This window comes from Molothrus ater, chromosome 2, assembly GCF_012460135.2.
Source record: "Molothrus ater isolate BHLD 08-10-18 breed brown headed cowbird chromosome 2, BPBGC_Mater_1.1, whole genome shotgun sequence".
Taxonomy (NCBI): Eukaryota; Metazoa; Chordata; class Aves; order Passeriformes; family Icteridae; genus Molothrus; species Molothrus ater.
This window is the reverse complement of record NC_050479.2, coordinates 74,390,789-74,679,146: the sequence shown is the minus strand read 5'-3', so window position 1 is coordinate 74,679,146 and position 288,358 is coordinate 74,390,789. Positions and strand designations below refer to the sequence as shown.

Below are 288,358 nucleotides of genomic sequence, written 5' to 3'. Positions count from 1 at the left end.
CTGTGTTCACCCCTGTGTGCACTCCTTTGCAATTCCAAAGGAGAATGTGGCATATAATAAACACATTACATGACCAGATATTTAAACCAAAGTACAGTATTACAGTGGGAGGGAGGAAGCCAAAAAACAATCCTTAAAAACAGCCCTTAATAAACTTCAAAACAGATATATATGGAATGCATTTAGGCTCAAAATAATAAAAATAAAATATTTCCTTATCATCATTACATGCAGTTAATGAGACTTTCAATGGAAGGCATCTAAGTAGTTTCAAGATAGAGTTCAATTGTCTTCTGGAAAAAAATCATACAGTAATGATGCCATTCAAGCAGGGGACTGGACTCTGATTTAAGAGCTTCCTTCCAGTTTTCTGTCACAAACATGTGGAGTACTGACAGGAAACAGTGAAGAACAACTAGTACAGGAGTAACAGGCTCTTTTTAGAACATTCTATTACAAGATTTTAAAAGATTATACAAGGAATAGTATCTTTATTTCCATTTGTGGAGGAATAAAATGAGGCATATGAAGGTAAAGTGTCTTTCCTTAGTTGCACACCAGGTTTGTGGAAGATAGAATAAGGTTCTTTAATTCCTGTGTAACTTCCTACTTCTGAAAATGAGTGTGAAAGAAGGGGGGGTTTTCTGTTAAAAATAGCTATTTGTATGCAACAAGCTTATAATTAGAAACAAATACACAGCATGGCAATTTTCCTTTCGGTGGTGGTTATAAAAGAGTAGCGCTCTTTCCTACGAAACAGTTCATTTTTGCATTTGGGTGTGGCTCCAGGTGTGAAAAAGAGTATTGTTTGTAGGGTAGTAAATTAAAAGAGCTCTAAGCTCTTCAATTCCCATAGGAAAGTGTAGTCTTGCTCACTTTCAGACTTTCAGACTTGGGTTGTGTTTAGTATGATCCTGCCCATGCACAAACCAAGGAACTTTGTGTCTTGGTAGGTCTGGTACCAGGGGGGCAGGTCTGGTACCTACCTTGGTAGGTCTGCCTTGGGGACCCCCAGATGTGCAGGTCTGCAGACAGCAGGGGTGGTGCTATATGTAAAAATAACCTTAAAATAATCTGAGACCACAATGACACTTTATCAACCTGACTTTGACACTTTTTGCAAGATGAATTTGGATAATTCAAACGATCTCTTCTAATTTTTCAAAAGTTTGCTTTAGCATGTTAGGCTGACAGTGAAGAAAGGAAATACCAGTCACAAGATGAACAGAAGTTATTTACTCTGAATTTGTTGTGTAGATGTGCTGTCTATTCAGATTAGCTGAAATGTAATTAGAGGTAATTCCATTTCATCTCTGTTTTCAAAGTGGTGTTCATTCCAATAGACCTTTTCTTCATTTTCAGTGACAGACTTATATAAAACTAGTTCTGTTTACCAAACAAACAGAACTTTGTAATAAATTACTTTAATACATTTTTAGAAAGAAGATGCCAGAGAATTATTCAGTAGGGTATGTATATATTAGATACTGCTCATTGGCTCTCACACTTGATAGATTTACAGATTTAGGAAATAATGCCTTTTACTGAATAAAAGAAAAATATTTACAAATACAACAAAACATTGATCTGCAGCCTGAGAATTTTAAATTATCTTTATGGTTCTGAGACATGAAATATATAGTATGTATATTATTGACACAAGAAGGTTGGATTGGATAATGAAAAATCCTGTATTTTTAACTCATTAATTCTTTTATATGAATAAACCATACAAACTACTAACAAAGTAATTTCAATAATGTTGTTGCTTTATCCTTCAACAGTCTTACCTAGACAATTCCTGGATTTTCAGTTGCATTAATTATCCATTTATTTGGCTTTGTAACAGCATTGAAGAGGCACTCCATACCATGGTACTCACATCAGAAATTTATTCATCTGTGTAAGGGTTATGGAAAGTCCAGGCAAGTGTCAGACTGTGGGACTCAGAATGACTCACTGAGAGAAAACAGCCTGAGTCCTTCTCTCTCTCTTTCACTGTTATTTGATCTTTTCCAATGCCCATGGTCCTCTGGCTTCAGAGCATATAGGAGTAGTGTCAGGCAGTTATGGTTGAGAAATCTCTTCTAGGGAGTTAGTGCATTGCCTGTCCCATCCCTCATTGACTGGAAAGAGCTAAAGCTGTTGTAAAACACCATGGAATAGCAGTTAAAAAGAGCAATTCCTTGAAAATCTGAATAATGCCTTTAATCCACTGTTCTCCCAGCCCCTTACCCTCCCTATAAACTTAAATGTATTGCACTTTTGTGACTTATCATCCAGATTTTGCATCCAGTTTTTTCCTTGCTTTCTTTTAATATTAACTTAAATGTTTGATCGCATCTAAATTGCATCATACCTAATATTAATACACAGCACAAAGTCATTAATTTTGTTTTCAAAATTTGATCAGAAACTGCAAATTGCATAGAGGATAATTTGTGGTAGAAATTGACAGCCAAGATTAAAATGCATTTGAATGAAGAATAGGGACATGTAATCAGTTATGTTCTTAAGGAATACACAAATATCTTGGATTTTGTATGCAAATGCTGTCACAACTCTGAGCCTTTCTTATAAATATACAATTATAATTGTGACAGTGAACATCTTGCATTTCACTGGTATTCCCAAATGCAAAATTTTGGCACTCAGGAAAACTGTTATGAATTTATAACTCTGCCTAAAAAAGTCAAGTCCGTGAATAAATAAATGCAGCTTCTTTAAAGAATCCATAATTTTGCCAAAGGATTTTTCTTGAAAAGTAGATTTTTATGCATTTTTACCAGCTACCTTCAAGCAGAGAATAGGCCTTCTTATTTCTTTGACAGTAAAAATTTGTAGCCTTTTACTTGGTGTCACAGACCCACCAAAACTCACAAATAATCTTTATGGAGCTATTTATCCTTCATTGTTGTACCTTGTAGTGATTTTCACTCCATCTCACAGTCAGTCCCTGAGCAGCAGAGTTCCTGTATGTGTCCCAGGGCATAGGAGGACCCTAATATAAGGGGCATCCCAAAAATGAACATCATAGTTTATTGGTGGTTAGATTACTATTTCATATTTATATAAACAGCTATAAGTCCAAATCTACCCAAACCCAGCAAGAGAGAGAAAATTTTTTCTTCATTCCTGAGCGCTCTGTTTAGTAATAAATGTACTGGTAAGATTATGAGTGGCTTATTGAATATCTGTGTCTGTCATATTCTGGCTAGATTGTTTGAAATCCAGAATTACAGCTGAACAGTCTTCCTCTGTGTTTGAGACAGCTCTTGTACTCCTTTTACATGAGGATAAAGGGTGTTTTAGGCTGTTTACTTGCCTGTATGACCCTGGGCTTTGTCACGCGGTCTCAGAAAAGACAGCTCTTCTGTAAGCAGTAAAAAAGTGTGTTTTCCTCAGCAGTGTGTTGTTCCTGACCACAATAAAGTCATCTATGTGCATCAGTAGGATCATATGGAAGTGCCTGTTTCTCATCCTCACCTCCACCCCCTGGTAATGGCTGATGGCTGATTCATCAGCCATCAAGATGTGGCTCTGGCCTCAGTTCTTCAAGAAGGGTGTGTTGGAGGCTGGCCAGCAGGTCTGGCTGCCCTGTGCTCTGCTGCTGTGCCAAGTAATTCCCATATCATCACGGGCTCATATAGGTTTGTGTTGTTCCTTGGCTGCTGAGAAAAAACTGAAGTGGCTCATATCTCATAAAACTGGTGTAATGGAGTAGCTAAGCAGGTTAGTCAACTCCCAGAGATCTTGTGTGACTAAACAACTCTTTACAAACAATCATTCCAGAAAAACTTCACAGCACAGTGACAACAGCAAATGAAGGTACCTGGAAAAAATGGCACCGAGGGCAGTTTACTGCAGCAGATGAAATGAGAAGTATGGTCTCTACCAGGAATTATTTCCAGGGGACTGTGAGCAGCACTGAGACCCAGGCACAGAATGAGGAGCAAAACCACTCTTGGTAGGGATCAACCATCTCAGGAAAGCATGGCAGTGAATAAATGTCTCATCTCCATGACAGAGGCTCAGGTGTATGAAATGAGACATTTAAATTTGACATTTTTGGTCATAGAAATGGTCAATATAATTTAACATGCTCTGAAACATTTGAGGAAGTCTGAGGAAAGAGGTAACAACACTTCTGTCTGGACTGGTTGTGCCTGTTCTGAGGACAGAAATCTCCACACAGCCCCTCTGGGCAGAGACTGGGGCAAAATGCTGAGAGGACTCCCGAGAAGACTGTGACACAGATACCAGCAAGGGATGCAACAGGGGTAAGGGGTAAGGGTCGGGTCAGGCACGTTCTGCCAGAGCCACTGCTGGAATATTGTCTTTGTTTTGTAGCCTATAAAAGTCACTGTTCTCTCTTGCTATTCACCTACAAAATGAGGTAAAAAAGAGCAGTAAGGGTGCCAACTATTGATTTTCCTGTCTCTGAAAATTGCCTCTAGTAGAGCAAATCTAGGTCTTTGCCTAGATGTCTAAAGACAGTCTGTGAAATTAAGAGTTGAAGCATTCTTCAGCAACAGGATAAATAGAAAGCAAAAATACAAAATCTCACTTCTGCACACAAAGAGCACTGTTACATACTTTGCACTCTAGAACTTGTATTTTTTAAGACTTACTTTTAAAAAAGTATTTTAAATGTATTACTTTTTTGTTCAAGTAAGCTATATTTAATTTATATATTCACCTAAATGTAATTGATGGGAAACTGCAAATTTTCATTAAAATAATGGGAAACTTTTAATGAAGAAACAGAATTTCTATTATTTTCATCATATTTGAACTTAAACTTGTTATACTTTGATTAATATAATAATAAAATTTCTGTTATTTCTTTAATGTAAAACTGAATGTGCAAAGGATGGTTGGGCTTTTTTACTTTTTTGAGACCATACTGCAGTCAAGTATTATTTTCTTGAAAGCCAGTTTGTTTAATTCCACCATTTTTTTATCACATCTAGGTACCTTTCAAAGTATTCTCCTGAGCAACTTTGTCAAACAATGTTTCCCACAACTTTAAATTTGTCTGTATGCATTTAGACTTTGGTTTCTCAACAGCCTTCTGCAAATTTTTCTTGTTCTTCTGCAGTCTCTGATTTCTTCTACACAGATATATTGTAAGTATTTTTCTCAATGAAACCCATTAATGCTTATTTTTTTCTTTTTGTTTTTCATTCTCCCTAATCAGCTCTTTCTCTTAGTTCTGAGCAGGTAAGTGCAGGATGAGCAGAAAATATTTGGATCCGTTTGCTCACAATTTCAGAGCTTTAGCAGAATTAATTCACCTACATCTTCCTTGAGGGAATTAACATCCCCTTAGCTATGCTCTCTCACTTGCACTGTAACTGGAACTGTTTCATAATTCATAAATGACTCAGTATTAACTGGTCTAGAAGCTGACTATAGTGTCAGTTCTCAGGGCATAACTTTTGACAGAGCAATTGCTGCTAGACCCCACATTCACAGAGCTTGTGTTGCGGTGGGTTTGGGTACCCTCACTGCAAGGGGGGTTGGGCTGGATGATCTTTGAAGGTCCCTTCCAACCCAAGGTATTCCATGACTCAATGATAACGCTGATCCATCTGAAATTTCTACTGTTCTGGGCGGACGAGTCACATAAAACTACACTCTGTTGTCAGTTTCTGCTACTCAAGATCTAAACAGTGAAGCTGCCTCTGGTATTCCAAAGGGCAGGCTGGTGATTCTGACTTTAGTTCTGGGGTTTTTGTAGAAGAATATAGTTTTAGGTATTCTCACCACCAAAACTGCTTTTGAATGTGCTCATCAAGGAAAGGAACACAAGGCCCCGGATGCTTCTTAGGACAATATTTGAGAGCATAATGTGTCTCTCCTGCACTGCCTGCTCTCAGTATCTGATCTCCATAACACAAACAGGAGATCTCAGTATCCCAATACCAGAAACAAGAATGCATGAAAACACAGATGGTGCATATTTAAAATACCTAGCCACTACTCCTGATGCAGTCATTCCAATGTGTGCTCAGATATAGAACATTATAACACCATTGACGCATCCAGATGCATTTTACCTTGGCCTTGAAGGGGCTTTTCCCCACATCCCTGAAGAACTGTAATGCTTTGAGAGCTCCAAAGCTCAGCAAATAATGAGATTACCCAAGATTTTTTTTAATTATCTGCCCTCCCAGACATGTCAGGCTGGGTATATGCCCGTGTGTGAGAGGTTATCCATACCCAAGCATCCATGAGGGTGATGGGTCTGAGGTGATGGCACATACACTGGCTGATGGTCTCTGCTGTGAGACAATCTGCATAACAATGGAAGTACTGAGCTGTGGCTCCTCAAACACTGCCTCACATGCTCTGCTCCTGTTCCTCTTCCTGTGCAGAGAAATGAAAAATGAGTAGGAACTTCTTCAAGAAGAGAAGTCAAGAACACCCATATGAACTTCACTGAATACCTCAGACACCATGAAAAACAAGCAGTGAAGGCTGTACAGATGTAAAGCATTTCACCAAAATCAGTGGGGCTCTGGTTAGTGCAGTGATCTGGTCCAGCAATATAAACTGCAGGTTCAGCACCTTGCTTAGGCAATATTACCATGGATTTGTCCGTGCTACCACAGGTTTTCAAAGCAGGTGATGAATGAAACTGTTCACCAGGGTTCAAAAATGAACAAAATAAAGCCTAATTAAGATATGAGACACATTTTCACAGGAAAACATAAACATTGTAAGTTTAGTTGGGAAATGTCATAATCCAGGATTATAAAAAGCAAAAAATAACACCTCTAGTTTAGGAAGTCTCAAAGCTTCATATTGCTCAAATCTGAATGCTTTCACTAGTCCTGGTAGCTGTTAGCTGTGCTGATAGCTGTTAGCTGTGCTGTTCTTAGAGCAGGAGACTTGCTGAGACGGATCTTTGGTTTGAGCCAATACAAATGTCTTAATGTATTTACATTTTCTTCTTTTCGTCTTCGTAGAATGTGTATATGCAGAATATACAGAAATGCAGAATATACAGAAATATGCAGAAAGTTAATCAAAGAATAAAAGTAAAGTTCTGTTTTTCAAGACATTACTATCCAAGACAAAGGGCAGATGGAAAGAGGCAGATGGAAACACAAAGGAATCAGTAGCACAACATCAGTCAAGATGAGTGTCATTAGATCATTGCAGCAGGAGTTTTGCCACTGTAAGTTTGTTCCTGGCATTAGGGCAAGAAATGTTTTAAGAGGAGGCTTGGAGAAGATAATGAGGCATTTCTACCAATGTTTACAAAGAAGCCCTCCAGAATGTGAAGATTAAAGTCCTCATTTTCTCTAAATTAGGAGTTAGGGATTTCACTTTATATTTTCATATTTTAAATTCCTGACAAAAATTCTAATTACTTTCCATTAGCAGTGATCTATTACTCAAGATTATAAAAAAAATCAAAATAAATGCCTTTTCCTCACTATTACAACTGTGTATATTTAGAGGTCTGAAGGCCTTTCAAAGCCTTGCATGCTTTAGTGTATATTCTGTGACATGTGGGCTCCAGAATAATTTGTTGTGACAGTTTCCAGCCTGGGAATCAGGGACAAAGATGCATCTCAAATAAAGAGTTACTTAATGCACTATTAAAATATGCTGGAGAGAGTTGAAAACTAAAAATCCAATGCAACAGAAGAGGGAACAGGTGATATAACAGTCAAAACCACAGGAGGTGAGAAAGAACAGTTGATGTGGCAAAGCCTTCACTGGACTCAGGGATTCCTGAGTGCCTGTCTCAGGGGACCTTGAGACAGGGACTGTCCTGACCTTGCCCACTTTTTTTTCCAGAGTGGCTTGTGAGGAGATTTACATCTCCCCTCCAGTGAGTCTTCTGTGTGTCTGTCTTGGTTTGGAAAGACAGGTGTCTGCTAAGGGAGGCAGGAGCCTCCCCTGAAATGGAGAATGTAAACTCTCTCCCTCTGAATTGCTATAAATTTTAAATTAAGAGGCTCTCAGGCAAAAAATATGGTAGCAGGAATAACAGTTCTTTATTAGGGAAGAAAAAAAAAAAGATAAAATAATCAATGCAGTAAACCAAAACAACACTGACAGAGTCAGAACATGACCTGACACCCTGTTGGTCAGGGTGTTGATGGCAGTCCAATTGGAACTGTGGCTGCAGCCCTGCTGGAGTGTCAGGTGTGGTTCTGCTGGTGCAGTGATCCTGTAGAAGGATGTAGTCTTCCTCTGAAGAGCCAGTGGAAGAGAGCAGCTGTTTCTCTGGAAAATCCAGTGGAGAAAGTCGTGCTGGTGTTCCAGAAACTCAAGATTATAGCTGGGTAGGAATGCTTGGCTCCTCCCTCTGGGCGGAGCATCTCACAATGGGATGCTGTAGCTCTTATCAGTCATGCAGTGACATTCAACAGCCTGTTATCAACAGATGTCTCCTCAGAGGGAGAAGTGGTTGTGGAAGAGATAAGGAAAACTGCCCACTTAACAGAAGACAACTGCCATACAGATGGCAGATAGAATACAGTTTGCTTGGCAATCTAGGACAGTGTCAAATGGAGATTAGATTGCTCCCCAGTCAGTGGTACCCAGTACCTCAGCTGGGTACCTGCAGTGGCCCATCACCTGCAAACAAAGCTCCTGTTTTACTCTTCTAATGTCTGCATGCTGGAGGGTAGTGGAGAAAGAGAGCAGTTCTATCCAACCTACTTGGAGTGTCTCATTGGAGGCAGTGGCCCATGTGCACAGTACATGGGCAAGCAGGACTCCTCTGTCATCTTCCTGGACTCAGGAAAGCTGATAGAGGTGGGGAAAGCAATTCAGAAATACCCTCACCTTCAGCACTCGAGGATCCCACTCCCACCCCCAGCTGCAGAGGAGACTCAGCCAGGCTTTGCTGCACTTTCCATCTGTACTCTCCACACGCAGCTTTCCAACCTCTGCTGTTTCCTCCCCAAGTCCACAGTAGGCTTAGCTCTGTGTACAAAGTGTACTTCTATTTCTGGTTCATCTTCCAAATGTCCTCATTAGCAGATTAAGAATCATCTCATTCTAACTTGCTCTTTACGAAAGTGAATCGCTACTTTAGCTGGATGTTATTCATACTGGAATCAAGTTCATGTATTTTTAAAGGGAAAAGTGCATCAGTTCTAGCCACCCACTGAGCTACCATATTTCATGCCTAGAGGATTCGTCAAGCACCTGGTGATTTTTCAGAAAAGGAATGACACCTATGTGTGTTTTCATCAATTTAGAAGGAAAAAATCCTAACCCTGAACAGTTGAAAATCTGAGTGCCAAGAAAAAAAAGTCTCAAACCATGAGGAAGTTCTAAAAGTCCATGTTTTTGCAAGATTCTGGTTTTAGACTTCTAAAGAAATCTTAGCGACAAATTCCAAATATTTCTCCTAACTTGAAAGGTAAGAAATCCTAAACCATTTCACCTTGTAAGTAAATTCACACCTTCTTTTGTTTGTGTTACTAATGTTACTATTTAACAGTATTAATGTGACCTTCCAGGAAGCAGGTGTATGCTTGCTTCACTTAGCAAGAAAGAAACAGAATAAAACCCATCTTGCTTTATTTCACTCCTTCAGTTTTACAGCCAGGATATTATGCAGCCCAGTAGTCTCTGACCAGTAGTGAAATTCAGAGCTAAAACCCACCAGTTATACCCAGAGAGACTTTTGGGAGCTGCTCTGTCCCATCAAGCAGGATGCTTTAGCAGAGCTTCTCTTCACACCTGAAAGCTGTCCAAGCCTCCATGCTTCAGTCCCTGCATGGAGCTGTCACTCACTGCTGGCAACAGATCCAACAGGGCACATTGCATGGATAAAGCCTCTTGATATTTCTCCTCGGTCCCATGAACCTTTCTCATGTGGTGTGTAGAGTCTGTTTTCTTTTCCTGTCTCATGATGAACGGCAGCAGTGATTGTGATCTGTGATTCCTTAATGATCTGAATTTATGTTGACTGCCTCTTACAAACAGGAGGGTATTGTATGAATGTAAAGATACTTAATGAGTAATATTTGAAAGTATCTTGTTACTTCATTTTTACTCCAGTGTTTCCCACAAGTTAAACATTAGATAAACTCCACCTTGTTATGTGCTGTCATCAGCAAATTAATGCCTATCCAGTGGTTGATAGGGTTTCTCAGTCATCTTTTCCTATGATTTGTGGTTTTGAATGTCAGAAATTATTGATTTTGGTGCTTTTCCATAAAGGTCTTCCAAACGTTTTGCATATTAATTAGGACAGGTAATCTTGAGAAAGATGGAGTCACTCCTCTTTTAAATGACTTCAAGTAATTAATGCACAAATAAAAAACAACTGGACAATCCACTGCACTTCTACATAGTGGCTCCAGTCATTAGTAATCCTCCCTGTTAAAGATGTATATCTCATTTTTACTCCAAAGGCATTTGCTACAGCACATAGCTATTTAATTTCATAATATGGGCAAGACTGGAACCCTAACAATCCTTTGCTCCCTTTTGCCCACTAAGGTATTTAGAGATAAGGCTTAGTTGCAGTTTCTTTTCCTGTGCTTGATAACCAAGGTTCTGAATTTACATTCTAATGCAGCTTAAGGTCAAAAAGTCGAGACAGCAGGAAGGGCTCTAAGCTGCAGGGAGTCATTTTCCCCTTAGGCCAAGAAAGGGAACAGGTCCATCTCATTTTGCCTAATGGCTGTGCAGGTCTCTCCATTTCACAGGGAAGATCACCATTGCAGCTGCCCTTCATTCGGAAGAGGATGGGATGGATCACAAAGCAAATACTTGGGATTCTAAAGGCACAGTGGTGCTATTGAGTTTTTACTATTATGACAGCAAATGATAAGAAAGGCAAGAAATTATTTTATTCTGGCATAGCATTAGCAGTATTAAGGAAAAAGTTAACTGACAGTAGTGTTAACTTTCCCTTTTCCCTGATGTGAAAAGGAATAACAAGAAGCAGCATCTTGGGACTGAGGTCATCACACTCGACCTTGAAATTAGCTGTAATTTTCTATCAGTAAACTTCCAGTTGCAGAGATTACGTAGAAAAGTGCAATGTTTTCCATTGCACTGGAGTCTTCAAAATGAGATTAGATGTCTTGAAAAGAACACAGAATTCTTTAATTTGACTTCTGTGAAAAAAAACCATACACAGATTACATGTAGAGGAAATGAGATATTTATTCTTGATTCTGGTGTCAGAATCAAGAAGTACAAATAAGTCATTCTACTGCATTTACAATTTTTTAAGAAGTCAGGAGCATGGTAAAGGGTGTGGTACTGTAAGCAGCATCCAAGAGACAGTCCAGCAGTGTGATGGAAGCAGTGCTTGGAGCTGTCAAGCTATCTTTATTTATTCTTAATTCAGAGTGCAGTGATGTTGGAGATATCTGTATAACAAAAATTTGTTTTGACTTTAGTGCTTGTGATACCATAATAGACTCAACTACTTTTTAAAGAAAAATACCATAATTATTATTTACAATTCATTTTCCTTGTTATTACTTTAGATGATATACTTAAATTCCTTTAATTGCTCAGTTACAAATTCATACACATTATTATGCTAAATGTTACATTAAAAATAATCACTGCTTAGGAAAATTACTCTATTCTTGACTCCTGTCATATACCTGACATTACTGGTACATATTCTCAACCTCTTAAGGGTTTTTTCCTGCACTGGTTTCTTTTTCTCAGTTACATCTTATGGCAAGTAAGAGTAGGCTGTGAAAATTTCTGTATCTGATCTAGTAGTTTTCATTTCAAATAAATAAAATATAGAATAAACATTGTAGTGGTACAGTTCTTGGTATTCAGAACTGATCCATGAAGGCAGTGCAGTCAAATTTTAATTGCTATTTAAGAAGAAAACAGAACAGTTACCCTGTTTCAGGAGTCTAATTCCAGAGCCTAATTAGTAGTCAGTTAGTTTGCCCAAGTGCCACTGAAATGCAATTTCTCTTTTACAAATCCATTTTCCTCCTCAGCTAATGTCAGAGGCATGGAAGCCCTTCTTGCTTCTCAGTGACCCCTAAATAACAATGTTCTGTGTAAGAAAAAATAAATCTGTGTCTCAGTTCCCTAAATTTCATGTAAAGCTTTTAAATTTCTCTCTTTTTCCCTCTTTTCTCAGAAGTGTACTGTGACCTGTGCCTGATCTACAAGTTAAAGATTCATATCCCTCAAAGTTTCTTTTGCCTCTTGAAAACCAGACATCCAGTCTTTGGCAGAATCATCTCTCTGCAAGGTAAAAGATCTTCAGCAAACCCTCAATTTTCAAAATACTATACAGACTTTTAGGCACAGCATATCCATTAAAATCAATTCCTGAACCAAAAACATGCTTTTATTGTCAGGAAACCTATCTCCTTGAGTGATTATTCTAAAACACCAACCTGCTACTCTAATTCTGCTATTTGATGCATCAGAATCACCTGTAAATGATAATGCATTCACTGAATGTATTATTTTCCTGTCTCCTTTCTGTCAACACAAAGTGTTTCTTACTTAGTTTCATCTATGCCTTTTAAGACTGTTGCTAATGTTTGATATTATTTTATTATGCATTATAAATAAATTAAAAGTATACGGTGGTAAAAATCATACACACACACACTCAGATACATGTATGCCAAAATGTGACCTAAAAACCAAAAGGCTAACTCTCCTGGCCTGTGACTGCTTAAGGGCTTTGAGTGCTCAGTGCAACAGATGTTTGGAGGAACCTTGGTGTTTAGTGCCTGCTGTGCCAGCACTGAAATTTAACACTCTGAAATGTCAGATCCTGCACGTAGAACAGAGTAACACTGGGTTCCTGTGCAACTGGGAGAGGAGTGGCTGGAGAGCCCTTTGGAGAGGGCCCTGGGGTGCTGGAGGGCAGCAGCTCAGTGTGAGCCAGCAGGGAGCCCTGGCAGCCAGGAGGGCAAAGCCCAGCCTGGGGCACAGCCAGCATCAGGCACAGCATGTCCAGCCATGGGACAGTCCCACAGGATGGGATTGTCCCCCTGTGCTCAGCACTGCTGTGGCCTCACCTCCAGGACCACGTGCAGCTCCCTGCCCACAATTTCGGGGTGGGAAAGCACCTGGATGCCTCTGAAGGGGGGCAGCACAGCAGGTGAGAGGGCTGCAAGGAATGGCCTGTGAGCAGCAGCTCACCTGGGGCTTGTCTAGCTGCAGAAAAGGGGCCTGAGGGAAACCTCATTGCTCTCCACAGCTTCCTGAGGAGGGGACTTGGAGAGGGAGGTGCTGAGCTCTTCTCCCTGGTATACAGTGGAAGGATGTGTGGGAGTGGTTCAAAGCTGCAGCAAGGGAGGTTCAGGACAGATGTTAGGGAGAATTTCTGTTCAGGGAGGATGGTCAAGTACCAGAATAGGTTTTCTGGAGGTTGAGCCCATAAACCTGTCAGTGTTTAAAAGGTATTTGGACAATGCCCTCTATGCCTTAATGCTTTATTATTTGGTCAGCCCTGAAGTGTTCAGGCAGTTGGATTAGAAGTTGTAGGTCACTTCCAATTGAAATCTCCTCTCCTTCTCCCTCTCCTTCTCCCTCTCCTTCTCCCTCTCCTTCTCCCTCTCCTTCTCCCTCTCCTTCTCCCTCTCCTTCTCCCTCTCCTTCTCCCTCTCCTTCTCCCTCTCCTTCTCCCTCTCCTTCTCCCTCTCCTTCTCCCTCTCCTTCTCCCTCTCCTTCTCCCTCTCCTTCTCCCTCTCCTCTCCTCTCCTCTCCTCTCCTCTCCTCTCCTCTCCTCTCCTCTCCTCTCCTCTCCTCTCCTCTCCTCTCCTCTCCTCTCCTCTCCTCTCCTCTCCTCTCCTCTCCTCTCCTCTCCTCTCCTCTCCTCTCCTCTCCTCTCCTCTCCTCTCCTCTCCTCTCCTCTCCTCTCCTCTCCTCTCCTCTCCTCTCCTGTAACATTGTCATGTAACCAGTGTGAGCTCTGCATCCTGCACTGTCCCTATGGACACTTTTTCTCTCTTTGACTTTCCTGTGGGACACTTTGCCACACTCACTTGAGGTAAACCTGCCATAGGAGGAGACATGGCCATAAAGTGTGTGACAGAAGCATCACTGATGTTCAGGCAGACAGTTCAGCAGCAATATTTGCTAGGCACTGACTTACTGTAACAAGCAAGACAATCCTCTATCCTGACTTACTGTAACAAGCAAGACAATCCTCTATCCTATATTTGTATTATCAAGCTCAGCCTTTTTTTACTGCTCAGAAAATCCAAGCACTTTGATGATGTTACTCCTACCTTCCAGATCATGACAGTAATTAAGAGAAATTCCATGACATGAGACCCACTTCTGCCTTAGGGCATATGAGGGATATGTCCTCCTCCCCTGCCCAGTGATGCTTTGTGCATGGTCTGCCACCATTTCCTCACATATCTTCTTCTGTGTTTCTTGTTGTTCTTTCAAGGGCAGCACAGAGGAGATTATAAATCATTTAATTTTCATCCCTCTCCTCCTCCTCTCCATACATCTTCCTTTACATGCCCTGGTGTGCAGATGAAAGTGAGGTGGGAATTTACAGACTGGCTGTAAGAATACCACCCTTCACCTGCAGCTAGCTGATACTCATTGGCCAAAGCCTGAAATTAAAAGAGCACTGAAAATGAAAATGCTGAAAGGAATAAATTTGCTTTTTGTGTTTTGCCAGGCACAGGCTCAAAGCAAAATGAATGTACACTTGTGAAAGAACAATTGCTAAAATCAACAGCAAGAATCTGATTGTCTTCAGTGAGCCCTCAGTAATGCCCTTTCTGCTTAAGGATCTGTTATAAAAATAAGATCTCTGCAAATGCATACAAATAAGGTACTTGCATTGTATTGACTTAAAGCTGTCTCAGAAATATTTCCTTTTGAATCTGAGTCCTGATTATAATTACACTATACTTTGACACTGCATTTATTTCTGGTATAGCATCATTGCCATGACAACCCCAAATTATGTCAATATATATGAATGTTTGAGCTAATTCTTTATTAATGAATAAAGGAGAGAAAAAAATTAATCAAGAACAGGGCTAGAGAGCACTGTCTATGCCATACACACAACAGAAAATTTGTACAAATCTCAGGGCATTTTTTCCCAAAGTTGCAATAAAGGGGAAAAAAACAATTTTTTTTTTTTTTATTCAGCCTTTCTTGTTTGATTTAGCTGTAGTCCTGGAAAAGAGCTTGGCTGATGTCAGCTGTATTACAACAGGTCTGGACTTCACTCACGGGGAGCATAATTTTTCCTCTACGCTGAGCAATCAAATTTGCTCCGTTTGTCTCCTGCAGCCAGACTTGACCAAGTGCCCTTGCTGCAGTGCCCTTGGTCAGGAAGAGGCACAGAAAGAAAAGGTCTGAACTCAGCATTTTTGGCTCTGCAGAGATTCAGGAGCTGTCACAAGGAGATGAGAAGGAGCCCCCTTTCGCCTTCTTGTCCATGTCTTTCTCCCCTCCACCACCAAGGAGCTGCTTCTGTCCCCAGAGATGTCCGCAATTCTCCACTGTAAACATTGAGACTGACAGACCCTCCCTGCCTCTTTGTGCTGATTAGATGAGATGTTATTGACCATCAATGCTCTTAAGAGCACTCTAGAAAATGAAATGGTATCACCATTCAACTCCTTGCAGGACCAGCTGTGAGAAGGGCTTTTCTGCAAAACTGGATGAAGCAAAAATTTTAATCTTGGTGCAAGTTTCTGGGGGCTATGTAGCAGTCTTGCAGACCTTCCTGACTCTTAGCAGAACAGAGAAAAACATGTATTTCATTATTATGATTATTATAGTGATAACAAGTAATAGCAGATAATATTAATAATAATTATGCAGTCAAAATATTATAGAGGTTGCTTTTATTGATTTGTGAAAATTAAAACTTTGACCTTTTCCTCAGTCTGATTTTGTAAAAGCCATCTTTATTTGCCGCAATAAATTGGCTAAACAGCAAGTAGGGGATGGTAACTTCACAAAAATGGGAGGAGAAATCAAATGTCAGATAAGAATTGCCCAAACAAAAGAATGTCAAACAATCTTTTAAGTCATGGAAAGAATCAAAGTAAGGTTGTGAAGGAAATCTTAACATTGATTTTCCTTTTTTTTTTTTTTTTGTTGTTTTTTTGATTATGAACTTAGCCTCCTCATTGTGTCAAAATCAATGGGAATTTTGAGTCCTACCAATTAGTCTGTGGGTTTTGTCTTCTTTTTTCTTTGTCTCTGTTCATTTGTCATATGATACAATAGAATGTGAGCATACTTTTCTGAACATCATTTATGCCATGTACAGGGAAAATGATAAGGTTAAAGCAAAAAGACCTCTCAACAGTCATTTAAGGGTAGAGAAGCTCATAAAATAGGGAAGCATGACAGCCTTTCTCTATGGCTCTGAATAACACCCATGCCAAGATAAACCCATATTGATTGGACTGATTGCAGATAGCTGGCTTTTCAGCACCATCTGCATGCTGTGGCAGTCTATGGTTCTAATTATTTGGGGTTGTTATTCAGGCTGATAAATTGTATGAAGGATTTTGTTTTCCATCAAGTCATTCTTCCTTCAGCACTGATAGCATCATAATTAAGTAGCAGTCAGTGGCTCTGAATGTGGATAATTCATATGAATTATTTCTAATAAACAAAACACATAGAAGGTTTTAAAAAACATCCTTAAAACAGAATCTCTTGCTCTGTGTGCTGCATCCATTCCCTCTGACACACCCTAATCAGACAAAAAGCAGAGAAGGTTTTGCATGTTTCAGCTTTCCTGCTCTGTGAGCTTTGTGCCTGTTCTCCCTTAACAAAGAAGTTAAGTGCTCCAGGAACACATGGACAGAAGGAAACAAAGATGTGTCAGGGCCGTAAACCAGCAGTACTTACTAAGTAGTCAGTTTATCATGAACTGCACCATACACTGAAAATCAGCATTCCCTTTGTGATAGAGTACTTACTGCAAAAATTATTGGGTTATTCAATGCAAAATACACAGAGGACTATTAGTTCCATTCAGCCTCTAAAGGCACAAGACAATAAATAACTGGGAAGTCAAGAGCTGACCAGTTGCTATCTCCCAATCATTAAAGTACCAGGCATGAGGAGTTTAAAGTCATAAAAGACCTTCCTCATGCATCATGTCACAATAATTTCACTCAGCTTTCAAGGGCCATTTAACAATCCTTCCTTATGAGGTAAATGTTGGTGTTTTCTGCAAACCTAAACAGACAGACACTATGAGATGGCACAAAAGGGTCTGTTTGGCCTATAGGATATATGAACTCTAGAACTGGATGGTAACATTTTTCTGCAGGGGGGTTGTTCATACAAAATTGCACGTTAAGAGCAATATGTGCAAGATTGCCTTTTAGGAACTTTATAGAAATAGTGGATTTACTGACTTTTTCAATCTCGAATAATTCCTGGCTTCAAAATCTATCACTCACTAAGAAGAAGACAATATGCCTTTGGAGAATGTATAGCCTAGGCTCCTGTACCCTTTTAGTCTAAGTAAATGTAATGCTTCTAAATTTTGCTCTGCTTATAAGTATTTGACTCAGTAGAACATATGTATAGGCTGTTTTTGTCCTTGATTCAATCTAGAAGGCAGCTCAGAGCAGTGGGTTGTATCCATATTTGTCATATTTACATTTATTCAGTTAATCCCACTGGAGAAAATGTTGTCTGTATTTAGCCCTTCTATTTAAATTTGATCAAAGTGAATAATGCTGGATATTATGTGGTTATATGGGCTCATACTGTAAGGCTACTAAATATAATGCATTAGATTACTGAACAACTGCAGCAAACAGATTTGAAGCTTACCATTGTAAAATTGTGTACAATTTTTTTCTACATTGTATTAAATGAGAGTACCTTCTTTCTTTATGTAGGTGTGAATCTCGTGTTTCCGCAATTTTTGTACCTGATGCTTATCTTATCCCCTGCCCTGATTGAAAAAAAAAAAAAAGGGAGTTTAATTTCTTTCTTATTTGTATCTTTTCCTCCACACAGGTAGTTTGGGACTTTAAACCACAGACTGTGTCATCAACTAACCTTCATCTCATTAAGCAGGTTCTCAAAGGATTGCCTTGTTCTGCGAAACACATTCCATTTTCCACCTTCATTAGCAAACTGCTAAATATTCTACTTTGTCACAAGACTGGAATGTATAAACAGATGCATCTTCCTTTCTTCCTGACTGTCTCTTCCAAACCTGTTCTGGTACTCCTCAAGAAAAAGATGGATTTCACCTATTTGTTACTGATGGTTGGCAGAGATGTAAGACAATAAGAAAAATAGAAAATTAATTCTTTTAAAGCAAGAGCTTGTATGTGTGTAAATATTGCATCTAGGGCAGGGGGAAAAAGCAAACCACAGTGGCAGTTCACCATGACTGTAGTAGTGTCAGAGGTCTGCAAGAGTTTCTCTGAATCATCATGCAGGAGGTTTCTCTTCTTCCTGTGGGACATTCAACATACTCTCTTGCACTGTGACACTTTCCCCTGCAGTACATAACATCTCCTGACAAGTTTCAGTACTGCAGGTAAACAGAAGCTTTGCCAGATTTATTTTACATATGAAATGAGGTAATGAATTAAAAGCCTGGTCATCTTCCATTTTTAAGTTAAGGGAAGCACTTCCATTTATTTTTAATGGAATATAGATCAGGCTTCCTTTTTTTTTTTTAACTAAAAGAGTTTTCCTCTCATTGCAAGTCAAAATTACCGTATCTATTGTGATTAATGCCAAAGTCTGTGTCTGCTGGAAGGGATTCAATGTCTGACAAAGCATAGTACTTGACAGAAGGATAGATCTTTGCTGATGGGTCGGGGTGGGTGATGTGTTTCCACCTCTCAGTTTACAGGCAGGACCTACCATCAACTCCTGGTCTGGTGGCACTGGGAAAAGGGCAGCACTTAAAGGATGCAATTTTAAACAAAGAATGGTTGAGTATAATAAAATAATAAGAAAAATATCTTGTTTGCATTGTTCAGTAGCCCTCCAAATTTTGTGGCCCAAGAGACAGCTTGAAGGATCTGTAAAATAAAGACAGTGCTTATGCCTTTTGAATACTTTTTTTTATAGCTTAAGTTTCTCATAGCCCTATGTCCTTTGGATGCGCATCACTCACATTGCACATGCAACTGCGCACTGCCCTGCACTTGCAATTATTGCCCAATAACCTCTGTAGACGAAATTTCTGGCACTTAGAAGAGACAGAAACAGGGCTTGATCCTTATCTCTCTCTTCTTGCTTAACTAGAAGGTTTCTGAAGCTTCTCCTGGACATCTGATGAACAGAGGTAGTTTCTGCTCTTGCAGCCCAAACAGCTTGTGTGTCTGTGAGCAGCCTGCCTGGACAAAGGGGTGCTGGACACTATCACTCACTCCAGTGAGGGGCTGGAAGGCATCACTATGGGTCCCAAGCAAGAGTTAACCACAGATGAGGAGAATGAGCTGTGAGAAGTATAATAAATGTTTCCATTTATTCCTTTATTAAGCAAGCTCTTGGGAAATTCTTTTTGATTGCTTGAGGCTGCCACTTGATTCAAGGAAGTCCACTGAGCCTTTTACTATCAGGTTCATTTTAAAAAGCATTTTGCTTCAACAGTACTCCAAATGCTTTATTATCCATTTTTATTAAGCGTTACAATGAGAAGGTAAAGCTGATTACGCCTCTCCCATGCACTGCAGACTGGCTTGGCCTTGTGCATTTTAATGGGCTCATTGTGCTGGCCTCCCGTGGTGGCCACAGCTCCACCAGCAAGGGGAGCAGGAGTCTGCAACTTTTCCTTCTATTTGCAGATTAATCTGTGTTGTTACTGAAAGCTGGGAATGCTTGTTGGGAAAAGGAGACATCACTCGGGCAATGGGTATCTAAGTACAAGCAAAATTTGTTAAGTCTCAGACTACCATCCTGACAGCAGGGGATTTGAAATGTTTCTGCCTGAGAGTTAAAAAAACAGCAGGGCTGACTCTCCACTGATAGTCATAGCACCTGTGACCCTCTGGATAAAACATGCTTTTACTGCAAGGAGAACCCACAGTCACATTGTGTGCCCCCTTATTCCATCAGTTCCAAAGCAATGAAAGCAAAAAACCAAAACAACCTTCAGTGAATGTGTTTAATACTTAGAATAACTCTCTCAATAGTCAGTTTTGACAAGTTTTATCTTCAAATCCTGTCTCTTTTTGTCCCCCATTGATGATCTGCAAATGTTCAAACCAAGAGACTTGGGGATTACCTAGCTGCAGCCCAGGCACATTCAATGGGAAGCTGACCGTTCTCAGGATGCAGGGAAAGGGATCTCAGGTCTGTCTGCAATGGCCTTAAGTGTGTGTAGCTGCTCTGCAGCCTGCAATGCAGCTCAGAGGAGAGGAGATTTGGTAAAATTTGTGAACAGGAAAATATCCTCTGTGAGTGCAGAAAGAATGCACATAACTATGACACAGGCTTCACTGATTGCTGTGCTAACAGTGTACCAAACTTTCTTCATCTCTTTTTTATTTAGAAATAAAATTGCTGCATTCATGACTACAAGATTGTAATTACTCACAGCAATCACAAGAGGGTTTTTTTCTTTTGTTTCTGTATTTTCTGTAGCTGCTAATACAGTTCTTTTTTCTCAGGTAAACTCTCATCTATGCTTTGCAATGTTAAAAAATATTTTCAAAAGGCTTTTTTATCAGAATCAAGTGAATGAGGTAGTATCTTGTCATCATATTGCTCATTGTTCTTTGGTGCATTGTGATTGGATCAAATTTTTGTAGCAAATCATAGTCTTAGTTCATCACGTTTAGGCTTCATTTGCATGCATTCTCTGAGACTTTTCCTCTAAGGAGGAGGAAAAGGAGGATTTTTCTACAGAGGTTTTTTCCCATAAGTATCTTAATAGTTTATAGGTATGGCATACCTGATAGCCCTTCGTGTTAAACTTGTTCCTTTGTGTCCATCTGAGCTGATTTTCTTCCCTTCTGTCCTTTGCCTTAGCTCATACCACTCTCTTCACCTGCTGAATGATGTCAGTGTTTCAGTGCCACATACTCAGACCAGTATTTATCATCTCCAATTTGGTATTCCCTCCATCCATACAGTATGACTGCTCCCATTTGACCATGACATCTCATTTAATTTTGTGTATTCAATTTATCAAATGCCATTTGATTTTAATCACATTTTATGCTCCAGTCTAATGCATTCTGATTTTTTTTTGTCTGCTGTTAGAAAACCAATTTTGAATATATTTCGTTTCAAAACACTGTATGCCATACAATGTATTGCATGTAGTACTTTCATATTTTTTCAGAAAATTCAATATAAAGCAATGTGTTTTAAAAGTCAGTCTCTCAAGTTCTCTTCAGCTGTGTCTCAGTGCAGATGCCTTTTGAAATTGAATATGCAGTATGAGCTAAAAGGCTAAACAAACATCTCATATTCTAACACCAGATATTTTCCTATTGTGTTTTAGTAAGAAAAGAGTAGAAGAGTACAATCCAGTATGTCTGACAGTGTTTAGGGGGGATAACACTACTGGGAACATAATGAGACCTGGTGACCAGTAGTAGGGGAATATTTACTACTCTTGTTGGCTTCTGTTCACACCATTGTGGTCAGAGTCTTCTCACCTGTGATCAGTACAGGAAAGAAAAAACAAACTTTTCTGTTCCAATCTGTAGCTTGATAGCAGCATCTCTACACATAAGATAAATTATTCTTCTTATTATTTCTTCTGCTATGCGAGTTGGGGCTCAGCTTTGGTTAATCTGGGGCAATTTTGGTCCTTGCTTTCACAGAGAACCATAATAGAGTTGCAGTTGCTCAGACACCTGAAGCCATCAGCTGAAGTCATTCAGCTCTCCCTCTGCTCTGCCATGCACATCTGAGGCCAGTCCTCGCTGCCATACTTTGGAAAGCACTCAGTGTAGGCAGCTTACACTTATTCAAGTAAGTCTAGCACTGGATGGCTCTAAATATGTTCAACTTGCAATGTATACTAAAGTGCTTTTCCTAGAAACTTTAGACATCTGTTATTCTTGGTGGAAGGACCTAGATTAGGATATGTGCTGAACAGATTAGTTTTTTTCCAAAGTTAGGTTTATACGGAAAAAATGTACTAAAGGTAAATTTCCATAATATTTTCAGGTAAAAGAGCTGGAACAAAAATTTTCTTGAATTATGGTGAAATTTCACCTGAGACACAATGAAGAAGCATAATTGAGAAGAGAAAAAATGAGTCTGAACAGCAGGAAAATATGATCTAGCAAAAATGTGGAATAATCTGTCGGGAAAACATTAGTCCTGGTACATCCATTATGGAAATTAAATTTGACAAAGAATCATTAGAACTGTACTGTGTAGATCAATCCTTCTCTGGCCTTGTGGGATGTGGTAAACCTCAGACCATGGGTAAGTTCTCTTTTCAATTCTCTTTTATTGTCTTCCTGAGCTTCTAACTTGACATGTGGATGTGGGGAGAGATGGATTATTTTCTGTTTGGTATTTCCCTCAAACTCTTTCATTTTGTGAACAGTTTACATTGAGGTGGGAAACAGTAATGTTATTTTACATTGACACAATACTTTCTAAACAGAGGAATGTTTCAAGCTTTGAATAGCCATGCACCACAGTTCCATCTCAACAAGATGCAATAGCCTTGAGCACTGATGTGGGAAACCACATACAAAAGTTTTCCTCTAATATTCTGCACCGCAATAGGAGATAGAAAGTTGCTGCAGCCTGTGACAAAAGGGCAGTTCAAAGCTATTGTGGCAGTCTTGTGGCTAGGTACAATCCCTCAAAGTTTAAAAGGACACTCATGTTTGAATGTCTTCAGTCTTTAGGACAGATGCATTACTGTGGTACATGCTAATCTATTTCTCCATTCTGCAACTCACTTCTCTACTTTGTCATCTCATATATAATTTAGTTGGGGTTGTTTTTTTAACTTGATATTGAAAGACCAGTGGAGTTAATATATGATAAAAACCCTGCAGGAAGGGTTATATCTTTCCTCTACAATATTAGTCTTGTTAAAGGGGTAGGGATACATCTGGATGAAAGATGGCCTTTCCCACAGAGTTTAAAAACAATTATGATAAACACCTTATAGATATTGGATTTTGTAAATCCTTGTTCATACAGAAGCTTTTACTTAGGGTAAGGCTTCAGTGAAAGGGCCCCATTAGGACCCAGATGTGCAGTAGGGTGGGTAGACGAGAGGGAAGAAAGGAGGAGTCTGAAAAGCCAAAGGAAACTTCAGGGACTTTCAGTATCGCCAAGATCGGGTAGGATAGATGCCCCCTCCAGTGGATTTTACTTTAGAAGAGAGGAAATCTGTCTTCTAAAGGCATGGTGCAGAGACAACAGGAATGCCTCATGGGTTATGAAAGGAAAAAAGCATCTGAGAGAAAGAAGTACTTCTTTCACATACCTGAGTAATATAGAAAGGGAAAACACATTGTGAGTGAATCAAAAAATAAAACTCTAAGCTCCCAGCCTCTGCCTCTTCTGTAACTTGGCTGCTGTCCTGAAGTGTTTAGCAGCACATGGATGAAACAAATGGGAAACAACTGGGAAATACTTGGTTTTTGCAAGGTTAGAGAGATTTCCAGAAGGCCTGAATGTAACTTCTTTGTTGTGCTGTTGAGGGAGGTGTTAGTAAGTCATCTTTCCAGCAGTTTCCCCTCCTCTCAGGCTGAAAGGATAACTGCATTAAATAGCCTAATCCTGCCTCTCTAGAAATCCCATATTAGCCAGGTTCTCTATGTGTAATCTTACACTCAAAGGAAAGGATGTGGGATAGGAACCATTCTGCATCTGTTTCCCCTCATATGTTTGCTGAAGTGCTGGAGAATATGGGAACATTGTCGCTGATAGGCAGAGGTTAAGCTGGGCACTGGACAGGTCAGTCTGTGGAGACCTAGCAGTCTTTCTCCTAGCAGTCATGAAGTCGTAAACTTTTCCTAGAGCTGTCCCAAAAGATGAGGAAGCAGCAGTCAGAAGCTGAGAATAAAATTCTTCAGTTCTAAACTCATCCCCAGGTACCTGCCTTATCCTCAAGCTTCATCCTTGTCAGTCTCCATTAGTCTCCTTTCTCAGTCTTTGGATTCTCCTTGAGTCTCCAAAGGACCTCACCATTCCTTCCCAAGCTATTTCTGGCTTTCAGTCCAATCATTTTAACTATCACAAATCTGCTGTGTGACCAGTTCCTCCTTCCAGCAGCACAGTTTCCTGATGGCTTTATCCACCTTTAATATCCTCTTTTCAACTCCTAAGTTTCTTAACCAAAATCCAATTATCAGTTTGTCTCTTCTTTTTATTATATCCCACTTCTTCCTCCCTTTCCCCAGTGCCTGGGCAATCTCCCCAAAACCACAAAACCAGAACCAGTTTTCTTACCTTACACCACTTCTCCTACAGATATTGATAAGCTCTCTGCTGCATGCACCCCATTTATACACAATGTCTGAAGAGTTTAGAAATCAGCTGAGTAGATGCATATTGCAGGCTTTGAAAAGTGCAGAGTATGGCCAAATGTGAGTTGAACTGGCAGCACAAAGTGAAGCACTTAGCTGAACAAGGCACATCTACTTCAAACTGCAAGTTGAGAGAATTTCAAAGTCAAGCTCATCTGATGTATTTCTGTTGATTTCAGGTATGCTTCAATGACAGGCAGAAGCTTCCTTCAAAATCTCAGCTCCAGTGGTTGAAGGGTTGGAAAATTCTATGTACTAGAAAACGCAGCAAAGAAGTGATGTGAAGAGTTGCAAGCCTTGAAGTAGCCTCCCTGAAGAGGAGCTGCTATCCCAGGCTGCTTGATCTCACAGGACAGGAAATATGAACAGCTCTCTTGACATGTGGAAGTTTTTACACTAAGTCATGCAATGTCACAGAAAGCATCATGCAAGTCACTTCCATTCCAACCAGTCTGGCAAATCTGTTTAGTGTGCTTTTTCCTAAAGTCCAGGCATTGAGTCTGTCAGGCCACATACTAGTTGATAAAATTCTGCCTTTTACTATGTTTTTAAAAAAAGGTAGAAAATGTTAGATGATAAATAGAACTTTTTAACACAAGAGGAAGGTCACCTCTTCATAATCTGAAAATGTTTATTGATCTGTTGGTTTACTGATATTGCATGTTGGCAAATACATTTTGTTTTGTACTGTGTTTTTCTGATATTTTTTCTGTATTTAACCTGTCACACATACACATTACTTGAAAACATCAAATGCAATCTCAGGTTGAGTGTAATTTTTATTGATTCCAGGTAATCAATCATTTCTGGGCTGGTAAGTTTTATTTAGGAATAAGTTTATCACTCTAAGGCAGATGAAAACATTGAGGAGAAAGAGGTAAAGAGTCTGAAAACTGAAGTGGTTTAAAGGCCAGCATTTCCCATCCTTCCCATCCCTCAGTGAGGGTAGGCAGGAAGCAGGGCAAGGGGTCAGCATATTGCCTGTGGATGCAGCTGGAGAGGGCAGTGGTGGAGCTCTTTTGGCACCAAACATCTTTTCAAAGTTCTCTTTGCAGCCACTTTGGTTCAGTAAGAGCCCCATCTTCTGGCTCCAGATCAGGGATTTTGCCTGATTTAACTTCTTCTCCACTTCCCCAGTCACATGTGAGCTTGCCAGCTCCAAGCAGCTTCACTAATCAAAGACCATTTTCCTTAGGTATCAAAGCAAAACTCACATTCTAAGATTATTACATCTGTTAATTTTGAAAACTGTAGATCAGATCCATCTGTTAACCTTCCAAACTATGATCTAAATTAATGCATTTTTTGATTTGAAGGAATCCACAATAACATCCACTATGAATGGTGAGCCCTGTTGGCCCCTGAGTTCTTTGTCTCCCTGTGCAGAGGATGGGAAGGATTGGGAACTGAAGATTGGGAGCTGCCAAGCAGGAAGGGTCTGTAAGGTATTGTCCATAAATGCCACAGGCAGCAGATCTGCAATGATTATCTTAATGACAGGCTCTGTTATCCAATTATCCTTCAGCTCAAAGGGGAATTAATTCCTCAAATTTTTAAGGTTTCTCTCACAGGCAGAACAAAACATGAATTATATCTGTCTGGACTCCCACACAATGAGCCACATTGCTCCGGACTCATGACAAAATATCATTAGGCTGCAAATTAGACAAAAATATTTTTATGTGGTTACTCCAAACCTCCTTGGACAATCCTGTCAGAAGCCACTGGCTAACTCCTAAATAACCATGAGTCCCAAAGGGCAAATCCGAGACAGACATCCCTCGTGAGACCATTCCCCCTCAGTGGGGCTCTAACAAGACTGAAGCCCTGCTGTTCCCAGCCTGGCTTGGCTCACAGGCTCATAGTTGTGTTGTCACTCCTCTCCTGACTGATTCAACAAGTGCCTTGCTAACTTAGATCATCCTTTGGCCTTCTTGTCAACCTGATGCTTAATGCAGGGTCCATAAGGCAGATCTGAGTGAATCCAGCCCTTTGTAATGTAGTCTGTGTTGTCTTTCCACATCAGCCAGGAGAAAGCATTTCAACTAGTATTCTGCAGCCCCTACTGCACTTCAGAAAACTGAGTGCCAGGTAATGGGGAGGAGAGCAAGAAAATTGAGATGTTTGGGTTTTGTTCATGGAATTAAGCTTCTGCAGAAGGACTAGAGTGAGTGGTTTTTAAGGAAAAGAAAAGAAAATGTCCCTAGAGCTCACCTCACACCAAACTGCTTTTCTAAAGCTGACTTTGCTCTCTCCCAAGAGATGTTTTTTCACACTAGATAGCCAGTCATGCTTTTTCTTGATGTGCATTGCTAGCAGTGGCTCCCAAAAACACTTTCTGAGGCATCAGAAAAAGGTTTTTTTTATGGCTGTAGTAGACCAGTTATTCAGTGGACTCTCTTTAGATCCTCCAGAGAGCAGGCATCTGCTGCATGCTGAAAGCAGTGTACAGATATTGGGAATGAACAGAGAATGACAAGTCCCAGGAAAGACACTCAAAGAGAAACCTGTCACAGACTCATGGGTATGGCTGTCACTGTGTCTTACCATCTCCAGGTGGAAGATACTTCCTCCCCAGGCAATGAAAAGGCCAGAAACAGAAGTGGTCATACTGCTGATGCTCTTCTATGTGTAGCTGTAGAGACCATTTACAGGTTTTGTATCAAATGAATCTGCAGTGTCAAGAAAAAAATTCATATGCTGGCAGAAAAAGTCAGTAAACAACTTGTCTAATAAATCACAGCTGAAATGCTGCTCTCCAGGGGTGTAGCCATGGTCCCAATAAAGGATCTTGCCTCATGCAACCCTTTGAAGGAAACTTTTTCTTTCCAGAAATTTTTCTTGCTAGAAACTCAGTTCAGAGTTAAAGGAATGTTTCCTCAATTTTCCACAAATGATCAGGGAATCTTTGCTGTCTTTCATCAGCACAGTGTAAGTAGTTTTATCCCTTTTTGTTCCCTATTGCTCTCTATTGCATAGGGGAAGCAGAGAAGCACACCAGAATTCCAGTTTCTCTGGAATTCTTGAAATATTTCCCAAAATTCCACAAAACAACAGAACAGGAATCTCAGTCTATTATTACTCAGTATATCAAAACATCACACAGTTTATCAATGCATGAAGACATATATATATATATATATATATATGAAAAACATATGTGTAAAATATATAATAAAGGACCTTTGAATTTCCACTCTAAAATCCATTGGTTTTACTTTCCTTATTTAATGATAATGAGTTTCTATTCAAGACAGCTGTAGTTGGAAGCTTAGAAAATTCAGGACCTAGCTACATTTTGCAAACAAAATATGTGATGAGAAAAGCAAAAAAAACCAAAACAAAATACCACCTCCTCCAAAAAAACCCAAATGACTTAAGGCTAAGGATGTTTTATAAGTTGTCTTTCTTTTTTTTTCCTCAGAAAATATTCTGTAAATATAAAACTGAGTTGATGCCTTCTGATTCCTTTCTAGTTATCTGCCCAGCCATGGAGTTATTATACTATTGTCTGCTCAGATGAAAATATTCTCTGCAGCTGCCTGTTTGTGCTTTGTTGGGTGTACTATGTCTAAGGAAGACCCACACTACCCAGGGTTAGAAAACGCAGGACAGTTATCTCCTTCTTCCCTCTGGCCAGTTATGTTACCCTTTTCCAGGGAAAAAAAAGTCCAATCTCATGATTTGGCAAATTTGAGTTCACTTTAAATGGTTCAGTCTCTAATGACTGAAGGGCATCTGGCTGCCAGTGTGCTGAGTGAGGAGCACCAAAAGCCAGGAGTCCTTTCTCTAAGGCATATAAATGACCTCCAAATACAAATAGGCTTCTTATAATTCCCTTAAGCTGCCATACCTGCAGCAGAAGAGGAAGACCTTCCCACAGCCCTATGCACCTTCTTTGTGTAGAAAAGCCACATCCACGCTATGCCATGGCAGACTTGGGTGAAACTGCTTCCACGTCCATGATGCACATCCTTCATGGGTTCAGATGCTGAGAATCCCCAAAACCCATTAGGCTTCAGCATTCTGTGCAACCTGCCTCGAAGAGGGGTTGAGATTCAGTAATGTGAGTGAGGATAGCACTGTAAATTCTTCACTCTGTGAAGGAACAACACTCCCTTGAGGGATTTAATAGGATTTTCTGTTGTTAATAATGTGCTCTCTGCATGTGTTTGTACTTTGGTACAAACTGCAGAAAGCACAGCTCTGCTTTTACATTTTTACAGAAAGAGTTGTGACAATATCAACTTGCTTCCCACCATATAAGTTTAAGTTTTTAATAAGGAACTTTGGCAAAACTCTTTCCTGTCAAAAATCACACTTTGCCTGGATCAGCAGCTGAAATATAATATAATTTCTACAGCCTCATGGTGTGTTGCATCCCCCACCACCACACCTCACACCTCCACCCCTCCCAACCACACTATGTTCTCAGGAATGCTTGTTAGGACTCAGCTTTTATTAATTGATGAAACCTGGGCAGCTACCTCCCTTTGAGCAGAAACACTGTTCCCAGAACTTCTTTTGCCTAATGAGCTTCTTTTCTAATAAGTTGCCTTGAGACTTTCTATTTTTCTGTCTGAACAACAGAGTAAGATAACTTCATTATCGAGCTTTTTGAGGAAAAACTCAGTAATTATTGACCCAGATTGTGGCCAGGATGGAAATTTACTGACAACTAAAGCCCAGCATCTTGATACCCTACAAAGAGTGGTGCTAAGTGAGGCACTTTAACCTGAACCACTGTGGGTACCATACTCCGAGTGGGCTCCTCCTGGAGCTCACCAAATCTCAGTCACATGTAGATGACTGCTGCTGAAAGCTGATGATGAAGCCTGAGCCCAAGTCTCCACTCCCTGAGGATCAACTCTGCCCATCAAGAAGATGCAAAGGCTTTCAACATAAGAATTTCACTGAGCTCAAGGGGAATTTTTCATAGGTATACCTTTGCACACGCTTCTTTAGGTCTGTGTGCGTGCACATTAAGAATGTTGCATTTTAAGATTCATAATTAAATTTATAAGTAAATATTAAAAACTGTGTTAATCTTATGGTTAAGTTAGATTTATGGTTAAATTACTGTTGCACTTATAGAAAAATCTATTGAATCATTTTGCAAGTGGTAGATTATTTAATTGATTAAGTGCTGCAGTTACGGTGTGGATTGGATATTGTTATGATTTAGTGCTGTTGAATCCTTTAGACATAAAATGCTGATCCAGTCTAAGTTTGGCAGGGGGGTCTATTCTAAACCTTGTGACTCAATGGAAGAGCCTCCCTTATTCTTTTCTTTCCTTACCCTTTTTATGTCTGGTCTCCACATAAACTATTGTAGACTGCTTTTAATCAGGTTTCTCTTTTTGTGTTTTATCTACACAGTGAGCAATAGAGTGAACTTTATATTTTTAAAGTAACCTAAACCACTCATTTGTAGCATCTCACCCCCAGACTCTCATGTCACCCCAAGGCTAAAGGAGAGCTCTGTAGAGGCCTGGGGACATGGACATGAATAAATTTACACAGGGGTTTGTAAACAGCTTCTCCTGGCTGGTCAGTAAGCATTGAAGCCACCCCTGACTTGCAAAGTCTTCTTTCAATGAGAAAAACTCAATCTTCCCTTAGATCTCAGTCTTATTTTCATAATAGATTCTTGAACTGGGATAATCAACCCTCAAAGGAGTTCTCAAGTGAACAAATTTTCTTCAAAGATATTCTTTCTTAAACATGGCACATACTCCAGCTCTTTGGACTGGGATACTCCAGCTCTTGGGGCTGGTGTTAAGGAGAACTGAAGCTGTCTTTTGCTCCAAATCTGCATGGAAATGGCTCAGCTCTGTGACCTTCTTAGTCATCAGTCCAATCCCCATAAATTTTATGTACGCCCTATTTATATGATCTGGTTTTCATTGGTGTACTTTGTCTGTCTTTTCAAACTTCGCACATCCACAGCATACATGTCAACTTAATGCTGGCTTTCAGATGCATTATAATGTGTCATTTTTGGCCCATGGGAGACTTCACTGGTGGAAAACCCAGTCTAGGTTAACTGCTGCAGCATATTTTGTCTTCTCTATTTCTCTGCAGTTCTGAGCAGACTAATGTGACAATCTTCCGGTAAGCACAGGACAAGTAACCAAAGTTTCTTGATGGGACAAAAGAACTGGGGATTTAGAAAATTTAGTCAATTTTGGACCTTGTAGAGGATTTGCAGATAAGGTTGGACAGGACACCAAAAATGGTATGATTTTTCAAAGCTGGCAGCAACTTGAGTGTACAGACTGTATTTCTGTCAGGCCTCATAAGCCCTGTCCAAGAAGATGACAACACCTTCAGTCCTGAGTTCTTATCTGAAAGCCAGCTCTAACGCTATCTGTGAAGTTTTTTTTGGGTTTATTTTGGTTTCAAAACTGATTGTGTTTTCACATAAGTAGCAGCTCCTGGTGTACTCATGTTATCTGACAGTTTTTCAGCTTTCTTTTCACTGGTAAAAAGTAAGTCTTAGCCTTTCAAGGTAACAGATGCAAGTTTAAAACTAATGTAGCCAGAAGGTGAATACAATGGTCAATTATTTATAGGGTCTTTGGGTTTATCAAACTGGAAGATTACATCAATGAGTTTTAGTTTATGCCCAACATTTTTATTTTATCTGAACACTTTTGTTCCACCCTCTTTATACTATGAATAAAGTATATGAAGCTATGAATGCTGTATCAAAAATCACATCACTTTAGGAAATAATTTTATGGGATTATTTCATTCTTGCACAGGGTCCATTCCATGGTTTTATAAAAATGCTGGCTTTGAAACAGTAAGGAGAAATACTTAGTTACTTTAAAATACTTTGTTACTTTTCTGGACACAGCTTTCTTTTATCCCCTGAGGGTAGTGCTTTGAGAAATGCGGAACTTGTAGGGCTATTTAAGCTAACAAAGTCTTCTTATCCTTTCCAATAATGCAGGCAGAAGAGGGATTTTTGGAACTGTTGTTCCTTTGGAGGAAAAAAAGGGCACACAGAAAATGAAGAGTAAACATCCAGATTCTCTGTACTGTAGATAAAAATGAACTCGTCAATCCGTTCATCAAAGAGCTCTGACTCCACATTTGAAGGAAATCAGCCTTGCTCCCTAGCAATTACGCTGAAAGTGACACAGTGATATTTTTCTTCTAGTAATGACAATCCTCCATTACTGTGTAATACATACAGTGTGGGGCTGGATTTGCATATCATCAAACATTCTGAGAGGAAGAGTGTGATCTGCCATGCTGTCACAGTTGTCTGTGTTTTGAGGCATTCAGAGGCTATCTTTTCTTTTGAAGTCCTAATCATGGACTAAATATGGGAATATTCCCTCATGGTTATTGTCTAAATGTTCCAAGACAAGCATGAATAAATGTATCTTCTGGACCAAACATCAAGTCTTACACATTTGTGATCTAAAAAAAGAAAGCCATAGCGGACATTCCTGGAGTCTGCAGTACGAGGTTTAAAAACTAAGATTAAGCTTAAAATAAACAATTAAAATATTTTCCATATCAATTTCTAACTTTGATATCAAGTACTAAAGTTTTAAGGAGTACTGCCAAACTCTGTGAACATTTAAAAACTAGAATTCTGCTTTCAAGTCAAATTACAGCAAAAAATTTCACGAGCTTTGGTGACAGCTCCACTGCAACAGTAGTTGCTCCCAGTTTGGTGTTATAAGAACTACTCACCTAAATTGTGTTGCTGCTCACAAACCCAAACTTTGGCAGTAATTTTCCTATAGCTCCCTCATCTCTTCACAAAACATCAATGTCAGTAAGATAGCTAATCATTTCACCAGTCCTTACATGTTTTTATACCCAACAGCAACACTCTCTGAGTTATTTTCCACATGGCATCATGTAGGGTAAAAAAGCAGGAAGAGAGAAGAAAATGAGAGAATATTTATTGACGGTGTGTACACAGCACCAACACTCTCTGAGTTACTTTCCAGTCAACCAGTGAAGGAGAAATATCTTTCCAGCTCTTTATCTAGACTTGCAAGAACTGCTCATTCCTGCACCTCACTCTGCTATGCATTCTCCCTGAGATGACCTCTATTACACCCCCTCCCGCCCACTCTTACAATCTCATTTAAAAGCTATTTAGCCATGTCTCTGCCTAGTTACTCCAGTCTCTTTCCATTATCTGCAACTACATGACTTCTGCTGCCCCCTGGGCTGCTTGCCTGAAAGGCAAGCTAATGAAATACGTAGCTTTTAAGGCTCAGCAAACATTTCTTATCATAATTAGACAACATATTTAATGGAAGTTGATGAATCCATCTATACATTGAGCAGCCCCTGCAAGGTTTTGTAGGGAAGATACCTTCTTTCAACACAGTGTTAATGAGTGGTACTTCTATCAAGCATCAGAACTACATTTGCCCAGGCTACTCTACATGTCATGGTCAGTTAAAGCAGCGTTTGTTCTTAGATTTTTCATGTTGTTCCTGCTTTCAGCCTATTGTAAAAAAAATTCCCATCACATTCTCTGGTTTTTGCATCTGTGTATTGATCGCTATTCTGTTATTTGACATTATCTACTATGCACTTACTGGCACTATGTGTCTGCCAGCAATCACACCATCCTTATCTAAAATTTTACTTGCTGGATTAATGAAAATTCTAGCATCAAAGCTCACCAAAAATTATTTTCAAGAATGCCTTTTTATATTTTGGGTCCCTAATTTAGGACTATTTGCAATTAAATGTCTGTGGTGTAGGTCCCATTGTGCTTGCTTGCCTAGTACTGACAGCTGTGTTCAGGCTGGGCAGCAGGAAAGTGAGACTGCTTCTCATCTGCTTCCACTTCAGCATCTGTAAGTTGGACATCTTAGTCAGAAAATGCTGCTCTAGGAAAAACACAGGAGGTACCTACAGGAGGATGGCTGAACAAGTGAGTAGCATATGAAGAGCTGTGCTCTTGTACTGCTTGTTCTTTCTCCAGCTGTGGCGTGGTGCTGCAGCTGCACCAGTAAAGTGAATAGGGGTAGAATGTGGGTGTGAGCACTAACCTGTTGTCATCCAAGTGTCTTAATTACCACTGTACTACCTGAAATTCTTTTTTTCATTTATTGAAAGAAGAGGGAATAGTGACTGGTAGGAAATTGATAGGGAGAGAAGGCATGAAATATAACAATAAGGCAATGCGTGACTTTATTAAATATGTAAGGACAGCTACAAGGTTCGCTTTTCTCTAAAGGCCTTAAGCACTTCTAAATAATACATGACAATAAAATAATTTATAGAAGAAGTATTAGAAACATCACCTATCTCCCTGTGTATGCAGATATTTACACTGAATAGTCTTCAGATTCTTTCTCTCCTTTTAGAGGAGTTATCCCACTCTGTTCTCCCAGGGCTGCCAATACATGTTACCCAGTTACCTGTGTCACTTACCAGAGTGCCAGTGATCAGGGTCAGGGAAAAAAGCAAGCTTAATTTTTTGCCTCTTTGAGCAGTATCTGAAAGAGAGTAGGAAACAGCCCATGTCCTTGAAGTGTAACTTCCTCACTACAAACTGTGAGAAAAGCTTAGTGTTGTCACACGTGCCAGCGTGTCCATTGCAGGCACTCAAAGCTAAATGAGATGAATCCCAGCATGACTGATTTGTGGTTCCGCTATTGTTAGCTGTCAACAGAGGCCCAAGTATGTTACCTCAAAATATTTTCCTTATGCCAAGATCAGGAAATGTACTACATTCTGCCAATACTCAAAATTAATTTTGCTTCTGGGAAACTTGAGCATATGAGATGCTAACAAATTAAATTGGTTTTTTTCTCTTTGGAGGTTGCCATGAAATCTGGAGCTGTCTAGATTTGACACTAATTCTAGCACCTGAGACATTCCTGCCTGTGAAGTGGAATTAGATGGTGTTTATAATTCATCACTGTCTTCCTGAAGATGGAATCTCATAAACATTTGATGGTAGTCTTGGAAGTCACCAGGTATATATGACTCGAATAACAGGAGTGGAGAAATCAGGCTTCTGAAATCACTTAGTGTTACTATCTTCATCTAAAATACAAGCAAACTTTGAAGAAGTAGTAGACAAGATTCTAAGTACTTTTGGGCAAGAGCTATGCTTTTTTACCATTGCTATGAGATTAGAACATCATCGTAAAAGTTTTGGTTCTTTCATCATGGTAGGCAGACAGGATCTAATGGGAGATCCAGGATTGTGTTTGACACCATTCAAGTACATAAACAGAAATGATTCACAGAGACTAAGCTGCCTGTCATTTAGTATATTTTAGGCATAATTCTGTTGACATATAAGACCACATAATAGAATTTTAAATATGATTAATTTAATAGGTTGCCTTGTGACATTTTATGTTGTTTGGGAAGGTATTATTCCCCTGTTTTGGTGAGCTGGCCAGCCAGTCTTTCTACCCTTGAATGCTTCTTATTGTGACCTTTGAAAATCTGCAATCAGGGCTGTAATTGGAGATGATCACTTGACAGGGAGCAAGAGGGGTACTGATGAAATGTTAGAGGATTTAAGGTCAAAGAGAATAACCAGTTTCTTCCAAAAGTGGAAAGAGAGGAAATGTAAAGATCTATAGGCCAGTTAATTATGCAATTAATAGACAGATACAAAGAGAAAAGAGCCTGAACACTTAACATTAGTCGTTAAACAAAACCATACAAAACTGGTATAATTGTTGTTCAGATAAAAACTCTACTTGGTGATGGGGACATAATGACAATTTCCATTACATATGAAAGGTCAGTAATAGCAACCAAGAGCCAAATTCCACAGTGCTCTATATTTATCATTGCCCTTTTTGTTCCAGCAATACGAGTGAATTTTGCATAAATTTGTCTCATTAGTCTAGACCCCATTAGGATGAAACACAGCTTTGGTTAGAATAATAGAAGGGGATATTTAGATTTGATTGCCACCTTTTAGAGTCACTGCACACTGCTAGGTATCCATTTAAGCTGAGAGAGGGTAAAAGCCATTTATTTGCCTGCTCAGTGCTGCACTGTGGGTTAGAAACAAAGCCATTATATTGGGGTTGATAGATTCAGAGAAGGCTTGCAGAGGGTTCTCCAAGAGATAACTTCAAATTCAGCAATGTTTCCTATCCTTTAGAACCAACCTAGGAAAAAAAAAACAAACCAAAAAACCCCATTCATTGATCAGAACATTGAAATGGAAAATATTTTTCAAAGACGTTAAATTAGGAGATGAAATACATTATAAAACTGGGACCTGGTCTTACTTTCTTCAGGAATCTAACAAGCTAAGGCCAATACTGAAGATAAATGTATTGAAACTGTCCCTTTCCCTGCTGTCAAGTTACTATCATACAACAGCAGCCAAAAAATCCAATTTAATGAGCTTATGGGAGAAAACTAACCCTTATCTAAAGTTTTTATTTGGACACTCTCCTGCCTCCCCCCATTCATTTCTGGATGTCTTTCAAGTTTCTGACTCACTTTGTTATCTGTGGCACAGTAACTATCATGAGAACATCTTTTTGGGGCTTAATATCATCAAGAATGTTGATGTGACATTTGGAGTTTTTTTCAGACCATCCAATCTACTATGATTAATAGTCTTGCAACTGCCTTTATTCAGGATTTTTTTCCCTGGGTTTTTTGTTCAGTTTGCTTGTTTTTTTTTTTCTTTTAAATAGAAAGTACTCCTTCAACTAATATAAGCTTCAGATGTGTAAGTGTTTCAGCCCACCCTGATGCGTGATGTTATTTCTCCTCAGGTGCAGCTCTTGTCATTTCCCTTTGTTGAAGTTCTTGAGGACTCACGTCATCAGGAACATGGCTTTCAAATCAACAGGTCCCACACCTTGTGCAAAATGGGGTAGAGAAGTATCCCAAAAACTGCTTAGGAAAGCCAGTGGCTGCTGATCAACAGGGAACATAGTCCAGTTCATAAACTGGGTAAACTATCTCTGGAGAATCAGGGATCTTCAGAGGGAGGATATGGCCACCCAAGACTTGGGCCATAGGGGCTTCAGATTTGACCAAACTTGAACCAAGCATTTGCACTAGGAAGAAGCAACAGCTGAGAGTGGTTGGAGATTTCCCTTTGAGGAGGACAGAAACATTCCCCTACCATCCACATATATGTGATCTATGGGTGATCATAGACCAACCCAACACAACAAAATCAGCAGAGGAGCAAGAGGTTGCATAGAAGAATTTTAGGGGAAACAGGCAGCAGTGATGTCAAAGGCACCTAAGCAGGCTAGGGGCTGGGGCTGTAGACTGTACTGTTGGAATAAGGAATCTGTGTTTTACCAAGGTGAGTTTCATGCAGCTGGTATCCATTTAAACACCCAGCAGCACAGGTCACAGTATGCTGTCCTTCAGATGCCTCTTTCCCACGTGCCATCAAAGTAAGTGGTCATGCCTGTGGTGTGGGCTGTGCAGCCACGCTTCCTGAAAGGAGCTGTGGGCTTCTCCAGCATACAAATGGAAAGATATCCTCAGAATCAGAAGGCTATATGCTAAAGGTCATGTCATGTCCTCTTTCTTGTCTCTCCAATGCACACAAATCTCACAAAGCAACACAATGTATTTCTTGGATTTTTAGAACTGAGGAATGTGACTTCGTTATCAGTGTAGCCACAAGCAGAATGTACAAAAGCCCTGGGAACATCTTGGAGAAATTAATTTATCAAGGGAATATTGAAGTCATAACAGCTCCCAGGGGATTACCAGTCAACATTTAAGACTTTGTACTGTCATTAGCTGGTAGTGAGGATGGAGTTTAAGCTTTTGCTCTTCCATCCAAAGTGCACGGCCCATTTAAACAAAATCGGTCTTCATATATGTCACAGGAGTATTTCCCTTAACTTACTTTTTTTCACTTTCCATTCTTTCTTGGAATACTGCGCGTTGCATAGTTTCTCTGTAACCATGTTAGCTTTATTTACTTGAAATTGATGAGGAAAATTGCTCAGATGGTTTATGCCTTCCTGGTAAATACCTTTCACAGGATGACACTAGATAGTAAAAACTGATTGCTGTTCTACCCTATCTGGGTAGGGTATTCCTCTTCTAACCTATCCACATTTCTGTGAAGTGATTGGAAAGATTCCCATCATTTTTCAGGGCACCTGGGCTCTTAAAGAGCTGTAAGGAAGGTGAATCACTTTCAGACTTCTCCTGTTCTCATAGCAAATGCAGAGACAGATTTCTGCAAATGCTGAATACACTGTGCAGAGTCTGTGAGCCTCTTCGAGTCCATTGCTATTTATAATAGTTGTTGATTATACTCCATTTTTCTCCCTGAAGGTCCCAAAGGACATTGCAAACATCTGGTTGAACAGCAATCCCTAGATCAGTGACTGTTTCAATCCAGCTGCTACCAAACTGAGGCATGACAACTGCTTAGTGCTTGGAGGCAGGGAAAACAATGGCATCTTTAATGCTCAGACCTGCTGCTGTCTCCTGTGCATTTTGAAAAATCTGCAATATATTTTCCAGGATTCCATATAGCAGATACTTCAGTTGGAAGAGCATTTCTTGAAATCAAAGTGTTCATAAATCATAGAAGAATGACTGAAGTCTATCAAGAACCTGAAATAAGGTACCTACCCACGGGCAGAAAATTCATGACAGGTTATCTGTTCACCTGTGACATTCTAGTGAGAAAGCACTGACCCTGAAGTATGCACCCAGATGGACCTGCCTCTCCTTGTTGGGGTGGCCTTGTATGCACCACTAAAACTCTGATCTTTTACATGACTCAGGATTCTATCCAGTAACTCTTATATTCGTCTTAGAGTCCTTGGTTGAGATCTAATTTTTGAAAGCTCTCTTGTGCTGCTTTCAAGAGTTCCAGTAACAAAAACCACCCCACCGTAGCTGATGCATTGTCCCTATAATATATTGCACTGCCTTTACAAGGCACAGCTCATTCTTGCACTAAATTTGGTTAATGTCTTCCTTCAGCCATGAGTGCACTGAGTATGCAATTCTGAGACACTACATTTATGTGCATAAATCTGCTCCAATAATAAACTTTTTGTATCTGGCTTGCTTTATCTAGGGAAGATATTATAAATCTGGGTTTTTTTTGTTCTAATTTATAATGTGTTCTTAGAGTCCTGGTGTTAAATGAATTTAACACTTAGAAAGAAAATCTTTCCTAGCTAATGTGATTTTTCTAGATTAACTTGTGTCCATGACTAAAGCTCCTTCCTTTCCTAACATATTTGAACAGATTTATGACAACTTTGCTATGTCTTTGTAAGAAAACTGATGAGAGTCTGGCCTTGGTCTCAAGCACATTGCATCACCATGTGTGCTGTTAAATATTTAGCACTCTTCATGGCATGAGTTTGGCTTGAGCAAATTGATTCCCTGCCACCGCCCTTCAAAAAAAAAAAATTCAGGGAATATTGATATTTCAGAAATCTGAGGGTGGGCAGGAGTGGGATGCCCACAGTGCATATTTGTTTTCAAAGTGGCTGAGATGCACTCAGTGAGGCCTCCCTAGCTGGGTGTGCAGTGTCAGCTGTGTGAGGACAGGCAATGCCTTGTTATTTCATTCACAGACTGTAAACACAGCTTCTATGGAAGCCTAAGTAGGCATTATGGAAGAAGTCATTAGGAAGAAATTCTTCACTGTGAAGGCACTGGAGATCGCCCAGAGAAGCCATGGATGGCCCATCCCTGGAAGTGTCCAAGGCCAGGTCAGGTGGGGCTTTGAGCAACCTCGTCAAGTGAAGTTGTCCATGCCCATGGTGGGAAGGGTTGAACTGGAGTGACAACTAGGGTCCCTTCCAACCCAAACCCTTCTACGGTTCTACAGTTATGGCAGATGACAGATGTGTATTAATAAAACTATTAGGCTTGCTCAGAAGGAAGGGGAAGATCCTGACATCCTCAAGGGGCTGAGTACCTGCAGGCCATCCAGAAGAGCTGGGGAACACCTGGCTGGAGCTGTTGGATGGCTGGTACGGAGCTGTAGATGCATGGATTATTTGTCCACTGAATGAGCAGTTGTCATATGCCTAGAGAACAGCTCCAGCTCCCTCCCTGTGTGCTCAGAGTGCTTCACATGTTCTCAGTGGCTGGGGAATCCCAGCTGTGTACGCAGCAGCCACAGGGATGCGTCCGATTCTTGCCATCTATAATGCGTGTTGACAGGATGAGTCAAAACACCCATTCTGTTTCAGTGCTGTGCTTTATATATAACACCCCATCAGCTGTGTGCAGGAGACATATCCACAGAGGTATGTTGGTGCCTCACCATTTTTAGAAGCCAGACTCCCCCAGTTTCACAGGGAATAGATACCTAAATGCCTTTGTAGTATGAGTAAAAAGGTCTGGAGAGAATGTGGCTAATATTTTAAAACTCTTCCTACTCTCTCTTTGTTCTTTCTCTCCTTATTTCTATTGCATTCTTCTTACATTACACAACATTATTTTTTTCTGAATTTGAATGAGTATATATATTATGTTGCTGTTTTATAATATTATTGCTCTAGGGATTATTTTGGCAAATGAAATTGTCCCCTACATACCAAGATGAAAATATAGCACATTTTAGAATTCATCTGAGTCAGATTTAATTTCTTGACAAGTTGTATGTTTAAAAAAAATTTATTTCATAAAAATTAAACATAGTGCTTATTCAATCATCTGTTGCAACCATCTGCTGCTGATATATTATTTTGATTTATCATCCCAAGCCTGGTAGGACCCCATCCTGTCCCCAGGGAAGTCAAGTGCAATTTTATTATTCCCTTCACTCAAAGCAGGACAGAATCTTCATTTAACTTACCCAAGGTGAATTATAATGTAATCTTCTTTCACTACTCCGTGGTTAAGAGTTTATAGATTCTACAGCAGTGGCATTGTCATACTGGAATTTTTCACAAGTTCTCTTCAAACATAGCATCCCTGTCACAAACATTTTTGCAATTGCCTGTAGGTTAATCATATCTTAAAATTCACAAGAAAATGTAGCATTTAAGTACAAATATTTTGAAGTGTACTGAGTTACAGCCACTGATCTCCTTAAGATGCTACTTATTTGGCACATCAGCCACCAGACTTATTAATGTTTCTTGAATAGGTATAGTTGGTTTGCATTACATTGAGTTTCCCTGAAGTATATTATCTTTCCTATTCTTACATCAAATAAACCAACTACATATGACATAGTAATAGGAGTTTCTAGCTGCTGCCTTAAAAATTTATCTCTAATGTCTATATAAACTGAAATATTTTCCTTAAATCCTGTTATTGCTGGCTGCACTCTAAAATTAGAAATGAAAACCTTGTGCTTGCAAGTGCAACCTGTTCAAATATTTCAGATAAGACACTTCAAGACTAGCTGCTGATTTTCCTAATAAAACAGCAGCAGGATGTTTTCTATTTATAAATTTTTTAAAAACTCTCGTTCATATGTATATATGGTCTTTCTATACAAAGAAGGATTCTTTTCAAAACAAATGAAGCAGTGCTTCAACTATCCTTTGTATGTATGAAATATAACCATGTTACAGATGTACATACACACACCCCTCCCTGAACAGATGTGATAATTTGATGTCCATATAAACATTTTTATTTTGACAGCTGTACAACATACTTTTCCATGAAGCACAAATATTTGGCATTTCCTGCATTGTGAGACAGCTTTTTGAGGAAACAAGGCACTTTTAATTGCAAATACAGTTTCAGCCATGAATTCTTAACAGCTAGAGGAGCTTGACTATTCACAGAAATATTTATGGAAGTGACCAAGGTTAACTGTGAAGAGGCAAATTTTAAAGCACTGGGCCTAGATAATATCAAAGATAAGTATAAAAAAAAATGAACACATTAAAGCCCTTCTATGCCCCTTAAGATATTAAAAATTACTCAGACATCAGTACTTCATACATTCCTACAGCTGGAGAAATGAAGTTGACAGCTCTGTATAAATTAATGGTTATTCAAAAAGTTATTGCAAAGTACACACAGACACTGGTTGTGGTTAAGGCTCTGAAGTCTAAGGGTATGTGACTAAAGCTGATGTGGTGTCAAGTGAAATTCTGAGCATCAACCCTAGGGCAGATAACACTAATAATTGTCATCAAGTGGTTGTGACCAAATTATGGATCTCATCTTGAATGACAGGAGCTGAATTCAGCAGGTTGCATATAATATTTGTAAAATCCTCAGAAAGAAGATAGCTTACAACAAAGCAGATGCATCCCAGTCAGGAGAAGGAGAGTCATTATCTAACAGTGTGGTTTGGGGATCCCATGGAACGTGCTCAGTAGCTGCATTTATCATGCTTAACCAGATATTCCATCTGCCTTTCCAACTCCCTGACCTCTCCCCGGGCAAACTGTACCTATAAGTGAAGTAATTGAAAATTAAATGAAAAAGAACTCAAATGAAAGTAAAAATCATTATGATTTCTGAGTATGTTGACAAATCCAGACAAAGGTTACTGGGCAGAGGAAGGAGATACTTTTTAATTCTATACAAGTCTTTGATCCTATGTGACCTCTATCTAAAAAAGAGAGTTTTATTTACTGTTCCAAGCAAGCACCTTAAAATAAATAAGTCTTTTGAAAAAAACCCCAACAAAATCAAAGCAAACCAGCTTGTTCCTCCTACTTAGGAGCCTACTTCTCATCACTGAATGTAAAGAGAAGACTGATGATTGGAAGTCTCTGGACCCCAAAGGTGAGGCATCTGCATCTTCACAGAGCACAAAATTAAAGTGTGACACTTTCATAGGTTGTTGGAGATGCTACCTGTTTAATTAGGATGGAATTAGAGGTATTATTGGGAGATAATGTACTTTAATGTTCCCTAATACAAAGATACCAATTTCAATTCAGTAAGCCTCTACACTCAAGTGTGCTGGAAATAGGGAATGCAAGCAAGGGTAGTTATGACTTCCTGCATTCCCAGCTCTGCATGTTTCCCTGAACACAAGTTTCTATCCCCTTGAAGCACATTTCTGACAACAGAGAGGAAAGGAAAGTGACTGAGAGAGCATGTGTTTGCCAGGATAAATCATGTCAGACCAACCTGATTGTCTTCTACAGTAACATGGCTGCGTTTGTGAACAAGGAGAGAGCAGGGATACCAATCTCATCAACCTTGGCAAGAGTTTCAGAAACATCTCCCCCAATGTTCCAGTACTCATGTTTGGACACCACAGCCAAGCTAGGTTGGTAACTATATGGGTAAGAAACTGGATAGGCAAGCTAATCAAAAGAAACATAAATACACACTGCAACAAAAGCTAGGGTTGTTTTTATCTAAAAAACAGTGGTTTTTTCTTCAGGTCTTCCTTTTTTTTTCCTACTGGGACATGAAGGTGTGTCTGAAGCTGTGTCCCTCTGAGGAGAGGCCAGGGGAACTGTACTTCTACAGCTTGGAGCTATGGATTTGGGGAGAATTTAACATCAGGCACAGTACCTATGTGGAGATCATGAAGGATATGTAGCTGGGCTCATCCCAGCCGTGCAGGGTGGGAGGACAAAGGACTGCAGCAGTAACTGAAGCAGGAGAGGCTTGCCCTAGATATAAGGAGAAACTTTTCCCATGAAGGACAGTCAGGCAAAGGCACAGGTTTTGCAGCCTTTGTCCTTGGAGGTTTGTAAGCACTGGCTAGGAGAAGCTCTGAGCAGCTTGGAGTGGCCCCAGAGCTGAGCCAGCTGCAAGCAGGAGGTTGGACCAGGGACCTCCTGAGGTCCCCTCCCTGCCACAATTATCCAGTAATCCCACCATCCTCCACTGTTTGACATACAGAGCAAGGCTAAAAGGACCTTTTCTCTGATGTGGCATTATCATTCCACTATTCTTCACTAACAAATGATGAATATAAGGATAAAGGTAGTTTTTTAAGTAACTTTTTCTCCTCCTTGGTTACCCAATCCATGTATTTCATTCCATATAATCTACCAAAATGCAGAAAAATATAGCAATGAAATGTATTTTGCATTAATCACTTTTCTAGGCAATCCCAAAACAAAAGTTAGTTGTTGTAATGTGGTTTTCTTAACACATCCTGCCAGGCGCTATTTACCCTAAGAAACTGTGTTAATAAGAATACCTATAGAATATAGAATATTGAGAATATTTTTTTCTTTCTCCCAAGAAAATAATTATATCCATCGCTTCCAAACTGTTTGAGTAGCAACAGGTACACATAAAAGGCCTACCAGAATAAAATGTCTGATGGTACCATGTTACCCAAGGCTGAGAATTAGATTCAAGCAACACATTCCTCTTCTGATACCTTTACTCAGAAGTTTTAAGCTTTTTTGAGATCTCCTTACTCCATATTTAAAAAAACGCAACCAACAAAACAAAACAAAACCAACCAAAACCAAAAACACAGAAAACAAAAGAAACAAAAAACTGAAAGGACAAATCCTTCAGGCAGGAGAGTCACTGGCCTGCTGCTTGCTTTAAAAAAGCATAATTAGAATTTAGCAACTGTGAATGAAGAAGGACAGAAAGAATTGAAGCCTCAAATTGCTATTCAAATGTCAAGAAAGGCTGGGTGAATCTGAACTTTGGGCACATTAGGTAAATGAGACCTGGGGGTTGTTTAATCTAGGACAGTGGAGGCTATAATCATTTCTGTGTAAGTGGATGCAACTTCATTTCCATAAATGAAGGCACAGCTGTACTCTTCCCAATCACCCTCTACATTACAGCCTATGTTAAATTAATAAGCTGCTTTTTATTTCCTGTTTTCTCTATGGTCTTTGAGAAATATTTCATTTTTATGGGTGACACACATTTCACCTAATTTTGGCTTTTAAAAGTTGAGCATCTGTCATAAAATTCATTCATTTTATAGACAACAGAGATTATAAATAGAGCAATTGCTTTTTTCCTCCTGCAGTGGAATGTAATTGTGGGACTGTTGGGGAGCAGCAAGGACTCAAGCAAGCTGCTGTGGACCCTCCAGTCTGACCTCCTTCCACCAGACACTCCCACTACAGCTCTTGGGCGACCTGGCCTCACTGTCAGTTGCTCCCTACATTGATTTTCCAGTTCTACACAAGAAAGCTGTGCACTAAAAATTAAATTTTTTTCCAGCTTTTCAGAAGATGTTTTAACAGCTTTCCCATCACCTTTCCAGATGGATTCTCCTGCTCTTAGTGCCCAAACTCCAGATTTTCCTTTCCAAAAGGGCTATCTTACTCCAGATACTTTTAGAGATAGGTTTAAATTTCAAAACATCATGGCAATCAGAACCTTTCGCTTCAGAAAAAAATCATAGAATTAAAAAATAGTTTGGGTTAGAAGGGACCTTTAAGGTCATCTAGTCCAACCTTCCTGCCATGAGAACATCTTCAACTAGATCAAGCTATCCTTAGCCCTATCCAACCCGACCTTGACTATTTCCAGGAATGGACATCTTAACTGCTCTCTTGGACACTGTTTCAGGGTTCCACCACCCTCATTGTAAAAATCTTCTCTGCATACGTAAACCAAATCAACTTTCCTTCAGTTTAAAGCCCTTGCCCTTTGTCCTCTAGCAACAGGCCCTGCTAAAAGGTCTGTCCCCATCTTTCTTGTAAGTCCCCTTTATATATACGCTATTCCTAATGTAATGGGAAAATGTCTCTGAAGTGCATCAAAACTCTCACAGAATAAATATTTATCAGGCCTGACCACTGATCCTTCAGATTTCTCTCCCTTCCCCTGTATCAGATGTTAACAAAGGAGAAAAATCCTTTGTCTGCTGAGAACCTGACAGTCCTCAACAGAAGGCAAAGAAACACTGGGGACAATCTATTGGGAGTCTATTACAGAGTCCCTCATATGAAGAATGAAGTGGATGAAGCTTTTCTATGAGCGACTTGGAGAAGTTTCCCAGTGCCAGGCTCTGTTCCTCAGAGTGGAGTTCAACAACATGGACATCTACAAGTCAGAAAATGCAGGACTGTGCAAGCAGCGCAGGAGGCATCTATTATTTCCTTATGCAAATCCCAGAGGGAACAGTCAGGATAATGGTCTACCTGACCCCTGCTCCTAAGCAAGGGATAGCTGTTGAGCCTGGTGGTAGCCAATGGCACAGTATGAAACTGAACTGGAGAAATGTACTAACACGGCTGAAGTCTGGGTTGGAAAAGACACAGAGTTGGTTCCTACCAGCCACCTCAAAGTGGAACCACTTTGCCAGGATTAGTCAGTGCATGAGATACTCCAAGGCAGTCATGTCACTGGAAATCACTGCATGTTTTTCCACTAGCAGGCATTTAGCCAGGCTAAGTGGCACCGGCCTGTCTTTGAGTTAGGTGCAGTTATTTTTCTCCTTGCTGTGTGAGGCAGTCATGCAGGGGTGCAGTTATTAATGTCACAAACATTTCTCTGAGGCAGAGACTGCCTTTCTCTCCATCACTGTACAATCACTAGCCAGATAATAATATTGTCAGGCACCAGCTTGTTTGCACCTAAGGAACATCAGAGATTTGTGCCACATATATGTACCAGGCCATGTCAAACAGTTATCCCTCTAAAGCTTTTTTAAAAAAACCTTTTCGAGAATTTTTTTCTATCATGTTGTTTCAGTGATTTAAGATTTTAGAAGTATGAAAAATCAGATATATACAATTAGATTTTTTAAACATTTTCCTGTAAAAGATATTTTTATAAATCTATATCTAGATAGATATCTAGATATATTTAAAAGCAGTGTACCATTAGGCTATTACCCTTTGTGCATCACAATTTTCTCCTCTTAAGTGTACTTTCACAGTGATTGAAGTTAATGATTGAATCTTCTGCTTTAATTACATGTGTCAGAAGTAATTTATCAACAGAGAGGTAATTAATCTGTGCTTTAATAAGCAATAGCTCATATGATCTGTAAAGAAATTTTAAATCTGCTTTTCTGGCCCTTGGAATTCCCAAGGATATTTTAGAGGAGATTGAGTAAGAACCATATTTTCTTAAGTTATTCATTACAAGTTGGTTTTTTTGATGTAGCTTATTAAAAGTGGTAATAAATTAAGATATTGGGATAAAATTCAGATATAGATACTTTTTTTCAAAACACACACACACACAAACACAAAAAGCTTTTTAGACTGCTGAATATCCATCAACTGACAAACTTTTCAGCAGAACAATTTTACCTGCAAAACAACAAACAATACTGCTTAGTGTTACAGTAATTTTTATTTGCAGAAGTGAGATAAGAAAGTCATCCCTTCAAATTTGAGATAACTATTCCAAGCTATAGGGTGGTCTGATTCACTAATAAGGTTAATGATAACATTGCAATGAAGACACAAGGCATCCAAAGAAAGCCAAAAAAATGACAAAGGTTAGCAGGATTACAGCTTTGTTTCACCAAAAACAAATAGGACTTTTGGATTGTAAAAGACTAATAAAACAAGTGTCACTATAACTCACATATGCCTTTAAAATAAATGTCATCCTGCTTGGAAATTCAATAAATTTCTAATAAATTTATTGAATTTCCTAAATTCAATAAATAAATAAGTGCAATGAATATATCAGGGATAATTAGTAATGCTCTGCCAGTGAGTAGATGCATTTCTTAGAACAGTGGCCTACTTGTTTGCTTAAACATTTCAGTGTCACCTTAAAATAAAACCTTAGATTTGGCTGAAGGAGTATTTTGACAAAGAATTTCTAACACTCAGCCAAACTATAGAACATCATTTTATATCAGTTGTTTGCTAAAAGCACTTATAAAACATGCCTTCCTTGAAACTGCTTGTCAAAATATGATATTGAAATTAAAAGAGCAGCCACTCTATGGACATATATGAAAGAAAGATGGTGATGGAAAACATAACTTTGGAAATGTTGCTCTTCAAATTTATGGAATACCCATTTAGATGAAATCAGACATTACAAATGTAGTTGTTCTAATGTCCTCTTAATTGAGCATACTGAGTTCTATACATAGTTTTTCATGGTGTAATAATATCTTTTTTTTCTGCGTGGTCAGATGACAATGAAGTAGTTGATAATTGCTTGCATAACTACTAAACATTTAATGAAGCTTAACATTAACAGTTATTTACACTGAGATAGGCCTGGAAGTAATTCACTGTTTTCCATGCACTAGTCTCATCTTTTAAAAATGCCAGTCACCAACTACAAGCAGACATTTCATGCAATTCAGAAAGCAAAACAGAATGAGCAGACAGCAAGTCACTATTTCTACAGAAGTGGAAAAAGCAAAAAATTAAAGGAAATATATCTGTGAATAAGAAAATCAAATATAAAAGAATGACCAGATCGTCCCTCAGAGAAAACTACCGCAGGTGAGACGGGGGTAAAATCAGATTGCAGTGCAGAAAATGCTGGGGTGCAAATCCAGGCTCAGCAGGGTGGTGAGTTCTGCTGTGAGAGCAGGGTTGACTGCTGTAGGATTTGTCCCATGCATTCCAGCCTATCCTTGTGTTGTGGCAAACATACCACATTGTGTCTCCTTGTCAAAATACCACCTGATGTTTATAGCAGACACCATTGCGACAAACTCCTGTGCACAGTTTGCTGTATAAGCATTCTTGCCTTTTTATTACGTGCTGTCATGTGTTGTGGCATGCATGGCCCAGGCTGTTCCCTCATCTCAGAGACCACTCTAACCAAGACCGAAGAGTCATGGAAAGCACTTTCATCACATGTGGGGTTTTAAATGTTCAGAGATCCACAGCATGCTCAATTTGGCTTCTAGAGCAAGATGCTTCTTGGGAAAGGACAGAGGAAAAATTGTTTCCCTCTGAGGAATCTAACATTGGGATTGTTCCTCTCTTCTGCTTTTGCCGGCCAGGCTGTGCCACATGCGGCCACCAAATTTTAGAATAAACAGGTTGATTGTCCTCCACAGCAGAGCTGAAACTGTGTTCTGCACAGACACATCAGTCTGTTCCTATTGCTTAAACACTGAGTCTGACTGCCTTCAAAACAAAAGATGGATGTCCAGAGGAAGCATGGTCTGTTAGAAACTTCAGTTGGTTCCTTCATGACGTAAGGCAGCCTTTGTCTAGCCTGCCCCAGCCCTGTCTGTGCACGACTTCACACAGATAATAAGGCAGCATTTGACTCTGGGTTTCTTCCAGTTTGTAGACACTGAGGCTGTTATCTCTCAAATCCTACCCAACACCCTCATTTGCTCCAGGATTTTAATGTGTTCACTGCCTAAATTGGAGAATTTTTTAGATGCATGAAAAATGCTGCTGTGCAGCTTGGTGCCAGGTGGCAAAAGTACTCTATTATTACACTACCAATAATATGCTTCAGTTTTTCACACTTATGCACTGAAAAAGAAAGAACACATAAGATGAAAAAAAATATAAAACTTCACACATATTTAAGATAAAACAAACAGTGCTTGGTTAAACTGCCTTTTTCCACTTACTGCCTATGACTTTAGTACCACAAGATTGCAAATTGCTGTTTTGGGAAAAGATGACAAGTCATACTGTCCAGAGATAGACATGGTTAGTTGCTTGCCAGACTTTTTCACATCCTCAAGTTATAAACTTTGCTCTCTTTTATGACACATTTTTCTTTTTCCCAGAAATGTCATTCAAATCTGTATAAATATATATATATATATATATATATATGCACAAACTGACCATCTTTCAAAAATCTTGTTGATTTTTTTCCTTTATCTCTTTTCGTTTCCACCATATTTTGATGGACTACACATCTTCAGCCTCTTGATGAAACTATCTGAGAATACTACTCAGAGGAAAGATGTCTCCTTTTCTAGACCATTAGGAATTTTAAAAAAGGCTGGAAGGAGGAAAGAGATTGTACTGTCACAGTCAGAGTAGGGATAATGAAAATGGAAAGAGAAGTAGGGGACAAGGGGTGCTGGGATCATGAATGGAAAGAGAGATTAGGAAGAAATGAAATTTTAAAAATGTCTGGAAAATTGGATTTTAATTGTCAGTTCAGATAAAAATAGGTTTTGTGACAAAGGTAACTCAAGTGAATAAGTTAGATGGAAAAAGGGTAAAAGTGAATTTTTCTGCCATGGGAAAAAGGGAAGGAATAGGGCTTGGGAGAAGATTTACCATGTTGAAAACAGGGAGGATAACTAGAAAAGGAATAGACATGAAGGTGGAACTTGAGTAAGAATTCTGAGATGGTGGAGGGACCATCTTGGAATCAGGAAACACCTTGGACAGGGGGAAAGGGTAGGGATGCAATGGTGGGGGGGCTGCATCGCAAAAGTGATGAGCTGGGAAGAGGTATGGAGGTGAAAAGAGCAATATACTGACAATGTCAGCCAAAAGAGGGGGGATCAAGACTAGCTGACAAGGCAGCCATAGACATCTGTTTAATTAATGCACATTGCAGTCCTATCCCTTACACACAGGGTATGTTTGGATATTCTGGACGCTGCTTTTTTTGGTGCCAATGGTCTCACTTGTCTTTATTTCTTTTCATGGTAGTTAAAATAAATTTATAATTTCACATAATTAATGAGAGAAAATAGATCCACAGTTTACAAGACACAATGTTTCCTAAAAATAGAAAGAATATAAATAAAGACTATCTCTCTTGCCTAGACATTGTTCTGTAATTCAGAGCTGGTTGCTCTGGTAACTTCCAAAGATACTTTTTCCTCCTGAGCTGAGAAATGAGCTGACTTGTAAAGCCACACAGCCAAATAGTTCGAGCAGATGGTGAGTGACCTCAGAAAACAGGAAAAGAGAAGGGATTACCAAAATTGTCCCATATTAGGGTTACAGCATCTGTCTTCCAAGGGAAATTTCTGAAGTACTTCTTCTTTATAATCCACTTAACACTTTTGCTCCTAAGTCTCTTATTTAGGTCAGGGGAAAAAAGGATCCTTCAGCATCTTGAAGTGGTCTGATCTCAAACATCTGACACAGTCATATTGCAGTTCCCTTGCACAGTACAAACTATGGTTGTTTTCATATTTGTGAATAGAGTAGACAGAGGAGAGGAGAGGAGAGGAGAGGAGAGGAGAGGAGAGGAGAGGAGAGGAGAGGAGAGGAGAGGAGAGGAGAGGAGAGGAGAGGAGAGGAGAGGAGAGGAGAGGAGAGGAGAGGAGAGGAGAGGAGAGGAGAGGAGAGGGAGTGTTTAAATGTACTTTGAAGAAGATAGAAGATAAAATGGTTCCTCATGTAATTCCAGTGAGTTCATGAGAGATATACCAAGGAAGAAAGATAATATGCAGTTCATTTTATTCTCATGTTAATGAACACTGCAATCCCATGAAAGATAAAGCCAAATTTATAATTTTTTTTTTACTGTAATGGAATTGGAAAATTACAAAAAAATTACACAATATTTATATGGTACTTATTTATTAAACCTACAGAAAATTAGAAAAGTATGCATATTCAGCTTTGGCAGACTTGCATGTTTCCCTCATAATTTTGTATTTGGGGTAGAAGTAATTACAGTTAAGTCTAAAACTTCTCCCTTCCAGAAGGATTTTATAGGAATGAGAAACAGTAAGAAGATGATAAATCAGTATTAAGACTTATCTTTGGATTGGGCAACTGCATCATGAAAATTGCAGAGTACTCTGATGGATAGGATATTAATTTATACCAGTGTGTGCATGTATATATATATGTATATACATGCATATAAATACATACATATTTATATAATCATCTGTATATATAATCAGTTCATCCAGAGCCTTGTAATGTGAATGAACTTTTCAGTTTGTACAATCCAAGGATGTATCCTTTGCCAAGGTTGAATTTTGTCTGTTCTCAGTTACCAGTCTTGGTGATTTCCCTTCTCTTTCTATTTTTGCCTGTCTCCATAGACAGAGTTCAATCTATGACTGCACACTACTGCCCCATGACTATTCAATGTCCTTAAGAGTTTCTTTCAGGGCTTTTGATTCTTCTCTTTTCTGTGTTTAAATAAAGTGTGAGCTTGAACATCTTATGATGATCCACTCCAGACATTGGGCAGAATAGATTGGCAGAGTAGTTCCATGGACTAGCTTCTGTTCTAGAAGTCATTCTGACTTGTCTCCGTCCCCAAAAGATCTAAGAGTCTTCCATCCTTGTGTTTAATGCAATCTAAGATTCTATCAACAAGGCTGAAGAACCTTTATATAGTTATGAAAAAAAGTCTACGTGTGGGATCTGATTTTATAGTTTTACTGAATTCTGAAAGAGAAAGAAACAGACACTTTGCTTTCTCTGTGGAAGCATAGTACAGAGTATTTGACAATTATATTGATATCAATTTATCATTTAGCATTCAATAAGACCAGATACAGCTCCCAGAATTTACAGGGAGTTGGAACTTTCCCTGCGCTCACCCCATGGACACTGTCATCAGCAAACTCCGGCTCAGTGTACGTAATGAGGATAGAATCAGAGTAGGATTGATGCATTTCAGTCTGGCAATTGATTGGTACAATTGCCAGCCTGGCAACTGATTCCATTTAATGTCGGAGGAAGTTAGAGATCTCACACTTTGTTAGGTTCCAGCTCTCCAATGAGCTGTTCCAGTCCTTAGGAAAGCCATGCTTAAACTTTACAAAAGCATCTCTTCTCCTTTCCATTTGGTGACCTGGAGAAAGGCTGAGTTTCTACAGAAAATCCCATCTGTCCCTGTCCAGTGAGATACAGAAAAATATCTTTCTCAAAGTAAAAGCCATTTGTTCTTAAAAAAAAAAAAAAAAGGACATCATCCTTTTGGTAACTCTGTGATTGTTGCTTCATTTTTCATAAACTTCCATCTTTTGGAACTTTCTTATTAATATTTCTGAGCATCTAATATCTGGTTCATGATAATAAGCCTTTTAAGAATCTTGTATTATGTCAACACAAACTCCAGTGAGTTTGCTATATTTGCTGAGGTTTTACTGACTAAAACTGAAAATACAGAAAAAAATGGGTAAACAGTTTGCTCAACAAGACTTATTTTCTGTAATTCCATGCCATATTTTCCCCATACAGAAGATGCAGTGTATTGAAAACCTCATCACATTTTTTCATTACTTCCATTACTTTGGCAGTAGCTCCAGCTAGCAGAAGAATCAGAGAGTATTTCAGGCTTGTGACCATGGATGTGAAAGAAATAGCATTGCCCACATCAGATGATTGCAATGGATTAAATATGTTAGATTTAATTTCTCCCACAGCTAATGGCTCAGCTGCAACGGAAACACTATCAGGAGCCCTTGTATGAAAATGGACTACACAGCAAGGACTCTGTCAAGTCAACTGAATCTATTAGATTATTATGAGTTTTTAAGGCCACAGAGAACAACAGACCACCTGAAATGGCAATTTTACATGAACTGCTCTTGAAACCTGAGAGTAGATGGAAACTGGAAAGATGACAAATGCTAATTCAGAGAAGATGGACACTGATCAATCTTGCTGTACCTATTTACAGTTGCGTTGGGTCTGGCTGATATGGACTATATTTTCCCCAAAGCAGCCCCTCTAGTGCTGTGCTGTGCACTGGTGGCTAGAAAGGTGCTGATAATACACCAATGTTCTGGCTGCTGCTGAGCAGTGCTGGCACAGCATCAGGGCTGTCTCTACAACATACCCCCTCACTAGCACACCTGGGAGAGTCAAGATCTTAGGAGGGGACATAGCTGGGGATGCTGACCAAAATGGATTGAAGGGATATTCTATATCATATGACATCTGTTCAGCAATAAAAGCAAGGATAATGGGGGGATTTCTCTCCTGGAGCAAGCCCTATGTGTACTGAAGCCCCACTTCCAGGGAAGTGGGTGGACATCACGTGCTGATGGGGAGTAGAGAATAAACGTTTTGTTTTCCTCCTCTTCTGCACACAGCCTTAGCTTTTGCTTTATTACACTCCCTTTATCTTGACCCATGAAGTGGTTTTTAATTTTATTTTCTCCCTCACCATCCAGCTGAAGAGGTGAGTGATAGAGCAGCATGGTGAGTACTTGACATCCTCCAGCCCGGGTCAGCCTATCACAACAGCCAAAAGATCAGTAAAGCAGAAGAGGGGAAATTCTTCTTTATATATTTTCCCAGCCTGTTGCTGGATCCCTTTCTTCCTCACCACCAAACCAGCACCTCTTCTGACCCAAGCATTCGAAAGCACACCAGATATATCCCTAAAAGTAGGGGATAGTTATGGCACCTTGACAACCACAAGAAAAAAAGGGACATTCCTTTTAAGAACATCTGAGGCCCCCTGGATCAGGAGCAGCCTACCAACCTCCTGAAATGTGCAGTACTTTATTTGACCTAGTAAATACTTCCCTGCAGGGAATGACCATTTTATTAATTCTTCCTCACTATAGGGAGTTTCAGTATTTTTCTGGTGTTTACTTAAACCTCAGGCAGTTTATTAACATTCAGCTTTCTGGCATCTGACTTATTATAGTTTTTGAGTTTATTCACAAGATTTCATTTATGTCTCAAGTATGCATTGGCTATAAAAGTTGAAAAATTGAAAAAATATAAAATTGAAAACACACTCTGTTTTCTTGCAGAATATTACTCTGACTAGATAGCTGCACAGATTATTGATGGTGAGTAATATTTCCCTTGAAAAGAAGGGCAAAAAGAGGAATGACTGTTTCTCACCATCATCTAAATTTTTCCTAGCTTGCAGTCACAGCTGGCATATGTATCTGATGATATTAGATACTATTCACATTTAACTGTTTCACCAGAAATGCTTCAAAGTGATCTGATGGTCTCAGAATGGTAATTAGTTTACTTCTAGGGTACCCCAGCAGGACTCTGAAATACTATGTAACTTTAAGTGCATTGTAGTTTGGATCAAGAATGTGGTCTGGAAGCAAATATCTTCATGTGGTGACCTCACAGAACAGAAATGGGTTATTCTAGATGAAGCTAAACCTGAAGAGGACCCCACTGTGGTGCTCTGGCCAGTGGTGCACCCTGAACTCAAAGGGTTCTAACTACTAATCTAACAAGATCCAGTTAGTCCAGGTGAAAATGCCTTGGAAGCAGAGACTTTGGGTCCCTTCAAATCTGTTTGCTTCTCCAAATGGTTGCCATTATGCTGCACTACTTTCTAGCCTCAGTTTGGCATTTGACAACTTCCAGATCCTTAAAAAGCTTGAAGGAATACTCTTCTTGGGAGGGAGGGGAAGAAAAGTTTAAAACCAAGGGGAATAGATTGCTTAGAGAGACTTACTTTAGTTTTGTCACTTAGGCATTGTAAGGCTCAGTTCTCTAATGGCTAACTCAAGTCTGAGAGGGCATGGAGCAATTCCCATCTCTCTGTGACTGTGTACTTTGATGACAGCCATCACTCATGTCACTGGGAGGCTTAGATGTGCCCTGCCAGGCAGAAGGGTAGCAGCAGTGCACTCGTACACACTGCCCTGTTTGCTTGACTGGGTGCACCACCACAGTGGGACACACATAGCCTTCAGACACACTGTCAGAAAGACACAGCCTCTTGAGGACATGTGTACATTTCCCACTGACACCAGCATATTAACATTTCACTACAGTCAGCTTGATGGGACACCCAAGTGTGAATGTGCTGTCAGTGGTGATTAACCACATTTTGCAAGTAGGCATTTGGCTTCTTGTTAAGTACCAGCAGCAGTTCCATGCCAGCCTACTGAAGGGATTCAAACACTGCCAATGTTATTGGTGCTGTTCTGATGTCAGTGAGAACAGGCAGCTCACCCTTAAATGGATTGCACCCCCAAGGAGTCCTTGAAGGTTTTTGTAGTGTAGTGCAATTTCAGCCCAATGCGACCTAACCATTGCTGTGGGACGTGTGACTCTTCCATAGACAGGACCAACCTGCTGCACACCTGTCCTAGAGAATTATCTTCTCCTTGCAGAGATTTTTGCTCTTCTCTGGATATTCAGTCTTTGTTGGCAACAAAAATAATGGTTGTTTTGTTGTCAACTGAAAGGTCAATATTCATAAGTGCTGAAAATTATACAGCTGTAAATCAGTCCAAAAGAGTGTCAGATGTGTTTTGATAGAAATTGCATGTTAGAGAAGCAAAATGGCAGGACTGAAGAAAAGTAATTGAGCCAAGTAAGATAAGGGGGCTGTTATCCTAGAGAAGATCAGGGTGTAAAGACTACCATATGTATTCAGTGAATTATATGTGTCCTATCCAATCACTTGATTGTTAATAAAAAAATAGGTGATCTTTATTAAGTTAGATCTTTCTCCCATCCAACTTTTCTTTGTCTTCTCCTTCAAGGAACAACTTTCAACTAATTAATATACTCCATATAAAATTCCTTATATACCTCAACTGACCTCTCTTTATTCAATACTAATTTTCTAATGTCCTTATAAAGCACATACTGACTCATGTCTACGTTGCAATGTAGTATTTTCCTTTACAGAAGAGAATAATAAAATTAATTTTTCTACAAAATGTATCAAAGCAGGAGTATCTGGTATAGGCGGTTTTCCTCTGAAGAGTTTGTTCTGATCTAATATTTATCCCACCCCATCAATAGCATCAAATTAACAGAGACTGTGAGAGCTATTTGTATGTATCTTCCTCATTGTATAGAATAAAGAAAAGAAAAGAGAATTTGGGGTGTCACATTAGACTGAAGAGTCAAATCCAAATATTCATCACAGCCTTGCCTTTTTTTCTCTGAATCTTGTGAGTGAGAACAAGTGTACTTTGGAGTGGACTAATTAAAATTTCAGAGCCACATGTGTGCACATTTGGATATGTCACATAGAAACTCAGCTGTTGGCACACAGTACCCAGGATTTCCAGCAATATTTGTTGGTACTTTGAAGGGAAAAAAAATAATCCTGGCTTTAGCACCTTACAACACATATTTAGCTTAGCTCAGTACCCCAGACCTGGCAGCACTGCTTGCTTGTTTCCTCCAATGCAATTCTGTCAAATTCTGGTTAGCAGAAAAAGTGAAATCCTGACAAAAAAGCACCAAAAAACTCTGAGTTAATATTTTACAGAATTCATAAATATTATTTTCAACAGTGAGAGTTCATCACAAGATTATTTTATGACAGAGACAAAGCAGATCTTAATCTATGAGCTTCATTTCCTATCTAGATGATACAGACTATTTCTCTCTTCAATGTAAACAGGAAAGCTGGACACTACACAGGTTTACAGTTTTTAATCAAGTAAAAATGGAAGGAATAAATCTTATATAAATATTATTACATTTGTTGCATAAACTATATTATACATCGTTAATTCTTGTTAATTAAAATTTTTAACTAAAATAGATGTCTATGATTATGTTTAGCTGTACACTTTTAAGAAGGAAAGTTGTTAGTCCTTTACAAGTGTCTTTCCTAAGGATTTCCTGGCTTCAGAAGGCATTTTATCAATACCAAATGCAACACCGTTCAGGGAATTTCCATACAAAGATTTCTTTGTTGATCTCATTTATATTGGCAAGGGTGGCTTGTGCCTTTTATGTATACAGAATTTATTGACCTTATCAAGAATCATGACAAGCAGAATTTTATGCTATTGTATTAATCCATGTCTGAGAAGTTGGGTTTGCTTATATGCCTACAGGCACGCCAATTAAAACTCATGTAGTGGTTATGCTTCCAAATTTTTCCTGCAAACAAACAAAAAAGACACAGCATATTTTGTCTCCAGACTGTACAGGCACTTTTGAGTCCCAGGCTTCATTAAAGCTCCTCAAAGTCCAGATGATTCTTTCATTTTACCTGTAAAGGTGCAGGCAGATAAACCTGCACCTTTGAGAGGTTTGATCACCTCTCTTGACTTGACATCTTTCCTGTAATGCTGTTAGATAAGCTTACTTTAACATTTTAACCATGACATATGGACAGAAGGGGATGAATCTTATACTGCCTTTAAATTCCTTTTGACTTTCAGAAACTAGATGAACAAACACAAAATCCTGGTCAGAAAATTCTTCCATGTCAGATGTGACCGAGGACATGGCAGAGGGGTTTGTCATTCCTTTAGTCTGGCAGCTGCTTCATAAGGGAGCACCAGAAACCTGGAGATGAGCTGAGCTTTGGGGTTATGTCTGGGATACTTCTGTGCATGAGATTGTGGGCTGTTTGGGTCACTTTTATTTTTATTTCTCATCACACCTAGCCAGTTCAAGTGGCCACAAATAGAGTTTTCGAACCAGCAGGTGATGAGTGTTATACTGCAATGTACCAGAGTGGGGAGAAATTGCTCTAAAATTTGCTTTGAAGTTGCCATGGAAACCATCTGCCTCCTATCATCTTGGTTCAATGCAGCTTTAAAATACAGCTTTAGTTGCCAGATGTCTATAGGAGAAACTTCTCAGTGTCAAGAGAAGAACTGAAGAGAAAGAGAAGGTTTATCTACCACTACCATATAAATGATAACTGTTCCTAGGTGACTTAAAAGTTTAAGTTGTGATGTAAACCACCAGGCTCTACCCTTGGATTAGAAACATATCTATTGTTTGACCTGTGCTTTTAGCTCCAGCTCACCCAAGAATATTCATTAGCTGGAAGCCTGGTTGCTTTTTAGTCTCTTCCAGGCCAGCAAGGAGATTTCTGTTTCAAAACCCAATAAACTGTTCATTGGTTTAGAATTTCACTTCTGCAAGTTTCTGCCTGAATTTGGCAACTGGACATGACAGGGTAATTTCCACAGTCCCTTCAGTTTCTCTACAGGACAAGTGCAGGGAAATGGAAAAGGACAATCAAAGGAGAGTCATCTCAGTCTCTTCTAATAAGCTACAGACTTATTCTAGTTGAAGAGCTGGATCCTTTCAGAAACACCTATGTTAGCTAGAAAAAAGCAGGCTTTTAGGAACTCACCAGAAAAGCTGAGAAGTGGGAAAGTCAGATTTCTTTTTAGATGGGAGAAAAAGAGAATGCAAAGCCAAAGGCCTGGTGGTTGTTAAAAAAACATTTCTTCTGGAAGTCTGACCTTGATACAGTGAATGTGTGAAATAATATCATGACCCATAAAAGACAGGAGAAAATCTGACCTAGAATGAGACACAGAAAGCTAGAGGCATGGCTCTGAGCAGAGCCCTAGGGCTGCACTGCACCCTCAGAGAAACATAGGTCCTGCAATGTTCACTTTCCAGGTATCATATGCCATCTCCTAGCTGTCACATGCTGACCCTTCTGCCCTGGTAATACTGATCAGCATAAGGAAATAGTAATTAGTTCTTTAGCAGACCTGCCTGGCACATTCATACCACTGTGATCCAGGAGGGAAGAAGAATTCATGTGATGAATTTGTCCTATAAAAAACATATCTCTATATCTCAATAGCAGTGAAAAAAACCTCACCAGATTTAGACTTGTTGTTTATGTATTGGCCCAACAAATATTCAGAGCCTTTTTTTTTCCTCAGACTTGAATGCCTGTATCTCCACATTGTAACTTGTCAGGGCATGAAGTGTTTAGTTCAGTGACTGGCCAAAATGAAATCCTACTACTATTCAAGATTCCAACCTTTTATAAATAATGCACTACTCTTTCTATTTTTAGTGGTAGCTAGGAATTTTTAACAGTGGCTACTGTACTAGACAAACAAGAGCTACTGTGCTAGACACCAGGGGAAAAAAGCCACAGTGAGCCCTGCTACCTATGCTGCTGGAAGGTGGTAAGGTCCTGACCTTAGCAGGTCAGGAAGAAAGCAGCAAGAAATAGATAAATGCTGGACAGAAGGTGGGAAGATTTGCACATATCAGTTCCAACACAGAGTACAGTAGACATGTTCTACAAATGTCACACTGCTTTCCTCCAGGAAATCCTGCTCCTTCACGCTGGTGAGTCCCCTCTTTTGGTGGTACAATTTGGCCTGTAGAATCAAGGAAATGCTAGAAGAAACTGCTTCTTATTTCACAAAATGTGTAGTTGTGATGAGTCTTCATTCATCAGAAATATGCTGGCTTTCCTCCCTACCTCTATTCCACTCTCCTACATCAATTATTTTCATTTCTGCAGTGTGAAAGTACAAAGTTGACTCCATGCAAGGAAAGATGCAAGCATTTTGCCAAGGCCATTTTTGCTGCAAAACTGATAAAAGAAACAAAGAAATGCAAATGAGCAAGTATATACAGAAATGTCCCCCAAGGCTTCTGATCTCCTTTCCTGAAATCAAAGCAAAAAAAGCTTTGCTGATTATTAGAAAAATTGCAGTTTTGATTAAATGAAAACAAAGCCCAAGGCTGGCCAAAAAAATTTAAACTAACCTTGTGAAATCAGTATACACCCTCTGACCTATTATTAGTAATAGCAGTACTATATTAGTAAGCCATGGGAGTAGAGATGAGAAAATTATGCTGTGACTTCAGGGTGGGTCTCTGAGCCTTTATTCATTTGGCATTTCAGATAATTCCACTGTTCTCTATTTCACCTGTTAATTCTTCAGCTGTTTTTTTCCATTGATCCAATTGTTTGGGGTTTTTACTTTCATGGCATTCAATGTATGTACAAATATTAAAGGAATACCTGAATAATGGAAGAGTTTTTGAAGTGGGAACAAATTAATCCATTGCCAATGAAAGAGTTGCAATGGGAAAGAATTCTGCAGAGATTTAAATTTTAGAAAAATTTCTTTCATATAGTTCCCACTGAAAATAATATTTAAGTGAAAATGGAGTAACAGATCTTGTAGAAAGATCTAGGGAAAAATATAATTGAATTAAGGACAAATTGGTTGGTCCAGTTTTGATGAACACACAGACTTAATGTGATAAGCAAAGATCAGGGGCTTAATTCAGTGCTTTCATTTGAGAATTAGAGAAAGGCTTCAAGCTGCTTTACACAAGTGAATCCAATCTGCTTATGGAAAAAAAGAAGTGATCCCATTATGTCCATTTCCCTGAAGGAATGGAAAGTGTTTAGAGTATGTGTATATCAAGGAATGGAAAAAGAAGATAAGCAATTTACCTGGGTTTAGGTTAGATATGTTAGTTTATATGAGGTGGAAGAAGAGAGGATGAGTAGAAAAGTTTTGTTTCGGCTTCCAAGCTTTTGCTGGAAGATGAGAGCTCAGTCTCTGTGGGTGTGTCAGGAGGAGCTATGAAGAGCAGCAGATGTACTGGGCATAGACAATGGCAATTTGCTCCTCAGCTGTTGTTCCTAGCACTGACTGATCATCAACTCAGGTTTCAATGCTTTCTGCTACTAAAAAAAAAACAACAACCAAACAAAAAAAAAGTCCCCAAAAACCCCCACGGTATTCAAGCTATACCAGCATAATTCAAATTCAGCACAAAAGAAGCCAAGCACTTTCTGTTATTAAAAAAAACCTAAAACAATCAAAGCAAAAAAAAAACCCCAAAAATCAAAACCACCAACAAACAAGCAAGTCAAAACAAAGCCATGAAAACAAAAAAACAAAATACAAACAAAAAAACCCCATAGTGTCTCTTTTCCAGACTGCCTCAGTTCATGGGTATGTGAAGATTTAGTTCCATAATGAAACGTAGATGTGCTCCAACAAGTGTTTCCTAATAGACAAGCTCTTCATTAGCCTCCTCCTTATTTCAGTTGCCATTTGCCAAGCAAATGATCAGAACCCCAGTTTTATTAATGCTGACAGAGCAGGCTGTCCTATCATCTTGTCAGATCACAGAACCATTTTATTGTGGCAATCCTAGAATGGTTGGGTTTGGAAAGGACCTCCAAGACCATTTAGTTCCAATCCCCACTACCGTGTACAAGGGCACCTTCCACTAGACCAAGTTGTTCAGGGTTCGATCCAAACTGGTCTTGGACACTTCCAGGGATGAAGCATCCACAGCTGATTCAAGACCTGTTCCAGTGTCTTGCCATCCTCACAATTAGACTGGTCATCCTTGGCAAATCAATGCTGACTGTTCCCAGTATGTCCTTGTCCTCCATATGCCCAGCAATGACTTCCAGGAGGTCTCAGTCTGATTTTCCCACAGACTGAAGCAAGGCAGAACAACCTGCAGTTCCTGAGGGTGATCTGCTGGCCATTCTGAATAGGAGTGCAATGTACACTTTCCTCTGTTCATTGGAGACCCTTCTCCTGCAGGTATGACTTTTAGGGATGATAGAGAGCAGACTTGCAAGGACTTTATTAGCTCTCTCAGCACCCTAGGATGCAGCCTAAGTCAAATTAACCCATGCAGGCCATCCTTGCAAGCACTCCCAGTGTTCACTTACTGCTGGTCATACCCCTCCTCCCTGAGCCTGCTCACAGGAGAACTCGGATAAGCTAAGGGAAAGAAAACAATGAGTGCTTCAGATTTAAAATGTTGGTTAAGCATCTCCTGTAAGGATGTCGTGTGCTCCACTCCTGATAGTTGTGAAAACACTCAGGAAATCTTCAGTAAACATCATCTTTTCAAGACAATCAACTTTGCATGACGTTAGTTCATGCATACAAATCATACAGATCTTTCACTGCCTAAGCAGTAAGACTGGCAGGAGAATAAATAATGAATTTTAAAGAAGCATTGCAAGGTGCAGGCACATCTGTCCATATAATCTCTTTTCTTCAGCATGCATTTTGTAGCGCACAACAAAGCAGCATCAGAGAATCACAGAATGGTGGAAATTGAGAGGTGCCTCTGCAGATGACCCATTCTAATCACCCTGTTTAAACTAAGGTCACTTAGAGTACGATCCTCAGGGCTGTGTCCAGTTGCATTTTGAATGTGTCCAAAGATGGAGACTCTAGACCTCTCTGGAAAGCCTGTTCCACTGTTTGAACACTCAGAGTAAAACAAGGGATTTTCTTATGTTTAAATTAAAAGAGATGGAATTATTTTCAGTCTCACTTGATGGGATTCCTGTTAATCAATTTTAGTCTACGAGAGGTGAATATTGATTAAGATTCATTTGACTTGTGATTGAATAAAATTAATCTTCTTTCAAAATCCACCTTTTCACCTATTATGGAATGACATAGACAAGTAAGTTTAAGCATATAAGACATGAATCCTACCAATGGTAAATTTTCTTCCATAGCACCAGATAAAATTAAAAATGAAACAGTAAACAGACTCTCTGATTTGAAATTTAAAAAATGAAACAGATTTCTCTGCTTTGAAAAGAATGATTTCTAGTATTCTTCTTTGCTCTGCTATGCTTTGCTTATCCTGTCTCCTGACAGAACTGTATTTATGGGATCCATTCCATATAGCAATATCCTTATCACACTCCACTGGTAACCTCTAAACCTGTTGGTTAACTTCAACTACTGTTAAACTGGGAAAAGCACCACATGAGAGCCCAGAGCCAACAAGTCCTGTGAAAATCAACAAATGGTTAAAAATTATGAAAAGGAATGTAAAATTGAGTGCTTATCTATTTTGAGAGTTGATATGACCTGGCATGAGTACCAGATGGTGAATCAGTGCAGTTGTAATTCCAACCTAGCTACAGGACTTGTTTTTTTCTTGCCTTGAAAACAGAAAACATACAGGGAACACAGGAGCAATGGAATGATTTGGGTGTAGGGGAAGCAAGAGAGATATTGGGCATGAGATAATCTAAATAGTATCATGGGAATTCAGGGAACAGAGAGAACCTGGGGATGCTGCAGAGGGAGCAAGTGGGGGATGGATATAAAACATATTAGAAGTGAGTTTCAGTAGCTCTTAACCCACACAGTACCTAATACAGTCAGGAACTGGAATGCAATTGGACAGCAAATGCCCTAACAGCCAGTTTCTGCCCTCAGTTATAGAGCTATAAAACTAGGATAACACCTCCATTTATTTTATTCCTAGTTATCACAAGGTGACCCATCTGTTTATATTTTCTGATGCAATGCATAGTGATGGCAAATTGAAATTCCCATTAAACGACAATATTTTGCATATACTTAGCAGCATCTAAGAAACCAAGAGCTTCACAATGTCATGTCCTGACTTGTCAAATAGAAAACTACCATCTGACTAACATTTTAAGTGTCAGAGTTTCTTGGATGACACATTTACCAAGACACAAAATAACTTCAGCCATATGCTTTAAAATGCGATAAGCGAGTAAAGAGTACTAAGCATAAGCAGAAGCCCAATCCATGGCCCAGGCTAAAATGATGACAGCCTACATTTAGGCTCTGAAAAGTCTAACTAATCATTTTCTCAAATGAGTCAGTTTTCAAAAGTGCTGGCAAATCCAAACTACTCCAGACCCTCATGTCTGCAAACTTAATGCAAATAAAGCAATCTGATTTAGGACCAGAAACCTGTCTTGAGACAATTTGGCAGGTGTTGACACATTCAACCCAAGTGTCACCACTTTGCTTTTCATCAGGTGAGAGAGAAAAGTCTTAGATCTTTTACTAGCCTGTGAAGGAACTGGGAACACATCCAGTAAGAAATACATAAGGCAAATTCTGTTCCCTAAATGCCAAAAACTATCTGGTCCATATATACCACAGACTCAGTTGGTCTGTGAGGATGTTACGGTAAAGAGCAAAAGCATTGCTGATGTCAAAGAAATGTCCACTTTTTTCCCCTCTTGTACTAAGTTACTAATTTCATTGTAGGAGATGATGGTGTTCCGAGGGCCCAATCTATCCCGTGTCTCCATGATGACTACTCCCTTCCTGTCTTTCATAAGCCTGGAAAGAGTTTCCAGGAATGTTCCAGGATTGAGGAGAGGCTGGCCAGTCTGCAGTTCCCAGGATAGTCTTTCTTGCCTTTCTTGAATGTCAGAGTGGTACTTGCTTTCTGCCAGTTCCAAAAACCCTCCTGTGATTATTACAATCTTTCAAAGGTAATTGAGAGCAGCCTCACATTGGCCAGCTCCCACAGCACTTTTGGGCGTATCCCACCAGATCCCAATAACTCACATATGTTGGATTTGGTTTAAATCTTCCCCAACTTAATTTCTTGCTTCAGACTTCTCCACTGATTTCAGGGGTCTGGGATTCCTGAAGGCAAATATTACCAATAAAGGCCAAAGCAAACAAGGCATTGAGAATCTTGGCGTTTTCCATGTGCTATGGCATCAGGCCTTCTGCTCCTTTCACCATCAGGCTCACATTTTCCCTCATCTTCCCCTTGCTACTGAGGTACCTGTAGAAACTTTCCTCATTGATCTTCATGGTTTCATTGTCCCTTATGGTTTCAGTTCCAGGTGGGCTTGGGCTTTCCTAACTGTGCACTCTTGAACAGTGCCTCTATATCCCTTTTGGGTCAACTCTTCCTGCTTCCAAATCTTTTATACTTTGTTTTTTGTGTTTGAGTTTTGCCAAGAGACCCCTGCTCATGTGGGCAGAGCTGCTACTGTCTTTGCTTGACTTTGTACACATTGGGATGGAGATACTGCATCCAAGTTTTCTAAGATAGACTTGTCTAGCTTGATGCCCACTGTAACATCATTCCCCTCCACCTCTATTTCTTCTTCTAGAGAAAGGCACAGTGATACAATCATTCTTCTCTGTGTTACATGCAGCTGAGCAAAAAACTGAATGCAGGGAGCCACAGTTTCCTAGGCTTTTTGCAATCCAGTCATGTATGGTTAGGTTTATTGAGCTCTTTGAAAAACAAATACATAAATCTCACCGTGTACTTGTGTAATACCTAGGAAAATGTTCTGGTGTTTCAGGGTAAGTCAAATAGCATACTTTAGAATGTTATTTCTGCAGATGTGTAATACAATGTGCTTCTCAGGCATTGGAGCAATAATATCCTTTACAGTGTTCTTCAGATTTTTAAAAGGTTGCAATTTTTCTGTTTGTTGTCACATATTTAAGCATCCTTAAATATCATAGACATGTCGTATCATATTACCAACATTTCACATTAATACTTAATAAGAAGTCAAAAGAGAAATGTCAGCAGGATGATTATACTTTCACTTTTCACTGTACCAGTGAGGAACAATTACACTGCAACACAATAGAAAAGAGGTGCTACAATGTGGAGTTGAAAATAAAAGGTGAAAGCCTAGGAAAAAAAACCAAACTGTATTGCCTTTATGCAGATAGCACCATGAAAATTTCTAGTTCTCTTTAAAAAAATTAAATTAGATGCATCATAGATCTGAAAGTTAAATTGATAAGCAAAGTTGGAATTCAAAGTGATGTGCTTCTGCTTTTTGGAGAATCAAAGTGAGTCTTGTGGATAGATGGGGAAAAAAAGAGACCAAGGGACAGACTAGTGAGGATTAGATTTAAAAGGAAGCAAAAAATGTGACTGAGTGCTCTACAACTGGAAGGGAGAAAGGACGAAAATAAGAAATGAGCAAGTAAAGACATAATTTATTCACCTGTGGAAGAAGAATTCCAGAGGAAGAACAGATGCAAAGCAGAGTATTTGTACAAATGTACATCTTACCAGCTTTTAAAAGTACACTGACAGTAGACTGTTCACATCAATGCAAGTGTAAAGAATTAATACAATCTTGCAAGTGTGAAAAAAAATATTTAATATTTGTTCCCCCCCCCCTTTTTTTGTTGGTTTGCTTTTGTTCCTTCCTTGGTTTTTCATATATAAAGATCTACTTACATCTCAGGTTTATGTAAGTGATAGCTGCTTGAAGCTGAGACACTTCTCTAAAGTTTACAGACATTTCTGAGCACAATAGCCATTCTCTGCCTGAGACTTTCACTGCTACTACCTCTTAGATTTTGCTCAGGAAAAAAAATGGTGTACACTGCAGGGAAAAGTGATTTTTAGAGTAATTTATGTCAGCATTGTGTAAATAAATGTCAGACACACTGCAGGTTACCAGATTCAGACAGTGTATCTGAAGATTTAGGCACTTAAATGTGGGTGTCTCTACGAGTTGGAAATTTCACTTTTGATGGCAGCCAATGGAGACCTGGCTGGTGCAGATATGGACTCTGGAGAGACATTTGTGTCCTCTAAAAGCAAACACCTACATTTGCACAGGTAAGTAGCTCTCTAGACTCCATTGGCTGACTTGACTGATCTTCCTTGATTTTAATGGCAGCTTAAATGCCTGGCTCAGAGGTTGAAGGAGTCTTTGCATTTTAATTAGAGGGCAGCACTCATATGTGGCAGATCTGGAAAATCCTCAATTGCTTTGATGGCTTTTCTAAAATAGTCTGGCATTGTGTCATATATCTGTAGATGTCCGAACTTTTATCTAAATTCTACCCTTAAATCCAGAACGCTCAGCACTCTGTGAAAAAAGAATTATTTAAGAATTTCAAAAATAAATGAAAACCACATCTCCAATTCATTATGGCCAAAACTAACAGTATAGACTTCTGGAGAAAGGAATAGGGGAAAGGGAAAATGAACTGTGAAAAAGAAAGGCCTTTCTAGATGCAAAGTTATTATCAGTACTGGTGAGGCAAAAGCATTCTTCTGTGTGGATTTAGGGGGAAGAAGGTGTGTTGATTCTCCATTTTCATCCATTTTGTATGTCTCAATTGACTACCTGATATGATGCTGTCAATACTACAAGATTCTAGTACTTGGCACCATTTTGTTGATTAGCCACAGGTTTGATTGACACACAGTTCGAATAGTGCTCAAGAAAATCATACTTTAGTTAGACACAGAAACCACACACTTTTTAGCTCAGCCACAGATCACTTCAGAAGAGCTAATAAAGAAATTCAGAACAGTCCATTTTTACCTTGCTGTAGTGCCTCCTTCCCTCATTGTCATGCAAAGACTGCAGTGAATTTCTTTCAAGTTACTCTGAGTCAACTGGAAGACTTTTTGAAAGCAATCTATGCTTTAAAGAACCTTCAGTAAATTGCTGTAATTATTTTTCTAGCTGAAACAATTAGTAAATAATTGAATTTCTTTTTTTTTTTTTTTTTGTTGATGCCTTTCATAATTTAAATTATAAACTCATAAGTGCATTGTTAGTTCTGGCAGCTCGTGATTTTTTTTTTGCCCTGAAAGGGTTAGTGCTCCAGTGGCACTGCATGTTAACTAGGTGTGAGCAATCAAGAATATTAATTTGTCAAAAAAGAGAATATATGAGTGTGGTGAGCTACAAGTGTTTATGACTGGTATAGAAACACAAGGATCTGAGTGTCAGTCTCCTCCCTGGCCCATCACAAACTGGGTGCTGTTTGAGCCAAGCCCAGTTTCACCAGAAGACCTGCTGGTCATTGGGTCATTGTCATAGAGAGAAAAGTGACCAGGCATGGCAAAGAAATCACATGATGGGATACCATAGGATGGTGACGCACGGTACATCACAGCTGTGACATACTGACAGAGGAAATGTTATTTGAGGGAAAGGACCTCCTGGTATGTCAAGTTGAATAGCGTCAAGTTATTTTCACTAACCAGAATACTTTTCTTCTTTGCAGTTCAATACCCTAAGAAGATTCAGAAACTATTTCTAATATTTTTTTGAGATACAGGATAGGTAGGTAGATGAGGCAGCCACTCATCTGGAAAGCATGTTTTCATTGATAGTTAAAAAACCCCAAAAAGTCATCCCTTTACACCCTGAAAAAGCATTTTAAACTCAGACTTGAAACAGAACTGTAGTGACCCAGCAAATTATTTACTTAGTAAGGTATTTGTTTTAATAAGAAGACAGTGAGATCAAGGTCCAGCTTGCATACCAAAGGTTTGAAAGTCAGTATTGTGGCAGAACTATCTCTGCTCAGAAATATATCTGCCTACTGTATTTTATGGTTTATTCCATAAGAGCTGGTACCAATAAATTAGTCCCTGAAAGGGGTTTCTTTCCTGGTTTCATGCAGCAAACTAGAATCATAGAGGATTTCAGAAATATTTAGCCTTGATACTTCTGGATATAAGGATACCCTACATTGAAATTCAAAGGAAATACTTCAGAGAAAATCTCCTTTAAGAATTGAATTGCAAGAATAATTGTTATAATGAAAACTCAGTTCAAAGGGGATTTTACTGTTTTACTTTATATGTCTGTCTTCTGTGCTCTCTCAATTATGGAAGAACTCTCATAAATCAAGAAAAAGCTTTCACGTCATTTTCAAGTAAGACAGAACAAGAATATACTTGGAAACAAAGGGAAAAAGGGCCTCCCAATTCAACAGATCCATAAGTTTCAAACCACTGGAGTAATCACTGAGAAGACATCAACATCCAAACCCAAATGGATAAGGTTCCTGACCTCCATGTTACTGAGCCATTGGCATATTTATTTATTTCATTTGCACAGCCCCCTTATCCAGCCTAAGTCCAATGTCAACACCCAACTTAGCTTTAAGTAACACTTTCAGAGAAAAATCAGGTACATTAATTTAAAATGCTACATTATTAAAGAAAAATTGATTTCTCAGCTGGTATAGGTAGACCTCTGTCTCCCAATGTCCTTTCCACAGCACAGGGTTTGCCACTTTCCAAACAATCCATTCACGTTATTCTGGGGTAACCTCAGTGTCTGGTCAGCTGGAATTTCCCTCTCAGTAAACCCTCAGCCAAGCGCCTCACAAGTGTGCAGCCCATGTCTCCAGTGGGTGAGGTACAGAGAAAGCAGCTCGGTCTGGTAGCCAACTCAAAAGATTCCAAAAAGTATGACTCATTAGTTCCTTTTTCCAATTTTTAGGGAAAAAAAAATTCCAAACTTTTTGGTTGCCTTTCCACACGTAAAAACGAGTATCTTCCCATCCATGCTGCGAACATTTCCACAGGTTGCTTGTTTGGTAGGGAGTCTTAGGAGGAACTCAGAAGTATCTGAAGAGCAAAGAATTACAACAAAATGGGCTGCAACTTCCTTAATTCCTATAAAAGAGGTTTTCACAGATTCTCTGCTGTTTACAAGGTTTCCAAGAGAAAATAGGGCATAGTGGGGCACCAGAGAGAGACTAGTTCAGAAGGCATCCTCAGAAGGCATTGGAGGGAGGTGCCCACTGGTGCCTGCAGTAACTTCTGACAGGCTCTACCCCTGACCCAAGGAAAGAGTCTTGAGGGATCACAGAGGGAGCACCTTGCAGAGTAGTACAGTGCTGATGGACACAGCTTGGTGCGAGGGCCATGCCTCTGGTGTGAAGGCTGTCCTTGTCAGCTCCACTTTGGCTGGTGCCTGCTCCTCCTTGGAACTTCTACTGCATTGTGGAGAGCAGGCACAGTGCCATCCAACAGATGGACATGTGTGTAGGCATGTTGGAAACCTGGTAGGTACAGATCTAAAGCCAGATTTCTCCTCCAAATAGGAAAAACGTGTAGAGCTTCTGCATGCTTTGTTGCCTGAAGTTGTCTCTACTTTTAGTACTCCCAGATACTTTCCAGCATGGTGAGAGTGACTTTTGGTCTCTAGTACAGAAAGATAAATTATGCCTGTGAGTGAGGAAAGAGATTGAGAGGCATGTCTCTGTGCAACAAAATCGATCTCTACAAAATGTAGGGTGTTGAGTTGAAAATGAATGGGTTTAAAGTCCCTCCAGAGGATAAGTATACCTAGAGTGGATAAAAAGATATATTCTTCACATGTGGGAAACGTCTCAATTATCTCCAGATTTCATCCCTGCTGTATTATACATTCCACAAGTCTCCTTCTTGCTATACAATATGGCAGGAGGCTTCCTCCTCTCAGATTGAATATGATATTAAACAGGATTTTGCTTCTCATGGCTCAGTAGCTGGAATCTAATTTATGCAATGCACACAAAAGAGAAAAAATAATGTTATTTTCCAGAGACAACCCAATAAAATCTACACACCACAGGTTTTTTTCAATACAAACAGCCATTGCAGGGAAATTCATATATCTGTTCCACTGTTTAACATTTCACTTAGAAAGAAATATTTTCTAGGAAACTAAACTAAACTAAACTCTTTCTTCTTTCCTTGGCCTTGCTTTCAGTTTTTCCTCAGCAACTCATAGCAGAGAAAGTGATTTTCCTGTTCATTGCTTACTGCCATCAGCCTTAGCTGTTTTGTTGCTTTTTTTACCACCTTATCTCAGTACCAGTATAACATAGCTGCTTCAAAAACAATCCCAGTCCTACATGCCTGTTTTGTGTTCAGCTGGAATTCCCTTTTTGTTCTGTTAGCTCTCTGTGCTTCACAGCACATATTGCCTCTTCCTCAGAGAATCTCTGTGATTTTATTTCCTCTGCTTTACTCCTTTGTAACTGGTCTAATCTAACATCAGGTTCTCTTGGTGCTGAATAAATTCTGTCAGGCTGCTTTCAAGAGGTTTTGAGGAAACTGATATGAGCAAAAATTGCAGTAGGGAAAGTCAGGACCTCCAAATATTTGGATCTCAAATTGCTGTTTCATATCATTTTAAGGCAAAAGAAATGGAGCCTCTGCTTCTAATAGGAGAATCAAGACTCCATGCTCCAGTAATATTTGTTACTAATATTTAATTTATTTAATATTAGTTACTGAAAATATGCTTTCAGCTTGGTCAGCTTATCTACGTAAATGAGAGCAAAGCAAAGACACTCTGCTGTATTCCTTGATCAGCATTTCCAGTTCCCTGACCCGTTCAGTACGTGGAGCTTCTAAACAGTTTGACATGGAGAGAAAAACAAAAACAAAACAAACACACAAAAAAACACAAAACAAAACCCAACCAGCCAAAAACAAACAAACAAAACCCAAACAAACATACAAATACATTAAACCAACCCAAAGACTCAAATAAATGAACGAAAAAAAACTGTTTTAAAAGGGTACTTACAGAATGTGTTAAAAATCCTAAACTGAGTAGCTGCAAGTGAGTCTAGGAGCAGCCAATTTCAGTGGTGTTTCATCTGCCTGAACAACTAAAGAAAATTTCTTCCATCATTTTTATATTAAAAGAGTCATATCCAGGATCCTTGGAAGTTAAGTTTCTTTCAGAGTGACTAATGGGCCAAATCATCCAGTCCCTCTGCTTCTGTCATTTGGGTTGGCAATTTCTGGTACAGATGCAACTTCAAAATAGAAATGGCTGCACAGCTGCACATGACACGTCAGTGGTGTCAAAAGACAAAGTCCTTTTCCCTCCTGCAGTGTACCCATGATAGAAACATTTCAGAATATCTCTACAGAAAGACCTGTGCTAGCTAACACCAAGCATAGGCATGAAGATGCAAAGTACAATATAGGGAAGATTATTCCTTTAGTTGTGGAAGAGTGATGATTTTGCATTTGAATATGTTTAGTGTGAAAAATATTTTCTGTTGGCAAATATGTGTTTGACTGAGGTTACAGAGAGGGCTCTGTGGTAGCCTTGACATTTTTTGGCTACTAGAGTCCCACTCAGATTCTCCCCTTCCTCATCAGGACATGAAGAGAAAATAGATGAAAAAGAGCTTATGATTAGAGATTACATAAAGAGAAGAAATTCCCTTACCGATTACTGTCATATACAAACAGAATCAATTTGAGGAAAATAATTTATTTCTATTTAATTACAGGTTATTAGTCCTCCTAGCAAACCTGCTTTAGCATGGGCTCCTTCTCTCCACGGGGCCACAGGTTCTGCCAGGAGCCTGCTCCAGCACGGCATCCTCCGTGGGAGGATATGGCAGGTGGCCACTGTGCTCCACAGTTAACCTCCAAGGGGTTAATATCAAAACATTTACATCATTTCTTCTAAAATATATAAAACAGGAGCTTTATGTTCCCAAAATACTACATAGTACTACTACAAAACCCCCATAACTCTTTCTATGGAATACTTTATTCTTTTTTTCTTTCCCTCCTTCTTTTAAGGTCATATTGATAGGCTTGTGGTGTACCATGGATGATCAAGCCAGAAGTGGTTGAACATGATCCTTGAGAAATTTTCTGCACTAAATGCAAGACCCTTTGAATGGAGCTACTCTTCATATGATGATTGTATGTTTCTCAGAATTTTTGTTTACACTACAGGTGAAGTTTCAAATTTTGGAAAGCTTTACAAATTTAACTATGATATTTTCTGGTCTTCTGTGTAATGGGATGGGAGATGGAATGGAGAGCAAATACTTTTATAAACAACTCTTAAATTAATATTTTCTACACGATAATCTGAAAGTGCAGGAGACTGAGCTGGAAACACATTTAACTCCTTTTCCTTTATTCCTATCTCCATCTGTGAGTTGTATTACTAGTGGGTGAACCCCAGTGGAAAATAGGAAATGGATGAAGTTGGTAGGTCTGCTTACTTAGGGAGAAATAGAATATCCCCAACAAAAGAAAACCAAAAATTGAAATTTCACATTGCACAAGAAAAAAGCATAATGACAGAACAAGAAGAATGGCCAGAACTCTACTACAAAATCTGTCCACAAAATATGAAACCTGATAAAGTTATTTATTCTATTCACAACATGACAATAGGACAAAGAACTTTAGAATGCAAGACAGACTATATAGGCAAGTGAAATGTGAAGTTGGTAAGTACAAAAAATCCCCCTAAACTATTTGTTCTTCAACAGTTGAATTATACATCTGTTGATTTTGCCACTTGAGGAAATAAATATGTATACCATTACACGTAAATCACTGGAACACCTACTTAATGCATCACAGTGACAGAAAAAAGCAAATGATATGTCAGAATGCACACAAAAATGGGCTGAGGAGAATAGTGCAAAACTAATTCAATTATGCTGCTGGTTATACAACCCCAGCCACCATTTCCTGGGGAAAATTGGACAGAATCATAGAGGGCTTGAGAGAAGGGCATAATTATTAAGGATACAGAAAAACACTTAAGGGGAGATTGAAAAGAGTGTAATTGTTTCCTTTAGAATTGAGATTAATAAGAGGAGATGAGAAATAACTATACTAAATAAAAGAATGTGATAGAAAAGATACATGGAGAATTTCTGTTTCCACTGTCTTGTGATGCAAGAATATGGAGATATGCTAGCAAACCTGAAAACTGGCAGAATGAAAACTGATAAAATCCATTCCCTACAGGAGATAATTCTGAGTGTGATGTGAATGCATTGATAGAGGTGCAATTGAGGTCAAAGATTCTGCAAGGTTGAATGAAATTTGAATGGTTACATGAAATAATGCCAGAAAGAATATCAGAAAAAAGATAAGGCCCCAGTTTTCAGACCTAACCAAGTGTCTAACTTCTAGGAACAGGTAGAAGGCTGTCAGTACCAGGCTTCTTTATGTTTCATATAGACTGCATTTCTCACTGCTATTAGTAAAATTCCCACAGTATGGCCAATGGAATTTCTCACATCAGTCTATTTTACAGTGCTGTTCCGATTGCATTTTGGGTCTGTTCACAGTAACATGACAGCATTGCAGATGGTGTAAAAGCCTGTCTTCAGAAAACAATTCAGTCATCACATCCATTTTCAAAATTCATAGATGAGTCATTCCCCTCCCACAGGTAAATGTATTTGTATGAACATCAAGCTCTAAAAACTTGTATGTATGTCCTCACAGTGGGAAAAAAAATTACAGCAGAGTCCTTCTCTGTATTGATACAAGGCAGGTTTCAGCCCACCCTTAAACACTCTCCAATTGAGCAAGTGCTCTTCAAGCAAATGTAATTCGAAGTACCCAAAAGGATACAGTAGTGACACACTGGACTGTGGCAAAAGCAGTGTAAAAAGTACAGGTTGTTAAGTGGAGGAGTGTGAAAAGTGTTCCTTGGAGAGAGCAGGAATGCAGTGGTCAGCCATAGTTCTTAGAAGACCACAGAATCACAAGATGATTCAATAACTTCCCTAATGATGGGGCAAAATGTGCCACCAGCAAGTTTCTGGTGACTCAAAGGTGGGAGAATTTGCTGATATGCCAGAGGGTTTTGCTGTCTTGGAGAGAGACCTCAACAGGCTGGAGGAATGGGGGATCCTTACCCTTTTATTCAGCACAGGTGAGGCTGTATCTGTAGAACTGGACTTTTTAGTACAAGAGAGATGTGGATGTACTGGAGAGAGTCCAATGAAGGGCCTCTAAGATGATAAAGAAAGTGGAGTATCTGAAATATGGGGAAAGTCTGAGAGAGGTGGGAATGTTCAGCCTGGAGAAGAGAAGGCTCAGGAGGATCTCATCATTATGTGTCAGGGTCACCTGCCTTGGAGATACTCCAAGGCCATCTGGATATGGTCATGGGCCATTGGCTCTAGGTGGCCCTGCTTGCTCATGGGGGTTGGACCAAATGACCTCCAGAGGTCCCTTGGAGCTCAACCATTCAGTGTTTCTGTGGCTTGTTACTGGCTCATGTCCTGCATTACTGCAGCAGACTCTTCCTGCTCTGGAGCATGGCTGACATTTGGCTTTGATGCATTTCACGGGGATCCCACTGTCTTCTTCCTCTAGGCTGTCCATGATCCTCTGAATAGAAGCCCTGACCTCATGCAAACTGTCTTGTCCCCCAGTTTGGTGATATCAGCAAACTTGATGAGATTTCACCATCTAAAGGAAGTAACTACACGGATTCCATTAGTAGTAGCATGTTATCTGTCACTTACTGAGGATCTGTTGTGAATGAGGGGTATCTTCACTTTGCATAAAGCAGGACCTCTCATACTTGGGTAAGGAATCTTAAACCTTGAGAGGTGTCAGTTCATCCTAATTAGCAAACAGGCAGCTCTCCATCTACATTCACTCAATAGAAAATAGGAAAGACCCTGAATTAACAAAATTAATCCTCACTTGTAGAGAAATGGTTAATCATTACTGTAGCTAAACCCCATACTTCTGCATTTACAGCTAATTCTGGCATGGTCCTGCTCTGTTGATCCCTGAGGTTTCTTTATTTTGCTTGTCCAACAATAGGTATCTCTGTCAAGTTGAGGAATATGTTGGATAGCAAATATCCTTAGTACCACAATGTTTTGAAACCCACACAGTTTTCACAGCAGCAATGATGACTGTCAAGACAAGAACCAGGGATAGGAAAATTCATACATCCTTTTCTGTTGTTTGAGCTGTCAGAAACCTGTGATGCTCTTCCAACTCTGGCTCTGCTGGGTAATCTGGTCATTGACTGCCCATAAGTACATCCTTTGTGGGTGGCTTTTCCAAACCTGTGTTCCTGCGTGTGTTTTGCTCAGATGAGGACAAGCACACAGGCTGTCTTCCCACTCCAGGCTGCACCATCAAGCTGTATCTATGCCATACCTGCAGGTGGGAGAGACTGAAAAGGCTGTGCCCGCTGCTTGTGTGTAGAAATTTTCAATAACCACATTGTACAGAGAATAGAATGAGAGAAAGGACAAGACAAGCTGCAAGATGGTGCTTTGTGTGAAATAGAGTGGTGGATTTGGCATGTCACCCAAGCAGCAAGAGGGGGTAGGTGAAGGGCACTGTCACTAGTCCCTCACACACCTCTCACATTCCCCACTGCTACTGCACCTGTGGCACACACAGCCTCTCCCTGGGTGGTGCATCAAGTACTGGATTATTTGACCACAAGAGGAGTGCTGTATCAAAACACTTGGGCTGGGAGCAATACACAGAAAACCGGTGTGCATGCACAAAAGGGCAATCAAATACCCAGATCCCAATTCTAGAATGCAGATTTTCTCTCATCACCTGAAATAGCAGTATAACTCACCAAAATGTGCCAGAAAAAAACAAAAACCAACAGTGTCCATTATTAAAGTCTTTTCAATGACTATGTTGCCAACAGTCAGTACCAGTGATTCAAGCTTGCTCACAGATTGATTTCAAAGCATCTTAGAGTTACAGAATGGTTTGTGTTAGAAGGAACCTTAAACATCATCCAGTTCCATGCTGCTGTGAGCAGGGACACCTCTTCTAGACCATTTGGCTCAAAGCTGCATCCAACCATTAGCCTTAGACTATTTGAGAAAAATCACATATTTTTTACCTAGCCAACATAGGAAGGCTCTACCTTTCTGTAATGCTTTTCCTCAGACTACAGATTTGACCCATGCAGGCAAAAATCACACTTACAGGATACTGATCAGCCACTCTGAGGTCATCAGGTTAGGTCAGGGAATTGGGGTGAAGTGGTGTATGCTGTTTGGCTAAATAGTATTTTGTCTGAACATGATATTACAGGAATTTTCTTATTGATTGGGAAGCCTCTGAGGTAACTGAAATGCAATGGTGACTCTGTAAATAAAAGGCTGACTTGGTAACCAACCTTGTATTTCTCACCAAACCACAAGAAGCTCTGAGACAAACAGAAGAAAGCTGACAGTAAACTCATAACTTTAAAGAAAAACTTAAAGAAGCTTTGGATGTCCTTTCTTGAAGACATTAAAGTTCATTGAAATTCCCAACAAACTCCACAGCAGCTGTGGATAACCTGCACTAACAGGTGAGAGAGGTGTCTCCAGTTCTCCCTCTCAGCAGGGGCAGTGGCAGCACAGCACTATGGGCTACTGTGGGCTCTTTTTCACAGAAAACACCTGAAAAGCTTCTTCAAATCTATCAGGTTGTCCATACATTAAAATTATGCAAATAAGAAGATTTTCACATTGATTCTCTGTCAATTTTCTCTCTTTCATGTCTTTCTTCTTCCAAATGAAAAGCTATATGATTGTGTATTTTTAAATCCTTTAGCATTGTTCCAGCTGGTGAGATTCTAGGACACTGGTGCAGTATGCCAAACTTTATTGCTAATACAGAACTAAACTAAGCCAATTTACATCCATGGCACAACTGCTAACATCTCTGGTGCTGTTTTCATACATACTCATTTTGCCCATTATGGTCAATCTCCCTTTCTTCAGCTGGAAGGGTGATAAATTTTATAGTAGCAGTCTCCTAGGAGCTGAGCTTATGAATTTCACCCCAACTTTATGAGAAGATACTGTGACATTTAATGTGGGAAAAAAATATAAAGAAGTATCATTAATATTTGGACTTAATAAGGAACTGTCTTCACCATTGCTTAAGAGCCTGTGAGGAAGTAAAGCATCCACTGTTGTTCACCAGGGCGTTTAAATAAGTTGTTTTAAGGTTATTACTGTGTTTCTGAGAGACACCAGTTATTTTTATATTTATTTATAATGGTTTAATTCGCTTTCTAAATGTGAAGATAAGGCTTCTGCCATAGTGGTGCAGACAATGACAGAGAATTCTTTTTTAGATAGACTGATTCATTGAGATCTCTACATAGGATAATACTCAGAAGGGAAATTGAATGTCTCAGACAGATGACCAGTTGCTGCCTGGTTGGTGATGGACTCTGTGAGGATCATTGCAGCAGCACCCTTCTTAGGGGGATTTTTTCATATCCAGATGAACCCATGGTCCAACACAACAACACCCACACAAGCAAGGTCCACTGACTCTGATTTTCTTAACTGTGCAAAAGCTTTTCCTATCTCCAGTAGGTACAAAGCACTTTCCTATGTGACCATTCCTGCATCTGCAGAATCAGTTTCTACTGCCCCTACAGGTGTCCTGTTTGTGTTCGGTTTGTCAATTCTGCTGCAGGAACGGCCTCAGAACATCTTTGGGACTGCAGCACTGCCTGTCCATAGTCTGTGCACAGCAGCAGCTGCCCAGGAGAGTCTGCAGGGCTGCTCAAACTCCCCTGGAGAGCAGCTGTCAAAACTGGTCAAATGCTTCCTAGTGAAGCCAGTAGCTCAGCTGAGCACTGTGTCACACATCAGTGCACTGAACCAAACCAGTCCTGTGCCTCCTGGATGCTGGGGAGTCCCTGGAGTCCCCAGGGAACAGTGACTAAGCTCACTGGGTGTGCATGCAGGCAAATCACTGCTATCACTCAACTACTGTGCAAGATCCGCTTTCATTTTTTTAATCAGGCTTACAAGTTAAATCTCGTAACTCTTGCCAGGGTAGATATATTTGGTAACCAGAACTTCAGATAAGGACTGAGATTCATATTTTGAGTCTTTTGTCAGACAGAGCCTACTAAATTTCTGATGCAAAAGAAAATCAAATAAATATTTCAATGTTTTAATGACAAAGTGCCATTTATTTCCCTGCATAGTAAAGTGCTGCTTCTTCCCCCTTCAATTTTATTTGCCTGGTTTCTTTTGTTATGTAGTTCATGCATAATTTCACACCTGCAAATTTTCTGAAGAGCTAGGATTTTGCTTATCAATTTAAACAATAAAGGCAGACCACTCTGAGAAACAAGCAGACAACCATTTCACAGGCTGAACCAAAGGTGCCTGGGCTGCTTATGCCAGTGGAAATTTTAATTTTTGCAGCCAGCAGAGAAGCCTTGTGCTCTTAGTATAATGTTAAAAGACCCACAAAGCAAAAATCAAATGTATAAAATCTCCTGCTAAGAGGAAGAGTACAAAGACTGTAGTTTGCTACAGAAGCACACACTGTGACCATGTTCTGTGATGAATAACAGGCAGTTTCAAGCAAATGGCTCTTCTTAGAAGTCCTCCAAGGGCAAGTGTGATGTCTCCTCTAGCCTGGTCTGTGCACTCTACAGAGGTGGTGCCCAGTCAGGCACAGCATGGGTTACATCCAAACCTTCCTGATCAAATCCTAGCAAGAAGTTCTTCAGGTAGGCAGCCAAAAGATATGGGAAGACAAGCTCTCCCTGTCTTTCATGTCAGTGGCAAGTAAGTCCTGGGTGGCACTCAGTGATGCTGGTAGGACATAGATAGTTGTCAGAGTGGAGATTGAAAGGAGACAGATCACTAACAGAGAATGATCAAGACAGCCCTGCAATCTCTCTGAAGACTTAATACTACAGAGATAGAAAGGCAGACAGATATGTGCTGTTACCTGTCTTATCAGAAGCCAAGATTATGTTGCTTAGAACCAGGCTTTGCTCTAGGCTGAATACAGTGTGTGTGAATACATCTGTGTGTCTCAGCTCTGGAAAATGGTGTTGCTGTTGGTGACAAGGGATCTGAAGAAGGAGAGTTACACTAGGAAGCAGGAAGAAAGGGTGCTGCAAAAAGCAGTCATGCTTCCAGAGATTAGCTAACCTGACATTTGTCTAACAGCTTGTTGATTTTATGCGTTGTGTGCAAGACAGTTTCCAGCTGAGTATGTTTGATGCAGTGCTGGTTCTCCAAGGGTTTGTGCCATCTCAAAGAACTGCTTTTACTCCCCTAGATTCAGGGTTACTGCCAAAAGGTGTTAAATATCCAAGCAGCTTTGGACAGAAAAGTGCAGCCTTCATGATACTTTTCTGTCTATCAATCTTGTAAAGCTGTCTAGACTGTCCCAGGAGAGGGGGTGGAAGTGCAAATCAGATATATGTGCAAACCTAGAAGTGTAAATCATATTCTATAAGCATGGCTTTTCAACAGGGTGTAGGGAAAAAAAATTGCCCAACATTCTCAAGATGAAAACCCAAGGACACTCTTGAAGCACTGGTAATAAATTAATCTTTCCTTCTCTGGAATTAAGTGAATGACCAAAATCTTCTAGGAGCTGTGCTCAACAGCTCCACGTCTCTGATACAGTGCAGCTAATAACCTGCTGAAATGGGATCATGACATACCATAGCAGCAGAGCACACCACATGGGCATGGGTCACAGTGCTGCAAAATAATTTATGTGAGCAGATGCACTGGCTGGTACCATGGAGGTAATTATGTTTATTATCTGTGAGCCCATGGTGACAGCAAATGTGCCCAGCAGTAGCTGTATCTCACCAACACAGCAGTCACCCACACTGCTAATGTAGTCATGGTCATTTTACGAATTACAACGAGGTAATATCTGCAGAAAATTATTAAACCTGCTAATGTAACAGTGCCTGGTACATGGTTTTAATATCCACTATTTATTATTTTAGTTCTTTGCAATAAAAAGCCTGAAATATCATTTCCCTTCCAGGGTTTCTGGCTGTGCCTGGGTTTACTCTGATCCCACAGGGTAGGACAATTAAATGTTCCAGTTTGAACAGCTGACAAACCTAAGTTCTGTACCCTGTCCTGAGACCACAGACTTGCCACATTTTTTGCGTTTGTTTTGTTGTTTTGGCATTTTTTCAAAGATCCAGTGTCATCTTGCAGTTAAGTTGATGCAGAAAATATCCAGCAGAGCTACAGGTCTTCTATTTATCCATCTTCTTTCTAGAGAAATTATCTTGAACCTGCAGAGGCCCTTGCTAGTGGCTTTCAATGAAACCTGTGGGATTTTTGTAAGGCCTTTTCTACTGAGAGAGAAATTAGGTGTTGATGATAAACTATTATATAAATATCTTTTTTATATAAAAGGAAGACGAGACTCAGTGACATGGGTTCTCTTGGGCAAGAACCGAAGAGGACGTCAAAGCATGTGCTGTCTTTGGGCTGTGTTCAAATCACCTGCTGCTGCAGCCACCCACCCACCCAGCCAGGGCTGCTTCCCTACCTCCTGGTGATGAGCAAGCAATGAACAGTCAGGAGAAGGAATTGCAAAGAGCCCAGATATGTTTCTGCAGCAGACAAATTCCCTGCTGGTCTACAGGCAAAGCTAGAGGGGAAAATGAGTCTGTTCCCAAGGCACTAAAACTTCTGACACCTCTTGCTATATGTTAGCAAGTCAATTTGTATTTTGGACCTTATTTTGCTAAAGATAATTTGCCATTAGGCAAATCAACTCTTCGGACAAGGCTTGATGAAATGGTGCACTAAATTCTACAAATTGCATGCAAAGCCTTTAAACCGATTTCCTCCTTGGCACTTCCCAACTTGCAATGCCATTTTGAAAGCAGCCAGTTTTGATGGGAATTCTCTTGTCTTTGTTATCTCTTCACATACAGATGTGGTTTGTTCCTCAATGCTTTATTATCCATGAGGGCTCTTGGCATACTACAGCTATATCGTTCACTGGTTGAAGCCATATCTGTTTGAATCTTATTCTCTACTTCTTTTTTCATTTCACCCAAGTAATTCCCCATAATTTTCTCAGTTCCTGGGGATGACAAGAAATGAATCTTTGTATTTTCACCACAGTGAAAGTGAATTATCTACAGCATTCTTCGTAGCAAATGTGCAAAACTGAAAAAAAAATGCAGTTATGAGTCATGTTCAGCAAATAATCAGGAAGCAAACATTTAAATAAAAATAATGTATATATTTGATGTGTTTTGCTACAAAGAAATTTGAAGAAAATTCAGCTCAACCAAATCAGGACCACATAGAGAAAAGCAAAGCTAAATTATGAACAGCAGTTTTCTTTTTGAAATGGCAAATGAAACTGAATTAAAAAATAATGAGCCTGCACAAAAGATAAAAGCACGTTTCACCAGGAGGACAGCATTCCCCGTTCTTTGTGTCATCCTCCCTACCAATTTTCCTCAGTCTGATGAGACTATGGAAAAGTCTTTCTGCAGAATAGGCTTTTCCTCACTTACTGCCTGTACTTGTCCTTTTCACCTGCCTGCTTTCTTAACCTCTGCAGCAGATGCTATTAAAATAGCTCTCAATAGTTCTGTGTACTTTAACTTCGGTTAATTTGAGCCTTCTCTCTTCTTTTTCAGAACTGGAGTTTTTTTTCCTAGCCTATACTTAAATATTTCCTTCCTATCACATTTCTTTTTCTAAGATCATTTTCTTCTAGGTCCGTTTCTTCATTTACACCACACCATCTACTGGGGCATGTGGGGAGGGAATAGGAATTCACAAGCATGCCTAAAGTGAGTCATTTCACTCAACTATTCACTCCTGAGTGAGATGCCACATTTTTCAAAATTGACTACATTGGAGCCTAATTAAGGAATTAAGTTCCTAAAGGTACAGAGTGACACTGCTGCACACAGATTAAAGGAGAATTGCATTTTAATGGCATTAATTATTTACATAAGGGAAGAAAATGAGCAGGGTTGCTGCTATGAGTCAGGCAGAGAAGTTCTCTTGGGGCGGTGACCTGGGCAGTGAGCTGAGCTGCCTGCACTCTTTAACAACAGAAGTTGTAAAGAATATCTTGCACTTTTCACGCATGAATAGTAGAGAAATCCACCACAGTATTTTGGCCTCTCAGAAGTAGTTCTTTAATCAAACAAATTCTATAGCATTAGCCATTTATTAGAGAGGAAGGACAGAGGGATGAGAAGCAGCTTTCAGGAAGAAGAGTTTTGGCTTTATCTCAGTGTTTATTTTAAGAGACTGCTTTTGTACCCAGGAGGAGCCACACAGCAGAGTGCTGCCTAGGAGCAGGTGAGCCACCAGGCTGCCTCTGCTTCTCCTGCATTGCTCCTGTTGGTGACTGGGTATTTTTAAGATTCAACAAGCATTTTCTCTTGCAGGCATTGTCCTGCAAGGAAGTTATGATGTCCTCAGGGATGGAGATGTAGATCAGTGCTGCCAGGTGCTGCAAAGCCAGAATAGCCTTGGCATCCAACCTGTGCTGGAAAAGTGCAACATGGCACCACAGCAACACTTCAGCACAGTGACCTGTGGGTCTGAACAGCACCCATGAAACAGTCTCCACCAGGAATGCCCTAAGTACAGGAGTACTATGGGAAGACCTCAGTTGATTTTGGGGTTTCTTAATGACTTGTAGACAATTAATTTACTGATTAACTAGTCAAGCTTTTTTATTATGCTGAAACTAAGTATACCATCCTTCTCTGACTACTATATAATTGCCTCAAGAAAATGCAATTAAGACAATATTGATTTACCACATTCTTCCAGTGTCACAGATCAGTTATGTCACTGACATTTACACAAGCTCCTTTTGACCTGGAGCACAGGGTAAATACTCAGTCAAGTAGTAATCTGTATTACACTTCCTGGATGTAATAATCTGCTATACACAATTAAAATTGATTAGCTCTTGTTTTTCCAGAGTATCTGAGAAATTCATAGCTTTTTCTGAGACAGAAAAGAATTTTTCTTGATTCTAATACATAATAAATCTGAACCTAAAGTGAAGAGTAAGCCTTCTTTTATTCTAACAATAATCTTCTCCTTACTGCAAGAAAAAATTTTCTTCCTCCCTTGGATGCCAGCACAGACATTAAGAATTAATTCTTTTCTCCTTATAAACTACACTCTTCAATGTTCAAACTAATTTTAAACTCACGCTTATAGTGAAATTCAAGATTACTGGTATTACAGTTATTGATGGGTTTTCAGTAGCAGATTTAGATAATATAATGGTCTGCAAAATTATTGTTTCATGACAAGCAGAAGCTCAGCATCCTCTCATAATAGATTTCTGAAGTTTTCTACTGGTGACAGCATCATCTCTTTTCTTCTTTTGCCCTTAGCAAGTCCTACCCAGCTTATACTACATCTTCTTCTACCTTCCATTTTCCCCCAGACTATTTCAGATGGTTTTGTACTCATTTCAATATTTGAGCTCAGTTCTAGATTCTAGCAACTCTGATTTCATGCATGTCAGGAAGTTCCCTTACTCACACTCCAGGAACATCCTGGTCAGTTTCCTCTTGGCTGTGCTGTATTTCCAGCAGGCAGATGAGAGGAAAATATGGCTCTCACTCCAAACTAGGCACTCATACCTCATTTGTCTACGTTTCTGCTGTTGGACAATCATAGAATCATAGAATATTCACAAGAATCACTGAGTCCCGCACTGGACATCCCCAAGAGTCACACCATGGGCCTGGGCACACTGTCCAAATGCTCTTTGAACTCTGTCAGGCTGGTGTTGTGACCACCTCCCTGTTCAGTGCCCAATCATCCTCTGGGTGAAGAACCTTTCCCTGGTATTCAGCCATAACCTCCTCTGACACAGCTTCAGGCCATTTCTTTGGTCCTATTGCTGGTCAAGAGTAAGAAGAAATCAGTGCTTGCCCCTCTGCTTCTTCTTGTGATGAAGAGTATTTTCTGAATGCATTGAACATTTTTAATGTTTCTATGTGTTAGTGAGAGAGCAAGAGAAATTCTGAGTCCATTTGGAGGAAGCACCCATTAAGGTCTTGGATATCTAGCACAAGATGGCTTATGAGAATTCTGATAACAAAGTGCTTTGAAATGTAAATGAAAAATCAAAATAATTTCTCCGACACTCTGATGTCTTCAGACCTGAAAGGACTGGAAGAGTCAGAAACTGTATATGCATTTGGACACAAAGGGAGGTGAAAAGTGAAGCTAAGCATTTTGTCATATTTCATTATCCAGGACAGCATTTCCCAAGGCAGGTACCTGAAAGGAAAGCAAGATTGAAGAAAGAAAGGAATGTATAACATCCAGTCCTTAAACTGGGAAGTTTTCATAGGCGTATTTGAACAAGGAATTTATATTAGTAACAAGCTGTATGACCTGCCCTGTAATGACTCAGGTGTGTGACCACAGGTCTCTCTCTTACCTGACTCACCACCAGGCCACTGTCACTGTGGAGGGACCATCTGAGGTTTATAAACCCAGAGCTGAGCAGCCCCATCCTGCCAGCCTCGGGACTTTGTGACAGGGAATGGTAGATTGCCAGTTACACAATCAGGAGTCTTTTTGGGTGAAGAGCAATGCACTCAGCTTCCCATAGTGCTGCAAAGTTCTCAATACCATCATTTTCATGTGCAGCATTATAACCTCTCAGCTCCAGACAGACAACTGAAATAAAAGTGGTATTTGTTCTTTCATGCCACCATAGGACAAGCAGTCTAGCTGGATTTGTGCACTGTAGGATTATATTGATTTTTCTGAAAGCAATTACAATAAGGCATATTATACAAGACATAGCAGCCAGACCAAAGAAGGTCTATTTGCAGAAATAACAATGGGAGGAAAAATGCAAATTATACAATACTATGTCTATTTCATGGATGTAAAGAGATGTCTTAAGGGACAAATTAAATAAATCATATCACAGTTATGTTTCACTTGCTTGTTAAAGTATTCAGATCATTACATTACCATGTTAGGAGTAATATTTAACCCTCTTTTAATATATTCTGGCCCATATGCAAAGCTTTGTTTCATCATTTGTGAATGTACTCCACTAAAAGTAATCACATACACTGATAGATGAATGATCTGTGATTTTCGTCTGGCTAGCTAGTTTTTCCTTCAAGCAGTGCGATGTTTTTGTTTAGGAAATAAATTATAAAAACTCAGCACCATGTAATTAATTTAGCTGTCTGAATATATTGCTATTTTATGGCATCTAAGAGGTCAATGTGGCAGTGGTGAATATGGCCCAGGACATTCAAAAGGGCTTCAGTAATGTAGAAGCTACCTGGAAAACAAGGTGAATGAGGGCATTTGAAGTGCAGGAGAGATCTGAGTTTAGGAAGCTGAACCAAGATGCCTTGCAGAAAAATTGCTATTTAACTTTCTTGCTCACATTTTTAAGAAAAGTCAGGAGCACAGGCAATGGCTGAAAACCCTTCACCTGTTCATTCTAGCCCCACATAAAACAAGAAAAATTGTTTTAAAGACCACAACCTAGACCTGTCAAGAGTAACACCAGATGGTAACACAGCCACCTCTATTTCTTGGCTATTTTATCAAGCTATATCACTTTGTACCTCCTTAACCTACTTAACAGGAAGAAATGTGAGTATTTTGAACATTTTTGATACCACATTCTCTACCTAAAGACATACAAATATATCAGGCACACCTTGTGTGTATGCCCTTTAAAAGATGCATGGTTGACTCAAAAAGAAACCAGCTAATTAAATAATTATACTTCCCTTGGGCTTTATGTTGCTGCCAGTCACAAAAATACCCTGAATTTGAATAATCAAAGTTACACACAGTATTCCAGATATGATCACATAAGTACCTTATGCAACGCCACTGATATCTCCCTGTATCTATCAGATACAGTTCTCTCTCTTATTCACATGACATCAGTGGGTATAATCATACACTTCTCCTTCAGTACCCTTCCATCTCTTTTTCTTCTACTGTCACTTCTAAATTACGAGTTTCCAGTTATTACACAAATACCTGCAATTAATCCTGGCAGACATTACTTATCCTTTCAGCCTACCTCTATTTTATGTGGTCTGGAGGCTGCTCTATTCTTCCCTTCTTTTATTTGGCTCTTGTTGTGCTGCTAACAGAACAGCTCCCTGGTTTGTGCCATCAACAGATGTAATTTCTTCTCCTCTGTGCTAAGATCTTCAATGAAACTACTGAATCAAAGTGGTCCTCAACTTCAGTTTCTGTTCTACTTAGCCAGTGCATCTCACTCATGCCCACAAAACAGAATTAATGTGTTCTGCTCATACATAACAGGGTGTGCAGACCTACAAGAATAGCTTCTTTATTTGGTATATTTATCAATTTTCCCTCCCTCTGTACTGAAATTAAGGAGGAATATTACATGTGAGGAAAATTAAGCAGTCCTTTCCACTCAAAGCTGTTACTCAGATTTCATCCTACAAGGTCTGTGCCCCAGGTACTCACGTAGGGTCAACACACAAGTGTGTTTTTCCCATCAAGAGGATGACAGCTCTCCAAGTCTTTCTTGTAAAACTGATCTTGGCCCATTGCTGGCTATTTTTTTATTGCCTTGGTCCATACTTTTGGGGCTTTTTCCTAGGCATAGTAAAGTGCTGTGAAAGATCACAGGTAACTTGTTTGTGCTGAGTCATTTCAGCAAAAATCTTCTTTTCTGATTTGTCTGCCAATGAAAATCACCTCTTTTCCCCCAGACCAGCTTTGATGTCCAGACTGCACATTAGCAGCAAGTTCCCAGTGCATTATGCTACCTCCAGATGCTGGTATGGCTTCCAAATTCCCTTCCCCCCCCATTCTTCCCTCGCCTGCAGATCATCTTGGAATCTCTTCTTCCAGTGTCTCCCATATCAAAATACAAACCCAGGGTTTTTCTTGAAAGCTCCATCTATCCAGCAAATTTCCTTGAATGATCTCCATAGGGAATGGTATGCAAAGAGGAGATAAAAAAGTATTACAAGACCTCTGGCTGGGACACTCTCCCAGATTCCTGCAACAAAGGATTAGTGGCTTTCTGAGCTGACAATAGCATGCAGTTCAACATGTTTGAAATCAGTTGATGAATCTACCCTCCATCAGCTTTTCTAATTGCTTCTATTTTAGTCTTTTAAATGTTCTGTTGGCACTGAGAGCCACAATTTGATTACACACTCTAAGGAAAAAAAAAGTGCTTTCTCTTGCATTACTTGTTTTTAATCTGCTGTCTGTAACCTCATTTAATGCCCTCTAATTCTTCCATTATAAGAAACACAGAATAATCATTTTCTATCCCTTTTCAACAGAGGATTCAGAGATTTTTATCATAGTCATATCTTTTCAAACCTGAGAAATTCTTTCCTGTATCATTTCTGGAACATAAACAATAGCTTTCATAAGTGCTGTTGTCCTTGTCTACACAAATTTTTATTCCTATTATATACTTCTGTATGGAATTATCTTTAATGTACATGGGTGTTAAGCTGAAGGCACTTGTTACATTCCTTGCATTTATACAGTCACATAAAAGAACTTTATTGGAGAAAGTGAAATCTCAAAATGTAGTGTTATATTCATAAGAGAGTAACTCTCACAGTAAGTCTCTGATAATTGTCTTTATCATAATTTCCTGGTTAACACACAAGATTCTCAAATATGAGGACAAGAACTGACTTCCATATACAGGAGTTATTAAACTTCCCTTCTAAAAATTTCAGAATAATTTTCTGAAGTAATTTTCAAGACAGGAATAGGCAAATTACCAGTCTCCTTCTAGAAAATATTCACTAGGCTTAACGCCAGCAAAAATCCCTGAAATTTCAGGACAGGTTAGACCTTCCTTAGCTTTAGCTTTAGCCATGTAAGAGCTAAGCACAGAAGACATTTTAGAACAAAAATGTCAGAATCAACTCCCCAACAACACATAGAATTGATTGAAATTCCTTTTTCCTCCAGTAGCACATCCTGAAGAAAAATATTGCAACCAATTCTAGTTAATGGTCTTGTGTAAAAAATAGCAGAGCAGAATGAGTCATTTTCTCACTTGGGGATATAGAAAAGATTAAGTAGGAATGAAAAAGTGGGCAACAAGAGCAGCATTTGTCAAGCTCATGGCACTAGAGCACGCCAGCTCCCTTTGTTCCTGCACTGGCAGCAAGGAGCTGGTGCTGGGATTCCCCTGCCATGTCACCTGTTCTCTCACTCTGTTCTCCAGGAAGGAAATCTGATCTGCTCTGTTGCTCTACAGAACCAAGAACTGAACAATCACTGAAATCAGCTGTTGTAGTATCACCCACACCAGACTTTTTTTCCAACAATCTGTTAAATTTCTTGAGAAGCTCTGCCTCAAAATGCCAGAAGTTCAGTCAAGAACAAAGGCTTTAGTAAGGTTTTAGCATGGCCATGGCCATGAAAACCAAAGATTACATATCAAGGAAAATACACAAAATGTATTCAAGCGTTTAGCATTTTGTTATAACATATTTTACAGGTTTATGGTTTGAAAATAAATTTGGATTTGGGCTAAAAGCTGAGGTTTGAGGGAAAAAGTTCTTTTCCACAAATACCTTCACTGACTTCTTGAACTGTTCCCACTGAATTGGATTTTAGTATATTTAAATTCTGCTCTCCATAGGTAAACCATAAACAGAAAAAAAAGAAAATTTCAATGATTCTTTATGATTTTAATAGACTTTTGCATGATTTATTGATGTAAATATACTTCAAATAACTGGTTGGACGTTAAAGGGCAAATAAAATGTTTTTTCTTTAACAGACATCTTGGAAATGAACAGTATAAATAGAACATAGTCATCACCACTTTATTTTATGTCATTCCAATCTACTATCAATTTCATTTCATATACAAACTTTTTTGTAGTCTTGAATACCTAGAAAACTTGCATAATGAAACGTTATTTACACTGTGTATGAGTCACAAATAATTACAAATAAAAAGAATACAAAATTATTAAAATGTATCATAACATGAAAAGCAAGGAAGATATAGTAGATGTTCTGATTAACTATAAATGCTTACATATTTGTACATACATTTCTAATCTGAAATTGCTAGATGATATATCTGATAATTTTGATCAGGAATACTAGTTCTTATGCTTGCACTACTGGAGAGGAAGCAATCTTTTCAGACATAATGAGCCACTTAAGAAACATTTATGGAACTGCATAGGATGAAATGTATTCATTTTAAAAAACAAAAATAAAATATTTGACATTGCAAAATATAAGCATTTTCACTCATGCCATTGAGATACATTGTATATTAAATCAATACTGTATTATGGCATTGCAAATAAATCATAACAGAGCTATATAACATTTTAAAAATAAGCAACTCACATGGCATCTTTATCATAAAATAGCAGATGTACAGTATTATTTACAGTGCAAACCAAGAGAGAATAACCCCATGAAACTGCAGCAAACAAACTGTTCAAAACATTGATCACAGACCTGATTCATAAAATACGTAGGCATGTATGTAGGATGTGTGTAAAACTGGTCCTGGACATGTGTAGTGAAGGCTTAGGACCACCCCTGGTCAGTCCTGATTCACAAGAACATTCAAAGTTCCTGCCACAAAACCTTGCTGGAAACTGAACTCTACTTGCCAAGACCCAGCAGGGTATTTGGCTATTGAGCACTCCAGCAACCAATCTTTAACCAATCTTTTAGTGGTTATTGGTCAAACACCTCCTGCCCCGTGGCAGTATCATAGCTGCTCAGTATAAAATTTACATATGGAAACTGAGATGGAACTCCTATGAGATGGCTGATCAGCATTGACCACTGAATTTTAATGGTTTTAGTTACACCTCTGGAACGTGAAATTTGATAAATGAGCTCTGCCTCACAATTCTCCAAATTTGTTTCTTTTTTTCCTTTCCTTCTTATTTTCCTATATTTCTAGACAGTTTTCATGACACAAAAAAGAGTAGATGTTACAAATCATGTACTCCTGCCAACATCTGAAATTCCAATTACTGCAAATTCCATTTTTCTCAGGATTTGCCACACTGAACTGCATTGACCACGTGCCTGCATGGCTGAGCAACATGTCAACATGTGTTGTGCCTTTACACTCAGCTCTACAGCATAAGGTGAGCCCACTGAACTTGAAAAGTTGATCTGAAAGTTAGCAATAAACCTAAAATATCCTTACAAAACTTCTCACCAGAGATACAGAATTGTTCTGCACATGTTTAGTGTGGCCTTTTATCCAGGACTTCCAGGCATTGAGCAGCCCAAAAAAAGCTACTGTCATGTTTGAAGAGATGTCAAAAAATTCCAGCCAGGTTAAAAAAAGGTACCACAAAAGAGATAAACCATCTTCTCTGTCATGGGAAAGCAACTCTGCAACACACTACCAGATGCAGTCTGCACATATGAGAACTCGAGTGATGCAGAGACACAGACCTAAGCTTTTTTTTTTCTTCCTCCTTTCCAAGCAATGAGAGAAAAATAATAAATACAGTCTGGGTGGTATCTTGAGCAGCCAACAATGTAAGTGAACTGATTCATTTCATACATTACAATGTTCAGAAGAACAAGCTCTGTCAATGACTTCCAGTGAATTAGCTGCCTTTGGGACTACTAAAGTCTGGATGGATTTGGTGTCTGGATTGCATTTGCTATGGAATTCGTACAAAGTCTCCAGGTAACTTTTTTTCCTTTGGAGATCTTTTGATTTCAAAAGAAAGACAGTGAAGGAAGAAAAAATATTTTATGAGTGGCTGTAATGTGTATAAGCAAATTTTAATGAGAAAAAAACCCAACTCAATTACTTCCCCATCATATCACTTTTTTAACCATATACACAAAATTTTCTTGATTTGTCCTAATATTCTGTCTTCTTTGATCACCTCTTCAGTGACTCAACTCTGAAATAAAGGCATCCTGGTCATAATCAGGATCAAAATATTTTTGAGTGAGGTTTCACTGGAGAAACATTTTTATGGACACTGTACTAGTTTTATGACAAAAATTAATTAAAGTGAGCTACCTACCACAGGATGAGGTCAAATAAAGCAAGAACTGATGTGAATAAAACTTGCAAGATTTTTTAAATCCAGATAATTTCTCTACAGTACACTTTCACATATAACTGGAAGCAGAAATTAGAACAGCTTCTATGAAGATGCCAGTGTTATGGCAAAGGCTTTATCAAATATGTCCATTACAATGACTCAAGAAACTGCAAAACTGAATAAGGAATACAAGAACTTCAAAGGATTTTTGTTGTTTTACTGATCTCTAGTAACTCATAAATGAAATTTTGGATCTATTTATCTTTATGAATCAGGTACTGTGCAAAGGTCATGCACTGAAATAGCCCATTACTTTTCCCTTTCAAATGCATTAATGGGGAATCAGTAGGATGGAGCCTATCACAAGAAAACTAGAAGCATGAGAAAAGAGTATTTGTTGAGTAGAAATGTTACTGTTAGTATTTAGACAAGGCAAAACTTTGCTTGGTCTTGTGAAGAATGAGAAAAACCTGTATTTTGATTATAAACACTGATATGAATACTAGCCTAAAACTAGAGGCATTGAAATAGAAGATGTATAGTATATTGTATATTGCTTTTCTTATAGAGTGTACATTATGTTTCTAATATGGTGACAAACAAGTAAAATCTTTTAGGACAAACTAAAAGGTCATTGCAACAAACACCATTAATAGCAGGTCACACTATGAAAGCGAGATGTCAAGTCACAACACAGTGCAGGCACCCTGTTAAAAGATAGTCTGGGCTACTCTGAGAAGGCTGTTTATCCTTCTGCTATCTGTTAACAACATACCTGCATGAGTTTTGTAAAGTTTCTTCTTCTTGTTTGAGGCCTTCAGTGGCTTTGAAAAAGAGGGGTAAAAAAGGCAAACTGTCCTCAGTTACACTTTGGAAGAATTGTATCACCAAAGCCTACTCAAAAGGAGGCAAAAAGATTAAAATAAGAAGCATCAATAGAAGTGGAACAGAACAAGGCTGTTTTGTTTCCTCTAAAGAAGGCCCAGGCTATTGGCACTGTTTGCATTTGCTAGTAAATAGAAGTGGCTTATCAGGAGGAGATTCAGGAAAGGCATTCACTGATCTCTCTAAGCCTGCAAGATTTACAAATAGCATCTGCTTTTCCATTTCCCAGCAACATACAGAGAAAGACCCTTTGCTGTATGCAGGTCTGTGTAAACAGTTAGACACAAAACAGTAATTTTAAGACAAGAAGAATAAACTTCAGATTACATTTTTTTTCAGAAGCTCATAGGATCAACAGCTATCAAGACATACATTCTGTTATAGGAAGAGCAGTACAAATGTTAAAGCTTTTAAGACCGTATATAGTTCACTGCACACACAATTTTCCCATGGCCTACACATATGGCACATCAAGTTTTTTTACATAGACTCGTGGTCCCAAGGAGGGATTTATACTGAATTCTAAATGTGTTATACTGGTGCTGCAGCCCTGAATAACTTGTTCAATGCCACAGCACAGGCCTGGTTAGTACATACATCATGCACTTCAACTGCTCACAGTCAAAGACACAAATGACAGAACCAAATTTACTGTTTTGTTTTTGTTTTTTTTTTCTTCAAGTAGGTAAGTCTTTGGTTAGTAATAAATTCAGTTGGTTTGGGGAAGTGATCATAACTGAAATAGCAACTTTCAACCAGAGGTACTTACTGGAACTTCCAGACCACTAAGTCTGCCAAACAAATCCCAATAAAAAAATTGAAATGCAGGAAGTGATAGTTTGTATGGACTCTGCTTTGGTTGGCAGGTGGATTCCTTTGCTGAACAGCTAGTTACAGGACAACTAATCAGATGCAATTTTGCAATTAATCCCTTGATTTCAGTGTGGGAAGATCCTGGCTTATATGCTTTCTGAGCTATTCTGTTCATGCCCTCTGACAGCAAAACTCTAACCAGCCCCATCCCTTCCCAACTGATTGCAGGGTGATGTTTCAAAATAATATTCAGATTTACAGAGTACTAAAATTAATCTTTTAATCATTAAGTTGACAGAAGTCTCTAGGGACACTGCCTTACCTCCTCTGTGTATTACAAAACTGTAAATACTGTCATTAATTAGATTATCCTTTTTCTGTGAGAAATTTCATACAAACAGGTTGAGGTTCACAAACATCTCAGTGCTCTAAACCCTGACAGAACTCTAGTTCTCTTTAATGGTATCCAAGATTATTTTAATGCTAAGCAATCATTGTTGATAGTGCAAGGTTGTAATCTTATTAGTGCAGAATGCTTGTACAAGTCTCTTCAAATAAGCTCCGTAAGACGACACTAAAACAGTATTATAGAACTACACAAAAAGCGGTTATACCCAGGGGACGGACATTTGTCCATTTCCACAGGAGTGCAGTCTTGGAGGTGGTCACTCTTCACATTTTAGGAGGACCAAATACTTTTATCCAGCATCCAGAACAGAGAAGATTGAAACAAGACAAGCAGCAATTCTCAGCATTCATAAAGCTGAAATTGAAACTGCACTCTACTGAACAGTTCTGTCCCTTTGGCCTGCTCTCAGTAAATGACACACCAGCAATGGTGGTTCATAACCCTTCCTAAAATTCCCACTCCCAGAACTGAGCATCATGAACTCAGGTGAAATCCATCTTCCTACAATTATCCAAGTCATCTTCACATGTCTGGCTCTGCTACTACAGATGTTTGTGATCACCTTAGATAGGAACTAGCCCTCAGATTTTACTTTGGCAACACAGAAATTAAAGGGAAAAGTTGAAAGGTACAACTCTAAGGCAGCAAAGTAAATTGTCCTCTAGCATTCCTTTCAGAGGAAATGAAGATGAGCCTGAATGAATCACCAGTTAAATCACCAATTTCAGCTGGTTGCTAGAAAAGTTGTTCAACAAAGTACCAGAAATTACTTTCCATTCACACTTTCTTGAATTTCATGACTCCTGATTAGAAGGGAGAGTCAGAATCACAGTCCCAGACAACTGGAAAACTGTTATCTCTTCTTCTAGGCGAGATACTGCAAAGTTCAATTTGTTCTCAAAGGTTTTGGGAAGAGACTGAACTATGACTTGGTAGGCCCAGGCTGTGAATTTCATGCCAATAATACAAGCTTGTTTTGCAAAAGTTTCTGCTTATTGCAAACTAACCCCACTGAAACATATAAACCAGTAGATTATTTTTAGTAGCATTCAGTTCCTTCTCTAGGGTTGGCCATAGAGGCAGAGCAAAGTGGCAAAGAGAGTTAGAGGATTAATTGTGGCTGTGAAATAATTGGTTGGACTCTGCAGGATGGTGATCTGAGAACGCCTTAATATTTATGTGTTGCACCTGTGACTTGCACAAACAGAATACACACAGCCTCTTCAAAACACTATGGGATCCTGCAAAGAAGAACTTTAGCAAATTTTAGTAAACTGGGAAAGGTCAAGCTTACATCAAGCAGGAATGTAGTCAGTCCTAGCAGTGGAGCACACCATATTCAGGGGGGAATAAAACCAACAAAAAATCCCCAGTTACTGTTCTCTCGTAATACTTTGCTGGAAAATGCTTGTGTCATTAATCTCAGGGCTTTAAAGAAACTGAAGTTTAAAAAGTAAAGGGATGAAGATGGCCAAACTTTTCACTGAAGTAAGGATGGATGCTAAAGTTGCATGATTTGGTTTAGAGCAGTCCCAAGGGTAGGTGACAATATATCCATAATATCTCAAGATAGCTATCAGACAATGTCCACATATTTGTATTATTTATCTCTAACTATATTTCTGCAAATTTAAGCAGTCACATCATGTTCTATAAAATTCAAAGTATGCCATGGAATGCCGAGATAATGTGTAGGACGTGCGATGCAGGTAACTGCTCGTGCTGCTTGTCCTGACATTTCTGTTCCACCACTGAACCTTATCACCCTGATAATAATGGGACACACTGAATGCCAGATAAACTGCACTGATGCTAATTAATTCCAAATATCAAGATTACTCTTGACCTCTTTTACAATGAGGACTTCTGCAAGAACAAAAATTTGCAAAGAGAACTTTAGCTGATAAGATATCCAAAAGACAATGAGCATAAATACTTTACAAATATTTTTCACAGTGATTTGCTTCACTGACATAAGTTATTATTTATACCCTATACTTGTCAGTGCCTCAGATGTGAAATGCAGAGATTTTATAACAGGTGTGCAGAAAAGACACATACTACAGAAAGAGTTTGTAAAGAAAGTGGTGAAGGTTATTCCTGAGCTATGCATAGGTCAGCTTTTGAATATATAATAAAAAGAATTACTTAAGTCATAGTAGAAACTGCATGCAACTCCTGCCAGCCCTGTCTTAGCTGAGTCCCAGCCTGTACCTTGAAGAATTTTTCACCTTGACTAAACAGGCTGAGGTTCCCTGTCTGCAGTGCATTGCTGCTCCTTCAGGGTCATACACAGTATAGTGGAATTGCCCTGCTGAAGAAAATAGGTAATTGAAGAAGAATTAAGAATAAAGAAGTGGTTTGTTTTGTTTAGTTTGTTAAATCCAAGCAAGCAGCAATATGAACTTGCAAAATCATGGCACAGAAGAGAATTCTTTAAAATGCAAATGTTTGAGGCAATGAAAAATAATTACCCCCTTTTTAGTAAAGATTTGCTGAGGTTTGGAAATTTTCTTTCACTATAGCTCTGTTATTAGATTTGGGTTTTGGGAGTTTAGCTTTTATTTTTCAGTTGAATAAATTTAGCAATAAATTATCTTCTCCCTCCTGCGAAGAAGATGGAAATGTCAAGCCAAAAACTTATTTTTCAGTATTCAAATAATGGCTTTAACATGACTTTCAGTGCTTAACTTGTGGTACTTAACTTTGGAGGGACTGTGGCCAAACTGAGTCAGCAGATAAAACAGAAACTGCAAGGTGGATTTAGAAGGTGAATAAGAATTAAGAGTAAACCTTGTCATTCTTCTTTGTGATTACAATTCTTTGTAATGTAATTTTATGGCTAACTTGATTTCAGTTGAGCATTTTTGATGCTTTTTCTCCAGATGTTATGGTATTTTGATGGACCTTCACCTCTGTCACTGATTTCACCCCTCCCTGGCAAGCTCATAGTGTCTATTTTTAGCTGCATGAGCTACTAATCCAGTTTCTCTGACAACTGCAATTTGTTGGAAGAAATGACTAGTGTTACTTTGTCTCGGAGCTATGAGCCCATTTCAGAATCAGCTTTTTAGCTGACCTTTAAAGCAAGTGAGAATAATGTGTCTGCAATTCCACAGGGTTTGGATTTCATTATCACAGCAGTGTGTATAAGATGGGCTGGCCCTGCTGCACAGCTCTGCCTCTCTGCTTTGTTTTCCTGGTAATTATAGAAACTGTTTACTGTACATGGAAAATCTGCAAGTTTTCTCAACTCTTGAGGACAATACTATTTCTAATCCTTTCCTCTGGAGAGCAACAGTTCACAGTGTGGAGGAGTGCATACTATTGCTTCTTCTCAAGAGGGACTTTCCCACGGACCATGACTGCAGTGAAAATCACCACAGATGTCTTAGGATCAGAACGGCAACTGCAAACATAAGAGAGACGTATGGGAGCAGTGTAGCAGAGTGACAGCCCTGGTTCTTCCCACTCCTCTCTGGTTCAGAGCCTGACACACATTCCTGACTCCTGAGAATCTGGGTACTCCAAGTGCATCACAACACAAGTATGACTCAGAGGGGTCAGATAGAAGCTTTAGTAACTACAATCAGAGTAAGAGAACATCCAGCCAGCACCTCACCCTCTGCTCTCCTTTCTTTCCCAAGTGATTGCAGACACTGACCTACATACTGTTTCAAGGAAATAAAACAGAAAAAAAATTGGTGAAGAAAATTTATCATTTCAATGTTAAAATATATATATATACATTTCTGGGATGGATGGATTTATTAAGTAGCTATTCCAAGAAGGAATCGAGCAGTAAACAACATGATGGTTTGGAGAGATGCCTCTTGGTGAATACATCAGATAATACACTAGTGCTATCTTACAGCAGAAGTGGGGAGTTAGCAACAATCACGGATTGTTATTTTTAAACTGAAATGAATGTTCTTATAACTAGAATAAACTCCCTAGCCAGACTTCTAAAATCTTATATATTAATAATTTTACTGTCACGTCCCTTTGAATCTTTGGCTGAAGCCTGGCCCTTGCCCCAGTGACTTTGTCTCCATATGTATTTGATGTTCTACTCTTTACATCTTCTCATTCTTAACAGCAGTGGGATTTATCTCAGCTACAGCATGGCAACTAATCTGAACCAGTCCTCCACCTCCACAGTGGTCACTGGGAAGGAAAGAGAAGAGCATAGCCAAGGCAGTGGTTTATCTCATCCCTAAGCCTTTCTCCAGGACAGCTCAATCTTTGAAATGCCAGGATGTCTGCACTGACTGTAGAGGGAACTGACCTGACTAGTTCAGACCAGACATAAGTTTTAGATGCCTAAATGCAGATCAGCTGAATTTCACTCATATTTACAGCAACTCCCCAAACCCTTGGTTCTCTAGAGTATCCCAGTGCAACTTGGGCACAGCGAGACATAAGAATAATAAGGAATATTGTCACATCAAAGACATTAATGCCTGCAACTTAGTGAAGTCCTGATTTTCAGCAAGGCAGTATAAATGTCATGTATTAGGATGGGAGTTTTACCTGGAATGGGTTTTGTTTAGACTTCAGTAAAAGGCACAATGCTGTCCTGACAGTGAGCATATTTAAAGCTTAGCTTTGGGATGCTCTGTATCTCTTACTAAGCTCTAAACAAGAGTTAAATTTTGGCCTTACCCAATATGATCTGCATGACGTTTCTGCAGAAGCTACTGGGTAAAATACCACTTTCTTGGAAATTTACTACAGACAGCTCTTGGTTGAATGTGCATTTGAAAACTCCATATATTCCTGTTTCTGAAGGAAAGGTGTCAACTGCAAATTATCTCATAGACTTAGTACCTTTTTTTTATGATACAACAGTATTCCAAGCTTTCTTTCTGTTTAGGTATTTCTAAACAATATTTCCTTACAGAGCAAAGCAGTCTCCATTTTTTAAAAACGTGCTAGCATTTATCCCTACATACTTTTTAAAATACATTCTTACTACCACCTCCAAATTTCCAGCTGGCAAAGTACCTCACTTACCCTGTTTCACATCTAGTGTTGCATTCAGTATTGAAACTCATGGAGGAATTCTTATTCCTATCTCCAGAAAAGCCAAATAATACAAAGAAGCAGGACACTCTTTGCATTTTGCATTTAGACTTTCTTTTACCCCCCATAATTTTTCTCTATAAGTAGAGATTGAACTCATACTTAAAATAAAAAACTCAAACATCATGCATTTCTCATGCAATTCCACTAAAACTTTAAGGATCTAAAATTCAACCTTATACCCTCAGAGTTCATGACACTATGTGCAATACTTTCTTGCACTTTGTATGAATAATTTCTGTGTCATCCAGCTTCCAAATAGATGAAAGCTAACATCAGCACCACATCTATGTACAGCTGCCCTCTCCTACACAGAGACTTCACTTTCTTCAGATGCTTCTCATTTATATACTTGCAGGACCTACAAGAAGTTTCCAGAGATGAATGTTTATACACTTAAACACTGACAAGCACATGGGACTTAATTTAGAGGGGGATTTCTAACCCACATTTCCAAAACTTATTTAGGCATCTAGAACCTTAGGATCACTCAGCAAAGATTCAACTTTCAGAAAGACATTGTGTTTAAGCAGAGAAAATGGGATTGAGAACTATGACCCTTAATGTGAATTTAAAAATTACCTTCTTCTTAGGAAATGCAAATAATCTGAACTGGGAAGCTAGGCTTTCAGTGTACAGTTTCAGAATTATTTCAATCAATCAGAAGTGCCATAGAAACTTCTAAATAAATATATCTGTCAGTACCTCCTTTTTCTTTTCCATGTGATCTGTTCTCTCATGCAATGGCTCACATCTAAAAAATCTCTCCTTGATGTTTATTTATTCCTAAGCTTGTTCTTTTGCAATAAGTTCAGAAACTCTTATATTGATTTAACAGAATGCTCCAATCTCATTAGGAAAGGAAAAAATAATACCTTAGGGATGTATTCGTAATAAACAAATGCCAAAATGGATTAAACAGTATTTGCCCTCTGTGGGTATTAATCAGTTTAAGCATCTATTTACTGTTGTGTATAAAACAGAAACAATCCATTGTATATACCTGCCTGTTTATTACTCCTATTTATCATTCCTGGGTGTATCTTACATTAGCCCTATTGTTTATCTAGAATGTGAGACTAATCTTACTTAGTGGACAGTCTTTTAAAATACTTTTTACATCCAAAACTCTTTTCTAATTCTGGTCCATAGTTCTGATTTTGCTCTTAATTATTTAGATGAGTAGCAACATATACTTTTAGAAAACTAAAAAAAACCCCACCACTTCAAAAAATCAAATTATTCCATTACATGCTCGTCTTCTCTGAGGAAGAGGATGGAAGGACAAACAGTACATGTCAGGGTGTTATTCTGCCATTTAATGTCCTGCTGAAAAGTAGTTTCTTAAGGTGATAGGTGTTGCACAGGAGCCTACACAGAAGAGATTAACATGGCTTTACTTATTGCTTCAAGAGTAGTCATTAGAGAGTATTGCCAAGGAATAATTACCTAGAAAACAAGAAGCCCAGTGTGACACCTTCTGCTAATAGAAAGTTAATTTTGGGCCAACAAATCCACAAAAGCAAAAAAAAAATGTATGTTAATGATAACCTGGCAGCTATCTCTCTGTTCTTTAGAATCTGTATGTGTTATTACCATCAGGATAAGGTTTACGCAGGCATTCTGGCATACAGTTCAGATGAATGTGGCACACAGGTTTTGCATAACTGGGCTAGGGGCACAAAGCTCAAAACTTTTTGTAAATCACACACCTAATGGCATCCCAGAGTTGTGCTGGCAGTGCTGGTATCACATGCAAAGGGTTCAGACATTAGGAGGGATCTGCAGAAGCACAGTGGCCCATGTTCGCAACAGTCACCATGGCTACAGTGGTAACACTTTACTTATCTTGGAATATGCTTATCTATCCCTCTGACACTTAGTTCGATTCAATTTATTCTGGCCAGTGCAAGATGCTGAGAAGCAGCACAACAGAAGATCTGAGACACAGCACTTGGGCTGAAAAGAACGTAATTCAGTGGGATCAGTCTCCTTATCTTGGCCATCTTAAAAAACAGATGTCTAGTCTAAGTTTGCCATCTGTGGTCGCTGAGAAAGTTAAGCACACTCAAGGATTTAGGCAGCCTCATACTCTTTCTAAAGCAGAGGGGACAAGTGCCTGAAGTGCTTACCTGTCCTCCAGTTTTCAAAAGAAACGTTGATTGTTGGAATGCCAAAGAGGGCCAGACACTGAAGGCACTGTTGTAGCCACGGTAATCTGCATGTCCCTCTTGATTCATGTTAATTCCACTGCCTCCTTGCTAGCCAAGGAACACACCTGTTTCTCTGAAATCCTCTCTTTTCTTTTTGTCCAAATTAAAACACATTCTGCTCACTCTGCCTTTGGAAACTAAAATCCCTGGAGCAAACAGCTGGTTTAACATCTGCTTCCACTGATTCTTTAGTTAAGGCTGCCAGCAAAGTTGCCACTTTGCATCACATGTTGTATTGGGCTCTCTAATGTGAACCCCAGCCCAGAGGGAAGCAGACTGAGATGCCTCATGCTGTTTTCAGAGGCCATTTCGTAGCTACAGTGACACAGTATCACTAACCTGGACCACAGACAACTGGAGGTCAGCCTTTCTAAGCCACAGGAGCAAGTTAGCATCTGCAGAGGTGAATGACCTATTTCCTGTGACTGAATTGCTGCATTCCTCAGTTTCACTGTCTCTCTTGCTTTCAAGCATGATTAACAGCCAAGCCACAAAAGATCAATCATGTGTATGAGGTTAAACACAGATTTTTGTTGTAAGCCTGCTCATGCATTGCAAATGAATAACATCGTCAAGGAGTAACTCCTTTTTGCACAGATAAATTTGGTGCTTGTGAAAGCTAAAAAACATGCCATGGCTGTTCATGCAATGACTTCACCCAAATCCACCAGTGGAAACTTGCACTGCATTCTTTTCCATCTCCACAGATGTGAGTGCCTGCTGTGCCACCGTAGCAGTTTTGTCTCTGCTGCAAGAAGAGTAAGATCAGCCCTTTAACCCCAGTTATTCTTTAGATGTAAGCAGCTGTGTCAACAATATATGCTAATTAGAACAACAATAGGGATTGTTCACTATGTCACATACAGTGTACTAAGGGAAGGTAAGTTGAAATCTTTTGGAGAGCAGAACCCTGACAAAAACGGGACATAGCATGCAAGATGATGGAATTATTGACAGTAGCAGAAGCCAATCAACTCCTACTTGTTGAGTCTACTGCACACTCAGCATCTTTAATTCATCCATAGCCTCTCCTGTCACTGGCACCCTCAGTCCTGTACAGCATTATGAATAATGTATCACCTCGAGGGAAAGGAACCAACTGTCTCTGAGTTTGACAAGCCTTTTTTAGCTTCTTGTTTTGTTGCTAATTTCAGCACGCTGCTATTTCCAATACTACACATGCACAATTTTGCAAAAGATCACCAGAATCCAGAAAGGAAGCCAGAAGCTCTGAGACTGCATTAGGACAGGGAACTAGCTCTCCTCAGTGAGCTCTGTGCACTCAGCAGAGGTGAGGTAGTGGCCTCAGACTAGAAGAGGAAAACTCAGAAGATGCTCCTGCTGATTCTTTTACAGGACTGTCTGCATGAAGCATGTACATGTGACAGCTTGTGGCAGCTCAAGAATCAGAAAGTTGTCCAGCAATTCAGCTTGCACCAACAACCAATGCAGGTCTCAGACTCATTTGCAATGCAACACAGCAGTTTTGGGTGCTATTTTTTTTCCATTCAGTTTTAAATTGCCTGAGAGAAGGATCTATTCAGAGCTAGAAATATACAATGTGGTTTTCAGAGTTTACATCTTGGTGCAGCGCTGATACTTTTAAATGCATGCAGCATATCATGGTTTTGCACTGCTTGCTTTTTACAGGAAAAAATGGAAGATGTAGGTTAAATATGCCCAATCCTGCTGTTGGGCTTGGTAGGGAACACTGTAAGCACAAGAGGAGACAGCACTGTGAAATGGCATGTGCACACACATGAACTGCCATGGACTGTTAATGACTCAATCACAAGCATTTCTTCAAAACAGGCAATTCCCATACAAGATTTCCAAGTTTTTAAGAGCTTTGGTTTTCTGTTTGCAGAGGCATGTTTCCAGGCTTCAAAACAGACTCAGATCTGAAACTGAATGTGGGAATCAGCAGAGAAGCCAAAACCACAATCACAGTTAATGACTATTGGCTCTCTGAAATTAAAAATGAAATATCCTTTGGGATCCTACAAGAAAACCACACTTTTGAGAGTCCTGGCTTAGTAGCAATTCTCCCATGCAGAGGCATTTGTCTTTGAATGGCAAATTTTACCAGAGGGATGCAGAACAAAATTTATCCACCACCCTACCACTTCATCACTATTTCGTTTTTGCTCTGAGTTCATGATCTCTATGAACTGCATCACAGAAAAGCCTGTGTGATGGGGAGCTTCAAGCAGATGGAAAAATCTCACACAAGATCTGTAAAAAGTGTTCTGGGGAACACTTTTTTACTGTAGCCTCCTGATTTTTCAGGAGGCAACAGTAAAGAACACTGTTCTTTACTGTAGCCTCCTGATTTTTGTACAAGCAACTGGCCACAAAGAGATTGATGAACCCAGCTAGAGGGGTCCTCATATCACCCTCCCTTTGCCTTGTACATGCAATACAAAATAGATCTCCTCCTTCTCTCTTCAGAGAGGGTAGATTTGTTCTGCACAGAAACTCAAGACAGCAGATGTGGCTTCTTGCAGCTACATGAAGAAACACAAGAATGTAAATTCTTACTCAGAGGAACCAAAGATCATCTGCTTTATAGGAAGTAAAAAGTTGGTTCTGTAACCAACTAACAGTATATGATTTCTGTAACCATTTCAGCACCTCTAACCTCTGCACCTCATCATCTCAAGGTACAAAATTCTGAGAACCTTTCTATTTACGAAGACAACACCAGGAAAATGAGAACCATTTCCCTATCACTAAAAGTAAGTGTTGTTGGAGAAATGTTGAATCTGACTACCACCTAACTGACATGACAGCATCAATCTTGATAATAAGTTTCATTTCACTTTGTAAAGATGTCCAACAAAATAAGCTTGCAACCTAATATGAAAGGCAGCAGATGCAACTACTACTTTTGAAAGTGCTGAGAATTTGTTTTACATTTTCCTCACACTGACATAGAAAAATGTCCCCAGATAGTCCACACTTTTTTCATCAACATCCCTAACCATAACACAAATAACATAATACCTAGCATCTGCACTGCAGCTCTAGGTATGTTACCTTTACATAAGCTTATGAAAAACAAAGACTGCATATTTTTATAGAGTCAGTGTACTCTGACTTGGGGAGCTAGATGATTTATTTGCAATCACTATCAATGGTGATACCAATTTTCAGTTCTCACACAGATCTCTCTGATTTTAAATCTCCTTATACAACAAAAAGTCTCTGAGAGCATGAGGATGATGATACAAACTGGTTTTGATTGCTTCTCCAATTTGCCAGTAAAACTAGCATTTATCCATCATTTACTATGAAAATGTTTCTGTTATCAAGATCAGGTGCAGAATTAACCTAGACATTTCTTACTGGCAACTATAAGAGACAAGATATTGAACTACAAGCTTTTGGTCTAAACCTCTAAATTTGTACTTTTCACATAGGAGTGTGGGCGGTGAGAAGAGAAAAAGAGCTTGGCCAGATAGGTTGAGACTGACATCAGCAACTACTGAACAATGAAGAAGTGCCAGAGAAGTCGGACTGAAATCTAAATCTACTAATGGTTACTTGAAAAAAATTCACTCTAGGGAACTCAGTAATGACATCAGAACTATGGATTTATTAGCTGGGAAGTGACATTCTCTTTCAGTGGTGAAACATGAACTTTGATCCATTTCTGATTCTTACACATCTCACTGGTGTTCCCAGGGTAAAAAAATGCATGCTACATCCTGTCTATGTGCAAACTAATGGCTATAGGCTAAAACTTGTCATCCTGTGCAGGAAATTCTCAGATCTGCAATTTGGATGGAAATTTCACAATCTCAAGCTTGAACAGTTTTTTTAAGTAATTTTTTAGATAGACCACAGAACTCCATATGCTGTTTATCAAGGTAGATAAAAAAATAACAACTCTAATCCCAGCAATGCTCTAATACCAATGGAAGAAATCTAACATCAGTATCCCACTAGAAAGTGAGGAAATTTGCATTAAAATAGGTTTCTGGGCTAATACCCTCCTCAGGCAAGGAAGAACTCACCCGTACATAATAAGTTCAGACATCATCTGCCTGCTGAAGTCGGTGAAGGTTCAAGACAGTCCTGTCTCATCCAGAGAGGCTTCATGGAAAGGAATCCTGAAACATTCTCAGCACAGGCTAGCAGTGCCATGCTGACTCACAGGGGCTACTGGTCAAAGGGGAGAAATAGAGAACTGTCATTCCCTTCACAGAAAGATCCAGCTGGACATTCTTGAAATGTGGTGAAAGTTATTAACTTATTTTCAAGAGGTGCCTCATGTTGTGACTACTAAATCCATAAGCAAACTCACTTCTGTTCTGAATTAGAGAAATGCAGATTATCTTATGCCTCCTAGTTGCTGCTGAGTCTTATCTTCAATTAAAGTGATTAAAGGCCCACGTGCAGCTAAGCCACAGCACAGATTTTCACTAACAATCTGCAAGCTCACATCATCACCCACCCCAGCACGATCCAAAGGCAGCACACCCACACAGGAAAACTGACCACCACTACTTGTGAAAAAGAAAACCTGAGAAATAAAAAATGCCTGAAAATGTTCCAGATACACATCTTGCTTGAACTGGATTAACTGAAGACAATAATGCTGTACTAATTTTCAACAGCTAAGAATTGGTCTTTTTTGATTTTTTTTTGCTTGTATTTGTTTTTGGTTTTGTTTGGGTTTTTTTTGTTTTCTTTTTTTTTTAATTGTCTTGGACTAACAAAAATCTTGAACTGCCATTTGCATTAAACCTGGAAAAGTACTGCCTTTCCCTTTTTGGTGTTTTTTTTTTATTCTCAACTTGATAAAGCAGGGGACCTTCAGTCAATCCAACAATAGAGGAAGCTTCCAAATGAGCAATCATTATTAACAGAATGGATTTTCAACAATCAATCTGGACTAGTAGCACAAGTCCTATTAAAAAATGTGGAAAACCAGCATCCAGAGAGCTTCCAGTGTCTGCTGGAATTCCTCAGAATAAGTTTTCACAAGACCAAATTTTTAGAGAAGTTCAGGGCTTTTACTGAAAATCAGTTTGGCTGATAATTTAGAGGGAAAACAAGTCCCATTGAAGAGAACTTTTCTGTTTGTCCACACATTGATCTTCTGCACTTTGTTTACATTGTCCTGGAAGGACTGGACATACAACACTGTAGGACAAATACTGAACATGATTTTATATAAGAAGAAAGTGCTCATCTAAAGCTTTAGCATAAAAACCAGATAAAGTGATTTATCAAAGTGGGGGTTTTATTCTGTAAATATTGATTTTTTTTGTTGCCAAAAAAGTCAAGAAATGCCTTCTTCCCACTTGTATAACAATAAGGTTTGATAGGTAGAATGTATGAAATATACAGTAACTTCTTCTGAAAAGCTATCTAAGCTCGCTCAGCTTACAGTATGTGGAATGTAATTATCCAGAAAGTGAAATATGTATAAAAATAGGTAAAATTCCTACAATATTTGTATTGAGTCATAATTCCTCCTGCCAGGAAGGTTAAGCTCTACAGTATATGTATGAAATGCTTGTTCATAAAGTTTAAAAACATCATTACCTTACTGAAGAACACATTAAATATAGGAATGCATAATCAGAACTGACTCTCAATTCTGCTTAGCTGGTGCAAATCTACAGAGAACCATCATCCTTTCTGCACAAAACAAGACCAACCTCTAATTTGAGAGTTGGGGTTTTGTTTCGTTGTTTTGTTTGCCATAGAGGGGCCAGACTGAAGTTTATGAAAGAAATTCCTCTGGAAGTGGAAGTACATTGTTTAGTATTTTTTCCCTATCTCCACTTTGTTTACTGACAGCAGTTACCCACCTTTTAAAATGATTATTGCCTGACATTACATGGAGCATTTTACTGCCTGTTCAGAAGAAGGCAGTGAAACACAAAGAACCTCCAACTCCCCTGTCATGACCCAGTTCTGGGCTTGTGCTTTTTTGACAAGTCTTTGATCTGCAGCAGGCCTCATAGGCTGGTCTCCCGGAGGAACATGGTGCCGATGTTGTAAGACACCTTTCTCACTCTGGTAGATGGGATGGAAGGTTTTGGCGGCTTCTGACCACTTCTAACCTCCAGGAAGTAACAGATCCCAGGAATTTCCTTTGGAAAGTTTTCTGGAAGCTCTTCACGGGAACGAGGGATAAAAATAAAATTTTCTTCCTTTTTCAAAAGCCTGGAGAAAAACAAAACACAGGGATATAAAACACTGTAAAACACATTCCAGAGATGCCTCTTTGGCAGAGGTGGATCCTATGTGCAACCTAGTAAAAAATGTGTTTACACTGTTATGTAGCATATAAAGAAATTCTAAGTCAAGATCCTCAGCTGATCTATATGAACTTATCATCATTAACTTCAAGGAGCTCTGTTGACTGAGATTAGCTGAAGGGATGGCTCAAATAAACATTCTCTGAAAATCAGTGTCAGCATTCAGAAAGTAATGTACCAGAAAGAGAACCAAATTCATAATGAAAGTTGTCCAGAATACATCATTTGGCTTAATTAAAACCCTTTAGTCTGGTCAGTCTGGCAGAAATTAACATTTCAGAGCAATGGCTACCACCAGGTTTCCCACTGGAAGGCTGGTATGAAGGTGGCAGTGCTTGGGAGCTCTCCCAGATAAAGCAGGGAGGTCAGTTTGTGCCTTCTTACACTCAGTAGCACTTTTTTCATAAATTGGGTTCAAACACAGCAAATCCATCTTCAACAGCAGAGCTAAATCTGACACTATTCATCAACAGTACCCATGGGTTTAATCCAGGCTATTTGGTTGGGTCAGACGGTGATCCAGGTTCCCTGGATCCACAAGATGGCAGGCAGCCATCTCCTGGCATGCCTGCTCAGCTGGTACAACACCGCAGACCCCACTATGCTGCCTTCTGCCGTTTGCCACCTTAGAAATCTTTGTCTGGTTAGACCTGAAAATTTAGAGCATCTTTATCAAGTATCTTCCCCAGAAATAGCTGGACTTGTAAAATAAAGGAAGTAACTCTAGACATTTTCTTTTTGTTTCCAAAGTAAATTAAGTTAGTGGTATTCAATCCCTTGCAGCATTGAAAAGAGCAGTTTTGAGACAATGGCAAATTCTGAGCACAGTTGGACATATATAAGCATTCTTCCTCTTTTCCCTCCAGCAATATTTATTTTTTCTCTCAATCAGTTTGAAGCAAAAACATAATTGGGAAGAATGTTGTAAGTTTCCATGGAATTTTGTAAAAGGTAGATTGTTTAATACCTGTAAAGTTGATTTCTGGAAAGCAAATGAATGAATGAACCCTCTTGCCAGGGGAATTTTGCAGGATTATTAGTATATGCACTTCCTTTACAGAGTATTTTTCATGAGTTTTGTATGAGACAAAAGTGTGTAAGCTCATTGACATATAAAGGCATATTTTCTTTGCAGCTTTTAAGTAATCGCTTGGCTAACAAAGTTTGTGCCTTTGAACTTCTGTGGATAACTTCACTTAGCATGTGGTTTGAAAGTCCACATTGTCAATTTTATGATCAAAATACTGCAATCTTTTCTAAACGTCATGAATGCTTGTGGAGGCCCCTACAGAGAAGCTTCTCTTTTAATCTCTGCAAGGTTCGCAGTAAATTTTTGTGTGTCCAAACTACAGGCTTAATACATTGAAATAACTCTTCACAGCTTCCCAAATTAGATTTCTGCATGTAACAGCTGAAATCTTAGAACTTTCTGAGCTAAATCTGTAAGCTCTCACTGTAGCCATTCTTCCTCACACTGACTCTTCGCTATGGAGCATCCTGCCTTCCTAAAAATCAATCGTTTCCTCATCAGAGTGCAACATCAGGTAATTTTAATGACAGTTACACAAATCCGAAACTGTGAAGTATATCAACATTATTTGATTAAGGTCAAGGCCAGGACTAAGGTTAGTTGATATTTTATACTATTTCCTCATAGAAAAAAAAGTACAAGATATTAATTACCCATCTTATTTTCACTTGTTTTGTGAATTGTAACTTGGTTGAAATTAAGTGCTCCAGGACTGATAGCCAATTAGTCTTTTGAAGATTCCCCCACTGCTGTGGCCTGTGATAGGCTCTGGATCCCTGTATTAGATGCTTGATACAGCCTCTAAACCTCAGAAATTGTCCAGCTGACCTTCATTGGGATAACATTTCAGCTCCCGAGCAAGAATGACAGGAAACCTTTGCTACCAAATGTTAATGGAAGTTACTTATGATTACATTCTATCCTACTTACTTTACACTTCTAAGGGTAAAAAAAAAAAAAAAGAAAAAAGAAAAGAAATAAGATTTTCATCATGATGAAAATAACCTCTTGTTAGCTTTCTCCTAAAGAACAGGTTCTTCAAATTCCTTAAATAATATGTGGGTCCTGATATTTGGCCTCCCAATCTGAGAGTGAGATCAAAATTCAGAAATTGCCTCTGACTTCCTACAGGTTTTTGTATATACTAAAGAAACAAGTTTTCTGCAAATTCTCAGTGCATATCAGCAAAGGTATTTTTCTGCAAAATCTTCCCTCTTACTTTTAGGCCACCTGTGATGTTAAAAAGAAATCAATAGCAGTTGATGACCATGGCCATTTCTAAGTTTACTGAATTCCTTTTTATGGGAACAAAGAACCCCAAAAGATCCTTGTGCCAAGCAGGTGAATGAGTAGTGCACATCCTTAGGGATGGGCTGACCTTGGCTGGACACCAGGTGCTGATGAAGCCTCTCTGTCCCATGCACAATCCATTTTTTGCACTTCCTCTGTGGTTCAGGAGAAGATCCAGTGTAAAACCTTCTGCTCTGGAACATTTCCTGGGTGCTGGCACCCAGTTCAGGTTGCTTACCTCACCTCACAGATTGCTCTCAGAGCACTCCTTTGTGAACAGGACAGGCTGCCAGTTGTGAAAAGAGCAATCTATCCTGAGAGCCAGTCTTATCCTTCACCTTCAGGAAATTATGCTGCAGCTTTAACTGTATAAAAAATGTCCCCAGATTGTCCCACATTCAGAGAGCTTAAGCTGAAGTTACACAACCTCCGCAGTTCAGGAATATTCATATAAAAACTAGTCTGAAAATATCCCAAAGCATTTATCTTAGCTGTATTTTCTGAATCACTTCTGTGAATTTCCCTGCAGGGCACTATTGCAAAGGATATTTTTATAGTAGGTTTTTCACAGGTTCAAAATTCTGGGTTCCACTCAAGTAGTTGGATACACAATTTACAATTCAGAGCTCAAATTGTGAGGGTCAAGGTACTCAGGCATTCCTATAAATTGCCTGGAATTAGGTCTGCCCTCAGCTTGTCTTCTTCAATGATGTTTCAGGGGAGGAAGAATTTCTTAAACAGTGATTTGCAGTTGATTAACTTTGACACCTTCTCCTCCTAACCTGAATCTTCCATAGCTTTTAAAATTCTTGTTCTGTCCCTTCCTTGCTGGGAATGCTCTTGCTTTCAGACAAAAAGAGAGAGTATCTGAGAATTATCCTATTTTTTTTTCTCTTCTGCTAATTCATTTAAGAAAAAAAATCAGGATGTCTGTGTGTGAATGAAAATTGGGATCATACTTAGGGGGAATCTTGAAGAAGCTTTTAAAAGCTGTAGCTCTTTCTTCACATAGATGAAATGATACAGTAATTATATTTCAAACTATCTTGGCAAGAAACAGTCACATCTTCATCACAGTTTCTATATTCAGAAAACCATAGAATCACTGATATGCTGAGTTGGAAGAGACCCATGATGAATCTCAAGTCCAACTCTGGCCCTGCACAGGACCATCTCCAAGTTTCACACCATGAGCCTGAGTGTGCTGTTCAAACTTCTTGAACTCTCTCAGGCTCAGTGCTGCAATCACTTCCCTGAGGAGCCTGTTCCAGTCCCCAGCCACCCTAAGGGTGTAGCACCTTTCCCTGGTATCCAGCCTAAACCTCTCCCAACTCAGCTTCATGCCTTTTTCTTGATTTCAGTCACAAGACTGAAGAGATCAGCGCCTGTGCCTCTGCTTCCCCTCATGAGGAAGCTGCAGACTGCAATGAGGTCTCCCCTCAGTCTCCTCTTCTCCAGGTGGAACAAAGTGACCTCAGCCACTCCTCATACAGCTTCCCCTCCAGACCCTTTACCCTCCTTTGGACCCTCTCCCATAGTTCAATGGTCTTATTTATGTTGTGGCACCCAGAACTGCCCCCAGCACTGGAGGTGAGGCTGCCCCAGAGCAGAGCAGAGCAGGACAATCCCCTCCCTTGCCCAGCTGGCCATGCTGTGCCTGATGCCCCCACAGCTCCTGGCTGCCAGGGCACTGCTGGCTCATGTCCAACTTGTCACCGACCAGGACCCCCAGGTCCCTTTCCGCAGTGCTTTTCTGCAGTCTCTTATTCCCCGGTCTACACAAGTAGCCAGGGTCCCATGTGCAGAATCTGGCACTTGCCCTTATTAAACTTCCTATGATTCTTATGGCCTAGCCTTTGAAATAAGAAATGGTGATTGCTCATCTCTCCCATTTGAACTAACAGAGACTTGCTATTGCAGAATTATTTGTTAGAAAGCCCTCTATACTGAGTGCATGTTGCCCATGAAGATCCTTACCCCCTCCATGCCCACAGTTTTCCCCTCCATCTCTCAGAGATGTCAGGCTTTTGTACTTTTCACTGGATTGCTGAATCAGAGCACAAAAGCATCTACTCAGAACTAAACTTCAATGTGAACTTTTTTTAGGAAAATTGGTCTGCATAGACCAAAACTGAACAAAAGTTCTAAGAGTAATAAAATGCTCTACAAGAAGGGAAACTATGCATTGCACTCCTAAACACAGTATGCACCATTGGCCAGGTCAATCTTCCATAAATCCTATCTATCACAGGGAGCGAAACAACAAAAGAAAAAGATTCTTTCTGCCTTAACTCTAAAACCACTGTCAAACCTTTAGTTAACCTTGTTTGCATCTGCCCATTAACTGGTACAATTAGGAAAATCTAATTTTAATGGCTTTTCAAACAGGCTATGAGAAGACTGCCTCCTGTTGGACTACTGCTCCCTTCCTTGGTGGCAACAAGTTTCTTCCTTCACCAACTGGGCATCTTCTTGATAACATAAAACAGCTCATTTGTTTCCATATGAATACAGATAATCAATTATTACAGCACTCACTAGAAATTTTGGAAGGCTGCTCTTAAAATACTCTGTATAAACATATGAATTTGCTATTGTAATGCTAAAAAATCAGTGCACTTGGTTCTAAACTTTAGCAGGTTTGAATTTCTCCCTCAGTTTCTGTGCATGCTATAAACATAGCGAGAATGGAAAAAAAAAAAAACCTGACTACATCTCTACCTAATTAATTTCACACTGTATTTATTACTTTTTAAACTATGAAAGTTAGAATACTGGTGTCCCTTCTTCATACAGGTCAACTGTGGGGGATTATGAAAGGGCCAGTCATGATTCTTAATGGAATATATTGCAAACCACATGCAGCTAAGAATGGTGATTGTCCATCTCTGACCTTTAACACTTTTTTCCTCTCTCACCTAAGCAAAAAGAATATTGGTTTTCTGCTCTCTGTTTGGGACATCAGAGGCTCAGTGCACAGGTTTGCTACTAAAAGGCCTCAGGCTTTACACTCATGTAGCAGTGCTGGCCTCAGGACCTGCCTGGATTTTTGCAGGCTTGAGCTTTTTGTAGTTTTAACAGCTGTGTAGCCAACAGATGACTTTTTCCTAAAGATGTTTTAGCTTTAGATCAGCTGTGTGAAACTGTGGGGTAACATACACTGTTAACTACTGAACAGTGATCCAGCACAGCTATCCTGTGTAGAGTGAACCTTGAACAAAAATACAGTGTCACAAAGCACAGCACAGACAGACACCAGAGGCCCAAGGACCAGCATCACAAAACACAGTGACTATGGGGGTGCAGCCTCACAGAAGCAGGTGATACTGGGAGCAGAAACCCAAGAAAAAACAGTGTGTTTTGACTATGCTTCTAAAATGAGACTAGCAATAATTTTTTGTGCCGATGAATAAGTTGTATTCCCAATCTGTCCAAAACTAAATTGTCTGTCCACCAACATCTCTTGAAAACATACATAGTGAATTGACCAACATAAAAACAAACAGTTTTTTTTAAAGGATGCTGAGAAATAAAATCTGAAATAAGGCTCTTGGGAGAGCAAGCCCATTGGTTTGACCATAGGAGGCAGAAAAATATAAATGTAGGGATAGCTATAACCTGTAGAAGAAATGATACATATAAATAGATATAACTTGTAGGAAAAAGAATTTGATAAAAAATAAAAACCAATAAGAGTTTAAAGAAAAGCCTAATTTTAATTTAAAATCCCTGTAAAGAGGGAAGCATAGAAATATTTCTTAATTACATAAAACTTCTTTCATACAACTTTCTGTGAAAAACCTATTAAAAACCTACATCAGTTTTAATCAATTTTAAAGGCTGAGGAGCAATTTATGCAGATGAACACACAATGACCTCACACAGCTCAATAATGAGGCACACAAACACTCTCTCCTAAATCAAGATAAAGATGTGGGATACAGGCTGTTGATCTTTGCCTAAGCTCAGGTCCCAGATACATTGCCCAACATGTGATAATGGACAGTACCTGTACCCAGCACTGAGTGCCAGAAGCACATTCTCCAAAGGGGAAATACATGCTGCAAAAGACTAGAGGTAGAAAGAAGAGGAAAAAAAATTCATTCTTAAATAGGAGTTACTTGACAAACAGGAGCAACTATGTTTACCTGCTTTTGATAACCGCTTAGAACTCCCAAAGCACTACATTGCAACACTACAAGGAAAACAAGACAAATGTGGGTATATTATGTTAATATCTCAAAAATCATTATTAAAAGCTGAAACAAAAAAACTAAAAAATATTTGATTTCTTTCCTGTGCTGAAGAGCCTCATAAATCTTACTGTGCTTCCTTTCTGACTATGGAAAATACGGTAATTTTATTCAATTCAGGATAATGTTGATTAATTAAATAAACTTCTTTTCCTATTCTTTTCTGTCCATATGTTTATACAGCGACCAGTCTGGGATGCTCAACTTCCTCTCCAGCTTCCACATTTTTCACTGGGAGTTTTACCAGTGCTATTCCAGTGATTTAATTTCACAATGCTCAGTGATTCAAAGCAAATGGGGATCTGTGATCCTTGTGTCCAAAGACCTGTCTGATTCAAGTGAACAGGATATTTCAAAGAGAAGTGATGTTTCAGATTCAAAAAATGCAAAGTCCACCTTTGTAAAAGTTGCTGTTTCACACCTAGCAGAGCTCTGCCCAGGCAGGTGTAACTGGAGCAAGACGGCCCCAGGCTCACTGCTGCTGCTAAGCAACAAACATCACACCTTGTACTTACCATTTTAGACTCTGATTCTTACTTAGGCAGATTACAGGCTTGAAGGGAAGTGTCTGTAACCAGTAATAGGTATCCTGAGGTGTGATTATTATTTGAATGCTGATGACACTTTAAGATGCATAATCTTTACAGTAAAATGAAAGCTGATAAGTATTGGACATGTTCCAAGCTTTATAAAAGTTTGCTTGCTTTATAAAAGTTGTATCACAACTTCCATCAGGGGCCATGGTAGACACAAACACGTGATGATTAATGCCAGTAGTTTCATATAATTGAAAATTCTGTTGTTTTCATAATGACTGCAAAATCATCTACTTTGGAAAACACTTATTCTTAGATAATAGAAATATTAACAAGAGCAGTATTAACAAAGTGCACAGCAGCACAGTGTGATCAGATAGAAGAATTTAACAGAATATAAAGTCAAATACAAATACATTTTCAGTTTGTGATTAGTCATTTTATTTATACACAATAAATATATACTCATACAAATTATATTTAAGAAAAATTATATATGGATGCATCAGATCACTACTTTTTGATTTGGACACCACCAAGACATTATGTTAAATCTCACAAATCACCATCAGAAACTCTGAATAATTCTTTCCCTTTGAGTGTTTTGTAATTGCAGTCTCTTCTGGACACTGTGTCAACAGTGTTATTTCTTGACTTCTTCCCGGTTTGTTTTCCAGCTTCCAACTATGCCAGAAGGTATAGTTTGAAATCAACTTTTCAAGTTGCCCCATGCACATTAGTTTTATCTTTTCACATAATTTCTCAAGCCTGTAATAAAAAATTGATCCTATCCTGATAATCCCTAATTTTAGCCACTCATTTTCAATAATTGCATCTCATTCAAACATATATTTTCTTGCCATTTCTACTTCCTTCACCTGTAACCACGTGTCTAGCCTGTTACTTCCACTGCAAGTTCTCTGAATCAAGCACTGAATTTTTTCACTTTAACACTTTAACAGCAGATTGTTTACTGAGTACAGATAAAAAACACCAATAATTCTGTATTTTGTTGTGTATTGTTTTGCAATTTTATGTTACAGCATTACTACATAATCAATCACCTTTCTACTTTCTACCCTTTTTGAAGCAACAGTCTACACTGATAACTGTCTGCAAGGTAAGTACAGACATGAGGGTCATAAAAGGTTCAGCAATCGTGAAAAAAATGGTACTATTCATAATGGATTTCTAGGATTAAAGGGAAGTGAAAAAAACCAGTTTTGATGCAGCCTGAGAGATATGCAGGGTGAGAAGATCTGACTCAAGTTTTGGTGCCTAGGACTTAGTAAGAATGCTCTCCAAGGTGACTCACATTTGACTTGCCATGGTACAAAATGCCCAGTGGCAGCCAGGCAGAGATGAGACATGGGTGAAGAGAAGCCACCTTCCCGGTGCCAGAATGTAATAGGAATCAGAAAAAGGGCAGCACAAACCCACAGATTTCTAACAAGCTCCATACACAGGCCCTCAAACTAACTTTCAGAACAGTCTTTTAATCAGAACTGTGATGAAAAGAAAATACACTCACAGAGCCACAGAATCAATGGGGTTGGAGGGGACCTTTAAAGCCCTTCTAGTCCAACCCTCTTGCAATGAACAGAAACATCTTCAGCTAAATCAGGCTTTTCAATGACCACAAATTTGTGTCTCACAGAGGAGGTGCTGTATCACTCATAACCAAATTCAGCACAACTGGCCCTGTGCACTGGTACATGGAAAGTGACTCTGGACCCAGCATGAAGAGAGTTCTGTGCATCATAGGTCCCAAACCTGCTCTCTAGTTATATTTCCATAAAGCTGTCTAGCTCACCAGTTTCTGCTCTCAGGGACACAAACATGAGCAAGCAACACCATAGCCCCAAGTGAAATCAGTCCCATGAACCACATTTGTGAAGTGCTAAGATCTCCTGAAAAAGTTTGGACTGCACTTTCAGAGTGTCTTGAAGACTATCTGAGGCTGGAGAACAGCACTTTATAAGAACTGATCCTACTCAAGAGAAGTCCAGCTCCCTGTCACAGGGCCTTGGTCACCTTTTGCCAGACTACAAATCACACACCAAAGGTCCTGCTACTGTGTAATTTTTGTAACTGGAGCACAAATGGTAAACAAAATTATGGTGAGTATCCAAACCAGGTTTTAGAGGGTTCCTTCTATCCCATAGTGGATGACCAAGAGTCAAACACTGTAGAATGCTGTGTATGGAAGGTCCCAAAACCAATTAATTTTCAAATGATACCAAGCTCCAAACAGAAATATCCTATATATTTATTTGATTTATTTTTATTTAAATGAAAATGTCTTCTGTAAAGAATAATAGATTGGATTGGGACGAATAAGGAAAATAATAGATTGTCCTTCTCTTGCATGTTACCAGACAGTTGTATGAATTGATTTCTGTTCACTTTATGATTCAAACCCTATTCATTATTCTACTCTTGTCATATCTCTCTTGTTCAATTTGTTACACTTGCTTCATTCTCAAAATATGATCTCAAATGGATGGGCTCTTCAGAAGAATGTCACTTTATGCACTATTTTAATTACTTTTAATTTCTGACTGATTCACATTTTAGCATAGCAGACACTTCAATACTCGGATGAAGAAATCCCATTTAAAATTTTTATTTATCTAAATAGCTATGGGGGAAAAGATTTAAGATTCACAGTTCTGAGTAGGAAAAAAAAGAAAGAAAAGCAATATTGTTTGAGCAACTGTGTACAGATTTACCCCAGTCTAAAAACCTTCAGAAAATTACTTCAGATACAGAACACTAGAAGATTGAGATAGCCTGCCAAAAAAAAAGTGAGTGTATCAGCTGTACTCTAAACAGTAGAAATTCTAATAGTCAAACTGTCAAATTTGAACAATAAGGAACACCTTTTTTATTTAGGAGCTGTTCCTCATAACCAGATTTAATCAAGCCTTCTATCCATTTGCATAATTTCTTCAAAATGCTAGGGATAATGCTTTGCCATTTTCGTATTTTTTTCCTACATTATGAGAATGCTTCTATCAAGTGTGTCTTTACAGTGCTAAATAAGAAATTTTATTTTCAAGAAAGCATTAAATCTCTTTGTTATCTCTTGGCCTTACTGGCAAAATACGACTTTCTTCTGAGACAATGGGAGTGTGCTCACTTTCATGAAATGTGTTTAGTGGGTGGAACCCAAATCCAAAGTCAAAAGCTGTAATAGTGCATACAACTACATCACTTTGGGAGATATCTCCCACTTGTTCTGTTACATATTATTTTTAGCAGGAATGGCTGGCTTTTCTGTTGTGCTTCCTTGCCTCCAATGCCTGAGTTCTTTGCACAATCTGATACAAATCTGCAAACAGAAGACAGACGTCCCCACGCAATGCCTCTTCCCTCTCTCCCGATGCCCTACCAACTTTCTGTTGAATTCTGTGTGTTGAGGACAGAGCACGTTACAGGATGGAACTGAAAACAGGCTGGAACAAAAACAATAGGAAAGAAAGGGTGAAGAGGACTTACTGGTACGTGGTGGGACTGACGTTGATGCGGCGTGGGTGACTTCCTGACTCGAACTTGCTCGCGAGGGTGACGTTGTTCCCAAAGAGGCAATAGCGCGGCATTCTCACACCGACGACGCCGGCCAGCACCGAACCTGAGTGAATGCCTATCCTCATCTGGAAAAACACATGAGATCCACATCAGGCTGCCTCTCCTGTGCCACCAAGGGCAAGGTCATTAGGACTCAGCTACAAGCAACCTTTCAAATAAAGAGTAAACTAAAGAAGAAAGAGTGAAGTGGAAAAAAACCCAGACTCTTCTATTCCTCTAGCTTAGATCAGATGTAGTTAAAAGAAAAAACAAAAAGATTATCACCTTTTCACTAAAACATTTTCTTCTGTGCACATTTGCTGGAGACTGTGACAGTCAAAATAGAGATCATGAACAGAACAGGTTGGGATCATCCAGAGCTACTGCAACAGCAGCCATCTAATTACACAAATAAATACATTACAGAGGTTATTTTTGCCACCACTTCTAGCACAGGCTTTGAAGTAATAGCCAGTTTTTCTCAAACTGGCAGGAAGAGTAGTTAAGTTTTATCTCCTCCATATTTTTCTTCCAAACTCTTCAAGGTCTAAGGTCTCTATCACTTTGTCAGAAAGAGAGATATTGCAGTGGTGAGAATGCTGAAGACTGAGGCACCAATGATTTTAAAGGTAATTGTATCCTCCTCAAAATAAGGAGGAATAAATCCCCAGCAAATTAAAAAACGCATGCGACTATTTCAGCAATCATTCCCTGTAACTATCTGGCAATTGCATAGACCTGTACAGCTCAGAGTCACCATCCACGTTTCCTTCAGAATGAATAATCAGAGATTTATTCTGCATATATTTTAGCTAACAATTGTGTTTGCCAAGAAAATGATTTTTACAGATAGGGAAGTCTTTTTCTCTTGTTAACTTTAAAACAGTTAAAAATTAAAAAGAAGATATTTATATCTTCTGAGGATACTCTTGCTCATAGCAACTGGACTGCTGAAAAACTTAAGGTGAAGGAAATAAATAGCAGCTACTAACAGGGTCTGATGGGGTATGAATGAGTGACTTACCTAACACTGTACTCAATATGGTCCTTTTACTTACTTAATTCACAGTTGTTGCACTGTCCTTTTGTCCATCAGTCCCTATTTATTTAATAAAAAATACATATGGACTCAAATACACATTTAAAAAAAAATCATTGTTACTCCTTTTGTATGTAAAGAAAATGCCAGCATTTGATAACATTGGTGTCCATGAAGTTCTAAGAACATGTGGGACCCCACATTATTTCACTGACTATGATTCTTCCCACATGCCCAAGACTTCCATCATGCAGCTAAGCACTCTTCTAATTTTGTTCCTCTCTTATGTGTCACAGACAATGGGTTCAGAATTATATCTGCTTTACAGTAAACTCCTGCATACTCTAAGGACATGTTCTGCATTTGATACTACTTACAACATTCTCACAGGCAACCTAAAACCCTCAATCTTCACAACAAGACTGTTAATTACAGACTAGGTAGTTTGGTTTGTTCGTTTCTCTCTCCTTCTTTCTTCTTTTTTAAATCTGTGAATAAGAATCACTTTAGTGATTCTTTAAGTTTAAAAGTTCACTTTAATTGAACTTTCAAACCTTTACTATGGTTTGGAAGGCAGACACAGAAATCCTTCAAATCCTCTCTTCCACAGGGCTGGGAAGCATCCAGTAACTTAGTTTGCCTGCTAACATTTGTGCAAATTCATAACACTTGGGTTATTTTGGTCATCTTTTGGAGCAATAAGATTTCCTGCTTTTGCTACAACATACATTTAATACATTTCCATTACCAGTGGAAAAAAGTGCTCCTGCAGTCATGAATTGGGTAAACAGCTGTTCTCCCTGTAAGTGAGGTCAGTACCTGCCCTCAGTGAAAGACTATGGGCAGGAAGTCTTGCTCACACAACAATGAGCATGCTTTCAATAAATAATAAACAACCTATTTACAATGTCTTGTTCTTGTGAGATGGGAGGTGACTTAGTCATTTTGCACACAATTTTAGGAACAGAGCTAATGAAACCCATTTGTTCCTTTGCTACTCTGCATGTTTATTTAAAAATCACAAATTAACTGTGTGCTTGACCTCTTCCACAGTACATGCAATCATGTAAAGGACAGATTGTAACTGTAAGGAAAAGTATTAGCTTTGTTTTCCTCTAAAAACACAGGAATAAGAGTATACATTAGAGTGGATGGAAAATATGACAGTAAAAAACATACTAAGAAAATAAAATTTGCTTTTGCAATATACGCAGTGAAAGCTGAAGTTGTTGGTGGTTGTTTTGTTACTTTCATTCTTTCCTTTTCATTGCTTCCTTTTATATGGCCATATAGTTTTTATTACTCAGTGCTTCAACCCTCATACATGAGGGTTCTTCTGTACTATCTTAAGAGATTTTTAAAAAACACTTGCTCCTACAATGAAAAAGGTAGATACAGTTTCACAAACACAGGTTAAACTGCATAAAGAGAGTCAAAAGCTGAAGTTTTCATTTGTTGGAAGAAAGTTGCTGTAGGCTTTCTCAATAAAACTTAGACATAAATTACAATAAGAATGCCTTACAATAAAGCTCCACATCTGCTTTATTATATAGCTCTCTACAAGAAAAGAGCCTGCAAACACTGATGCTCTTGCCATAAAGTGTGCCTTATTATACCAAGAATAACCAATATATTGGTCCTATAGTACTTTTTAGAGAAATATGTTTACTTAAAAGTGTCTTTTCAAGATTTTACTTCATTTGCAGATTCGTTGTCCTGGTCTTTTCCTCACAGAGTTGAAAACTGTTGTGTTAACAGCTTCAGGCTCTTTTTTACAAAGAAAAAAAAATGTGATCAAATTATTAACAAGAAGGCACTTACTGAGGCACTTCAACCTTTCACATTACCTTTGCAGTAAAGAAAATCTGCCTAGACCACATAACTTAGAACAATACCAACAAGAGTTACACAAATAAAGTTATAGTTCCCAGGCTATATTGTACATGTAGCCCTTATCAGCGCTCTCTCAGAACAGTCACCATTAAATATTAAAAATAGCACAGAAAGTGAAAATGAGGTGACAACATTAGGATGCAATTTTTGTCTATCATAACTCTGTTTATTCCTTTAAATAGATGTGTACTACAAATTATACATTTATTAAAAGTCTTCAATGGAGCATTTTTAATAAAATGCATGGTTTTCATCTGTACCAACTGCTCCTTTGTATGTCCTTAATTATTCGGCTAAAGATAATAGGGAAGTCTTAGCTGAACCAAATTCAGATGCATTATGCACACAAATGGAAAGGTGACTCTTTGGAAACTATCACAAAGAGAAGACAGCTGTGAAAAAAAACAACCAGTAAATACCATTCCTCCAAGAGGTAAGGAACAGTGAAGAGATCCACAAAAGCCAACAACATTTCTAAAGCATTATCCTGGAAGGCACAATGGCAAAACAGACATGAACAGGTGGGAAAAATACTGAGAGAATTGTGAGAGATCTTTTAGATGAAGAGGGACAACTTGAACTGAGTGCAATGAAAAACAAGAAAAAAAGATTAACAGATCTGATCTCTGCAAGAGCTGTGGTAATAGTGAAGTGGAGAAAAGCTGATGAGTCAGAGGTGTAAAAGAAAAGCAGCCTGCATTGATCAATGCAATGTGAGAGGAAAGACGTGGCTATGTGCGAAGCAAAAGAAGTTTCCAAAGCTTGTATTAAGAAAGTAGCAGTATTTGAATATTTCTTACTGGATAAGGCACAAAGAGCAGAAATGTCTAATACCTGAGTGACCAGAAGGATAGTGATTTTGTTTAGTGGAGATAAAGAAGAAGATTCATAAAGAAAGATGAGAAAGATGAGAAGCATCGGTCACCATCTAAAATGACCAGTGGAAATGTGCCAGAAGTGGTATCAGTGAGAGCTGATAGTGCAGACTAGAATGCAAGAGGAAAGTCAAGAACAAACAAGAACAAGGATGAACAACAGAAAAATATTTGTTCTTTTTCTGAATTGAACATTCTGTTACTGAATTCTTCTGATGTCCAAATCTTAAAAAAATGTATGTTACTTCTTTACACCTCCTCATTGCCAAAGCATGATTTTCTTCTTTTATATCTAGAAGAGCTGGGGTTTTTGCTTTGTTTAGTTTTGTTTCTTTTTTATCTGCTATTCAATTTCAATTACTTGCAATTGCCTGAATGCCTTCTTAGGCACGATACTGAAAACTGCACTCTTACATCAAAATAAAGCCCATTCCAACTGAGATGAGAGTAAATGCAACACTGAAAATTCACAATCCATCTAAAATTAACTTTATAGGCAAGTGGCAAAAATATTTTAATAACAGTAAATTAATGCAGTGGCATGCCTGAAGTAAATTTCATCATTGCTAATTTGCTTCTTAATAGCTTTTTCTGTTAATCAGTACTCTCAAAAAAAAAAAAAAAAGAAAAATCCAGTAATTTTCATTATGGTCAGAGCTCTTGAGTTTTTTCTCTTTTGAAACCTTTTTGAAAAATGTATTCTCCTTCCTCTTTCCTTATTTTTCCACATAATTTTCAAGACAAAAATTAGATGCAAGTGGAAAGACAGTCTGAGAAATAGCACTTGTCTACCAAAGAATGTTTTTGAAAACCTCCTCAAATCTAAAATTCTTTGACCAATATATGTTTGCATATTGATAAGCAATAGAATACATTAATATTAATTAGATCACAGAAAAATTGTTCAAACTTAATGATTTCTGAAAGGAAAATTAAGCAGGTTTCAAATAATTCCTCAAGCTTCATATGTACATGGTGCTTTGCAAAAATATTCGCAATTTTCGTTATGGGCTTACAAATCTATTTTAAAAAGCATAATTCACGCTTAATTCAGAAAAAAAGACTAATAGGCAATAGCATGGAAAATTGCATAGGGGTATGACTGTGAAGAATGATTACTGAGCTGAAAAGAAAAGGACTGCAAATATTTTTGCACAGCACCATGTGCATAAGAAGCTTGAGGAATAGTTTAAAATCGGCCTAATTTTCCTTTCAGGAAACATTACAGCTTGAACCATTTTTCTGTGGTCTAATTAATAAAGGGATTGTTGAATAAATTGAAAGTAGGAAGAAGAAGAGTCTGTGGGTACCTTTCTTTTTGTCTTCCAGTAAAGAGTAGTAGATACTAAAACATGCAAGCAGACTTTCCAACTCACACTAAAGGTAACCATATAACCTGTCTTCTCATAAGCGCAGACAAAAAAACATGCTCATTTCCAAAGTTCTCTCTCTGCAACCAGTAACTTTTAGTTCAGGGATTTCCTGAGCCAAAAGAAATTCTTTTTGTAGAGAAAAGGTGTTTGATGTTCTGTTCCTCCTCATATATGAATTACAGTAACATTTCAGCATACATTCTTTCTTCCCACTACACACAAGGAAAGAAGGACCTTAATAAACAGTTCTCACACTCTGAAAAACACACTCCCATGCTAGAAAGAGAAGTCTCAGGTTGTCTCACAGGTTAACTGCATCCAGAAGGACACACAATCCATTTTCTCAGAATTGTCTGCCTTACACAGACACAGATGAAGGAGAGAGGGCAGGCTGGGAAGTAGGTGACACAGCTCGGAAAACAACCATGGGCAGAAGTGATCCCCCACTCAGCCAACCTGGAGCTTTTCAAGCCTCAATAACATGACTGACTGATGGCTGCTCGAGACTTTGTGCTAAGCTGAGCAGAGCTCAGGGCTGGCACAAGGCAGTAGCTGCATGAAAATAGTTCCAGGCACACGGATGGCCCAAGCCAGAAAAGCAATTAAATACAATAGAAAGCATTCTGCTGATCAGAACTTTTGGTCTCAGCCTCAATAATGTACATTGGTATCTGTACAGTAACATTTCTTAGACAAAAGCACTCCTCACTTTCTGGCCTAATATACTGATTGATACTCTGTGTTTCAGTATGGACCTTCTCCCTTCTGTCCTTGAAGTGTCCTTCAGAAAGGACAAAGTCACCTCTTGCATGGTGTCTTAGCTATTAGTCCATGACACAGAGCCAGATTATTCCAAACAGAATCTGCCAAATTCTGTAGGGTGTTTTCTGCTCTAATATTTTCTAGAAGCTTCTACAGCAGCACTATCTGTAAATCCCAACAAATGCCTTACACAGGGAGATTTACTTGCAAAATGTCTCAATGTAAAAGAGACTCTCCAGAGCTCAGAGGTCTAAAATCAGAGCCCCACACTGGTGAGTCAATGTGTCCTTCTGCTCCTTCAGAGGACTGCAGGTTGATAGGACTGACAGCTATGTCCTGACATATGCTTTAGTGTGTGGGTTATCTGTATTCTTAGATAGATTTATAAATATCACAGTGCCTTTCTGGAAAGGGACATATGACAGTACAGCTCACTACAGAATTGTTGCCAAGGAACAGACCTGCTCAGAGGAAAATTTAGATCACTTGAATTTCACAAGGTGTTCTACAGAACTAAACTACAGGATAATACATTCCCCTTCCTCCACCCCCCCCCCCCATTTGAACATCATTTGCAGAAATAAACACTTAACTTCTTTTCCAATCAGAATTTCCTAGATTTTTTACTCAAAGAATTATTCAACCCATCTGAAGCTAAATACACAGCAAATTACACAAGGACAATGAAAAATAAAGTCATAAACTAATAAAGAGTGAATGTCTTGGGATCAATAAATCCATTTTAAGTAATTATTGGGTAAGGCAATCATGTGGTTTGTGCAAAAAAGATGCAATTAAATTATAACCAATGTGATGCACTTTGCATATGTACATCCCTGGGCTATGGTCTTGGCATACAGTCACTTCTACTGAATGTGGGAAAGGAGCTATGAATCATTTCTACATAAAGAAGACCCAGACTTGAAGGATGAAATTAGTTCTCTCTTTCCCTTGAAGTTCTTCTGCCATGATCTAAACTAGCTCTGCTTTGAATAGTGGTTGGATTAGTTAACCTCCAGAGGCTCCTTGCAGTTTCCTTTATTTCACAACTCTGTATTTCATAACCTGTGTTGAAAAATTATACACCTGTGAGTCTCCATCAGCAGTATGAGGTAGAATTAAATGAGGTAAAAACAAAAATGAAGACTCAGACTGGTTTTGGGAGCTCATTAGTTCTAGCATCAAAGGAAAATTTACACTGGGGCAAGTTATTTTTGAGCCAAATGGGATCATGTGAATTCAGTATGGCACTGCTCAGTGTCTAGGTTAGAAGAGGATTTGGGTCATCTGTAAGGAAACTTCTGATCTGAAATTATTTACTGGAGGGGGTTTTGAGTGAAGAGGTGGGTGTTAAATGACGTAAATGAGAATTTTCAGAGCTGCTAAACAGAAAAATAAAACCTGTATCCTTCCCCTACTGTTCCAAAGAAAAAACATTGAAGTTAATGTGCTTTTTCATGAGCTGCTTCTCACTCACCAATAAAACATTGCATTTCATTGTTGATGGGGCATTTAATCAAAACCACCTTTTATTGTTTTCTTTAAATAGTAATTTCCACAGTAGGAATTTAATTACTATGTGAACTTGTGTGTGCAGGCACTTAAAAAAGAGCTAATCATTCACACAAGCCCACATAGCAGTGGAGGATTTTTCCCAGCCTCCCCACCACTGACACCCAAAAAAGAAAAATATTCATCAGAAAGTTCTCTTTGATCCCTCGTGTAGGAGGACATCTTTGTCTCACAGTGCCATCATATGACATATGCTGAATGGATTGGGTGATACTTTAACAAGAATAAATGACACATGCTCAAAATATTTAAAGGAACAAAAACACTCTATTAAAAAAAAAAAGTTTGACCTAAGTGTTTTAACCTCAAGAATCAACATTTGATACTTTTCTTAATTTAGTAATTTAAGGTAAATTTCACCTAATTGCAGCAACCTAGAAGTTAGCCAGCCTCATTTAAGTTAGGTTTTTAGACTCCTGCTTAACACAGGAGGTAAATAACCTCAGGGCTGCAATTCTTCCTATTTTAAAATTGGCACACAGGAGAGGCTGAATCACCCACTCTTGAACCTGTCTTAATTCTCCTGGTGGAACAGAGAGGGACATTTAATTTTAAGTTTAACCTGGACACCTCATAAACAGACAGCTGAAGAAAGGTGAGATGAATTCAACTCTCAGCCTGGCAAAGTTGACACACTTTTACCTCTATGTAAAATGAGCTACACTCTTGTGCATAAATCATCAAAAATACTGGTGTTGATGGATGGGACCCCATCAGAACATCATTCTATTTGTAGAACTGCAGAAATTTCTTCAGATGTTTTAATGTAATGGTCTTTGAATCTAGCCTGCAATCTTTGAAATGACCTTTCAGTGGCAGAGTCACGCTTCATCTTTTGACCACAGTACATGTTCTTATACATCAATGAAAGCCAGATTGATCTGCTTTGGGAAGAGCTTGGAACCAATCAACAAGGATCATAGCAACTTCCTAATAGCACCACTGATCTGTAACAATCTTACAGTTTTACTGCTAGAAGCAACCTTATCTAGCCTCTACAATGGCTCCCACACTATTAATGAAATTTAATTGTTGCCCATATCATTTAAACCCCTACCACCACAAGGTATGTTGATACTTTTTGCACAAAGAGGAGATACATTTTAAGCCTGTAGTTTCTACTGGATGCCCCAGCTTCTTGCAATCAGCACCAAGGCAGATACAATCAAAATAAAAAATTGTTAAACTCCCTGCTCCATATGGACACAGTAGACACGATTAAAAAAAAAAAAACAAAAAAAAAACCCAAAAAAAAACCAAAAAAAAAAACAGTGGGTGAGGTTTTAAAAATGTATCTTTTCTTAAGTTGGGAAAAGCAGACAGACTGCTTCCTTCAGCACTTCTCAGTCTAACAATCATTTATGTTGGAAAAGACCTCTCAGATTGTTGAGTACAACCAGCCTTTGGCTGATCACCACCTTGTCAACTAGACCATAGACTAAGTGCCACATCCAGTCATTTCTTGAACAATTTAATTGGCTGTATTGTCTGTTAGACTGAGAAGTGTGTGATTCTGTGACTGTGATATAGACAAATACCTGAAAAAAGCCAATTTATTGATTTTTTTGAAACAGTAAATCAAGAAATGACCACATGAAAGATAAAAGGCTAAGGGAACACCAAGCTTTGTATAAAGACTGTGTAGAATTGCAGGCTTTAATAGCTAAAAAATAGTTTGCTTCTTTGTGAAGAAACTTAAAGCACTGCTACCATCACAGAGACTTAAATACTAACTGCAAATACTAAATGAATACTAATGTGCAACATCACAACTTGTTCTCATGCTCAAGTCAAAAATAAATATAAATCTGCCTGTAAAGTAAAGAAAGTTTCCATATGACAGCTGGGACATACAGATATTTTATACCTTATAGGTTCCAATGTTTGAAGAGCTCACTGTATTAGATAATCATTAGCACCTTACTCTAAAATGATAATGCTGCTGTGTTCCTTTGCTTGTTCACCAGTTTGATTTTAAGAACTGCAATTTCTATAGACTGAACACAAGACAATGTAAGATAATGATTTTTGCAAAATTTACCCAACTCTTATGCCAGGAGCAAACCTCCACAGCTGGCAGTGGAGGTTGCATACAAAGGGAAATGAGGCTCTGTGACTGCACAGATCTATAAACAAGGGACTAAAAGACTTCACCTTGGCTATAATTGGGAAGGGGTTTATTAATACTCCTTATTGGCCTTTGTACTTCACCATCACAAAGCTGCAGATCTTTGCAGCGAAAGTGAAATTCCTCCTCAGTGAGTTCAAAATACACATTCACATAAAATGATTTTTCTGAAGTCTTTCAGACAGCAAATCCGGACAGTTGTGAATAACTTCTTCATACAACAAAGGGAATTAGCACAAAGAGAAAGGCAGCTGGTTTGCACTGAACTGAGGATTTTAGCAAATTATCTAAGCATTTAGTGAGTCTTCTGATTCCTGTATAGACAGCATTTCAGCAAGTCAGTCAAATTTTCTCGACACTACAAAACAAATCATAACAAAAGCTAGGATCAGAACTCAAGAGTATTCTGTACAGCTTTGTTACCTTCACTGAAAATCTAAGTTTAAAAAAGGACATTTGTAAATAAAATGGTTAATGAAATTAATGAAAAATCACTCTGCAACTCATAAAAAATGTAACATTTTCTATTCCTAGATTTAAGGTGGAAATCTACAAGCAATATCTGATTGTTATTCAACATCAGACGAACCATGAATAGGAATTAGATACTATTTCACTGTTGGTTTAAATTGCTTCAGAGAAAATTCTTAACTGCACTACAATCTAAAGAAGACAAATCAGGATAAATTTGAATTTCTGGTGTTTTCATGACTAGAAAGATTTTGATCTTATTTTCAAAAAATTAGCAAATGAATGCCTGATGATGTCAAGAATATGACAAAACCCAAACAAAGACTAATTGCTCTCAGATGAAGGTGAATCACTTATGGGAAGGAAAGATTTCAATGTTCAGTCTAATGACTTTCCTTCATTTCATTCAATGATCTCTCCCACTGTGTCTAACACTCATCCCTCTCTCAGAGACACACTGACAAAGAACAAAGCATGGCAACACATGCAGTTGTTTTTGGCTTGTAATTTCTATAAAAAATAGCAATCTTAATGCATATATTATAATAATTCCTTTTCTGTAGGTTATGCATTTTGCAATTGCAAAAATTTAAACATTAATATGCATAGCCAAGATTATCTCTGCCCATCTTCACCAGTTTTTATCAATTAATTTCTATTTCTATAATCCACGAATATACAGAAAAAAATTTAAGCATACTTACGCTATTATTTGTGTGAGTAAGACCAGAAAAAAAAGCCAGAGACTTTAAATCTCAATTATCCTTGCATGTTCTTTTGAAAACATAAAACTAATCTAGTTTGGGAGGTAGTAGGAGATGGTAGCATGGCATATCTATAACTTCCTTGTTTGCCACTGCTCTCCAGCCAACCTTTAATGACACTAACTGGGTGCATTTGGCTGCTGAGGGGCACAGACCCCCAGCCCTGGATTTTGCTTATCCAGCATTCTCATTGCTTGCTTCTTTTCTGCTGTTACTCCCAACTGATTATGCTTTATTTGAAACCTTTCCAGTCAAATTCTTCAACCAAGAAGTGGGCGAAGAATCTCTCTTGGTGCAACCTTTTCTGACAAGTCCCTTAGCTCTAAGTCTCGTTCTTTACTCCTTTCCTCCCAAATGATGCAAGATGTGTTTTCATTAAAAAGAATTCCTTTACATTTTGGTGCCTTGTTCTTTATCAGTGTTTCTGAGAGCAAGACGACTGTGAATATTAAATCATGAAAATTTGACAATTTTTATTTGTTTTTAACATGAGTTGAAATTTGTGGATAAATGAAATAAAGTAGATGAAATCTCACTCATAGTTGTGTGTAATAAACAAAATTCAGCATAACCTATTTTTATTTATTGTATTTGTTAATGATCTGCAATAAACAACACACAATGCAAGTAAATGGATCCTGCAAACTGAATGCATCTAGAAATATACTCTGAATTAAATATACACAATTTAAGAGAGAAAGCTGGGAAATTCTGAGTGAAGATCAAAATGAATTTGAGATAGCCTGCAATCTTATCACATGAAAGAAGTAATCTGGGGTTATGAACATCATCTGACACCTATAGTTCCTTCCTACATAATTCTAGTCAACCACACTAAACCTATTAAAAGTTAAAACCTAGGTACTGTCAACAGCTGTGATTTCTGAAAAGATCAAGAATCTCTTCAGAAAGGATTTAATTAGAGGGAAACTAAAAATCCATAAATGCTTACAGCTTGGCTAATTATTCCTCAATAGGGGAAGCGTGATAATCATCTACCAGTATGCGCAAGATGTTCATATCAAAGAGGGATGTATGGGGACACAACTAGAAATAATACAATTGAAATGAAGTCATAGCGAATATCCAGCTTATCTAGGCCTATATAGACTGTACTGTATGACAGTGACAAGTTTTTGAGGTAAATGTGCTAAAAGTTACATCATTTCATTATGGCACTACTGAAACACTGGAAAGCACATTGTGAGGATGTTGACAGGAAGATGGACAGCATGTATTAACATATGTGTGTCTTTTTTAACTCTAACATCATACTGCATTGAAGGACAACTAATTAAAAAGTGGTGTTACATTCGAGGGTTTCAAATGACAGCTGCAAAGTCTGTTTTCCTGTCATCCTTAAGAACAGATGGGGTGGGAGAAATATTTTTTAATGTTCTGAAACCACTTAAAAAAACCAGAATTTTGAATTTCAGCTCAAAGAGAAATTGTGTACCTTCGTTCACACTGTCTTTAGAATTTTACTAAAACTAAAAAAAATGTTGACAGCAGCAGTGTTGAACCAATTTTACTCATGCTATAAACTCAGATATTTAATGTCCTTTCTGTAATAATCATACGATGATCAATGTCAACAACATACTTTGCAGTAACAAGCACACCCATGAATAGCAAAACAGTGCAAGCTTGACAGAAAACATTTGTTTTAGAAAAATAAAGTTTTAGACAGTCATCCTTTCATGATGAACTCTCAGTTCTGTTACTACACTGCAATCATATCTAGTCATGTTATTTTGGCATTGGTCTGCTCCTCATCACAGACGATCACAGCTAAGCTTCCTGTGGATAACTAACAAAACAAACCCTTTCACAGGAAATACTTTGGCAGCTGCACATTCAGCCTCCATGTGATGACAGGAAGAATCACCTCGCTAAAGGGCAGCAAACTCCAAAGTACAACATAGTGGTTGTGCTTTTATACCATTCTAGGTGGTTTTGAAGCACCTGCCCCAACTGCCCCTATTTACTTTACCTTGCTTCACTTCACAAAATGGTTTGTTCTGCATAAACTAGAACCCTGTTAAGGGAAACTAAAGCAGTAGCTCTTCTCAAGATGTACACCAAAGTTAAGACAAACTTTTACAGGCATATCAGTTTGTAAATCAACATTTGATCTTTCAGATCTATGGAGGCATTTTGTATGGTAGAGACATTTAGTATGAGGAACAAAATCAAGTAAAAATCTCAAAAACATTAAGTATAGATGCAAGGGCCTCAGCTCTTGAGCAATGAAAACTCTTTTCCTTTTCTCTGAAATAAATAAAATAATTTCTCTAGAAATAAATAGAAGCTTTCTTCAAATCAAAAACTATCCAAATTCATGCAGCTGAACTTAATAAGCAAATTAACTCCATTAATCCATCAATCCTTTTCTGTTGCAGTGATCTACTTGAAGAGCTGGCGCACTTATTGTGTCATGAGTGACAGTGGCAACAGCAAAACTAACTACTTTCCATTGACCTTTCAAGCCTGTGATCATGAATTTAAAAATTTAGGTGCTAAAATTCTAATCAGTAACTGACATTCTATAACAATAAATATATTACTAAGTAAAAAAGTTATGGGTCTCTTAGAAATGTTCTAAGGACTGAAATGTATCTTTTAATTAGAGCGCTAAGGCTCATGAAATTAAGAGATTCACTTACATAAAAATGCTGTAGATGATCCTTGAATGAAATTAGTCAAAACATATTTAAGATTTCTCATTGCAAAAGTGTTTAAATCCCAGAAGCTTCCCACATTAAGGGTTTGGCTTCATATACTTCAAAGCTGTAGCATGTTAAATTCCAATTAATTCATAAAAGGTAGGCAGTGTGTGTACAAAAGATATTTGCAACAAAAGACTGCATTATGGTGTGTCTCAAAGCTCATTATAAAGCAGCTACTACGGTGGACTGTGTCTGATAAATCACCACAATTTTTCTTCATTTAGTGTTACTTAGAAATTGATCTTGGTTTGTAAGCAAATTCAGAGAATCCTAATTTACCTCCAGTAATCCCCATGGAAAGATGAATAATGTTCAGACTACACTTTCCACAGACACCATTCCCTATTGTAGAATTGTGGGAAGAGTAATGAAAACTCTTTTCCTTTTCTCTGAAATAAATAAATTAATTTCTATAGAAATAAATAGAAGCTTTCTTCAAATCAAAAACTATCCAAATTCATGCAGCTGAACTTAATAAGCAAATTTGAGCAAACAGAAGAAGATCTCCTTTAAAGTGTGCATTTTATTAATGTCTGTCTAAATCATAGAACAATGTATCTCAACAGACATGCAGATTTTTTTACAAATTATGCTTATGTGTGAAGAGCCTGCTAACAAGGAAGTACACTTCCACATTAATCACAAGGAAATGTTGCCAAGCAAACACGATTTCTTTGTATCTCTAATTTCTGCCACACTGAGAAAGGCTATTTTTAAATTTTAATACCTTTAAAGCTATTACCTGCACTGCACATTTCAGTGAGGAACACAGACTCCAAGCTGTGCTAAGATAAGCTTGTTCAGACCTGACTCAATGTAGCCATAGAATCACAGCACTGCTGCTGGGTCAGTCCAAGGAGGACTGTCCTGACACAACCCATGTCAGTGCTCAACACCCATAAAACATTGTCAGAACATGGCAAATGAAGAGTAATAGCTTTCTAGCCTTCCTTGCTTCCAACCAGCTCTGAGTCTTCTGAGGTAACAATACATCACCTTCTGCTGAGTTCCACTTTCTGTGATGCCCTCATTAGATTGTTATGGCTGCTCAAACTAACTGGAGCAAACCAGAACAGATAACTGATATTTTCCTGTCCCTGAGTTCCAGCATATTTCTGGTCATCTTTCTTTGCAGCAGATTTTTCAAAGCTATGCACCGAGTGGACTCCTCGAATGCTCACGGGACTGAAGGGAGGCTTTGTTGTAACCTTTGTTCAGGCACTAATTGATGGCAGCTTACTTGACTGCATCTCCTCTTTCCTTGCTCTGCCCTCCTGGCTGTAAAAATGAGGTAATGATAAACCCAACCTCTAACTCCACAGTAAGAGTCCCTTTTTCCCTCTACATAGCCTTGATTTTATTTAAATGAAGCAATTCATTACACAATTAGCATGAATTTTTAAATATTTTTCAGAAGAATGGAATCAGTTCTGCTCAACCTGGAGACATCTGAAAGCCTTCCCCAAAAATGATTTCTAAAACTAAACCGTTTTGAAAATGTGCCATTTCTGTGGGGGTCACAAGTGTTGCTTCTGACATCACCTCAGTGCAGTCCTAGAGAGTTTAAAACAGAAGGTAGCATCAAAGCACATGATTTAGCTCCCTGCTTTTCCACCCAGTTAGCCCTGTGCTGACACCCACAGCTGACAGCATGCTGCAGCAGATCTGCATTACACACAGAACAGTGTTCAAACCTTGTTAGTGAACCCTCACTGACTCAAAAGGTGCCTTGAAAAGGATTTGGGTCAAAGGCAGTGTAGGACAACAGAGGGCAATGCAAGCTGGTGAGTGTACAGTATGCTGTGGGATGCTTAGGATGCCTGGGTTTAAGGAGAACAGCAATTGGGAAGAGAAGAGGGACCTGTGGCAGTTAAGGCTGTGACACAAGATAAAACACAGGTCTTGCCCAAGGCATTCATGGCAAGGACAACAGTACATGTTCATCCATACTAAGCCACAGTGATCCTAAATGTTGTAACTACCAAGTCCTAAAGGCCATAATTAATATGTCTGAGCATAACCTCACAGAGCAAAAGAGAATCTCACTTATAGAAAATGACTTAAAAGCAAAATTCAAGGCAAGAAAAAATTAATGGGAGAGGAGGAGCGTGGAGCAAGGGGACCAGTGACAGTCAAGGTTTGGGATGCTAAGCCCAGAGTGAAACATGGCAGTAACAGAAAAATATGCACATCTGTTTTTCATGCAATAGTTAGAATTCCAGATGTGTCACAGTATCCATGGGAAAACTGCAATTCCTCCAATAGCACTGGGCTATAAAGGTATCAATTCCTGTTAACCCAAACTAATGAGAGACCACAAGTCATGCTGTCATTTTGGAACCTTTCCAACTAAATTGCCAATATGCTCAGGAAGTAGTTGCATCTGGATTATTCATAACACTGTCATGAGAGTCTAAGACACATCAGGAGATGGACTTAGCAATGTTTGCAAAAAGTGAATGCTTTACAGAGGGTTATATGCCCTCTTTGTATGTATTCACATATGCATGGACACACATCCTACTGAGGAAGCCACAATTCCAGTCAAGACTTGCTCTTTGCTGGTGTTCTTGGAAAGGAAGCAACAGAAAAACTGGTATTACAGGCCTCTCAGAAAATTCCACAAATTTCAGTGCTTTCTACAGCCTGTAAACTTGCTATTCAGTTCCTATAAATGCAGATTTGCTGTTCAGAGTTGTTTTTCCTATTGGCTTTTTGTTCATTTTCCATTTCTGTGGAGGAGAGAAGGAATGTTTACACAGAAGAACTTTCAGGAAGCCATCAGGGTTCCATATTGCTTTCTGATCTCCAGAAGACCAAACTAAAAGCAGTCATCTGGTGCAATCAGAGGCATTTACAACGTAAATTTTTGGGATTCAGATGCCCACTAAGCATATAAGAGATTCTAAAACATGCATTTATTTCTCACTTTCCAATTTCTAAAAAGACTTTTTGATTCCTCTTGCAATACATTGTTTAAAGCTTAGATTTCATTTTAATATTAGTGTTATGTGGGCTGTGCATTGATGATTCTTGCTGTTAGGGTTAGCAAGAAAAATATTCAATTTCGTACACATTGCACTTCTTAAACATCTTTTCTGAGAAACAAAACTGAAATGACAAAACAATGACAGGCTCAAGAACAGCCATTACTCTATTTGGGGCTTAATGGCACTCCCTCATATGGGGTGTGGGATATTTACCTTTTCCTAATGTAAGCTATACAGGCTAAGCTTGGTTTTCCCCACTCCCCTTAAACACTGGCTACTCCTAATAACATTTTCTCTTACCAGAAATCTTAATCTATTTTAAAAACCCATAAAGGAATGTGTTTACAATAAATCTTGGTTTCATATGAGCAAAATATTCCACCAAAAACAAATGAAAAAAAGAAACCCCAGATGGCTATTATTACAGAACTGTCAAAACCAGCAACAAGCATGACATACACCTACCTCACACTTCTAGGTGAAGGGAAGTGGACCCTCTACCACTATCCAGGATGCAAGGCTTAGCCCCACTGAAAACCAGACGGGAAACTCTGGACTGTCTTATAGATTGCTGTTTGTAGACTGTGGCTCCCTAAATTTGTGAAGACATAACAGGAGAGACAGCTCTACTGTGGGAACAGCCTTCCTCCATTCTGCAAAAGGTACATTTGCAAACAATCCCACTGATTCTGAATGGCTGTTCATTTCTTTTTAGTCATCAACAGTCAGACTAAAAAACTTATTCAATGTGTTCACAAGGGAACAGATCTTAGCAAAATTAATCTCATCTCCTGTAAACAAAAGCCTTCGTGTGTGAACAAGAGTAGGCTTCATTATTTAGCTATTTGCCATTCATTCTCATGCCTCTAAAGCTTTTCTTCTGTCCAGACAGCAGAACATCATATAATTTAGGTATCCAATATACACAATGCAACAAATGGCAAACATCAAGGAAGAGCTCATGAAAAACAAAAAGGCTAAGAATTCTTTGGCAAATGCTCAAAAGTAATGAAAGCTCTGAGAACAGAAGAAGAATGTTATAGTGTCCTCAATATTTTTATGACTAGCAATTTCATAAGCTTCCTATGAGTCTGCTGAGGAGGAAATGGGAATGTATAAACAAACCACAAGGACATGGTCTAGTGGTGACTTGGCAGTGCTGTGATAATGGTTGGACTTGATGATCTTAAAGGTCTTTCCCTACCTAAAGAATTCCATAATTCCATGATTCTATTCTATAAAAATCTGTAGGGTAACCACACTGAAATAGCTGCCATGATCTCAATCACAGCAGACAGAATTTTTGTAGCTTTTGTTATCTGAGCTATCCTAGCTATTAAATATGTCATTCCTTCAGAAACAGGAGTTGACATTTAGCTGCAGAGATCTGTGACTAGGAACAGGCAATAAATTAGATAAGAATGTAAGAACAACTGTACTGAATCAGACCAAAAGAGCATCTAGTGCAGTAGTGTGGCCTTGGAGGCAGACATAACAGAGAGCCCAGTATGCAATGGATGGTACCCTGGAGACCAATGGGGTTAAATGAAGGACTCACTGAAGCCTTTGAAAGTTTTTTTACTAGTTATGATAGAGAAAAGGTTCCAGGGAGTGCTAAACAGGATGCAATTGTGCTTTTTTCTCATTGAAGTTTAAGAAAAGTGAGACTGTAAATTTGAACATCAAATAATTTTCTAAGAGATGTGAAGTTTTGTGATAAACGCATGCAGAAATAAACCCTTCTAAGTTTGAACTCTATGTCGTCTTTAATTTTACCTTTGAAAAAGTCATTATTCAAAGTGAAAGAAGACTAATATTTTGGAGTTAAAAATAATGAAACAGTCAGTCTGCATCTTACAAAAATACTTTGTCCATGCTAAAATTAGCATGTAATGAAATTAAATTAATTAGTGTTTCAGAGTTTATATAGGAAAAGGGTCACCAATTTTCATGTTGTCTTGGTGAATATAAGCTAAGAATAACCACTATGAGCAAATTCTTGAAGACAAATAGATTTGTAACATAGAGAAGAAACTGTTCATTCTTCTATATTTTTATCCCTTTCAGTATCTGTGAACTGAAATGACAGCTTCTCCTCAGAAAATCCAAGTCTGAACAAAGGCAGCTAAATGCAAAAGATTTTCTACTCAAATAAAAGGACCTGAGTTCAGCTCCCAAAGCACTTACATTTACAAATGTGTAGTTAGCTAAACCAGGTTTGAAATTATCCATAAACACTGGACCATATTTGATTAAATAAATAGGCATTTTGGTCAAAAAGACATCTGAACAATGAAGCTCTTCTCTAAGTTCAAGCAATCAGTGTGCTGTGAGATGATCACATTTTCAAAACATTATAAGTAAGCAAGATGGAAAAACATACACAGATACAAACTGAAATAACAAATAGAAGATCAAAGTCCTATAACCAGGGACTATAAATACAAATTTTTGAGTGTACTATCTACTTTAAAGTTTGGAGTGTATAGTGGTTCTCATTGTCCTACTTGAAATGCCCCCAGATGCCTGATTTTCAGACCACAAAGCTCAATTATTTTCTGACTATCATAACACCTTGAGATCATAGCATTTATTAAAAATACTCACAGAAATACTTATTGAAATAAGTGAAAGGGAATAAGGGAAATATATGTGTCGTTTCATATATTTCTCATCACTGTCATAGATCAGTCAAGGAAAAAAAAGACTTCTTCAATTTAAGGTTTTGTAAGAGTCTGCTTCTTTTAAGTAAATCATATTGATGTTCCCAAAGGAAATAATAACTCTAATTCTGCAAAGTGTTGTTTGTGGCTACAGAGTGGGTGCCACTATGCAGAAATGACAGTAGTAAAGCAGTAACAACAGCAGTTAGTTCCTATCCCAACAAACTGTATGGCAGTTTAAAAAAATCTCCCTATTTTTAGGGCTCTTTTTCTTCTGGTAAAGGTTTTTACTTTTTTTTTCATCCAATTTTTAAAATGCAGCACAAATGGACCTACTACTACAAAGTAAGTTGTCACAGAAAGAAAAACAGGTATTCTAAAGAGAGATGATAGAAAAGATAAATTTTCAGAAAGGCACATAGGTATTTAAAGTCCCCATCAGTCGAGGTTTTCAAGCTGTCTTTGGACAGGGTGGTCAATAATGTCATCTGGGCACAAACAGCTGGACCAGCTGATCTTCTGAAACCCTTTCCAACCTTAAAAGTTGTTCTATGATTTTGTGATTTTTGATAGCTTTGTTATAATCAGTTTTTGTCATTTTAGATATTAAAATAATGGTGAAGGAACTGGAATATTTAGCTAAATTTCAAGAAATATCTTACTCATCTAGGAAAACTATATCTCAGCAAGAAATTATCCAGAGCATTTGCTTTATGGCATGGAGATGTTGCAGGAGGGTAAAATGAGATCTCAGAAATACATCTCTTCTGATCTTCCTAAGGGTTGATTCTTTTCCTGGAATTATGCCCCAAAGCTAGACAAAAATCAGGTTTTCCTTCAGGATAATTATCACTTTGACCCCTCCAAGTTCTGCCAGGTGGAGAAATCCTTGTACATTCTAATCCACGTTTCCTTATACCACTTTCTCCTTTCTTTTTATTGCTGCAATCAAATAGGTCACATGGTAGGACTCAACATTCTCAGATTATTTGTGCCTTGTCCCTCCTCCTCCATTCAAAACTAATGCTTTTGTCTCTCCTCTCCTCTCTCTTTAAAATACTAAAGCAAAACCAAAATCCAATATAAATATGGAGATTTTTATGCTAAAAAAAAGTTCAAATTATTCAACATAAAGTCTCTGAAGAGAATGATTTGCATTGAATGACTTTTACCCTAGTTTAGATTTAAAGGAAGTATTTGAACAGAAAAGGCTGTCACAAATCCTGTGGAAGTATTGGCATTTTTTCCAAAACCACTCCATGTCTCATATGAAAGGAAGCTGACATACCATGAAACATTTAGTTTATGGATTTATTTATGACAGGAAATGCATTCTTCCTTAGGGAACTAAACTATTCTGAAACTGTTGAACAATGTTGCTGAACTTGTCAGCTCCAAACAGAAGGCCAAGTAAAATCCTCCAGCATCCAGCCCTCATCTGAACTGTTCACTCAAATATAGCACAGTGCAATGACTCACTGTTTAGCTCAGAATAATGACAACAGTTATGCCATAGGGTTTTTTAACTGGTGCTTAAAACTGTAGACTTTGACTTTTCCTCCCTGAACTGTGCATGTTGGAGAGAATGGGGAAAGCCAAGTACTGCCATTAACGAATGCACTTTCTTCTTCTTTAGCTTGCAGAGCAGATGCTGCCAGTTGCTCCTAAAATTACTGTAACTGTGGATGCATAAAGGTTAACATTTCTACAGGATTACCCAGTGGGGCTGACAAAGACACTGATTTCCATGAGGCAGCCCACAAGCAGCTCCTCTGGGACTCAGGGCAAGGCTCTGCTTGTAATCCAGGGTAAGGAAAGAGAAGGACAACCAAGGTGTTCTTCCTTGCAACATGAAAAAGCTTTGCCTCTTTCTACCAGTGAGATAATCCTCACAGAAAAATTGCATTAAAGGGACAAGAGAACTAATAGGTTATGGAGAGGAGAACAACGCCCTTCAAATGTGTAACAGAAGTCATACAGTATGAAACGCTGCAGGCAGCTCAATCTTTTTTTTCTTTTTGTATTTCTAGCTGCACTTTATACAAAACTACTCATGCAGTAGCAGACAAGGAAGAGGGGAGAAGGTGTAGATGGGACAAGGCTCTTTTTGAATCTTTTTCTCCAAGCTGCATCTGGATGAAAGGAGGAGCTAAGTTAGCATTGTCATCTAGCCGACAGATGCCCAAGCTGCATTATCCAGGAGGATGTGTTACTTTTGCACACTGTAAGGCTACAGCAGGTATAACACCATCTCTTTCTTCTAGGGGAGGGTCAGGATGAAGTAGATTTGCCCTATTCACTGCCAAAACAAAGTTTATGGTACACTGTGACTTTAGATAAAGAAAAGCATTTGGATTAGGTGACTAAACTGTTGGGACCCTTGGAAGAGACAGAAACTGGGTATCGAGTGATTTACTGGTAGTTCCAAAGCAACACATTGTCCAGTTTAGAAAAGAGAATGTAACATAACTGAGATTCCAACAGTAAATAAATATCACCAGCACTGGACAGAACAGGCTTCCTTATTTTCAAGCAGGCAGACCACAAAGCAGGTGCTGACAGCTCAGTCACTGAAGGGAGAGGCAGATGCTCGAGCAATGCAGCACAGGGCAGCAGCTGCCTGACAGCATCTCAGCAGCTGGAAACAGACACTGAGGTAGCAGCCACCTCTGCAGCCACCTCTATAGCCAGGGCATGGCATTTTCATCTCTGCATCTCCCTCTGAGGCCTCTGGGATCACCTGTGCCTATTAACCCAGTGAGGCAGCAATTCAAGGCTAGCATTTTCTGGTCATGCTTACTGCATAAAAGCCAATCAAGCACTATTTTTATGCATAGTCTGTGCTGTTTCTCAGTGTATTACTGCTTATCTTCTGTGAGTCCTTGCAGGTTTGTGTATTTTCATATCACTACTTTTTTCAACTTTTGTGTAATGTTTTGCATCTCTTCTCCATCTCAGGAGATAAGAAAAAATACTCTTGCTGTATAGTGGAAACCAGACCTTTTAATTTTTATTTGACAGGAAACATAATGGAAGAAGATAACATATATTTAGGACTTAGGAGAAATAAAAATTCAGCTCTCTGCTACCCTAGATTCCCTAGCCCAATTCTTTAAATATTCATTAATTATTTCAAATTTTATATCTCTATTATATATAAACATATAACATCATTGTACATGCTGCAATTCTAAATTTAGATTTTTGTCTATTCTTCCCTTCATAACGATGCAACAATATCAACCTTTTGAAATGCTGTATGCAGCACAGATTTAATTATTTATTCACCTGGAGGGTTGCGTTTCTATTGTTACTATTGCTTGGTTTTGTCTGAATAAAGAGTCAATGTACAATATCAAAACCAGAAAATTTCAGCTTCAGCATGGGAGTGCTCCACTGAGTGTAACAGTCAAAGCCAGAATGTGGAGTTCTGGCAGCTGCAAAAAATGTCCCAACCCAAGCCCAGGGGCAAAACTGTATCACAGGATATCTTCCATCCTAGATAAATGAGATGCAAAGGTCTTTTTCCTCATAAAGAATACAAGTTTAATGCTTTACTCTCTTTAAAGTTCTGTGTTGCAGACATCCTTTTGTGAAAATCTTTTCTTTAAGATTTTCCTGCTGAAGCTGAGAAGTCTCAGCAACAAATGTAAACAGTTATTATCTGCTGCTGTTGAATGCAACAAGTCCACCTGTGATTGACCCCTCTTAGATGTTTATAATTAATAGCCAATCAAGACAGAGCTATCTCAGAGAGAGTCCGAGAGAGCTGCCTTTGTTATCATTCTTTTCTATTCTATTCTTAGCTTAGCAAGCTTCTGAAGAACCTTTTCCTTTCTTTTTCTTTCTAGTATAGTTATAATGTGATATATATATCATAAAATAATAAATCAAACCTTCTGATCATAGAGTCAACATTCTCGTCTCTCTCTTCACCTGCAAACCCCTGTGACCACCGTCACAGTTCTGGGTTTTTTTCTCCCCAGGTCGTTGTCCCAGTAACTATTGATATTTAGTACTATGAAGTGGTTTTGATCAGTGCTTTAACAAAAGCTGGTATATATGCCTGGTAATTTGTTTTTTATCATAAAGTGTTCTCAGCCAAAAAGTGTTTTCTATGGAAAATTCCCAACCAGTTCTACTACTAGCCAGACATCTGGAGTGTTAGTTGGAGGCGTTTGTGTCTGAAATGACTGCTGAACCGTGAGAGATGTCACACCGTGACCTCAAAGCTGACCCCACAACCCAGCTGCATATCCTGTGCTCCCTGCAGGGATCTAAACCTTGAAATCCTTGCTGGTTTTCCCTGTGCATGTAGTTATGGCACCTAGAGAAGGAAATGAAAGTATCTGCTCACTGTGAGGCACCAGGACAAAGCTAGGTGCAGCCATCACAGCAAGGTTTAGTCTCCCTTGAGGAACAGGAAGTATGACTGAATTACAGAGGCGTTTCCACACGCAGCTAGATCTGCATACTGAGTCAAAGAGCTGTGAACATGTGGTAATCACTGTGAACTAATAAACAGTGGGAAAGTTCACAAGGTGCCCTGGGTAACTAACCTGGTTTCTACAAACATGTTTTATCTCTGCCACAGGGTCAAGTAGAGATGGAATGGCACTTGTGCCTCCTACTAGCCAGAGACGAAATGTCAGACAAGACATGGCATGAGAGAAGAATGGTCAGGTCTAATGACAAAACCTCTTCTCAGCTGATCCTCACGTTATTAATTAGCCCCTTGCTTGTCTTTTAGGTCTCTCTCTCTCCCAGCAGTCATTAAAAAAAAAGATCTCCCTAGCTTTCTAGTTTACTCAAGTTTGGCTTACACTAGGTTGCCAATCCCAATATGATGCCTCTGCCTGAGCAGGTGGATCCTTATGTTGTGCAGAATCGAGTCCTCGTAGCTTTGAAAATCTACCTTTAGCATCTACTGCAGACTATACCTAAGAACTGAAATGTGTGCCATCTGAAAGAATAAACAACCCTTTGGGAACCTTCCCTCTTCAGCAGACGAAGTGCCAGTCTAATTTTTCAGACCAGATTCTTCATTATAAACCCCACTTTGCCTTGTTACTGCAACACATGCAGTAACACTGTCCTACAGGGCTATAATATACAAATATGTATTTGACAAAGTCACTTCAAAAGAAAAGAAGTTACAAAAAATGTGGTGTGGTTTGGGATTTTTAAAGATCATTACTAAAATCACACACAAAAGGAAGCAGTTGAGTGAAAATGACTGTAGAGCTGAGAAAAGTGAATTTTCCCTTAGAGTAGTCTAACAAAACTTTCAATTTCCCACATTCCTGGGGAAATGTGCTTCAATCAGCTTCTCTCTTTTTACATTTCCAGAGGCACTGGGCCAAACTGAGGAAGTGCAATCATGAACTCTCCCACGTCCAGGGAATCATCACCACGGCTGACTTTGTCTCACCATCTCCCAAGCATGCTGTAAAGAAAAGGTACCAAGCTTCCCTGACATGCAGCTCTGAATGGTCCCCAAAACTGTCATGATGCTCTAATGCTGGTAAACCTGTGAAACTATAAGCTCTAGAAAGTCTCTTAATGCAAAGGTTTCTTTTGTGGAACTGTTTCTGACTTTTTCTCCTTTCAACACAAGGATATTTCTAATTTCCAGTTCTGCAGGCTGAAGTAGGATATTTTATACCTTCCAGAGTCTGATGTAGACATTAGGTACAAGGCGAAGTTGCTAGGAGACCACAGATGGAGCAAGGAGCATTGCAGGAATGCAGCAGCTTCTCACACAGGGCTGATGAGAATGCCTGCATCAGCAGTCAGCCCTTCACAACTTAAAACAAACCAGACAACCTTTTGGTGCTTATGTAAAGATGTACTTTTGGATAGAACCATTAAATTGTTATAAAACCAGCACACCACAACCTGAATAATAAGCAAGGAAGGAACACTGAAAAGGATAACATAGACAACACCTGCTGCTCTCTCTCACTGCTTTTGGGAATGGCCCCTTCACTTAAAAAATAGAAATCCCATTTATACAAACAAATGTTGGCACTTCCTATGTGGGTCCTGGACCCAAGTGGCATATTACTAAAATACAAAGGGGAATACTTAATGAACCAGCAGAAAATGGTATGCACTCTAAAATTCATTGCCCATTTCCATATTATTTAGGAAAGTGTGTCGCTCACTGTGGCCATAAACCGTTACAATCTACAGAGCCCTTTTGACTACTTCTGTGCCCTTACTCACAAGTCTGAGTTCATGCTAGTTAAAATTACCACTTGGCAAGCAGAGATTAGAGGTTTATCAAACTCAGGCTTTCATCGTTTCAGTTGTCATGATCACAGATATTTAAATAGACAGCATAAACCAAAACTAATGCAGCTGCATGGCTGTAAGGTGATACATCTTAGACATGCTAAACTACTGGTTCTACCCATGAAGCTTTATTTGTCACCTATACATGGAAAGTTGAAGTATAGAAAGTCTGGATCACATCTAAAATTCAAATGGAAAAGCTGTGACTGATCAAAGTTGTGAACCTCCATTTCAGTTCAGCTCTTTCCAGTGGGATCATCCATTCTGAGAGGTCATTAGCCTGTTCACTCTTGAGGTGGGACTTACCTGACAAATATTAATTCATATATTTCTTTATAAATTAGACACTGCAAGCATTTCAGATGAATACAGACTAAATTTATTCTTCATTTAAGAGGGAGCTACAGTAACAAGTTTAGCCGTACCTGCTCACACTGTTACTGTTTGAAATTAGATTATATTAATGCCTACACTGTTTGAGTGCAGCCTACCAATCCAATAATAAAATAGCTTTGGCAAATCTGAAGGTTAGAAACTTCAAGTGATAATAAAGAAACAACTGAGCCGAGTACCAAATTATGTGCCATGCAAATGCAAAGTCCCATCTACCTCACCTGAGAATAAATTAATCACATTGAAGCCAGTATCAGCTAGAAATGTTCTACACTATTCTGTTTAGAGTATTTCACAAACTAGTCATGAGAAAGTGAGCAAAAAGAAAGGTAGGGGCATGTATTTGCTTCGGCTTGGAATTACAGTATTTACAGGTCTAATTCTCATGTTATGGTAGCATAAATAATTTCAAATATAGATGAAATTTTTCTGCTGTAGCAAAACATCTTGCAATGTGTTTTGAATTGCTGTGGTAGGGCTCAACCATTATGCTTTAGACAAGAACACCTGCATACAATTAATCTAAATAATTGTAGTTAATTTCAGCAGTTTCTTGTAAATAGTTTACTTTTCCTCCGAGTTCCCAGTTCTTATCTCTTCATGACCCTATTACATAAACCTTCATACACCACAAAAATAAGCAGATAATTTCTCAGGAAATCTCATTAGTGGAAACTAGGTATGTTCTGTCACAGCAGCCCTTTTGAAAAAAAATCCAAAAAGGAGATCCTTCTCTTTCTTTGGGATACACACCACACACTGATTAATTAGGTAAGCTTTGAAGCATGATAAAAAGTTATCCAAGTACTAATATTCTCTAGGAATTCCATATCTGCACTGCAACCTTTCACTGAAGGTCAATGCCTTGGAGAATTCCACTTACAGTATTATCTCCAGCTATTAAAATTAATGTAATTCCACTTTATCTTAAAAAAATGTAGTAAAGTACGAAGCACATGCTATACTCAAGTAACACTCGCTTAAATGTAGGAGGCAATTTTAAATCAATATTTTCAGACTAAAGTCATAAAGCACTACATATAAATAGTTGTACAGAATATAAATCAAAAGAGTGCTTCCAAAATAAAATTTTATGCTGAAAGGATAAAAATGTATATCAAATTCTACATGCAGTATCTGAAGCAAAAGTCTCTCTTTTGTACTAAGGCCTTACCTCATTCTAAAGTAACGGGATTTTGCCTCTAGTAGAACTGAGTTTAAAAAAAACACACAAGGACCTGAAGCCTCCTCAATCACTCACAGGGGAATGATCAGCCCATTTTCTGTTACAAATATTTCTTTCTAAGAGGGCAGGCTGTGTTACAACACTGATGATAGGATTTGTGTGTTCTGCTGTAATACAGCTCGCTCTCTCTTTCTGCAAAATAACACTTCCTCATTACCCTTCAAGTGCCAGGCTGCTCACACAGGTTTAAGGAGTGCTGGCACAGACTCCCCATCCTGCTCATGCATTTGTGCTGCCTCTGGCTCTGCTGGAAGTGCCAAATGCCTGAGTAGGTGTGAGCTGCACACCACAGTGCTCTCATCAGCGTGCTATGAGCTCTGACTCAGAGCAGGGAGCATCATCTGGATACAAACCAGACCTGCTTCGTACACCTGGCCACCATCCTGAGGTCCATCATGCGGGTTCTCTGCTTGTTTTTTTCTTGAGATGGTAGTTCATGTTTGGGCTCAGGTGTTTATTATTTCTTATCAGTGAAACAGCCTCACAACTATGAGTTCTGCACCCTTTCATTACAAAGGCCCAAAATGGCTAACTATCTCTTGTGACAAGGTCTTCTAAGACTAAACTATCCAATTAAGAAATGACACCTGGATTATTTGCCTTTGAACCCAATAATAGATCCCTCGAAGCCTGCAATGAGGATTTTTCTGTCCAATTACAAAACATCACCCAAACCCATGGAGTAGAAGGAAGAAGAAGGTAAAGAACAACCTGCCTCCTCCCTAAAACCTCCATCTTGCTTCATGTTTATTTCTATATTCTAAAACCCCAAACTCTTAAGTTTTCCACTCTGTGATTTTACACACTCTAACTATACACCCATAATCCCAGTGCTAATAATCAATTTTGGAAGTCTTCTCCACAGCCTCAGGTCAAATGCAGTGCTCTCTTGCAAGTCTGTGCCTTTCAGCACAGAAAGTTTAAAATTCTCAGCATCCAGGGTTCTAACACATCACTGCTCACTGCCCACACTAGCATTTCTCTAAGAGGCAGATTTTTCATAAAGTCTAAATGGTTGTACAAAGAAGTTATTTTTGTGATCACTACAATGAACACCTTCATATGATAACAGTGTACCCAGTGTACCCAGATAAGAAGATACACCTCATTTCATCATCTACTAATGCACTTGATAGGTGAAAATCTTATCCTAAGTTCCTGTTTATGTGATATGGTATTTTTAAATTCTTTTCATTTACTTTTTCATCTTAACTTTTTGAGACTTGAAGTGTCACTTAATAAGATATTCACTGCTATCACAGGGATGAACATTTCAAGAATCACAAAAAGTAAATCCTTGCATTCTGGTGAATTCAGCCTTGAGATGATAACAAAATACATTCATCAAAGTAATTTAGAAAATACATATATTCCATAAACCTTCACACCAGGCAACCTAAAAGTTAAGTCATGTATTTAAGAGCTGTCCAAGCACTTAAACACATATGGGCTTGGGGCCATGATGACTTTCCTGAGAACCTCATTCGAGTGCTTGACCACATCTCCCTTATATCCAATCTGAACTTCCCCTGCTGCTGCTTTAAGACATTTTAATGCACATGGAACATTTGCTAATGGGAATGTGTGGCACAATGGGCCCTTTAATGTTTTTTTTTAAGTGAAAAACTGCTGACTAACAAAAATAGGGATCACTCAAGCCAATTTAACATTGTCTGAAATGCAAAAGTCATGCCAACTGAATTTAGAAATTATGAGTATGTTTTTAATTATGATGATCATTGACATAGCCACTGGGAAAAATTATGCATTCCTTGCCACTTGTAGGAGGACTCATGTGACAGAGTGTAGAAGCTCACAGCATAGACATCCACATTTAGGTTAAGTACATAAATCTCTCTTACAGACAACTAAAAAAGCACACATTTTTAGGGAGTGATTCATCTTGTCCTAGAGTAGACAGCTAAACTAGGACAAACTAAAGTAGACTTCTCCAAAAGACCTTACTGCAGTAGTTTACAGGGTAAAGGCAGCCACATGAGAGGAACCCTAATCTTAATAAACTTTAAAACAAATCAGAATATGCTTCTATGAAAGATAAGCTTTACTTTTAAGCACAGCTTCCAGATAAGGTACAAAGGTAGCAACATTCTACAATATCACCATCCCTCCTGCCCTGAAACCTATTACACCTAAAACTGAAAACAGAACAACTAAGAAATTATGATGAACTTCTCAGTACCTCTACTTCCAGTTTAAGTATGATGAACTTTTTTCTTCTGAATTCTAATGGAGGTTTATTAGCACTTTTTGAAAATATTTTGTTATTCTCAGCATTTTATTCCATACGTACTTCCTCTACAATGTCTTTATGTCTTTCTTTAACAGGTTTTGTTATGCAGACATTGAAAATAAGAGGAATTTTCTGAAAAATAACGTGTGTTAATGAAAACAGTCACAAAAAGTGAGTCTCAGAGTAAAACATACACTTCAAAATTTCCCTACAATTGAAGCAATGACTCAAAAGAAAGTGAAGAGGCTCTGGAAGACAGCTCTCCCAGCACATACCAATGTAGTTAGCACATGTAATTGCCTATAGTTATTGGAGAAGCAAAAAAGTATAAATAAATATAAATAAAAATCAATTTAAAAGATATATTTTAGTAGGATTAAATTAACATCTGTTTGAAATAGTTTTATATCAAAACTGAAAATGCTATGTCTTCTGGTATCTTCAGTCTTTTAAAGTTTTTTTGTGCTCATTGAATGCTCACATGAAGCTTTAATAGAATTTTCTTCAAAACGCACAGTCCAACACATTTTTTCAGAATGGTATTCTTTTGAATATGTTGGTATAGGACCAAAAGAAGCAGAACAGCAGAGGAACTTGAAAATTTTACAAGAGGACATCTGGTTTTCCCCTCGCTGTACCAAAGTAGGGAACGGAAATGGCATAGCATGGGAAAGAAGCACATTAACAGTGAGAAAGAGCAGGCAGTCCACAGATTCTTCTTTCATGCAGGTTTACACCAATTTGGAGAAGGGGCCTGTGGCCCATCAGAGCTGCAGACGTAGTGATGCAAGTGTAAACACTCTGGCACAGAACACAACGAAATTAAGCAGGTCTGTGTATCACTGACTAGCTGAGAGTAAAGACCAAAGGGGTTACCTTAATCGGGCTTCCATCTGGAGTAAGAACCTCTTCTGAAAGCTCCATCATCTTCAGTGCCATCAGGGCAATGGCTTTGGCATGACTAAGGCTTTTCTTATGGAGCCCTGCCGCAACGCAGTACGCATCACCTATTGTTTCCACCTGCAGCAATCAGAGAAACCCAGAGTTATGGTGTGATAATGAGAGGGGAACTCTGCCATTAGGGCTGCAATCAAATAGCATTGCTTAAAACATGTGAGCAAAACACCCATAAATAAGCAATTAGACAAAAGAGCATAATTACTGAGTCTGCTAACAGGTACAGTGAAAACTCTACAAGCAACAGCAGAGTGGTTTATCACCTAATAACCAAAGAAGATTGTCTAGAACAGTGTATGGTGTCAGCTGAGATATGACAACATTCTCCCACAGCAGTAACACAGAAAATTGCATTTTCCTAAATGAGAAATCACTTGCAGCTTCATTTTATACTATCCTGGCTGAGTTTGCTGTTGGGTAAGAGTAGCGCCACATAATTATAATTCGTAATTAGTATTTGATATGCTAGAAAATTATATCAGGAAGAGAATTAGAAAAAGCAAAACATCACCATAAAAAACAGTGAAGACTAACTTCTCATTAGTGGGTAACTCTTCCTGGTATAATTTATGAAGAGATGCTATTGCTACAGAGTTTTGCCTGCACATTTGTCCCTTATTTTCAAATAAGAATTGATGTCTCTCTCTACCATGCAGGATGTCTTACTCTGCATTCCCTACCTGCAGCCATGAAATTCAGCAGACAGAGCCTGCTGGTTTCTTCAGGCAGGCCTTATTGCTCTCTTATCCTGATTTGCTTTAAAAAGAGCTGGCCCCCAGGAGGAAGTGGGAGCAAAATGAATTGCAGCAGCCCTCTGGCTCTGGATAAAGGCAGTCTGAGAAACACTGCAGCCCTCTAGGCCTGCAGCTTTATTTACAGCATTGTGTTTTGCAGTCTGTTTGCTCACACTTCTGTAACATTCTCACACAAAATCTATTAACGTGAGCTCAAGCAGACCTCAAGGATTAGTTTAGTTTTTGTGACATAACTAATCTGGCTTTCATTCTGCACACAACACTACAGGAATGCCAGAAAATGCTTCAGGAAAGACTAGAGTGAGAAGAAAGCAAGCACTGAGAAAGCAGTTATTCGGAGAATAAATATAGCTGATTCATCTCTCTGCAGAGAATCTACTAAGTAGTAGGCCTGGATCTTCTCAGGTTAATTTCCTGTGATAAACTGATAAACTGGAAACAGTATCTCAATACTAATAATACCTGAAATAGTAAGCATCACATGTAAATGTACCCAGAGCATGAACTTGGAACAGGTTGAGCAAATACTTCCCACCACCAAACTTAATCTCCTGCAAGCCCATTGTGAAGTTTGCCACCTTAACCCTTCTGGCTGATTGTGCAGGAGGATGTAAATATAGATAAGAAGCTGAAGGTTTCTCCTGAGCTGAGACAATCCTTAGAGATCCTTCAATACCTTTGAAAGCTCCTAATAGTACTTGTATATAGAACAAAACACGTAGGGAGCAATCAATACTGCCGTCTGCCTATTTGTCTGTCCACAAGCAGCAGACACTACCAATGCTCTGCAGTTTAGGAGTTTGTTTTTCCAAAGATAAATGGGTGGGCAAGAATATATCCATGGCTGGTGAAAAATGTAGAAACTGGGAAAAAAGACAAGCACAGTGAGAAGTATCAGAAGTTAAAAAGACAGTCTGGAAGAAATACATGTTTAAAAATACTCTAAATTGGAAGGAAGCATTAGCAGAAATCCATTGTCATTCTTTAATATCATGAATAAATATCAGTAGGAATAGACTCAAAGGGCTTACTACAGAAAGAGCTGAGTCTGTGATGTCAAATACAAAAATTAAATACAAATTCTGCTCCTTGTTGAATGTCCCAATTTCAGAATTGCTTTTCCACTAAAGCTGGTTGCATAGATGTGGGATCATATACTGTTCCTGCAGTGTTCAGACAAAGCTACTTATTTTGTTAGCTTCTTCCCCCTTGGAAATTTCCATAGCTGTAATTTAACAGCTAAATTCCACACACTGAATGTACTGTACTACCAGAAAAACGGGACTGAAGCTGCCTCACATTCATCTTTATACAAAAATAAAAACTGTAATAATGCCATTACTCTTTAAAGTGCTTGTCCCTATGGAGTTCATCTGACAGCAATACTGGAGAAGCAGGGGAAGGACTACGACTGCTTAGACTGACCTGGTAGTTTAAACTGGATGTGATGAGTACTGACAGGTCTGTCTAATGATTTATCATTCTGTAACCCTGTTTTCAGTCACTTCTAGGGTCCTCCTCAACTAAGCATTTAAGCTGAAATTTTTATTACGAGTACCTCGACAAAACTTTAACCTTGGTTCCATCCTTTTTCAAAACCAGATTTGACAAATCTTCCAAAAGTTCCAGGAGTTCTTGTATTTCAGATTGTCCATGGCATTTGCATTTGGTCCACTTGTATGGAGTCATTAAATCATTGAATGGTTTTGGTTGGGACACTTCAAGATTATCTAATTTCAACTCCCCTGCCATGGACAGGGACACCTTCCACTAAACCAAGTTGCTCAGAGCCCCATCCAACCTGGCCTTGAACACTTCCAGGGATGGGGCACCCACAGCTCCTCTGGGCCTGTTTCAGTGTCTCAACACCTTCATGGTGAAGAATTTCTTCCTTATATCAAATACCATTACTTTTGGTTCACAACCAACAACTGTTGTCCTGTAACAATAGGCCTTGGTAAAATGTCTCTCTCCATCTTTCTTATAAGCCCCATTTATACATCAAAGGTCACAACAAGATCTTTTCTAGGTGGAACAACCCAACTCTCTCAGCCTGACTCCTCTCTCCTTCACTCTCCTTCACTCCAACTCTCTCCTTCACAGGAGGTCCTCTTTGTGGCCGTCGTCTGGACTTGCTCTAAGACATCCATGTCCCTTTCTTGCTTAGGGCACCAGAGCTGGATGCAGCACTGCAGGTGGGGTCTCACCAGAGCAGAGCAGGAATCACCTGCCTTGACCTACTGGACACATTTTCTTTTGATACATCCCAGAGTATGGTTGGCTGTCTTTGGCTGCAAGTACACATTGCTGACTCATGTCTAAGTTTTCATCTACCAATACTCCCAAGTCCTTCTTCAGAGGGATGGTCTCAATCCATTCATCCACCAGTCTGCACAAATACCAGAGATTGCCCTGACCCAGATGCAGAACCTTCACTTGGCCTAGCTGAATCTCACAAGGGTATATGAGGACATTAAAATAGAGACTGTAACAAGAGTGATACACCACACTTCAGAATTTCAGGCTGGGCCCTTGAATGAGTCAGATGCACACAGGGAAGAAGGGAATTTCTCTTGTCTCAGCTGAGGAGTAGCAATTGGACTAGAAATACAAAGTACTGCTCATAGCTTGCTCCAAAGTATTGCCTGGGTAGATCATGAAACGTGCACACCAGAGAGCAACCTACTCCATAAATATGCAATGCCAATAGGATTAAAAGAAAAGGCAGGCACTACTCAAAGTGTCTAAAAATTGCTGCACTCAGATCTATTTGATTCACTTTGAGATGATGATATACAGCAATAAAACTCCAGAGGAAATCTCTACCATGTGATAAACTAGATTCAGAGTTTTTGACTTTGTAATGTGACTTTTAAGATGCATTAGTAGTAGTATATTCGTTTTTTATATTCTTCCTAGATACATATGCAGGAAAAGATATTTTGCTTTCAATCGTTTAAGACTGGAATGCCTTATGCTGCTTCTTTAAAAAAGTGAAATATATTCTCTTCTAAATATTAAAGCCGTTTTTGCAGATGACTGACAGTTTACCATTAATAAGACTTAGGGGTTGGTTTTTTTTGTTTGTAATTAAACTATAGTTTCTTACTGCTCCTAATAGTTATAGCTACACACTGATTGCCTGGCCAACTGTTACCAACTTTTCATCCCTTTTCACTGATTTACACTTACCATAACAAGCTTCACTGGAGTTTTCATTAATTGGGAATTAATACACAGTACCAATGAAAAGAAGTTGAACTTGGATTTCAAGAAAAAGACCAGTTTCTAAAAACTGCATAACAGAATTTTTATTCTTAACTAACAAATGAAGAATCCAGGAAACTTTGCAGCTACTTACACTGCTATACAAAAGCCTCCTCTAAAGCCTTCTTTAACTCTCAAGTCACTGGAACTGTCCAAATGTTTTGCAGCCAGGCCCTCAAAAAATCTTATATTAAAATTAATAATTAGTTGAAGTGTTGTGTACTCTACAGTTCAGGAAAACTTTCTAGACTGGTATCCCAACACTGCTGAATACTGAAGAGTGATAATGCATCTAACTGCAGCAGGAAGCAAAGACCTCCTGCTTTCAAGAAGTCATTTTCTAGATAGCCAGCTTCTGTTAGTCCTCAGTAGATACTGTATGCCTGCTTTAGATGTGAACAGTAATTTTTACAGAGGGTGGACCCTATAATAATTGTCTTACAGTCACTTATCCTTAATTCATAACCATTTGAGATGAAATATGATTTGCAGATCAATTCAGTAGCACAGAAGTCAAAACGTAATTCCTCCAAATCTAAAGTACCAGAGAAAAGAGATTAATAACCTGATCCCTGGGCAACTCCAACAGGTCTCTTCCAACTATCAGTAGCTAAAACTTATGCTGTCTTTTGTTATTAAACTGAGAAACTGGAAGTTTTAGCCAAATGATGTTCATGGATATAAAGTCAGGGTGTTCTTTCAGTGACAGTTTTTAATGGAAAATGTGGTGCACTGATGTAACATCCCTCCTTTGCATCCTTCATCCTAAATTCATGAATATGCACCAGTCATTAACTTTCTGAACTTCTAGAGGTAACAAAAAACTGACGTGTCACACTTCATTTCACAGAGTGTCATACATGGGGCAGAGATACCTTTTTTTTAAGTGAAACCCGAAATAGCAGGCTGAAGATTTTTCACCTAAAATACTCAGGAATTCAAACATTCAATTCTAATGAGTCCTACTCAGAACCTTTTACAAAGCACAGCTTGGAAACAAACATAAAAAACGTAATTGCACGGGTCACTCTGTGGCAATTCTAATCTGAAATTTCTACTGCAATCAGAAATATTAAATACATTGAAAGAAGTAGCTGGAGGGAGAATAGGCTGTAGTTTTAGTCCTGTCTCTCTCAGCAGGTTTCCTGTGAATACCTAATATATAATTTGTATTAGAACTATTACAATGGAGTACTCACTACTATTTTTTTCAGGTAAGAGACATAAATAAGTCTGAGTGCAGTTTGTGTGTTTTTAATGGGTTAAATTATACTCATATCAATCAGGCTTCTTTGTTTACATTCAAAATGAAATGCATACCAAAAATGGGTCTGAAAATTCAAAAGTTTCTGTCTTTTTTCAGGAAGAAAACCTACCTTTAACAGTATATCTTTTGTAGATCCTTCACCTTCCTCTGAAGGGTACTTATGTACTATTGTTTTCATCTCTAAAATACTCACAGGGCTGCATACATATTTATTATCTCACTCGTAAGGGTTGTAATATTTAGTACCCATTTAACCTAAAATAATTTATATCACTGTCCTTTAGAGCCTGTTCAATGGTGTTTTTTTAAAAAATAAATTGGAAATAAAAATCGAGACTGCTTTCCAGTTCAGGACGAAGAATTACAGAATATTCCTGCTACACACAGACGACCAGAATATAGGATTACTTTGGAAAACAAGTATGTAAGAATTGCATATCAAATGTTTGTTAAAGGTTTCTCTTCATTGAAAAAAGGGTCATGTTTGAGGAAAAATATATTTTTTACATATATATATGGGTAATCTATATAAGTGTATCATACACATAAAGTTTAGATAGAATAACCAGACTTAGATATTCTTTAGCCATGTCTTGATTTCTTACCCTTCTTTTTATAGAGTAACAGATGTTTCTTCCAATTGAATTGAGTTTCCATATGCATCAAATCCTGCTTGTGGTCTCCCCCCTTTTCTGCTATTTTAATCACCAGAAATATTTATTTCTGCTTAAGTAAGTACATGTTCCTAATCACTGTAATTTTAAGTTGGCAAGGAAACTTGGAATATTAAACAATTTTTCTATGCTCCACACCCTGTTTACAGACACAGTGTACAAAGTGTATATGCTATGTTTAGCTGAAGAGAAGATCATTACTAAATGGTTTCTTATCACATATGAGTAATCTGCCAATAGCCTGAAACTATCCTACTGCTGGGAGATACTCTATAAAATGTTATTTTGTAAAACTGAAATAATAACAAACAGCAGTTGCAATTATATCAGTTTCCTCTTAAAGAGCTTGAGAGTGAAGAAAACAGAAATAATGAGCAGGGAAAGAGGTAATGCTTTAGCTAATTGCAGTTTAATGTTCTTCTGTTCATCACTTAACTATTCTCTCTGAGAAAACTAACTTTTCTAGTTTGTTTGTGGGTCATTTTTTAACCTGCACTGAAGAGCATTATTGTCCATCTTAACCTGCCTCTCCTTCTACCCTATGCATGTTTACCTTCTCCAACAAAAATACAGACACAGTGTTCTCGGTGCATAAAATGTTTACTGAACAGTTAACACTTTTCAAAACACAGTATATTGAAAAAAATCTAGAATTTTAAAATATATTTGACTTTTATAATAAAACCTGTGGGGCTTTTTTCCTGATAATAACATTATTTGCACCTGCATCAGCCTATAAATGGGCGAGACAGGTCAATTGTCAATTTGCTCTAGGGCTGGGCTGCCATCATGAGTGACTTGCACAGGCAGGGTGAATTGGAAGCATATGAAATTCAGTAAGGACATGTGCAAAGTCCTGTCCCTGGGAAAGAATTTCTCTGGAACTGATACAGCTAACTTCCTGAAGAGCGGCTCTTTGGGAGAGACCCTGGGGGTCTTGCTGGGCTGCAAATGTCACATGGGCCAGCAATCAGTCCTGGGAACAAAGAAGGCCAATGACATTCTGCATGTATGAACAGAGGCCAGGGAAGTGCCAATCACCCCCCACTCAGCACTTGTTAGACTCAGATACCATCTATATATCTATATCCACTTTGGGGGTCCTGAGTGCAAGACAGAGATTGATAAACTTGATCCAACTCATTGGGGCCAGCAAGATGGGGGCTGGAGCACCTGGGAAAATGGGCTGGGAGAGCTGAGCTTGTCCAGACTGCAGCAGACATGGTTTCATGGCACTTGAGGGGACACAAATGGGCTTTCCACAGTGGTGGAGGGTGAGAGAGCAATAGAAAAAATGAAATCAGCATCCTTATGAATTAGGAAACAGGGAAACCTGTGAAACTTACTGACAACAAGGTCTTACTCAGATAAAAAGAAGCTTTTTAAAGCAATCAGGCATCTGCAGACAGTGAAGATTCTCATAGATACTTCAGCAAACATGGGGATAAGGAACATAATCTTTTTATTTTAGGTGGTAAATCTCAAAATGAAAATGCTATAAAGAAATTTGCTGTATGAGCCTGACATTTCATAAGTAGCTCACAAAGCATCTTTTATTTCTCCAAGCAACCACATTCAGTACAAGTGCAGACCATTATAATGCACTATTTTGGCAGATTCTAAGATAATCCAAGCTGTAACTATATGGTATTCCCTGTTCTCAAATATAGCCATTAATTATGTTACTAATTGTTTCAGTGGGACTGAGCAATGACGAGGTGTTTTGACAACAATCATCACATTCATTCATATAACGTATAGAAATTCAGGCTTTGAATTAATCACTTAAGTGTTCTAAGGAACTCTATTGAGAGACAACAGAATATCTATGCCAGTGGCAATGGGAGTTACTCCAGTGGCACTATAACAAAAATCAAAGAAGGTAGAAATAACTTGAGTGGATACTGATTGTATGAGAGAAATTAAAATGCAGAAAAAATTCCTTTAGCCCAGTTAAAATACAATCTGTGCATTAACTATAACATGGCATCAAACTATAACATTATTAAATAACCATAAAACACATGAAAAGTAGATGGCACTAGCAGAAAGAAGCAGTATTTCAGCTGCAGCTCAATCTTACAGACTGTAAGATGTAGATGTAACAGCTGTAATCTACACAGGTGAGATTCAGTTCATCTAACCAGAAATATGTCTAATATAGCAATTTGAATATGAGCTATTCACTCTCAATGCTCTTCATAATCAATGAACCCAATGGGAACTCTTTCAGTTACCAGACCTGTGCTAAGAACCTCCTTCATAAACAAAAGTCTAACACTTAAAAACATTCAGACTTACCCTATAAAATCAAACATTCCTCTGTTGACTGTGAGGATAAGTCTAATTATTGACTCTATGCTAAAAGAAGCATATTTTCACCTCTACCTCAGAACTGTAGAAAAGGAAGAATTAACAAGACTATGTGAAGAGGCAGAAGGGCAGATTGAACCTCTGAAGGTCACAGAGGCAGGTCAATTTTAAAAGAAGGACATGGCAAGTTCTGCAAAATCAAATAGTCCTTTAGGAAAGCTGATCTCTAGATTGTCAGAGGAACCAGTGGAAAAACCTTCTACACTCCACATATCAGTTTCCTTTCCAGTCTTTGATATTAATCCAGAAAAGCATTTATTGGAGGTATAAACCTTAAGTGATTCTTATGATGACCTTAACAGCAAAATCAAAGCCTTCTAGTATATTATTTTGATTTGAAGACCTGGATTGTGTTTCTTAATGAGCAAAGTCAAAGTTCTATGTGCACTCTTCAGCCTAGACTTACTGGAGCACATCTAAGCTTCCTGCACACCCAGGCTGCATTTCCATGGTAGCATATAAATATTAAAGGCGATGATTTTATAAGTTTCATCCCAGCATGAGGCCAAAATTCAGGATATGAATGAACACTGGAAATTATCAGGGCCTACAGTAAAGACCTATGCTTTCACACAATATTCATTATCCTGTTTATCCATATTTCATTCCATCTGCAAGACTGAATTACACATTACCTCAAAGCTATGTATTTCTTTTATGAAAGCTGAAATGTCTTCCTTCTAAAGAATACAGTCAAATTCAGCCTTAAGATGAAATTCTTGCAAGTCTAACTGTAAAGGAAACCTTTGAAGTTATTAGTATCTCCCAAAGGCTTTTCTTTCCTCTGTTTTCTGCCCTAAGTTGTACAGCAGGAGAATAAGGAAAAGCTTGTGGTACATGGCAACACGGTGCTTCAGACTTTTCATCTGGGCTTCATTATTCCCGTCCATGACTTCTAGTCCAGCAGCAAACAGGCCAGCTTTTAACTGGTATGGGACAAAAACTGAAGAAAATGGAGACTCTCTCCTTTTTAGTTTTAAGTCAGCAATCTCAGCACTCATCACAGGAACAATTTATTTGATATTCATATTCTACCTTAAGATTTCATTGACATCTCCCATATTTCCTTCTACCCAAATCATTCTCACAGTATCTCTGCAGATCAGTCATAACCTTACAATGTTCTCATTCACGATGGAGCTCACATTACCAAGCATCAGTCACACAAAAAGGAAGCTTTAATTCAGTATACTCATCTATACTCTTTCTATACTAACTGAAGAGAAAAATGAATTTTCAAGGCATGACGCTTTCCATCCTGAATTCTGTAAATCTCTTTTTTTCCCATTTACTACAGCAGGATGCAAATGTGTGTGTCTTTGCTTAATTGCCTGCATCCATGCCCAGACTGTCATTTGATATGCAAGACCCCTCCCATGTTGTCACCAGCATGCTTTTCTGGGCATTGCCTGAAAAACAGGCTTATGTGGGCCACAGGCTTAGTTTGTGAGACTCCCAGAAGGCTCTAGGGGAGCTCTGTGCCTTTGAAAGTGCAGCACAGTGGGCATGTTCCTGCTCCCACAGCGTACCCCAAGCCAGGAGAAGGACTGCACGTGTGCTCACTGCTAGTGCTATGATACCATTGGTCAGCACAACAGCAAGATCCTGCTTAGCTCAGAAAGTCCTGGGTCTGGCCATGCATATTTTGGCATGCAGGTCAGGGGATGTTTTCAATCACTAAGTGCAGGGAGAGCAGATGTGAAGTATTTTGGGCAGCTTATGGTAGAAAGACTTGAACAAGTCATTTAATCTAAAACACAGATTCTAAGGAAAGACATAACAAATAAACATGCTGGAGGGAAACCAGATAAGGCTATTTCCCTGAGACATTAAGTGTGTGTGCTCTTTCTCTGGAGGTGGTGTAAGTGCAGTTCAAAAAAGCCTCCTCTGAGCTTGGACTCAGGTCAGTAGGTATTCTTGATCCTGAGGTAGGTCTACATCCACATTTCTGTCTACATTGCAATGAGTGAATACTGTCCTTTTTCAAATGAAACAAAATCTATTTGGTTTTGTGCTGTTTCTGAATACAAATTAAGGCCTAATTATGTTTACATTTTGAAGTTTTCTCTAAGTTTTTTCTACTGCAAAGATTTGCCAGCAAAGCTTTGAAACAGTTGAATTTTGCAACACTGCTTAAGCTTAACAATATCCATCAGCATACAGCACTATTTATAGATTTCCAAATCTCTGGTATATTATAAAAAACTTTCTGCTTTGGAAAGTATTATAAAGTTTTCAAGACAGGATCTGAGACCGCAATTGCTTTCAAAGATTGTCCTTCAGTTTTTACTTAGTGTTTCACTCTCTTAGCTTCTGTCTCTAATGTTTTCAAAATCAATTCCTAGGCAGTGAAATCTTGTGCCCAAGTTTCAAGGTAACTTTGCAACACTTTTATGACATGACATTCCGCTTTTAGAAATACTCCAGGAAAACACCTCCCATGTGAGAAGGGAGGGATTATAGGCATCTACCTATGAAGTTCAGAACTCTGTTCTTCTTGTAAAGCTCATTTTTCAAAAGAAGTCACTTCCTATAAAACCAAGCTCCTTTCCCAGGAGCCTAATTAAGAAGCAATTGCTCTTACCAGGCCTGAGGGCATCTTATTTTTAGTGAATTTAATGATGTTACACACTGGCAAGTTCAGGAGCATTTTGCAGGAAGAGCTGTGTTTGAACTCTTTCTAAAGCACCTACTTAGCAGACTTAAGCACAGATCTTTCAGTATGCAATATATGGAGAAACTCTTTCATCTACATTGTAATTCAGAGTGTTACTTCCTTTACAGAAGAAAAAAGGCAAACAGTACTTGCCATGTAGAATTATTACCTAGTATGTTAAAAGAGGGGTTTTCTTTCAGTAGTTAAGAGTCATGCCAGAAGACTTGCAGTCTACATGACACCAGCATCAGATTTGCACACAACAGCCACGGAATACAAAATTCATAGTGTATAAATGATTTCTCTCTTCTGTAGGCAAATATGAAACTGCAAAAATCAGACCAATTACCTCTGATGAACAGAAAACTTCCTGGCTGGCATTCTGCCTATTGCGATATCAAAGTGCAGAACTACTTAACAAAACAAGAAAATATTAAAATAATCATGTATGACCCAAGAAACACATTTCAGTTTAATCTGATCGTCCTTCTCCCACTGGAAGTGTGGTCTTAATTTGCCAGAGGTATCCCCAGTATTTAAACTCCTAGTGAACCAGAACATCCTCCTCAAGGTTATGCAGGCTTTAATTTATGTGTCCTGAAATTCCTATGTCATCCACTTTCTACAAACTTACTTAAGTATCCTCCATGTTAATTGAAATAATTTAATAAATTAAGGTACAGTTATGAATGGTATTTGCATGAATGAAAATGTTGCATCTTGGTACATGATAGTCCAGCCAGACTGCTTAAAAATGAAAAGGGCCCAAAGCAGATGGAAAGTGAAATTAATTTTCTCCAGTCCCTCAGAAGTACTAAAATTTAGAAGGTGGAAAAACTGGACAGAATAAAACAAAGGACATAGCATCTATGTGCTGCAAGAGGGAATGCCCTTGGCCATGCTTCCTGTCTGGCCACAGTATGTGGGCTGGCTCCTCAGTTTGGAGCAGGGAGGACACCCCTCTTGGTCCTATTCAAGTTAAAGCTTATAGCCAGGCTTCACATACAAACTGAGCACTTGGAAAGTGCTCACAGGACCTGTAAGCTGGACACAGACTCTAAGGCTCCCATGCAACTTGAGAGAAATGGACCAGGGCAGTTACAAACAAAAGTGTGCATTCCAGATGAGAGAAAAGTGAAAGGAGAGAGACCAAAAAAAGAAAAAAAAAAAGAAGGAACTATATACAACTATGGTATTAGTGAAGAAGTAGAGAAGTAGTTGTATACAGAAACAGAAGTCCTAGGCTCTTTAGAGGATTCTTGGGTGATGTATCGCAGGAGAACATGCACAGATTGCACAGATGTTTTAGTGCTTTGTGCAGGGCTGTGTGTTTATAAAGCAAAGAATAACTCTTCTGGAGCCTGAGTGTCTGTTTGCTTCATTTGCAGATCTCCCTGAAGACAGAAAGTGTAAATCGTCCACAAGGCTGGAGAAAAATATATGCTTAAAGTAATGAGAAGTCTTAAAATATTCTTGAGTTCTTGGGTGGTGTTACACCAGATCTGCAGGGAAAATCCATGGAGCATTTTCTGTTTCTTTTTTTTTCCCTTAGGGTTTTTTTTCCTCTTAACCCAAGAACACTTCTGAGTTCCCCAAAGAGAAAGCTGCCCTGGCTTTGCTCTAACTTCATACTGGAGTGACACATGCCAGCGTGCCAGGAAGTCCAGGTACAGGCAAAGACTTCAAGGAGCAGAAAGTGTCATAGCCAGCTCAGAGACAGGAGAAAGAAGGTTCAGGAACCCTCCATGGTGGGACCCAAACAGAGCAGTGTGCTGAAGGCAGCTCTACCAGGCTGGGTGGACTGCAGAGAGAGCGAGCTTCTGGGCTATGCAAATGTTTTTCTATTGCCCATTTTCATCTATTACACATTCAAAACCCACTGACTTTAGGCTATCAGGAAGAAGCAACACCTAGTTCACTGGTAATCCTCAGAACTGCACCATTCCATTTTTATAAAAAGGTATCTTGTAATATTTTATGTGTTCTGTATTGCTCATGTAAGAGTATCACTATCATTTTATATAACTTAATTGCATTTCCTGCATTTTGCAAATGCCTAAGCTGAAGTTTAGAATTTTAAAACTTCTCAAAATGCCCATGTATTTGCACAGAACTTAAAAGGTTAAAGCTGGATGGAAAGATGGCAAAAAAGTGGCCATAGATTTTACATGAAAACTTGGAAACTAAGTTTTTTAACTTATGAAACATAAAGCCTGGAAAACTTCAGAATAATCTGAAGCTCATGACTCTGCTAACTGAAGTATTCTTTAATCATTATAGCACTGATAGTAAGGTTGAGAACATTTATTTGAGTACAAGTATGTACAACTACTTGTATTTGAGTACAAGACGTGTTAGTTCTCAAGAGGGGACAGTCATGGCACTGAGAATGTACTGATATTTTCTGTAAAATGAGTACAGATTTCTGCAACTTAAACTACCAGTACAGAAATGCAAAGTTATATTCTTAGAAAATGGGAGGTTAAAATTACATTTTAAATATAAACATTTTTCCATATAAACATTTTTCAAAACTGGTATCAGTCTTGAATGATTGCAGGAAAGTCCAGATTTCCCATCATTTTTTAGTCTTGGGTCTTTACAATGAGCAAACATAAAGGCTGTATACAGGATTAGGCATATAAAATCAGAAAATAAAGATGTAGCATACTAAGCGTATCATATTGCCAGGAATAAAAACTCATGGAAGCTGCATGTGGTACTGCTCAGAGAGAGTGCCAGTTCAGCCAAATAATGAAACCAAAAAGAAAGCAGGAATCCACACAGCAAAGTGGTGTATTCTGACTGTAAAATGAATGTATGACTGTCTTATATAAATAATCAATAAACTTTCAATTAAAATGTTTATGATGAAGATGTATAGCAAAGAAATTCTGGAAGCTGACCACAGTTCATTTTCAAAAAACATTTAGTACTCTCTGCTTAGACAAGGAAAGTGGGACTTAGGACTTCAGAGAAAGTGAAAATCTGTAAGCGTCAGATAAAATCTATAATGTCTTCAAGGACAAATTCTGCTCTGTTTAGAGAAAGACAAAGAAACTAACACCTAGAGGATGAGGCCTGATTCTGCTCTGTTTGGCTTGACACTACCCAGCCATGCAGCCAAAAAAACATGCACGATAAATGCTGCCTTTACACAGTTAAAGGGTGAAGAGGGAAATGCTTTAGAAAGCAAACTGAGGGGGAAAGAGCTGAGAAAGTAAGCCTACAAAGGCAGAAGGACTCAACAAGAAACAAATATTGTAAATGAGCCAATGTCAAATACATATTACATGAAGGAGAAACAGAAGCTGTGGGAATCTTAAGCAGGGAAGATTTCAGACTGCAGGGTTAAGTCTAAATGCCAGAAGACATGGCTGCAGCATATCTAAATAGCTTGTTTGATAAAGAGATGGCTTAACTGAAGTACCATTTCCCAGTCCTTGGCTGATAAACAACAGGAACTCAGAGGCAGAGAAAAACAGGTCAAAAGAGGCCAAAAAGTACATATTTTACCCAAAGCCACTGCTTTCAAAATGTACTGAGATATCTCTCCCATGACTTCTGCTCCTGGAGTCCATGCTTTTACTTGCATGTCCACAAACACCAGCTTGCCAAGCATCTGCAGCTACACTGACCTGGACTGCACTCCCTGCTTGACTTTTTCTCCCACTCCTCAACCTCAAGCCAAATAAAATTAGCTCTGATAGTCAGCAGCCCCAGTTTCCAAATGCATGACCAGGTCTCAGTTCTTTCACCTCCTTGTTCTTCTATGACTATCATGAGCATGTCCCTCCTAATCTTTTCACCAAGGCTATATGTCAGCAGATTCTTTCCCAAGTTTCACTCTCTAAAACACAGATTCTTCTAGATTGCTAAAACTGTCACCCAGGCTCATAGCACCGTGCATCTCAATTACGGCAATGCTCTCCCTCAGACTGGACAAATGCAATCTGTCATCATTGCTATCCATTCAAAATGCTGCTGTGAAATTCATCTTCTGAGCCCATCATCTGTCTGTGTCATTCTTACCTCTGCCTCCATCCATTGGATAAGCTTTCCCTACCTCATCAGTTATAGCTACTTACTTTAATTTCCAAGAAATTTCAAAGTCTAACTCATCACCCTTCAGCTCTCTCCAAGCATTTTCAGTCTGTATCCAAGAGCTTATTATGCTTGCCCTCTATGTCTGATGAGTTAAATGTGAGGATCTTTGTTTTTTCTGTGCCATATTTCTCTATAAACATCCCTGGATGAACAGCATGAGACAAATTAAATATATTACGTTCATTGCCGGATTAGAAGAAGTGAGGCTCTGAACACAAAATTCTGTAACAGTAAAGCTGGGTAAATAATTTACAGCATGGAATATATTTATCGTATTTTACTTAATTTTCTGTTTACAAAATGGTGCATTTGGTATTCAGATGTGTCCACCAAATAATCTTTGCAAATTATTCTTGCCATACTGCTTAAAAACAAGCAAATTTAAAAATGTATGTATTTAGGTCACATGATAAATTTCTGTAGCCGAGTTACACAAATATATCTTTGAGGTGGCCTGGGTACAAGTAGTGGTGATTAAGTATCTAAAAATCACTACCTGAAAATAACTTATAACATCATAATTGTTGTGATGGTGATTATTCCTATGCATAAATATTCCTTCTTAGTGTTCTCACAGGACTCAACCAACCTTCTCTGCAGTCAGATCATAGAGTTTTGCATACTTTATATCCTATTCCCATGCAACCATAGTTTTCAACAAAGGATATTTTGAACGCTTCAAAACAGCTGAAATGAATCACCTGGGAACACAGTGAGTGAACATACAGCATGTGAATACACAGCATGTGAAGCAGGGTCACTATATATCCTCCTGACTCTGGGTTAGAAGTTCCTCAAGTCCTGTTCCTGAAGCTGAGCCATAATCCAGCGCAGCAACATTAGATGAACACAAACTGAGATCACACTCACCATCTTTTCTGACAGCACCACCACAACTGTTTTCAAATTAGGGCTGGTACCTTCCACTGCATTCATGTCCCAAGATGGCCTTTGGCTTCTGAGCATTAGGAAAACAAACCCCTAAACCAGGAGCCCAAAACTTCTTTACAGTGTACTTGTTTACTTTGGTAAACTGCCCTACCAACCTTTAGCTATACCATTTTCAGTTTTATCTGTGGTACATGCTGTAGCTTTTCAGCCATGATTATTATTTAGATAGGTAGTAATTATTTTTCAATTCCTTTTAAAGTGCATTAAAGGCTAGAAATTAAAGGAGCAGGACATTTTTGAGACCTTTTGCTTTACAGCCTATCAACAAATACTATATTAAATAGTTTGAAAATTGTTAGTTTGCAAACCTCAGGCATGTGATAAAGTCAATATATAATTTTACAACCGCGTCTCTTTTCTTTTGTGCATTAACATATAAAAAGAGACTTGCTCTATTTCTTCTATCACAATATTAAAGGCATTCCATATACAAAACAGTCTGTAGGCTTCACAGGATAATTACACTGCTAATATCTTCAGTGCATTTATTAAATTCTACCTCCCCCTTTTTTTCTCTCAAATACATACTGGACACCAAATCTATTTAAGAGAAGTGAAGATGAGTTCTCTAAGAGTTCTCTAAGGGGACCAGCATGTGTGACATTTCCTTTGGAGCATGGGACACCAGCACCATGTCCCATTCATTACGTTTACTATGCATAGACATCTGCTCTCCTCTTCCTGTTTTTCAGTGGAAGTTGAAGTTCCTTATAATAACTTTTTTTTAGTGAAAAAAGGAGCTCTGCTCCTTATGGAAAATTTTAGTTCTTTCAAGGGAAAGATAAATGCCTAAACCCTAAACCATTCAAGTTGAAAGTGAGTGCCTCCTAGGAGCTGAAGCATGAGTTAGGATTCATCACTGTGCACTCCTTCACTTTTAGAATGCTGTGGCTGATGTGTCATCTAAAGGAAACCAGGCTATAATACAGGAGATGTGTATTTCTATAAGGAAATGGGAATATGATGCCTATATTCCCATGGGAGTACCATGATGACCGTTTCATATTGAAGCATTTGAGTTTCAATGGTCATATTTCAGACCTGGGTTTTTTTACACGTAAAATAAAAACTTTGCCTCCATATTTTTCTGAGGAAGGTCTGCAATTTAGGAAGAAAGCTACTGGGATTTTTTTCTGCCTTCATTTCAGTTATGTTTTGCTAGGTTAGGACTTGAGCTGTTACCTTGTAGATGTCAAGGAATCCACACTGGTGGTCGAAGCGCGTGTAGAGCTCGTTGAGCATGCTGATGACCTGCATGGGCGTGCACTGGGCACAGATGGCAGTGAAGCCAACAATGTCTGAGAAGAGCATGGTGACATCATCAAACTTCCTGGCCTGAACCTGCTGCCCCTGCCACAACTGCTGAGCCACCTCTTCAGGGAAAATAGAAATAAGGAGATCTACTGTCTTCTTTTTCTCCTCTTCCAGGGCTTGGTGTGTACATTCTAGCGTTGCCTTCAGCTTATCCATTCGTTTTTTCAAGCCATCCTGTGCCTTTGCTTGCTCCCCAACCAATATGACATCACGAGTAGCATCATGGATAGGTATGTCCGAAAGATGGAGGCCTCGGCCCATCAGCTCATCCAGCTTGTCCACACAGGGGGAACCCAGAAACAATATAGAGTTTGACTCTGGCACATGAATCATTTGTCCTTTAATTTCCATCACCTGTAAAACAAAAAAGAAAGGGTTCAGACAAGGGGAAAAATCAGCTTATAGATGTGGATCCTCGTTCTACTTTCTCTGTCTTTCCAGCTAAAACAATTAACTGTAGCCTTTTATATGGAAGCTTCTTGCACTCACCTACTCAAGTAATGAGACTCACAGTCTGCTCACCAAATTGAGTCAGGAAATAACCTAAACTGACACAAAAGTATTCCCAAATCAGATGTTGGATTTTTTTTTTACCCAATTAAATAAGAAAGAAATAATATGTATTCTCAGAGTGCTGTCTAAACAATGCTCCTAGATGTACCTGGACTTACAAGCAAATTTCTGAGTTGTTCTTTCTCTGTTACTTAGTTATAAATTACAAAAAGCAAAAAAGGGAAGAGAAATTGCAACTGTCTGAAAGCAGGTTAGTGAAATGAAGGGCCTTCTGTTATTTTCCAGCAAAATATCTAATACAAGTCAATTGTGGCCATTTTATAGAGGAATCAAATAAAAATAGATGTGAAAAACAGCTCTATAAAATAACAAATGGCATGGAAATATCATACTAGTCCTCCTGTTTCCTGTTTTCCTTCTCATACATGCAGCAGAGTGGAAGGCTGGCACTCAGTTAGAATCTACAGATTTCTTGGTAACAGAGCTTCATCCAATTTGTATTTGTGGGATAGCAGAAGGTAGAGTAGGGAAGGAGCATCAGGTGGTTCATCACACTGGTTTATAGGTTTTGCATTTGCTTGTTAGATGTCTAGATGTTTTGAGCACTGTCCAAGGGTGGATATCACTGAGGCCATGGATTGTCACCTCTTGCTCCATGACAGCACTCAAGCACAAAACTGCCAGACTGAAATGGACACTGAAAACTAAATTAAATCAGACAAACTTTATCTCTTTGTAAATACAGCTTGCCATAGCCTCTCTCATGAAAAACAACCCCATTAATGTTTCCATTCCAGGACTGCACAAAGACCAGGGCAGTACTGTGCTACGTGATCTAAAATACCCACAGATCTTACCCTGAGGATCTCACAGTCAACACAGGCACAACACACAAACCTTGTGCACCTAAGCAGTGTTAGGCACCATAATGCCTTGTATCTGTGTTTTCTATTCCACACAATATCAGAAAATGAAAAGGCCTCCCCCAGTCACCATTTCTTTCATCATGTAGCCATTTGCTTGCTGTCACATTATTCACTTATCATTTAATCCTCCTTCCATCCATAATCCTAGCAAGCAAAATAGAAAAACCTCCATCAGGGAATCCAGAGGTGTCTGTAATAATGATGTGATTTAAGTGTCCAGTGGTCTGAAAGCTCCTGCTGAGGTGACAGGTAATCCTACATGGTATTTCCATGTCTGGGGGACATTTTAGGAAGCACCTCTTTTAAACAGTTGTTTTTGCATAAGGTTTAAATAATATTTTTTACATAATGCTGTCATTGTAAACTCTATGGCAACATGGGAATTGAGCCTATCCTGTCCCTCTTGCCCTCTGCCTTCTCTGCTAGAAACCTAACATTCAGTTTCTGATATCAGCCAGGGAACTCAGCAAGAGAAAATAATAAATGCAAGTCATTAAAATTGTCAAATTTTCTAATTTATTTTCCTGCACACCTACTAATATTTACATTCATAAGCCTTGCTTTCTCAGCTTCACTCTGGGACATTCATCTCAGTGGGAAAGCTAGTCAGCAAACTACATGAGCTGATTTAATGCTCCATAGCTAAGTGTTCTTTTTCTACTTTTGAAACATGGCTCCCTGGGAAATAGGATGCTTTCTTCATGCATGCAGGCTCATGCTTTCAAAAGGGCACATGCAAAATTGTTTTGACTCTGAAGTACAAGTTGCCAAATATGAAATACATGGTACAGCATTTCTAAATTCTCTTCCTATTTTGCTCCCCTGTGCCGGAGAGTTTTCTGTTTGTAGAGTTTCACTCTTGTGCAAAATAAAAGTATCTCATATTGCCTCTTCCATCACTTCCTCACTTGCCTCTTCCATCTCCAGGTGAAAACAAGGTGTTTTCAGCTCAGGAGGATAGAGAGAGTGTGACCACAGACCCTGGCTGAGCCAGCCTAGCCTGGGCTTGAGCTGCATGTCAGCAAGGCAAGGCACCTGGCTTGGAGGTGTGTTTCTCCTGTTAACCTGCTGTGAGACTAGAAGAAAATCAATGCATCCCCCTGTGCTCGCACTTCATCTCTGTCAATTTGAGGTGTTAAACTCTTTGATGCGATCACTGTCTGTGTTAATATATTGTGCCAACTTTCCCCGGGTGGACTTTTCTCAGGAAACACTGACTGTGTAAATAATGTACTAAATAGGCACTCTGGAGTCCTCTGCTCTGCTTCTGGGTAACCTCAGGCAAATTATCAATCCTGATTTCTTATGTGGCCTTTCAGTGCAGCAGGAACAATGCTATTGACCACCCTGTAAGACACTTGGAGACTTATGTGTGAAAAGCAATAAAAGACACACCATCCTGTAAAATGCCTAACTAATAATAACCAAGTGAGCATTTTGAGAAATTTCTGCAAAGATATTCTCTGGACAAAACTGATTAGCTTCCTAAAACTGTCAAAGGTTCAGTGATATTTCAGCTTTATCCCCTAAATTATCACATGTTCTGTTTAACAGGAATTGTTGATGTTTCCTATCACTTCGTTCATGTTACATTAGTGATTTTGTCATCCTGGTCCCTCTTGATGACTGATGGATGTTTTAGAAAATGGCCTGCCAGTCTCTTCAAGTTGCCAAAACAGGGAACAGGACAGCAGAAAAAAAAACTGCCCCAGATTTCCTGGGGCAAAACACTAAGGTCTTGTAAAGAACAACAGTAGAGAAGAGTTAAGAATGCATCACTCTTATCAGCTTTTGCAAAGCCCTTTCCTTTCCAAAGAAGTTTCAGATATGATTCAGACACCTTCTAGCAGACTTCAGTCTGCAACTGTGATCCAGCATGACCTCCATCTCTTTTCTTTGATTTCTCATGCTTCTTATATTCTTCTTTTTTATCTAAAAATATAGCTCATGTTACAGGGTATCAGGTTTGCCTGAAGCTTGCCATAGTAAGTCACACTTCTGGGCACCTCCCCAAAGCTGGACAGCTTTACACCTGGACCATAAGCCTACAGGCAAGCAGGATGGCATCATCCATCTTCCTTGTAAGCAGGGAAAGATAGAAACATTCCTGTCATCAGTTTTATTTCATTACTGCTACATTTCATTGCCTTCCTGTCTCTTTAATTATATTCTCACTGAATAAAATGAGACTAATTCTACCATTTTCAGAGGCCATTCTCCTGATTTACAGTGGTGCAAGAGAATGCTTTGAAAAGAGCAATAATATATATCATATTCTACAGTCAGTCTTATGTTGCAGTGAAATGACAGCGCAGCCTAAGTAGCTCTAGGATGAAAAACAAAAACCCTATCACTGAAAGAAAGGGAGAGAATGGTTCCTGATTCCAGGGAGCTCTTTCAGTGTCTCTCCCCAAAGACCCAGCTCAGAAATACTGACAGATTCTAAAGCTACTTGTTGGGAACATGGAGAGTCTCCAACTGAGCAGTGCACCACCAGCTCCTTCATTAGGTACACAACATCCAACCCTCTGCACAACCTCTGCGTACTCTGGATGCAAGCCACCCTAGGACCAAAAAGCTTATGAATCAAATGCCAAATCCACTGCCTAATCTTTAAGGAAAAGCACAGGGAAAAGTTTCACTGGTTGCACTGAGGTACGACACTACTCCGTACAAAGATGTGTGTTTCAGAATAGTGATTGAGAGAGGTGTACACATCTCCTCAAAAAGATTAAGGAAATACAGGATGGTATCCCTGAGAAATAACTGGGGGATTAAAAAGGATTTTCCTTCTAATTGGCCAGACCTTTTCTGCAGCCTCTGCAATACACAAATTTCAATGGAGCTGCTCCTTTGATTTTGATCAGTGTATAAACTGATCAAAACTGTGATTATAGTCTTCTTTTTTTTTTTAGTTTTATTAACTGGGATTAGGTTAGAAACTTACAGTGCTAGGCCATGTTTTCATACACAGTTGCACATCCATGCTTGATTTTATACAATGGACAAGTTCAGTAAGAGAAACGAAGCTGCTTCTTTATCAGGCTCATAGTTATTTAGAGGATGGAAAGACTGGGGCAAAATCAGCTTGAACCTGAACACCATCACCATCATAATTTCCAGGTACAAAGAGTTTAGGGTGACTTTCAGAAAGGAGATCCAGCTGCTAACCTAAATTTTAAAACAACTGGACTTCTCTGAATATCCTATAGCATACATGGCAGTGACTCAGGAACATTTACAGCAAGGTATTTCATAACATTTGAGGAGTTAGAAGCTATGAGGATTTTGTGAACACTGGACAAAACCGTACAGTTACAACAGTTCACTTGCAGAAAGAAATGCAATGACTTTCTTGCTATGTTTCCATGACATGTCTAGAAGGGCTGAAAGTATGACAGACAACACTGGAATTAAAAAAAAAAAGTCTTAAATTGGAAAAATGGGCTAAAGCTAGAATTCAAAATAAGGGCAATAAATATATTTAGATAGAAATAATCAAATGAAAAAAGCACAGGCAGGCTAACTTTTCCTAAGAAGATGGCCAGAGTGCAGAGTAGAACAAATGAATATAAGCCAACCTGGCATGCTGTGATTTAGAAAGAAAACACTATATAGGACTATGTAAAAAAAAAGTACAGCTTGCAAAACACCGGAAGTAATCCTCATACTGTGACCACCAATTTTCAGACCCCAGAAGGGCAAATCTGTCCCTTTTAAAGTATAAAAAAAGGTGGATCAATTGGAGAGTCTGGTGAAAAGCAATGAAGGCAATGGAAGGTCTAAAAAACATGACCTACAAAAAAAATTTGAAAACATTTGATGGTTTGCCCCAGAGAAGAAAAATCTGAGTGTGGGCATATGAAAAAAATACTTTGTGCCAATGTAAAGAGGTCAAACACAAATCCTGTGGCAAAAGCTTTGAAGCCAAGGCCCTGGTGATCCTGGTGGACACCAAATTGAACACGGTCCATCAAAGACTAGAAGTACTCTGGGCTCTGGAAGGAGGAGTGTTGCAGCTGGTGGAGGGAAGTTATCCTTCCCTTCTGCTCAGAACTGGTGAGGCCACACCTGGAGTCCTGTGTCCAGTTCTGGGATCCACAGTACAGGAGACACATGGACATGCTGGACGGCATCCAGAAAAGGTCAACAAAGATAATAGGAACCTGGGACATTCTTCCCTATGAAGAAAGGCTGAGAGAGCTGGTACTGTTTAACCTGGAGATGAGAAGGCTCAGGATGATCTTATCCATGTACATAAGTACCTGAAGGGATCAGGGATGACAGAGCGAGACTCTTTCCAGTGATGCCCAGGACCAGAGGCCATAGAGATAAACTAGCCAAAAGAGGCTCCCTCTAACAGCAGAGAACACTTGTTTTATACATCAAGCAGTGTTACAGGTCGCCTGCAGAGATTGTGGAGTTTCTAACCTTGAAGATACTCAAAAGCCACATGGATGTGGTCCTGGGAAACTGACTCTAGGTGACTCTGCTTGAGCAGAGGGTTGAACCAGATGACCTCCAGAGGTTCCTTCCAACCTCGGTCTATGAAATGAAGAAAAAGGCTCAAATTGGAAAAAAAACAGTTTAATATGGGATGTTCTTGTATTCATAGGGAGAGTGAGAAAGGAAACATCATTGGTGAGGAGTTGGACTATGGTGAAGAGTTGGATTGTGCATTTGATTTGTGAGACCTGTCAAAGGCGATCAATCTGTCTGGAAAGCAGAGGAATGAACGAGTGACTTAACAGAAATTTAGGTGGAAACAGGAAGGGGAGACATAGTAGGGTATCATTTTGTATTCAAACAAAAACTACACAAGTTAATTCTGGGATAATTAATGTAGTGTCAGTGTGGAATTCATTGCTTCAGTCAGTTTATGACTCTTTCAACAGGCAACAACAGAAACAGGTGCTTCTGGAATAAAAGTTGTATGATCTACATGAGACATCTAAGTCATGGTCAAATGAGTCATGCCCCATGTGTAGACACATTTTCTTTACATTTCTCTGCTGTGAAGGGAGCACAAGGCTTGGACATACATGCCTGTACTGGTTAAGTCTACCTCCTATCAGAATAAACTTAATTCATAGGAGCGAATGTCGTGCTGTGCATTGAAAGATACCTAAATGCCAATATGTTAAGCACATTAAGGGAAATACGAGTTCTCTATTGGTCTAACAAATTTCTATTTTAAATGCTCCAAAACTCAATTCAATAAAATGAAGACTTGTTAAGCCTGTAAAATTAGTACTGCTCTGTGGCCTGCTGACCACCAGATAGGCAAAGCATGACTTTGACCCTTAAGATAGAAAAAGAAACAGCTATTAAAACCTCTCCAATACTCCTGCTCTGCTTGTAGAGTGGGGTAAGTCAAAGCCACAGCCAGCAGAACTAGCTGTGGAGAAAGATTCATGAAAATAAGAAAAAAATCTTATTCTAATGAAACCCTGATTTGCTATTTTTCTGTAGACAAAAATAACAAAATACTGTCTTCCATTACACCCCTGTTTTATTTAAAAAGCAACCTAAGAGAAATACATATCATCTCCATAGAAATGAAAAATAACTTTTCAGGCGATGCAATTGAATAAACTAGATAAGGTTTGCTCAGCACAACTCAGGATGTGCTTGGCTTCTTGTGAAATTGCAACTCTCAGCATTTGCTTACAAGTTTGTATTTCCAGCTCACTGCATTGTCAAAAGAATATTATTCCACACAGCAGCAAAGTGACTGTTAAAAATTTCTCGCTATTTATAGCAAACCCTGGAGTGTTTCATAACATGCAACAGCCTTCAGAGCAAAGTGACCAAATGTAAGATTTTCTGTATGTCACAGATACCTCACAAACCCAGACTGGCAGCAAAATATTGTACCTTTAGGAAATCCAAAATTTTGGTGGGAATACATTCATTTTCTATCATGTAAAAGAGAGAGAAAGTGATAATGAGAGAAACATTCATATCTTTCAGTTGTAAACTTGGACCTCTAAAATAATTTCTTGGTATGAAAAGAGTAAGTGTGGCAGGATTAATTAAAAGCAAACAAGTTAGGGTTAGATAGGATCTGCTCCACAAGAAGCATAGGTATGCATGACATATCAAAAGCATGGAGCCACCTGTAAGGACATGTGAAAGGGGAAAAGGAGAAAAGGTAAAGGAGATGACTCTATCCTTAACACATTAGTCTGCCAAACCAACTAGATAAACAAAAGGCAACAGTGGATTCCACCTGAAACAGGCCAAAACTATTTACAGTTTATCTTTTCCTGCTTCAAGACACAGAAATTGCTTTTAAGAAGGTACTCCTGACTGCTACATGCATAAGTGCAAGACAAATCTAGCCCTGTGGAATAAAAACAATGGGAAAAGAATTCTGTCAAAGGAAAATCTATCTTCACAAGACAGCAAAGAGTCAGAATTCAACCCTATGTGCTCCTTGGTCACCTTCCCTTACAGATGCTCTCAAGCAGAGGAGTGGGTGAACTCAACAGGGCAGACAGGCAGAACATGGCATGGGCAACACCACAAGAAGAAACTCACCAGTGTTCCTAAGAGAATTTCAAAATCCCTTTGAACATCAACACACCGAGAACAGATTGATTTTTTTTCCATGAGTAAATAACTTCATATACTTAAACGCAACCTGTGTGAGTCCCAAAGGCACCATTGGCCTGACAGTCCCTGTCCAGCTTCCCAGGACACCCCTGGCCCTGCTCAGGGCCCTGCACCCCATATCAGCCCCCTGGGCTGTCAGTCCTGCCTCAGCCATGCTCTCACAGCCCTGCCCTGCCCTCCCTGGCCATGGGCCCATCCAAGGGCCCGAGTTCCAGCCCAATATCAGCCTTTCCCCATCGCCAACCCCAGGGAGGTCCCAGTGCTGGTGCTGGGCTGCCCCCACATTCCCAGTCTGGGTGCCTGGGACACATCCTGGCTGCCAGGTGCTGCCCCTCCACCCTGCAGACTCCCACAGCTCCTGGCACTCAGGGGGCCCTGGCCCCTGCAGTACCCTGAGAGCATCCAGAAAACATTTTACCTGAAACACCTATCAACCAATTAGCATCTGGACAGTGGTCTTGGCCATATGGTTTAGTTTTAGGTAGTCCTGTGAGAAGAGGGAGTAGGACTTGAGGAACCTTATGGGTCCCTTTCAACTCAAGATATTCTATGATTTTGTGGTTTTCATTTTACTGCAAAATCTATTTCATTCCCTAAGATTGTTTTCAGGTTGCACACACCTTGATTAGCATGCTAGAGTTTTACATTTCAACAATATATGTCTCTCTATTAAAAGCCAGGATACTCTGTGCAGATATTCAGCTGCCCATCTTACTCCAACAACTCAGAGTTAAAAATATGCAGTATCAGTGTTTAAAAAGTCTGCTTTGGTCAGGATCAGAGGAGTGGAAACAATTTTCAGAGACATGCTCTTTTGTTTAGAATTACAGAATCCTAGAATAGCTTAGGCCAGAAGGGGCAGTAAAGATGATCAAGTTCCAACCCCCACCCCCATCACAGGCAGGGACATCTTCCTCTAGACCATCTTATTCAGGGCCCCTTCCAGCCTGGCCTTGGGGAATTCCAGGGCTGGGGCATCCACAGCCATTCTGGGCAACAAACTCAAGATCTGTGAACTGTGAAAGTGGTGGTAGCAATAACATGCTCCAAGCCACACATTTGGATTAATTTCATATTTCAACCAAAGCAAAATGCATTTTTGTACTTATGATCCCACCACAGTTTAATTATAATGGATCAATCAAAGTAGAAGGGAAATTTCCCATATTTAATATTCTCTATGAAAGATATTAATTTCCAATTATTTTTTGTTAAACACCTGGTTAAAAAAATAGATAAATGTTATATATATTTACATAATCAAATCTCTAACTATCTCATGCCTGGGAAAACCTTTATAACTGACAAATATTATCTGTCAGCTTGTTAAAGACAGATATTTTTTATTTATTTCTATCAATGTCAACCAAGCAAAATTATGGAGGAATGTGTCAGTACACTGAAGGGAGCGTGGATGTTGCCATTTAGCACAGTGTTGTTACTTGGTGAATTAGTTCTTGCTGTCTTCGGCCCAAGATTTGTGCGGGTGCACGAATCAGTCTTTCACCTAATCCTTCCCCTAGTACTCTTCACCTCCTATCAAGAGCTTCTCCTCTGAACGAGATCTGTCCCAGCTGCCTGAGATGTCCTACTAGCAGGAAGTACTCTGACTTATGTGATATTTCTTGCTAAGTGCTTTTTTTTCTCAGATTCAGACTCACTTGTTTCTTTGTGGAAATTGGTTCTTCGCAAAAAGCAGTGAAATGGTTAAATAAGTGCATATGTTTATTCATGAAAACAGTAGGCAAGGAGCAGCAGAAGCAGCATTCCCCTTTGATCTGTGAGAACAGATATATATAGCAACCATTAGGAGATATCACATTTCACCACCAACCTAGGTATTTTAAAATTCCTGTGATTAAAAGATCTCTTAGCCCATGCACTAGCTAGCCTGCAGAATTTTTCAACTTTAGGACTTACAGAATCCAACTCTTTCCCTAATTCATCTTAAGTACATAAATCTGCTCGAAATTCCTGCCAGCACCACACCAAGGAAGCTGATGAGAATTGGAGTCCTCTGTTGGTATTTTTACTTTGCTTTGATTTTTATTACCCCGTATATCAAGTACTTTTGCAGCTTTGATAAAAGACTCTATCATTAGAATTTGATATTGGGATTAATCAATTCTGCTCTCCCGGTGCAGTATAAATTTTTAGAACATGAGGAGAAGAAATTTCTTCTTTTCCCAGTCCAATAATTCTTAAGTTAGTTATAATAAGAAAAACCCATTCTACCTCTCACTGAAGTCATTGTAAATATATCAAGCTGATTTTAGTGAGAACTGCCCCAGGCCTTTACAATTATATTTTCTCTGTATTTCTTAAAAAGGTTGAATTTCTTTTAGAGTGTTCAACATAATCCACCACATCATTAAGAGACCTTTCATCCATAACCTGCTGTAAGTAGCATATTTGAGAGGTACCAGTAAAAGACAATCTCCTTGTGGAGTCTCCTACACGCTGCATTAATGAATTTGGGAAGAATGCATTGGCCTGGTTTAGTAGCCTCAGGTTAAGGGTGTCATTTTCCACAAAGTACTTATTTTACAACATATCAAGAAATGAAAAGCAAATGAAAACATTAAAATGCCTTTGATTTAACTATAAATAGGATATAGTGTGAGAAGGAACAGTCAGATGTAGTGAATATTCACATTTCTGTGCACATTAAAATATCTGTTTAGCTTCAATTTTCTTCACTACATCTATCTGACTTTTCCTTGATATGGTAGTAAAATGAAAAAAAAAAGTTGAAGGTGATATTTCGAAACCAAAGCACAGTCATTCTCTATTGCCTTGACTTTTCTAGTACAAATTGAAGAATGCATTTAAGCAAGTTGCTGCTCCCCATTGCTGCACGGGAGCCACCAAAGCCTGGAGGGGGTGTGGTGGGATGGGGCAAGTGTGAGTGTGGATGGAATTGGCAGACCCAGCCTTTACAGCAAAGAAGGACAACAGAAGTGATCAGTCTAAAAATACTGAGAACTGCTGCCTCTGAAGCTCCCCACTCAGCTTGCAGATTCCTGCCCCTGGATACCCCAGGGGAGCTTTGCACAGCTTCTCAGACTGTCTATGGTAGGCAGATCACAAACCAGCCAGCCCCAGAAATCGCAGGGCTGCCCCAGCAGTGCTCTGCCTCAGCTGAAGCATCCTGCCGAGGAGCAGAAAATATCTGCTCAGGCACAGCACGATGCTAACACAGCCACCTTGCTGCTGGAACATGGCCACCTCACCCAGGACAGGCTGAAAGGTTGAGTGGAGCTAATGAAAAGCTGTCCTTACACACATCCGCAGGATCAACTCAACCAATTCATAACCAGTGCAAATACTGACCTGCAGCTAATTTGGAGATGGGAATTCCCTAAAGAGCAGAGCATTTGATGAGCCTTCCCATTTTCAGCATTTTGACTCCAACAATTCTTTTGAGTATTAAAGGCCTTAAGCCTAAAATCTGTATCTCAAAAGTCAGTTTTAAGATCTTTGAAAATTTCACATTTCAGATATTTACTCCCTTCGCAAGAGTCAGAAGGAGGGGAAGAGGCCGGGAATTGAAGAGTGGTTTAAGCCCAAGAAGAAGCAGCAGGGAAGGGTTTAAGATTTGGTTATACTTATCATTATCCGACTCTAATTTGATTAGTAATAAATTAAACTAATTTCCCCAAGTCAAGTCTGTTTTGGCCCTGGCAGTAATTGATGAGTGATCTCTCCCTGTCCTTATCTTGACCCACAACTTACTCTCCCCTGTGCAGCTGAGGAGGGGGCCCTGCCTATAGTCTCCCATGAAAATGGTCTTATGAGAAGAGCCAAAAAGAAAACATTCTCTTTGTGGAAATTAGTCCACCTTATTTTCTTCAGGTTTTACCTGTAAATCTTCAGCCTTTTCAGCTAAAACTGTGGACTAAGTTTTATTGAGCATCTGTAATACGTGTGTCTTCAGTAGCTGTTCTGCATTTTCATTTATTTGGGTTTACATGGCCTGTCATTGACTCCTGTACTTCATTTACAAGCACAGGCTCTCATAAATGCTCTCTTCCTTCTGCACAAGTCAGGATCTACTTGGATTCAACAAGCAGTAAGAACTGGTGTAATCACACACAGCTGTGTGTTACATGGAAATTATTTTGCACTGATATCAGATATGGCTAGAGTGCTGTAATATCCTATAACACGTAGATTTTTCCCACACATTTACACTGGAAATCCTCTATTCTCTGAATATTAGCAGTTTAGTTTTGTAGTACTCAAATTAACACAAACACAAAATCAAGGAATCTCTCCCTAGTTTTCATATATAACTTGCAATATTTGGCTAGACATGGTGTCCTCCAGAATGCTTAATTTTTGTAATTGCATTATTTTTCATAAAATTTTAATAAAGTATTAACACTATAGAGAACAATTAAAGAATATTAAATGTTATTGCATTATCAGGCTGATGATTCTATGAAACAAAACTCTGGTTGATGTATTGAGAATACAGAAAATTGGACTTCTCAAGTGTGATCATATGATTTATTTATAAAGTTAAAATAAATTAAACTAATTCTCTCAAATACTATGTTCTTGCATAATATTCCATAATAATAATTTTTTAAAAGACAGTAAGATTTAGCAGTCCTTAATCACACTGCAAGAGTCTTTTGATTTAAATCAATGGCATTATTCACAGATCAGTTGATTCCTTAAAAATAAGAAACTATTCTTATATCTGTCGAGGAAATGAGATAAAATGATGATGATTACCGAGCTTCAGGTAAGAAGAAATGACACAGAAAAGCAGACTATGATCGCCTATTTCTCTGTTAAGAGACAAATTTTCTCACAAGATAGTATGAGATCTTTTGTTTAAACAAATTTTCTAATTGCTTTCAAAACACATGGCTCTCCAGAAGGGATGCTCTTGAGCTAGAGCAATGAAAAGGCCTAGTCTGAAATCATTTGGAATTAATGGAGAGGCTGTTTTTGACAGCAGCACACTCCAGGACACAGGGTCACAAATAAGTGGAAAATCCCTCCTTTCTCAAATGATCTAAATTGGTTCACCTTTTATTGCAGCACACAAAGCATTCTAGGTTATATCTACCAGTACCTACAAGTGAATGTTGCATCAGTGGAAATAAATGGAAAGTCTGGCACAAACAACTCTCTGATGACATTTGTGATTTGTCAGTCATAGCTAAACAGTGTAACTAGCCATTTTCCCCAATTTCTTCCCACACATGTTTGTGAAAGGAAATAACACCCTTTGCTCAACAGGAAAGAAAATAAGATATCGTTTATGAAAAGTCATTATGATGTATTAGTGAGTTGTGAAAAGATGGAAGAATTAAACTTTCTTTCCTTTCTGCTTAGGTTGATGGCCCCTCAGTCAATTGAAAACACCATTGTATTTCATACACAATAACCTAACGGAAGTATGTTAAATGATCACAGATTACCAAGGCATTTCATTGCTTTGAAGCCCCCAGAGTAAAAATCCTGGCCCAGTGAAATAAATGGATAAACAGACAACTTAACTACATAGAGATCTCCACTGCAGCTTTGTCCCATGCTCTGAAATTATATACCATTTAAACATGGATGACCATATATATAAAATATATTCTCTAGTGATTGCAAAGGTTCACAACATTTTAATGCTCATATTTCACAAAAGCAGTTAGTGATTGAAATCAGGAGAAAAATTAAATCAAAGCTCATTCTATAAAAGCTTTCCAGAGATCAACTTCCATATGGTGTCTTGCTCACTTCACATCACCAGATGCCTAAATTCTGCAAAGATCAATCAAATCTCAGAGTTTCATGTGTGTAAATCAACAACATCAGAAAAACTGTCTCTGATTCACACAAAAAAAATTACAACAACATTGCTGTCTCACAGCACCTTAACATTTAAACTGTTATATCAGGACATTCTCATTATAGAACTTAAAATTTCTGATTTTGTATTAAAATCAGATCACACAGGAAATGAAACATTTTGATAAGCAAGATTGTTCCAAATATTTTAGTTTCTAACAGAATAAATCTTCCAGAAATAAACCTAACAGTAAAATTAATCAGTGAAACAACCTGCAATTTTTTTCTTCTGGAGTGAGACTTCAAACTGGCAATATACCTGAGGAATGTATTTTAAACATTACTGTTTTTCCTAGTTGGTGACAGTTTCATATGCACAGCTGCTGTAGGCACACAGCATTAAGCTGACTTTAGCAAGCTCTTCAGCCACCCTCAAAAACAATCCCTCCCTAAAGTAAGATTGGGAGATGCATTCTTAATAGCTGCAGAAGACACTGACAATAGCTGGTCAAAAACACCCTAGCAAAATATCTTTTTGTGTCAGGAAATTATAATTCAAGGAAAGAGACATATTTCACAGGTATACATTACTTAAGCCAAACGATAAAACAAAATATGTATTCATGTGGACTCAAATTCAAAACTCCTCAATCCTACAATGACTAAATAAAGTGATTAAATATAGAAGTCATGGTCTTATTGAAACAGGCACTTTCAATCAAAAAAGGTGGTAAGGTTGCACAACTTGTAGGAATATTTCTTACAATAAACAGATGAAGAAATTATATTTTCAGATATATCAATGCTATCAGATTTGGGACAAGAAGAATAGAAAAATCTCTGTCCTGGTGCAACCCAGTAGATGTCTAAAAATCCATTTCAGATGAATTGCGGGCATACCTTTCCACTGAATATTCATTATCAAACCTAGGTGGCATTCTGCTAACAGAGACTGATTCTTTTGCTTAGGCTACGTAATGCCAAAGTGATTTCCCCCTCTTTGTCTTCATTTTGACTTCTGTACACCTCCCCAGGTAACATCAGAGGATATTTTTCTTAGTTAGACCAGCAAACACGACATGCTGTGTTTTCTCACACTGATGCAGCTGTGCCATTACTCTCATTGAACAACCAATTCCACGAACAGCCTGTATTTGGCAAACAGCATCAGCTTCACACATTTCCCAATTAGCCAGGCTCAATTCCTTGCACAGAAGTAATGATTTACCTACGCTTATTCATACATTAGCCTTGGAATAGAAGGCGTTCTTTTCAAAAGGAAGTTAATAATGTACTTTTTCCTGGCACTGTGATAACACTACAATTACAGCACTAAATTTGCTATGTTAGTCTAATCTATGGTCCTCTGTTCTCCTGTCCTCTGCCTGCTGTTGACCAGCACTAGACAGAATCACCAGGGCTGCTGATGTACTTTGTGCCCAGGAGATATGTTTGCTTTTATGGGGGTTTTTCAAGTGATTTTGGGGGTTTGTTTGGTTTTGCTGTTGTGGTTTGGTTTTTTTTTTTTTCCCTGAGAGCTATCTTAAAGAAGTCTAAGCAGCTGCTGCTTGAGGTGAGGAGGAAGAGATCAGGATTCCAAACTGACCTAGCTAGAAAGCCAAATAGCCCCACATGGGATGCTAACAACAAAGTCACCCTGGGAGCTCAGAGTCAGCAAAAGCAGAACTTCTCTCCTATTTTAGTAGCTTTGCTGTGAGAAGTTCTAGGCTTTTTTTCAACACAGCTAATTTTTGGTGTTCTGTAATCTGTTTTTTACTTAGCCACTAATTCCTTTCTCTTTCTTATAAAAACAAACAGAAAACTCTTTGATGGGATGACTGTCATTAATCTTTGTTCTACAGTGGGAGTAAAAAGTTTTAATGCCTCCAGAGAATCTGGTTTCATCTCGTTGGTTACTGAATTTTCCAGGTGATCTGGGGCCAGTTTCTAAGGATCTTCTCTCTGATCATACTTACTGGTAATCAACTACAATCTGCTATTTGTATCATCTGGAAAAAACATCTTTAAGCTGGAAAGGGAGCCTGCTTTTCTAATACAGGTCAGACATCACACTTGTCTGTAGCCTATTTCAATTCATGTTCTCCTTTTTCCATATCATACAAAATAAATGGTAGCTCTTAAACCTAACAAAGTAAGACTAAGAACTAAGTGAGAGTACAAGGCTCTTTATTGTAATCTCTTAAAATTTGATTTTAACATTGATTTTTTTTTTCTCTTCTTTATTTCTTCTCCTTAGTAAATTCTGTCTTTTGTCATTAACTTTGGCTAGTGATTTCAGGAAACATCATGTTCTCATTTTCAGTAGTACAAATGTAAAATAATTCCCACTGCAGTAATCCAGCTTATTCAAAATGTGCAGCAATATAATAAAGCAGTACTTGATTTACAGCTGCTTCCACAAATGGACAGTTTACTGGCATCAAACTTGATGCTTTTTCATTTCTTTATGCAAAAGCCAGAACAAACAGCTTTTTTTCATAGGTTTCAATTTGATTTTCCTAAGTCATTCTTCATGTTAAGTAGTCCAATAAATATACATCTATTTGAGAACTCTAACATTTTACAGGTTTCTGCTACTTCTTTCTAATTCCAACCACAGAACATTAAAAGTCCTTTAATTGGATGTATCAGAAACTAAAACACGCAAGATCTGCTGAATCTATTGTATGTCTAGCCAGAGATTCTGTTTTGATTTACTCTAAATAAGCCCCTTCTGTCTCTAAAAGAATACAAGCTTCTAAAAGAAAGGTGGGTATGTGTACTAGGAAAAAAAAAAAAACAACAAAAAACAAACCACAGACAAAGAAATGGACAAAGTAAGGAAATTACCAAAATTCTCAAAAGCTTCTGCCAACCGAGATTTGAATATTTAAGAGAAATAAAATTATGGGATGAAAAATATCTTTCAAATAGCACCCACCATTACACCGGCATGTCTTAGTTCTCATACCCACGTTTTTTAACATTGCCAAACACAACTGAAATGCAACATTACCCACAGTGTTGTCCCTCCAGTGGATTCAGGCTGCCTCAAAGCTATAACTTTTCTTATGATGGATCGGATTGTGATGTAGTGTTACATTATTAAATGTTCATAAAAAGGTATATGAAAACAGACAATAGAAATGAAGTTTGCGTCATCCTTCTTCTTCCTCAACCCCTGTCATAAAAGGTGCAAAGACAGCCTTACTGATTTACAAAAAAGAAGAAAAACTTAACAGAACATATTACTATAGTAAATATATTGAGAATAAATATTTTTGTGTTTCAAATTCTATAAACTACAATGTAATTTGGGGTCAGTAGCATTCATTTTCAGCAGGTATGAGTGTTTGTTTTATTCTGTTTTGTATGGAAAGGGAGTAGGTTCTACAAAGGAAAGAGCACATATTGTCTTTAAAAGAAATCAAAGTAAAAAATTATTCAATACAACAGAAGTTTCATCCTCATACAGCCAGGAGTCATTCCTTTCAATCTTGAATGATTCAAAACTATATTTAATTTGTTTTCCTTATCTTGCAGCATAATTCCTCCTTTTCTGGAACCTATGCAACACCAAGTGTAAACAGACACACTACTAAAATGTAGTTTCTGACGCACACATACAACCACATAACAAATCTAAACTTGGCTTGATCATCTTTTCTTGCCGTGTCTTTGCGTATCTTCCTAAAGCAGCCTCAGTAATCACTGACATCACGTGGAATAATTATGGACATTGAATCAAAACAAAAGGCAGCAGATTGCAATAATTTTAGATGGTAATGAATCTAACATTAGATTATAAGAACCCTAATGAGAACCAAGGTGGTTTGAAATGGCATGCTCGAGTCAGAATTTAATTTTGTATTCCTTTTGTAAAGATGAATAATTTAAACTTCCTGAATGTGTTATAATCTCTAAATGACATAATGTAATGGCTCATGCCTCACAAACAACATATCAGACAGGACATACATACTAATTTATGTTGCATGAATTCTTGTAACACATACACAGGTGAAAAACAGATAGTTAAAATATATATACACATATATAAATCTGCCAAAATATAAAGGAAGTACCGAACACATAAATCAATGACCCCTTTAGCTATTTTTTATATCAGAACTTATAAGAACAAAATTATCTTTTTTCCCTCTTTTATTGCTTGAACATATTCCAGATTTCTAAGCACAATCTAAGCATGGTCCCTGCTGGTTTGGAAAAACTGCAGCAAAAATAAATATGTCAAAGGCCATAAAAAAATCCATGCCAAAGAAATCTTGGCTCTAAAATATAATAACTGAGATTGCCTAAGAACTCCCAGATTATCAAAACAACCACTCAAAACTGTTCTTCCACAAAGTTAAACAATATAAGTCTCCTTCTAAGATTTTGTATTAAGGCTCTCCCATCTGTCTGGAAAAGACCCTCTCCTTCCTGTTTTCTAATAGCTACATTAGAGAACATTTTTTATCTCAAGTATAACTTTTTCAAGCTAAAAGCCAGTTCTCAATGAAGCTATGAGCATGTGAGTTTTGTCAGATTTTGTTTCTATCTTCACAGTCTTCTCTTTCATTAACTTTGAATTGACTAAGATTCAAATTGTGTGTTTTCTGATATTCTATCCATAGCACCTTGTGGGTGCTATAAATAATAAGCAGCACCTTGTGCACTTCCTGCGTTAGGATCCAACCCTCCAAACAGTTACAATTCTGTCAGCAACTTCTAGGAAAGTTGAACTACACAAAATGAGCAATGGATAATGATACATGTCACTTTGTTGCTATTTTAAAATCTCAGGATGAAAGATTAAAAGCCCCAGCCAAATAAAAACTCTCTTTTTTTTTTTTTGCAAGATACTGTACATTCATATCAGTTAGACCCTATGATATATTCCATCTGTTTCCATACTGAAAAAGAAATCAATACTGGGAAAGTCTTATTGACAGTACCAATTATATAGTACATTGACTCACTAACAAGAAGCATGAATCCAACTGAGATAAATCCTTTTCTCACTTATACTGATCTCTACAAAAATAAGCCCCTTGAATCAATGTAGTTAGACCAGATTTCACTGTGACTGAAAGCAGAAGTCTTTGCTGTCTTGGATGAGTGAAAGAGGATTTTGCAGGAGAAGAGAAACAATCATGAAGCAAATTCCAACTTTCTTCTTACTGAAGAAGTCTCCCTTACTTCCACAGAAATAGGATCGAGCCAGCATTTAAGCTTGATCAAATTGCTCATTTTTTTAATCTAGCAATTATTGTCATGTTGTCGAGGAAAAAAGCCAGCTATTAAAAGATTATAAATGTTTGAAGGATAATTATAAAATACAATCTCTGGAGCCATATAAAAGAACTAGTTATATCTTCTTAAAATAAGTCTCTTAAAAAAAAAAAGACTAATGAAGAAAAAGAACTGCTAAAATTAAAAAAAAAGCCTTTTCTGTAGGATGCTAATATTTTTTGATATTTTTTCCTCTTGACCAAATTCTGCAGGTAAATTTGTACTTGGCAGATATAATAAAGCAAAAATAAGAAATTATATCATTACTGTAAGCCAACCATGTCCAATTTCACACTAGTTGTCATCCAGCAACATGTGCCTCTTAAATTAAATAAATGAAGTTAGTTTGGCATACTCTCTAGCATGCCTTTTTGTCATAGGACAGTGATGAAGCTGTCTATTCCATTAGTCAAGAGGTTTGAAAATCCAGAGACTTGTAGTCTCTCTAGACTTAAAAATCCATGCACTTGCAGTTCAAACTGAATAGCCAAATTAAGGAGCTAAAATGCATGACAACATGTACATTAAAGTGTACATTCTGATTTTATTGCAACCTCCCTTAGTTATTTTGTTATTATTGATTTACAGAACTAAACCAGGAGACTGTTTTTCATCAACACACATTTTCCCTCCTTTCTTCAAAATGTACAGCTTGAGAAGTGAGCTACACAAAGTCGTTATTTCTGTTATCTCAATTATTACTTCTGGCTAGTCAGAAGGAACCAAGAAAAAGCTCCAAAAAGAAAGGATTTAGACAACTTAAACAGCCCTGCAGCAGCCTTTCTGCCCAAGTGCTAAACAGTGCAAGGCCTCACATCACAGTGTGGGGCATGCAGATTCCTGGAGCATCTCCCTGCTGGCCCTAAACCAGCTGTAGGTGTCTGTGCCCATGCTCAGAGGTGGCCCAGCGGAGTCTGCAGCAGCCAGATCACTGCTTGGTTCTCTTTCCAGACCAGGTCTGTGATTTCAGTCCTCTCCAGCAGCTAAGAGCAGGTCAGGGCTGGCAGAGCTCACTTTGCTATCTCCTGGCATGTGCTGCCTGCCCACTCCCATGAGAGACTTGCTGGCACTGCTCCCATGCCAGCCAGGGAAACCTTCCATGGGTCTGGGATACACCACAACACAGGGAGGTTTGGGCCAGTGCATGGGTTAGGCATTGATACTCTGCTTCTGAATTCACTAATGAACCAGTTAGCATGATCCTGGGTGTGAGGTAAATAAAACAAACTGAATAAATGCGCCTCTTCCTAGCTGACACATCTAATTCTTCACATGATTCAGTGTGTGACGACTCCCAGGCATGTCACTATTTTTCTCCTTTTAGTCCCGCCTAATTTTAAAATTAATTTCCTCAGAGCTAATCAGGACAATTCATCAAACTGGACTGCTAAAAAGGAAAATTAAAAACTTTGGGTAACTCTGCTTTTATGGTACATTTAACAATGTTTTCCAGTTTTCTCCTCCAGAAGAAATCTGATATTTCTACAGAAAACAATAACCTCGGCTACTCATATGAAGCCTAAATGGCTTTGTAATGGCATTATTGCAAAACTGTATTTTTTAAAATGTCACCATCATTAGGATTTGCTCTGAAAGTGAAGTTATGCTGCAAATTAGTGTCTAATTCCAGTTGCTCTTCCCAGAAAACAAAACATGCTGGGCGGACAGTTTCCAAACATGCATCAGTATTTGATTCTGTCATTAATAACTAAGATTGACTAGGAATTTAAGCTTATCATTTGCTACTCACAACAAAAATTGCATTATCTTTTCTGCAGAAATAATTTAAACTTGTTCTGATCTGTCCAGTTGAGGAAAGAGTCAATACACCTCCTTTCTGTCCCAAATACATCTTTTGACAAGAACTAGCATTATTTGTGGTCAAACCCTTGAAATCTAGTGTATTTTTGGCAGTTTATCTCTTTTCAAAGAACTATTTCAAGCATATTCCAACATTCAAGAATGCACTTAAATTGTTAAATCTAACTGGGCTACTGATGGTAGCAGTACTTTACTAAAATCAATACTAGATCGAGAGAAAGCCAACTGAAGTTAATGAATGGATCTTCTTCTCTTAGAAAGCACGTTTAAAGATCCAGCATGTTTTAAAAATTTCTAAAAAGCTCAACATTTTATCAAACAATCACAGAATCATTAAGTTTGGAATAGACCTCCAAGATCATGAAGTCCATTGGTTGAATTAGGGCACAAATGTCCTATTTCAATTAGAATTTCAATTAGAAAGACAAATACATAGTCTAATTCTAAAGGAATAGTAATGTTATTATATCAAAACATAGACTTATCATGGAATAAATACTTTCTTAAAATACTAAACTGCTGAAAACCAGACCAAAAAAAGATGTAACAAAAGACGAAGATGAAATTCAGAATCTTGCACTACAACTGTGCTGCTGTGCAGAAGTAAGACTTTATAAACTTACAACTTAGAAAATGTGGAACAAGCTAACAGAAAAGAATTTTCTTTAAAAAAAACCCAAACCACAAAAAAACCAAAACAACACAAATGAAAACCAGCTACCGTCCACTGATAGTGAATGGAAAAGGACATTTCTATAGTCATGAATATGACAAATCCCTGCTAACTACTCATTCAAATGCATGGTGAGCCATCATCATCATGAGGTATTATTTTATGATACAATCATGTATCTTAGCACTTCACAGTGGAGCATCACTGCTTTTGGCATTGCTAATTGTATGAATTTGGGGGTTATACGCAAATAACAATTTCTACATTGAATGAGCACAGTGCAACAAAGCATAAAATGTATGTATTAAATTTACTGGCTGACACATTTGCATTAATAGCATTTGACGTGTTCTGTGGTATTGCTCTTGGCTTCCTACTGCTGCTCCAAAAGGGCACAGGTCTCCCACACTTCCACCAGCCCTACGAGACCTTCTTATGTGCTGTAGGGCATCTCAGGCACACAATTAATTCAGAGTAGAAAACTGAATTGAGCCCCAGATATCTGTTTTCCTGTGCACTGCCTGGGGAGATGTGTGTGTCTCAATAAGGTAACTGAAAAGCCTGTATGTCTAGCACACAGACAGACAGTCTAGAACAGTAATAGAACAATGGTAAATCTGAGATTTAAGATTTTTCCAATTTGTAGATACTCCAACGAGTTGTTTTCAGGATTCAAAACTATCTACTCAAAGGTCTTCTTTAAAGATCAGTGTCTATTTGAACTAACTAGCTGCAACTTTGCAAATTCCCCTTGGAGGCTGCACAGAAAAGAATGAATAGTTTATGTAGGTCATAGCACAATAATTATGATTGAAACACTTAATTGTTTCAGTAAATTTGTAGATTCAGATGCTGTTTATCTGCTCTAGTGTTTTAATTTTGATCAAGATCTCACTTCAGAAGCAAAGCCTGGCAGAGCAGGCTTAGAGAGCAGACTGTTCTCTAGGAGTTTCCCTTCTGAACTCCACATTCCAAAGGGCAGCCAGCCCACAGAACCAGATGAGAGCCCATCCACAGTAAAACCCACAGAAATACAAATAATGTCAGTGCTGAGTAGTCAACAGTTGCTGTTTTGCCCTCCAGGTCTGTTCCTAGCACTCAACAATGCTTGCTAGTGTAGATACAGTCAGCTGTCATGACTATGTTTATATCAAATAAAATTCTTGAATAATTTTGGGAGCTAATTGGATGTAGGCTAATCTGTCTAACATGCCCTTTCTGACATGCAGTTCAGGCCTCTTGCATTATGCCAGTTCAAATTTATGCCAACTTGCTAGCATATGTATGTAAAACTAAACTTGGAAAGCAGCTATGAAATTGTCATGACCCCAATTCCTCCTTGCCTAGAAACTCAAGCAGTCATCTTGCAAATAGTAAATGAATGCAGCACACTCCTGACAGACTGAATGTCACTCTACACAGGTTTAGATGTCCATGAACCCGAGATCTGCCACAGCAGAGGATCAGGCCCTGAGTCATTTCTGTTTCTCAAATAGCCACACTGCCAGTTGCCACTAGCAGGTGCTGCTTATCTATCACAAGTATGTTACTGCTCCAGAAAACATTTCATTTCTGTGATCCTGGATTTCTATTTGTTTTACTACGTAAGACTACACATAGGATTTTCAAAGTGCTCTGGAGTCATAGTAACTATCAGTCTGGTCTTTATTCTAAACAGCTACTGAAAATGCTGTTGCATTGCCATTGCACTTAAAGTTTGGTCTTACCTCAGGTATCAATTTGTCACACCCATGTCATGTGGTTGCAAATAATAAACTGAGTTGGAATTATGTCCTCAAGGCCAGCTAGCTCTGCAATTCCTGAATCACAATAAAATCCATTATAAAACCGGTATTCAATATTTAATATGTCAGCCCTTTAGCAAGGCATTGAGACACAGAAAAGTATTTTTCCAGCCCACATACAGGTATACTTTGCAGTAAACATAAAGTATCTAAGTTTCTTTAAAATTATTTATAGAACAGAATTTACATTATTGACAGTCCGTCATCAGTTTCATATGCTTTTTTGGCATAGTTATGAAGTCTCAGACTTAAACCAAGACAGTGTCACCGTGCATTTCACTAAAGCAAAGTGAATATAAAATGTTCATGGCATTTTGCATACACTTTTCTATCTCTTTCATTAGCTTGCTTCAGAGGTCATTACAGATCTGCCACTTGATTTTGCAGAGTTCCCTGTGGGAGACAATCCCATCACACAGTTAATTTTCCTAAATGTATGAATTGCCATTTTTGAGCACATGCTGCACGTCAGTTCCACCTGCTGCAGCCCTACAGGAGACCCAGGCAAGCTTAGACATGATAAGGCTTCTTGCCACCATCATACCAACAGCAAGGTAGGTCCAGATGGTAGGCAGCTTTCCAAATCACTCAGGAGAGTTTCTTTACCTTCTCACACTTCTATTTGTGGAAGAAGCAATGAATTTACAGGTCTACCACACCAACACATGGTGTAAAACATTTAAAACTCTTCACTAAGGGGACTAAGGACATTTTCATGGAGGTAAGATGACACCTTTATCATAATTCTCCTCATACGTAGGATGTTAAGAAGCTCTGATTAAGGAGGAATAGTCTGAGAAAGATGTCAGAAGAGCTGGTACTAGAAAAAAATGGGTTTAATCACTACATAGTCACAGCCACCAGCCTGGGAAGGTACTGAGTAAGGGGGTCTATGAGCTCTTATGACACCAGTGTTCAGCTGAGTTCAAGAAGACATTGCATTGTTTTCTTCCTGTTTTCCTAGCAGCTCAGTCAGCTAAAAAGCTTCATGCTTGACTATGTGAACTGTAGGCAAGTAGAACATTTGCTCAGTCCTAACCAGTTTTTTCATCATGAAATCACTGAAATAGAACTATTTCACACCTTGATACACATACAAGAATGCAAATAGGATGATTTTTCCAAAGTATTTCATTTTGAAGAATGGAATCCTATTGAAAGGAACACTCAGCAAAAGGTGAGAGCAGGTGAAACACTTAGAAAGCTCGTGGCAAAGGCTTTCATAAGAAGATAGAAAGGAAATGCATCCATTGGGTTAGCTGGTATTCTCTCATTTCAGAGGCAGGGTAAGGGAAGGAATGGGAAACACAGAGTGACCAGTTTTTCAGAGGAGGTACGTTAAGATGATGATATTTAAAGAAATTGCATTTGGTTTTTCCTCAATTATCTAAAAACCACCAAAAAACTCCCACAGCGATATTGGAATGGCAAAACTTAAGAGTTAACAACAGCAGCCAGAAAGGCTGGAGGGGATCTGTAATAAAGACATTAAAGGTACTGAGCTTTAAGTTTAATGATCCTGTCATAATGAATGAGAAAGGCGACATTCAATGAAAGAAGAAAGAGAGTTAAAAGCAGGATAGGGAATATTCTTTTTAATTAACACTGAAAAAATAACCTTGTTCAGCTATTGGAAGGATTCGTCCAAGCAAAGGATTTTGTAACCACTAGAAGTACATTTAGTACTTTCCATGGATAATAAAACATCCCAAGTTAATCCATAAAAGACTGCCTTCACACCTCACACTAGACAGAAAGTCAGAAAAAATTCCCCACCAAATAAGTTAGTGTGCATTCCTCCTTTTAACTGCCTCCAGTTATATCCTGCCAGGCACTGAGAGAGACAACATCCTGGGTTAAATCAGCCAGTCATGGTACAGACAAATGATTCAGAAATACACGTCTTGCTGTTCTTCATACCATTATAATCTCCTGAAAAATGGTAATGCAAGCTGAAAATACAAATGTCTGGTAATCTTTATGTCTCAGTAACTCAGACATCTTCAGGCATCTTCCTGGTAGAAGAGATTTTAGGCAATTTTGACATTAACCTCACTGGAAGGGGAGAAATCCCAAGAACCTCATAGTGGTTCAAGACTGCCAGGAATATAGATCTCACAACTACAGAGGCTTGTGTGATAGCTGCATAATTCAAAGGGGCCTAAAGGACCCAAATCAAACCCCATAACATTACTTAGCATCAGACAACAGACTTATTGCCCCTGGGTCTTGGGTATTTCCTAAAATCCACAATCCCACAAGTAAAAAGCAATAGAGATGGAGTCATCATCACCTCTGGCCTCTGTTTATTTGCCTTCTTTTCTCTTCAGTATCATCTTCTAACCCATGTTTCCTATCCCAGAGAGACACAAAGCTCAGAGCACTGACAAAGCCACCCTTGGCTCAGGCATGGGGCTCACTGAGTATCTTCAGAGAATTCAGGCATCTCAGTGAATACATTACATACACATGACACATGCATACCTATGACGTCTTGTGGCTGCTGAGGGTTCTTTTAAGATGTAGAGTGTGGGGGTTGAGTGAAGAATTTTTAGTATAAATGTTCACAAGTAATCAAGTTGCCAACACATAATGACCTGTGTCCTTACACTGTGGGGAAAGTGTTTTTCTTGTAAACCTAACTTAAGCAGATGGCAAAGGCCATCATCTATTTTATTAATTACACCTGTAATGAACTGTTGACTGTCATGAGCTAAAACCAACTAATCTTTTCAAATGCATTACCCTTCACATGCTGAGAAGGTTAAAAAACAGTGACTAAAAGCTGCTCTATCTGCATCATAAGCAACATTATGAGCCTGTTTTACTACTAAAGGTGACAAACATTTCCCATTAACAGATCGCATTTTCCATTGCTCATAAATTTGTCATATTTGAACCATTCAGGCTGAAATTTTCCATTTCCAGCATCTCCCTCAGGTTGTCATGACATTAGAGAATTTGCACCAAAATGGTTTGCACCATTAAAAAAAACCCCACCAAAACAAACAGAAAGTCCTCATGGTTAAAGCAAATCAATCCTAATGCAGTAGGAAATAACAACCCTTCCATTGGTGATTTCCAGTACTTTTGCACATAATAGCACGAATTTGGAACTTACCATCTGTATCAGGCATGTGGTTATGCCATTGTGTCAGCTCATCCAAATTAACAGATGCAGAGACCCTTTAAAAACAGGTTTATCAGACAGCTGGTAGCACATTTCATCAGATATATGGCCTGTGTTGCTATTGTCTGGACAGACAATTCCAGACCACAGATACTATGTGCACTGCTGGGTGAAAACACAGGAACTGAGTGTGAAGAGATGGCTCAGAACATACTACAATTACCCCCCCTTCCGGAACAAAACAAAACAAAACAAAACAAAAAAAACAACAACAAAAAAAAAAAAAAAAAAAACAAAAAAAGAAAATATAAAACACATAGATATATTGATATAGATCGAGAGAGACGGAAAGAGAGCTAGATGAAGATGCAGTAAGGACCTATGTGACTTTCAAGCTTTTAACTCCAATTTGCAAAGAAGATAGGTTAATAGACTTTGTTTACAGCAAAGATCCTGCTGAAAATACCAAATCAATGACAATCTTTCAGAATTTTGAAAACTCTGCAGTATTTCTAGTATTTCTGAAGAAGATTTCCCCTATGCTCACTTCTGAATCATGGAAATAATAAAAAATATCAGGCTTCCACTGATTGCATAAATAAAGACTATCTTGCCAGAATATTTTGCTTTAAAAATAACAATTGAAAAGAAAATTTAAAATCTCAAATCGGGTTAAATACAGCAAAGGTGAACTTTTCCATGCAAGAAACCAAAGTATCCTGTAATAATTCCCAGGGCTACGGCATATTTGTATTTAACAAGCTATAGGCAGACGAAACTGGCATGTTGGTGGAGGAATATTCACAAAATACATACCAAGTCACAGAAACACTAGATTTGGAACCAAGTCAGGTATAGGAATGGCTACAGTAAAAATACGCCATGAAGAAAGCATCTGTAATCTACTATAACCTGTGCTGCAGGGCTTGCTTTACTTCACAATAATTCTAAGGTATCACACTCAGCAAAAGCTGTCCAAGCTCCTTTACATCTCCCAAAGGGTGTGCAGGTGAACTGTTAGGTTGGCTTGGTGCATGCCCTGTAAACAATACTGGTGCCCTTGTGGAAACGTTCCCATGAAGCTGATCCTGAACATCTTGCAGCTGATCCATGCACCTCTTACTGTGGTCTCTAAAGTAACATAAATATGCATGAGTGCAACATTCACAAACATGAAGCCATTCACAGAAATTGTAATAAAGCCTTTGAAGCCCTTTAAAAGTCAAGAGCATTGCCATATCCTGGAGGGTGCCCTTTGCATTAGAGATGTCAGGCGTTGCAGGCAGAAAGCAATTATGAAAGTAAGTTCTACAGAGGTGAAGAAATATAGGCAAAGCCAAAGAGAGTGAATAAGAACTGAAAGTTCACACACACTGCTGTTTGATTAAGAACCTCTATGAATAAAAAATGCTACTGAAAATGCTCTGTAGAAAAAAGATACCAAAAAGGTTAATTTAGCTTTGTTATAAAAGCAGTGTGGATGGGATGTCATGATGCCAACTTTTCTCCTGAAGGCAAAGATGACAGAGGGCAACGCAAGGCACACAGAGAGGTATTTAGCCGTGTCACCATAGGAACCATTTTGCAGAAGTGTGTAGGAGCAAAAGAGCTTGAGTGATGGAAGCATTTAGTGATGGGGAAAAAAACCAACCAACCAGTAACAAAATCCCAAAATGTAAGATCAGCTACAATGTACTGTGGCTGGAAGACAGCTGAATCTGTGTGGTGCCCGAGTAAATCAAGATTAGAATAGAAACCTGTTTCAATTCAATGCAAAGATGCTGCAGATGCAGAGTGAAATATGCAGTAATCACAGAAGGGAATTTTAAAGCAATTCAGAGAAGTATAAGATGAGAAAAAAATACATATCTTCCACACATGGCAGTGGAAGCAAGCTGTGTTTCCTTGGAAACACCAAAACAAAAGTTATGTGACATTCAGTCAGCAGTATTTCCTGAGACAGAATTAGGAGCTGCATTAAAAGTTTGACCTTAGTATTACGTACATTTTATGTAAACCAGAGTAATTGCTCTGAAATGAGTAGAATAATTCTGGTACAAAATTAGGAATTTGTTTTTCAAATATGGAGTTAGTTTTATTCACAAAGATTTGGTTTCATTATTATTTGAAATTGGGTCTACTCCGATTCTTACATTTTGTTGATCATCTGTGACACAAATCAAATGTGGGGTTTTCAGCACACATTCAAAGCTCATCAAATCAAATATTTTTGTTTCTCAGCCACCGTGAATGTCATAAATGTAAGATGGCAGGGCAAAATGTTTAAGCTAATTCTTATTCATAAAAAGCCCTATGTATGGAACATGGCTTTCAAAAAACACAGCAGCTGGAGAACCAACATAATCATCACACAATTAAAATAAAGCACCAAGAAATGCCAACTCATGCAGTGAGCATCAGCTTTCCATACATGCCACCTCAAACCTCAGAGCTTTCCACAGGCTTACTGGGTTGATATAGAAGAATATTATAAGCTAAGCTATGATTAAGCTGAAGGGGAGCAAGAACATGAAGAACATGACCATTCCCACTGGTCTCATATGTCACCTGAGAGTCTTTTACATTAATGAAATCTTCCTCTGCCTAAGGCATGGTCATCTATATTGTGCATCTTGTAAGAAGCCATCAGGACCTAGATTACAGTGTATTAGCAGTACCTTCAACACTCTGCACAACAATTAACACACACAAGATAACAACAAATACATTTAAACAGGAAGAGAATTACTCCAACCATCAGGGGAGTAACATATTGGAACATTCTTGTAAGTAGAAGAACTGGCGAAAAAATAAAATCTGAACAATTTAAAATGGCACTTGTTCATTTTATGAAATATTTAGCTGCAATCACAGGAAACTGTAGCCTTTAGGGTCCTAAAAATATGCAGTTACTGGGATTACAGTGAAAAACAGTCAACACAATAAAAATTTGGTTTAGTAAAGTCAGAAGAACTGGGAAAACCCCAAAAAGAATTGTTACAGAGGATGAAATGGAAAATGGAACTACCTAGAATATTGAAAAAGGAGTAAATTACAGATTGGTGCATTAGGAAGACTAGACAGAGGTATTAAAACAGTTGAATATAGCTAAAACAATGAAGAAATTAGCTGAACATAACTACAATTCTTTAGATACTTTACTTACCTAATAGCTGTGAGCAATTAATTTATTCTTTCCAAATTATGGCCTTGTTAATTACAAATGGGACAAATGCCCATTTTACTAGACAGAGCTTATCTGAAAAATAGCTAATGTCTCTAATATGTCCCATCAGTCTCTTATTTGCTACAGAGTGACTCTAAACCAAAACTCTAGACTTGAAAAGGAAGTATTCTTTGTTATGAATTTTTAAAAGAGTTGGTTTGATTATTTTTAAAAGAGAAATATAGTGACATTACCAAACGTTAAATACAATCTAAGTAATAAAGATTTCCATAGAAAGATTGCTGGGTGTTTTACCTCCTAGAAGGGAGGTAAAACACTTATTAAATTAACTGATTTATTAAAAGCAAGGTAGTACTCTAAAAATCTGAAGTGATAAGGAAGAAAACAGAGATTTTTAAAAATTTTTTCAAAGCTGTAAAGCCCCCTAAGATGAGGGTGTGAGGGAGTCATAACTAGTCTTATAAAAGTAGATTCAAATGCAGGTGAGGGTGTGATGAAATGAAATCAGAATAGGCACGTTCAGCAGAGCAGCACCTTCATGGTCTTCCCTAGAGGGTACCACCTCACTGAGCACCCAGGAACACTGCTTCCTGATCCAGCAGCCCAAAAACAGCTTGTGTGCCTATTATTTACAAATTTTGGGATGCGCCTATAAATTATAAATTTTGTTATGTTGACATAAATTCTGAAGAACAAAGTTGATGAAGTAGACATTCCTTGATTCTGTGGTTTTATCAGTTAAGTTTATTTTTTAACATTTTAGTGTGCCTAGGAAACTAATTAATTAGTTGGTGCTTGGTTGTCCTATATAACAGACAAAAAAGATGATCCTGCCTCAAACAGTATGAAGTCCATATTAGTTTGAGGGGTTTTTTCTCTGTCAGATATGAAGGTCAAACTTTTATCTTAAATTCCATTTCTTCCTTTGTACTCTCTTTGAAATGGATAGTGCTTCATGCAGTCATTAATTATCACTCATAAATATTCTTTATTTCATTAAAGCAATTAAAATTGAACAAAGAATTAAAGGACAGATTTTGGTTGCAGCACTGCATACTTATCCTGCTAATAGCCACAAAGCAGAATTTTTTTGTGTGCCTTAAAGACTCTCAACTTCACCGTAAAAACAACACAGACCTACCTGAGGAGGAGTACATGGGGGCTATATATCCCTTTCCATAAATCCTGGAAGGAGTTAGAATTAGCCCAGACCCTTTGCATCCTCAGTGTAACCTGATATTTAAACCGCCTTAATCCATTAAAAGAAAAGGTATTTCTTTTTCCTTGTCTCCTTCTTCCCCATAAAAAGATATTAAATTCTAAGAAAACTCCCAAGATCCAATCTAAATGTGCTATAGTGTTAATAGTTTTATACTGGTAATACGTGATAATAGTTTTATACTGCAGAAGTGGTAAATCTAAACAGCAGTATATGTAGACAGTGGATTCTAAGATAAATTTTAAAAGGGCAGGAAAAAACAAGATGCACAGACGCGTCCCTCCATGTATTTAGTGCCTCAGAGCAGAACAAGAGCACGGCATGGCACAAAGGCTGCTATGCTGACCAGGGCTCCAGATGCCCTTTCTGGTTCTAAAGGCTCGCCCTTGCACACAAACGTCCAAACACAGAATACAGAGGGCCACTTTTGCTTTGGTTTCAAAAGATAGTCAACTTTAATAACTTTATAACCATTTTGTTGAGTTTTCTATTGCTTTTTCTCCTGACAGATTCAGCTCTAAAGACTCTGAAGAGCTGCCATCGCTACTCTGACTGTCCAGAATGCATCCGGCACTGCCATGTCTTCCTTAGGCTGAAGCACTTTTCTATTTCTTACTGCTTTATGCTTGTGCTTCCCAGCATTCTAGCATTGTCTTACAACAAGCTTTTTTCCTGATACTCATTTGACATTAAATCTTTCTTATTAAAAAAAAAACCAACTTGGTTTAATACGGTATACTTTTCTTAGATATTCTTAAGGGCTTTTAATTGGAAGACCTTTCTGCTGTCCATGCAGATGGATTCAGCTCAAGTTTGTTGACTGGATCTGAGAACAAACTATAAATGGTTTGGACTGTGAAAATGATATTAGGACTGCTGGTTGGCCTTGTATCAACACATAGCACGGCTTATCATGTGATGTTTTATTTAGCTAACAACATTTCATACCAAAACAAAGAAAACATTTTGCTTTTATTGGATATTTGAAATGGCCAAACACATCAACTTTCTCGAATCTCAGTATCATATTTATTACTATAGCTTATCTCTCCTGTGAAAGAGTGCATTAATAAACAAATAATATTTAGACAGTCACATCATAACTGAAAAAAGCCACAGAAAATGTCAAATGTTATAACTACACCCTAGTCATCAAGTTATATGAGTAAAATTTAGACTTTTTAAAATATTTTGCCTCTGTTCCTCTATCCCTTTCCTACTTCCAGCATTGAGAACTGCTTTTAGTTAAAGAGACAGTGAAACTTCTAAGTTACATAGTACTATGAGGTGGTTTGTGGCAGACCAGCTTCTTTATGGACACAAGGAATAGAAAAGAAAAATATTTCACATTAAAACAGCTCATCACACCTGCTGCCTTACAGAACAGGGAGCCTGGTGCTGAGCTTCATGAGTGAGCCCAAAAGCACAGGGCTTTTCTCCCTCCAGTCCTGGAGCAGATGGCAAGATTGCCAGATGCATAAAAAGGATTCAGAACTTTCTTTTCCTACAAACCGTATTTGTTCATTTGTTGGTTCAGATTTGGAGACCGAGTTGTAATAGCTCCACTCTATTTAGTCCTGTGCAGTGTCTAATGTATACAGACTCTTACTGATTTACACAGAATGCTGTACAGACTTTGAACACTTAATTTTACAAGAAAATCATACACTAACTGGACTATCTATGATTCAAGACATCTGTATTCTCAAAAATAAGAGAGAAGAAAATTTTATAACTCTAACTAAAAGCTACTTAGTAAAAGCATTAGGGGAATTTCCCAGCCAGTACCAGTAGCATCCCAAATCAGTGATGCCAAATAAGTAATAAGGGCAATTCTACCCCTCATGAGTGCTTCCTCCAGTGCCTACTGTCCTGAACAAAAATCTAAATTACTGAGAGGTAATACTATCTTTCATCTAAGATACTTTTAATGCAGTATCAAGTTGCTTTCCATATCCTACATGAATAGGAAATAAATGAGATTTTATTTGGTTAGATGGAGGAAGGAACTGTTCCATTTGACACTGATAGGCAAACTCTTCAAAAGGAAATTTTGCAAATGCCTGACAGGACACAGGTACACTACACACTGTCGTAATGTGAACTCCTAAAATCTATGTTCACTTTTCATCTCTCAGTGTTATTCCCAATACAATCATGTGTAAATAATGATATATATAGCCTCAATACTGTTTTCCCATCTACTGCCAGAGTGTCTACAGAAGGTAGACTGTGTTACAATGTACACCTTGTGATCAACTAAAGTCCATGGTACAAACAAGGATTACACACCTTATGCTTTTCTGAATGCAGACATGGATACATGCCATATTTTAAATCAATTAAGGAATAATTTTAAATATTATATTATTAACAAATTCAGAAATAAGAAAATTCTGAATTTTTAAATATCAACAGTGGTAACAGTAACCAAAATATGTGCTGGTGATTTTACTCATGTGTTCCTATTTACTTAGCAGAAATCTTTAAATAGAAAATAACAACTCTTCAATGAGAAATTAAAAAAAAGAAATTGAGCAAACTGGTACTCTTAAAGGTAAGTACATTGATGGATTGTCAACTACATCAAATTGCATAAGTAAAAAGATATTTCTTCACCTCTTCTTTTCAGACTCCAGTGCCAAGCAGATAAGAAAGGCTGGTGTACAACTGTTCATTCTCTCTTAAACAAAACGCAAGGTAACAGAAAATCAGACTTTGTGACATAATTTGATTTTGGTTGTACAGCATGGGGGTCTGTAATTCCAACAAAAGGGTACTTGAAGGAATATATTTTTGTCTGTTTTCATCTTAGCTAAAATCCTGCCTGCCTCTTTTTTAATAATTTGAACAAATCCTGTTGAATGCAGGAGACAGGACATTTCTTCCAAAAAAGATCGGCACTTCTAAGTTCTTGTGCACCAAGCTCATGTGCAAGTGCAGTGTCAAGTGCAAGACTCTCTCTGGCTGTCTCATGTTGTTTGCCTGTGTAAGAACTCATTTGTTTTCTACAGCTTTTTAGCTTTTTTCCAAATCCCTATGTTTTGCAAAATTATATCTGTAACAAACTTACTAACAGTAAATGGGTCCCGGTAACTAGGGCACTCAGGTAAACTTTTCAAGATGTTTCTGACCCCAGTTTAAAACAAACCTTCCACTCCCACTCCTCTGGGAGAGGTTATTTTAAATCTAGATCACTTTCATGAACAAGAACAGAGAGTTATATTATTAGGTTCTTCTCACAGATCTGCAGTAGCAGATTGACAAATACCCTTTACTGATACATTTCTTCAAAGGGAATAAACCTATAAATTAAATTAATTTCTCAGTCTTAATTCTGCTAAAGGGAAGATGGATTTACTCATGGCCTTTATAATCTGCTGTGGGATATCAGTCCTGTTCAGCAGAATGCCTTATTTCTGTTAATTTTCAAGTGGGAAAGCACCAGGCAGCCTTTTGGTAGATGACTACATACAAATGCTTGAGGAATTATGCAGGAAAAGATCTGTTAAGCTTGAACACCCAAGGCATTTTTTTTTGTGATTCACACATCACCTCTTTCAAAGAAGTAAGTCTCTGCTTTTTAATCTATGCAGGGATCAAAAACTATCTCTTTTTTCTAATTCCACAACACATTATCAAAAACTGATCATCTGCACAACTTTCACTTCAGCAGACACAATTCAGAAACACATGCAGATTCTCTAAAAATGCTAATAACACTTCAGCCTGTTAGAAAATGGAATCTGTTTTTCCTTTGCATGTAATCCCTCTGCTTCCCCAGTCATGTGCGAAAGCTCTGCTTGAGCAGCAGCCACTAACACTGCCTGCACAACCCACCAGATAAAGCAATTAACAGAGGGAAGTTTAAGGCCATCTAAGATCTGGCAACTGGCTATTTCTGTCATGAATTTGAATATTTCACATCTGGGAAAAGTGTTTACAAAGAAGCCTGCTTTCAGGAAAGGACCCTCAGCAGGAAAATACTCTTGCATCTGCTGAAAGAAGACTCCTGAGTATCGGCTCCTGTGAAGACTACTCAAGGGCGTGAAAATTTGTAGTGGTGTTTCCATTACTTTGGATCACTGATTGGCACAATTATTTTCAAATACCAGGGCTATCACAGCTAAAGGGTTGAGGCTTCTCACCAGTCAAGGACCTGGAAACCTTGAAGAACCTTTGTTCAAGGAGAAGCATATTGCACATGTAAGCCTTGCCCACAGAGAGGGGACGAGGATTCCCTCTGCTCCAAGCTGCTCATGAAACACAGATAAAAACTGAAGGGAGTAACAGAAAAAGGGATTAGAAGGTAGTCAAACAGAGATGTGAATGTCCCAAAATACTTTTTCAAAAACATCCACTCTTCACAGCTAGTGAAGAGCCAGGGTCCTGATCTAGAGAGCTGGTCATGCACAGTGGAGAGCATGAAGATGAGTGAAAGGGTCAGAGAAGAAGACAGATATGCTCTTTGCTTTGCATATAGTCAGCTCATTTAACTACTAATTGATATAGTTAATTTGCAACATAATTTTAAAACACATTATTCTTCATCACAGCTCTTTCTTTTGACAGAAAGTAGTGTCAGCTGTCTGCTAAACCAGAATTCAACTGCTCTGACTCAGTGACACTCACCTGCAATGAGACTGGGATGGGCTCAATGGAACCAAAGGGTACCTGTAACAATTTCAAAAAGCAACAGCACATCTGCAGGACTCAGGCATGCAGCAGTGGTCCTCACTCAGCTGAGATATGGAAGAAGTCCTGAGGTCTGAAATGGAGCTTCCAGCTGAGAAACAAGAGCTCACCCAGATGTAAACATCCCTTCCTTGATGAAATCAGTCTGGAGGCAGACACACTTCTGTAAGATCATTAGCTCTGAAGCAGCCCCTTACACTCTGGGAGAAATCTGGACAATTTCCATGCCCAAGGACCTCCTGAGCCTGCTTTCCCAGTGATACTGATTAGGCTGTTGACCTGCTGCTGGGGAAGGCTGCAGCAGTGCTCAGTCAGCAACCCCTGGCATCAGCATGGCTGGGGCATCACACACCACACTACCAGCCATGATTTGGCTCCTCATTCACTGGCCACAAGGCACCAGTGTAGAGGTGGATGGAGCTCACCCACAAATTCCATCACAATACCACAGGGTGTATTTTAGACCTCTTTGTGTGCCCACTATACTCCTGGCCAGCCCTGCCAATGGCAAGTTCCATGTGATAGGGCAATGGGATAACACATCCTTCCAAGTTTCACCCAGCAAGACTGTTCCCACAGGGGTGCCTTCTTTAGTGAAGATTCAATGCCAAGAGCCTTGCTGATAGGACATTTTGTAGAGAACATTTTTATCTGTGCAACAAAAAAGCCAACAGATGAAATTTTTCATTTCATCATCTCAAACACCTCACTCAGGTGTTGCTCCCCTTAATAGACTGCACATTAATTCCTTGTATATTATGAATTGGCAAAATAACTCCTGCTTATTAAAGTATATTTAGATATTTTCATGAAAACATCTTAAAACAGTATCTTGGATCTGCCCTATTTTCTTAGATATTCTTTGGTCAAATTCTACTTGACTTCACATGTAACTTATATCCTCACCTAGTAATCAATCAGAGCAACATTTTCCAACATCACTTCAAGATCTCTTAGTGAAAGAAGCCTTTGATTTAGCCTACAAAAGCCATTTGTAGCTTAAAACAAATCCAGAAATAAACATTTGGGTGGGTGATCAAACAGTTCTTTCACCTCAATTTTGTAGAGCTGTACTTTGGCATAGACGCAAAACAACATGTTAGTCACTTCTGATTATTAATTGGTGATTCTTTGGACATTTCCCATAATTAATGCTACAATCTCTACTTTTACAGTGACTATAGAAAGAAGTCTTAAAATGTCAATCAAATTAACACATTCAAAAATACGAAGCTTATACAACATTTTAAGTCACAATTTGTTGAATAGTAAATTCTTTTTTTAGACAAAAAGGCGCTTTTTTTCTAAAAAAGAAAAGAGGAGGATTATTTATGATTGCATCTCTCTTAAACTAAAAAAATCAGCAATACAGTGTTGACGATGTTAACGACTCCTATTTAGAAACAAAAGTCTAGTTCCCAGAACATGCCATATGGATCACTTCTGTTATCAAAAGTTTCATACTCAAGGCATTTAGGCATTTGTAGGAGCAGTCACCAAATGTATTTTCTGCACTTCATCATCATCATCATCATCATCGAAAGTCTTGGGTTGGAAGGGGCCCTAAAGATTATCCAATTATCTGCCACAGACAGGGACACCTTCACTAGACCAAGTTGCTCAAAGCCCCATCCAACCTGGCTACAGATGGAATATCCACAGCTTCCCTGGGAAACCTGTGCCCCACTACCCTCACAGGAATGAACATCTATTCTAAACCTATTCTCTTTTTATTTTAAAGCCTTGTCCTATCTCGACATGCCCCTGTAAAAAGTCCCTCTCCACCTCTTTTGTAATCCCCTTTAGGTATTGGAAGGTGTTATAAGGTCTCCCTGGAGCCTTCTCTGTTTCAGGCTGAACATCCCCAGCTCTCTCAATGCCAAATGAGACTTTATTTTCTTCTCCTTACTCAAAATAAATACCTTCTTCCAAAGCAATCCTGTTGCAACTGGGCTGATGATAACTAGCAAGGCAAATCAAGATGTAACATCTTACTTACCCTGAGCAAAAGTACCAGATTTTGGTCCCACAGTAGCAGCACAATACACTTAGTTTAGAATTATAATTTGATTTCAGTTATCAGTTAGGGGTCAGGAGGTCCTGACCATAGCCACTGGTACTTCTCTTTGGTTTTATGCTGTCATTTTTGTATTCTTTGTTTTTACCCAACTGCACACCTGAGTACACCAACACTCACAGAACACTCTACTAAAAAAATGTGTAATTTCTGGACAGTGCAAACAGGGGGTTGCTAGGATGGTCCTTCAAGTCCTACTAGTCCAGTGTGGCACCCTGGTGTGTTCAACACATTCAGTGAGCCCCAATATAATTATATAACACCATGGGAAAAAAACAGAATTGGAGCAGTAAGTCAGTTATTTTTAAATACTGTTTATGTATTTGTTAGTGTTATTCCCATGTCCTTGGAATTCTCTGTGGAGTTCCCCATCACCCAAAATGGTTCCAAAAGCCTTTCAGGACCCTCTGATGCTGCTGAACATAGCTAGGAAACCTCTCAGAGGTCCCTGCATTTTTGGCTGACAGAAAATATTCTCTGTTATTTTATGCTCCTATTCCCAGGAACAAATGCCAGAAACTGAATGTTCAAGACACAGAACAGAAGTTATCCAATAACCGAATTTGAAGCCTTCCTGAGCAAAGAGGAAATAGACTGAATCAGCAGTCCTCTGAGATGAGTGAGAAAATTTGATGCTCTTTTAATGATATGTTCCATGCTTCTTTCACATGGAAATTAAACAACACTGCTTGTCTGCACGGCGCTCACATCACTGCTTTAGACAATATTTTTATAGCAATTTTTCCTTTAAAATGAAAAACTAAACACAATTCAGTGAAGCTGAAAAATCAAAGTTCTTTCAATATGATGTATCTCCTTTAATACCTGCCAAGCACTGGTATTTTTCCCCTTGGGTCTCAGTGGAGCTGGAATTAACACAGTCTCATCTGTTTTTTCCTTGGTAGTTCTCCTTTACTGGCAGTAACAGAACTCTGAGAATACAGGAGCTCTTCATTACTTTTGCCTGACTTCTACCAGGTGCAATGACCATGGAGGCAGAATGTACTTCCACAGGGGAGTCATCCAAAAGTCTGCACAGCAAAGGACTCTGAGCTTGCCACAGCAAGCACAGCCAAAACAATCCCCAGGCTCTGTAAATCCATTCAAATATTCCCTCTGCTGGGTGCCTTTAAGGTAACCAAGCAGAAAATACCAACAGTTTTTTCCAAAAAAAGTATAACGATTCTATTAAGTGAAACACTTATAATTAATTTAGCATTCACTGGAAAGTGTTACACTAATACAAGAAATCAGCCTGTGCTGTATTGTATGAAATCAGTTTTGATATCATCCCTTTTTAAGCAAGGTTGTCCTGATAAGAAGCTACTTGACAACTGAAATAATACAACACTTATTGTATCATAATAATGCAACACTTATTGTATTGTGGGAGGAATCAAAAGGAGAATTTAAACTGCCAAGACCCCTAACACCAGTGGAAGGAGGGAACATAAGTGTATCCCCTGATCCACACCTGGTGCCCATCCTGCAGGCCATGTCTCACCATCACTGAACTTCCCTGCTCAAACTGAGCCAGAACAGCACCACGTGCCAAGGTGCTGAGAGGCCCTACCCCATCACAGACAGAACAAAAAACAAGTCTGCCCCATTTTACTTTCTTCCTCTAGCCATGGGACATGACTTCACTTCTGTTTTGGGACAGGCATATCTCCCTTCATCCCTTCAACAGCCAAGAATAAGGACTTTGAAGTTATCTCAGTTTTGAATATCTCTGTACATTAAAATACTTGCTTAAGAAATTGATTTATTAATAGACTGTTTGCAAATTTCGGGTCATTCTTCAGACTCTTCCAAACACATCACAGGCCAAATATTTTTATGCTCTAAGCTTTTATTTTATGAATTTTCAGAGGCAGTTATCCTTGCAACCTGTCAATGTAAGCCATCTTTTTTTTAAACACTTCAGTATATTATCTGTACTGTCTCAAGCAGGATCCTTTTGACCTGCATCTTCATCAGAGCAGACATTTTTAAAGCTACCAGTTCAACATTTGAGGAGGGAAGTACATGACTGAAGTACTGAGACATGACATGATCAGATCCTACCAACTCCAGTGCTGACAGGAATCCACTACAGCCACTCCACTGGAATATTCCTACGAAGATGCTGTCAGATAGACACAGAAAATAATAGCTGAAATTGTTTTTATGAAGATCACATAATAACTACATAACAGCCCCTTCTAAGAAAGGGAAAAAAGGATTAAAGTGTCAAAGAAAAAGAAAGGTAATGGGAAAATGAAAATGAAATATGTTTTCATTCCTGTGATGGCGGCATAAATGCTGCTCTTCCAGTGAGCCCACGGCAGAATGAGAATCATTATAGAAAAAGCTGCTGTCTAGTGTGAACAAGAAGATTTATTTCTATTCTTAGAAAGAAAGAGAGAAAGAAAAACAGTAAACCCTAATATATAAAACTCACAAGGCAGACAGAAATTACATTATTCAAAATGTTGAAAATTATATTTCAAAATGTTTACATCTTTCTGAGGTGTCAAAGTACCAAATTATTATTAATTGTTTGCAATCCACAAAGAGGAAAAATTTCTTTTTTTTTAAGGAAGAAAATTATGTGTTAGGAATATCTTGCATGCCTGTCATCTGTCTGTGGAAAAAGAACATTTAATTCTTTTCTCAGATACTCAGTTTTTACTTATAAAAGCCAAAGGTTAGTGACAGGAACAAATAGTATAAATATTATTTTATGGGTTAAGTTCTTTCACTCTCTTTAATCATGACAATATGAGGGAGGTACTATAGGCTTTTTTAAAGGAAATGTATCTTAGATGTTCCAGACAAATTTTTTTTTTTTGTGATTGTTTAGCACAGGCAGAAGGACTTGGGCTCACCCCTGTGTTCCCTCTAAGCAGTACTTCTGTGGTTTATGTAAATTCTACATCTAATATATCGCTTAGTGAGGTAACTTCTGCCTCAGTATGCCCTAAAAACCCTCAAGTGGCAAAGGAATATTCCCAGAGGAGCAAATCCAGTTACACAGCCACTGGGTCTGCCTGGCTGGGCTGTCCACTTGAACTGTGACTCCCTCCTTAACATGGTAAAGAATTGCAAAGGAAAGGCTCATCCTTTCTGACTTATAGCTCTGGCCTCCTCAACCATTTCATCACTGCAAAACACAAATGAAACAATGATTAGCACCACTGGCATGGGCCACCTGTCTGACTGTAAGTGATCTGCTGCTACTGACCTGTCAGTCTCTTGGAAGACCTTGGAGTAGAGCAGGGTGAATAAAACACATCCTTGGCGAGAGTAAAAGGCAGCAAAACGTTATCTAGTCAAACTTATCTCCAATACTGCTCAGAGATAGCAGAAATACCTGGCTAGGTATCAGCAACTGCTTTGGAGTCCTGGCTTTTGCAAATCACTATTATCTCACTCTTTCACACTAATTATTCCTAAGGCAAAACCAGCGAAGTGTTATATCCTAGTAGCATTTCCCTTGATTAGAGTTTTATGACCTTCACAGACTACAATGTCTGATTCAGCTACATTCCCAGAATATAAATAGCTCCAATGCAGGTAGAGTCTCAGGCAAAGTAAATTTCTGTTAACTGCCTATTCCATCTGGGTCCACGGTCCAGCAAAACATCAGCAAAGCTTTTATTTCATAGACAGTCTCAAAACTTCAGAGCTTTGCTTCCATGTAAATAAAGCATGAAAAATTCACAAGATGCATGCCCAGTGAGCATGAATAAATTAATATTTAGAGTCAAACCATGCTGTCAACTATAATTTAAATTCAAAAGACTAGATATTTATGAGCCATGATTGGAGGAAACAAGCTAAATAGTCAAAAACTGGTCCAAAACTACTAAGCTACACTCAAAACCAAACAGGAAGGGAATCCCATGGTCCCAATTTGAGGTTTGAAGACAAAATTTAAGGTGGAGGGAGAAAGTGATAAGCTTCCTCTTTTGTGTGGGCTCTTTGGCCATGCAGGACAGTTCTGCAAGTGACCTGGGGTAACTCAGGCTTGTCTTCAGGCATGGAGCATGTTCCAGGAGTAGGGCTGGTAGGAGGTTTGGCAATTGCTGGGTAAAGTGGCCTTACAACCCAAAGCCGACAATGCAAGTAGTGCCACACTTGCATTCACTGCTCCTCAGAGCAATAAACCCAATGTTTATGCTCAGAGGCACACCCAGGTGTTCTCACACCTTCCCACCCATGCACTCGAGAGATCTCCTGCACAGAGCCCACTCAATCCACAGGGAGACACTCCAGCTCTCCCCCTTCTTTCTAAGTCCATTCAGCTCTACAAAGAGACACATCAATAAAACCTTAACCTGACTTCATGCATTGTCAAGCTGGAGGTTCCAGGACAGGAAGGAGTAAGGCAAAGAGTGACTGAATGTGTCTCCTTTAAGTCAACCATCCATAGGAAAAGTGCTTTTCACTGACATTACATCCATTCAGATCCGATGCCATGAAAAGCACAGTCATTTAGGAACTCAACAGCAAATGAGGAAAAGCATGAAAATGTATTTTGAATAACCAACAATTAATTTTAGTCAGTGAACAAAGAGGTAGGAAAAAATTAATTCCTGAAAATCAAACTGAATTGTGTCTAAGTATTCCCATCATGTAATGCAAAAATTAATGAAATGCATTTTGTTCCAGTTATGACATAGTGTAGTTTAGTAACCCATGCAAAAGTTTTGCAGCAAAAGGAGATATATGGACATTTTCTTGTCCAACCAGCTTCCTTATCAAAACATTATATAAATCATAAGAACGAAGAGTTTACATGGAGTCACATTGTTTTAACAGCCACTTCACTTGACAAAACAATTTCCAAACAGCTTCTTTGTTTTTCAGCTAATGTAAATGAGAAGGATGTATTTTAATTTTAGATTGCTAAACTTTTTCAGTCCTATTACTGAAAACACTTTCAAAATGGCATTTTCATTGTCCTGTCCTAAAGTAGAATTACTAACAATTCTGGGCCCATTTCACAATGTTATTAAAGTTCTCCGATGCACAACTGTTGGTGAGATAAGAAAGTCATGTCATCTATTGTTTCTCATAACCCACCACAATCTCTAGAAGCAGTCAAACCAGCCAACCCAATTCATCTTGAAAACCATCAAAGTCCATACACATTTTGACAAGCAAATGGGTGGGATAATAGCATTAGCAGAAACAGAAGACACAAATTTGATTCCAAGAGCTCCATGAGCCTGAAAAGCAATGGGAGCTTAGTGTCAAAAGCTGACTGACTGTGAATAAATCAGCTCTAGGAAAAAAATTAGAATTCTTAGATCATGAGTGACAGATGTCCCTTATGCTGGAATGACTTTCAGGCCATTTCATTTTAATTTTATTAGGAGAAGAGGAAAAACAGTTTACAGAGCAAAAGAAAAATATGAGATTATGTACAGTGGGTTTTAAATTAATCTGCTAGTGTCAGGACTGCTTGTCTCATTCAGTTGGTCCAGACTAAAAATACAGAAGGAGATAAAGAATTGACTCTCAATATAAAAAGGGGGACAGCATCCTTCCAGCACTTAAAAATCACTACTTTTTTACAGTTTCCAATGATCCACAAACACACTTGGGAAAACACACTGGGAAAGTGCTTTGCTGAAGCAAGGGGCAAGTAGGCTTCTTTGCCAGCTGTTTTACTCCATATTCAATGTGAACACCTGGCTGAGAGTTGCCAGAGGGGTCTCACATTCACAGCTGCTAATAAGCAGTAGAGAAAATCAAATCATGGAGGTTTGGTCCTGAGGGGGCTATCCCCTGCCACATCCTGGATACCACTGCAAGAGGATGTGCTTTCCTCCCCCAAGAGCTAAAAGAGAGGAACACTGCAGGCTTGAACTTTGTCTTACCTGTTTCACAAAGGGACAACCCTTTGTGACCTCTCTTGGTCACTGTGAGAGTCAGCATGCTGGTCTGGATGGACTTTTCATCATTGAATCACTGAATATGTTGAGTTGGAAGAGACCCACAAGGATCATCAAAGTCCAACTCCTGGCCCTGCACAGGACAGTCCCAAGAGTCACACCATGTGCCTGAGAGTGTTGTACGAGTGTTTCTTGAGCTCTGTCAGGCTGGTGCTGTGACCACTCCCCGGGGAGCCTGTTCCAGTGCCCAACCACCCTCTGGGTGAAAAACCTTTTCCCAAGATCCAACCTAAATCTCTCCTGACAGAGTTTCAAGCCATTCATAAATCTGAGTTATATGTGGCATTTGGAATTTCTGCCAATATAAAAATTTCAGAGGGTCATTTTTATCAAACTCAGTGTTTCGTATTTTAAACATTGTATTATAATTTGTAAGGTAAACTTTTTTCCCTAATAAAGGTATTTTATGTCCAAAATTACTGAAAAAAAATTTAACTCATATATGTAAATAGAAGTAATTTTTTGCCAGAAGACATTTTGCTGAACTGTTAACTGGGAAGTTATGCTTTTAATAAAATATTCAAAACAAATACATTCCGTCAGAAAAAAAGTCTGGACACCTCCAGTAATGCAGTTTAGGGTGCCAGCTTTATTCTTAGATAATTTCTAAAGCACCCAGAGGCCTAAGTCAAAGGCCAGTGAGTATCCTTAAAAAACTGATTTATTTCAAATGTAGAAAAGGGCTGTTAGTTTGAGCTGAAGAGCAGCAATACAAGGAAAATACAGATGCACAGCATATGGCAGGGAACCTGAAACCCAGTTTCAGCAATGTGGGCCCATGAACTGGTGGGCACCAAAAATGCTGGCAGGGCTCATCCTGCCAATCCATGGTCCAGGAGGGCTGGGTATGGATGGAGATCTTGGGGACAGTGGGTCCCTGAGAGGGCAGCCCCATCTCCACTCAATCTGCCCAGCACTGATGGCTCACGAGGGGCATGTGAGGAGAACGTGCCAGAAGAGTGAAAGTAGTTCCAGAAACACAATTCCTTGTGTTCCCATTCAGCTAAAAACTGAAGCAGCTCCAGGCACCTCAGTGTACTGTCAAGGAGACGAGTATTTATATCATGTCACAGATGGCCTTGTTCATCACTACAGTCTGAAAACGGCTGCACTCAGGATGTACCTGTGGGAGCTTCCAGCCCCTGTCTGGTCAGGAAATGGTGGGGGACACCAACCTGCCCTGCATGCACAACTCACTGCTGGGGCGGTTATCAGCTCCCTCCCATGCCAGCACCTTCACCTCAGTGGATGGGCTTGACATGGATTTCAGAACACTCCATCACACGAGTTCAGACTCAGCCCTCCTAATTTAATTTCTTATCCCACTTGTGAGTCCACTAACATTCACTGAACTTCTGTGCAGTACAATTGTGTTAACCATGCGTGAAGTTGTAAGGGATCAATCCCAATGGTTAATTGTGACAACAAATTTATTTTTTATTGTTGCAATAAATTATTGCTCCCATAGAGAAGTGTAGAATGAGTTTCCTTCGAGAGGTTAAACAGCAAACATTGTCCTTGATATTTTGAGACAATATCCAAAATTTGGAAAATCTAACTGGATGCTAGTGAAGGTCCCTGGTTAAACACACACACACACACACACCAAAAAAAAAAAAAACAAAAACTATAGCGAAATGGGAAAAGCAACAGAATGTTTGTATAAGAGGTAGAGCAACAGGGCCCTTCAACATCTGTAGTACCATACTTTTAGCTACATGGGAAAACAGGAAACATGGTGTTGGAAATCATGTTTAAAGCTAGGTATCCATGTTCTTCAGGTGGAGAGTCCTTTTTTTCCTGCTTGGTCCCTAGAACAATGGGATCCTGTAAATGCTCTGAGCTCCAAGGAACAGCTGGTGACATACCAACTTAACAAAATTCTGCTGAGATATTAATGCATGAGGCTGTGCTTCTGCAAAAGTGCAATACAGCTCTGCAGGAAGTGCTACCTATCGCCCAGACCTCACAGGACTTATACCAGAAACTTAGGATAGTATTATTTATTCCAATTATTCAAATACCAGTAAATTGAAACACACAAATGAGTCTTTAAATAAACTGGACAAGCACTCAACACCCTGAAAGCCAGACAGGTGCTGTTTTCTGGGGTTTTGGTTTTTTTAATTTTGCTTGTATGTGTTTAGTTAGGGAAAGATCATGGTTTATGTCTTACTTTCATCTGAACACAGAGCTGGTGTCAGGACTAAATGAAAACTGTTTTCTGATTCTTTCTCACTGCTAGTCTGAAAAAATGTATGATTTATGCATTGAAATGAAAATAAACATCTTTTGAAGAGAGACTGGAACAGCATCTGTTCATTGCAAAGCCTTTGAGTTTTTGGTTTTTTTAATGCAATAAGACATCTGAACAGGTTCAACACTGCAGCAGAGTTGTCTGGGTCACATGCCTACAGCTGCCATTGAAGGTAACCGAGTCGGAAAAGTGTCAGTTATTGCAGAGTCAGATATTAAAAAAAAAAAAAAAAAGATAAATAGCTTTAGGTGGGATGTGATTCCACTATGAACTGAATAGAGGTGTATGGCAGAGAAATAGGGAAATGTCTGAGTCAGTTACTGGCAACTTTCAAGCAGGGTCATGCTTACAGCTACTGATCTACCTGCCTAATATTCAACTTCCAAACAAGTGCTGGCAAACTGAAAAGAACTCCAAAATGAGTGACATGAGCTATGGGAAAATAATACAGCATGCAGTTCCCAAGGAACTGTCTACTTTTTTTATCCATAAAGGACTTTTATGGATAATGACATGACATAAACTGTATTGCTATGTTCGTCCTCTCAAAATCTATGTAAGCAAGTCAACCACAGCCTATGAATCTGTGCAGCTTCTTTTTTTTTAAAAAACCCAAATATCTAGCAAAATGCATCATATGCTCAGCTTTTTTTAATTATTCACAAGCAAAAAATTTTTGGAAGTGCTTATCAAATGGGTGAGACAGAAGAAAATACCTCTTCAGATAAACTGATGTTCTCAAATTAATTCCCATGCCTGCAGCACAACAACTCCCCTGCACCTCACCATCACTCCTCATTCACACTTCACTCTTCAAAATACAATTTTTCTCCCAGCTGCTGGCAGGCAAAGGATGTCTTTTGCTGCCATCCCCTTCCACCTGCTTCTCTGGTGTTAGTACTGCCTAATCTAAAATCCTGCTTCCAACAAGCCCTACTCCTGCCACTTCTCCTGAGAGCAAGCCACAACCATATGAAATCTGTCCAGGTAAGACAGTATTTTGTGTGTTTAACTTAAATAGGGGAAAAGGCTTTGAAAGCCTCCTTCCCCCACCTAAACCTTCTTCCTCTTCAGAGTGATTTACAGCAGATTCGTTTAGAGCAGAAGACAGTCAAAGGGCTGTGGCTCTGTCCTGGGAGAGGGGAAGGTTTCTGAGAGGGATAGGTGCATTCTGCCTGAAGTGTCATGAAACCAGACTCTTCCAAAGGGGAAACAAGTGTGTCATAAGGTAGCTCAGAGCCAACACCTCCACTCCTTTCAAACCTCGTTTCCTTCTTGTGATTAAAGGCTAGGGTGACACTGAGGACAGATTCTGAAAAATAAATTCCCTTTTAGTTTCAAGAAGGTTGAATGACATCAACTAATACAAAATGAAAAGCACTAGTTTGTTTCTCTTGGAGGAACATGTTATTTCCAGAGGAAAATGCACCAGACATATGCTTTTTGGTTCCAAAGTATAATGCCAAAGAGGAGCTGGAAATACTGCTGCTGTAAGAAGTAGCTATATTTTGAATTATCATAGAATCATAGAATGATAGCATGGTTTGGGTTGGAAGGGACCTTAAAGATCATCCAGTTGCACTTAGGGCAGCACTATTTCCAAGGCACCCACACACAGACTTTCAAGCCTTTAAGCAAGTTTTAATTAAGTACAAGTACTTTGGTGCATAAAACCCAGAACCCTACTTCACACCAAAAAACTTCCCTGTAATTCCAGCATGGGCATTGAGACAAGTTCCATCCAACCATTGGAGCACTCCACACTAAAGACATGTTCTCAGTCTACTCAGCTGAATGCACTGAACTCAACACAGGGCTCACTGGTTAAGGTAGCTCTCTCCTAAAACATAGAGGAAAGATGCAGTGTAGGAGGACAAGTGCCTGTTTGATTGACTGGAACGCAATAAAACTGGCTTAAGTGACACTCAGTACCACTTACAGCCCTGGTTTTCTTGAGTGCAGGGTGAGAGGTAAGAAGAAACCTATAGGAAAGCAGCATTCCAAAAGAGGGAAATAAGATACAGTAAGGTAGCAATGAGAAACTGGCTATGAGAAACTTTCAGAATAAATACTTCAAGCTAGGCCCTAGTAAATGGCTTAAAAACTATTCTTATCATAATACAGCTGGAGTGAAATTAAGGATAAGATACAGGTATTTTGTAAAATTCCTCATCCTTTAATTCAAGCCTTACTATTCAACCCCACTGTGTAGAATTTTCTAAATGGAAATGTCATGATTTGCTACAACTTCACAGGCAAAGCTTATAAATAATCTAGGAAAATATTCACTTGGCTGGGGAATATCACTTAGTCCCTGTTTGCAAGGCATGAGTGGGCTTTCCAGAGTACACAGGACTTGAGCTGCCTTTCTCTGAGCAAAAAATACTTTCCCACTACACACATATAAAGCACATCCACTTCCAAATTAATATTCTTACCTTATCTTTACTTTCAGAATCAGAATCCTCAAGTTTGGTCCGAATGACAAAGGGTGTAGATAACCTCAGGAGAACTCGTTCAAATGTGGCACTGATTTTAGGAGAGACTATGTCAAAGCACTCTTGGAATTTCAGTGTTTTATGAGTGTCACATCTCAGCTGCTTCCTAAGACCTTCTCCAAGCTGGAGAACCAGCATGTTTGGATCAAACATCAGGTGAAAGGGGAAAGCTCTGCAGAAGGTGCTGATACTAATCCTCAGGTCTAAGGGGGACTGGGAAGTTCCTGGTGGAAGTGCTTTTGTGGTATTTGCATTTTCATGTTCTTTGATAAGGAAAGTCAAACAACTGCAGTTACCTGGATTTGTCCCCTCTGAACACAACTTATCGTTTGTGACCTGTTCTACTTCCACTTCCAAGCGGTAAATCTTCTTTGCTGCCGCTTTTATCATTCCTGGCATTGCAAATCCCACAATCTGATGCGGGTGAAAATAATGAAGCATGAGATTGCCTTCAGGGAGTTCTTTGCATAGGAAAGAAGGAGATTCCAGGGTGGCCTGTCTTCCAAATGAAGTTCTAATATGCTCCAGCAAAGCATCAAAGCCATTGAAGAAGTCTTGAAGGGTCCCACCTACAGCTCGAAGAACTCTTTCATTTTCGTCAAAGCAGATGTTGAAGAATTCCTCCCCAAACTTCTCTTGCATTTCCTCAAACTTCAGACCTATAGGACAATGAGACACTGATATCAACAACATAGCTACTGTGTCACATTTTCCCTTTTTGCCTCTATTTGCCCAGGATTTTTCCAAAACAGTGAGAGCAGCTTTTTCACTAGATACCTATCTATATGTTTCTGTGGTGGTTGGGAATGGAATAACCCTAGAAGCCAATTTTTTAAGTCCTCATTGTTTCAGCTTTCTATCTCAGCCAATTATTAGTGAGCCTGTTTCCTTTTCCTCACTGTTACAAAATTAACCAGGTGTTTGTATTGTTTTAAGATGTAACAGAATAAAAGAAGTATATATCAGCTGTCTGTGAATTACAAATATCCAGAGTTTTCAAAGGAAATTAATCTGGGAATTAACAACATACATTGAAATCATACAGAATTACCTATCAGTCAACTAGTGAAACACCTTAAAATTCCTCTTGAATTTGAACAGAAATGAAGGGCAGAAGGGCAGTTATTTATTTCCTGAGAGCACAACAGGCCCTTTATTTTTGTGTATTCAGCATGCTTTATAACACTGGTAATATCCCAGTGGATCACTGAACTTCTCATTGTTTAGACTGCTTCTAGGCTTTCAGTTTGGGAAGAACAGAGTGGTTAGTGACTTTTATACCTAAGGTATAACAGGGCACAGAAGTCATGTTGTTTGCAGACAATAACCTTTTATAAACTCAAGGCAGTGTCTGAACAGCCTATGTACACAGGCATAGTTAACACAATCAATATTCACAAGGGATTTCAGTGTTTCCCAGCTTTACAGTCTGCAATGATGTAGGATTAATAGCAAATTAAAATGCATTAAATTACGTATATGAATATGACAACATAAGAACATGACAAAGCATATTTTATAAAAGAAGTAATAGCTATAATTTGAGAAAGTTCATTCAAATGCCATTACTCATAAAGAAATTTGGTCACTAAACTAGGTTATTACAAAAATATTCCCAGGATCTTTTATGACCACAGATGGTCAGCTCTGCAGCTAAGCCAAAAGAAAGTACCTCTGGTACACAATGCCCCCTAATATCCTGACTCAGAAGACTGTGTGCCAACTCCTGACTCATTACCATTACGCCTGCATAACATGGCATTGCAACATCTTACCAAAAAATACTCACTATAACCCAAAAAGAATTAAATTGTAACCCATACCAATACTGTCATAACTGGATATTAATAGCAAATAGCTAAGAAATCATCATATTCATATATATACACAAACAGATATTCATACTTTTAAATCTCATTGTTCTGTATAGTGAAGTGTGAGCAACTTTAGAAGTCTGTGTGTAAAAGTGAGCAGTCTAGCAGGGGCACCCAAGGCTGTAAGACTGCAGAGGGGAGCAGAACAGCATCAGAAACCCCTGGGCTATTAATACAAATGACCAAATACATCCCACAAAGCCACCCAAAAGACAGCACAGGTGAACTGCCTTTCAAATGTATTGTACATGCCTTTCAAATGTATTGTACAAATACAGTGAGGCAGTTGCCCTGGCGCCACTGACTGCAAATGAGGTTTGCAGAACTGATCACTCCTGGACTCTGCTGCTCATGCAAGCCTCACCTCATTATCACTGCTGGGAACTCTATCTCAGTATTTGGCCTGAGGTTTTGCTGATTGTCTTAGACCGGTCTCGTTGTCCATCCTGGGGAGCTGGCTGTTCAGTCTGGATGCAATATACTGACCCCAAGCAACAGGAATTATACCTGGCTCGAGGATGTCCCACTACTTTTAAGAACATTTGAGCTTTGAATTGAGTAACACAGAGTACAGCAGAAAATCAGATCAGCTTTAATAGAAAAATGGATATGACCAAACTCAAACAAACTGCTGGTCTATGTTAGTCATGAATTTTCTCTACAAGAACAGACACTATGATATACTAAGGAAATTAAACTAAGTCAAGCAACCTTCAGAACCAAGAATCATAATGCTCCTTTCAAAGAAGTTTCTTCCTTAGCCTTACCAACAAGACAATAATTTTTGCATGAAGCATGATGTTTATCTTTGAATTAAAAGTATTTATTCCTTGTTACACAAACACACAGATTAAGTTTTTCTGTATTTCTCTGCAAAGCTATTGGCTCCAGTGATTTCTTTGTGTAAAGTTGCACAAAATATTCCATACATATTTTTACTCAATTATTCCTGCCTCTCTTATTGAAGCAAATGATGAACAGATGCTCACCTAGCACTAATTCTGTATATACTTCAGTATAACCTTTTTACTTGCTACCGTATAAATGATCCTAATCCTTTGCAAATCTTTTGTAGATTTTCTCCCTACCCATATTTCTACACATAGCTGTTGAGGTTTAAGCCCAGCTGGCAAGTAAACACCACACAGTCACTTGCTTAGCCCTCACACCCCAGAGAAATGGGGAGGAGAATCAGAAGTAAAGCTTGTAGGTTGAGATAAGAACAGTTTAATAATTGAAACAAAAGGGAAATAGAATAATAATAATAATAATAATAATAATAATAATAATAATAATAATAATAATAATAATAATAATAATAATTTTTTTTTTTAAACCCACACATTAAGACAAGTGATGCCCAATGCAATTGCTCACCACCAGTGCCAGTCCCTGTCCTTGTTCAGGTCACTCCCCCAGTTTATAAACTGGGCGTGACATTCTAATGGTGTGGAATGTCCCTTTGGCCGGTTTGGGTCTCAGCTGTGCTCCCTCCCAGCCTTCTTGTGCCCTTCCTCATTGGCAGAGCATGAGACACAAAAAACGTCCTTGGCTTAGGATAAACACTACTTAGCAACAACCAAAACATAAGTACTTATCAACATTATTCTCATACTGAATCCAAAACACAGCAAAGTAGCAGCTACTGAGGAGAAATGAACTCTATCCCAGATAAATCCAGGACAATACCAGACTGGGAGATAGTTTTATTACAAGTAGAAAAACCTTCATGCTAAAAAAAGAATCCCAGAACTCACTGTGTCTATAATGCACACTTTATCACTTTATTACATTTAGAGATTTCCACCAGCTAGTTGTTATTTTTAAATATTACATTCAGTATGATTTCCAATTTCAACATATATGGTATTTCCTGGTTTCTTCTTTTATGCCGAGAAAATACAAACAAAATTAAAATAATCTTCTTATAACCTTCAGATTACGCATCTGCATAAAAAGTCCAATCATTTCAAACTCATATCACATTCAATTGTTGAACAATTGTTTTTCTGTTTGATTTTGCAGTGGAATCATTCAAATTGAATATGGCATTGAAAATGTGAGTCAACTTCTGTTCATCAAAACTGACAATTTGCTATTCCATCCTGAAAAGCTAGCATCTCCATTCTTTCTTTTTCACTGTCGACCTCTAAGCAAAATTTTCATTCAGCTTCCCAGGAAAAAATAAATATATTTGATATCTGTATGAGGGCCCGAACTTCCAAATGCAGAGGCCACTGAACTCCCATTATCACCTCATGTAGGACCCCAACACAGCTTCCTAATGAGCACTGGCTTGCAATTAATATAGAGGAAAAGGTCTTCCCTGGTTTCACCAAGACACTCCACTAAGTGGTAGCAATACAAAATAAACCAAAAATCATCCCAACACTCTCTGCTGTTCCCCAACTGAAGTAACTCATTATTTTGAGCTTCTGCTCTTTACAAACCTTCTACTAATATAGTGAATGAAGTCCTAAAAATGCATTAGTCTCAATTTGTTTTCCTCCTGGAGAGGGATCTACTGTGTTCCTACTACTTAAATCGACATCAGGAGGACAAATCACATCATAACTTTAATGTTTTTTTCTTACTAGTTTCTTTTTGCTGCTTTTCCTTACAATGTCACTTTTATTCTAGTCCCTATTGGAGAGAAATTAAATATGCACATTAGAAAATGAGGCAAAGCAACCACAGAATGAAAATATTGCTATAGACCTCCACTAAAAAGCACTTTTGTATCTGTGAAAAATTATTATACTTTGAAAATGTGTCTCAAAGACATTGAGAGAAGGGATCCTATATTTGCTATCCAGATCCAAAATTACCAAAGTCTTTAAGCACAGGTTCAAAGTACAAATTAAGTATTTCGCTGAACTGGAGCAGAAATAGATGACTTCATCCTATAATAACATACTAGCAAAAGATTTTCACTTTCTTTTCAGCAGTTAATGTAAACTGAAAACACACTACAAAATGTCAAGGAATTAATGCACTATTTTTAAGTATTTTGTACATTATGAAGTGGAGAAATTAGGTAAGAATCTGTTCCCATAAAGAAAATCGCAAATCATAGGTTCTTGAGAAGCAATCAGAAGATAAAAAATCAAAGCTGATAAAAAATATGATGTGCTGTGATTAAAAAAATCAATGTAATTCATTAACTGGTACAGCATGCAGAAGCAGTCACAAGCCATCCAGTTTTTCCTAAAAGTAAATAATGAAGACAATGGCTGCAGAGTGGCCAGCATCTGACTCATTTGGCATTGAAAAATAGTTTTTGTTTCTGAGATACCATTCAGAATCTGTAAATATCAAACCTTAAGGGGTTGGAACAATTAAATATGCAATTCCAGACCTCATACTGTGAACAGAAGCAGAATTTGCCACCTTCAGTTATAGCAAGTGTCTCTTAAATGGTTTTGGATAATCAAATTTTTGGCATCAGTAACATCTTTTCCTTAAACAGACCTGTGGACAGAAAGACAGGTGGCAGTTCAGAATTTTAAAGAATTATTTCAGATGGTAGGGAAAGCAACGTTTAGTCTCTGAATAAAAAAGGTTTTCCTGTGTACAGACTGATGCTGAAGGTACAGTAGATGAATCATTTGGCTTGTAAGTGAGCCTAGTACCAGTATCTAATTACTGTGTAAATGACTTAGATTTTACTTCATTATGATTGTGTATTTATATCATCCTGGGAATCCAGATAGCATTTTTATATTACCTTTTGGTGGTTTTTATATAAATACAGTAACATCATTTTATGCCTTTACCTATGGTTGTGACACAACTGAGAAACCTATACAACACCTCTCTTACAGAGACATGCAGGGCCTGCATATCTTTCACAGAATATAAATGAGAACTACTGTTAAATAAAGAACTCCTGACACTTGTTCACCTGTAATATTTCTTTTATCCACTTTTAATGAGGTAGTTTCTTTCCTTGTCCTTTGACCAGTGATAGAAATACCACTGTAATTATTGCCTCTTGCTGAGCAGCTGATTGCCAGTTCTTAACATAAATATAAAAGATTCTGCTCAAAACTGATGACACAGGAAGCTCACATGAGATATTAACAACAGGCAGTGGAAGAGGTTTTTGCCCCCATATAGTGCTCTCAGTAGCCTCCAATTCTGCAAGCAAAGCCAAGCTATGTGAAGCAAGACTATCATGATTTTATGTCCCCCACTACCACCTGGGAGGCTCACTTCTTACATTTGCACAGGGCTCATTAAATGAAAACTGCAGTCATTAGATTGGTAGTTCCTAAAAATTAGGCAGAGCAGGTTTGTTTCATGCTAACTCTAAACATTAAACAGTAATAAGGATTTTTTTAATTTGCTTTTTTTTCATTAAAGTAAATATATGTGCCTTTGAATTAACATAGGGAGCAGAACTGCACTTCCTGGAACAAATAAAATTGCAATGAAATCGAAAAGCTCTTCCCACGAAATGCAGAATTATCTCTCATAACTTCTCATATATATAAAGGGCTCAACTCATCTGACTAAATATAGAAATCTAATGCTCCTTGAGTCTTCATAAGGCATCCAAGACATCTACAAAAGAACCAACAGATAGCTACTGTATCTGCCAAGATGAGGGACCTAAGGGAGACCTACACATTTTTGAAGGTTTGACAGAGGCCACAAGATGCCTCACAGCACCTCAGATAATGACAAACACCTACATTTAGTCAATGAATCACGGCCAGAAAATGTTCTTTATAAATAGTCTTCCACAAGATGCTATTGTACATCATAATTCCAAACCGCTCATTATCTGCTGGAAGTTCATCTGCTTTCTAACAATAAATAGCTCTGATTTGAGAAGAGTGGGACGTCTAAGGCCATTTGGTATAAACATTTGTCCTTTTCTAATTGAGATGTACTCATCTCAGTTTTGAAATCGCATGAATTATGTGCTTTTTGTTTAGATTACTTTTGTGTTGCCAGTGCACTGTAACATCTGCTAAATAACAGGAGCCCTGTGAATATAGCTGAGACCCCCCAGGATAAAGTATTATTAGAATCCATTAGTATTGCCAATCCTCTGGGCCGTGTAACATTTCCTTTTACGCCATTTGTAAACCAACAACTTTAATTATAAATCAGGCTGTGTATCCTAAATTAGTTGCATCCTAATGACTAGCTGCAGTCCTTAGTGCAAAGGGAAGAGATAAAAATTTATGTACTTTCAATATCTAAGCATTTACAGTTCTCAGACACCTCCCAAGCAGTCAGTCTACCAAACCTTTGTTTACCTTTTCCAAACACTACACTTGGTCTAAGGTGGTTAGAAGGTAGGCTAAGATCTGTCCTGGCACCTCCTTTTCGATTATTTCCTGCCTTTTCAAAAACAGTATTTCTCAGCAGTTATTTAATAGTTACCAGAATGATCCCAAATATATTCCTCTTTAACAACAGAGGATCACAGAAGCATAGAATATTCGGAATTGGAAGAGACCTAAAAGGATCATCAAAATCCAACTTCTGGCCCTGCACAAGACATCCCCAAGAACCACACCATATACCTGAGAACACTGTTCAAGCACTTCTTGAATTCTATCAGGTTTGGTGCTGCGACCACTTCCCAAGTGCTCAGCAGTGGTGCAATAAAAATTGAACAGCCTTCACATCAGTGAAGCTCTCAGCCACCCTCTGGGTGATTAACCTTTTCCTAATATTCAGACTAAACTTGCCCTGACACAGCTTCATGCCATTGTCTCATAGAAGAGCTAAGATTTTCTTAGTTTCATAAAGGAAACACAGATCTTTAACTTTGACAAATGTACAGAGAACAAATGACTTTTATAGAATTATGCCCTTTGTACTAAATGAAGGATCAGCCCTGCAAGTTATATTTAGTCATGAAGTGATCTGCCCTATATAAAGCAGCCTGCAGCGCATGTTCTCTTTGGTAGTGACAAGCAAATGTCACCCAGAGCAAGAACTCTCTAAAACCTTACACTAGCAATGGATTCCACCTCCTCCTTGGTGACTTGGAGAAGCTGAATCCAGAAACACAATTTATCTCCCTGACAGGACAGGGCTCTGGGCCAGGATTCCATAAAACTTATCATCAGGGTATTAGGGAATCCCTAGGGAATTGCCACTGCACCATATCATCCTCCAAACAGAAGATGCCCAGATAGATAAACCGACAAGCAAATTCTTCACATCACTCTCTGAAGCAAAATCAAAAGAAAGAGCATTATTATCCCACAAGGTACAAATGCTTATAGGAAAAATTCTTGCAATACACTTGAGTCTACATGCAGAGCTGACTTAGCCATTGATATGTGCTGTGCATTTTTTAAGCCGAATTTTTATGAGAAAAAAATAATTATGTTGTATAAATTATTTGCTTGAATTTAAAAAATGGAGGAGATTTTTTTTCTGTGCCTTAAGCAATGGAAAGTCAGATAGGTAAAATTACTTCTCCAGCCTTTCTGCTGAAACCATGATCTGATACAAGTGTATTTGTAGCTTCAGACTGTGTGACCAAGTGTAATTTATAGAGTTTATCTAACATGGTGCTGCAGTACATGCAATTTAGATACTGCAGTTTAAAATACACAAATGGGCTTTCAAAGACAACACTTCTTCCATGTCGTTAGAGACTGGGTGTGAACAGTTACTTCTGCTTTGCAGATTTTGCACAACAGCTCTTTTTATATGACTTTATGAATTTAGGTTACTTTTCATTAGTTTTACTATCAAAGTGAGGACAGATTACACAGCTCCTCAGCAAGATGCAAAGAGGCTCCAAAGGAAATATTGATGCCATTTAAAAGACAGATAACTGCCTTAATGAAGCTCCCTTTCTTTTTTTTCCTTGTGAAGGACTGAAGAGTGAAAAATAGTTCACGTTCACAAAGGCTACACTAATTGTTCGCAGTGTCTGAAAAGAGTGTTTGGATGAGGTGAGGTGAAGGTTGTACAGTTTTTATCTGACTTGTGCATTTGGGATGTGAGAAATATCATGTGATATATTGGAACTACTGAGTGGGGTTCAAAAAGGAAAATCGAGCATTTCTCTACTGCTTTGTAGAACTCAGTAGCACAGACTTTCTTTGAATATCTGCCAAAGAAATAAACAGGAGATAGGTCATGAAGGTTTTATGTCCCGGAATAAATTCCTTAATAGCAGTTACAAAAAAAAAAAAAGTTTTTATCCGTAATTTCCTATTCCCATTGCCAAAGTTTTAATTTGCAGCTACATGAAGGTCTTCTGCTTTATTCTGGAAGCATTTAAGTAAAAATGCACATTCTAATCTTACATGAAATCAAATTATTTTAAATCATGAGGACAAAAGCAGTCCCAAACGAGATTTGCTGTCATTGTTCAAAATGCTGAATGTACAAAGGGTATGAAAATGTCTTTACTTCAAGAAGGTTGAAATCTGAATAGCACTGACATGTGGTTTAAAGGATTACAAAAATCCTGTTATCTCCATTATACAGATGGGAAATTGAGGCACAGAAAGAATAAAAACTTGCCCAAGGTCAAATAAGGAATCTCTCCAGATATAACTTTTGTCTCTAACATACCTCAGTATAACTTTATAGTCACCTAAGAAAGAAATGTGGTAGCAATCCACATAACATACTTCATCATGGACATCTTTCTCTTATCATTTATTTCTAAAATAGGTTCAAACCAATACTGTCAATCTCCTCTGAACACAGTTTAGTGGTGTACTTGGCAGTGTTGCATTAAAAATTGGACTTGATGATCTTAAAAGGTCTTTTTCAACCTAAAGGATTCTTTGTTTCTACATGCTTATGAAGGACACGGTAAAAGTATGCACGCACCAATTAATGAAAGCTGAGTCTATCATGAAGCTGTCTGGATTATTTTTGAAAGGATGGAAAGTTAAATTAAATACTACAGCCTCAGAAGCTGTCATTGTAAAGGAAAACAGTGGGACTGATCTGGTACCACACACAGTTTACAGCATGTGAATCTGATGGATATGGGTTCCTTCCATTACAGTGATTTAAAGCAGGGAGACTTGTACTGATGTCTAGACTTGTAGCAGAGCGACTCAGCAAGGAGACAAGGAGAACCAGGTCCTTGCACTGCAGGAAGATGGTGACACAATTTAGTGCTGACTTGACAGGAGGAAAATTGCAGCATTCATACATGATAAATCACATGCACCGAGCTGAGTGAACAGCTTGCAGTCAGCACTTCCCTGTGAGCAGCGCAAGCACCAGGACCACAGTGTGAAGCATCTGCTCACAGTCTTCCAAGCTTACCAGAGATCTCAGCATTTTCAGTCTTCTGATGAATAAGGAATGCCAAATGACTTTTTTAGAGGTGGTTAGGAGATTGGAAGAGGTGAATCATGTTGGCAGTATCTAAGGTCAGAGAGCAGGAAGATGCTTCTAATCATCTTTAAGGAAACATTTTCTTCCAGCCCTAGACAGCAAGTGTCTCTTACTGCTCATATAAATGAACTAAGAGCCAGATTTGCTTCAACAGTTTCTCTAGCCTTCATCAGAATCAGATTCATGCTTGCCTCCTGTCTCAGCAATGCCACTTGCTCCAGGTACACACCCCAGTGGTTACATCCCTCTTTCACAGAGGCCGATCTTACCAATCTTTATTCAACAAGAAAAATAACTGTGTATGTGGGAATTAATTACACAGCCTCCATTAATTTTTTCCCTGTTGTGATAGAAGCTATAATTAAAATAAAGAAGTTGGGTTTACTGCTCATTCCCTTATGTTCTTATCCCAGATACGGAGAAGGATTGCTTTTAAATTATCTCAGGGTTTTGCTCATACTGAAGTGGGTTTTTTTGCTAAGAACTCTTTCTTTAAGAGGCAAACTTGTCCAAGAAAAAGTCTCTGCAACCTAATTTTCAACAAAGCCCACTTTAATAGTTCCCCAAGATAGTAATGCTTAGATGTTATCCCTCTACTTTGGCCCCAATCTGCCCCTAATAAACATGCATTTTGAGGATACCACTGAAGAAACAGGTTGCACATTATTCAGCCATGCTGAGGTACAGGGACTGACATACTGCTTTAAAGGCACTATGAAGGTGAAAAATTATTCATAACTGTTTTCTATAACTCATAGTTTGTGTCATGGTGAAACAAGTACTGAATGTCTAGTCTGGCTTTTTATAATATTAATATGCACCTGATAACATGAAAAGTCTCTGCTTTGCATGAGTTCTGCCTTATCACTCATATTTGTTTTAGAGAACTAGCATGAAAATATTTTAGAATTAAAAAAGAAAAGGTAAATAACACTGGACACATTTAGAATTTGATTGTTCTAAATTCTCTCCGTGACATGCAAAATACAAAATGCCACCTCATTCTAGCAGCAGCTAAAGGCACACAGAATATCCCTGACAGCACCTAGCATTTTACAGAATAAGGCACTGGATAGCAAAAAAAAAAAAAAAAAAAACCCAAAACATTTTGAAATTTTGAATGTCAGTGAAACACAGTCATCCCTAAACTAGATCATGTTTGCTGTTTCACAGAGCACACCAAATCTGCTTAACAGTTTGCAGTAAGACAGATACACAGTGCATATCCTCCAAAAGTATTTTAAGTTATCAGGATACAATGGTAAAGACCAGAACATGAGCAGACTATCACCTCACCATATTCCCCTGACATGGAAAGTTAAAACTTATCTTCACTTATCGTACACAGTCAGATTTCAGTGTTGTGCCTCTTGCTGAAGAAAATCTAAGTTTCCAGAATGTTTCATGACTCAGGTACACCCTGCTGGTGTTTCTCAGGCCCTCCATCCACCAGGCCCACAGAAGATAAAAGTGTCTGTTGTCCTGCAGAACCCCTATAAAAACACTAGAGATAATTCCAAGGCCTGCACAGAAGCAAGTCCACTTGCCAAAAGCCTTTGAAACTTCTCAAATCACTGGGTATTGCTCAATACACATTCACTGCCTCCACTGAAAATCATGTCTGGATTGTCTAAAAAGCTCAAAATGCATGTAGAAAAGGAGGCAAATGTAGTAACAGTGCACTGGTATGCTGCTCCCTATATTCTAAATTTCTGTGGTTGGAGCAAAAATTTCTTGTTGCATTGTTGGCATTAGGATGGTCAGCAAACCTTCCTTGCAACTAAAGGAAACAAATTCCCTTGAAAAAACACATACCAAGCACATTAGCCGTACACTGGAGAATTCCTGAGACATCTTCAGTTTCTTCATTGCCAGAGCAGTCTGTGTAGGAGCATCTATTTGATATATTGTGAAAATTCTTCTCTGCATCTCTGTAACTACAGGAAAAAAAAAATTATAACAACTCATACAAATGCAAAGTCAACAAATGTCTTTCAGAAGTGGTGGCAAAGGATTAAGAAGAATTAATTGCCCCATGATGGGCAATTTGAAGATTCAGCTGGACAGAGTGCTGAGCTATCTTGTCTAGACCATACTTCTGCCAAGAAAGGTTGGACTAGATGAGCTTTAAGGTCCCTTTCCAACCTGATATTCTATGACTGAAAAGAAGTTGCTATTCTCTTTTTATAAGAAACATTCCAGTTCATTGAGTAGTCGCCGTCTGATGGGATTGTACTGAACAGCAGTTTACCATTTACATCCAGGTTACGTATTGCTATTCCAAAGCATCTCTAAGAATTTGAGAAAAAAGTTAAAAATTAAATTAAAAAGCTTATCATGGAAGGCTGTGAATTGGAAAGCACAGAGCAAAGCATTACCATGCACCTTTCCCCACCTCACATTAACACTTACCCAATAACTTGATGCTCAAAATACTGCAGTGTCTTTTGAAGAGTCTGCCGAATGGTCTGAGGCTACGGAAGAATAATTTTAAAAATTGTGAGATTAGGGAATTGGAGCACAGTTCAATTAACAGATCTTTTCACACACTGTTTTTCTTCAGTTTTACTTCTCTTTATCTTCTACCTGCCATATGCCCATCGCAACAACAGATATTAAATATTATAATTCGTTCCTTGTATCTTACTTCACCATTTAAATAGGAAGAATTTTACAATGCGGCATAATTAATACTGCTCATAAGGCTAGTTGCACATAACAAAGGAGCCACTTCACTCTCAAAAACAGCTCTCAAAAACTATCACCCACCAACTATCTCAGTAATTCAAAATAATTAATTTGAAATAGTCTGCAAGAAAATGCCATTATTTTGTGATGAAAGTATCACCAGGAAAAGGCATTGAATTTTTAAACTCTATATGCTCCCTAGAGCATTTTCTAATAAAGAATATTATAAAGATGCAATTTATTTTGGCTTATTTTCCTACAAGCTATAACTCTTCAGTCATCTTTCAGATTACCAGAAAGTCAAATTCTTCAGAAGAAAATCATGACATGCTTCAAGCACTTCTATGCTATTTCACTTTAATAGGTGTTCACCAAACTACATATGTATATAATTGTCTTTATTTGCAGTATTACCACTACTACAGTGTTCACCAAAATACTTATGTATATAAATGTTTATTTTCTTTATGTATATAAATGTTTATTTTCTTTCTTTACTATTACAGCTGCTGAGGCTACTATTATTTTGAATGAATTCATGAGAGATTTTTTGGCAAATAAAGGACGTGTGATATCCATGTAATTTCCTCTCTTGAATTTTCCAAGTCACTTATGACAAAATGTTATTCCTCAAAAATTACTAGCTTGTATCAAATCCGAGGTTCTTCACCTGTCTATTTTGACCTGGTGCCAGAATTCAGACAGAGATACACAAATTAGAGTTATAAGTTTTTCTTCTGTATCAAAAGTACACATGGACATTTTGATCAGACTCACAACAACACACACTGAAATTTTAGAGATGTTTGGTCTTTTCCTGCCTTTTGGAACAGACACCTAATTGTTTTAGAAAGTAATAGTCAAAATGCCCCTTAATTAGAGGAATCTCATTCTAAAACCACAATCACCTTTGAAAGTCTCAGATTTTGCTTACTGACCTACAGATTCAGCAGTTCAAGAGCTGAGCTTCCTACTCTGCTCAAACTCTTGCCCATGAGTTTGTCCTGATGACAGCAGGAAGAAAAAACTGTATACCAGGCTACACTAGGTTTGTACGACTGCAAAAAATTTATTTTCTAATGCAAAACTGTAAGAAAGCGTCTACACTTTTGTATTAAACAATTTAATTAATTAAATTGTAAAAATTAAAATTTAAATGTATGCACTCAAAAAGAGCATAAGAGGGCTTATAGGAAAGATGGGGACAAGCTTTTTAGCCGGACCTGTTGCAGTAGGACAAGGGCAATGTTTTAGAACTAGAAGAGGACAGAATTAGATTAGATATGAGAAAGAAGATATTTATAGCAACGGTGGTGATACACTGGAACAGACTGTCCAGGGAAGTGGTAGGTGACCCATTCCTGGAAACATTCAAGGTCAAGTTGGATGGGGCTCTCTCTGGGCTGAAGATGCCCCTGCTCATTCTAGGGAATGAGCAGGACCTTTCTCATTCTAGGACCTTTAAAGGTCCCTTCCAACCTAAACTATTCTGTGATCCCATTAACAAGAAAAAAAGCTCAACATAGATGCAAACCTTGGAAAAGGTTTTTCTTGTTAACTCACTATTAGGTAATCACTTTACTTCTCTGTGGGAACTAAGTTACCTGTGCCAAAAGGCTTTAAAAGTTGCATGTTCTCTTGTAAAACACAATGGAAACACCATATGAGTGAAACCATCACATTTCAAAAAAACATCTCCTTCTCAATGGTACAACACATGTTGAAGCCTTCAGGCTTCAGGCCTAATTCAGGCCTAATGGGCTGCAAACATATTTAATGGCATGTTCTCGCTGAGACTCAGAAGCTTTCCTCTGCTCAGAAGGCAGAAAAATCCACTCTTTACATCTAGAAGAGATGTATTTCCTCACAGCAGCACCAAAGCAAAGCAGAATAGCTTTAAGCAAAGAAGTGAGAGCTGCCATTTCCCATCTCCATACAGCATTTCCCTCAACCCCACTCCCTCCACACAGAATATCAGTATTCCACCAGCAACTCCTCTGACACGAAATAGGGAATAATAGAAATGTTTGATTGCTAAATTAAATCTCCATTCTGGTTGTCCCAAAGTGCTTTTACAGCAAGAATATGGAATGCAGCAATGCTTGGTATCATGGCAGAGAGGAAGAAAAACAGCTTCTTGTCTTCTCAAGAAGTTTTGCAGCTTAGAGCACCTGAGCAATCATCCACAGATTGTCTTTGTCCTTCTCATACCTGGACACATACTGCACTCCTTAACCAGGGAAAAATCATTTCGACTACCTCAAGATTTCACAGTACAAGCAATCTCCTAGTCCTGAACTTATTTCAGTGGTAAACATCCCTTCTCCTGCAGTGCTGAATGGAAAAAAAAATCCCCATGTTAACTTTCTCTCCTGAAAGCTAAATCAGTTTCCTAGCTGTTGTCAGACAATTCTAAACAACCCCATGAACTCACACCACTTTTCACTGGCAACTCCTATCAAATCCTAGAAATTAAGTACAGACAGAAATAGGATTTACTATTAAAACATGGGTCATAAACAGAGCTCAATGTAATGCGCTCAGAGCCAGAATGAAAACTGATCCAAGAGTCACAAAGTCTTTCTTCTTCTCAGACAAGAATTATAATGGCACGTTGCTGTGCATTGTTAGAGTCACTATGCTCACCTTCTCAGTTTGCTGTATTTCATCAATGGTGAATGTCATTTTGCTACAAATGTAATTCTGTAACCAGGGCCATGTCTAAACAAAACAGTGAGAAGAGATATGACACCTGTTTGCCTACAAGGGCAGTTTGGGGCACTGCTTCTTCCACTACTGCTAATGCCTTGCTCATGAGACAGAGAATGAGCAGGAAAACATTTCCACCTCTTTTCTTTTTCTTTTTTTTAAATTCAGTAACAAGACTGGATGGAGGCAAAATAGCTAAACCTTCTCCTAGCAGCATGGCACACATGACCTCTCCCAGAAACAGAGTTCTGCCACTTAAGGAGGTAAAAGACAGCCTTTAACCATATACCTCCTCCACTGTTATGCCATTTAGGTGCTCAGTGCCACTTATTTACTGAAGAGATTGTAAAGTTTCATGGATACTTAAAACTACAGGATTTAATGTAAATATAAGCCAGGGACTATTACCTAAACAATTAAATGTCAACAATTCATTTTGATTATGATGATTGACTAATATTTGTATGCATCACAAGAGGAGTAGTCACATCTGTTCATGTGCCTAAGGACAAATCAAAGTAAAACAAATTCTTGTTATTCCTAACTGTAAATTAATCCAAGGGTTGCCATACCAGATCACATCCAAGCTCCATATGGTATGATGACATGTAAGGTATAAGGAAACACTGGAGATACTCAGATTGATCTCTTGCATGGCAAAGAATAGAGGACTTCACTAAAATAACTCTGAATTCAGACATCAGTGCATGGCTAACCCTAATGTGTCAGAATAATTTGTAAAAAATTACTGAATCAATAAGTCATATTGGTTTGAAAGAACCTCTGGAGGTCTCCTAGACCAACATCCTATTCAAAGTGGTTTGAGTTAAAAACTGGTTCTTCAGACAAGTTTTGAGCTTCTCCAAGAATGGCAATCTCACAACCTCTCTGGAAAACCTGTGCCAGCATCTGGCCAGCATCTGGACCCTCATGACATCTCATTTCTTTCCATAATTCTGATTTTAAACTCCCATCTTTCAGCTTTTTTGCCTCTCATCCTTCTTCCATTCTGTACCCCCAAGGAAAGCCTGGCTCCATCTTCCCTACATACCCTGCTCAGTTCAGCTATAGACTGCATCTTTCTGCTCACCCTCTTCTTCAGAGAGCAAAGCCCCTTTCCCAATCAGTATCATTTAAAGCCGCCTTCACAAGGCTGTGCAGCCAATTGGAGATGACCTCAGATCACTTTGCTCAGCAGTCCTTGCTCCTCAGAGCATACCCCATGTCCCTGGAGATCACAGCCTGGCAAACAAAAGCACCATCACAGCTACAGACTTCCTGCTAGATGTGCCTGCACCAGCCAGAGACTTCCCCCCTCCACCAGCAGGAGTGAGGAGACCCCAGCTGGGCACCTGCACCCTTCACCCTTGCACTCAGAGCCATGTAGTCACTCCTGACTCCTCAAGGTCTTCCCTGGCTGCATCAGGGGTGCCCACATGGATGAGCAACGGAGACAAACAAGCTTTGGCAGCCTCTTTACAAGGCTCATGTGAGAGCTCTTGGCAAGCAGCAAACCTCCTGTGACAGCACAGCAGGCTGGCACACGAGGGCTTCTGTCTCCTCAGGAGAGAGCTTCTGATACCTACCACCCTCCTCTTCTGGAACCTTCTAAGGGCTGAGGCTCTGCTGGATCTACTGCCTCATCTGAAGGGAGGGAGGTCATCTCTCTCACCTCTTCACAGGGCACTTTACCTTCTCTGTACCTGATGAATCACAGGTGGAACAGGGGTCTTAATTATGCTGTCAGCAGTAACCAACCTCCAGCCTTCTCATTCTTGAAAATTTCCACCCTTGACTCTCAAATCTTATCTCTATTTTTCTCTCCTTCCTTTCAACATGGAGCTCAGGTTCTTGGCTCCGCAGGGCCCAAGACAGACTAAGATCTGTCCATCCTCCCTCAGTATCTACGACAGCTCTTCCCCCTGGCACCTCACTGCTCTCTGACCAGAGTGCCCGGCCTTTGGCACCACCAGGCAGCAATGCCGGCGGTGGCAGCCCTGCCACGACAGCCACTGTCACTCTGCCAGCCACCACTGTTCAGAGGATGCACTCCTAGAGAAATGTGCCCTTCCTGCTAGATCTCATCCTGCTCTCCAGTAGTGCAAAACTTGTTCAAGTCCGGAAGATAGAGGAGTAATAGTTCCTCAAAAACTCCGTTTATGACTAACTGGAGAAAATCTATATGAAGACATTTGGCTAAATGAACTTGAAATATTCCTGATTTTTAAATTCAGACAACTTCTTTTGGAAAAGGATTCTAGTTTAAACTGTGGGGCCTTTTTCTTTTTCTGAGTTCAGTTTTCTCTTCTTGCAGCTTCATTGCCTCAATTTTCAAGGCAAAGGGGAAAAGAACTTCCACTTTAACTGCATCCCTTCTTACAAATGTCTTTCCTAAGGCAATCAAACATAAACTTTCCAATCTTCTCAGAGTACAGAGATTTTAGCCTATTCTCTAGCCATCTTCTGTTGCTCTGAAATGTCTTTCATTTGATTGCAACACCTTTGGAAATAAACGGTAGGGCTCATCTGCCCAACTGCAGGCACCCACAGTGATTCATTTAATCCTCTGGTTGGCATCTAATACGTGCCTGAGGACTCAGTCTTTATAAATACCCATTTCTTTCTTTTGTCTAGAAGAGACATTGATTGATTGCTACAGACTTCGACATCTTAAAATGTTTAGGTAAGGACAGACAAACCCCACACTGAGGTGACAGAACTGCACACAGTATCCCAGATGACTCAGTCTCAATTTACATAAATGCAGTTTCAAATTCTCCATGCCATTTCTTTTGCATCCTAAGATACCCAGATGGAATTAGGGAAGAAAGGGGCTGTACAGAACACTGCCAAGAGAGCAGCCAGGTACACAGACAGTTCCTCCTTAACCCTAACAAAGTTGCAAATATTTTTTCCTCAGAAAAGCTAAGTGGCTCCTAGCTGAGCTTCAGAAGGGCTTCAGCAGTCATGCTGTTAAAACTTGAGTGCTTAAAATTTTAAACATGGAAACTGAAGCATTGAAGAGCATAACAGGCTCTGCTAGAAACCACTTTGCTTCTATCAGAATTTCTTCAAGTATGTTCATTGGGTCAGGGGGCCCTCCCACAGTGTTGTGCCCTGGGGAGTTGCAAAGTCCTTCCCAGAGAAATCTGCACCCCTGCATGCAGGAGAGCCTGTGGACCTCAGCCAAATCAGCACTGTGACACTGAAAGTTTTAAATGCTTCAATTTTCAAGTGTTCAATCATAAACTGAGCAGATGTGTATGATTTTAGTCACCAGATTCACTGCTGGTGATCATTCATAAATGAAAACCATTTCTTTTTTCATATTTCAAAACCAATTTTAGTCAAGCCTTTGTGCTTAGGTGACTGCAGATCTCTAAGCACACACGAGCAGGTGTGCATCTGGCCCATCCAAAAGAAGATAAATGGCAAAACAGTCATTTTCCGTCTGCGTATTTTTAATATTTACCCCATGATCATGTAAGCAGTGAAAAACTGTTCCCTCCCTGTCCTTCTGGTCTGCAAAATATTGAATTAAAGAGGTTGTAAACAAAGAATCAAGGCTCCAGTTGAAGACAAACATTTATCAACACTCCCAAGTGCCAGCAGTGGAGAGATAAGCATTGAAATTGCTGCGACTAGGGAAAAGAAGAACTGAAAAAGAAAAGGAACACTCCTTTGGCATCCAGCAATGTTCTGATGGTGCAGAAAGGAAGAAAACTCCATAGCAGGTCCTGCACAGCCAGCACTCTCCCAGTCCCATTCCCAACAGCTGAAGAATGGAATGATAGGGGACAGAAATCGGAGAAACAGTTTCACAACATAAGCAATCATCTGAAATTTTAAAAAATAAATAATCTTTAGGGGTTTAATAGTGCTTTTGATAATATAACCAGGAAAAAAAATATAGGTCTGCTCTCTAGATTCTGAACATTTTAGGGTGCACCTATTTTTTTAACTGCTTCTATTTGAGCTAAAAATATATCTTCTTCATGAAGACCAGCTTCCCAATTCCAGATGAAAGCACCCTCTGCTTGCAGACCTCCATGACTAGCAGCAGATTCGGTATCAAGAGAGGGAGATGCATAATCCCCAGGAGTGGACTGTCTGGGGATCCAGGGCAGGGTGACTGACAGCTGGAGGCAGAACAAGCTGCCTGCAACAGCTCACAATGATCCAGACAGGACCGTGCGAGGGTGCAGCACCCGAGCTCAGCGCATCTCGCAGGCAAACTGAGACATTTCTGCTCCTCAGTTCATACAAACTGGGGTCCTCTTCACAGAGAAATGCTGGTGCACATCAGAGAATTGCCTTAATTTAATAAACAGCATTGAGATTAAGAATTTTGCCCAATACTATTTCATGGCAACAATGCAAACACTGTGAAGAAATAAAGCAGAGCTAAATAATGACTAGAAATTGTAAGTTCTGCATCCCCAGCTGCCTTTCAGCTAGAAGAATCACAGATATTAAGGATGGAAATTGCCTATTAGATCATCTAGCCTAACTCCTTGACAGTGAAGGATAAATATCTCAGGGTGCTATCCCCTGCAACACCAGCTGCAATCACTTTTTTAATCTCTGAATTTCAGCCTGGTCTAAAATGGACAGAAAAACTGTTCTGTGCTGCAGAGAGAATGTGCTCAGTAAGATTATAATAGATGATCTATTACTAATGCTACCTGTTCATCTTTTAATGCAACTGATATCTACTACATAAAATCATCCATGCTACTCCAGCAGACTGATAGGAAATGAAAAGCTTTATAGGTCGGTCCTTTTCAAGGATTTTTCTTCTGCTGCGATAGAAGAAGAACCAATTTCCCCAGTGTAACTGGACCTAATTTCATATGCAGCTCTGCATAGGTATTTATCCCTTTGAAACCTATGGACAAACCACAGATGTTTTTAATCTTCATTCTGAAACTTAGTTTGAGAGTTGGCAAACCGACACATACAGAAAAATCTGGATACAAGATGGAATAACTTCTTTTACTGAAAGCACTTCATAGCAGCCTTTAACATTAGCACAAGAGGTAGAAGGCAAGAGAAGGCTTTCTTCTGTATTAACATTTTGCATTTTATCAGAGTACAACCAACTGCTGTGAGGTGGTAAATGGCTCTGCTCAAACAGTTTCAAATGAAAGGCATGCATGCTCATTTTGATGCAGCCATGATGGCTCACTGCTTTTGTAGGGGCATCTATTAATGATCATGACATTCTCATCTCCCTTACATCTTTCTCTATTTGCACCTGCACACTCTGGCCAGGGGAGAGGCAGAGGAAGTGCAAAGCAATTTAGATCAATTTTGTGGGATCACCACTAGTGCTGCCATGCTCTGCTCTGCCAGCCAGCAGACCTGATCTGCCCATGGGCAAAGCCTATTCCACAGCAGGGATATGCTCACTGCTTCCAGGCAGCAAACATGTCTGCAACCTATGAATGCTTCCAAGACACGTTTTCTCCAAGCACTGAAGAGAAGTTAAGATTCAGCCTGAAACACCACAAATATTAAGAAAGCCAATATTACTGTGACTGGTCTAAGCATTACATGTCAAATACTTAAACTTACACTCAATAAAATTTCATCAAGGTCAATACAATGCTGCAGGCCCTTGGCCAGATAATTTTTTTTTAGTATTTATTTGCTGAAGCTGAATTTTCTTTGCATCACATGTTAAACTGCTGAGCAAGAAAAACAACTAAAACCCACTGTGGTGCTTATATTGATGATATTTTCCTGAATGTTCTTGTTTAAGACATCACAACTCCATTTCAAGCTATGAAATAACAGATTGATTGACTACAGACTGCTTGCATGACCTTCTGTATAACCGACTTTTGCCTAGGTTAATTTGGAAGATACTCGGTAAAAGTCTGGTTTTATTATACTTTCAAAAAAAATCATTCTGCTTGCCTGCTGAAATGAGAAATTAAAAGTTTCTCATAGAATGTGCCTCTCTTCACCATTTTCATGCTTCACACCCACATTCTTGAGAAGGTTGTTACTCATATAAGAAGCTTATCCAGCCTGGGCTACTAAGTGAATAAGATCATCACAGCAGTGATATGGGTATCATTTGACATTACCTTATTTTATTCAGTAAGACAGGCACAAGTCATTTCTACAACAGCCGAGCTTAGCTATACACAATGTGTTAATGTAAGCCATTAAGAGCTCAGAATACTTGTGCAAAATCTTTCCAAAATCTTATGCAAAAATCAATTTGCTACCTCTCCTGCTAGTGGCAGCAGCTTGTTAAGGGAGTAGAAGTAAAAAGCTAGTAAAAGGAGTAGTACTCATGGACACTAAGTGGTAGAGGTTTATGATGGAGCCACGTTTGATATAAGCTGCTACATTGCAACTTCTCTGCCAAAAGCCCACCTCCGCTCACTGGAGGATTCACTTGCAATTAAGCAATTTGAAGTTACAGTAGTTCTGTGACATAAGTCATAGCCTACACACCAACATAAATGACTGCCTTTACATTCACTTTTCTTCCACTGGCAGGGAAAGGGCTGCATTCAAAAAGACAGTTCTTAAATTCAAACTATTTGGCGGCAGCCAATAGCAGCTTCCTAAATAACACAGGAAAAAAAGTGTTCTTACATTAATGTGTTCTGAACTGGGCATTTAAAGAATAGCAGAAATAATTCTAAGCGAACAGAAAAGTGTAGCAGAAGTGATTTTCACTTAACAGTTTTGTAAGCGATGCGTTACATTGGCCTTTCAGAAAATAAAATCAAATTGAAGTGTTAGTCAGTTTAATGCTGTGTTGTGCTGTAATTTGTGTTTCAGAAAGATCAGTGCAGTGCTTAGGGGTACACAGACTCCTCTGAATGCACACTCGGTCACTCTCAGCTCCTTTACGGACAGCCTATGCCTCTTAGATGGGAGCAGAGTATTTGACTTTTCAAATCAGTGACAAATTATGTTTTTCTGATTTAGATTCTATTTTCAGCCTGGTATTGGATACAAGTCAAAATAGAACTGAAGCAAAACTGAAAATTGCTGCAAGGAACTAGAATTCAGTAACATACTAAACTGCACTTTTAAAGACTCAATCTATGCCAACTGGTGCCAGGATACTGTTCTCCTATAGTAGAGCTCCTAAGGGCAGAAAATATTATTTTGATAATGAATAGCATATAATATCATGTTCTCTACTTATAATTAATCAAAATGTATGTCTTTGTGGGTGTAAAATCCTTTAAAATGGAACTCAATAACAAAGCTGGAATCAAAAGGAGAATGTATCATTAAATTTGATTGTGATGTACATATAATTACCACGTTATTTCTTAAAAACAAGGTCATAAATCAATGTCCCTATTAAGTTCCCAACATTTTATTATTTATCTCCAATAAACTGAACCCAGCCTGGTGACAAGGGCAACTGTTTGTTTTGGGAGCAGCTGGATCTGGCTCCAGATTTCTCTGATCAGAGTGCATAACCAAAGACCATTCGACAGCGGTTCAGATGAAGGAGGACAGAGGGACATCTGTGTTCTGTCAGGAACATGATTTAGGAACATGTTAGAATGCTTAGGAGCTGCCTTCACAATTACTCAGCCCCGTGGGAACATCACAGGGATCAAAGGCTGTGAGAGGGCAGGGACAGTCATGGGGCATTCTGCAGGGAGCACTATTGCCAGGACCTTGTGAGCCGATGGAGCCACAAGAGCTGTGTGCAGAGCCCGGAGTTTAATGCGCTGGGCAGCAAAGTTTGGTCCCGCCAACCACCATCATCATCACACCCAGGTGCTGAGCACAGCTCCCCGGCCCCATGGAAGGCTGTGCCTCCACCCTTCTGATGCCAGGGCACTTGGCTACACAGCAAACTGTGGGAGGCAGCAGGGCAGCAGCTTGGTGACATGTTCAGCACATGCACAGTTAGTTTGCTGAGTGAAGCTGAGACAAAAGAGCTGCCTCTCCTTGCATTGTTGCTGCTCTGCCTCCCTGCCTGGTGCACCCTGCTTCCCCAGCACAGCTTACTCACAAATGGCAGCGGTGGGGTGTGGATGGAAGTCTCACCACAAACTTTTCCCCAAAATACAGAGCTGTTTCGGTGGGACGTGAGCCCTATCATCCTTCTAGTTCTGGGACTCAGAAAAGAGGGGGCTTGCAGTGAGCACATTCCAGATAAACAGTAGCAATCCTTCACCCATCCAGGCACGTCAAGGAACATTTACAAACCCACAGGAACATAAAATGAACCCGTGCCGAAAGAGGGATCAGGTGCCACCATCCTCTAGTGTAACTACTGCAGGAAAAAAATCTCCAATAATCAATATAAGAGAAAAGGTGGAATATCATGCCTGCTGGAAAGTGCTAGAAGCTGTTGTCCGGGAGCAAGGAGAATGGGGTGGATTCAATGCTGCAACGCAGTAAGGCTCACTTTCTGATATTTTTCCACAGTTCCACAAAAAGTAATGTTTGTGCAAAGTCATACTCAGCTAAAATTGAGATTACAAGATTACAAATGATTAAAAAATGCAGTAACTTGTTTTCACTGTATTTTAGTGTAATATATCTTGAATATCTCATTACTGCATTTCTGTGTACAGAATCTGGTACAACTGACAGTACAGCTGTACTAACTCATGAATGAATTGCACAGGAGAAACATTTCGTACACATTTTTGCACTACCACTCCTAAAATGAAGCCTTCTTGCTGCTCTGCCCTACAGACACCCCTCTTGGGTGCCCAAAGCTCTTTTTCCCCTTGGATGCACCTTCCTATTCTGTTCAATGCTCTCCACATCCCCAGAGCAGCTCTCAGTAGCTCCTGGTACCACTTAGAACTCTCTGCATGGTACAGTAGTATTAAATACACACACAGAATTTTTCTTCAGTGAAAACACAAAACAATGTTTCACTGAGTATTCAATCCTAGTCATTGCTGAAGGAAAGCACAAAAATCTACAGCTAAGTATAAACATCAGGAACCTGTAGCATCCTTCAACTTTGAAAGCTGGAATGAGGACAAAGAACTGCTGCATTCATGTTTGAAGAGACAATGTTAGACCTTCCAGGCTAGATACACAGTATAGACATCTGTATGCACACAGATATGTTTATATACTTAACAGAGACCCCCATCTATAGTAGAATGGAATGAGGATCTATCTACATCTATAAAAAAGTATTAGAGCTTTTTGTTTAGAAAGAACATCTGCCAGTGCTCCCTTCTAATTTAACAAACAACATAAATGAATCCTATTAAATCAAAGTGGGGTTTTTTTACTTCTAATTAAAGTTATTCCTGATTTATATCAGTAGATGTGAAAAAATAATCAGATCCAAAGTGTTAGACATATGGCAACTTGACTTGTTGCATGAAGGCATATATTCAGTATCACAGAGCTCAGTAAGAAAGCACCAAAATAACAAAGCATCTGAACAGTGGTTTCTCTGAGTGAAAAATAGAAAGGCAGGGGACTTGGTTCTTTCCCTAAACCAAGACTAGGACAAGAAGACTTCTTTGACTTAATGACATTAATTTATGCCAAACTGAGTAAGATGGGAATGAAGCTGTAGTTAGGATGCCAAGATAAAAAGGGAAATTTTAAGTAATGTGTATCACATTAAGATTCTTAAATAACCTATTTTTTAGCAACAAGGGTTGCTGTAATTACCTCCCAGGGAAACCATGAAAGCTGTTGTTTGGGACATCAAAACCATGTTAGATGAAATTTTTGCATTCTTAAGCAAAATTTCTCTGCGAGCAGGGAAGAAAGAGGACTTGGATCTATCAGACTTTTATTAATGTCTTAATTCAAGGAATGTGTTTATTTTGAAAACAAATTCAACAACTTATATGTAAAGCTGTAATTGTCTCTTATAGCAACATAACACAGGAAATAACAGTCAAAGCTTAGAAAACACAAATACTAAGGTTATCTCAAAATGCTGCGCTGAACTACTTCTGAATACTTCAAATATTTGGGGTAACATATGCTCTAATTATACCATTGCATTACTATCAAATTAAATAGCTTCTCTTTTTTTTAATATACTAAAACAAGACAGGTCACCTGAAATATCATCTATTAATATCAGCATTACAAGACCAGATTCCCAGTGGAGAGGGAAAAAAATCAATGGGAAAGAAAAGTCTTAACTGCAGCTGGACGACTATTAGCTATTTAATGCACTAAAACTTCCCCCATTAAACACCCTATCAACTCCTGTCCAGCACTTAAACTCCAAACAGAAAAGAGTATATTAAAACCAATGAAAACTGAGTGTTGATGGTGATGAGACTCAAACGGAATTTCCAGAGCTGCCTAGTAATATGAAAAAAGATGATCTGATGGCACAATAGCAGATACAGTTGCCCTGCACATTACACTACTTGTTGCCATTAACGTTTCATGCTTTAATACATTAAACTATCTCAGAGCCCAAACAAACATTCAGTTGCAGCTGAAACTTCAGGAGGAAATTTTAGCAGTGATCACAGATGTATGTACAGGAGCATAGCACAATCATAACAAAAAGGCTGGAGAAAAACCTTCTTTTTTACACTAATCTACAAGAACTCCTGAGACACTGTTTTCAGTCTTACCAGCATATGTTACAGGCTCTACCTGAATTCGCTCCTGATGTTAACAGCACACAGACAATGGGTCCCTGACTCTTAACTACAGGTGCAGCTATCTAGGCAATCATTAAGTCGTGGATTTCAAATTCTGCTTTAAAGAAACTGACCTGTCAGTAATGTCTGCGCATCCAGGAGGCACAGGGAAATCTGTTGCTGAAATATTTCTGAACACATAGCCGGAACTTTGTTTTGTTTTACCCTATTCAGTACAGGGAAGCCCTACAAATGTAAGAAGTTCACATTCCCTCACTGTTCAGGAACAACGTGCACGCCATGCATCACACAGATGTAACTTTTTATATAATAAAAAAATAAGAAAAAAACCGGTCGCTAGTACCAGTGATAAGCACTTTATTGCTCTGATTTTATTCAAAGAGGGACTCGGCAGAAACGATAAACCCAGCCAAAGCGGCAGCTGCGCCTAAGCGTGACTCCCGACCCGATTTCCAGCACCGGGCCGCCGGCAGCGGCACTCCCGCAGGTCTGCGGGGCTGGCAGCCGGCAGCCGGAGCGGGCACGGAGAGGCAGCGGGCTCCAGCCACCCGGCGGGACCACCCGGGAGGGGGGCGCGGGCACCGCCGCCTCTCTCCCGACAGGGACCCGAGCCCCGGGGCAGCGGCGGGGGCGGGGGCCGGGCGCGGGGCACTCACTCACCGCGGGGGCCGTCAGCCGGCGGATGCTCTCGCCCAGCGAGTCCAGGTTGACCCGCCGGCGGCGCGGAGCGCGGCGCGCTCCGGCGCTGGCCGCGGCGGCGGCGGCGAAGGGGATGTCAGCGGGGCCGGGGGGGCTGCGGCTGCCGTTCCAGCAGAGGCGGGACAGGGGACACTCGCCCTCCTCCTCGGGGCTAGTCTCCGGGCAGTCCGAGCCCAGCGAGCTGAAGGACTCTGACGAGATCTTGCGGCGGGACATGGTGCCGCGGGCGGGCCGGCGGCGGGCTCAGCGCGGGGCGGCGGGCAGCCGCGGCGGGCAGCGCCGAGCTGGGCGGGCGCGGGGGCGGCCGCCTCGCATGGCCGCGGGTGCCCCTGGGCGGGCGGGAGGCAGCGGCGGAGCCGCCGCGCCGGGGCCAGCGCAGACCGCGGCGCTGCCCCGCTCCGCGGCTCTCCGCGCCGGGCCGGGAGCGCGGGTGCCGCGCCGCGCCGCGCCGAGAGCCTTTAAAGCGGCGGCGGCGGCGACCGCGGTGGCTGCTGCCCTCCTCTGCCTCGGCCGCCCGCCCCGCTCTCCCCTCCCCCGGCTCCCTCGCTGCTCCGCGGGGATCACGTGTTGTTTGGAGCCCTTTCCCCCTCCTCCTCCTCCACCTCCTCCCGCCTCCCCCGCCCCGCTCGCCGCCTGTCGCGCTCGGCCCCGCTCCCCGCGGCCCCGCTGCCCCGCGCCGCGGAGATGCCCCCGGCGCCCGGCGGGGCGGGCCGAGGGCAGGGCTGAGGGCAGGGCCGGCGCGCAGCCGCTGCCGGCTGCCGGGAGGGCGGCAAGGCGCTCCGCTCTGCGCTTTGGAGCTTTGGAGCTGGGCTGGGGGAAGCGGGGAGGTGGCCCGGTACCCGCGCACGGCTCCGCGGGGAGCGGCGGTGCCAGCGCGGAGAATGGGGACGATCCCGGGGCCCTCCCGTGGCTGCCGCCCCGCCGCCGCCAGTCCCGCCGCGGTGCTGGACAGCTCCCTGGCAGCTCCAGCGGCCGGGAAAGCCGGTACGCGCTCCCTGCCAGCCCTCCCCGCCAGCGAACTTTTGAAATGACGTTAGGGAAGCTGAAGCTTAAGAAATGAATAATTTTAAAAACTGGGGAGAGAGGATGCCGGCCATCTGCTTTCAGAATCAAAAGCTGTCGTCTTTGTGCAAGCACAGCTCCCGTTAACACTGTAGGTCGTGTCCAAAACTGCAAAGAAACTAAATTCATTCCCACGCTACAGTCCTGGCAATGGGAGAAAGGACTGGGCTAAGAGAGATGACCAAAGCAGAGGAGCTTCGATCCCGGATGGCACACAAGGTGTCTTCTTCCCAACTTTCCCGACCCATGCTCTCAGTTTAAAGACACCTTTCGAGATTCATTACAATAGTGATAACCCCATGTATTTCTCCTCAGCAAAAATGCTCCAAGGAAATGTGATCTCAGCTGAAGTGGTTCGTCCTACCATCAATGAAGACAGCTTGTCATTACTTTCCCTTTGTTAAAAAAAAACCTTATTTTAAAAAGAAATTATTTTTAGGTAGTTTTTACTCTACCTTTTCACTGTACTATGACATGTTTTACAACCTTATCCTTTTAAATGTCTGAATGCAGCCTAAACAAGGACTTACTGAAGAAACTAGGGAGATTTCCACAGGTGTGAAGGAGCTTTTGAGCATGGCCCTAGGCAGCACAAGCCAGCGTCTGCTCTCAGAGGGGACACAGGTCTATGGCTGAACATGCTGCTTTTAACTGGGAAACCACAACCTTTGCCAGGACATTGCTTTCAGTGTGCCATCCTTGTTTCTCTTGACTCACAGAGTGTCTTTTTTTTCTTCTTTTTTTTTTTTTTTAATAGAAATAGATATGGAGTCTGATGACTGGAGCCTGTGGCTTGAAAGGATGTCTAGTACAGCCAGAGTGTTCCACAGTACCTTCTGTTGCCATGGGAAGTGTTACACTTGGGATGCACAGAGTTTTTTTTTTTTGCAGTGCTGGTGATTCCCTCAGCAGCCCTAGGACATGAATCAGGCATGACTTCACATTCAAGTAATTCACACATGAACCTTCAGATCTGTTGTCCTTCTCTGTGTTTCCTTTTCACAGATTCTTTGAGATCGGCTGCACAAACCCTTGCTGGCCCGCAGCCAAGCTCCCACCACTGGGGGGACTCAGGAACTAAGGGGTCTGAAAGGTGCCCTTTAGTGCTAAGCATCACCCCTAGCACAGGGTGCTCTGTGTTAAGATGTTAACATCCTTCACATGCTCCAGTTTCCATTAAATTTATTTCCTTCTCACAGACCATTTCATACAGTCCTCAGTGAAGTAAACTATCACTGGTTTCCTGGCTGATGCAGTGACAGTGACAACTGGGTAAGAGCCACATGGTTTAGCACAGAAAATGCAAATACATATTTATAAGTTCTAAACTGCAAAAATACCAAAGTGTCAACTGGTTCCATGTGCAACACTTCAGCTGTAGGGTAAGCAACTTGCTTGGAGGCATTTTGCATTTTATTCAGCACTAAGGAAGATGGATTCAACATGACAAAAATGACACCTTTTAGGTCTTCAGTTTTCTCTTTTTCTTGAAGTTTAAAGGAGCACTTCCCAATGCAACTTATTGGTAGCATTTGACAGTGCTTGAGTTACCTTTGCAGCTTTAAAAATTACTTTTCTAATGCTCCTCATGGCCATATTCCTTTTATGTCTATAATATAGTGATCCTGAAGTGGAAAAGAAAATTCTCTGCCTCAGTGACTATTCCTGAGGTCAGGACATCATAACCAAATGTACTTGTACCAAACCAACTCTTTTGAAGAACATGAAGGACATTTTCCTTCAACGTCTAGATGGTGAAGTTCACAGCTCAGCAAAAAAAATGCCATTAGGTTCTTCAAGTATATTTTTCTTCAGATGAAGCAGACCTTTGAGTAAACCCAGACCATGTTGGCTCGTCTGATTAGATACAACCTTATACCTGCCCAATACAGTGACTAAAGATATCAGTAGTGTGCATACTGCAACTCTGTTTGGGATTCATGATATGAAGTGCACAGAGCTGAATAGAGCAACCAGCTGGAAAACTACCAAACACCATCATAAGTTGTCTTTAGCTAAATAGAAATAGACAGCAGAAGATTCAAGATGATGCAGATCCCGGAGGTGAGTCTGGTGAGCAAACAAGTCATTCAGTCCCCAGTTAATTATTCTCATTTCATTTTTCTTGATCCAGACACAGCCTTGGCAAAAGCTAAATACCACAGGGGTTGCTTCATCTGGCAGTCAAGTGCCTTTGAGAGCCCATAGAAATACATATTTACAGCATATAAGAGAACAAATATTCTTCTTTTATACATGTCTCATCAGCCCCAACCTGTAGTTGGCACATTATCGGGTGAATAGCAGAATGTCTGTAAAATGAATAAGGTTCACTAAAAGAATGCCAATGCAACTTTTCTCTCATACTACAACAGAGTGCAATGTATGTGTCCCACATTACAGACATTTCAGAAAAAAATTTGAGTACTTTTAATTCTTTCACAATTTCTAATGCATAATTACTCTTCTCATTAGACAGCTGGCTGAACATGATCCAGAGTGTGCCCAGGTGGCCAAGAAGGCTGATGGCATCCTGGCCTGGATCAGCCAGGTGTGGCCAGCAGGAGCAGGGCAGTGACCGTCCCCCTGTAGCCAGCACTGCTGAGGCCACAGCTCCGATGCTGTGCTCAGTTCTGGGCCCCTCAATGCAAGAGAGACATTGAGGGGCTGGAGCGTGTCCAGGGAAGGGCAACGGAGCTGGGGAAGGCTCAGGAGCACAAGTGCTGTGAGGAGCAGCTGAGGGAGCTGGGGGTGTTCAGCCTGGAGAAAAGGAGGCTCGGGGGGACCTCATCACTCTCTGCAGCTGCCTGACAGGAGGGTGCAGCCAGGTGTGTGTCAGTCTCTTCTCCCAGGTAACAAGTGACAAGACAAGAGGAAACAGCCTCAAGCTGTGCCAGGAGAGATCCAGGCTGGACATCAGGAAGATTGCTTTTCCACAGAAAGGGGGTTAAGTACTGGATTGGAGGTGATGGAGTAGTGCTGTGGTTTAGTTGACAAGGTTATGATCAGTCAAAGGTCAGACTTAATGATCTTAGAGGTCTTTCCCAACCTAAATGATTCTGTGTCTCTGTGATTCTAAGGAAAAGATTATGAAAATCGAAAATTTTTTCTCATTTTATATATCTTCACATTTTTGTCTTAGTGCTAATGAGCAAAATTCACTAAACTGACTTCAGTCCTGACAGAAAATGCATGGTCTTTAATTTCCATTATTTAGAGTGTGTTAGATTACTGTTAATTATTCATGATTTTTTATTTATTTGCTATTAACTGTGCATTTCTCATCAGACATATGCTGGAGTTTTGATATTATTTTTATTCACAAATGCTGTTTTTCTACAACTCACACAGCCTTGGAAGATTAAAATAACAAAAACAACTTCATCATAGTGCATTGCATTGTCCTATCTGCCTTTGTTGAGAAAATGTTGGCTGTAAAGCTGCTAAAAGAAAGTATTTTAACTAACTAAAATACTTTCTTACTTACCCTCTATTAGTTGCACATATCACATATATCATATACACAGTTCATATCATTTCACCTATTACATTATATGGCTTTTTATAATAATCTTTTTTATAGTACTGCTGAACCTATAAGTACTTAATTTTCCTTTAATACAAAAGATTGTTGTCATGGGATCAATGTGTCCCCACAGAGAAAGTAAACACCTGTTTTGCAAAGCATTTCTAAAGCAGCAGGAGACCGTTATCCTGTGACAACATTGTGTTACAATTACTTTATAAATGAATGATGGGCAGCGAATTTATTCTTCTTTCACATTCTGCCAAACCTTCCTGTTCTTTATCCAATGACTTCCATCTGGAGTAGTGCCTGGAAGGATGGCTGGGGCGTTCTGCCATTTGTCATTAATGATCTGTTGAATTACAGCTGGCTTGAAGAACAAATCAATTCTATATTTCAACTACTCAGAAATATAGTTTATGTGCAAAGTGCAGCAAATTCACATTGGTCTAAGTTGTTGTTCTAGTCATCAGGTTATGTTAGAGTCCAGCATCTTACTGAAGCAGTAATGAATCTGTTTTACACTGCAAGATGACATATTGTGTAATGAAAGCAGAAGAATCAGTGTCCTAATGCTCATAAAATACCTTTAATCTCTGATCCTCAGCATACTATTAGGACTTCTTTCTTGTGGATGAGAAAAGCAAGCAAAGCACTGGTGACATACCACAAGAGTCACACCATCTAGCAGATCAATAGCAGAATCAGGAATTCCTTGTTGCCTAATCCAACTTCAAGACAACTTTATTCAAGATCAATTGGCTGGAAACATGAATGGACAGCATCAGATCCATTTGTAAATTCAGGGATTTCACTATACTGACTTGCCAAAATAGGATCAAAAATAGATGTCAGGGCTGTGGAAAGAGCTAAGGATATTGACATCATCAATATTTCACACAGGAAAAAAAAAAGGTGAAGGAAATGCCTGATGGAGTGAGAAAAATAAGAATGCCCAAATAGCAGTGCTTTGACCCAGATGAGTAGGTCAAACTGAAATTGCAAATCTCAGGGAGAAGTGATGGCATACAATTGTAACTAATTGTCTAGAATGAACATTCAGCTGACTAAACATTCAGACCTAAAAACTTATAAACTGCAAAATAAAAACTGTAGCTCAGAACTCAAAATCTCCTATTTCCATTCCACTTCCACAGGAAGGCAGATGTGCTGAATTCAGCCCTGGGTGAGGTAAACTGAACATTTTCTTGATCAGAGTTTCTTCTGTGTCCTGAGTATTTTACCATGAGGACACCAGGCAGCAGGAGCAACATGAGTCCTGCCATGGAGTTACCGCTAAACCCCACTAAAATTCATTTAAAACACTAAAACAGGAAGATGCTGATGAGCATCTTTTATGGTCTAGAGCTACCTCACCCCAGCAGTCTTTGCAGCTTTGTCAAGCCACTGTTTATATAGCAGGCTCCCTAAAGAAAGCCAGTTTGTTTACACTCTTGCAAATATATTTATCCCAGAGACATCCTTCCTGCTATAAGCAGTTTTTTTGTAAGGATATCGATGTCATCAGCAAGTCTAAGCCAAAGAAAATACAATGGTTTCTAGGCATGTACATATGAAATTAAACCAAATTTGCTTTCAAGCACCCTCTATATCATAGCAGTAGTTCAAATAGACACATTTTCCAGACTTCTGGAGAAGCTCCACTCTTCTACATACATGGGGATCCAAAATGGAAAGTGCTTTAAGAGCTTCTTATGCTCCTGACAGAGGCTGAATTAAACCAGGACTCTCAAATTTCCTGAGCTATCTGCTAGGACTGCCTTTTCTCTGAGGAGAGGCAGAGTCGATGCCCATGAGGCAGGGTGCCCCTCATGTCTCTCCCAGTGCTCTGGCTTGCCTGTAGAAATTCCCTTTGGTGGTCTCTCACAGCACACTCTAGGCAGCCCTGTGATCCCAGAAGCACCAGGAAAGTGTGTAGCAGCCCTGGAAGCAAAAGCAAGGAGTTAGCAGGCAAGTCCTGGAAAATCAGCATAATCACAAATTACTGAGCAGGTTTGACTAGGTTGGAAGCTGAGCAGTTTTGCAGGCAAGCAGCCTGCAGCAGAGCTGGTGTAAGGAGGGCTTTCTGCAGCAGCTCAGCAGGACCCGGCTGGGAGCGGGACCAGAGGAGGTCAGGCCCAGAGTGTCACACTGCAGCTCCTTGTCTCTCGTCTGGGCGAGCTGGCCCTTGCCACAAACACTGCACACTTTTGTTACTTCACAAACTGACACTTTCCACCAGATATTTTCCTATTGAAAAGTTCCAAAATGTAAATTATTGCCGCCTATGTGGCAATACCACCTTACCAACTGGTCTAAGGTGAATTCACACTGACATCTTGTCTGATTAGATTACCTTTTTCTATTTTATCTTAATGACAGGAAATCCCACTATATTTTACCCGGACTTGTTGAAAAGTGAAACTTTCTATCTTGTAAGAACTGGCAAGATTTTCTCTTGGAAGCTTCTTTGAATTCTTTTATTTGTCCTAAAGACTTGCTTCCATGAAGGTCAAAAAGGAATAGAGAGGTTTTACTTTTATTTAGTTTCAGCAACAGGATAGGGAGAGAAAGAACATGCTTATAGATGTAGATGATAATAAACCATTAAGATAGTGTCTGAGTAAATGAAAAATTATCTACCATATCTACCTACAGGATATTATTCATGAACAGTGAGTCAGCCAAAATGCTGTCCAAATGAAAGATCCTACTGAGCATCCAGATAAAATCTACTGTAATAAAATCTACTCCATTTCTCCAAGAGGTGGCAAAGGATCTTCTTGTGAAAGCAACTTCTTCAAGCAGTGAAATGTAATGTAGCTGCTTACAGTGGCTGTCCCAGCCTCTTTCATCACATGTACCTTCAACATAAATTTCAGTCTGTCTCTGCCTAGTAGTGCATAGCAGTTTTATGTACTTAATAGTGCTCAGAATCCTTTCCCTTTTAGATATTCAGCTGTATAACCTGCTGTGGACACTTGTGTTAAAACATTCCTAATTTTCTAGAGAAATATTTGAAAGCATTGCAAAATATGGTGACTTAAGTTTTAGCGCTTGAAAACTTAATTGATTGTTTAACCTCCTTCTTTACTTTCACTTGGCTCCTTAAAACAAGGCCACAGGCAAATATAAAGGCAAATTATTTTCCTGTCAAATTAGTTTTGGTGAAGGAACACAACTTTCAGATATGAGTGCCTCTGCTACTCAGCACTGTTGCTCTTGCTGATGTTACTGAGCATCAGGATATCAGCATTTCTTATTCTACAGCTTTTTGTGCTCTTTGCAAAACAGACAGTTCCCAGAGGAATATTTCTATGCAGACATCAGTGTGAATACTAATAGGGAAGCTCTGCACTAGGAGTTACCAAATAAATGTATTTTGTAATAGTGACATAACTAGAAACATATATATGTGTGTGTGTGTAATTTCAGCTTCAGAATCTGAGTTGGAACCTTTCTAAAATGTTCTGTTGGGGGGGGGGTGGGAGGAGATGAACAAACAAAATATGGAAAATATAGGAAGGAAAGACTAATCCTTTTCTCTATGAAAGACTCTTAATAGATTCTCAAGTTCTCTTTCATATCAACATATTCTATGCAAAAAAAGGTCAAAAAAAGGTAGGCTACTGTGAGGGAATCACACACCTTGGGAAGGGGCAGGGGGTGGGGGGAGGTTGCAATGTGCTTGCCATAATATGAATATTTCACTTTTGCAGCATGTTTCATTCCAAACTTCTCAAGGTGATTTGCAAGCAATTACAAAGCAAATATGTAATGTGAATAAGCTCAAACAAAGAATGGTTTCAGTGGGGAGTTGAGAGCAGTGTGGGTCAAATCCTGTAGTTTTCATCCCTGCTGATATAGGCTGAGGTCCTCATCACCTTTTAGAAATCCTCAGGACTTCTTTGAAAAAAAAAAATCCACAAGCAAGGCACATACTGACATAATGGGAATTTGGCTGCTTGTAGCAATGCAGAAATAAATTCTATCTACCAACACTTGCTGCTAGTGGAGTAATGTTTAAAAAAACTTTTCTCTGTAGTTAGATAAATATGCAAATTATTTTTACAGACAAAGTACCATTAAAATCCTGAAAGAATCTAACATTTTGCTAGTAAGACCAATAAGTAAACCATATTTTTGGAATATTTCTTCTAAAAGTCAGAAGAAATCTTAGCTCTCACTGCAGTGATGCAGCCAAGTGCCTGGTTTGTAAAGAGAGTGCTGTAGTTCAGGTCACAGGTATGGTTTTCTATACAATCAGTTTTTCCCTTTATTCTTCAGTAATAAGATTCAGCTAAAGCTAAACCACAGATACTTCTGCAAAGCAATGAGAATTTGATTCCAGATAGGTGAAATTACTAACACAGTTGGTTCAAACTATTATCAGTACTAATCTGTGCACAGCACAAAGTTTCTGCAAACTATCTTGTCCCGTTTTTACCATGAAGTAAAATGTACTCCTGCTGTATAATCTCAAATTGATGTCATGGTTTTTCCCTCATGCCGTCGTGTTTTATCTTCAAGTGTGATCTTTTCCATCCCCTGACAACAGTTTAACGCTTTACATGACTCAACATGAACAAGGTGTCAAAAAAGTTAAAGAGCAATTGTTTTGTTGGTTGGGCACAAAGGCAACACAAAGCAAATGCTCTGCAGCAGAAAGAAGCAGCTTAACATTAAGACATCCATACTACCTCAAATGCCAAACACTTCCCCAGATTTTAAGAAGCATCTTGAACTCCTTGCAGGTGAAAACTCAGAGGAAGTGCATAGCAATAGAGTGTTACCCTGTTCAGTTCATCATATGGCAGAATTTTTAATTTTTTAGAAATGAATTTTAAAGTAATATCAATTAATTAAAATTTAATTTTTAAATTTAATTTTTACTTGCTACAAAAGCATTAAAATGACTTAATGCAGACAGGATTTGAAAATGAAAGAGTCAGATTCAAAAAATTATAGAGACATGAAAAAGAAGCACTGAATTTATTGTGACTGGTATTAAAACCAAGAATCTGAAGAATAGTACAACAGTAAGTTCCTAAATACACAACTTCTTTGAGCAAGTCTGAGAATAAGAAACAGAAAGCACAGTACTACTGTCTGTGGTAGCTTCCTCCTTCTCCACAGCTGCCAGTAATTCCTAAATATTTTATGTTTCAAAATTATTTGTTCTCATCTTCCTTCCCATCTTCTCCTGTCCTGTTCTGTTCACTGTTATTTATATTAAAAAATACAGCTCATTAAATATTAAAAACAGTAACATTTTGGTTCAAGCAGACTTGTGTAAGTGTACAGATATATAAAACACAAGCAAAAAGTCTTCTTTTATTAGTAAGGTAAGTGCACCTGTTACAATCAAGCAGAGCAATTTCATCATAACCTGAACACTTGAGACCTAGCTGGGAAGAGAAGGATTTTCAGGGTAATTGGATTTTAAATAGTGTGAAAGGTCTGTACTGAGCAAAGTCTCATCTCTGGTAGATCAGAAATATAAGTGTGAGAGACAGGCAGAGAAGCAGGTTTGATGTTGCAAAGGACAAATTAGAAATGGATAGGTAAAGTGCTTATCTATACTTTATCAAAGAAAAAGTTCCACCAATTTAAACTTGTAAATCTTGAGTCAACTTCTCTTTTCCTCTTTGAATTTTATTCAAAGATACTAGTTCTGGCTTTCTATGAAACAAGAAGGCACTCCAAGGAAATCTCTATTTCTTGTAGACAGCCCATTATCTTCTATGAGCCTAACCATAAGCTGAGTATCTGTCAATAATTCCACATTAAAAAATGTAGCAATGTAAAATTAATTTTGCTAGCAAAATCTGGAACAGAAATGGGTTCACTGTAAACTTCAACCAACTTTGCAACTCTTCCTTAATTTGCTTTAACTTCAAAGAGAGGTTATAAAGAGCTGCAACATTTGTATTCTTAATTTCTTCTTCTGAAATACTTTGGGTTCCTTTACTGTTGATGAGAGAGCAACGTGCATAATGTGTGCGTATGACTCTGTATCAAAGACAACACAAATAATAGAGCTTTATTATTTTAGAGGACTGGAATTTATGAAGTTTGAGTGCTTTTTTTCCAGCTAAGAAAACAAAGATGACTAACAGGAAGAAAATCAGGCACTACAGGGATCAACTGAACCATAGACATAAAAGAAACAGAATTTTGTAAAGATGAGGTAATAAATCTTTTTATGCTAGGTTTTGCATAATTTGCTTGGAAATGAGAAAAGCAGCAAGCCACTATGCTTGCAGGAAAAAAAATCAGAGGCAGAAATAGTCATCTTCCATCCTGGAGAAGTGAGTAGAATTAGTGGAAGAGAAGATCCCACTCCAAAAATATCAGGGGGCACCACAGCCCTTGGCATCACAGCCCAGGGCTGGGAATGCAGTTTGGAGCCAGGACTGGGTGGGACAAGCAGAGTTGTCCCTGCTTTCATGGGCTGCTGGGGTGCAAGCACAGCAATGCCAGCCCCAGCCCCATCACCTTCCAGCCACCACCGCCACCCCTGCAGTGCTGCAAACCCCAAGTGTCCTGCTGGAAGGCTCACACTGCCAGCCTCACTGCAGCCAGCTCAGCAAAGGGGAAAGGAGGAAATGTACCCAAGCTACGGCATCTGTAAAAACCCATGAGTGAAATATGGTCTTCAGGAATTGACATTATCCAGCAAACACACTGAGCAGCTCTTCCCTGGAATAGGTTGGTCTGAATGCAGCATATTTGGTGTAATATTCTGGTTCTGCAATGTCCAGGTTCTGAACAGCTTAAGCTTTTATTTTACAATGCTTATTTCCATCCCTCTGACTGGGAAGATAACCAGATCTAACTAACTAGGGAGATAACCTTGAAACCTAACTAGCACAAGAGTTCTGAGAGTTATGAACTCTCTCCCTTCCCATTACTCCTACTGGCATACTACCTTAAAAGTCTTCATAATATTTTAAGGAATTGTATTCATTATTTCATTTAACACAATTTCAGGGAACAAGAAAGGACTAGAAACTGCTGCGGGGAAAAGGAAGAGATACAGAAAGACAACAAAGAGAAAAGAGAAACAGAAAATGAAAATATGAAAGGCAGGGACAAAAGGAGCAAAAAAAGAGCAGTCCTTGGTGTGATTATATTGCCCCAAAACTACCCATTACTATGACATTAGGGACTGAGCCAAGAATAAGTAAAGATAAAATCTAAAGATCCACTAATTCATTTGGCCAAAAGCAAAAACCTGCAATGTTTTGCCCTTCAGCTAAAAGGGTAAAACTGCTCTTTACAGTCAATGCACAGAAATAGGCACTTGGGGGGGTGGGGGGACAATCATTTCATACGAAAATAGATGGCTACAAATAGGTCAAGTGAATCACTTCTTGAAAATATCTACTTCTCTCAATTGACTCTGAAAGGAACCTAGGGTGACTTACACCAGAGACATCTGTAATTGTATGAGATGATCCTACTCCCCAGCCACAATGCAAAGACAAGATGCTTCACTTCATCTTTACATTCCCCTTTCATAAAGACAGTGGAAGTTCCTTGTACATTTATTGCAGCTCACAGACTGGATTTTGGTTCCCTCCACCAAATAGATTTTAGTAAGTATGTTTATTGTAATACAAAATTGTATTTTCTGCAATAACATACTAAATTAGAATCTGAAAAAGTTAGTATAATGCCTCCAAAAATGTTAAATAACATTACAAATATAACTACAAAATCCTCCACACAGAAGGAGTTGAATACAAGCACTACAAACACACAGAGAATTCTTGTGATTGGTATTGAGAGAGGAAAAGATTTGGGATCTTAATAGATTTGGAGATATTTCCTGTGTGACAGAAACCCTACCTACAACTCAAATATATTTTAGGGCCAGATGTGCTGCATGGTTGTGTCATATCCACTGTCATCTTCCTGCACTGGAGAGCTGCTGGAGTAAGACTCAGGCACAGAGAGTCATGGGAAAGTCATAATGGTGGCTGAACTCAGCAACTGGCCCCTGCCAGGGAGGTCACATCTTTAGTGCTGGCCATACCAGAGGGATCTGTCTCTTGCAGCATTCAGATGATGGCAGCCCATTGACTCCAAGCCCTAGGGCACAGATATCTCACCTTTCCCCAAGTGTCAGCTGTGGGCAAACTCTCTGTGAGAGCAAGATTGCTCTTGTACAATGACAGTGTGAAGAATGAATTAAGGCCATTATGTCTGGGTCAAAAGGAAGTCATATTGACTTTCACACTATAGGACTATGGTGTAAAAAATATTCTGCTGATGTTTGTTGGTATTTTAAAGACAAAGGTCAGGTTTTTACTTTATAAATTCCTGCAACAATGGCAGACTTTTAATTTGTCCTAGCCAGCTGAGATTTCCTGGAAGAACAGGAGGCACAGTTCAGATGTGCCAAAATCCTGTGGGATTTTCCTCCATCCCTCAGTCAGGCAGATAACATGTTTTAGTCTCCAAGGAGTACTCAGGTGTAAAATGGTAACTCCTTGTGCAGAAAAGTGCTCCAAATTCAAATGATAGCATACTTGTGGATATTTATGCCTGGCAGAGACCTGACAGACCTTAATCATATGGAAAATGTGGATACTGTGATTTATGATGGCCTTTCTGGTTGGCAGTTCCTCTCAGTGTTGAATTGCACACCCCCATCTGGCACAACAAAAATTGCCATCATCTGTTTGTCTCTGGGAGAGTGTCCCTTGCCTTTGTGACTGACAGTGCAGAATAACAATGAAACAAACACCTAAAACAGATTGATCTGGCTTTTGCCTGCAGCAGTTAAAAAGCCAGCAGAGAGCTGTGAGCTCAGCAGCAGCACAGTGAATCACAGAGAAGCTCCCTGCCACTGAGGAGAGATGTGGTTTTTCCTCCTTTGTGCTTGGCTGCTTTTTGCACAGCAGCTTTCACCTGTATCTGGGTTTTGTCACAAAACTACTGGAAAAAAAAATTCAAACAGTGACCAAGAGAAAACAGAAAACTATACTGGCAATGAGCTAAGAAGGGAAATGTACTAATACCGAGGGAAGCATTAATAGTGAGGGAGACACCATGCAGTTCACAATCATGCATTAGGCTGATGTCATGCTTATGAGAAAGAGGATGCCAGGTGAAAGCAGATGTCCTCTGCATGCAGTAAATCCAACTGAGTGTGAAAAATCCCCAGGTAGCCTTTAACAATTCACTGTAAACATCTGAAACACTCTTTGCCAGGGTATGAGACCAGTGGGAAGTGGTCACAGCCCCACCACAGTCTGGGTCTGCCCTGCTGGCCAATGCACATGAGCTGCCATTCATTACAATCTGGTTTCACTCTGTGCTGGGGGAATTCTTCTTCCCTGGACAAAAATAGATTAAATACTCGCTCCACCACGGTTTTCACTTCTCACTGTTCCTTTTTTCTTCCTCTAATCTTCATAGTTGGTTCCCCTCAGGATACCCTGTGCTCATTTTCTGTCCCTCTTGTGCCTGTGTGCAGTTTTGGGCACCACAAAATAAAAAAGGCATTAAGCCATTAGAGGGTATACAAAGGATTATTAAAGCTTTGGAGGGGAAGCCTTATGAGGAGCTGTTGAGGTCACTTAGTTTGCTCAGCCTGGAGAAGAGAACTGGCTGAGGAGAGACCTCATTGCAGTCTGCAACTCCCTCACCAGGGGAAGAGGAGGGGCAGGCACTGATCTCTCCTCTGTGGTGACAGTGACAGACCTGAGGGAATGGCCTGAAGCTGTGTCAGGGGAGGTTCAGGTTGGATACTGGGGAAAGGTTCTTCAACCAGAAAGGGGATGAGCACTGGAACAGGCTCCCCAGGGAACTGGTCACAGGACCAGCTTGATAGAGTTCAAAATCATTTGGAAAACACTCTCAGGACCTGGTGTGAGAGATTTCTCCAGGAGGTCTTCACATGGAAAACACATTTTGTGAGCACATGGCAGCAGGCATCCAAGCCCCAGCATTCACCTCTCACTCTAATTTCCTTTTATGGACTCCACAGCCATGGACAAGTCTCCAGAATAACACTTTTCTCTGTCTCTTGGGTGTGTTAATGCCCCAAGAGACAGCGAAAATATGCTGTTGCTTGGCTTCTTTGCTGACACATAAATAAAATATGGATGACATCAAGGGGGATATTCTTTATCTGCTGTGGGAGAAGCCTCCCATGGTGCACAGGGCTGTGCCTGGCATGAACTGTGGTACCAGTGAGGAAATTGCTCTGCAGCTAATTCACCCAGCAGTAGCACTTTATAAAGCAAATGTTGGGTCAGGAGGTGGTTGGAGAGAGGAGCAAAGAAGGCACAGACCGTGGTGGCAGTGTGACAAGGGTTACCTGATCACACAGACAGGCTGGGTCTGGCTCTTCAAGTTAATTAATGAGAACAGATTAGAAGGCAAATACTATGGATTTCAAAGTGGAGGTATCTACCAACTAACTGCTAGCCACATATGACCAAAGTATTGTTAATTTGAGCACTAAGGAGGAAAAACTCCTAAACTGAAATCTTCCATCTGGAAACCTGCCTGAGACCTTTGCTTGATATAGCAATAGCATTTTTTATTCTGATTTTCAAGGAAGATGGCATAGAAGTTGTCCAGAGAAGCTGTGGATACCCTATCCTTGGCAGTGTCCAAGGGTCTTTGAGAAACCTGCTCTAGTGGAAGGTGTCCCTGCCCGTGGCAGGGGGGGGTGGAACTGAATTATCTTTTTGGTTCCTTCCAATCCAAACCATTCCATGGTTCTGTGATGTTGTGATGTGCTTTGCAGTGTCTGTGTGGGCGTGTGAACCTCCCTGGGCCTCCCTGTGACACCTGAACCCCACGGCCAATATTAGACCATGGCTCAGTGACTCTGATCCTTCCTCACTACAGACCTTCCCTGCTCTCCTGATGTGCAGAAGGATCAGCACAGATTAACTGATTTCTTTCTCAGAGATGGACAGAGCAGGTTTGAAAAAGGTGAATTCTTTCTGCAACTTCAGTAAAGCTAGCCTGCCACTGTGGAGAATCTTCTGTAAGTGAGATCTGGCTTGGCCTAAATGCACAAACTCTCCAACTAAAGCTGAAGAGGTTTGCTCGCAACCTCATTCTGAAACCATAATGCTGATGTCATAAAAAGTTATCTTCCCAAGCTGCTGCTTTTCCTCTTCATTGCCCTGTGTTTGTTCACACTTTGAATGCATAAAGGTTCCTGAAAATAGAATACGTATACCATTTTCAAATTAATCTCCAAACTCCAGTTAGCTTTAACTTCCAGTCGAATAATTGATCAGTGCTATTCAACTTTTCAGTTTAAAAAAGTCCTCATCGCTCATTCATGTCATTGCAACTTATGATGATGTTCTCCATAAGAAATTTAATGTGTCTAAATGTGAATAGAAAAATGGCCTTTCCAGAAAAATCCAAGTGTATTTGTTAAGAATCACTCTTACTCTATTCTTAAAAATTATTACATGCCTCACATGCAAATAATTTCTGTCCTCTTCAGTAAATTAAACATTTCTACACTAATAAAAATCAACATAATGAGAATGATGGAGGCTGCTGAAGAGGAACACATAAGATATACAGGACTCCTTTCTCACCTCAGCTGAAGCAAAGCAAGCTTGGAACACCCCTGTTGGGGTTGACTGGCATGAGTGGGCAGCTTCTGCAGCCCACAGGCTTCCCCTGTCTGTGGCTGCACACATTTTGCAGGCAAGGGACTGTGAGCACTGTCAGACTTTGCTCTGCCAGCCTCATGCTCTGTTGCTCATCTCCTGCAGCTAAGAGCAATGCTGAAGGAACTCTCAGGAGACACACTGCTCACAGTCAGGGGGTGAAGGGCTGTCAGCCAAACCAGCATCCTTAAAGACCTGTAGGATTCAATATCTAGATCAGGCTTTGCGTTTGCAGCCAGTAATTCACCTGCCTGCTCTTGGCACGTGGCTCAGTGGAATTCCTGCAAACTCAAGGGTAGGTAGCCGTGCATGACCTGAGCAAGGTTCTTCTCTAGTTGGTCTGTGTTGGATTTCTCACAAACACAAAGTGAAACTCAAGCTGCAGTAGCTGCAGTTAAGTGGTTGCATAAATTTGGACTATTTTCAGAACCCCATTCAATATTTTTACAACTCTTCACACTTTTACACACATACAGACATACATATGCAGCCACTATCCACTTCAGAGGATTTAATAGTGGCTTTTTGTCTTGGGTACTGGCAAGATAATAACTATAATAGTATAGAAATACCAATATAATTATAGCACAAAAAATACAGATCTCTGCAGGCTTTCTTTTTGTCAAACTTTCTTACAACCTTGCATGCTTTATTTGTGTTAAATGAGAACTTAATTAGTAATCAGAATGCTAGTTCTTTCTTTTCAGTTTTACACCTCTGATATAAAATATTTTAATATTCTTCTTTTCCTTCTTTTCAGCATGCTAAATGAGGCATTGAAAATTCAACTTTCTACTTCATAGCTCTTTCTTTAAAATATCCGGAGAAGACTATAATTATTTAAATTTTAATTTATAAGTATTTAAACTAATCAGAATTAAAAGAACTCAACCCTAATTAATCATATTTTGACTAACATAATACTTTAAAAGGTCATTTTTGTTGTCTGGGCTTAAACAGATTTAGTGGCAATTTGGGATGAGGGAATAGCTTTCTGTAAGGATCAAGTTTAAGGAGAACAAGCAGCTGAGGAAAGGCAAAAGGTAATGCTTTGCAGTAATGCTTCACCAATAAGCCTTGTGTTAGTCAGATGCTCAGCAAGGTGGGCTCAGCCCATGAGAGGCAGGGCATCTGACACAAAACCTGCAGGCCATTCCCATGCAAACCCAGAAATGAAGGACCACAGTAAATAAGTGTCAGTGTGCCTTGACCCAACGTGAGTGGCTGCTCACAGGCTGGAAATCACAGTATGCTCATGCCTAAATTAGGGTAGAAATATGTTCTAATATTTTAAGCTTTTGCCAAACTCCTTCCTTAGTCATCCATGCTGGAATGAGGTGGCAAAGCTCACAGCAGCTAAGCAACTCACTTGGACTACTCATTTGTTCAGAGAGGAGGATTAGGGCTCTTTTAAGTGTAATTTTAAACAACTTATTCTCCTGCATTGCCAAGCCATGGCTGGTCTGCAGCTGAGCTGTGACTGCAGACCTGGGGCTGGGTGCCACCATACCTGTGTGGAGAGTGGGTAGACCCCATGGTTGCAGCAAGGCAAGAAATGTCTGTCTCTAGTTAGGGACCAAAACAGGCTCTGTAGGGAGACACCAGGGTCTCCATCAGGGAAGATTTTTAAGAATAGGCTGGAAGTCCAGAAGGCAGGCAAGGTTTTAGGCACAGCAAGACACATTCACTGGGGCAGGAGCCAGGAGTTAATGACTTCTTAGCTTTCCTTGGAGCAGTATTTTCTTCTGAATATGTCACAGTGCTGGTGCTGCACAGAAAACGAGTGGTATTGCACTGGGTCTTACACTTTGGCCACAACAACCCCCCTGCAGGGTGGGACAGAGTGGCTGGATAGAGCCTGTGACTCTCCTCAGTACCCCTCTAACCCAAACTTCTCCATGCAGGTTTGATCAAAGCCTGATGAAAATCAAGTCACACAAGAAACTTCTTGTTAATTAATGTTTCTGGTGGCTGCACGGTGGAAAGTATCCTGAAAATATCACCAGCTCAGGGCTATTTGCAGATGTAGTAAGTTTGGATAGACCCTGGTTATTCTCACAAACAAGGGAGAAGACTGTATGTGCAGTGAGAGAAGGGATACAGTCAGGGAGAGAAGGGATACAGTCAGGGATTTGGAATAGTGGAAAAAAGCCACTATTGGGAAGTAGATGTGTCAGCCCTCCAGACTGGCAGTCATGGAGGTAACTGTTATGGCACATGATTGGTAATTTCTCTCAGATCTTTGCATCTCACTGGACAACCTCACACCCACCTTTCTCACATTTACTAAGTTAACACATTAATGTAAGTTTTCATTACTGGATTCCTCTGATATGCAAATTGCCTTGTTTAGTCTTTTTCTTTGGAAGACATTCAGTCCTTTCCTTAGGGCAATTGTGATGAAACAATTCATCCCTATTGACCTCCAGCCATCTAGCCCATCTCCTCCTGCCTTCCCTTGGAAAGCAGAGGCATTGCCATCCTCCTGTCTGTAAGATTCACATTTCCTTCTATCCTCACTCCAGCATTGACACTGCTCATTGATAACCCACCTTGCACGCAGGCACAGACATCACCAGTGATTCCCCAAGGCAAACACCCTTCTGTCAGACCAGTGAAAATCCAAGACTTTTTGTGAGAAATGATGTGAAAGACTAAGCAGTCTGTTCTGTGCTGTTCTTGTCCTCATATGGTGAAATCCCTGATAAAAATAAATCATATTGCTCCTGAAGCTGACAAATGATTAACAGTCCTTTCACCAGTGTTCATCACCATGGTATTTTGAGAGAAATAATGAAAATTCTCCATTAGTTTAAGCGTTGGGTTTTCTCTTATGGAATCTGAGGAGCCATTGGTCAACTCGTTTTCACCAAAGTTCTTTTCAAAGAAACCCACAAAAGAAAAACTGAAGGCAAATAAAAGGAGCCCATTAATCACTAATTGCAACTCCTGTCATTGTTTTTAAGTCTAGTTTGGCATTCCTGATTATAGTCTTCTAACATTATCTATGAGTTTGTGGAATCCTTAACTTTGGGGAAAGGGAGGAAAGGAGGAGAGGCTATCAGTAAATTACTTACGAAAATTGTGCTTTTTGGTTTTACCAATATGATTTTTTTTTTTAAGAAAATCTTCACTATCTTTACACTGCTAAGGGTGGTGAGGCACTGGAACAAGTTGCCCGGAAATCTTGTGAAGCCCTACCCCTGGGACTGCTCAAGGCCAGGCTGGATGGGTGGATGGGGCAATCTAGTCTAGTGTCCTCACCCATGACAGAGGAGTTAGACCTAGATGATCTTTAAGGTCCCTCCCAACCCAAATCATTCTATGATTCCATGAATTCTATTTAAACTGATGTGCAGTGTGGGTATAGTGGAATTTCTTCACATTTCCCTCACTCTCTCTCTTCTCCAGGAGAAGGAAAATGTTTTGGAAATATCCATATTTTGTACATGGCATTTTAAAATGAAAAAATTCATGTTTCCAGGAGTGTGCAAGTAACTAAGCACTTGTTAAAATTCAAAGCTAAGTGTGGTGGTTTGACAGGAAATGTGTTTTTTGGGATGCTGTGTTTTTGGCCAATGGATATTCAGACTTTAATATTGGCATTTAACCTGACCATTGAGACATGGACACGCCTCTGAGAACACGGGGTTAAAAGCAGAGCTCTCCCCTGGGAGGGTTCTCTTGGGTTTCCGGCGGGAAAGAGTTCCGGTCTCTCCCCCGGCCCAGCTGCTGGCTGGGCAGGGGGAGGGGAAAGCCATGTGGCCGGGAGAGGTAGGCCTGAGCCCGGGGGTGGAAGGGTGGAAGAGAGAGAAAGAGAGAGACACTGGGAGCCATCGGGCAGCCCCCCCTGAGAGACACAGAGAGAGAGAGAGAAAGAGAGCCGCTGCCTGGGACTGTAACCTTGAAGCTTGATAAACATGGGCCTGCGCCGGCAGCACGGCTGAGACGGAGAAGAAGGGGGGGTTCAGCCGGCCGCTTGTAGGAGCTTTTAACCCCTTTTTGGAGAATGAGAACTTTACAGATCATTGACCTCTCCTGGAAGATAGAGTGGAAAATGAAGAAAGAAATGGGCCAGTGTGAGAGAGGTCTGGGCGAGTGAGAGATAGTAAAAGAATAGAGAAGAATCCTAGTGGGAAGAGATGATGGAGTGGCTTTTGCTGGACTCTTTTTGTATAGCCATGGACAGAACCATGTTCCTTGTGATACAGAGACTGCATTCTAGGGGGAGGCAATGGCCTCAGAACCAAGAGGGTTCAGTGTTGGTGCCCCTCGGCCCCAGGGGGTGAAAATATATGGGGGGGACAGGTGTCCCAAAGGAGAGATTGTGGGGACAGGTGTCCCAAAGGAGAGACTGTGCCTTTTTTTTGGATCGGGACAGAGCATCCTTAAAAGACAACCCTAGAAGCAGTTCTGGTCCGTGTTCAGTGGTGAGAGCACTGGACATGAAAAGGAAGAAGTCACTATGGCAGATGTACTCTGGGCGGTGCCACGAGTGACACAGAAACACACGAGGCTTCAGCTGTGTTTCCAGGGGAAGCCCATGGTACAAGAAGGACTCCTCTCCTCTTGATGAACTGAGGATTGATTGTCTAAAAGGTGGTGCTGCTAGACTGAGAGTTGGTGATTTGAAGAACAAATGTATTGGGTTGGAAATTTGGTGGGGGAGGAGGAAATGCATTTGTGAAGTTTTCATTTTCCCTGTATGTGTGTGTTCCTTTTTATTTGTAGTTGTAGGGTAGTTAATAAAGTTCTGGTTCTTTTCTTTCCTAAGTAGGAGCCTGCTTTGCTTATTCCTGGTCACATCTCACAGCAGCTACCAGGGAGAATGTATCTTCATGGAGGCACTGGCATTGTGCCAGTGTCAAACCATGACACTAAGGAAGAAAAAAAAAAAAGCCACAAAACTTTTTGTGATCCCTTTTCTTTCCCAAACACCCTCACATTTCAGGGCCTTTAGTATCTAAAATACACAGGAAGTTTGGAATATAATCATCTGAATACCACATAACTGATCTCTTTTTTATTGTCTGAGATTAGCACCAGACTTCTTCCTTTATGAACTATGAGAAACAGCTGTGCTGAGAATCAGCTTTCTGAAGACAGATATTATGGAATGTTCAACCATAGATGTTACAGGATGTTTTGTCTTGTGTATAGACATATCCCTCAAAATCAGGGTGAATACAAATTATCATTCCCTTTCCCTCATCTGAGTGCCCAATGTAGGAAGTTCAGTGAGTTTAATATTCTCATTTGTTCTCTGGCCCCAGAGTATTTGAGTTCTGACATAGATTGGAACAGTTTCAACAAGACAGATGAGAAAAATCCACCCCCAATCCTGACATGTCTTAAAGATGTGGTCGACCTTCACTGCAACTGTATTCTGGCTTAAACAGAAAGGAGACTCGATCCCAGACTCACTCAAAGCTGTGGCTATCCTTGTCATGTTAGGGCACTCCATCTTTAAAAGATGTATGATTGATTTGAATTTCTAAATTTTATTTCTATGATAATTTATTATTAACCCCGTGGCTGGGTAAATGTGTGATAATGGAACATAAACTGAGAGCTCCATGGTGCAAAGACCAGGCATTCTTTCAGTCCTAGGTTAAGTCCCATGATGCTTTAGAGTACACAGTCACTGGGTAAATCACAAACACAACTTAGTTCAAAAAAAGTATAGTTTATGACTCCTCTCCTTGTTAATGATCTGACTATTCAGCAACAAAGCCATCCTCACTTTCATGCTCCAAGGTTTTGTTCCAGTTAGGCTGCAGTGCTTTCTTACAGAGAGGTACACATCTGCAGGGGAGCAATGGAAAGTAATTTCCACAACTGAGCTGCTGGTTTGCTACTTTAGAGCACCTACCTTATGGTAAGATAGTATCTCTGAAAGAGGCATGAAAAAAAAGGTGTAGGCCTACAAGAAGCATCACAAAGTACATTTAAATCTGTAATATCTTCTACTGACTGAATGGCTGCTCATATTATTCAGGCTGGCAAGCAACATTTCCATTTTCCAGTATCTATATCCCACTTATTTTCACTCAGCACTATGCCATAAATCTAAAGAGCATCAAAAGCTAAAGGGCAAACATGAGAAAAGATATACAGCTTCAGTCTGCTTTATAGCAATAAAAGGGTATTTTAAATTCAGTTTTTCCTCCTGTATTTTGATTTTACACCTTGTCATACATTAAGTCAAGTGGTTCAACCACAAGGAATTCATCTTGGCCTTTATTATGACAAAGATCACATATAAAAGGTGCAAGAATTTTTAACCCAGTAGAAATGCAGCTTTTAGATACTCACAGCGGGGCTGAAAAAGTTCTCTTTCTCTCTCAGTTACTTGCTCTTTCTTTCCTATTTCATAAATTTTCAGTCCAGTTTGTACAAATACATACTTCAGAAAGGATGCTAATTACGGGAGCTCTTCCTTCTCTCTGCTGTCTACTGAAATCAACACATGTTCCCAGTAATTTGAACATATCATCCCTTACCAGCACAGCATGAGTCAAGGAATGTGATTTCTCTTTCCTTAGGGACCAGTAAGATTCCCCAAACGGAACAGAATGACAGTCAGACTGATAACACCTACTCTGTTCCACCTGTTTTAAATAATTTCCCACTCAAGTACTACTCTCAGTGGGGAATCGTACACCGATTAATTCACTGCTAGAGCTTCCACAATCACGTTTAAAATTTTCTCCTACTCTAAAGCTTGGTGTAGCAGGAGCACTCATACTCTTGTATACTATGACTTCACATATTATTGTTTTCAATTATTCCTCTTTAGATGCAGCCAATTTGTTTTCCCAGGGCTTTCCCATCATACACGTTAGAGGCAGGCAAATGTCCTTGGGAGAAGTACCCAGGACTCCAATACGAGAGGACTAACTCTAGGATGTGGTGTTCATCAGGGGAGAGCAAATAAGGATGAACCAGAGCTTACTTCTTTTTCAGGCCTGACCTGGAACAAGAAGGGATTAGTGCTGTTTCACCATACATATAGCACATAATTGCTGTGCAATTACCTGTGTGTAAGTTTTCACTGAAAACAGTCATTGTGAGAACAAGTCTGAAACTGAAATCATTCTCTAACATGCATCACCCTATCTCTTTGCCACTTGATACAAAAATAACTGGTCACACAAGGGATTAATATGAATTTCCCGTTGGTGATGCCACCGGGTTTCTGAAACTCAGTTGATGAATCTCTATATTTCTCACAGTGACCTTCAATTTTGCAAGCATAAATTAACACAAGAAGAATCCAGAGAGGTCTGGAGTCCAGATTTCCCCATATATCCATATGTATATATAAATGAAGACAAGTAAACTGGACAATATGGGGAAATATATATATTAATCTTAAAGAAAGGAAGCCATTCCAGAAGGTTTCTTCATCTCAATATATTATTTGGATGGCTTTCTTTATAACAGGTTTCATTGTCTTTTGTGCCAATGACAGGTCTCACTCCTTCAAAGTCTAGCCTGGTGGATGAAGCTATTGTCATGAATATGCTTTAGACTGTAGCTCTAGAATGCAGCTCTCCAGGTGTATATATCATCTCTTTACACATATTGATACACATAATCCTATCCTACACATAGGATTCCATTCATAAAAAAATGTATTTTCGTTTTTGGAAACAGGTGTATTAATCAAATTTCTTTTTTTTTTAAATAAAAATATCCTTCAATATAGAAACTAGATTCCACATTTTCAGGCCTAATTAGCTACATGTTTTCCTATGTCATTCAATATCCACACATCTCCCTCAGGGGTTATTTTTTTCTTAATGTTCCAGATCTTTCTTCCTTCCACTTGAAATTGAGTTCAATTTTATTCTGCTTTCTAGGGTAGGAATATCCTCATCACAGGCTAGATTAAAGGGAGATGCCTAAAAATACCCTGTTGCACTGTGTAATTGCCCACTTGAAAATCTCTGGTAATTTAACACGTAAAGTTTGTGAAACTCCTGTTTCACAATTTCTTCCTAATGTTAAATGAAACTGAGAGAGAGGAGTGAGAGGCAATCCAATTCATCATCAAGTGGAAGTGTTGATTCTGTAGGTGGCACTATGAACCAATGCTTGCGCACAGCGTTGGTTACAGTGCAACCCCTCACAAGAGATGCGCAGCCAAGGTCCTGACAACGTCGTGGGTGTCAGCAGCCTCAGAGCACTTGCTGCAAGAAGAAAGTTGTTTACACAAGTGTGTTGTCCAAAGAGCATCAGACAATATCCACTGGCAGACATCCAAGGGAATCCAAGCCTCTTGCTCATTTTCTATTGGGTGACCATGACCTCTCTTACATTTTTCTCAGCTACATCGGACAGGAACAAAACATAGCTCACACCACTTCCATTCACTTTTTACATTGTGCAGATACTAACAAAGGAGAATTTATAAATATACAGATATAGAAATAACATTAGGTAGTACAGAAAATAAATTTATCTGGCACCTTCTGGTCTTTTTGCTATATCTGGATTAGAGACTTAGAGTATACTCTATTTCCTTGGAGAAGATCAAGAACTGAGCTTTTGCAGAATACAAGGTTTCCAATTTCTTTGAGAGTGCTGCTTTTATAACCTCTGTGTCAAAAAGAAGAGATCTGTAGAAAACATCAGAGGTTACTGGGGCATCTGTCTGAAATAGTTCCGGCAGTTGACTTGGAAAAAAAAGACAAGAAAGCCTGTGCAGTATGAAAAAGCAGAGATTGCTGGGGAGCATCACCCACTCTTATGCTGCTTACTTTTCTGTGTGGTTTTTCTAAATTGATTATTAATTTGTTTATTAACTTGTTCATGGATGGCACTGAAGCATGAGAGAATTATGCCTGTGTAGTGAAAGGAACTTGTATTTTGTAGGATATTGAAGCAAAGTCATATATGTATAGCAAATTAACCTGGCATATACAAAACAAGCAGGTATTTGGTGACCAAGCTTGCCAACAGGAAGGTACAAGGGCATCATTTGGCCAGATCTTGCCTTTTGCAGAATGAAAGTTAGCAGTCATGTGCAAATCAAGGATGTTACTGCTGTCAGTCCTGTTACAGGTAAATGAAGAAAAGCGAATGTTGTACCAAACACAGCCTCAGCTGCTTTTGATGTATGTTTACTAAAGGAGGATTGAAGGCAGATTGAGGAAAAAGTCACACTTATTTGACTGAAAACTGTCACAACGACTAAAAATTGAAAACTTTTAGTCATTCTAAGAATGACTTTTGCTGTCATTCCTCCTCAGAAAGACAAAGCTTTAAAGAAAGGGACACTTCCTCCAGTCTCAAAGGACTGGTTTGAGCTGGCTGCTTAAAACACACTGGGCTTTATACACAGAGCACTTAAGTTACCAAAACTGAAGAATTTTTCAGTTCTTGGCATTTTGCATGGTAGTATTTTCAGGGGATGCTGTATGTTCTCAGTGGGGTGCCTCACACAGAGGAAAGTCCCCAGAAGATGGCAGAAGTATTCTTGCACCTGGCTATGACCAGTAGAGAAAAGCTAATGAACTTTGGAGACTGACCATTGAAGAGACCCTACATTTTGGGGGGGTTGGGGGCAGGGGGAGGTGGAAGTCATGGTTATATAATAACCATATAATTCATATAATTTGCTAAGAATTGGATTTTCACTAACTAGTCACTAATTGACTGTTCTGGTAGGGAACAAGTCACTTTATGAGGGATATTCAACAAATGGTAGCTGAGCAGGAGACAAGAACTGAGGGATCCACTTTTGCAGAAATTAGGTTATTTCCTTTGTGGAAATAGCAAAGAAGGGAGGAGATGGGCTGCAGGAGATATGTTGAGGAAGAAGCCATCTGCAGAAGTGCACTGTATTCCCCAGAGGACTCATGAAGGAGGAGGGAAATGAGGCATTGAATTATGTACACACATTCGAGAGCTGAGCCACAGTCTGTACAACTCTGAGCTAAAAGCCAGACCAGTTTTTTGAAAGAGTTTACAAAGCTTGGGCACAGTTTGCTCTTATGCATCTGACCCCAGAGACTAAACTGTAAATTCCATCTGCTTGTGGTAGAATTTATTGGGAAAAATGGTATTTAAACGTTTGGCAATCTGAAGACACAGCTTCGGTGCAGGTGGTCTGGGGCTGCTGGGCTGCAAACCTTCATCTCATGAGATGGAGAAAGGCAAAGACCCTGTTCTGGGCAAAGAAGCCAAAAGGAGCAAACAAACCACAATCCATTCAAATGAGGAAATACTAAGGGAATATGGATCCAGCCTGCTGTAACCCAAATGCAGCAGCTGAGGAAGATTTCCCCAGGAAAAAATGGTTTTTCATCACCAAAAAATTAAATGTTCCTAATGAATCTGGGCCTTATCTTACAAGTTTTGTGAAGCAATCCATAGAATCTATTTCTTCTGAGTCACTTTTAGCCAGCTGATCATCTGTGATGTGTGCCAATGGATTTCTGGACTGTGTGATGCACCATGTAGGTCCTGTGAAGCCAAACATGCTCTGCATGACACAAGGGGAAGGAGAAGAGTGAATATTGACTTATGCATACAAAACAAGCAAATATTCTTCAAGAATATATTTTCTTACTTTCATATAATGTGCAAAGGACATACACATACATTCTTTTAAAGCATGCTACAGCAATTTATTATATTTTGTGGAAGATTATAAAGACCTAACAGCTGGGACCTACATTTCTTTGTCTGCAAAAATACAATAAACCACCCACAATTATTGATCTGTTCAATGCAACTTTAGATTAAATAAAAATACAAGAACTTCCACTCTAGGCCAGATCAAAGGTCCTTCTGGTCCCACTGACTTGACAGAAATAGCAATATGTGTTCAATAGCCTTTATATACTCTTCTGACTTCTAGTAGGAGCTGAAGAATTTCTCTTCTGGATGGCAGGTGATGACAGGAGTTTTGTCTTTGGTTTCAATGAGAATTTTTAACTAAATGCTTTCATTTTGGAGGAAAAAAAAGTAATGCTGAAGGCAAATATCTCTTTACTTGGAATTATTTTGACTTTTATTTAGTTCTGCCCCTGGGTGCACTTTGGAAATTATCAGGAGTGAAGAGCCAGACAGACCATGGTGAGATGGATATTCCAGAATTACAAGACATGAAAAAAACATGGAATTTTTTGTTATGATTTTCTGTTAGAAGTGTTCTTATAAATGTTCTGTATCAGTGACTGTTTTCTTCTCATGCGTCATAGTCTGCAGATCATTGAATGTCCAGTTGTACTGCTTGGAAAGTAATGGCAGTGCTCAAGGATATCTAAACTTTCCCTTCCAAAGAGGAAAACAGCACAAAACTTGCAGAAACTAAATAGATTTTACTTCAGGTCAGTCAAATCCTTATAAGCAATCCCATTTACAAGAGACATTTACATTTTCACCCAGGTTTGGTAACCAGCCCCAGTGCCCATTCACAGTTGTAGGTAAACGGTGGAGGCTGCTTTGAACTAATTAATTCAATGCAGACTCATTTTAGCTTTTCATTGAGAAGACCTTGGCTGAGTCAGAAATGTGTACAACACTAGAAAATGCTTCTAAAAGAGGGACAGGGAACCAGTGTTTTGTGTCTTGATATTAAATGCCTAGATTTAAAAAAAATAGTCATAGAACTGTAAGGGGAAGGCAATCAAAAGTTGCCCAGTACCTAAAGGAAAGACCTTCCTATTGAACTCCTCTTAATTAAAAAAATTTGCACTCACAGCTGTACCTGCTGTATTTATATCCTGTGATGTAGGAATCAAGTTTGCATTATCTTTGTTTCCTTTTTTCGTTAAATACAGCTCCTAAAGTTCAGAGCTCTGTTACATTACACAATCAAATTATAAAACAAAGCTATTTTAAGCAAAAGGCACACAACACAAATGGTTCATCTTTCAGGGTTTGCTGGGAGCTGACTTAGCCTTCTATTCAAATGGATAGAATGTGTTTATGAGACATGCCAGTGTGCACAGTATTATACTTTAATGCATGAATCCTTGAATTCTGTGTGCTATTGACTATTATTTATTCAATCGTGTCCTTCCATTTTCCCAATTGGAGCAGTTGCCTGTTTCTCAACAAAAAGATCAAAGAAGACATTTCAAAACCAAGATCTAATAACTGTGGCCAAAATTTTGTACATTTACAGCATTAAACTACCTTCTCCTCAGAGTGATGCTGATGCCCACAAAAGGAGAATTTAGTGTGTTGGGTTTGTAATTATATTTACCATTAATTAGGGATTTATTATCACTAACATTGTATTAAGTGAGAAAATTCTTACTATTTGGGGGAATTTAATTTAATATTGTCAATGAAATGTTCTCCATTTAAAAAGAAAATGTTCTTTAAGAAAGCATAATTGGCACTCACTGTGTGCATATCAGGTCCTTCAGTACCACATTCTTTTGGAGTGTGATAAACATGGGATCTTGATTCCAGCTGTATGAAAGGGCTTAAATAGCACCTCTGGCCACCCAGGTAAGGATTTCAAACCTGGACCAGCCTCCTGAGATTCAAATGTCAAGGTCTGGTCTGGAACAAATTGAAGTCTATTGCTTTTCTACCGTTGTACCTAAGGGGGGCTGAGATGCATCTTCTGAAACAGACTTCTGCTCCCAAGTTGTTGCCTTTCTGCTGGGTACACAACACTGCCTCATTCCTTGTTTTTATGCTGAATGTGGTAGAAAAGGTTGATGATCAGAGCAATCACCCAGGGAGGGGGAGACAAATTTCAGTCCACCTCAAGCTGGATGAATTGGGATTGATCGTCCTTCTTGTCAAGGGAATCCCGAAACCCCTGGGATAGCACCAGGACTCTCACAAAATCATTTTTCACTCCTCTTGATGGCTCTGACCTCCCAGTTGTGAGGGTACCTTTGAGGAATCAGGAAGCAAATGAACAAAGAGGAGCCTTTGTAGCCCACTAATGAAAGTAGAGAACACAGAGAGAAATCCGGATTTCAAGGTCTGATTCTTCAGAGGTTTATCTGGCTTTACCTTAAACTGCCGTAACTGAAACTCAAAATGAAGTGTTGGGAACAGTCAAACATCAGGCTCTGTATCTAGAGCAAGAGATGCAGCATCCATGGTTTTTGAAACACCAGGGACGGGAGGTCAAAATGGACAAGCTTGAGAGCTGTGACGTCTCACTGGGGATGGCAGGAGCAGCTCAAAGAAGCAGGCAGTGGCTGGCATCTCAGATCATTCCTGTTTACAGAAATTGTTACTGGAATAATTTTCTCAACTCTAGGATCTGACCAAAAAATGGAGATTTTTTAAAAATATTAAATAAAAATTATTTGAGGACTATGGAAAATACCTCATAAGGCTAAAGCACTCGTTGTGGTTACTTTACCAAAGAGGAGGCTGGAGGGTGACCTGACTGCAGAGATGTTCAGTACCACATTCCTTCTTTATCTTGCAGAGAAAAAATTAGTTGCAGCAGCTAGAAACTGAAGTCAGATGTATTTAAATTAGAAATAAGGCATGCAATTATGAGAACAAAGATGGTTAACCAACACAACACATGACCATGGAGAATGGTATGTTCTCTCCCCCTTTGTAGTGTCACATGAAGGCTGGATGGCTTTTTTGAACACTACGTGGGGCAAAAGACAAGTCCTACTGTGATCAAACACAAACTGCTGGGTGCAAAGCAGAATGATGAGTCCTGTGGTTTGCAGGAGGTTGGATGATTTATCAGTAGCACCTATTGAGCAGCAACTCCTGCTAAGCATATATGTTGTTAAATGTGTGTAAGGAGATTTTCTCCAGTTTCCTCCTGATCTAAGAGCACACAGCACTGTGCCCTGCTGCTGTGGTCAGGCTTTCTCCATAGGAAAATTGGGGTGCAGCTGTGCTCACCCACCCCTGCCCCTGACAAGGAGGTGGGGTGCAGCCCAAGAAAATGCCAGCACCCAGTAGTGTGCAAGTTAAACTACAAATGTCCATGACACAGTGAATTTGCAGCACTTCTAAGGAGCTCCAGCCCTGTTTAATTTTGTGTTTAATTACACCTCTTTGAAACAAGAAAAGGGAAATCAAGCAGATTTCTACACAGAGAATGAGGGATCCTGTGGAATATTAATTTCTACATTTTCTTGGTAAGCTTTCATGTGAAAATGTCCTTTCTGTGGGGAGTTGCACAGTAAGTGTGTCTGGATACCTGTTGGCTAGTCAGAGTAGATGGGCTGACAGCAGGTGCTAGCAGGGGGAAGTGGTGCCCAAAAGAGGTAACGTGACATGGTGGTTGCACTCCTCCCCAATCCCAGTCCTCTTTCTTTATAAAGGCTGTGCTGTCACAGACAGAATGATGCCCACAGCTCTTGGAGTTGAGGAGAAGAAAGGGCTGTGCAGGCCCAAGGTTGTATCACAGTGACTCTGGCAACAAACACCCCATCTGCCCCTAATCAGAAGGACGTGGACAATCCATCCTTGTAGGCACCTGTGGGACAAATTGTCATGCAGCTAGACCCTGGAACAAGTGTTTCAAGACTATTGCACATCCTCACAGTGACATCAAAACTGGCGACAGAAAAAAAGAAAGAGAAAAGGAAGATCCCACCTGGGTGTCTTCACAGCAAGAGCAGGAGAAAGGAGATGCTTAGCCATGGCAGTCATGTACAATACAAGTTCTCCTTTGAGTATTCATAACATTATCTTTGGTCCCCGTGAACTAAAAGCAATTAGTACATGCAGAAGTTGTTAAAATATAATAGAAGCAATCCATATGGGATATGCTGGCTTTTACCAGCAGTTCTGCTGCTTCTTAGCAAGCAGGAAGAAATAACTCATCATTATAATATTTACACCCCATTTTACAGTCTGTCTTAATGCAGGCTCCCAGAACCATAAAAAATCCTCAAGGCTCTCAAGACTAAACTTCATATCATTGCTCTAATTTGCCTTGTTGAGAAATATAATGATGTGTCAACACACTAAAAAAAAATGTAATGCCTGCATTGCATAAAAGAGAGGTACTTAGTGTCACTATCCATAGGGTTTTATGAGTAGTTTGAAGAGACAACTTTGCATCCATGTTGGCAGCTTGTAGTCAAAGTTACGTGCATGCTTAGTCTCAGGGGCACATTTTCATCCCACACTGTACTGGATTAATGCAGGTAATACAGACAGAGTATGATGGAAATAATCTACAGCACATACAGTCAGTTTGCAAAGAAAGGAAGGTATTTCTTCCTCCTTGCTCAGGAAAGAAACTAGCACAACAAGCTGATATGAGCTTCATCCTGTGCAGGCTGTGCCTTGCCAGGGGACTGTGCTGTGGTGGCTGCAGTGTCACCTCCTATGAGGAGCACACAGGGAGGATGGTAAGCTGTCAGCCAGCTGGGAGTCTCTAGGGGAGCACGGCCCACTGCCCTTCAGCACACACACAGGGCTTCATCTTAGGCAGGGAAGGGGTATGGGCCACTTGTTGCATGTAAAAACAGCTGGAAGTAGGTCACCAGGTAAATGAGAATTTATGATAAGGCTCAAGTAGCAGGTACAGTACAGGCTGCCCATAGTCTCAGTTGGGTAAGGCTCAAGACAATGAGAGTGCTATGGAATCAAAAGCACCTTCTCAATGGGAAAAGAGGAGTAGCAACCACTCTGTCTAAATCTTTGTAGATGCTTGAACTTGAGGGTTATGATATTCTCCCAAGTGGGGCATGCAAAGAGAGTTTGATATGTTTAGACCCATCAATTTGGAGTGAAGCCAAGTGATCCAACATGTAGAAATCTCTTGCTGGATCTGAAACTACCAGCTTGAGTCCCACAGGAGAAGGGAGCCATTCTAGTGAAGTCTTGGACAGTCTCACAGATTTCTGTGCTCTGCATTACAGGTGCCTCAGAACAACTGAAAACATGGTCACTGACATCAAGATGGGACATGCCAGTGACCTCACACACAGCCTGTGAGTGCAGCCATATCTGGCATGGACATTTTCTCATTGGAACTGGGCAGCCAGGAGGGCCAACCCTGTCCTGGGGGCATCAGGCACAGCATGGCCAGCTGGGCAAGGGAGGGGATTGTCCTGCTCTGCTCTGAACTGGGGCAGCCTCACCTCCAGTGCTGGGGGCAGTTCTGGGTGCCACAACATAAAAAAGACATTAAACTATGGGAGAGTGTCCAAAGGAGGGCAATGATGATGGTGAAGGGCCTTGAGAGGAAGCCTTATGAGGAGCTGCTGAGGTCACTTTTTCTGTTCAGTCTGGAGAAGAGGAGACTGAGGAAAGACCTCCGGGCAGGCTGCAGCTTCCTCATGGTGGGAGAGGAGGGCAGCCACTGATCTCTTCAGTCTCATGACCAGCAACAGGACCTGAGGGAATGGCCTCAGACTGTGTCAGGGAAGGTGTAGATTAGACATCAGGAGAAGGTTCTCCACCCAGAAAGGGAATGAGCACTGGAACAGGCTCCCCAGGGAAGTGGTCACAGCACCAGCCTGACAGAGTTCAAGGAACATTTGGACAGTGTGCTCAGGCACTGGGTGTGCGATGGGTGCTCCTGTGCAGGGCCGGAAATCAGACTTGGGGGATACTGATGGGTCCTGTCCAGCTCAGTATGTTCTGTGATTCTGTGAACTCAGAGAGAGATGTTTCACACTTCCCACTCCCAGTGGTCCTGCAGTTCACAGGGGCTGCCAGCCACCAAGCCCTCTCACAGCAGGCTTTCTTCCAGGATGTCACCAGGTGAGTCACAGCTGTGATTCTGTCTGCTCTGCCAGTCCTGACTTGCAGGGGTAAGAGCACAGCTGACCTGCAGGTCTATAGACTTGCTCCCAGCCAACACTTTCCAACTGATCTTCAGAGAAGGAGATATAATTTGGGGGGTATATTAATCATGGTGCAGCAGGATAGAAAGGAGCTTTTCTCCACTGGCAAAGACAGACCTCCTCACCAACTCAAATAGTTCCCAGATACAGGGAACTAAAACAGAGCTAAAATTTTCTGGTTCCAATGTGTGCTGAAATTATTATGGCTGATAGATTACAGTTGTCATCTAATTTATTCTGGATTTTAGTAGTGAGGTTTTTCTTTGGAGAGTTCAACCAGTCCACTATGCTGGAGAAATTAACATGACTTAGCTAAGTCCATGCTCAGCAGCCCTTTGGTTCTTAATCAGAAGAAAGCAAAACTCTCCCAGAAAAATTTCCTTTTTCTTTTTCTATCCTGTAAACAATCAAATTGGTCACTTGCCCTTGATGAGTGCTCTGTCCTTGGCTCAGGTGTTGAGGCTCAATGCCTTTCCTGCATCCCTCACACCAAAGCAGCTTCAAAAGTCAAATAGGCAACCCCTCTCCTGACTCTGCTTTGTGACGCCTCATTTACTGATTTGACTCTCACACAAAGTCAACCAAGCCATGTACTTGCATAAGCTCATGGAAGTTTGACTACAGTAAAAACTTTTCTCCAATGAGTGATCTGATCCAGGCTGTGCAAATTTCCTACAAAATGCCATTGTCCTGCCTTGCAGGAACCGTACCTATTTCTATGGCTAGGCTTTTTTTTTTTTCCCCAGTCTAATGGCTGAGCCTACTTTTTGCCCTGGTGATAAACACCCTGTAAATAGGAAATAGAAGGATTTGCCCTCTTGAGATAGGAAAGAGAGGTCATATCAGCTTGACAGGTTCTAACAAATGGCCTCAGAAAAGATGATAGCTGGAAATTAGTTTCCATTTCTACTGACCAGGGTGAATTTTCAGGTGCTAAGCTCTTCATAGCATCCTCCATACACTTGCCCATAGTTTGAGCCATTCAGTCCCCTCTGAGTATTGATTTTTTCACCCTGAAATATTTCTGTTCTGCACAAACATGTTATCCAGAAGCTGTTCCATACAAAGAGTTTTTATTCTTACTTACAAACATTGAATTTCACAATAAGTTACAGAAATATTTAAATCAGAAAGAAGAACTTGTCTCCCTTGACATTTTTCCCTATTTTCAGATTTCTTTTTCCTCCTTGCTCTTTCTAAGACAAGAGTTTCACATCTGTGTCTCAGCAAGTTTGTGGGCTGTGCTAGTACAATAAAGAATTTTTTTCCCCCTCAAACTGTAGCAGGCAGGAAAGAAAACATTGTCAAGAGCTACAGATCCCCCAAGGAGGTTTAAGTACCACTGAGGGTAATTTTGCCTGAAGAAATGTATTGAGAAGCAAAGGCAATGCCTAAATACCATTTTATTTGTTCATTGCTCATTTGAATAACATCAGCATAAACATCCCTCTGACATGAGCCTTTTCTCCCTTCTGAGAGATTGAGGGGGGTCTGGGAGAGGCAGGAGGGAGCCCAGTGTTGCTTTACACTGTGGAGCACTCAGGCACACCACGGGACCCTTCCCTCTCAGCACAGTGTGTAGCAAAAAATAGCATTATGGTTACCATAGGGGAGTGAACAAGAGAGAGCTGCCTCAGCCAGATTTTGAAAATGTGCATCCCCCACAATGGGCTTGTGGGAATCTCACAGCACAAACAGCTCAAATGGCACTTGTCGGTCCTGGTGACACTGAGTGAGCCACGTGGAGTCTTTTCCTGAAGAGATTGCTGGGACTGAGCATGCAGCAGGAGAGCATTTTCTAGGCACAGAGCTGGGCTGCCACAGCATGCCTGATGTTTATGTCCAGCAAAGGCTTTACAGGTTGATATAAGAAAAAAATGGATTTAGAATGATTTCCCCTGTCTCTGAACCCAGCATGTTCAGCTATGTCCCTGAAGTTTCACACCCATTTTTTCACCAAATCCCATGGCACAAAGAATCTCTTTGTTCCTAGAAAAGTTGTTATCATGTAGGGGGTAAAACCTAATACATCTGCATTCATTCTTCACTGCTGCTAGCAGCAGCAATCATCTCCCACTGTTGCCTTTTCAATTCTTCTCATCCTAGGTGCAAAAGTAATCCAAGCCTGCAAGACAGCAAAAATGTCCCTAAAGGCTTTGAGTGCTTCCATTAGTCATCCAACTGATCTAGATAGATATTTTTTATATTTATTAAACAGAAGAAACCACTTAGTGTCATTCAGCTGCAAGGATTCTCTTTCCTACTTGTTCAAATTACATGTTCAAACAAGAACTTCCTCTCATATAGCCAGATTCTTATGATTTCACCCTGTGAAGAAGTCATAATCCTTTGTTACAGTGGCTGTACCTTACTTCTACCTTACATTCAGCTCAATTATAAGAAAAAGCAACCTTCAGTACACCTCAGAGGAGTAAAAGGTGACTGCACTGCTCAAGGAGGAAAAGGCATGGCATGGACTCCTGCTCAGAGTGGTCACTTTACTGCAGCATGCATTTGACTCTGGAAATTAAGGGCATATTCTGGGCAAAATTTGAGGGATGAATAATTTACCAAAGATTCTTTTCAGAAAAGAGGCTGCTTTTGTTTTGTGTAAATCATCATCATCCCTCAGCATAATACTTATAAGATCAATACTGTCACAGAAGCCAGCAATAGGTAATGTTCACACTGCAGTCTGTCAAATGCTCTTAAGGTACATCCACATCAGTGCTGCAGATCAGATCAAGAAGGCACACTGCAGCCAGCCACATGCTTTTTCTGCACATCATAAAGTGTGTCTCAGGGGATACAAACTGGATCCTTTCAAATAAAGGTTAGCTAGAGGGCCATGCCTGTCCCTCCCCACCACTGTCAGCACCAAATGGACCAACACTGAAAGCAACACTGGTGTCCATAAATGTCCTTAGCCTGCTGAGAGGAGCAAGGAATTGGGACCACAATTGTGTTTCTGCCCCACAGTTACTGGGATCAAAGTATACTCCAGTAAGCATAGGGAGGGATAGGACTGTCCTTTGTCCTTGACATTTCCCACAGTAGGGAAAGGTCTCTAAGGCTACTAACCTGTCCAAACTGCTGTGTCTGTATTAGGAGAGACAAATCCCACCTTCTTCCTCTGTCCTTGGATTGCAGGAACAGACTGGCTCTCATAGAGACACCTAGAACTAGACCAGATCATTTCTATCTTTCATGGCCAGGCACATGCAAAGAGCGGAGGACAACTTGACTTTAAGAGTCAGACATACCTACAAAAACCACATGTTTCTCTGGAAAAGGCACAGGATCTGATAGACAGGGACAACTTCAGCCATGGAACCAGTGCTGCTGGAGGTGCTCAGGGCTCCTGAGATCCTGGGGCTCCCTGCATCACAGGATGGATACTGCCTGTGACTCAGGTGTTATCTGGCAAGGGATAGGAGGCACTTGACTGCAGGCCAGCAGTACCCATGTGAGCAGGAGGCTTCTGGCAGGAACAGGCTTCAAGATAATCCAGAGAAGTTCTGTTGAGTGGAAAGGGCAGATTGATTCAGCAGTATTGAAAAGCATGTGCATCCTGATGAATGTAAGTTAGCACAGAAGCTGTGAGCTGGGCTCTGTCTGCCTTAAGTCATTAAATGAAATAGGCTTGATTTTAAAAAAAAGCAGTGTGGTGCAGCAGAAACCTTGGGCTGCTGGGCAGGAGGGCTCTTTGTGTTACTTTGAGCCTCTCAGTCAGACAGAGGTGCATCCTGGGAAAGTCCCTTATTGTTCTGTATTGCTTAGGATGACATGTTTAAATAGCAGAAAATGAAGTGGCTTTCATTTAAAGAAAGCTGTGAGCATCTGCCACAAATACTCCCAGCAATGCAGCACCACTCAGAAATGGCAAATTTACCCCTGGATGTACTTGAGCAATTTTTTCCACTTTCTAGTTATTTCCTTTTCAGATGTGTCACTGCTGGTCTGTGCTCACCTGTCCCTCTGCAGATGCCACCCACAAGGTGTGTCAGGCTTCCCTCCCGAATGAAGGACCACGCAGTGACAGTCTGGGACAGCTGGAGGGGCTGCCACCAGCCAGGCTGCCTGCACAGGGACAGGGCAGAGCAGCTCTGCTGCCATGGAGAGCTGTGACACAGCTGCATGTATCAGGCAGTCACTTATTTTTCACCTAGTGCAAAAGGCTGTCACATACTTGTCCCAAGGTCACCGGTGTCGCACTCCACCTGATGCTTCCCCTCAGAGGAGAGAGCTGAGGAATTCTGCTGTGATTAATAACCTTATCTATCCCCTTGAGCTTATTTTTCTTTTCCCTCCATTTTTAATTTTTTATTCTGCTTACCAGCTGCTCTTGCTCATTAAAAAAACAAACCCTCTCTAGTTCTCATTAGCACCATATGTCTGCTGGTTATTTGAGAAATGAAAGCAAAATATATTTAAAGGATTAGTCTAAACCATGATAGGCAAAAAGACTGAAAGGCAAAAAGCTAAGGAGATGATGTTAGACTCTGTCTTTTGCTGCTTCTTGCTGTCCCCAGCTAAACCCAATACAGCACCCCACCACAACCCTGCCTCCCTGCTCCACCAGTGCCTCCACAGACACAAGGAAGCTACAGCCATATCTCTGGCTCTCATTTAATCCCCAGCAGAGGGGTTTTTTCTCCTCACTCCTTCTTCAGGGAAGTTACCAGTGACCCAAAATCAGCTTTCAAATAGGAGCCAAGAACTATTGTTCATTGGAGACAGTTGTTTCTAAAACTTGCAAAATTTCTCAGGGCTGCTCTGAAGCATTCAGAAACCTGTGCAGCAAAAAACACAGTTGGCTGCTGTTCTCTGCTTCCCCCCTGACAGCCTTCAGCATGTGCTGTCTGAAGCACTCTTCTCCTGAAATCTCTCTATCACTCCACAACCAAACATATTTATTTAATTTAAACTGTGAATATAGATAATCAGTTTTCTTTGAGGCATAATAAGGAAAAAGGTCTAACCTATATGTCACTCTCCAAGAGCTTCTGTCATGCAACAAATCCCACTCCAGTATTTATAAATTCAGTCTGCATCCTGATACCCTGATTGGTAAAGAAGAATATAAACAGCCGAGAATTTGGCTTGTCTTAACGCCTCTGCACTTCTTCTGAGAGTGTGACATCTCATCTGATGTGCATTACCTCCAGCAACACACGATCCCTTGGCAAAATGAACGTGTCCAGATTTCTTAGACAAGCTATTACCATCAGACCCAGAAGCAACAGAGCTGCTGAGTGACGCTTTTACAGCGCTGGCATTGAAATTCTTTGCTGAATGCAGACCTGCAAACTGCTGCACTGACAGGAATGAAAATCTGTATGTTCATGTATAGATTCACAGAAAAATTTTAATATACCTAACTATATATTTCCTCTGGCAATTTAATCTGTAATATGAATAGCATTACCAATGAAGATCCTTTGGTTTTTTGTTTATTGTTTTTCCATAGGAAAAAAATAGCAAGTGATTATTAGCCTGAGAAGAGACTTCCTGCCCAGAGGATACAGGGAACAGTAATGGCTCTAACTGGATCCTCTGAAACAGAAAACCTTGTTTATAGTAATAACAAAAAACTTGCAGTTTATCCTAAGAGGCTGAGCCTGTGCTGGAGGTGGGTTATTTTCATTTTTCCCTAAAGCACACCTGGAAAAAACTGAACCATATAAAAACTGAGTCACTGAAGATAATGCATGAAAATTTTGAAAAGGAAGGAAAAAAATCCAATTCTTCTGATCACTCCGTCAGCTGCACAGAGGACTTCTTACAAATTCATGTAGTAGATGGATGGTAATAGTTTAGGGGACTGGACAAAAGCAGTACAGTAGAAATAGCTTGCAGTGGGTGCTGCATGATTAATACAATGTTCATACTGGCCATGGGGGAAATTATAATATCTGGGTTTAATGGTTTAAAGCATCAAATCTTCCTAAGGTTCACATAAAAAATATTTAATAGCTGGCTTCATTGATGTGAGGGAAAACTCTAAGTGCAATTTAATTATATTCAAAATATTTCAGACCATGTATTTAATTTCTTAGATGTATGATTTTTTTCCTTATTGTTCCTATTACTCTCTGCAAGGTTTCACTAACCCTGCTTCAACTCAAGGGTGGAGACCTCTGACTTCTGCAGCTGACAGTGGGTGCCTGACCCATGCAAATACAGGGCTGCACCCAGGCTCCCCTCGGCACTGCACCAGGTCCAGGTGTGCCTGGAGTGGGTCCAGGGGGCAAGAAGAACCCCACGACTGTGCTGCACATCCAATCACCTACCCCTGCTCCTGACTTCCTCCTGATCCTGGGGCTCTGTGCATCCTGGGGAGCAAAACTCACCTGAACATCAAGCTCACCAGTCCGAAACTCAGCATCACCCATGGCTCCAGTAGAGCTCTGTGGGTGCTCTGGACTAACTAAGAATTTCATCATGGGCAGAAAGGCCATGTATACTTTACCTTCTTGATCCTCTTTATAAAAGGATTGTTGCTTGTAAGAAGGAAAGCAATGCTATGTGTTGATGGTTGATAGTTTTTTCAAAATAAGTCTATTCAGGGACTGAATTTTGGAGATTGTAATTTCATCTGTTTTGGGAAAACTGATTGTTTGAAGAATGTATTGATGAATTGCATCAAGAACAGAGGTAGTTGACTAATGGGTCTCAGTACCAAGAGATCTGTCTGCACTCTGTTGCTAACTAAAATGCATCTGTTGGTTCCTCCATGGGCAAACTGTGGTGAAAAGAGAGTACATTTTCAGTTTTTTCTTTCTTAAATCAGAATTTCAGGCCCAGATTCTCAAGGGTGTCTAAGAATGACTAACTGGTCTGGATCGCAGGGGACAAGGAGTCTGTGGTTTTTTATAGCTGAGACTCAGAATTTTATGACCAGTCTAAGTTTCTGAGCAGTTATCAATTAAGTGTCATCTCCCTTCCCTTCCCTTCCCTTCCCTTCCCTTCCCTTCCCTTCCCATTTCCCTTCCCTTCCCTTCCCTTCCCTTCCCTTCCCTTCCCTTCCCATTTCCCTTCCCTTCCCTTCCCTTCCCTTCCCTTCCCTTCCCTTCCCTTCCCTTCCCTTCCCTTCCCTTCCCTTCCCTTCCCTTCCCTTCCCTTTTGGCACAACTGTTTTATTCTCCCAGAACAAAAACCTGCACCATGGTGAATTTCCAGACACTCACAGCTTAGACAAATTTTTCCTTTACCCAGCTTTGAAAAATGAAAGGCACTTGGGATGAATTGGCAATGAAAGGCACTGAGTGTACCAAACCAGTATAAATCTGATATTAGAATAGATTAAATACCACTATTACCATGTGTCAACAGATTTATAGGAGTTTGTAAATTAAGCTGGTGTAGCTGTAATTATGGAAAGAACTCTTCTGCCTTTTTAAAATGCTCTTTCAAATTGACATGAACCCTAGCAAAAATAATATTATTGAACACAAATAATGCATCTTCCAGGGGTTGCTCTGCTCAGAGGCAGTTTGGGGTCTTTTCTAAAAAGCTGCCCACTTCTCAGGAGGGAAGGGTAAGGACTTACCATGGATTTCTGCTGAGATTTTTGCACAATTGCAAGCACCCAGGCAAGACTGCAAGGTGCTGTTATGATTCCATGTGTAGGACACTGATGGAAGGAGAGCATTAGCATGTGAAACCATTCCTTCACAGTGTAAATGAAGAGCAGAGTGCCTCTTGGTATCCATACTAATAGATCAGCTCAGCATAACACTGCTAGTTTATTTTCTGTACTGGCTGGCCACCAAAAATACGTTTATTATTTTCTTAATGAAAACAGACAAAAATAGCTTCTCTTGAGAAAAAGACAGACCACTTCAAAAGGATTTGTTCATTACTGTCCTGCAAATTTTAATATTTCTTTCAAATGCTAAAATTATTGCATTTATCTTGTTAGTGTGAAAATTAAGGCAAGCACCAAATCAATGTCTGAATGCAAAGATGTGTGTTTTTGCACAGGTAATTTAATCCTGTTCCTGGATTTGGTATTGCAGGGGAACTGGTGGCATAAAGCTGAAACTAGTTCATTCTGCTAGGGCAGAGTTTAACGCTGTGGTGAATCTCAGAATGCAAATGTAAGGTCTCAGATTCTCCTGTGCCGTTCCTGTAAATCCCTGATGACCTTCCTTGCAGTGCACAGGCAAGGACATGCCTTGTCTTTATGCAGCAGAGATCTCAGCACAGAGAGTCTCTGGGTCAGGGACAGCAGGAGATTGATTTCAGCCTGCCTCTCATTAGGCTGCCCTATTTTCTGCATCTTCCACTCAAACCACTCCTTGGTATTTGTTGTACAAGGCTTACTGGCACATAATGGTTAATTTTAAAGGAAAATGGCATGTCTGGCAGCAAATCATCCTTCTGGAAAACTGACCAGTCTATGTATTGACACCTAATTAGTGGTACTAATTTAATTTAATAAGTAGATTTTACATTTCTGTAGCTCCCATAGGTGTCGAGCTCAGTGCAGCAACAGGCAGTACTCTCAACCAGCCTTTCTGTGTGTGCAGAATTGATGCAACAATTGATGACTGCAGCAAGATGAAATGAGATCCCACTCCTTTTATTCACTGATCCAGAGTTTAAGTCCTCTTGGGAATAGTGGGTTCCCTCACCTCACCAGGGATGTCACAGTTCCTACAGGATATTCTTGTTCTCCTCCTCAAGCCCTGGCAATCTGTGTTCAGTCAGTCTTCCAGAGGAATATCCTGCTGATGTTGGGAGTCTTCCAGAGGTGGAGACCCTGTTCTTTCCCTGTCTGCCTGCTCTAACAGCTATTCATGTCAAGTTCATATCAGCACCTTATTTTTTCCTACTCAACTTTTCCATCTTGAGCATCCAGCTACTGTAACTCATCATACCTTCCTCTGCCCTGAGCTTAACAAGCTGTTCACTAACTGATATTTTCTTCCTTTCCAGGTCACAATCAAACAATGTTTCAATTTTGTTTCCAGAACATCCCAAAACCTTTGAAGCTCACACATTTCAGCATTTCCTCTACATGTTACATCCTTTTTTGGTGCTTTCTGTGTTTTCAGCAGGCTTTCTCCATCCTTTATAAAGCCCATGCTTTAGGCTGCAGCATGTCCCTCCCCAAAAGCATCTTCAGAGACAGAAAGGACAGCAGAAGATCCTGGCTCAGATGACTATCACCCTCATAGTGAAGAGACCTAATCTAAACCTGCCCTCTTTCATTTTAAAACCATTGCTTGTTGTCCCCTCACTACATGCCCTTGTAAAGAGTTCCTTTCCACCTTTCTTGTAACATTTTGCTGTATTTGTGCAGTTAAGTTCTTTGAGCCAAATATTTAACTTAAAACAAGATGAGTGCAATTGTTTACAGAGATAAATTAAAGTTTGAGCTCTTAAAGGACACATATTCCTACATGCTATTACAATTCCTGGACAGGATAATGCCTGGTAGAACACCAGCAACTGAGGAGTAGGATTGTGAAACACAGAGTATTCCCAAAGGTTTTGGTTGCTCACATCTTCACCTTTGATATGGGGGCCATGCCTTGATACCTGATCTGTGGCAGGGATTTTCCTCAGTGTGCAGGGAAGTCTGAGCAGAGCAGATCACAGAAAACTTGAAGAGCAAAGGTGAAGAGCAGCAGCCCTGCAGTAGGACACGAGAGGAGAGCACCAGTGTGGCTCAGCAGCCAGAGCTGTCTGGGGGAGCAGGAGAGGGGCTGGGTCACGGTTGTACACTCAGTGGAGACCAACAGAAGATACCAAGTGTTAATGCAGATCTCCCTTGCTATCATTTTTGGCTGGAATGGCCAGAATAGACGATGGATCCTCTTTTAAGGGAGAAAGAGGTGAGAAGTGAAGCATGGAAATAGTACCCAGTGTATTAATGACATGTAAGTGACAGTGCATTTTGTAGAGCTGGGCTTAGAGCACAGTCTATAAAATCCTTGCCTAGTGCTTATCGGGCCTCATCACGTCCAAATCACGTTATTCCATACAATTTGCGTTCCTTCAACCTTTTTCCTGCAGCCCCATCTAACAGGCCCATTTCACATCAGCATCCTTCTGCAGAAGGGCTCTGTACTGACAGACAGCCATAGCAATCTGCAGCACGTCATCCCTGATGGGAGTCCCCTGCTGAACATACACACAGTGTGGTAGTACACAGTATAATATACAAAATTGAGGAGAAACTGCTGCAGCACTTCCCTAGCTATTGTCCAGCTGGTGAGCCCAGCAGGATGGCTGCTGCAGGGGTCATGCACCTTGTACACGGTCAGTGTCTGTGATAGCACGTGGCTTGTGCTATCAGCTAAAACACAGCAAACCACTTCAAGACAGGTCAGGGATTTCAGGGATTTTGAGGAAATCTGTTTACACATCCTCTTTCAGGATCACCCAGCCCTAGCTGGAATCTCAACAGAGAGGAATCTCACTCTGGGCTGGAAAGTTTGGTGTTTGCTGTTTTTCTTCTGTCCATTTAGACAGCCAGTGTTTGCACACTGACAAGGCAGCTCACAGGTCACAACTGTGCTCCATAGTCAGAGTCACTGCTGACAAATGGGTCGGTTCACAAGGGAACAGCTGTTGCATCAGGGATCCAATGCTCCTCTCCTCAAAATGCCACTCTGTGGGGGTGAAGGCAACAACTTGACAGAGCCATGGAGTCACGGAGATGATCCTGCAGGTAAGGCAGGTTTTCAGGAGGTTTCTTGCCCTTCCCAGCAACGCGTTCTCCTCCTTCCCTGCAACAGCACGCAGGAGACTTCTTCCTTTGGAGACCTTTTGCTTTTGCTGTACCTTGGTGAGTTCAGATGAACCTTATGGCCTCAGTGCTCCACAGGGTGACTAATGGCTGGACTGCTGCCTGTGTTGGCACACAGCCATCATCTGCATGATTCAGGGCTCCGAGAGACAGAGTAAAGAGGGTGCAGGGTGAGTGACCACAAGGATGGCATATCTCCATCTCCAGAGATGGGTAAATTATTCCTTTTCTGCAAGTGCTTAAAAGGACTGGGAATAAACCAACCAGTACTTCTTTTGAAGATCACCTGCAGGTGGTTATCATGGTCCACAAGAAAAAAAAAATGCTCTAGGAAGCACTTGGTACCCTCATGGTGACTGATGGGAAGAGCTTATGGAAAGAGCTCCACTTCTCCTTAGTAGAAGTCTAGAAAAAGTATCCAGGCTTCAAAGCATCCCCAAATCAAATTCTAACCCAAACTAGTCCTTGGCTCACAGGCATTTAGCAAAGAGGCAATTGGTGCCAAATCAAAATTTGGTCATAAAAGCAATATTCACTTCAGACTGCAACATCACAGTAAATAGTCATCTAAGCTGTTGTTATGTGGCTCTACACAGTTCTTTCCAAAGATGTGGATTCCTAGGGGCTTTTTTCCTTTAATCTAAGCAGAAATTGGACTTCTTTGTGGTTAATGTTGCTACAAGGAAGGAAAGTATGCATCCTTAGCACTCTGGAATGCATCCTTAGCACTCTGGAAGTTCTTGATATGTTAGGTGTGCCCCAGTGTGTCTAGGGTCATTAAGGAAGCTGCTGCAGGCAATGACTGCTCTGTTTTGTCATAGGGACAGTGAACTTTCCTCCTAAGGTGGATGAAGATTTTCCCTTGTTGCTCCACTCTTTTCACATCTGAAAAATCTGACTAGGACTCCTCACCAGATCTGGAATGTCTCTGCAATGCTATGTCTTGGGAGAGCTGGTGGCATTGCCTCACCTCAGATAAAATTGTCATCCAGCTTTGGCCATTTGGATCAGCCAAAGCATGAGATCTGACTTGCAGCTTACCTGATTAATAGCTTTATCTTCATGGGTAGCTGTAAAACTTGAAAGGGAGACATTGGCATTTGCATGCCTCTGGTCTTTAGTAAGGATTTAACTTCTGCTTGTGGAGTTTTGTGATGTTTTTTCCTTTGTCTCACAATCCCAGGAGGTGGCATGCACTTGCAGTAATGCTAGAGAAGCACTTTCCTGCTGAGCTCTCTGTTCCTTGTTTAATTGGGGTACATATCCTACATGACAGGGGCTCCTCTTATTTCATGGTCTCTAGCAGAAATTGGGAGAAAGGTTCATAAGGACATGTCTCAGAGACCCACTTTTCATGAGACACATCACAAAGCCTTCACAATCCATGGCTGTGGCCTGCATTTGCCTGCATCCAGAGGTGATGCTGTCAGGCAGTGCCATTCCTAGCTGGTGCATCCATCCCAGCACAGCAGAAAGCCTGGCTCTCCATATCACCACCAGTTTGATGCTGCTCCTGCAGCATCACTGTCAGTGCTGACATCAAGGACACAGCTTCCAGGGAGAATGGAAGCAGGACACTTGTCATGTTATTGTATGAAATACACTCTAATTAATTTACTTCATTATATTACTGTTCTTTATTCATCTCATGAAGCTTAGTCCCTCAAAGGACAATTATAATGCAGACTGCACACTATAAATATCTATGCAAAAAGACCACAGGTCTCTTTGGGAAGAGGAGTTTAAACTATAATTGCCTATTCACTTCTGGTTTTCCTGCAACTTTTATGCCATAATTTCTTCCACTGATTTTTTGGACATCATCAAAGACACTGCCTCACTACCCACCATTGCCTGTCCATGTTTGTCTTGTATTGATTGACTCTAGGCTATTTGAGAACAGGATGGTTTCTCACAGTGGGAACACACATAACACATCTAAGAGTGCTACCCACTGATACCTGCAGCTCAGGGACAAGCATCCTGATTAGCTTCTTCTTCGGAAAGCCCAGTGCAAAGGAGCAGAAGCAGAGCAGCAGGAAGCTCGTTGGAAGTGACAAACACCACTTCAGAGGCTCACACTGCTCCAGACTATGGATCAGGCTCAACCAGCTTGGACTCCTACCACAATACAACCTCTGGTCTCACCAACTGAGGCCCTGCACAGGTGGTGAAGGAGCCTTTCTCCTGCTGCTATAGCTCACAAGCATTTAGTGGGTCCCACGACAGGAATCCCCATCCTCTACTTGTTCAGGGATTGCTCTTTGCCATCCCTCCCTCCATGGAACACAGGGCTTGGGGTCTTGCCTCAAGGGACAGCTTCCCTTCATCCTACCTGATGCTGTGGAGTGGGTTCAGCTCCTCCATCAGTCCCTTCACCTGGAGGTCCAACTGTTTGACTGGAACATAACCCTGGCAGAGATGTGTAGATCAGCCCTGTAGAGTTCCCAACAAGCTCCTAGGATACCCTGGCCTTGCCACAGCAAATCTGTATCAACTGCCAACCCGCCTGGGACTTCCTGACATTGAGCTATCTTGAACTACAGTTTAAATTAATCGATTTAAAAAAAAAATGTTTCAGGAAGTAACTCCTGGCAGTAAGTATGGGGACATGAAACAATAGCTAATCTCACAGCTGTTTCTCAAGACAGTGTTTGTGTCCCTTCTCAAGCCCCACTCACTCCCGTTTTGCAGAGTCCTCATGAGCTGGGTGTCACCCCCAGGGTGAAGGAGGACAGCTCTAACAAGGGCTGCTCACCCCCTCCTTCTGTCCCCATGCTAGGAGCATGGAAGGGACAGCCCTTCTCCCTCCCTGTCTGCTCTGCCCCAAGGAAAGCATGCAGGACAGCCAGTGAACCAGGGAGGGATTTTGCCTCATGGAAGCAGAGTCCACAGAGCAGCTGCCATTCCTTGGGTCTCCACCAGCCAGCCCTGCTTCAGCCCAGCTGGGAAGGCACTGAGTTCACTGACAGGGATGTAATGAGAGCTGACAACTGTTCCGTGCTCCCACATGAAGTGGAGATGATGCAGAGTCTGGGAATTTTGTGTCCTGCCCTCGATACCCGCCTGGCTCCTGGCTGTGGACGAGGCCATCTGCTTTGCAGAAGGGACTGCATGCACAGAGAGCCCCCAGTGTCTGGGGGGCTGTGACCAAGCCATCAGTTGCCATTAATACCCATTGGTCATCCACAGCCAGCAGCCCTGAACCAGCTCCTTGGAAGATTTTTCTTTCTCTGCCTGGATTGTGTAACCTAACTACAAGCTGAAAGAACTGCATTTTACCCTTTAAACAGAGAACAAACAGGATTAGGTTATTGCTAAACATCAGACCTGTTTCCATAATAGAAGCAGAAGACAAGGACATTGTCACTGATGGGCTGTAAATTACAGGTGTCCATATTCACTCAGGTAAGTTCCACCTGAGGGCACTGCAGTTCATATATCTGTCACTCATAATAAATAATTCTAGCAAGCAAATTGAGCCCAACACCTGCTTCTGTTTAAGTGTTGAAAGGGACAAAACTATCCATGCACCCACATTAAACTTTTGTTCAGTTGCTTAAATGAATTGCAGCAGCACTGTATATTTAAACTTCAAAAAAAAAAACCAACTTCATACGGTGTTAATTAGATGAATCATTATAGTTTTGTCCAGATTTTATTTCAACTTGCTCTGCTCACATTCTTGAAGACACTAAAAGAGCAGACATGGTTAAACACAGATCTGTAAGAAGTCATCCTCCTAGTAAATTAGCAGAATCATTAAGGTTGGAAAAGACCTCCAAGATCATCGAGTCCAACCTTTGACCAAACACCATCCTCCAAATAACCACAGTGCTAAGTGCCACGTCCAGTCATTTCTTGAGCACTTCCAGGGTTGGTGACTCCACCACCTCCCTGGGTAGCCTCCTCCCTTTGGAAAAAATGTGCCTGACCACCCTTTGGAAAAAATTCTTCCCGATGTTCAACCTGAACATCCCCCGGCAAAACTTGAGCACATTTCCTCTTATCCTGTCCCTGGCTGCCTGGAAGAAATAACTGATCCCTACTTGGCTACAACTCCTTTCAGAGAGCAATAAGGTCCCTCCT

The 288,358-nt window shown here is 39.5% G+C and overlaps 1 protein-coding gene across 2 annotated transcripts; it reads right to left on the bottom strand.

Moving 5' to 3' along the window:
• Positions 1-88,732: 88,732 nt before the first annotated feature.
• GUCY1A2 (guanylate cyclase 1 soluble subunit alpha 2) lies at positions 88,733-240,709 on the bottom strand. Of its 2 annotated transcripts, none has more exons than XM_036392816.2 (8): positions 240,455-240,709; positions 226,203-226,264; positions 225,606-225,727; positions 213,514-214,232; positions 164,984-165,469; positions 147,671-147,814; positions 117,280-117,434; positions 88,733-106,574 (listed from the first exon to the last, which is right to left on the bottom strand). In XM_036392816.2, the coding sequence occupies exons 1-8, from the start codon at positions 240,707-240,709 to the stop codon at positions 106,367-106,369; spliced, it is 2,151 nt and encodes a 716-aa protein (XP_036248709.1). In that variant the 3' UTR covers positions 88,733-106,366. The 2 variants fall into 2 exon arrangements, with proteins under 2 accessions (XP_036248709.1, XP_036248717.1); XM_036392824.1 differs by lacking the exon at positions 88,733-106,574 and adding an exon at positions 116,761-117,189.
• Positions 240,710-288,358: the final 47,649 nt, after the last annotated feature.

Coding starts and splice junctions, on each gene's coding strand:
- GUCY1A2 (XM_036392816.2), bottom strand. CDS start 240,709: ATGTCCCGCCGCAAGATCTCGTCAGAGTCCTTCAGCTCGCTGGGCTCG. Junction 165,470..213,513: donor ATTCTGAAAGTAAAGATAAG/GTAAGAATATTA, acceptor TTTGTTTTACAG/GTGATGGAAATTAAAGGACA. Junction 106,575..117,279: donor GTCAGTCCCACCACGTACCA/GTAAGTCCTCTT, acceptor GTTTTTCTCCAG/GCTTTTGAAAAAGGAAGAAA.